Source organism: Dipodomys merriami, unplaced genomic scaffold, assembly GCF_024711535.1.
Source record: "Dipodomys merriami isolate MVZ:Mamm:240054 unplaced genomic scaffold, mDipMer1.0.p SCAF_19, whole genome shotgun sequence".
NCBI classification, from domain to species: domain Eukaryota; kingdom Metazoa; phylum Chordata; class Mammalia; order Rodentia; family Heteromyidae; genus Dipodomys; species Dipodomys merriami.
In genome coordinates this window covers 18,582,588-18,837,750 of record NW_027203270.1, presented here as the reverse complement: position 1 = coordinate 18,837,750, position 255,163 = coordinate 18,582,588, and the positions used below count along the sequence as shown (strand labels likewise).

Here is a 255,163-nt window from a genome sequence, read left to right as displayed (position 1 = left end):
GTGAATACGAGAAAAGAAGGGAAAGGGGCTGAGGTTCCACTATCTCCTTCAAGGGCACACTCCCAATGACCTCCCATTAGGCCTCACCTCTTAAAGGTTCCACCACCTCCTAATAGTGCTACACCATGGATCAAGCTTTTAGCATAGGAGTCATTGAGACATTTCACTTGGCATTTCACCCATCAAGTGATCCATACTTCCCTTAGGTTATTTGTGTTCTTCTCATGAGGGTAAACAAACAATATAAATGTCAGATATCCCCCAAAGCAGCCAGAAACAGTGAGTTTTCAGAGACAAGAACTTATATTCTCAAAAGAGGATATAAAAACATTACAACTATGATGCAGAATTGTTGGTATAGAATAAAACATTCAGGAAAAAACTTTGATGTAAAATTCATAAACTGCTTTCACATGTACAATCCTGTGGTGTTTGGTACAACTGTAGCCACTGCTCCTATCTAGTTATATAACTTCATCACACCAACGAGAAACTTAAAAAATGTTATTATAAAGGTGATGTACAGAGGGGTTACAGTTATATAAGTCAGGTACATTTCTTTTTGGTCAATGTCACCCCTTCCCTTACTCTCTCCCAGTTTTTCCCTCCAATCCCATCCACAAGTTGTATAGTTTATTTTCAACATAGTGAAGATGTGACTCTTTGAGTCTGGTTTCTTTCCCTTGGCATGACATTTGGGGGATGCATCCACATAGTAAGTAGCATGTACAGGGACCTGTTTCTATTGACATTCCATTGTTTAACTATACATTTGTTGCTGAAATTATCAGTTGGTACACACTCAGATTGTCTCCATCTTCTAGCTATTGTGAATAGGACTACTATAAATATTCATTTGCAAAGTTGTATCAACACCTGCTTTCAGAAGTAGAATTGGTGGCCAAATAGTGATTCTATTCTTAACTTTCTAAGGAACCACCACCAGCACTAGCAGGAGGAAGTTCCCATTATCTCCCCTTCCTTGTCCAGGACTCATGATTTTCTAAGGCTTTTAAGCAATTATTATGCCATACTAGTGGACATGAAGTGGTATGTTATTGTGGCTGTTAGTGGTCGTCTGTTACCAGTTGTGTCCAGCATCTTTCTGAATGAGTAAGGGCCCATTTGGGGTTTCAAGTCCTGAGTTTGGATAGAATACAATAATCAGAACTAGGTATTTTGCACCTGGGTACAAACAGGTTTATGGAGACTATTACCACAGACATAAAGTATTTTTTTATTGTTTAAAAAGATTTATTATAAAGGTGATTGATAGAAGGGTTACAATTACTTAAGTCAGGTAAATAGTACATTTTTTTGACAATGTCACCCCTTCCCTCACTCTTTCCCAGTTTTTCCCTCCCATCTCCACCTACAAGTAGTATAGTTCATTTTCAACATAGCTGGTGCCAATGGCTCATGCCTGTTAATTCTAGCTATGCAGGAGGCTGAGATCTGAGGGTTTTGGTTTGAAGCCAGCCAGAAAAAGTCCATGAGACTCTTATCTCTACTTCACCAGCAAAAAGCTGGAAGTGAAGCTGTGGCTCAAGTGGTAGAATGCCAGCCTTGAGCAAAAACACCTCGGACAATACCCAGGCCCTGAGCTCAAGCCCTGGGACTAGTGCGCGCGCACACACACACGAAATACAGAGCTTATATTCAAAGTGAAGCACTGATAATCAGGCTTCCACTCTTGTCATAAAACAGCATCCATGGGGGGGTCGGGAGATGAGAAGGGATGGGAAGGGGAAACAAAGGAGGAGGCAACAACGCTTGATAAGAAATGTACTCATTATCTTGCCCATGTAATTGTAACCCCTCGGTATGGTATTTTCACACACACACACACACACACACACACACACACACACACACACATTAAAAACAGCATCTAACCCTTAACCTACCACCGCAAGTAGCTATAAGAAACTCTTCTTCTGTAGCTTTCCAGTTTTTCTCTAAGCACAAACAAGGAAGGAAATGTTTTAGTTCTTCCAATTTTTAGTATACATTGTACATCATTTTGCTTCTTAGATATTTTGTATGATCACAGTGAAAGCTTTCCTATTTATTTTGCTGCCACATGATACTCCATTGTATGGCCTCACTAATGTGTGTATAAGAAATGGGTGCTCTGACATAAACACCTGAACTATTTCCAGTTTTTGCTATAGTAAACAGTGCTGATGTTAGAGACCTATTTGTTCACTGTCTTCCCTTAAGGGTAAGAAATTTAGCTTAATCACTGACACTTCAGGGCCTAAAACAGCTTGACATACAGCAAATGCTCAGTGAATATTTGTTGTATAAATGGATGAGAAACACATCCTCTAATACTCTACTCTGGGTGCCCCCTCAACACTCAATACTCTTAAGTTCATTCCATTGCTTGAAGTAGTCATATAGAAGAATCTGTGAAGATCCACATAAGGAAGTAAAGGACTAGGCAAGCTAACCAGAGCCTCTGTTTCTCCCTTATAAACAGTGTACATGAAGCCCAGTGTCGGTGGCTCACACCTGTAATCCTAGGTACTCAGGAGGCTGAGATCTAAGGATCTCGGTTCAAAGCCAGACTAGGCAGAAAAGTCCATGAGACTAGTATCTCCAATAAACCACCAGAAAACCGGAAGTGGCGCTGTGGCTCAAGGTAGAGCACTCTCCTTGAGCTGAAGAGCTGAGGGACAGCACCCAGGCCCAGAGTTCAAGCCCCATGACTGACAAAAAAAAAAATAAATAAATAAATATATATATATATATATATATATATAAACACACACATATGTGTTTTTACATGTGAGTGTTTCATATACTGGCAGATATACTGTTAGGGATATTATTCTCCTTAGAGGATTAGCTGAACAAGCAACTCTTAATTTTGGTAGATTATTACCAAATACTCTCCAAAGGGATTATAACATTTTTATTTTTATTTTCATTTTTTTGGGGGGGGGGTCTGGTCGTGGGGCCTGAACTCTGGGCCTGGGCGCTGTCCCTCAGCTCTTCAGCTCAAGACTGGCGCTCTACCACTTGAGCCACAGCGCCACTTCTGGCTTTTTTCTTTTTGCTTATGTGGTGCTGAGGAATCGAACCCAGAGCCTCAGCCATGCAAGGCAAGCGCGCTACCACTGAGCCACCTTCCCAGACCACCATTTTTATTTTTAATTAAGTAATTGACAGTACTAGGGTCATAAGCTTGCAAGGCAGGCAGGTTTCACTTCAGCCATATCCCTAGGCCTTTCTGCTTTGATTTTGTTTTGTTTTTGTGAGAGTCCTTTGGCTTGAGCTCAGATTCTGGGCACTGCCTGTGAGCTTTTGTGCTCTTAAGCTAGTGCTCTAGCACTGGAGCTGCAGCTCCACTTCCAGTTTTTTGGTGTTTTTAATTGGAGATAAGAGTTTCATGGACTTTGCTGCCCACCCTGGCTTCAGACCATGATCCTCAGATATCAGGCTTTTGAGTTGGCTTTGCATTGGTTATTTTCAAGACAGGGTCTTATTTCATTTTCTGTTTCAGCCTGGGCAATGATAAAACCTCAGAGAGATACACACACACACACACACAGACACACACAGACACACAGACACACACACACACAGACACACACACACACACAGACACACACACACACACACGGAGCATAGCTCAATGGTCGAGCATTTGCCTAAACTGTCAGACCCTGAATTCTAAACCTAGCATTGTAGAAAATAAAACAACAACAAAACTAATTTTTAATATAAATTTAACAGTATTTATTTGAGCAAAAGCAATTCATGAATCAGGCAGCATTCACATCTGGGTGAGGTTCAGAGTCACCAAAAACATGAGCAGTGAGCTATTACAACACAGAAGCAAAGTAAAGAAATTTCTGACTCACTACACCTAGACTTACTTGATCATGGAGTAATGTGGTATTTACCTTATTTAGGCAAACTCTGAGAAATTGGTTGCCTATTTGGCTGAAGATTGGCTGTTTATAATGAAAAATATACAGTACTCCTATATTCGGTTTTTTATTCTTTGTACATTTTAATGGGTTTCATCATTTTGTTTATTGTATAATGAACTTTGATCATATTCACTCTCTCTGAGCTACATTACTTTTTTGTTTATTTGCTAAATTAACATTGCAGTTCATTAGGTAAGAACTCAAAGTACAGAGAGACAGCCTGAAGCTAATGGCCTCTGACTTTTTTGCAATACATAGGACTCATAGGAAGGTTTTAGCTATATACAATAATGACAATGTCTAGGGATGTATATAAGAAGTGTTCAGGCATTTTTATTTTATTTTTTGTTAGTCATGGGTCTTGAACTCTGGGTCTGGTCACTGCCCCTCAGCTCTTCAGCTCAAGGCTAGAACTCTACCACTTGAGCCACAACACCACTTCTGGTTTTCTAGTGGTTTATTGGAGATAAGAGTCTCCTGGTCTTCCCTGCCCTCCGGGCTAGCTTTAAACCATGATTCTCAGATCTCAGCCTTCTGAGTAGCTAGAATTACAGGCATGAACCTCCAGTGCCCAGCTTATTTGGGCATTTTTATGAGGACAATGATAAAAAAAATGTCTGGCCAAAAAGCTGGCATTTCTTCAGATATGCAAATATATAAAACAGATGATATAAGGCCTCAAAAGAAGCTGGCTTTTAGAAACTGTCCAATAAATTAATTTTCCTGTTTAAATGCGTTTTGTTCATTCTGCCTAATTGCTCTATTCTGGACTTCCAATGCTGTATTGATGAGAAGTAGCAAAAACATATCTTTATCTTCATCTTGATTTGGGGACAAAAGTTTTCAATCTTTCACCATTTCACAAAGTAGTAGTAATTAAGTAGGGGCACAAAGGCAATAATGATCTGAGTAGTAGATACCCAGGTTAACTGTTTATAGACACATAAGACAGGTAGGTTAACTTGGTACTATTCATTATATGTACTATTTTGTATTTATGTAGCATCTATAAACATGTAATGTTTAGTATAAAATAGGATAGCTTATATACAAGCTTTAGGTCTTTGATCCCCTCAATTGTCAGAAGTTTTTGTTTTATTTATATTTTTTTATGATGCTGAGGTTTGAACTCAGGGCTTCATGCTTGCCGGGTAAGTTTTCTACCACTGAGCCATGACTCCTTGCCCTTTTCTATTCTGGTTATTTTTTAAACAGAGTCTTGCTTTCTAGGCACAAACCTAGATTTCAGCCCACCTATTTAAGGTTTCTTATTGTAGCTGGAATGACAGGTGTATATACCACCACACTCAGCTTCTTCCATCTAGATAGCATCTCTCAAACTCTTCAGCCAGAGATAGTCCTGAATTTTGATCCTCGCAATCTCTCACAAAGCTAAGACTACAGGCCTGTGCCACCACATACATCTTTGAGTTGAAAGGCTTGCATCAAATGGTAATCCTTCCAGTCTCAGCCTCCAAAGTCGTTAGGATTAAAGGTATGGGCCACTGGTGTCCAGCTAGAGAAGGCTTTTTAAAAAGATAGTGTTATGTCCCTAAACCTCAAGAGACTAAAGATTTTGGGCTGGGAAGGTGGCTCAGTGGTAGAGTGCTTGCCTTGCATGCATGAGACCCTGGGTTCGATTCCTAAGTACCACATAAACAGAAAAGGCTAGAAGTGGTGCTGTGGCTCAAGTGGTAGAGCGCTAGCCTTGAGCTGAAGAGCTGAGGGACAGCGACTAGGCCCAGAGTTCAGGCCCCATGACCGACAAAAAAAAAAAAAAAAAGAAAAGGAGACTGAAGATTTTGAGGATTTCTTTCTTCCTTCTAACCATAATTTCGTTTTCTAGGAAGTTTTATGTGATTTGCTGGTTGTCTCCCTGTATCATAGTGAATTCCTCCTACCCTGTAATGGATTTAATGAGAACCTGAATACAGTGAAATTTGGCAAGTCTCTATATAATAATCAAGTCTATTTTAATGGTCAGTGGCAAAGAGTCAGTTCACACTTTGGATTTCTACCATTTGGAAATTTACTGACTTATGAAACTATCAAGTACAGATGTACTTAAAAAACTTGTGTGTGTGTGTGCCTGTCTTGGGGCTTGATCTCAGGGCCTGAGCCTGAGCACTGCCCCTGAGCTTTTCTGCTTAAGGCTAGCACTCTACTACTTGAGTCATAGCTCCATCTCTGGCTTTTCTGGGACTTAATTGGAGATAAGAGTCTCTTGGACTTTCCTGCTTAAATCCTAGCTGGGTGGCTGGTATCTCATGCCTGTAATCCTAGCTACTCAGGAGGCTGGGATCTGAATTGTGGTTTGAAGCCAGCTCAGGCAGAATAGTCCCTATGAGACTCTTATCTCCAATTAACTACTCAAAAATTGGAAGCGGCACTGTGGCTTAAGTGGTAGAGTGCTAGCCTTGAGCACAAAGAGGCTCAGGGACCAGCACCCAGGCCCTGAGTTCAAGCCCTACAACCGACCAAGAAGAAACTGACCTGGCAAGAAACCTCTTTTAATTGAAAAAGGTTTTACTATGCCTGGTGAGCAGGCATAGTAAAAATCACCAGTCTATTACTTTCCTAGAAGAACTAGGTGGTAGGACTTACCCCATTTGCCTGTGCTCCGCAGTGGTGCTTTCATTGGTCCTTAGCTACTTTAATCAATGAGAATGCTATTTTCAAGGGTTGGAAGGGCAAAGACTTCAGTTTGAGATAATAGTAAAAATTTCTCAATCTTCTTTCTGATTCTAAAAATATATGATCTTGTTCTGTTAAAGCATTTGGATCTGCTTTTTAAATATGCCCTACAGCTAGATGCTGGTGGCTCACACCTATAATCCTAGCTACTCAGAAGGGTGAGATCTGAGGATCAGGGTTCAAAGCCAGCCTAGGCAGGAAAGTCCATGAGACTCTTATCTCCAATAAACCACCAGAAAACTTGAAGTGGTGCTGTGGCTCAAGTGGTAGAGTGCTAGCCTTGAGCTGAAGAGCTGAGAAACAGTGCCTAGGCCCAGACTTCAAGCTCCAGGACTGACAAAAAAATTAAATTAAAAAAATTAATAAATATGCCCAACAAAATGCCACCAATTGAGCTGAGGATGTGACTCAAATGATAGAGTACCTGCCTAGCAATCACAAGGCCTAGAGCTCAAACAAGAATGCTACCAAAGAGGGGAAAATGCCATCAATTGGTTTCTCCAATTCATAAAATATGCAAGAGTTAGTAAAGAATAAAACTCCTAGTAATTGTGTCTCTACAATCACAAAATATTAAGAAATCCTCTTGCCTTAACCTCAGATGGAGAAGCAGCAATTTGCTGCTTAGAGATTAATGTGTCTTAGTATATGTGAGTTAATAATGATTTCTGTTCTAATTCCACACTGGGATTCTATTTACTATTCATATTTTTTAAAACCACAGAATTATTCATATCCCACTTATGTACCATAATTCACACTTACACAATGTTTATAATTGGCCACTTGAAGATCAACTAAAAAAGATAACCTAGCATATTACTGTAGCAAATTCTGAACTGGCTTAAACATTGCTACACAGTTCTAGATACTAATCTTAAGCAGTTGGCTTGTTGCCTACAGATAATCCTCAATTACTTATGGACTTGATTCAAAGACTTGTTATATGTTACAGGTTACTGCGTTTCCCTTAGTGCAGAAGGCTGCTTACCTTCTTCCATACCTTCCCACTTGCATTCTCCCACAGAATAGGTTTATTTTTGTTGTTCATTTGCTGTGCCACTTTGAGCCACACCCCTACCTTGGTTTTTATTTTGTTTTAGCAGATTCAAGGGAGAAACAGAGCTTGAGGAGAGTCTGATGGTCTGGTCAATTGTTTTGATTCACCAAGAATCTTCTTAAATAAGTCTCAAATTATAAGCTGTTAAGAAAGCCAGAAAAGAAAGCTGGCAAATGCACATGAGTATGTTGGGACAGGGATGCAGTCAGTGTTTGGTATTCAGCAAGTAAGCCACTCCAGCTAACTCATTAATGGAGAAATCTCACAAATCTTGGCACAGCCAAAGGCTCTGGGTTTTATCCTCAATGTAACAGAAGGCTGTTGGAAAGTTTTGAACAAAGGACTAACAAGGTCAGGTACCTTTCCAAAAGGTCAGTGGCAGCTAAGTGAAAAACAGGCTATAGCAAGCACATTTGTCAAGGTCTGGTGTGGCTGACTGCTGTGATCAGGGAAAAGAACGGGAGACCAGCTGAAGAATTGAGGGGTGGGGCACCAGGGGAATCAAAAGCTCATTTGGCTTATGATTATAGTAGTCTTACAAATGACTATTTTTTAATTGTGATTAAGTGATTACATAATTTCCCAAATTTCACAGTATTGTGGAATAATGATGCTCATTTAAAGTCACAAGCTCATTCTAACTTTCCTGGAGCAAATTGTCTATCCCAGTCTATAACATATAACGGTGTACACATATACACCATACATGTTATCAGCAGCATGGGGATATTTAGTAGTGGTTCGACCAGATGAGTGGAAGTTCTTTGTTTCTTAAGTCCTGTTAATTTTGTCGTATCACCTAACATTTTGGATTTAACATCCACTTATCAGGGAGACCATGTACTGTTTGCCTCTTTGCTCTTGGCTTACCTCGCTCAACATGATTTCTTCTAGCTCCATCCATTTCCCTGCAAATGCCATTATTTTGTCATTTCTAATGGCTGCATAATATTCCATTGTGTATAGATACCACAATTTTTGGATCCATTCATCTGTGGTGGGGCATCTGGGTTGTTTCCATATCCTAGCTATTGTGAACAGTGCTGCAATAAACATGGAGGTGCATGTGTCCTTGTATATTGGTTCCTGTTGTTCAGGGTAGATGCCTAGAAGTGGTATGACTGGGTCTTAAGGGAGATCAATCTTTAGCTTTCTGAGGACCCTCCAGACTGCTTTCCAAAGTGGTTGTGTAAGTGTACATTCCCACCAGCAGTGTAATAAGGTTCCTCTTTCTCCACATCCCCTCCAGCATTTGTCGTTGGCTGATTTGTGGATGTGGGACATTCTGACTGGGGTAAGGTGGTATCTCAGGGTTGTCTTTATTTGCATTTCCTTCACCACCAGGGATGATGAACATTTCCTCATGTGACAAATGACTATTTTTTACTGGGTTTCAGTACAGGGGGAGGAGTGGCTATAGATAAGTTCAGAGACTAGGGTATCAATCTATCTTGTGGTTACAACCATTAACTTGAGGTATAATTTGAATACATAGAAGTAATTGACTCCCTTTTCGTTAGGGAGCAGAAAGAATAAAACATTCTATCTGTAAAACAGATGTCCACCTTGTCTCCAAGGCCTTAAGCCTTTAGTGTGCAAGCAGGTCTAATTTAAACATACTTTGGGTAGTAACTTTTACCTCTGTCAGCTTCAACCATTTGACTTTACTCAGGCTGGGTCCTCAGCAACTCAGGGCACATAGAGCTGGCATTTCAAGACCTTAACTATTTCAGGTCTCACAGCTCGGCATCAGAGAGGCTCTCACAGTCCAGTGATAATGAGGAAACAAATTTAGTTATTTCATGGAGGAAATTTTAAGATTAATACACAAGGAAGAATGGGGTGATGTCAGATATCAGTAGTTGCTAAAATTACCCCTGCTGAACTCTGTGGGGCTGCACAGATAGGAGCCTATGCCCTTTGGAGATGTCACTGCCAATCTATGGGGCCACCTTGACCAAGGCAAGAAGGAACAAATATCAGGAATAATTTTTTTTGGCGGGGAGTGTTGGTCAAGAAGCTTGGACTCAGGGCCTGAGCTCTTTCACTTAAGGCTAGCACTCTACCATTCTGAGCCACAGCACTACATCCAGTTTGCTGGTGGTTAATTAGACATAAGCCTGCCAGGCTGGCTTTGAATCTCCATCCTCAGATCTCTATCCTCAGATTTCAGCTTCCTGAGTAGCTAAAATTACAGGCATGAGCCACAGTGCCCAGCTAGGAATAATCTTAACTCCTTTTCCACTACAGAAATGGTCAGCAACTGCATAGGATTGAATCTAGAAGCACACAATTATCCTACTAGTGTGAAAGCAGTTAGATCCAGTGCATGTTTTGAAGATAAGGCCAAATAAGCAGAGTCAAGAATGATTGCAAAGACATAATAGATGGTCCATCCCATTCATTCATTCACTGACCCGGAACACTGGAGAAGGTATTCATTGTTTGGTAGAGGAAAATAAATGAAAAATTGTTTAACATTAGCTGTAAAAATGCCTGTTACAAATCCAAATGGAGATCACAAGGATGTAAATAAACAGTTGGGAACTCAAGAGGAAAGTTTGGTCTTAAAGCCTTTTCTGTCCTACATCCATTGGATTAGATGAAGGAGTGACTGTGAAAGAGAAGGCGATCCAGAAGTCACTTGAATACTGCAGAGATCATGAAGTTGGGCATCAGTAGTGCAAGCCTGTGATCCCAAGTACACAGGATGTACAAGGAGGCAGAGGTAGGAGAATCAAAGTTAAGAGAAAAAAAAAAAAAAAACTAAAAGAAGGGCTGTGGTGTGACTCAAGCAGGCCAAGAGAGTGCCTGCCCTAAGTTCAAACCCTAGAGGAGAGAGAGGAAAGAGAAGAGAAAGAGAGGGGAGGAAGGAGAGGGAGAGGAACAGAAATCCTAAAGGACTCATTCGAGTACACCAAAAGGAAAACAAGAAGAGTAAGGCAGATTAGAAAAATGGGATATGCAGACAGGAGAGAAAGAAAACGACAGGTGATGGAAATGATTGCGGGAATTACTCCCACAGGATGAAAGCAGCTGGAGACAGAGGGAGTCCGAAGCTGTACCCCACTCCTGGCCCACTGCCCACAGACCTGAGAGACCCGACCCTAGGGCCCAGAGCCTGGTCCGCACCAGGTCCCCCGAAGCTGCCCATTCCGCCACAAATGAAAGAGCCGCAGAAAGAAAAAGGAAGGAAACTCACTCCGGGCCCGCGTCGCGTCGGGGTGAGGGCGCTTCCTGCCTGACACCCACCTCTCCTTAACGGCTTGCCCACTATGCTTAGCCAGTCCGTGCCCTCTCTCCCTGCAACTTCGCACCCTGAAACCCGTCTGGGTCCAGCACCACCGGACTAACCACTTCCCTCAGTCAAGAGAGGGCGGTTCCGAGAACAACAGGGGGAGTGGGCGTGGTTTATGGTCACGTGGGGGAGCGAGTGGCCAATGGGCGCGCGGCACAAGGTTGTGAACTGCGGCTTGGCGCAGCTGAGGGGCAGTCGTACTTGGCCGGCGCGGAGGCCGCGGCTTGTCCACCAGGCGTGGTCACCCGTGGGGGACCCGCTGAGGGACCGGGGATAGAGGGGCTCGGAAGCAAGGCGAGGGACCACGCCACCACACCTGCCTCCGTCCCTCCCCGCCACATCTTCGCGCCGTCCGGCTCCAGGACCTCGGCTTTCTCCTCAAACCCCGCCATGGAGCGACACGTCCTGAGGCTTCGTCAGGCGTTCCGGGCCGGCCGGCCGCGACCCCTGCGGTTCCGGATGCAGCAGCTCGAGGCCCTGCGGAAGATGGTGCAGGAGCATGAGAAGGACATCCTGGCGGCCATCTCCGCCGACCTGTGCAAGGTGCTCGCGCGCGGCGAGAGGGGCTCCGGACCCCGGCCTCTGGCCGCCCAAGTTGGAAGCCGCAGTCTGCTGAAGCTTCTCCCTCTCCCTCCTCCTCCTCCTCCCTGCGTCCTTCCCCCTCCCTCCACATCCTCCTTCCTCACTCCTCTTCCTCCCTTCCCCTCCCCGCTTCTTTCTCTCTTTTCCTCCTTTACTTCGCATTACACAAGCGCTGTGGGAGGACCTGTGGGTGTGGGCTGCGCAGTCAACCCTGTTTATCTGTGCACGGTGGACGTGTGTGAGTTTCCTGGCAAATTGTCTTTTCCTATGCTTGCCCATTTTTCTGGTTCGTTTCCTTACAAGTTGCAGGGAATTTTCCATAGCTGGGTATCAGTAACTTATCAATTTAACCGTTTTGATCTATTGCATATCTATTTTCTTAAACTATTTTTGTTTTTATACAGTGACTTTTGTGTGTATGGGGGGGGGGGAGGTGGGCATCTTTGTATTCAGATTTTCTGTCGTGACTGTGTACTGTTAGGTTAGTTTCTAACGAAGTTCCAAGTGATATTGTGCTGCCTCTTTGGAGAGTATACCTTGAGTAGCAAAGTTTTAAGTAGTGTTTAAGGTTATAACTATATTCTGCTGTGTTTTCTAACAATATTGTTTTCATTCTGTTTTTACTCCCACTCTTTTTTTTTTTCCCTGTCAGTACTGGGGTTTGAATTTCAGACCTCAAACTTACTAGGCAGGCATTCTTCTGAGCCACACCCCTAGCCCTTTTTGCACTATTGGTTTTTACTGATGAGACTGGAAGTTGAACTCAGGGCCTCACACTTATTAGATAGTTGTTCTACTTGAACCATGCTTCCAAGCCCCTTTTTTGTGGACTTTTCTTCCCAACTTGATCTGAAACCATGATCTCCCATATAGCTTTGATGCTAGGCATGTACAACTATGTCTAATTATTGGTGGGAAGAGGTTTCATGTGCATGCCTTGGCTGGCCTTGAACCATGATGTTCCAGATCCCAGCTTCCCAATTGTTTTTACTTTTTTTTTCTTTTTTCTTTTTTGTGAGTCGTGGGGCCTGAACTCTGGGCCTGTGCGCTGTCCCTCAGTTCTTCAGCTCAAGGCTAGCTCTTTATCACTTGAGCCGCAGTGTTACTTCTGGCTTTTTTTGCTTATGTGGTGCTGAGGAATTGAAGCCAGGGCCTCATGCATGTGAGGCAAGCGCTTTACCACTGAGCCACCTTCCCAGCCTCCAATTGTTTTTACTTTTTATGTACATTCAGTGCACAGCAAAGGCCTTTCTTTGGGTTTATGATTCTCCCTTTCCCAGTCAAACACTATGTCAAGGAGTAGGAACAGTACTTCCTAAGATTTTAGTATCCATAAAATTTTCTATAGAGCTGGGCCCTGTGGCTCACACCTGTAATCCTAGCTACTCAGAAGGCTGAGATCTGAGGATTGCAGTTCAAAGCCAGCCTAGGCAGGAAAGTCCATGAGACTCATCTCCAATAAACCACCAGAATACTGGAAGTGGTGCTGTGGCTCAAGTGGTAGAGCCCTTGTCTCCAGCTGAAGAGCTCAGGGACAGTACCCAGGCCCAGCGTTCAAGCCCCATGACCAACAAAAAATAAAAATAAAAATAAATTGTAGAGTACTTTTGATGGGGAGAAATGTAGTACTAGATAAATGAGATGGAGTAATTGTGACTTAGGAAGAATGTGAATCATTTATTCATCCTACATCAAATTTTATGTGAATATGTAAGTATATATAAGCTTACTAGGGACATATACAAAATTCTCTGCCCTTGAGAGTTTTATCTTGGTTGAAAAAATAGAACACATGCAGATAAGATGTGAGAATAATTATAGATCAGTATATTAAGGATGTTATATTAAATATAAGTCAAAAGCATAATTGCTATAGTACACAAAATGTAATCAAGGCAGGCCATTATTAAGCAGGCAAGTCTTCCTAAAGGAGATAATGTTAAAGGACTCAAATAAGTAAAGACAGATTTAGAGACATTGAAATATATTAGAACAGAAGATAGCAACTCCTTATTAAGAGTGTGGAGGGTGTAGAAGGAATCTAGATGACAAACTAGGTGGTCTAGTAACACATTTTGTCATTGCAGATGTAACTGCCCTGAGATTTTTGACATGTTGAGCCAAATGTATCATACTCATTGTATAAAACTGTAATTCTCTTTTACCAGAGTGAATTCAATGCATACAGTCAGGAAGTCATCAGTATCCTTGGGGAAATTGATTTTGTGCTGGAGAATCTTGCTGAATGGGTTACTGCTAAACCAGTTAAGAAGAATCTGCTTACCATGATGGATGAAGCCTATATTCAGCCAGAGCCTCTGGGAGTTGTACTGATTATTGGAGCTTGGAACTATCCCTTTCTGCTCACCATACAGCCACTGGTGGGAGCCATTGCTGCAGGTCTGATGTTAGCTTCTGTCTTTATATCTTTTCAGAGGGGCATATCTTTTCTTGTTGGTTCTAAATTAAGGATAGTGACCAATTAAGTTTACTTTGGTGGTGGGAGCTAGGATGGTGGCTCAGTGGTAGAGCGCTTGCCTTGCATGCCTGAGGCCCTGGGTTCGATTCCTCAGCACCACATAAGCAAAAAGAAAAAAGCCGGAAGTGGCATTATGGCACAAGTGGTAGAGCACTAGCCTTGAGCTGAAGAGCTGAAGGACAGCACCCAGGCCCAGAGTTCAGGCCCCACGACTGGACCCCCCCCCAAAAAAAAAGTTTACTTTGGTGGTAATTTCCCTTGGTTGACATTAGCAGTGTATTGAGAATCCAGAAATATGTACATATGTATTTTTAATAGCTGATGAGAAGATTTGCATGACTATATTTTAAAGTACCTGAGGAATAAGCCTGTAAGGGGAAGAGGTATATAAATCAGAAGGCCCAAGGCTTTGGAGTCAAGCATCCATATTCTAATGTGGTTTCAGTTGCTAGTTCTGTCCTTGAATAAACCTCATTTTGATTCTGTCTGACCAGTTTCTTCATTCCAGCAAGGGTTCTTAGAATGTTATCTTGTTTATATACAAATCCCAAGCAATAATTGGGGAATCTCTATCAACAGCTTATGTTGACATAGCTAATTTGCTCAATAATTTCAGGGCAAAGGGGAAAAGTCAAGCTTAAATAGAGGATAAGTAACAGAAAGCTTGGAAGAATAGGAAAGGCTGACTGAGCCTGTTCTCAATGTCCTAGAGATACTAAGAACTAAGGAATTAACAGTTTGGAAGGAATAGGTGAAAGGAAAGTAAGATGAGCTCTTGTGCTCATTATGAAGAAATCAGAATTAAGGACTGCAGAAACAATTGAAGTACTGTCACTGACAATCTCTTTTGTCCTACTGCAATAGCCTATATTCCCTTCATGAACATTGTTTTGGAAGGTACTAAAGTTTCTCAGGTATTACACTGTTCTGCTTTTTTGTGTAGGAAATGCTGTGATTATCAAGCCTTCAGAACTAAGTGAAAATACAGCCGAGATCTTGGCTAAACTTCTCCCTCAATATTTAGACCAGGTAAGAGTATCTTGACCCATCTTTAATATAATTTTTTGTGTGTGGAAAACACACTTGATTTTGCTCCTTGAATATGTCATTGCTAGCTATCCATGGGCAGTTTCTTAAGCCTCCACTAATTGGCTTACGAAAAGAAATTAAGTTCCAAAATACACAGTGAAATAATCCAACAGTTATGGTTACACAATGTACACTTGGGCTTCATAAATATCACCACTATTTACAGATCTTCTACCATTTGGCATTTGGGACTAGTCTTTATTTACACTAACATATGATTTTAGAAATGTTCATTTAGTAAATTAACCAATGATGAGTACTAGCATGTTTTTGTCGCTGACAGTTTCTTTTGTCCTAACAGAATACCATACTGTAATATTATTATGAGTACTTCTGCTTTTATGAAGGGCATGTCTGTGGAATGAAAACTACAGAAAGAAAGTGGCCTTCTGAACTAGCAGGTGGATCCTCACTCTGGGTTAAAGGGCTGGCATTTAAGAGTATCAAAGGCTGAACAAAGAAACAGTCTCAGCTTTAGAGTGGTTTATCTTTTTATCTGAATCACGGTTCTCATGCTTTGCTAGAGGAAATGTGTGATTAATTTGAGATTGCTGAGTTCCACATGCAATTGCTTCAAAGAGAATATTTTATATTCAACAAAAGGCACACAAAATGTCCCACATATTTTGCACATTAGGTTACAACTACCTTGAGGTTAACTCAGAATAATACTGTTTTTGTTGTGCTCTTATCACTGTTACAGCAGCCACAGAAATATTTTGTTCTAATAGCTGTGGTTGTCTACTCCAGAAGGATGAAATGAAACATAGTGATGTGTCTTAGATTATGTAGGACTTGAAACCAGAAAATGAAGAATCATTGTCCTGTGTTATCTCTCACCAGGGGTAAATTCTTCAATAGTTGACTGTCTTGATTGGGAGGTGGGGGGACAGTAATGTACCTGCTTCAGTTAGCTTAATGGGAGACCAATCATATATGATCTATAAATGAAGCCCCCCAAAAGATGACTCAAGTGGCAGAGTGCTGGACAAGCAAGTAAGAGCTAAGCAAGTATGAGGCCTTGCGTTCAAACACCAATATAGGCCAAAAAAAAAAAGTTAAAATTTGAAATATATTCAATCTATAAAGCAAATGAAAAGTAGTTAGCTTTCAAAGAGCAGGACCCAAACATGAGCCCACAAGCCTACTTATACTTCATATAACTCAGAATTTTTATATCTCCTTCTATCTTTTGCCTTGCCATTTATTGTTACTTTTCCTGCTATTACTGTTCAAAGTATTCTCTCTTAGAATAGCTGCTAGTAGTAACATAATTTCATATAAAGAGTCAGTTTACAGAAACTGTGAATCTTCCCAATAACAGGCTCAGATGTTCAGTAGCTTTCCTGAGTCGCATAAGCCAGTTTGTAGCAGACCCCAAATTCAATATATACTTAAAAAGCAAGGGCAGCTAGTTGCTTGTGACTGAACAACTGTAATCCTAGCCTCTAAGAAATCTGAGATCTGAGGATTAAGGTTGGAAACTATCCCAGGCAGATAAATCTGTGAAACTCTTATCTCCAATTAACCACCAAAAAGCCAGAAATGGAGCCATGGCTCAGGTGGTAGAGCACTACTCTTGAGCAGAGAAGCTCAGGGACAGTACCCAGGCCCTAAATTTAAGCCCCAGGATCAGTGCACACCACACATACAAAAGTAAATGCAGCCTAAAGGCCATCTAAGGCTTGTAAAATCATTCGGAACATGACAAGACAGACTGTATTCTTTTTGTGGGCTTTCCACTCAAACGATGGCACTCAAATTATGTTACAGAAATCCAGATGTCCTTTGGCAGAACTAAAATTTCCCTACTCCTGGTAAAGAGACATTAATATTAAGACTTGGAGCTGATACTTGTTCTGTGATCATATATAGCAGCCATTTTCTCACCCAAATTCCCAGCTTCAATATAACACACCCCATCCTCCTAGATAAAATATTGACAAGCGTATATAGAAAACATTGGACTTGGGCTGGGAAGGTGACTCAGTGGTAAAAAGCGCTTGCCTTGCATGCCAGAGGCCCTTGGTTGGATTCTTCAGCACCACATAAGCAAAAAGAAAAAAGCTGGAAGTGGCGCTGTGGCTCAAGTGGTAGAGCGCTAGCCTTGAGCTGAAGAGCTGAGGGACAGCGCCCAGGCCCAGAGTTCAAGCCCCAGGACCGGACCCAAAAAAAAAAAAAGAAAACATTGGACTTTCTGTGTCAGCTTCATATGGACTGACGGTTCCCATGTGCCAGTAAACTCTGTATCTTCTACTTGTTCTTGGTACCTCACAAGGAGTGGTCTCAATCTCCTGGTTTTACAAAATGTTATGTTTATGCTGAAGGAATTGCTGAAATAGGAACTTGACAATAGGGCTAATTTGGAAACATAAGAATTTTTGTTTCTTTTTTTTTTTTTTTTGAGGACCTGTATGCTGTTATTAATGGAGGTGTTGTGGAAACCACAGAGCTTCTGAAACAGCGATTTGACCACATTCTCTATACAGGAAACACTGCAGTTGGAAAAATTGTTATGGAGGCTGCTGCCAAGCATCTGACCCCTGTGACACTTGAACTGGGAGGGAAAAGTCCATGTTATATTGATAAAGACTGTAACCTGGACATTGCTTGCAGGTGAGCTGGCTCACCTAATTTTTAATTTTTCTTCCAACACAGTGGAAGGTTTTCCTAATAGGCTAACAATATTCTTTGAACCCCATGCCTTATAGCTCTAAGATACATCATTAAGCTTTGGTGTTCAATGTGCACAAACTGTCTTTTGGTTCCACTGCTGGAAATAATGAGCCATAGGTCCTGATATCCATGTACTTGTCCTTATAAATTTTAGAAAACTTTTTTCTGTTCTTAAGATTTCATATAGCCGGCTCACGCCTGTAATCCTAGCTACTCAGGAGGCTGAGATCTGAGGATCATAGTTCAAAGCCAGCCCGGGCAGGAAAGTCTCTGAGACTTTTATCGCCAATAAACCACCAGAAGTGGCACTGACGCTCAAGTGGTAGAGCACTATCATTGATTTGAAGAGTTCAGTGACAGCACCCAGCCCCAGAGTTCAAGCCCCACTACCGACCAAAAAAAAAAAAAAAGAGAGACTATTCTCTTTTTCTATAGTAAGCAATGGTTACCATTGCTTATCAAGTACTATTTGTCAAGCTGGCTTAAACACCTTCCTGCTACTTATAATATTCTATGTCTGTTGGACAGTGCATTCTAAGTTCTACCAACTAATTTAGAAATGAATTTGTTTTTCTTTTGGCAGTACTAGGATTTGAGCTCGACCTCTTGCTTAATAGGCAGCTGCTTTACCATTTGGACCACACACACCCCAATCCTTTTTTGTTTTTAGCTGTTTATTAAATAAAAACTCATTTTTGTAGCTGGGGCTGGCCTCAGACTTCAATCTTCCAAGTTATGCTTCCTGAATAGCTGGAATTACAGATGTGAGCTGCCATGTGCAGCTTGTTGATTGAGATGAAATCTTGCTAACTCTATTCCTGTGCTGGCTTTGAACTGTGATCTTTCTAATCTCTGTCTCCCAAGTAGCTGGGATTATTGGTGTGAGCCACTATTCCCGGACAGATTTTTTTTTAATTATTACCAAATATACACACACATATGTTGGAAAGTATTCAAATGACACCAAAATATGTCACCAAATTATATAGCTATTCTATTCTGAGTGTTGTTGTGGTTTTTACCCCTCTCCCCTCAGACGCATAACTTGGGGAAAGTTCATGAATTGTGGTCAAACATGCATCGCTCCTGACTACATTCTCTGTGAATCTGCCCTCCAGCACCAAATTGTGCAGAAGATTAAAGAAACCTTGAAGGTCTGTGTTCAGCTCTTTCATTCTACTGATTTCAATAATATAAAAAGGCAGATTAACTGTTGGTAGACAACACCCTCATTTCTTTCTTCCTCTGGGAAAATTCCAGTAGTGTAGGTAACTGAATTAATCTATTAGCTAATTGAAAGTGTAACTTAGTAACTTTTATAGACTATCTAAGGGGAGTAGAGAATATCAATCCCTTGGAGTATAATTAGAGACCCTTTGGCATAATGGGCATTTTGATTAAGGTTATCAGTTCTCATATGTGTAGAGGCCCTGGAATGGCTAATAGCTTTAAAGAGTCAGTTCATTAAGTATCTGCTTAAAGTGTACCCTTTAGATGGTTATCAGACTCTTAGGTAAACATCTATAAGAAGGAAAGAAGGAAAGCTATATAGTAGTATACTAAACTAAGACTTGAAGGAAATGTATAATTTAAGTTGCTAGAAAAGAATGGACAATTATCTGTTACCCAGTTTAGTGGTTGGAAGGAAATGTTTATTATTGGAATAATTCAGGGCCAGAAGCAAGGCTCAAGGAGTAGAGTAGCTGTCTAGCAAGCACAAAACCCTGGATTCAAACCCCAGTATTGCATAGGTTAATGTGTGTGTGTGTGTGTGTGTGTGTGTGTGTGTGTGTGTGTGTGTGTGTGTGTGTGTGTGTGTGTGTGTGTGTGTGTGTGTGTGTGTGTGTGTGTGTGTCAACCAATGTTAATTTAGCACTAGAAGGAGGGATTAAAGATATAAATGATTAGTGTATGATCAGAGAATGTAAATTATGTGCCAGGAAGTTTAGGGAGACAGGGTAAGATATTAAGGTCTTAGAGAGATTTAGACATTTATGATGGGACTGAAGGTGGAACCAGAAAAGCAGAATTTGAAAGTTGACCAGGTTCTAGGAATGTAGGATAGAAAGGAGAGTAGTTGAAGACCCCTGTGAAACCAAAAGTAGTTGGAATTTAGGCAAATATTTAGCTTTCCCACCTACCTTTGAGACACGTATTCTCTAACACATTGGTTCTCAGCAGAGCTACATGTTAAAATTATTAAAGAACCATTTAAAAATATTTCTAGATCTTATCCTCCAAAGATTCTCTTTCAGATGATCCAGGGCTAGCAGGTGATTCTGCATTACAATCAGCCTAATGGCCCTGAGCTTGGTTCCCAAGAGTGCATTTTAACTAACTTCCACCAGATTGGAGAGTTGCTCTGGGTAGAGATTTCAGATTGAATTCAGAGGTCTCACAAGGCTTAGAAATGTTACAGCGGTTCAGTAGTTTTGTGTTTGTTTTGCATAATAAATATTGATTCCTTATTGTATTTTGATCCATTAAGTAGTTTTTTTTTTTTGGGGGGGGGTCCGGTCGTGGAGCCTGAACTCTGGGCCTGGGCGCTGTCCCTCAGCTCTTCAGCTCAAGGCTAGCGCTCTACCACTTGAGCCACAGCGCCACTTCCGGCTTTTTTCATTTTGCTTATGTGGTGCTGAGGAATCGAACCCAGGGCCTCATGCATGCATGGCAAGTGCTCTACCACTGCAGTTTTACTGTCATCTGAAAGTGGTAAAAACACGAGTCCAGAGAAAACATACCAATAAAATGGAGCAGCAGCTGGCAATCTATTTTGCTAAAGAGCTAGATAGTAAATATTTAGTGTTTATAGGCTAGAATGTTTTTGCTTCAGCAACCCACCTTATTGTAGGGGGAAAGTAGCTACAGCCAAGAGATTCTAAGAGAGCCATGAGAACCCTGAACTAAGGAACATGATAGATGGGAGTGTAAATGCTTTATTTTCTTATTCTTGATCTTCCAAAAAGCTTGTTCTTGCTATTATTCTATTAAGTTACTTGAGAAGGGTATTGGATTCTATGAGTATGTAAAACCAGGTCAGTTTTCAAATATGAGTATGTTTTAAATTTTTAAAGAAATTTAAATATGGGTCTTGGTGACAATTAAATACACATTGTTATACTCTAGTTTCTCTTCAGATCGTATAAATCTTTTGCCTTTTAAATACTCATTGTTTCCAATAGGAATTTTATGGAGAAAATATCAAAGAGTCTTCTGATTATGAAAGGATCATTAACATTCGTCATTTTCAGAGGATAAGGCGTCTGCTTGAAGGACAAAAAATAGCTTTTGGTGGGGAGATTGATGAGGCCACGCGCTACATAGGTAATAGAGAGTCTTTCTATGGGAAGATGGCAATTTGGCAGTTCTAGCTAACACTACTGTTGATCTTATATAAACTGTTGTTTGTGTAGTGTGTAATATAAACTACTAACTACTGCTTTTTACTATACTACTTTCCTTAAAAGTTGTTTTAAATGAATGCATATATCTATGTATATGCTTAATGATACACCTCGTTATACTACTTTTCATATTTACATGCATATTATCAAATTATTTTCTTCCTAAAATTTCTATCCACTCAACTAAAAAAGATAAAAATTAGGGGCTGGGAAGGTGGCTCAGTGGTAGAGCACTTGCCTTGCATGCATGAGGCCCTGGGTTCGATTCCTTAGCACCATATAAGCAAAAAGAAAAAAGCCGGAAGTGGTGCTGTGGCTCAAGTGGTAGAGCACTAGCCTTGAGCTGAAGAGCTGAGGGACAGTGCCCAGGCCCAGAGTTCAGGCCCCATGACCGACCCCCCCCAAAAAAAAGATAAAAATTAAAAATATTTAAATAAGAAACTTATTCTCCTATAATGAGACTGTCCTGGGCTGGATATTTCAGTAGCTAAGTAATGCAACTTTAAATAAACAAACAAATAAATAAATGGCCTATAATTCTGACTACACCAGAGGCTGAGATCTGAGTATTGAAGTTTGAAGCCAGCCTGGGCAGAAAAGTCTATGAGACCTTATCTCCAATTAACCAGCAAAAAAAACTGGTCTGGAGTTGTAGCTCAAGAGGTAGAGTATCAGCTGTGAGCAAAAAAGCACACATAGACACACCCACACCCACACCTATGATACTGTTCTTCCTATCCTTGTCTCCCCACTCAGGATCAGGACTTGAACTCAGACTCTAACACTTCAGCTCACAAGCTAGTGCTCTCTCATAGAGCCACACTTCTAGCCCTTCTTCCTATCCTTAGAATGGCAACATGCCCCCACTTCTAGATTCTCAATTGCAAGAGGAAGAGTAGTCATGATTATCTTGGTCTAATTCTTCTGAACTGGTGCTCAACTAAGTCTTGACTATGCATAGAAGGAGAGGACCAAACCACATTGGTTCTATGCCTCAAGGAAGTTGTGGGCAGTAGATTGGAGAATAGCCTATATACTCAGAAAAAGGTAAGTTCCCCAGTTCTAAGATAATCTAGTAGAAATCCCAGGTAAAGACAGAAGGCCAGTCTGTTGGTTGTCAAATGTTCTTTTACTTGAGGATCCAGTTCGTTTATGGATAACCATACTGACCAGTGGTTTGCATTGGCAACACTGTTGGAACACTTCAATTTTTCTGGCACCCTTTGCCCTTCTTTCCCATTTAAACAAGCTCAGATGTAAGGAATCTTGTCTACCTAGAGATGTTTTCCTTTTTTTTTTTTTTTTTGCCATCCTAGAGTTTGAACTTGGAGCATGGGCTCTGTCCCTAAGCTTCTTTTGCTTAAGGCTAGTGCTCTGCCACTTGAGCCACAGCTCCACTTCTCATGGGCTGGCTTTGAACTTCGATCCTCAAATCTCAGCATCCTGAGTAGCTATGATTATAGGTGTGAGCCACTGATGCCTGCTTGTTTTCTTACTCTGTTACAGGGTTGGAATGAAAGTCAGTGAGATGATATGCGTGAGCGCACTTGAGTTAAGAAGAAAAAGCAAGCCAGGCACTGGTTGCTCACACCTGTAATCCTAGCTACTTCAGGAGGCTGAGATCTGAGGATCAAAGTTCAAAGCTAGCCCAGGCAGGAAAGTCTGTTAGATTCTTATCTCCAATAAACTACTCAGAATGCTGGAACTGGTGCTGTGGTTCAAGTGGTAGAGCACCAGCCATGAGCTGAAGAGCTGGGAGACAGCGCCCAGGCCCAGAGTTCAAGCCTCATAACTGACAAAAAGAAGAAGAAGAAGAAAAAACATTGATTTCATTCATGAAAAACGCCTGTGTGCCCAGAAAGATCTATTTATAGGAAGATATGGATATAAACTACAAATCTATATAGCTATGAACATATATAAATAAAATATGTTAAGTATATTTCTGTCTTGGTTTGCAAGAGATCCCTTGATTCATTTGGTTTGGAGATTGAATGTTTATAGTTTAATCACAGTCTTGTGATATTTATTTATTCATTCAATGAGTGCTGACCCATGCTAACAGGAACGCTCTCCCATGAGTGGGAGAGAGATGCGTAGGAGACCTGGTGAAGCAAGTGTGAGAGGGGTTGTCTTTTTGTCTTTTATCATTTTCTTTTTTATTTCATTTCTTTTCAGCCCCAACAATACTTACTGATGTTGATCCTGAAACCAAGGTGATGCAAGAAGAAATTTTTGGGCCAATTCTTCCAATAGTGCCTGTAAAAAATGCAGATGAAGCCATACATTTCATAAATGAACGTGAGAAACCACTGGCTCTCTATGTATTCTCTCATAACAATAAGGTAAGCCTTACAGAGAATTGCACACTGAATAACTCCCTTAAGGTATGTTTCTCCTTTATAGTAAAGCAAATGACAGCTTATTTGTATATCAAAGTTCAACAAATGACTGCATTCCTAGCTTGTTATCTTAGGTAATAAGGCCCTGGGGTTATCATTGTACCCTGTCCCCTAATGCCTGGGGTTAGATCTGAGTCCACTAGGGTGAGTGTCTTAAGTCTTTTGACTCACTAACACCACTTATGTAATTGGAAGACTGACGTGTACCAGCATTTTGTGACCTGTATCCACAGGGGCATTTCTGTGTAAGAGCCTATCCCTGTGACCCAAATGGGGCTAGGTAAGATAAAGGCTTCTGTGTGTTGATGTTACATTGGTAGTACCCTTACCACCTGATTGAGTGGCTCTGCCACTCTATATGGCTTGCTTATTCAGATTTCTAGGTGATTGGCTGCTGCTGGTGATTGGCAGCCTCCATGTGCATAGAGAATCCCTCTGGAAAAAAAAATAGGAAAATGACAAGGGAAAATGGTACGAGTTAGTCCAAGTTCATGAGCAAGATGTGTTCCAGAGAGCTTTGAGTGTTAAGTAACAGTAGTCATATGATAGCTTCTGAAGCTTGCTAGACTATTGAGGTACAGATAGCTGCAAATATCTGGAGAGAGATATATATACAGGGCTTTTTAAGACCAATCTGGTCATAAAACATTTAAAGCAACTATAGATAATGGGAACCCTGAAGCCTGAGTATGTTGGATACATTCACCATGAAGAACTTGCAAGAACTTGTTGTCACCCAGGAAAAATGACAGCAGTATTATTGGCCTTTTTGGGTGTTAGGCTATCCACAATGTATTTCTTCAAAAATATGATTTTAAATTTTTCGGTGGTGGCTCACACTTGTAATCCTAGCTACTCAGGAGGTCAAGATCTGAGGATCAAGGTTAGAGGCCAGCCTGGGAAGGAAAATCTGAGAGACTTTTCTCTCCAATTAATCACCAAAAAGCTAGAATTGGAGATGTGGCTCAAGTGTTAGAGCACTAGCCTCAAGTGAAAAAGCTTAGAGATAGCACCTAAGCCCTGAGTTCAAGCCTAGGACCAGCAAAAGAAAAAAAAAGATGGTAAATCTAAAATCTTACATTTTGTATTTCATACAGATGAGCATGTATTAATCATATGCTGTAGTTTAGAACAGAGATAGGAAAGTAATATTTTTTAAAGACCAGAATATAGTCTGAACTATACTCTATTTGAAAAAAAACTTTAGCTACAGTTTTCTATGGAGTACCCCCACCCTTGGTAGTAACTGTATAAGTAGGCCCAAAGGTTCAGGGTAACTTCCCTCAATGTACAAGTTGAAATGCTGTGAATCAGAATTATTTCAGATTTCAATTTTTTTGGAGGCAGGATATCACTATACAAACCAAGATTGGCCTCTAACTAATGATCTACTTGAGCCTACCAAGTGCTAGGAATACAAATGTGTACCACAATTGTAGCCTCCTTGTACAACTATTTGAAAATATATGTGTGTGTATATATATTACATTTTTTTTCTTAAAGTGTGAGCTACCACACCCAGCTTAATTGCAGTTTTTTAAAAAGATTTTGGAATATTTGCCTTATATACATGTTCCAGGCATCTTAGATATGAGACCTAAATATAACCACAGAAGTTATGTTTTATATAGTCATATAAACACGTCCTGAAGATAATTTTACACAGTATTTGTTTAGTAATTTAAATGCATGAAAAAAGTTTCATGGTATAGAATTACCTGCTTGTGTAAGATCATGTTGGGATTTTAGAGCATTTAGGATTTCAGGTTTTCAGCTTAGTATGTGCAACTTTTACTAGATAGGCATCTGATAAGTCAGTTTTGCTAAATGAACCATAGTTTAGGTTGTTACCTATTTAGCATAATGTCCCTAAACTTAAGAACTCATAACTGGAACACAAAGTCTTCATGTATGTCCTTAGAGCATATTGAAATATTTGAGGAGCTGCAAGTGCTTTCTAAAGGCATGGGTCACTGAGCCTTTGGTCTGACCTGGACACCTTTGTCTGTTCCTTAGCTCATCAAACGGATGATTGATGAGACATCCAGTGGGGGTGTCACGGGCAATGATGTCATCATGCACTTTACCCTCAATTCTTTGCCCTTTGGAGGAGTAGGTAAGTATTCACTTGCTCCTGCTTGTAAGCTTTTCACAAGTCATTTGTACAGGCTGTTCTATAGCTAGCTGCGGCTGATTCTCCAGGTCCCTATGTGACTGTCCTCTTCCAAAGGCCCTTCCAGCTACTGCAGTGGCTGTTGTTTTCTAATTCCCTGCCAACCCTCCTCTTTGACCACAGCTGTGATTACTTGTTTTACTTCATTGGTTTACTTGTTTATTCTGCTCTTAGATTTAGGAGTTTTGGGGGCTAAAATACAGACTTCAAGGTCTATCTTTTTAAAAAATGTATTAGTGGAAGAAAGATTTAGAATCAGAAGGAACAGACAGCAGTGAAAGTGGATTTTTGTTGTTGTTTTTTGGTGTTTTTTTTGCCGGTCCTGGGGCTTGAACTCAGAGTCTAAGCACTGTCTCTGGGCCTCTATGCTCAAAGCTAGTTCTCTACCACTTGAGCAACAGTACCACTTCCAGCTTTTTCTGAGTAGTTTATTGGAAATAAGAGTTTCACTGACTTTCCTGTCTTGGCTGGCTTTGAACCCATACCCTCCGATCTCAGCCTCCTGAGTAGCTGGGATTGCAGGCATAAGCCACCAGTGCCTGACAGTGAGAGTGGTTTTTTTTGTTTGTTTGTTTGTTTTGTTTTTTTATTCATGTATTTATTATTGTCAAAGTGATGTATATAGGGAGGTTATAGTTACATAAGTAAGGTAATAAGTACATTTCTTGTCAAACTTGTTACCCCTTCCCTCATTTTTCTCCTACTTCCCCCACACCAAGTTGTATAGATCATTTCCAACATATTGTCTTGTGTATGTTGCTGTTACATTGATTTCCCACCTTGTCCTTTATCTCACCATTCTGTTGTTCCCCAGCTTTTCCCTAATTCAAATAAATGTATATACAAAACCAGGGTACCAAAATCAAATACAATGACAACAGGGGATATACCATAGGGGAAGAACATATAAAAAAAAACAAAAAGTCACATAGTACATTAAAAACACAAAGAAAAACCTCTTGTGTCCATGTCTTGGAGTTCATTTCATCTTATATGGTCATATGTATCTAGCTATTGAGCTATCCTGCTCATCTGCTAATATTATCTTAAACTAATACTAATTATTGCAAATAAGGGAAACTATGGGACCTATGTTTCTTTGGGTCTGGCTTACTTGACTTAATATGATTTTTTCCAAATCTTCCATTTCCTAACAAATGGGGCAGTGTCATTCTTTCTGATAGAAGTATAGAATTCATATGTGTATATATATATATGTATATATATATATCACATTTTCATTTACGGAGGGGCGTTTGGGTTGGTTCAGTTATCTTAGCTATGGTGAATAATGCTGTTATAAACATAGTTGTGCTGGTAACTTTAGTATGGCCTTGTTTGTGATCATTTGGGTAAATGTCCAGAAGTGGGATTGCTGGGACATAGGGGAGCTCTCTCTGTAGTCTTTTAAGGAACTTCCACACTGCTTTCCAGAGTGGTTGAACAAGTTTACTCCCACCAACAGTATAGTAGCATTCCCTTTTGGCCACATCCCCTCCAGCATCTGTTGTTAGTAGATTTTTTGGTTATAGTCATTCTAGACTGGGGTGAGGTGGAATCTCAATGTTGTTTTGATTTGCATTTCTTTTATGGCCAGAGAAGTTGAGCTTTTCTTCATATGTTTATTGGCATTCTTATTTCCTCTTCAGAGAACGAACTCTCTCTCTCTCTCTCTCTCTCTCTCTCTCTCTCTCTCTCTCTCTCTCTCTCTCTCTCTCTCTCTCTCTCTCCTTAGCCCATTTATTGATCTTGCTGGCTATGTCTTTTGCCATGCAGAAGCTCTTCAATTCCTTCCTGTAATGTTTTCAGGGTGTCTGCTTTTTACTTCAAGGTCTTTGATAGTTTTGGAGTTGATTCTGGTGCAGGGTGCTACATAAGGATAAGGATCTAACTTTAGTTTTCTGCAGGTTTAACCAATTTTGCCAGCACCATTTACTGAAGAGGCTATCTTTCTTCCATCCTATTTTTTTGGCTCCCTTATCAAAGATTAGGTGGCTATAGGTCTGTGGGTTCATTTCTGGGTTTTCAGTTCTATTCCATTGATCCTCCAGTCTGTTCTTGTGCCAGTGTTTTCTTATGTCCCTGTGTTTTATACTCAAGGAAATGTTTAGTGGTAATCAGTGGCAGCCTGCCCTGGTTCTTCAGCCATTTGTGGGAAGGGGCTCTCCTGTGTTCTTGAGAGGATGTGAAGGAAAATATTTGTACTCTGTGGACACAGTCTGGTCTTTGCCATTCCCTGTGATTTTTATTTTTTTAATATATTATTATTAAGGTGTTGTACAGAGGGGCCGCCATTTCATAAGTTAGGTAATGAGTACAATTCTTTTTTTGTGTGTGTGTGTGTCCGGTCATGGGGCCTGAACTCTGGGTCTGGGTGCTGTCCCTCAGCTCTTCAGCTCAAGGCTAGCACTCTACCACTTGAGCCACAGCGCCACTTCTAGTTTTTGTTTTTTTTTTTTTTTTTTTGCTTATGTGGTGCTGAGGAATCGAACCCAGAGCCTCATGCATGCAAGGCAAGCGCTCTACCACTGAGCCACCTTCCCAGCCCCAATGAGTACAATTCTTTTGGGGCAATGTCACTCACCCTTTCCTTCACTTTTCTCCAAGTTCCCTTCCTGCCCCTGCCCACAAGTTGCATAGTTCATTTCCCATATAATGTATACTAAATACCATGACTGCATTTGCACATATACAGATATAGAGATATTCTATAATATCTCTACTAGTATGTAGAAAAATTCTGATAATAGCAAAAACTTGGGAGAGAAAAAGATCCCAAGAAATAAAAATTTAAATTATAACCCCACTATGTATGTCTTTGTGTGTGCACACATGCACACACATACCTAGATTCTTAAATATTTTATTCAAAATGGTATCCTATTGCACATTGTCTGCTAGGCATATGTGACTCAGAGTAAGTTTTTCTTATTAGAATGCTTGCATATCAGGACTTTAGTAACTGCATATTCTCCCATCATACAAATGTGGAACGTTTATGTACATAATTCCCAGTATTAAATTTTCATGATTTCAAAATATTATTATTATTATTATTGTGTGTGTGTGTGTGTGTGTGTGTGTGTATGTGTGTGTGTGTGCTGGTATTAGCACTTGAACTCAAGGCTTCATGCTCTTGCTTAATTTTCTTGCTCATGGTTGGTATTCTACTTGAACCACAACTCTAGTCCAGAATTTGCTGGTTAATTGGAGATAAGAGTCTGAGCCGGGCACTGGTGGCTCACGCCTGTAATCCTAGCTACTCAGGAGGCTGAGATCTGAGGATCACAGTTCAAAGCCAGCCCGGGCAGGAAAGTCCATGAGACTCTTATTTCTAATAAACCACTAGAAAACTGGAAGTGGCGCTGTGGCTCAAGTGGTAGAGCACTTGCCTTGAGCTGAAGAGCTGAGGGATAGAGCCCAAGCCCAGAGTTCAAGCCCCATGACCGACAAAAAAAAAAAAAAAAAAAATTTCAAGGACATTTCTGCTGGGGTTAGTTTCAAACTGTGATCTTTCAGATTTTACCCTCCTTAGTAGCTCGGGTTATAGGCATGAGACACCACCATCTGTCTATTTTACTTTTGTGTGTGTATATATCAGTCTCAGGACTTGAACTCAAGGCCTGATCACTGTCATTAAGCTTTTGGTGCTCAAGGCTAGTGTTCTGTCACCTGGGCCACAGCTCCAATTCTGGCTTTTTGGTGGCTAATTTGGAAATAAGAAACTCACAGACTTTCCCACCCCAGCTGGCCTCAGATCCTAATCCACAGATCTCAGCATTCTGAGTAACTAAGATTACAAGTGTGAGCTACTGGCACCCAGCTTTATTCACAATTTTTTTATATTCCTTATGTAATATATTTTTGTGCAGTCTGTTTTCTTAAGAAATGTGTTGAGAAGCTGGGCGCCGGTGGCTCACCCCTGTAATCCTAGCTACTCAGGAGGCTGAGATCTGAGGATCGTGGTTCAAAGCCAGCCTGGGCAGGAAAGTCCGTGAGATTCTTATCTCCAATAAACCACTAGAAAACCGGAAGTGGCACTGTAGCTCATGCGGTAGAGCGCTCGCCTTGAGCTGAAGAGCACAGGGACAGCACCCAAGCCCAGAGTTCAAGCCCCACAACTGACAAAAAAAAGAAAAAGAAAAAAAAATGTGTTGAGAATATAAATACTGTGTTTAAAGTGCTTATTCGCTTTCTATTCTAAATGAAATGTTTTTTTCCCCTTCAGATTCTAAAAGTAACATAGACTTAATGATTAAAAAAAGAAAATCTCAGCAATTAAACCAAGCATCATAGATCATTATAAGGACAACTGCAATAACCTCCAGGCATAAGCATTGCTAATATTTTATATGAAGTTTAGTTTTTTTCTCTAGAAGTGCTTTTGGTGGGGCCTGAACTCTGGGCCTGGGCGCTGTCCCTCAGCTCTTCAGCTCAAGGCTAGCGCTCTACCACTTGAGCCACAGCACCACATCTGGCTTTTTCTCTTTATGTGGTGCTGAGGAATCAAACCCAGGACCTTGTACATGCAAGGCAAGCACTCCACCCCTGAGCCACCTTCCCAGCCCCATACTGCCATATATCTTGCAAATTGTATCACCTCATACTTCCAAGACATTATTAGAAGAGACAGTCTTTCTAAAGAGGACTATTCACTTATGAAATTGCTATACAAAAAAAGAAACATCTCATTTTAATTTGTATTCCTTTCATTATTAATAAGATTGAACTTTTAAAATTAGTTCTCTTGCTGGGCTCTGATGGTTCAACACCTATAATCCTAGCTACTCAGGATACTGAGATCTGAGGATCACAAGCTGGCCTGGGCAAAAATGTCCCCCTGAGACTCTTATCTCCAATTAACCACTCAAAAATTGAAGTGGAGCTGTAGCTCAAAGTGGTACAGCACTAGGGACAGTGCCCAGGCCTAGAGTTCAAGCCTCAGCACTGACAAAAACAATTAGTTCCCTCATCATTTTGCTTATTTCATTTTTACTTGATATTTTTGCTCTGGTTACTTTTTCCTTTTTTATGTGTGAGGGCTATGTTTTGTGTGTGTGTGCGCACACATATGCACCAGTCCTGGGACTTGAATTTAGGGTATGGGTGCTGTCCCTAACCTTTTTTGTTCAAGGCTTGCTCTCTACCACTTGAGCCATAGCTCTACTTCTAGTTTTTTGGTGGTTAATTGGAATAAGAGTCTTGTGAACTTTCTTGTCTAGGCTGGCTTTGAACTGTGAGCTGGATCTGTCTGAGTAAGTAGGATTACAGGCTGCATTGAGCCATTTGAGCCTGCCTAGCTGGGGACTTTGTTTTTTTGTCGGTACTGGGGCTTGAACTCTGGGCCTAGGCGTTGTCCCTGCGATCTTCAGCTCAAGGTGAGTGCTCTACCACTTGAGCCACAGCACCACTTCTGGTTTTCTAGTGGTTTATTGGAGATAAGAGTCTCATGGACTTTTGTGCTGGGGCTGGCTTTGAACCGGGATCCTCAGATCTCAGCCTCCTTAGTAGCTAGGATTACAGGCGCATGAGCCACTGGCGCCTGGCTTTTTTTCTTTTTTTTTTGTCCGTTCTGGGGCTTGAACTCTGGGCCTGGATGCTGTCCTTCAGCTCTTCAGCTCAAGGCTAGCGCTCTACTACTTGAGCCATAGCACCACTTCTGGCTTTTTCTCTTTATGTGGTGCTGAGGAATCAAACCCAGGGCCTCATGCATGTGAGGCAAGCACTCTGCCACTGAGCCACCTTCCCAGCCCCCCAGCTTTTTTTTTTTTTGGGGGTCCAGTCATGGGGCTTGAACTCTGGGCCTGGGCGCTGTCCTTCAGCTCTTCAGCTCAAGGCTAGCGCGCTCTACCACTTGAGCCACAGCACCACTTCCGGCTTTTTTTCTTTTTGCTTATGTGGTGCTGAGGAATCGAACCCAGGGCCTCAGGCATGTAAGGCAAGTGCTCTACCACTGAGCCACCTTCCCAGCCCCCCCCCCAGCTTTTTTTAAAAAAATAAACTTCTGAGCCGTTCACCCAGGCCCAGAGTTCAAGCCCCATGACCAACGAAAAAGAAAAAGAAATGGGGGGGGGGGTGTGGCTGAGGAGGTGGGAAGGAAGGAATGGTAGAGGAAAAACAAAGGAGGAGGCAACAATACTGGATAAGAAATGTACTTATTACCTTGCTCATGAAACTGTAACCCCTCTGTACAGTATTTTCACAATAAAAACTTAATTTAAAAAAAAAGAAAAAGAAAATTCTGTTACATTTGTAACAAATATTTCTTTTCCGAGAAGGTAGGATTATAGGTTGCTGGATTGAGCTGCTAGAGTCTGCCCAGCTAGGGGCTTTTTTTTTTTTTAAAAAGAAAATCTGTCATGTTTGTAACAAATAATTCTTTTCATATTGTAATTTGTCTTTCCATTTTATCTATGATTTGAAATTTACATAATCAAATCCATAAGACCTTTGGTTTCTCATCTGGCCTAGAAAGTCTCCCTATTTCAGCATTTATGAATATTCATCTATAATCTTTTAATTTTCTAATTTATATTTTATATTTAACTATGGAGTTTATTTTGGGATCCACAATTCTCAGCCTATGCAAAAGTAAGAATCAAACTTTAAGACTGGGTACATAGGTCCATGCTTGTAATCCTAGCTACTTGGGGGGAAGAGATTAAAGCTTCATGACTCAAGGCTAGTCTGGGCAAAAAGTTTTGAGACTCCATGTTAATCAATCTTTGGGTTCCATGGAATGCTGTCATTCCATCTATGATGAGAAGTAGAATGGGAGGATTGCAGTTTAGGCAAGCTGAACATAAAGTGAGACTCTTATCTCAAAAATAACCAATACAAAAGGACTGGTAGAGTAGTTCAAGTGGTAGAGCACCTGCCTAACAAGTGTGAGGCCTTGAGTTCAACCCTATTACTGCCCAAAAGAAAAGATTTACCTTTATTTTTTCCCTCAAAGAGTAAGCCAATTATGTTGGTACCAGATAGATAGATAGATAGATAGATAGATAGATAGATAGATAGATAGATAGATAGATAATTTTGTTGCTTCTGATAAAAATTCATCTGTCTAGAAAAAATACTAAGTTCATCATCACATGGAATCATTGTTTGATAATAATTGTTCTCCTATCATCTTTCCTTAGTAAAAACATATATATGTGGGTCATTCTTAAGGTTTTCTTTTTGTTATTTCTTCCAGATGAACTTGAGAAATCCCTAAAGACTGATTAAAATTTCTTTAAAACTAATAAATTATTGTGGAAAGAATTTGCATCTTTGATATGTAGACTCTTAAGAAGAACAAGTTCTGTCTTCTCATTTTATATACTGTTTTATATCTTCATATAAAACTTGATAGTTTCCTTCATGTCAGTTCTCTGCCTTGTATTTTCACTTTAAAGTACTGTTTAAGCAGTTGGCATGTTATTTGCCCAGTTCCTTCCTACCTTAGTCACACCTTTGGCTAGCCGTCCTCTGTGATCCTTTACAATTAGGGTTCTAAGGGTTCTATCTCAGGTCCTTTCTTGAACCAGCCTTCCTTCCTGAATGACCCCCCTCCCTCAGCTTCAGCTGCCACTGGAATACTGAGTATTCACTGCAGCCCAGCCCCAGTCAACTTTAGCTTGTCCTGCAGTCAACCTGCCTTCCAGCACTGTAGTTCCTCCTGTCCCCCACACACACTTCTTCCCTTTGTACCTGCCAGTCTCTTGTCACCTATTGAGTTATAGAACAATAACAAAGTTACAAAACAGTAACAAAGCATAGCCTCTTAAAAGGCAGAACTTTTACTTGCTTGTTCTCAGTTGTGGGCTTGAAAGACCAGTGGGTGAGTGGGGCCATGGATTAATAAAGCCTCATGGAATGATAAGAAAAGAACACATGTAGTATTTAGAGTGATCCAAGTTCACATTCTATCTTCCTCTTTACCAGACATGTGACTTTGGGCAGATTATCTGACTATAAACTCCTTTTCTCCTCTGGCTGGAAACAGCTAGGAACACCCAGTACAATAGGGTGGTTGTGAGAGCCATCATAGACATCCATTTAAACTCCCTGGTATAAGGGGCACCACAACCATAGAAGGACTGCAGATCCTTGCTGTGCTCCTGGACAACATCATGGTGGAATGAGGAGACAAAGTTGGGAAAGATTTCCTGAAAAGACACTTTGCTCGCACAAAGGTGGGATGGGGTCACCATTGTAGCCAGTGTTCATCTACAGCAAATCTGTTTTGTCTGTTCCTTTATTGCAGGTTCTAGTGGTATGGGAGCATACCATGGAAAACATACTTTTGACACCTTTTCTCATCAACGTCCCTGTTTATTAAAAAGCTTAAAGAGAGAAAGTGCTAACAAACTCAGATATCCACCCAACAGTCAGTCAAAGGTGGATTGGGCAAAATTCTTCCTGCTGAAACAGTTCAACAAAGGAAAAATTGGGCTCCTATTGCTCACATTCCTGGGTGTGATGACAGCTGTGCTTGCCAAGGTGAGTCCCCTTTTTCTCTCAGAGTGCCAGTCTTCTGGTTATAATCTCTTGAGAGTGCCTCTGGTTCCATATATTATTAATTCTACCAGGTCTCTACATTAACTTCTAAACTCTCAGACAGGGCTGGTGACGGTCTGGCCTGCTCCATGTCTGGCCTGTTGGCCAGCTACCTATTTTGGCCCACAACCTTACCCTCTTGTTTATTTACTGCTTTCAGAACCTGCTTGCAGAATCCTGTGCTGTCTTAACCCTCCAGTCTTTTTGGTATTTGTCTTTCTGTTCCATTTTGGTTTGTTCTTGAATGTGCATGAAATCAGCATGTCATGGAGATGGTCGAAAAAATTCTGTCATAGGTGGCAGTGGTGCTAAAGCAGATTTGGTGAGAGTTACTTTATTAGGCATGAGTGTTTTTCCTTCCAAGTTGACTACCAGATAAAGTTTGCTTTGATGATTGGTTATTTTATGTATGGGCTTATAAAAAGGTCTTTGTGTTAGCTGCTTTCTCCAGGTGGTTTGTGCATCTCTGGGATGAGTGAGCAAATTTATGACAATGCAAATCAAGATGGCATGGGGAGCAGCAGTTATGTCCTTGAGCACTCAGCCAGCTAAGATGCATTGAAAGCACTGACCAGGACAGTGAAGACTGGCAATGCAAGAGAAACAAAAGACAAACATTGAGTGGAAATAGCAGAGCTGGCTCATTTTAGAGTGACACAGCTCTAGTGGGAATGGAGATAACAGTTGCATTTGCAATCCTTTGGGTTTTCTCAGAAATACCAAGCTGTGCTGAGGAGAAAGGCCCTGTTGATTTGTCTGGTAGTTTACAGACTGCGTTGTCCCAATGAACAGTGATGAATTCAAACCCCTGCTCTGTCTGTTAAGAGTGAGGTAGGAATTCCTTTGTTTGTTTGTTTTCTTTCTTTCTTTCTTTCTTTCTTTCTTTCTTTCTTTCTTTCTTTCTTTCTTTCTTTCTTTCTTTCTTTCTTCCTCTCTCTCTCTCTCTTTTTTTTTTGGCCAGTTCTGGGGCTTGAACTCAGGGCCTGAATACTGTCCCTGAGCTTCTTTAGCTAAAGGCTACCACTTGAGCCACTTCCAGCCTTTACTGTTTATGTGGTACTGAGGAATTGAACCCAGGACTTCATGTATGCTAGGCAAGCACTCTACCACTAAGCCACCTTCCCAGCCCCCTTTGTTTTCTTTTTCCATGAAAAGTGGGCCAAGTTGGGTCATATTTTGTTTTAGTTCATTTTCTACAGCTGGAGGCCTAGGAATTTTGAAAAAAGAATGTTTAACTTACTTGTCTCTTAACACATTTTGAACTTGGTATAGAGTGTCCAAGTTTTAAAATTCAACTTGCCCACAGCTTTAAAAGGGAAGTGTAAGTTCTGGTTCCTAATGATGTAAGAGAAATGCATAAAAGTAACAGCCAGGCTAGCTCTAGGTAAAGCCTACGTCATCATTTCTAGTAAAGAAAAGACACTGTTCTTCCCTAGCCACTCAATTCTCCTGAAATTCTCCTGGAGAAAGGGCCAGCTACTTCCAATCTGTAGTCACCACATAGACACTGAGCTTTTCAGTTCATAAATTGAAAATTATTTTAAAATCTCTGTATTGTTTTGATCTTCAGAAGTTTGACTTTGGAATTCATGATGGCAATTGTAGTGAATCAGGGTCTAGTGTGCAATGTAAGAGCTTTCTATCCTCATTTCTCTATGTTCCTGAGGACTAGAGATATGGTCAGAGATAGACTTGGGTCAGCCTGTGGTTATTAATCTGCTGGAGACATTGGTCATCTACTTTGATGTACATCTTCTTGGTTTGTTGGTAGAGAATTCCTCAGCCCCCAAAACAATGAAGCAGACTAAGAGGAATCTGTATATCAAAGATTTGCCTGTCCCAAGAAGGCTCACCCAAGTGTAGTCTACTAGGCCAGGCAAGTTCAAATTTCTTAAAGGGTTTGACAAACAGATTCTCCTCTGGTGGGGTCTAGAGAAACAGCAATATATAAAATCCTTTAGCTGGAAACAACAGATAGGCTTGATTCTTAATTTGGTTATTGATGTAAGACTGGGCAATCTTTTTTAAGCCCTCTCTCGGGCCTTTGCTACAAAGTGGCAGAGTCAGGGTGTTTCCCAAGTCACTATCATCTCTCTTGCATCCTAAGTATGACAAGCTGATGTATTTGTGGTTTATATGTTTTTTATTCAGTGTAGGACTAGGTGAAGATGTTTTGTTTTGTTTTTTCTGCTTCTTTTTCTTTTCCCTGACTTTTTAATCCTCTTTTTCCAATCATCTTTTTATTTTAAACAAGCAACTCTGAAACTAGATTATTTACTTAAGTCTTTTTTGAGTATATCTTGTATTTTTTAATTGAGACATAGTAAATATGCATATTTTTGGAATACTCTTGTACATAACGTGTAATGATGTGATTGGGGTATCACTCTACACACTACTTTGTGTTGTAAACATTCTCAGTTCTCCCTATTAGCTATTTTGAAATACGCAATTAATTCTTGTTTGAAAATTTTTACTGTAATTATAAGTATTTTTATGGAACAGCTTTTCTGCATTTAATAATTTACTGGTTTTGTTAATAGAATGAAATATTTTAATTTTATTCTATTAATGTTCTTCAGTAGAATCAGGATAGATTTGGAACAAAAGCCCACAAAGTAAAGTTCAAGTAAAGCTTATAAGCTACAGAACCAGGCTAGTACAATAGACTCGGTTTTAAAAGGTGGAGAAAGCCAGGCACCAGTGGCTTACACCTGTAATCCTAGCTACTCAGGAGGCTGAGATCTGAGGATTGCTGTTCAGTGCCAGCCTGGGCAGGAAAGTCTGTGAGACTCTTATCTCCAGTTAACCACCAGAAAACCAGAAGTGGCACTGTAGCTCAAGTGAGACAGTGCTCGCCTTGAGCTGAAGAGCTGAGGGACAGCACCCAGGCCCAGAGTTCAAGCCCCACAACTGACCAAAAAATATTTAAAAGGTGGAGAAACCAGTTTTGTTGCTCGGTGCCATGGGCCCTTTGACACTGAAATGCAGCATTTGCACCTTAATTGTAGCAGCATTTCCTCCACTTCAGGAGGATGCTAGTTTCATTACTGCATCTGCATTGTAGAGACATGTCTTCAAATTTCATGCAGAGACTTTCCTACTTACAGTATCAGGATAATAATTGAGTATATTCAGCTACTGTCTCTGCTCTGTTATCTCTTGATTTTGGACAGAATACAATACTGGTAAACTTACCTTGTTACTATAATTGCTGAGAAGGTATAATCCTTTCTCTTCATTGAAACCACATTAAGACTTAGGGGGACAGGGACCTTTTCAGACAATGAATTTAGAGTTTCTTGTGGCATGAGGTATTTGTTAGGATCCCAATACTAAGCTCATGTTCTAAGGCTGATTGTGAGTAGATTGCATTTTTGTTTGTTTGTTTTGCTTATTTAGTATTGGTTTTAGCAGTACTAGAATTTTAACTCGGGCCTGCTAGACAGGTATTCTACCATGCCTCAGCCCTGTGTGGCTTCTTAAACCAGCAGAATAACATGAATCCCTTTCTTCTCTCTCCAGGCTATATACTACTGAAGAATGATCCTGTTCAACATTCTAGTTGTCTCTACTGAATTATTCCTCTACTAAATGGTTAAAGAACCAATCCTTTTCAAATCCTACCAAGCCAGAAAATATTCAGATGCACTATAATCAAACCAAAATCAATGCCATTCACCATTAATATAGCTTGCCATTTCAGCCAAATCTTAACATTCCCGAATAGTGAGGATATTCAGAAAAGCTGTTCTAGACTGTGCAAGGAGGCGAGAACATGTTAGGCTAAATCTAAACTCCTTGGAGATAGATGTAAGGGAGACTGAGAACCTTCTCCATAACTTCTTTGCTTCAATGCATAGGACATTGACCCCTGCCCCTACTGCCACTATTGTTTAGTGAAGCTTTCTAAAAGGGTCAACAATGTCCAGTGATAGCATTGGTCCTCTTTAGTCCAGAGAGGTAAGATTACATCTTCCCTGCTCTCTTTGAGGTTTGAGAAAGTGGGGGGAGGGGATCGTCCCTCATCCATTGGACTTGAAAACTTGACCTCTATGGGTCATTCATCTTGTAACAGTATGTTGAGGCTGTCCACAAATGCTTCTTGTGACTAATACCACTCAGAACATCTTGTAAATCCTAGGGCTTTTTAGATCTTTACACACACACACACACACACACACACACACACACACACACACACACGCACACGCACACGCACTCACGCACGCGCGCACACCCTGTTATTCATTTGGTGTTTGAGTTCAGAATTCTACATGTTATAAAACCTAGCTGGTATTTTTAATGCTATAATAAAAGTATAAAACCAGTGCTATCTGCAGTGGCACAAACTTATAGTCCTAACTACTGTGGAAGCTGAGGCCCTAGGATTGTTTGAGCCCAGGAGTTTAAGGCTAGCCTGGGAACCAAGCAAGACCCTATCCCTACCCTGCCTTACCCCCTTCCCACCCCCCCACTCCCCCGCCCCCTGCCAAAAAAAAAACCAAAAACCTCTCAGGAACCTAAAGTTGCAAGTTAGTAGATCTTCAAGTTTCTTATTTCTTTAGCACAATGCAAGTAAATTTCACTCTTCTCCAACTTCAGAGAGATCTTTTTCTGAATAAATTCAGCCCTCAAGACTTAAAGGGACAGGAGGACCATTTCCTTTTTCAGAATGGGTATTATGAGTTTGAATCTTGAAAGCCTGATGGTGCAGAGATGGTGGCTCATTCAGAGAAGTTTGAAGAATACTGTGTAAGCCAGTTGGCCATATTGAAGGAGCTGGGGAGGGTGAGAGAAACACCTGAGCAAGGAGAAATTCTTCTCATCAGAGTTTTATATGGCCAAGACTTTGAGGTGCTTCCTCCAAATGGGCAAGTGCCAAAGGAAGTCAGTCGGGACTCACATTCTCTTGGGGCAGTGCTGAGCTGGGCTCACCTTAAAGCTCCTGGCTACTCAAGAGAATGTAACTTGCTTTAGTGAATGTATGATCAACTTTGTTGAATAATTTGTTCTGATCAGGCTGTCTGAATTATGTTATCTCTTTATCATAGTACATGGTATCAAGATTTAATCACTGGTCTAGTTTAGCAACATTTGTTCAACTCTGGTTCCTATAGAATACTCAATCGTAAAATACCTTACACAGACTTTCAGTATGGAATTTTTACTTCATATATTGTTACACATAATTTCTAGTGATGTTAAATTATTGGCTTATCTACTAATATATGCTGCGTTTAAAATAAATACATCATATTTCATTAATTTGGTATAAATTTTATTACCAATCTTAGTCTGAAACCTCAGCCATATGTTTTTGGAGACAGTTCTTTGATCATAATTTTTCTCTAACTATAAATCCCTATTTTGCTTTTCTCTCTTAAAGGTGGTGTTTGTTAAGGCTTTATTATGCTTTCTCATTTTAAATTCTTAGCCAAGAATATTTTTACAGATGTTATGTTCTGTCGTGTGTGTCCATGTGTCTGTGTACGGCCATGGCTAGCCTAATTGACTGTTGAGCCAAGAGATGTCCACCAATCCCATGCCTCAAGAAAAGGCAACCAAGGGCTGGGAAGGTGGCTCAGTGGTAGAGCGCTTGCCTTGCATGCTCAAGGCCCTGGGTTCGATTCCTCAGCACCACATAAGCAAAAAGAAAAAAGCCGGAAGTGGCGCTGTGGCTCAAGTGGTAGAGCACTAGCCTTGAGCTGAAGAGCTGAGGGACAGTGCCCAGGCCCAGAGTTCAGGCCCCACGACCGGACCCCCAAAAATAAAAAGAAAAGGCAACCAAGAATTTGGATCAGTGCTGACTGCATCCTGAAGCTGTGTGGCAGCTATTCTAAGAAAATGTCCCCAAGGCCAGGTGCCGGTGGCTCACACCTCTAATCCTAGCTACTCAGAAGGCTGAGATCTGAGGATCATGGTTCAAAGCCAGCCCCAGCAGGAAAGTCTGTGAGACTCTTATCTCCAATAAACCACTAGAAAACTGGAAATAGCACTGTGGCTCAAGAGGTAGAGCACTCGCATTGAGCTGAAGAGCACAGGGACCGCGCCCAAGCCCAGAGTTCAAGCCCCATGACCAACAAAAAAAAAGAAAGAAAGAAAAGAAAATGTCCCCAGGTTCTATGGTACTTGAAGATGCTGGTGAATTGGAAGAACTAGGAAAGGGAAGAAGGTCGGTGGGCAAAGGTCTCACAGCACCTGCATCTGACAGGACCCACTCGCTCCCTCTCAGAGTGCCACAGAGGCTTTAGAATGAAGGAACAGGTAGCAGATTATGCCAAGGAAATATGCAGTTTATCATATAACAGTGTCTTTACAGTTTCATTTTATTTGGAATCTTCCCTTGGAAGCCATTTACTTTTTTTTGTTTGTTTTGTGCCATTCCTGGGGCTTGAACTCAGGGCCTGAGCACCATCCTTGAGCTTTTTCACTTAAGAGTAGTGCCCTAGGGGGCTGGGAAGGTGGCTCAGTGGTAGAGCGCATGCCTTGCATGCCAGAGTCCCTGGGTTTGATTCCTCAGCACCACATAAGCAAAAAGAAAAAAGCCAGAAGTGGCACTGTGGCTCCAGTGGTAGAGCACTAGCCTTGAGCTGAAGAGCTGAGGGACAGCGCCCAGGCCCAGAGTTCAGGCCCCATGACCGGACCCAAAAAAAAAAAAAAAAGAGTAGTGCCCTACCACTGAAGCCATGCCTCCACATCTGATTTTTTTGTTGGTTAATTGGATAAGAGTCTCACAGACTTTCCAACCCAAGCTGGCTTCACACCACAATCCTTGGATCATAGCCACTAAGCCCAGCTGTCATTCTTTTGTTTTTTTTTGGTCAGCCTTGGGAACTCAGGGCCACTTCCAGTTAATTGGGGATAAGAGTTTCATACACCTTCCTGCTGGGACTGGCTTAGAATTACAATTCTCAGATTTCAGCCTCCTGAGTAGCTGGAATTACAGGTGTGAGCCACCAGCAGCCATCTTGTTTACATTCTTGAATAGTGGTGACAGTCTTAGGATTTTTGCTCTTCCTGGTGGCTGGTATCTCCGAAAGAACAATCAGGGTCAGAAAAGGAAAAGCTAATTGGGCCAACAACAACAGCCTACACAAGGAACCACGTGAAGACTTTGTTTTGTTTTGTTTGTTTCTCATTTAGCCAAGAACATTTTTGTAGACTTTATGTTCTGTTGGGGCTGAGGGGTGGCCATGGCTAGCCTGATTTACCTTTGAGCTCAGAGATGTTCCTCATTGCTCCTAAAGAACAATGAAGGTCACTCCCAAACCTCACAGACCAATTACTAAATGGACAAGGGAACTAAAGAGAGACTTCTCAGAAGAAGAGATAAAAATGGCAAAGAAATGTATGAGGAAATGTTCATCATTCCTGGCTGAAAGGAAATGCAAATAAAAATAACCCTGAGATACCACCTTACTCCCATCAGAATGGCTGCATCCTAAATTCAGCCAATAACAAATGCTGGAGGGGATGTGGAGAAAGATGAACCCTATTGCACTAATGGTGGGAATGTACACTAACATAACCACTTTGGAAAGCAGTCTGGAGGTACCTCAGAAAGCTAAATATAGACTTCCTCTACAACCCAGCCATACCACTCCTAGGCCATCTACCCTGAGCAACAGGAACCAGGATACAAGGAGACATGCACCTCTATGTTCATTGCAACACTGTTCACAATAGCCAAGATATGGAAACAACCTAGATGCCCCACTACAGATGAATGGATCCAATATATACCTATATATATCTATATATATCTATATATTTATATATATAGATACATATATGTATGTATATATGTATATACCAATGTACCTATATACAATGAAATACTATGCAGCCATTAAAAAGGACAAAATAATGGCATTCACAGGGAAATGGATGTGAACTAGAAAAAGTCATATTGAGTGAGGTAAGCCAAGAGCAGAGATCAATGGCACATCATCTCCCTGATATGTGGGATGTTAAATACAAAATGTAAGGAGATATGAAAAAATAAACAGGACTTGAGAAACAAAGGACCTCCACTCATCTTGTATCATTATTAAATGATCCCATGCTGCTGACCACATATATGGTATATATGCGCACATCTGAGGGAAACTAGGAGGAGGACACAGAATCAGAGGGAAATGGGAAAACATACAACAGAGGGGCCCATCAGCTACACTGTACATTGATGGAATGAACTAAGCAACTCAAGGACAGCATAGGAGGGAGGGAAGAGAGGGATAAACACTATGCAAAAGGACAGAAATGTACATACCACCCAAAGTGGAAGAAATAGTTGTTCTGTCAAAGCTCATAGAATCACAAACTTTATAGACCACGATAATGACAATTTGCCCCATGAAGGTTAGAATGTGTGACTTTAAGTATCACTATCTTACAATACTGTGAAATTTATGTAATCAATCACAATAAATTATTTAAAAAGAACAAGGTCAGAAAAGGAAAAGCCAATTGGGCAACAATAACCGTTAGCCCACACAAGGTGCCAGGTGAAGATTTAATTTGTTTGTTCAGCAATACTAGGGTTTGAACTTAGGCCTTGATGGATGGGGGCACTACCACTTGAGCCACACCCCCGCCCTTTTTGCTTTGGTAGTGTTTTTTTGGTTTTGTCATTCATGGGCCTTGAACTCTGGGCCTGAGCACTGTCTTCAGCTCAAGGCTAGTGCTCTACCACTTGAGCTACAGTGCCACTTCTGGTTTTCTGGTGGTTTATTGGAGATAAGAGTTTCATGGACTTTCCTGCCCGGGCTGGCTTTGAACTGAGATCCTCAGATCTCAGCCTCCTGAGTAGCTAAGATTACAGGCATGAGCCACCAGCGCCCTGCACTTTGGTAGTTTTTTTTAATAAGGTCTCACATTTTCTGGCCAGCCTGGACTATGATCCTCCTATTTAGGCTTCCTACATATCTGGGATGACTGTGAGCTTAGCCTCCTGCTGTTGCAGGCAGCCCAGTGCATCATGTCTCTTGGCAAAGGGTGTGTCTGCCTTCCACCAACCTGTACTTGAGAATAATAAGCTTGTGAGTCACAATGGAGAAGTTGAGGCCGAGTCTGCCTACACACCTACCATGCCTTTACTGCCAGTACAGACTTACCCATGGGAGCTTCTAGATGCCGGTTAATATGGGAGGAAGTCTAGATGAACTTGTAAAATCCAGAGGCTACTTTATCACCACCCACTACCATCACAAACCTAATGACAGGGTCCTCTGGAACTTCCCCATAGGCATATGGAAGCTAGTGCCTGTCACAGAGCAGACATGGATGTTCTGAATACAGAAGTCAGCCAGCTCCAGCCCTGACACATCTCCAGGAAGTACTTAGCTCTGTCTCATCCAGGGTGCAGTGTGCTGAGTGCAGTGCTTAGAGGGTCTTAGGAAATATCACTATTGATGAAGATCATGACCACAGCAATATAACTTGCCAAGATGTTTCCTGATTGATCCATCAGGAAAGACAGCTGGGGTTGGCAACTTGCCCAAGAAGATCTGAGAAACAGCAAGGATACCTTGTGGCCATTGACAGGTAATGTGTCCCAGGAGGACTTTCTCAGAGAGACAAGGGAAAGTGCAGGGAGGGGCCTAGCTGGTGAAGGTGAGGGGAATAGTGTAAGTCCACATGACACAGGCCTCCAGCCTTCATAAATCCCACCTACTGTCTACCTGTTCAACTCTTGTACAGTTGGCTGGCCCTGCTGTCAGTTTCTAGGAAGCCCAGAATGTATCTTAAACTCTGAATTTGATCTACAGATACAGCTTACTAATAAGATCAAATGAAGTGTGTTCCTGTCTGAGCCTGACCTGTGATGACATAAGGCATATGACATGTCGAGTATATCTTTTGTCTGTAACTAAGTGTGCATATTAAATGCTTAGTTGATCATGCCCTCTTGAAGCAGTTTAAGTTCCCAAAGTTTTAGTGAACTGTTCGAGTCTGGAATAACACCAGTGTGGTTATGGAGACGTAATTGGAAGAACTTTCACCTGTTTTTTATGTGTGGTTGGTACTCAGACCCATACCATGAGAGTAGGGAGCCCTGTGTGTTAAAACCAGGACCACCACTTCATCACAAGGTATAACCACAGAAGTGCTTGTCTGCCTTAAGGGCAGGGAGATTCAAATAGGGAAAATAGCTCCCACAGCCAGTTAAGCCAGGCTGACCTCCCTGAACCAACAGCTGGAAGTCAAGACAGGGTCTTCTGTCCTGGGTACACATTAATGGATGAGAATATATCTAGAGACTGGTGGGCAATGCTCAGATCTTACATCCTGACTTTTTGATTGTGGGGTGATGATGGGGTTTCCCTCATTGGAGAATGTGAATACCTGTGGCTGCTTCCCAAGGCCGAGGATGTAAAGTACTAGATATAAGGCATGGTTCGTGCTGGGCGCTGCTCACGCCTGTAATCCTAGCTATTCAGGAGGCTGAGATCTGAGGATCATGGATCAAAGCCAGCCATGGATCAAACGCCTGTAATCCTAGCTATTCAGGAGGCTGAGATCTGAGGATCATGGATCAAAGCCCAGGCAGGAAAGTCCATGAAACTCTTGGCTCCAATAAATCACTCAGAAAACTCAAAGTGGTGCAGTGGCTCAAGTGGTAGAGCGCTAGTCTTGAGCTGAAGAGCTGAGGGACAGTGCCCAGGCCCAGAGTTCAAGCCCCACAACCGACAAAAATAATAATAATAAATAAATCACAAGGGAAATTTTGAAAATTTGAACAAAATGCAAAGAGAAAACATGTCAAAATTTATTAGATGCCGCTAAAGCAGTTCTTCAAGGGACGTGTAGCATTAAATATCAGAAAAGAAGAAAGGTCTCAATCAATAGGACAAACTATATCCAAATAAAGCAGGAAAATGGGAACAATAATAGACTATAGTGAAAAACATTGATATATACAACAGAGATCCACGAAACCAAAAGTTAGCTCTTTGATGAGATAAAATTGAAGAACAAACCAACATGGCATGATTTGACTGATAAAATAAGACAAGAAAATAAAGACACAAATCACCAAAATTAGGAATGAAAGATGAACATCACTATGACTATAACAAAAAGTATTAGAAGGGAATATTACAAGAAACTTCATACCAAAATATCAGACAATTTAGTTTCATTAAATACATTCCTAGAAAGATACCAATTACACTAACTGGAAAGGAAAAATCAATAGATCTAAAAGAAGTAGATTGGCTATGTGCCAGTGGCTCATGTTTGTAATCCTAGCTACTCTGGAGACTGTGATGCAGAAGATCATGGTTTAAAGCCAACCTAGACAGGAAAGTCCACAAGAATCCCACAATACTGTGAAATTTATGTAATCAATCTCAATAAAGAAATTTTTTTAAAAAATGAATAAAAAGGGGGCTGGGAAGGTGGCTCAGTGGTAGAGCGCTTGTCTTGCAGGCATGAGGCCCTGGGTTCAATTCCTCAGCACCACATAAGCAGAAAAACCTGGAAGTGGCTCTGGGACTCAAGTGGTAGAGTGCTAGCCTTGAGCTGAAGAGCTGAGAGACAGCGCCCAAACCCAGAGTTCAAGCCCCACCACCACCAACAACAACAAAAAGAACAAAAAGAGAAAAAAATCCACAAGACTCTTATCTCCAATGAACCACTAAAAAGCCAGAAATGGAGCTGTGACCCAAGAGAAAGTGCTGGCCTTGAGCAAAAGAAGCTCAAGGACAGAGCCCAGACCCTGAGTTCAAGCCCCACGACCTGCACAAAATAAAAAGGAACAGCACTGAACAGATCCCAATCATGGAACATTCCAGCTTGGATAGTGGACAGATGTTCCTAGTCAGTGTGAGTCACTCTGGCCCATTGCACCCAGGAGCCTTTGGTCACAGGAATGAGAATCCTTCATTTGAATGATACCATACAAATGCTTTAACTCCTTGCTTCTGAGTAGGATCCTTGGACCAGCAGTAACAGCTTGACTTGGAAACTTATTAGCAATGCAGATTCTCTGGCCTTCTCTAGGTGCAGCCCAGCACTCTGTGGCTACTTTCCAGAAGATTATCATGCAGACTAAGGCCTGAGAACCACTGCTTTTACAGAGGAGCTGCTGTGAAGCACCAGGCTCAGAAAGTAGTGCCAGGATGCAGGAGGATTCAGAGCAGCTCATTCTGAGGGCCAGGACAGGCAGCTTCCAACCTTGTAGGGATGCCAGGGGGGCCAGTCTTACAAGAGAGCTCCAGAGAAGTGCCTCCCTGGAGTCATGTTTTTATCTTAGGTGAGCAGTAGAAGCTAGACTATCGCCAAGACAATCTCAGAATCCCAGCAGCAGGAGAGGAGTAAGTGTGAAGGGGGCCAGTGGCAAGTCAGGCGGGAGGGATGTATATTGCTAAGAGCAGCCAACAGGTGTGACAGGTTTGGAAGGTACACCTTACAGCTCTCAGGTTGGCCCAGCCTCCCACTTTGGGTTTTAACTCACCTGTGCAAGGTCCCATCCTCACCCAGGAGAAGACTCAATCCCCATCTGGGCAGAGCATACCCAAGATGGCCTCTCGCTTCAGTCATACAACAACTGCAGCTCCTAACACCACCCGTACTCAGACTATGATGCTGAGCCTCATGAGAATCTGGGATCCTGGATAAGAAACTGACTATGTGAAAGGAGTTAGTAGAAAAGCAGGTAGGTGGGAAATGGCATTCGCAAGTGGCAGGTTACGCTGATAAAGACATTTGCAGGGCTGGGAAGGTGGCTCAGTGGTAGCTTGTCTTGCAGGCATGAGGCCCTGGGTTTGATTCCTCAGCACCACATAAGCAAAAAGAAAAAAGCCGGAAGTGGCGCTGTGGCTCAAGTGGTAGAGCGCTAGCCTTGAGCTGAGGGACAGCGCCCAGGCCCAGAGTTCAGGCCCCAGGACCGGACCCAAAAAAAAAAATTATTAAAAAAAAAAAAAAGACATTTGCAACAGGGGGCTAAAAGAGACTAAGAAAGTAAACGTGTTGAGCAAGGACAGAAGAAAGATGGAGGAGGGCTGGGAAGGTAGCTCAGCGGTAGAGTGCATGCCTTGCAAGCATGAGGCCCTGGGTTCGATTCCTCAGCACCACATAAACAGAAAAAGCTGGAAGTGGTGCTGTGGCTCCAGTGGTAGAGCACTAGCCTTGAGCTGAAGAGCTGAGGGACAGCGCCCAGGCCCAGAGTTCAGGCCCCATGACCGGCAAAAAAAAAAAAAAAAGAAAGAAAGATGGAGGATATGGCACTCAGTCTTTGACATCATGATCTTATATGGAAAGAAAAGGAGCCCTATCAATCCAATCCAAGGACTATTTTCTAAGACCCTTGAAAGTTGTTCTATGGCCAGGGCCATGACATGGTCTGTGCAGGAATTCTATCTCTCACTTTCAATAAAACCCTCTGCATAACTGCCCCCCCTCATTCTTTGACTATCCTCGACACAAACTTGGTATCAAATGGAGCTATCACTCAATATCAAATGGAGCTGTGCTCCAGTTCCTGGAGTGGAATGGAGAATCAGGAGTAGCCCTCCTGCCTTGGCTAAGATGGAGGCAAGCCAGACACCAGGAAGGATGCGACAAAAGGGTATTCACAGCCGCTGACAGCGAGACAGCAATGTCTGGGCCAAGGAGAATGGGATACCACCATAGTCCATCAGGGACATCCTAGTCCTTGTAGCTGAAAGGAATGGCTTGTCCAAATCAAATGAGTGAATGGAGCAGGGGTACAGGTGGTTCATACCTGTAATTCCTTCTGCACAGAAGGCGGATAGCTGGAGGATCATGGTTTGAAGCCACCCCAAACAGAAAAGACCTTGAGACTCCATCTCCAAAAATAACCAGAAAAAAAGCCAGGCTGGAGGCATGCATTATGTGGTATAGCACTTTTCTAAAAAGCGGGAAGCCTTGTTCAAACCCTAGGACTACACATACAGAGCAAATGGATTTTGAGGAAATAAAATGGTCTTAAGGATAGCTCCCTCTAAGAAAATTAAAATAACTGGAAACCATTTGTAAATTAAAAATCACCTTATACGGGCTGGGAAGGTGGCTCAGTGGTAGAGTGCTTGCCTTGTATGCATGAGGTCCCTGGGTTCGATTCCTCAGCACCACATAAGCAGAAAAAATAAAAAAGCCAGAAGTGGCGCTGTGGCTCAAGTGGTAGAGCACTAGCCTTGAGCTGAAGAGCTGAGGGACAGCGCCCAGGCCCAGAGTTCAGGCCCCACTACCAAACCCCCCCCCAAAAAAAAATCACCTTATAAATTAATTGAGAAGAGGGAGTTGTTTTGTATTGTATTGTCACTAGGCAAGTGTTCTACCACTGATCTACACTCTCAAACCTATAAATCAGTTTTATTAAGTATGTATTTTACTGTGAATCCTTTGCTTAAAGCCCAGGTCACAAATGACCTACTCCAAGAGGCTGGCAGATGCCTACATAAGAGACATGGACCATGCATCCAAGGAACCCTATGTCTCTGTGGGGATCATGGAGAGAGAGAGAGAGAGAGCCCACTGCTCTACCAGGAACACTGTCACCCAGCTCTGGCTGGCTGCTGTGTGCAATGCCATTTACCTACTACTAAGTGTAATGTTCCATCTCCCCCCACCCCCAACAGATCAAAAAAATCAGTTTGTGATGTGAAATCTCTCAATTTATTTTATCTACTCTTAGAGCTTGAACTCTGGGGCTGGGCACTGTACTTGAGCTTTTCTGCCTAAGTCTAGTGCCCTACCACTTGAGCCACAGCTCCATTTTGTTTTTTTGGCAATGAATTGGAGATAAGAGTTTCCTGCCTGGGCTGGCTTTGAACCACAAGCATCAGATCTCAGCCTCCTAAGATTACAAGTGCTGGGCGCTGGTGGCTCACGCCTGTAATCCTAGCTACTTCAGGAGGCTGAGATCTGAGGATCGCGATTCAAAGCCAGCCCAGGCAGGAACATCCATGAAACTCTTATCTCCAATAAACTACTAGAAACCCGGAAGTGGCACAGTGGCTCAAGCGGTAGAGAGCTCACCTTGAGCTGAAGGGTGCAGGGACAGCGCCCAGGCCCAGAGTTCAAGCCCCATGACCGACAAAAAAAAAAAAAAAGATTACAAATGTAAGCCACCAATGCCCAGCCAATCTCTCAAGTTTATTGTTTTTGTTTTTTGTTTTTTTGGGGGGTCCGGTCGTGGGGCCTGATGAACTCCTCTGGGCCTGGGCACTGTCCCTCAGCTCTTCAGCTCAAGGCTAGCACTCTACCACTTGAGCCACAGCACCTCTTCCGGCTTTTTTTGTTTGTTTGTTTGCTTATGTGGTGCTGAGGAATCGAACCCAGGGCCTCAGGCATGCAAGGCAAACGCTCTACCACTGAGCCACCTTCCCAGCCCCCAATCTCTCAAGTTTTAAGCAATGATATATGTTTTTAATTCAAATATCTGGCAGCGAACAGGCTGCCAGTGAGGGCCTGGACCAGATGAGCACTGGAAGGGTGCCTTAGGAGACAGTATGCTCTTCCTGTGACACCTCCAGGGCATCGGTGGGGGCTGGAGTAGGTCCCCTGGATGGTGGTCACCTCATAGATAACATCCTGGCTGAGTGGATCTGGGGCGGAGGCAGTGTGAACCTGTACCGTATCCCCAGACACCAGAGAGATGCCCTAGACCATGGCTGACTACACTTCTCTGATGGAAGTCCAAGGATACATGGCTTTGAAGAACAGCTTTGCGACAGTGACAAAAAGATGACACTCTTGGTTTTCAGATTCTTGTCCTCCATCCCCAGCCTCCCAGAAAATCCTGCCCAGTTCTATAGCCTGTGCCCTGCATGGGTTGTTTTCTCAGTGCCAGACGCATGCTGGGATTCAGGCAGGATGACCCTAGGCCTGCCTCCTGGGTGCTCACAGCTTGATGGGAAGATGGATCAGCAAAAGATTCAGTCCCTCTTGGTATCTCCTACTCTGCAGATCTCAGCCACAGGGGAGCACTGGTGAGCTTACCATTCTGGAGAAGGGGCTTCTGAGCCAAGTGAAGCTACCTTCCCCAATGTCACCCACCTTGTGCTCTCCCATGTGCCCCTGAGGAAGCTTCCAACCTCATGGGCTCACCACTTGCATATTGTGAGCATGCTGGGAGTTTCCAGGAGCCCAGGCGCCCCAGAGGTACAAGCACTGGCTGTACCAGCCTAAGAACAGAAGCCTCCCAGAGCTGCCTGCTACCCTCTGCCATACCTGAGAGCCTTGTCTTCCTCTCCCAAGTTGACAGGCCCAGGCACATGACATCTTGCACCAGGGATGCAGGCTGGACTACAGCCAGTGAAGGAGGTGGAGGAAGAGGCAGAGACAGGGCAGCAAGCCAACCTGGACAGCACCACAGGGTGACCCAATTGGGAGCCCAGAGCCTATATGTTGTTCTCCACTTGACCTTCACATATTGGCATCTTCGGTAGCTACCTGTCCTTGCTAAGTTTTGTTTTCTTGCCTGAAAATAACTCTGAGATCAAAGACATCAAACAGATGGATAGAGTAGCAGATAGGGCTCCACAGCTTGCTAGAGAGCCCAGTCACAGGACTCCCTAGCATCTCCGGGAGGCCCCAGGAGTCTACAGAGCTGTTCCTGAAGTGAAGATCGTGAGATTGCAGGGAGCCCTCCCTCTGTAGGATTAATTTTCCAAAGCAGAAAAGCACAGGTCCTGGGGTCAAGTCCACCTGACCTCTATCTGTTCCATTTTCTCAATATAAAATGAAAATACTGATGTGTTTTTAGGAAGTCAGAAATGTAGGGCACTCCATCTGCTGCTCACAGCTGGTATTTTGCCTATACCCAACCTGAAGCTTAGGTGGGGATCTGGGAATGAAGATCATGGGACCCAGGCTCCTTCCTCTAAGGCCTCCCACTGAACCTGGCCCCAGCAGGGCTCAGCATGGGGACACACTAGGTGAGGGCAACTTGGGCCTTTGATGATGGAAGAACAAAAGCAAATGGCCAGGTCCTGAAGGCATATGGAGGCCATCCAGAATGGGGCTTCCTGAGCCCTCTGCCTGCCAGATGCCCCTGTCTTGTGCTAGAATCAGGACCCTATGTCCACTCAGCATCTCAGAGCAGGAATGGCCTCTGCGCCTGCCCACTTCTCTGGGTGCAGCTTCCTTGGCATTATGTAGAGAATCAGGACACATGGCCTGCACTCATGGAATCAGAAGAAATAGTGGTGCAAGAGGAGCCCCAGGAAGGGCAGGAGGCAGGGCCTGGTCCTTCACTGTGTGGGATGTGAGGCCTCCCGCTGAGCCAGGGTGGAGCCAAAGGGAGTGTCAGCATGGTGGCAGGTTGGAGCCACTGCTTCTCCACCCAGGCAGCTATTATTCCAGTTCCTGGAGTTCCCCTCCTAGACCTTGCACTATGGCTTTTTTTTTCATGGTGAGCAATGTAGGGTAGAAGTGGGCAGTGGCTCTCCTCTCACCCAGGTAAACCCCAAACTGAGGTGCCATGGGGCATTCTCAGAACCTGAGGAAGCACAAACCTCCATGATTCCCTATTAACACCCACCCCACCCCGGCCTTCACCTTCTGGGCAACAAAGGCAGGCATGCATGATGACTGACCTGCCCATCTAAGGATGGCAAGCTTAGTAGGCAATGCCTTCTGGCCAGGCCCTTCCAACACCCCAGTCCTTAGGCTAACTTGACCTTCAGGTTCTGCAGGGTGTCCTTGGCCAAGTGACTCTCCATATCCCTGAGGACTTCAGAGCAGACATTCCCCTGAAATAAACCCAGCTTTGCTATGGCACAGAATGAGACCAAGGGAGTATGGATAATAAGCCCACATCTCTCAGGGGGCAGCTGGGAAACACTAAGACGTGCATCTTCTCTCTGACCATATCTCAGAGGCCAGCAGGTGGGAATAATCTCTTTCTGGAGTTCTGCCAGAATAGGGCAGGGTGCTGCCCTTCTAGCCAGGACTTTGCAAATATTTGGCCAGCAGATTATAAAGAAACCTCTATTTCCTTTTGCCATAACCAGGGTGTAAAAAAAAGACACAAACTATTATCATTATTTCTTCCTAGAACATAGGTACCTGAGTAGGGGCAATTGAAGTTATGGCCAGGACCCCCTCAGGTGCAATTCAGGCCCATGTAGCCACCTGAGTATCCAAATGTCTGCTTGTCCTCTGAGCTAGAACATGCTTTGGCCTGCCTGGTCACAGGCAGGATGCCTGAGCAGCCCTCTGAATATCAGCCCTCTGGTTGGCTTCATTGACTTAGAGCGCTGGCCCAGTAGCCAGCCTGTTCTCAGAAGGGCTCATGAGATCCCAAAACTACAGGCCAAGTGAAACCTTAGGGCCTGACGCAAGCTTTCAGAAATCAAGATTAAAAAGGAGTAGCCTTAGATGGAGGGCGTGACAGGAGCTGGGCAATGCTGGCCATTGCAGGCTCTGCCCAGTTTCAAGGTCTTGTGCCTTCACAAGCTCTTCTCTGTCTGCAGAGAACAAAAAGGTCTTTGCATGTCAGCATATGTGTTAGAAAGGTCTTTGCATGTCAGCATATGTGTTAGAAAGGTCTTTGCATGTCAGCATATGTGTTAGGTCTTTGCATGCAGCATGTGTGTTAGAAACTCCCACGAAAGCCTGCCTCATGGTCTGTACATTGTTGGTCCACATATTCCCTTATCTCTACTTCTTTTCAATACAGGATAGTGGTTACAGAGCTGAGACTTGACCAGCTGAGATTCGAATCCTGATGTAAATTATGTGGTCTTAGGCAAGTTACTTAACCTCTTCTGTTTCCTTATACCTGATGAGAGTAATTGTGTAAATTTATATACCTAGTATTTTACATATATATATATATACATATATATATATATATTATAAAGTTAAGATTGCAAAATGCTTTCAAAACAGGATGTGGCACATTTAAATATTCCAAGTGCTAGCCAAGCATTGCATAAATATTATTTATCATTACTATTACTGGCAATTAAATTTTATCACAACCCATTATGCAAGAACCTTGCTTTGTTTTATAAAGTAGACACTACAGAGATAATTGTTGTGACATGTCTCCACTGACCTAACTCCCATGGTCCTGTTTTGACAAGATGCAATCAGCCAGGTCTGAAGGGCCCACAGATGGTTTATTGGACTAAAGAAAAAGAACAGCCCATCTCAGTGGTTTCCATGATGCAAAAAAAAAAAAAAAAAATCTATATGGGCTGGGAAGGTGGCTCAATGGTAGAGCTCTTGCCTTGCATGCCTGAGGCCCTGGGTTAGATTCCTCAGCACCACATAAGAAAAAAGAAAAAAGCCAGAAGTGGCGCTGTAGAGCGCTAGCCTTGAGCTGAAGAGCTGAGGGACAGCTCCCAGGCCCAGAGTTCAGGCCCCATGACCAGACCCCCCCCCCAAAAATAATAAAATCTATAGCTGGAAAGGCCCCAAAAAAGTCACCTTATTCAACTTTTATAGGGGTGGGTGTGGCTGGAGCACAGCCTGACAGCCTGAGCTTTCAAAACACTCCATTCCTCCTAGGCATTTCCTTCCCAGCTTTCTCCCAAACAATTCTAACCCTTATTCCAGAGAGGCTGAAGGACATGCCATTGAGCCGTCAAGTTGTGAGAAGATGAGCTCACCTGTAACACAGCACCTCCAGGTGGTAATAGGTGTCACTAAGCTCAGAGTATAATGTAGCCTCAGGTCCCAGAATAGAGGTATGGATCACCTGGGCCAAGCTAGCAATCTCAGACACTAACCTGAATAGGTACATTGCTTGATAACCTAGCATATAATACATTAATGGAGAAAGGAAATAGTAATAGTTGTTAGAAACATTTTTAATGGGGGGGGGGGTTGGTCTTCGTTGTAAAAAAAAAAATAGAATCACTAAAATGATTCAAAAGAGATGTGTGTGTTGCCTGGGAAGGTGGCTTAGTGGTAGAGTGCTTTTGAAGCATGCATGACACCCTGGGTTCAATTCCTTGGTACACATAAACAGAAAAGGCCAGAAGTCGCACTGTGGCTCAAGTGGTAGAGTGCTACCCCTGAAAAAAAGAAGCTCAGGAACTGTGCCCAAGACCTGACTTCAAGCCCCAGGACTGGCAAAAAAGAAAAGAAAAGAAAAAGAAATATGTGTGGGTGTGAGAGAGACAGCGAGAGAAAGAGAGAGAGATCTCACAGTGGGCTAAGGATCTTTAAGCTTATTAAAGCTTATCAAAGTCTCTTTCAGGCTATTAAAGACATAAAGAATAGAATGTCATGTCCACTCAAAATTCTTTACTCAGGATGCTGAGATCTGGAGGATCATAGTTCAAAGCTAGAAAACTGGTCCAGTAGAAAAATCTGCAAGACTCTCGTTAACCAGCAAAAAGCTAGGCCGGAAGTGTGGCTTAGGTAGTATAGTGCCAGCCAAGAAAGCTCAAGACCTTTAGTTCAAACTCCAATATTCCCTTCCCAAAAAAATCTGTAAGTCAAAAATATCAAAGAATTAAAAGAGAAACAATAAAATGGAAGATGTTTCCATTTATATGACAACAGACAAATATAATTGAACAAGAATTACAGTAATTAGAAAAGTACCCATAGAACCAGCAAGAGATGGACAATTCACAGAGGGAAAAACAAATGGTCAATATGTACATGAAAAAATGTTTAGCTTCCTTAGCAATAAAAAGTCATGTTAAAACACTAATTGGAAGAAAATTTTAGTCATCTGTGCTAGTGAGGGTTTTTTAAAAGAATAGTGCACATATCATTTCCTCAGAAGTATTTATGAAACTACAACTCTGTGTGTAGAACACAAACGCAAATAAAATGCAAACCCCAGTTACTTCTCTCTCATCTTACCTGCTAAAAATCAGTCCGCTGTCTGCCCCCTGCTGGTCACTTCCAGAGCAGCATGCTATGCTGTCCTGTACCCAGACTCCAAGAGTCAGTCGCCTCAACCCAGTGCCTGTTGGTGATTTGTGTCTGCCCTCTCCACCTCTCCACCTCAGCAAAAGGAAGTTTAAGGTCTGAGGGTGAGAGAAGGCATCCCTCAGAGTGGGGCTGCCTTAAGGCAGCCCCTGGCCAAGAACATTACCACAATTGACTCGTATTTTATAATCAGGTGTCCTGCATGAGCTCACAGAGCAGGTCATGGCAGGTTCCATCCAGAGGTCTGCTTTTTCCCGGACAGTGGTCCTAGCTATTCTCAGTCTTAGCTGGCTAAGAATGAGGCTGGGATCAGGAGCTAACACACCAGGGATCCCAGTACCCCAAGGGCAGGGATGACACTGCTTCAGGAAGTACCTCATTCCCCTGGCCCTCTATTTCATCCAGCAAAGTTGTAACTCAGTATACACCAAGGTCCTCTACCACACTCTCAGTCTCTGCTCCTCCACAAAAGGGTGGCCTGTGAGAGATACCCTAAAGGCACACGTGTGCATTAACGCGCACGCACACGCGCACGCGTGTACACACACACACACACACACACACACACACACACACACACACACACACACACACACACATAACTGAGGGTCTGAGGATCATGGTTCAAAGCCAGCCCAGGGAAGAAAGTCCATGAGATCCTTATCTCCAATTAACCACCAAACAAACAAACAGAATGTGGAGCTGTAGTTCAAATGGTAGAGTGCTAGCCTTGAGCAAAAAAGCTAAGAAACAGTACCCAGGCCCTGAGCCCTGAGTTCATGTCCTAGTACTGGCAGGTACACACACACACACACACACACACACACACACACACACACACACACACACACACATTCTGTAGATATTCCCCCAGATGACTATATAGAAGTTATGGACTTCCTCCATTTACCAAGGAACTAAACTCCTCTCCCACTTTCCTCTCCCACTTGCCTTCAGGATTTCAAAACTCAGGCCCAGGTGGACTGGAACACCCCTGGTTAGGAACAAGGGGGTTCAATGACTTTCTGTTACAATACAGAAACCACTCCCTCTGGTGAAGGTGGGGTGGCAGGAGCTGCTTCCTCCCAGTGTGGGGTTTCAGAGCTCTTCATCCCTCCAAATTCCTCCAGAAAGTGACTTTCAAGCAGTACCACTCCTCTCTCCATTTATTGTGGGGACAACCATCTGTGTGACAGGTGGTGCACGCTCTGCCTCCGGTTTCCTTTTGTAGGATTCAGCCCATGGAGCTGATCAGACTTGGAGCAGATCTGAAAGCAGACTGAGTACCATCATCCTGTGACCAGGTAAGAACTCTGCAGTTTCAGCCTCTGCCCTGTTTCCCAAGTTGTCCAGTGCCAATCAGAGGATCCAGACAAGCCTGTAAGTCTGCATGCTGTGTGGGCTCTGGTACCTCTCACCAGGGTCTGGCAGCTCCTCTCTCAGTTATAGGCACCAGTGACTTCCCACCACATGAAAGCCAGTCCCAGGATGTTTGCATCCCCTCCCTTCCTAGATCATCACCAAGACTGTTATTTCCCCTGGGGAGACACATGACCTATGCTTTCCCCTCATCATGCCAATTTCTGTGTCAGTCATGTCTGTTGAAGGGAATAGAGATTAACTTGAGATAATTCCAGAAGTCAGAAAAGGAAAAGAAAGGAAGGGAAAGGGAAGGGGAGGGGAGAAGAAGGGCTTGAAGGAGAAGGGACCAAAGGCCTTTCCCTTGACACCTCAACTGTAGGGTGATTGCAAAACACCAAGTTTTCCACAAGGGTGATTAGGATTTTGGCCTGGTGGTGGCTCAGCCCCATGTACATGTTCAGGACAAAGGACAGGTGGGGGGAATTAAGCTGGGAACTTCCTGCCCATCCCCAGATCTGCTGAGCCATGACCAACATCTGCTAAATCCCGAAGTTCCTACCCCCAAGCTCCTCTCTTTCCTTTGCCTCTGAGATTTTGGCCATAGCTTCCCTTCCTTGCCACCTCCACCCCAACACTGCCTCCCTCTGCCCCTTATCTCCTTATTCCTCCAACAAAGCCTCACTGAGTATCTTCCATGTACGCTGAACCCTCAGAAATGCTTAGAGTTCCATCCCTGACACAAAGCCCCTAACAGTAACAGGGAGGTTCCCATTTCCTGCTTTTCCAATGCCAGGACTCCAAAGGCCAGGAGATGGGGAGGCATTTCCTTTGGGGAAATGGTGGCTCACTCCTGTAATCCTAGCTATTTGAGAGGCTGAGACCGGAAGGATCACAGTTAGAGATCAATTTAAGCAGATTCCTTTGCTAGTGGTGCATGCCTTTTGTCCTAGGTATGACAGAAAGCCTAAAATAGGCAGAAAGAGAGACCCTATTGCCAAAATAACCAATGCAAATAAAGGGCAGGAGGTATGGCTTATGTGGTTTAGACTTGCCTAGCAAACACAAAGCCCTTAACCATTGGGGGGAAAAAGAATTTTTTTAATAATGAAAAAAATGAGCTATTGAGCTATGAGAAGACACAAAAAAGCCTTACTACATATTGTTACGTGAACAGAGTCATGGACAGTCTTCATACCATATGATTCCAGCTACATGACATTCTGGAAAAGACAAAACTAGGGTGACAGCAGAGAGGTCAGTGGTTGCCAAGGGTCAATGGAAAGGAAGGGAGAGATAGGGAGGGAGGAGATAAGTGGAGCCAAGTTTCTTAGGACAGTAAAATCACTCTGTAGGATGCTCTAACGTGGACACCTATCACTATATTTTTGTGACTACCCATAGAATGTTTGCTGTAGTTGGGAATCTGAAGTGTCCTTTAAAGCTCATGTAAAGGCTTGGTTCCCAGTCCACGGTGCTAGTGTGACTGATAGGAGATATATATAATTTTGTTGTTGGTGGTGGTGGTCATGGGGCTTGAAATCTGGACCTGTGTGTTATCTAATCTCAGCTCTTCAGCTCAAGGCTAGTGCTCTACCATGTGAACCACAGCACCGCTTCTGGTTTTCTGAGTAGTTTATTGGAGATATAAGAGTTTCACAGACTTTCCAGCCTGGGCTGGCTTTGAACCACGATCCTCAGATCTCAGCCTCCTGAGTAGCTAGGATTACAGGTGTGAGCCACCACACTTGGCTGATGGGATCTTTAGTAGGCAAAGCAAAGTCAGGGAAATTCCACCACTGGGATCACAAGGGTATAGTATCCCAGCCCTTCTGTGCCTTCGCTCTATCTCTCTTTCTCCTGTCTGTCTCTGTCTCTGTCTCTCTGTCTCTGTCTCTCTCTGTCTCTCTCTGTCTCTCTCTGTCTCTGTCTCTCTCTGTCTGTCTCTCTCCCTCTCTCTCTCTTTCTCTCTCTCTCTCTCTCTCTCTCTCTCTCTCTCTCTCTCTCTCTCTCTCTCTCTCTCTCTCTCTCTCTCTCTCTCTCTCTCTCTCTCTCTCTCTCTCCTTCCTGGTCACCATGAAGTTACGAAGTTAGAGGTTCCTGCCATATGCTCTCTACTATAATGTGTTATCTCACCACAAGCCCAAGGCCACAGAGACAACTGATTTTAGGCAACTGATTTTAGACCCAAACTGTGAGCCAGAATAGGCTTTTCTTCCTTGTAAGTTGATTATCCCAGGCATTTTCCACAGCAAAAAAAGCTGGTCCATACAAATACAATGCCTAAAATGAGCCCTAATATAAACTATAGGCTTTAGTTCATAATAATGTGTTAATATTGCTGAATCAATGAAAACAAATATGGTGCCCTGGTGCAAGATGCTAATAGTAAGAGAAAATGGCATGGTAGTAATGATCAAGACAAAAAAGAGTATGCAAATTCTCTGTACTTCACACCTTCTCAGGAGGCTAAGATCCGAGGGCTGCCAGCCCAGGCTGGATCGCTCTCTGTCTCTGTCTCTCTGTCTCTCTGTCTCTATCTCTCTCTCTCTCACTCATTCTCTCTCTCTCAAACAAAAGATAACATCAGAATAATGAGTAGCACATATTAAAGTTGCTAAGGAAATTATCCTTCCTCTTATTCATGTCATTTTTAGCTCAAGGGTGCAGCAGCAGCATTATCAACAATACCAAAAATTAGAGTCAAGCCAAGCATGGTGGTGCATACTTATAATCCTAGCTACTAGGGGGGATTGTGAATTTAAGGCCAGACCAAGCAAAGTCAGGAAGACACTGTCTCAAAACCAATATACAAATAAAAGTGCTAGGGACATTGGGTGCCAGTGGCTCACGCCGTAATCCTCTCTACTCAGGAGACAGAGATCTGAGGATTGCAGTCCAAAGCAGCCCAGGCAGGAAAGTCCATGAGACTCTTTTTTTTTTTTTTTTTTTTTTTTTTTTGGTCGTGGGGCTTGAACTCTGGGCCTGGGCGCTGTCCCTCAGCTCTTCAGCTCAAGGCAAGCGCTCTACCACTTGAGCTACAGCGCCACTTCCGGTTTTCTGGTGATTTATTGGAGATAGGAGTCTCATGGTCTCTCCTGCCCGGGCTGGCTTTGAACCGCGATCCTCAGATCTCAGCCTCCTGAGTAGCTAGGATTACAGGCGTGAGCCACCAGCGCCCGGCTCCATGAGACTCTTATCTCCAATTAACCACCAGAAAACTGGAAGTAGCACTGTGGGTCAGGTGGTAGAGTACTCACCTTGAGCTGAAGAGCTCAGGGACAGTACCCAGGCCCAGAGTTCAAGCCCCAAGACTGACCAAAAAAAGTGCTAGGGACATAGCTCAAACAGTAGAGCACCAATTCCCTGAATAGGAACTTATTTCCTCACAGTTCTAGAAGCTGGGAAGTTCAAGAAGGAGAGTCCAGTATTTGGCAAGGTCCTTCTCAATGTGTCATCCCATGGTGGAAAGCAAGAGGAGGAGAGAGTGAGGGGGGAAAATGGAGCCAAACTTCCCCTTTTATGACAAACCCACTTATATGATAGCAAACCCATTCTGACAATAACAGCATCAATCCACTCTTGAGAGCAGAGCCCTTCAGGTGTAATCACTCTTTAAAGTCCACCTCTTTGTATTGTCACAGTGGCACTTAAGTTTTGACATGAAGTTGGGAAGAGACAAACATTGAAACCATAGCAGATGGCAAATAGGTTTTTCTCCAGTTTGCTGGCTCTGCTCAGTTGGCCACATTGTTCATACAATCCAGCAAAACAGTGTGCAATGCTCACCTCCTAATATCTGTGATGGACAGGGGATGGAGGAGTAAGTATGTATGTGACAATACAGAGACCTCTCTAACCTCCAGCCTCTTCAGAAGTTACCTAACAGAGCACAAACAGAAAGAAAGAATTTTCTCTGTCTAGTAGCCATTAGAAAATAACAGTATTGGGACACTCAGGAAAAGCCCTATTGCCCTTTTGCCACAGCTGTCAACTGGTCTGGCTCCTCTCTGGTCTTACCCCTTTGCCTTCCAAAACTCTAGTTTCTCCCGGTTTCCAACCCTATGAACTCCTAGCAGGTATATATACTTTGGGGTTAATAGCACCGCATTCATTTCCCAGAAAGTCACATGAGAACCTGTGAGATCATATCTGGCCCTGGCTCAAAGGAAAGATGTTCTGTAAATGTGGCACCCTAGAACCAGGTCTGGGCAGCATTCCCGAGATAGACAAGGCAATTGCTTGGCAAGTGTGGTATCTGCTCAACACTATTGTCATTTAAGGGGGAAAAAAGCTGTGAGTTTTCTCCTCACCCATCTATTTAGGAGCAAAAGTCGCTGATCATCTCCCAACATGCCCCTATCCTTCCTCCCACCCAGGCTGGCATGCCTTTCACATTTCCTGCTTTGCTAAAAGCCTAAGACCTGTCTGGACTATTAAGAAAACCTAGAAAGAGTGACCATGTCATTCTGAGCCTCCCAGAGGCAGGGTTGACAGAGTAGAAGGCTGCCATCATAGCAGAGAAACAGAGGACAAGGGCCCAGCCCCATATCATGTATGCATGCACCCTGTAATCCAAGAGCACATGGCTGCCCCCCCCCCAGACATTCCAAATGCTGGATCTTAGGAGAGGAAAGTGTCTGAGAGATTGCCAGTGGCTGCCTGTCCTGCCAGCCTGGCTCAGTGCCTGAGCAGCTGCTTTGCATGTGGCTGCCTGGCTTGTCCAGACAATTTCTGTTGCCTTTGGGAATTAAGCAGGTTAAGCCAAGCCCAGCTGGTGTTTTTGAAAATTTCCAAACAAAAGAAAAGATGCAGCTTATATAACACTGTTGGCTGGAGGGGCTAGCTTGCCTGGTATGGCCTAGGAATCAGAAGCAGCCCATACAGCAGCCTATCCAGAGAGGTCCTAACTTAATGCAAGGGCCTTGGCTGTTGCTAAGCCACCCTCTCTGGGCCGCTCTATCCCAACCTTTTGCAAACTTTCCACCAACAGAGAGACCAGAGACCTCTGGAGTCTATTTTAGAGCAAGGGACCAAATTTAGGAGAAGTGTCAGAAATAATAACAACTAACATGAATCAGCTCTTGCTCAGGCATTGTGCCAAGTGCTTCACCTGTAGGATCTTACTTAATCCCCACTCCACCCCTATGAAGTAAGCATGAATTAAAAACAATTTGTAGAACAGGCTCAGAAGATCTGAGCAATTGCCGATGGTGTTGAATATGGCCATTTGGTTCCCAGCATCTATTTTCCACTTCCTGCTTGCAGTTTTCTGTTTATCAGTGGTCAGGAAAGTAAATCTTTTTCCCAGAATCCCTTGGAACCAGGGTTCTAGGTAAGAATTAAGTTCTGCCCTTTAGAGGTACTTGTATAAGGCATGACTGCTTTGCTTAACAAAGTCATGGAGGTGTACACAAGTTATCTTTTGTTAGGAGTCAAAAGAGTGTTGGGTCCTCCTGGGGACAAAATGGCACTATTCCAACTGTCATATCCGGACTTGCCAATCTCTAGTAGAATGCTTCTGTGTTCATCAAATGATATAAGTTTGAGTATACTTGTGTGTACCCCCCTCCCAAATCCATATGTTCAAAATCTAAACCCCAAGATAACAGTATTAGAAGGTACAGTCTTTAGAAGATGATTAAGTGCCCTCATTTTTAAAAAAGGCCTAAACTGGGCACTGGTGGCTCACACCAAAATCCTAGGTAATGAGGAAGCTGAGATCTGAGAATCACCATTTAAAGCCACTCTGGGCAGGAAGTCCATGAGATTCTCATAAACAACTCAGAAAAAGCCAGAAGTGGCACTGTGGCTTAAGTGGTAGAGTGCTAGCCTTGAGCACAGAGAGGCTTAGGGACAGAACCCAGGACCTGAGTTCAAGTACCAGGTATGGCAAAAAATAAAATAAAATAAAATAAAAAAAGCCCAAGAGAGGCCCCGTCACTGTTTTCACCATGTAAGGACACAGCAAGAAATTGTTATCTATGAGCTACCAGGAAGTGAACATCCACCAGACACTTGAATCTATGGAATCTTAGCCTTGAACGTGGATTCTATTTCCAGCACTGCAAGAAAACAAAAGTCAAACAAACAAAAAAAAAACACAACGAAAATCTTCTAACGCTTGCTAAAGTTTGAAACTTGGAAGAGACTATGATTGCAAAATTAAAAACAAAAAAATCTAAACATAGAGGCAAGGGAACAATAGAACTGAAGCGTGAGTGAGTGGGTGATTTTTTTTTTTTTTTTTTTTTTTTTTTTTTTTTTTTTTGCCCGTCATGGGGCCTGAACTCTGTGTCTGGGCGCTGTCCCTCAGCTCTTCAGCTCAAGGCGAGCACTCTACCACTGGAGCCACAGCGCCACTTCTGGCTTTTTCTGTTTATGTGGTGCTGAGGAATCGAACCCAGGGCCTCATGCTTGCAAGGCATGCACTCTACCACTGAGCTACATTCCCAGCCCCTGAGTGGGTGATTTTTGAAAGCTTGTCACTACAGGACTGTGAGCTGGGAAGCTGCAAGCCTTCTGTGAACTGTAAATAGCATGTCTTGGATGTCATGGGCAGTCCAGAAGTGTCACCTGCTTGCCCTGATACCATGACTTTGACAATTCTTGGCTATTTATGTTTTGGACAATAGCCATTATTCGGGTGGTTGAGTCATAGTTCTCCAGATATTTTTCTAGCCTATTCTTTAATCCATGTAATGGAAAGCACAAACAGTAGATTGAATCAAGGTGTTGGGACTAGAGTACATATGCTGTGAGGGAGGGGGAAGGTTCCCCCAATTGTTTTGAATTTGTATCTACTTTGGAAATGGCATTAGTAAAGAAGAGGTTGCATTTGGGATTTTGTAATAAAATAAGTTTATTATAAATGATGTTATGTATGATAATACTAAATAGAAGAAAGAGAGAGAAGAAAAGCAAACAAGCAGGAAAAGAGTCCAATATGATTGCCACCCATATGCCCTACCTTTCACTGAGGTGATACCTCAACACCCATGGGTTCTGTGTCTCCAGGCTGTGTTTCCAGTTCTGCCAACAGCTCTTCAAGCAAAGGTGATGAAGAGTTTCAATGTTGTTGGCAATGATCTGCTGCTCCTGAGCCATGGTACCTGAGACTGGCATCGTGAAAACTGTGGCCAATTGATATTAACTCCTCAGCCTGCTTCCTTGTGTATCAACAGGTTCACACCCTTACTTCTTAGAGATGTTGGGAAGGCAAAGATGGAGAAGAGAAGGCAAAGGGAGCCAGATAAGACTTCCTCTTTTCTCCCATCTCTGGCTGGGGAGCAACTATCAGTTATCAAAGAGGGACCCAAATCTTGGAAGGCCTCTGAGTGCCTCTTTGTGAGGATACTGGGACACATTATTTTTCATTAGGATATAATCAATGTTGTTAATATGATTTAAGACATCTGGGCTGTTTTGTCCCCCAGCTGGCTCATCTGAAGCTTGTTACTATCCAAAAATAATACAGTTTCAAGTGCGATGCTGACACAAGGTGTAAGAGGGTCAGGCAACATAACACCAGCAACACATTTGTTGATTTATTCATTTGTTTTGCCAGTACTGGGTCTTGAATTCAGAGCCTGGATGCTATCCTTTGGCTTTTTCTACTCAAGGCTAACACTCTACCACTTGAGCCATAGCTCCACTTCAGCTTTTGGGTGGTTAGTTGGAAATAAGAGTTTCAGACTTTGCTCATGTAATTGTAACCCCTCTGTATGGTATTTTCACAATAAAAAAAAAAAAAGAGTTTCCAGCTTTCCTGCTCTGGCTGGCTTTGAACTGCAATCTTCAGATCTCCGCCTCCAGAGTAGTAATACAGGCATGAGGCACCAATGCCTAGCCCAGGATGCCATTTAAACCCACTCACTCATATATTTATTCAGTAACCAATACAGGCTGGTCATTGTTCCAGCCCTCAGTTTAAACCACCAGCATACCAAAGAGACAGCGTTTCCTGAACTCTTCAACTGGTGTTAAGAAATATTAAACTCAGAATCTCCTACCCCATAAAAAGTCTTCACAGAGGCAGCGAAGAAAGAAAAACGTTTAATTTTGAATAAGCACTAAGGCAATCTGGTGGCTCATGCCTGTAATCCTAGCTACTCAGAAGGCTGAGATCTGAGGATTGCAGTTCAAAGCCAGACTGGGCAGGAAAGTCCGTGAGATTCTTATCTCCAATAAACCACTCAGAAAAAAAAAAAAACCAGAAGTGGCACTGTGGCTCAAGTGGTAGAGTGCTAGCCTTGAGCTGAAGAGCTGAGGGACAGTGCCCAAGCCCAGAGTTCAAGCCCCATGACCAAAAAGAAAAAAAATTGTGCTAGATGCCTCATAATTAAACTGAACTCTAAAACAATCTACTTTAAAAACAACAACAACAACAACAGAAGATGCACAATAATCGATCAAAAGGGGCTCAATTTACTTAAGCCTTTTATTTTAACCCTATAAGGAAAGTAACTTCAAGCCCATAAATCTGTTTTTGTTGTGTGTCTGCTTTCCTCTTCCCCTATGGCAAATCTCCTCTGCTCAGTAGACCTCATTCTAGAATTGTGAGTAAAAGCCAAGTTAAAGTCTTTAAAGCTAGATTTGTGAGTAAAAGCCAAGTTAAAATCTTTAAAGCTAGATTTTGTCTTTGGATACTGCCCACACAAACTGAAAGTCTGGGTGCAAGCTCTCTGAATGTTGTATTCCTGCAGAGAGAGAGACAGAGACAGAGACAGAGACAGAGAGAGAATGAGAGAGCACATGTGCATGCTGGGGATGAAACCCAGGACCAAGTTCAAGTACTTTACCACAGAGCTGCATCCCATCCCTAATGTTTGTTTGCTTTTGTTGGATCTCCCTATGTATGTGTGTAGCCCAGGCTGACCTATGACTCTCAGTCATTTCTGCCACAGCCTTGTGAATCATCATCACCCTGACCCCAAGGCCCTGAGAGTGTGGGGGGAAGCCTTCTTGGGCTCATCAGAATAATCAAACTAGGAGGGCAGAGTAGTCACGTTGGACACAGCTGATGACTGCAAGGTGCAGAGGACAAATGCACATATGTTTTCCATTCTAAAAAAGCTTTATTGGTCTCTTTGTGTCTAGCAAGGGGCACTGCTTGGAAAGGGAAAGCCCAGGGTCCATCTTAGAGTCAGGTTGAGTCGGGTTGGCTGAGGAGCTTGAGGTCTGGGGTCTCCCAGAGGCAATTCTTCAAGGGGCAGGAAAGCAAATGAGGACATACCCTCCATGGGAGCACAGCATGAACTAGCCAGGCAAAGCAACCCTCCTCAGTGCCGGGGCATCTGTGAGGAAGGACAGGGAGAGGACAGTGAGGCTCAAGGCCTTGCCTTTGTCCTACTTGCCCCCCCTCCTCTTCTCCACTTCTCACCTTGGCGGGGCTTGGGGGATATCTGGCCTTGTGGACTTCATCATTGCGCAGAGACCTCACCAGGCAAGAACGGCGGTGAGAGAAGGTCTCGAAGCTCTTCTTGCCGTGGTAGGCCCCCATGCCGCTGTACCCTATGGAGACATGTCTGCTTGAGAACCTAGCCCCAGGTTGTGCTGACAACCCTCCTGAGTCCCTTTTGCTTTTGAGCTCCTAGAGAAATCAAGTCCCCAGGGAGTCCTTCAGGGTATCCATGCCAAAGACGACAAAAAGTGCCCAGGAAGAATTTGCTTTCAGATATACCACTAAATGGCCATATGACCCCCCCTGATTTGAAATCCCTGTAAAACCAGCCAGTGTCAGGTGACCTCTAGAACCTCATAAGGCTCCAAAACAGAGGCCAAAGACCAAATGAGAGAGGTCAATGGGACTCTGAAGCCCCAGGTTGCTCCTGGTCTGCCTGATTTCCAAGATGGATTTTTCCTGCCCTGGGGGAAAGTGAGGGAGAAATTGAGGGACCAAGGAAGGAAGGAAGGGAGAGGGATGGAAAAGAGGGAGGGATGGAAGTAGGCAGTGAGCTCAAGCCCAGACTCACCCACACCCCCAAAGGGCAGAGAGTGCACAGTGATATGAACAATGACATCGTTGGCCGTCACCCCACCGCTCGATGTCTCCGCAATCATCTTCTTAATGACCTACATCAAGAACCAGATGCTGGCCTCATACTGCCCAAGGGTAGCCTCCCCCACCTGTCTGAGCATGTCCCAGAATCCCAGCCACTGTTTTCCACATCCTCAGCCCCAGCCACCACCTCTAGTCATCCCCAAATATCACATGATAGCTCCCACGACCACACAATGCACCAGGCCCATGGCTACCTTTTTCATAGTTCTCGTATGATGCTACTGTTGTCATCTTAGAAATGAAGCCAGAGAGGCATAGAAAAGTTAAGTAACTTGCCCAGGGTCACACAGGATTGAACAGCAAAGCTGCAATCCGTGAATCACCTAAATCCTCTTTGCATGTGAGTCTGTGCCCTGGAGCCCAGGGTGCTGCGAGGACTCCCAAGCCCACCTTGTCATTGTTGGAGAAAACGTAGAGAGCCAGCGGCTTCTCACGCTGGTTGATGAACTGGATGGCCTCCTCCAGGCTGCGCACACACACAATAGGCATCACCGGCCCAAAGATCTCCTCCTGCATCACCGGGGACTGCGGGTCCACGTCAATGAGGATAGTGGGGGCTGAGGCAGGAAAGGAGCTAGAGTCTGCTGGTGCTGAGACCCTCCAGGCAGCCAGCCGGTGTAAGCTCAAGCTCCTGCCTCCATTGTTTTGTGGATAAAGCTGCTCGGGCTTAGCGACAAGGCTCCAGAGAGCTATTTCCATGGTCCCACTGTGTCTAAGACTCCATCCTGGCAGACCATGAGGACAACTACCGACTAGTAGTTAGGAACAGAAGCTCGGTCTGAACTATCCCTGCTGGCCACCAGCATCCCTACTTGAGTTACTCTGTCTCTTTGATAAATGGAGGGAAAAGAAGCCCCATCTGGTATTCCCTAGCCTATGTACTGGGGACTTCTCACAGCTTGGCGCACCTAGGGCTCCTGTGGCCTCTATTGATCTGTTCACTGTTCACATCAGAGATGAGGGAAATGGAGCCTCTCTCTGGCCTTGTGGAATAGAGGCTTTTGGGGTTGAGAAGACTGCTTCCTCCTCCCCCTCCTCCTCCTCTTTTTCCTCCTCCTCTTCCTTGTTGTTTTTTAGATAGAGTCTCACTATGTAACCCAGGTTGGCCTTGAACTCTTGATTCTCTTACCTCAGCCTCCCAAGTGCTGGGGTTACAGGTACCATATTCTCACACCCAGCTTGAGAGAGGGCTTCTTAAAAGCTGTCTTCTGCCCCCACTGGCTGAGAGCCTCAGGATGGGGGTTGGGGTAGAGGGGGTCACCTACCACCAGCCCACTAGTAAAAACATGTTTTGTCAAACATTTGTGCCCACTTGCTACAAACTTGCTGGGGACCCAGAAGACCAGGCAGGCAGATAGGCTTACTCTTGAGGGCTGGACACACACCTATGTAGCGAGAAGCCGCATCCCAGGTGCCCCCGTGGGCCACTTTCTGGCCCTCAATCAGGCTTATCACTCTCTGGAAGTGCCGGTCACTGACAATTCTTCCATAGTCACGGGACTGCTTGGCATTCTCCCCATAGAACTCCTGAGAAGAGACGGGATGGGGGGAGGCTTCAGGGAAGGACATAGACCCTAATTATGGCCAAAGGCTTCCCAGCCAAATGCCAGGAGGATGGGATTCTAGGTGAGGCCTTTTCCCCACTTTCTGATTTTTAGTCTCTTCCAACTTAACTGCATTGCATAGTCCTTTTCTGATCAAAATAAAAGCCATCTGGGATTTCCAAGAGTTCTAGAAATCCCTGGTGGCATCATGCCCACCTCTACCATACATCTCCCACCCCTCCTCAGCTCTGGGGCCCACACTCACTCTCAGTGACTTCTTGAGCTTCTCCACAATTTGGTTCTGGATCGAGGGGTCACAGAGGATGTAGTCAGGGGCCACACAGGTCTGGCCACTGTTCATGAATTTCCCCCAGGCAATGCGTCTGTGAAAAACCCCAAGTGGAAGACATTCAAAGAGGCTCCTGAGAACATATGTCTTATTCGGTGTACACAGGATCAAGGCTAGGATGTGGTGATGTGGCTCAAGCAGTAGAGTGCTTGCCTTGAGCTGAAGAGCGCAGGTCAGCACCTAAGCCCAGAGTTCAAGCCCCATGACCGACAAAAACAAAACAAAATCACAGGATCAAGGCTAGAGGAGAACCCACTGGTCCACAGGTGCCACAGGCTGTGAGCTGGCACCAGTGAGTCCCATTAAAGCAACCTATTTACTTCAGCCCACTGGATTGAACAGACCCAGCCCCTCCCGGAGCCACTGTGTGACAGGTGGGAGATTTCTTAGCACATTTAGGGTGAACAGGTTTTCTGTCTCTCATTCTTTGTTTTTTTTTTTTTTTCTTTTCTTTTGTTTGAGATACTAGAGATTGAACTTAAGGCCTCTTACATGCTAGGCAAGTGCTGTACCATACACTGAAGGTACCCCTAGTCCTTTGGTTTATGTTTTGTTTTTGAGTTAGATTATCATGACTTTGCTCAGGCTGGCCTTGGACTCCAGATCCTCCTACCTCCACCCACCAAGGATTACAAGTGTGCGCCCACCATGCCCAGCTTGATCATGTTCTTAAAGGCTTAGATGTCATCCCTCCACTTGGAGAGACCACACATGAAGGATACAAAGGTAGCCAGAGCCATGGCTAGGGTGAGACAATGCAGATCCAAGTCCTCCATCCAGAGATGAGAACCAGACCTCATATCAGCCCATGCCCCAGCAGAAGACTGGACTTGGCAAAGTTGTCCATTCCCTGAATGGCCTACTGTTCTCTTCAGTTCCTGCTTAGAGTACTCCTTCCCCAGTGACCCTCACAGTGATCAGAGCTCCACATGGAGCTCTCTCCTCTAAGAAGGTTCCTCAGGATCCTTATATCTCTTTATGAATGGAGTCCCCCTCCTCTGCCCAACTCCCACCACCCTGGCAGCTTTTGCTGAGGATGGTGAGCTCTGTGGGGTAGAGAGCATCTGTGCTAGGCAGAGCAGAACCACAGTGCTTGGCACAGGTCTATGTCAAGAGACAAATGGAAGGCTGCTGCAGCCACCCAACCCCAGATCCTCACCGGCAGGCCACATCCAAATCACAATCCTTGTCCACATAGCAAGGGCTCTTGCCTCCCAGCTCCAGTGTGACAGGGGTCAGGTGTTTAGCAGCAGCTGCCATGACAATCTTCCCCACACCTGTGCTCCCCGTGTACAAGATGTGGTCAAATCTCTGAGTGAGCAACTCTGTGGTCTCAGGGATACCTCCAGTGATCACCAGGTACAGATCCTTCCAAACAAGAAGAGAGAGGGGGCTCAGCAAAAGGCCAGCATGTAGAATGGGCAATGGCTGAGACTAGCAGCCCTGCTACTCAGCATTTCACCTGGATGGAGTTCACCCCAATGGGAGAAGGCAAATGCTAAGGCTACATTCTCTCCCACCTGTGGCTAGACCCATGCTGCAAGAACTCACTGTTCCTGGGCTGGGAGAGTAACTCAAATGGCTCTTCCACTTGGTAGAGTGGATGCTTAGCAAGCTGGAATCCCTCAAATCAATCCCCACTACCATCAAAAAATATGAATTTGCTATTCCTCAAGCCCCAAAGGCCTGGCCCCAACAAAGTTACCTTTGAGCCCTAGAGAGTACCTCACCTTGTCCAGGTACTGAGGAATGATGGTAGCCAGCAGGATGGCCATGTTCTCGCTCACCTCTGAAGGCTTGAGAACCACTGCATTTCCTGCAGAGCACACAGAGTCAGGGTCACACCCAGGCTACCCTCCAAACACTCTGTCCACACACACACACACACACACACACACACACACACACACACACAGACCAAGCCTAGAGCCTCCATCATATGTGTCCTCTGAAAAAGAAGAGAAGAGTTTCAGACATACATCATAGAAATATGCACAGGTACATACATCAGGAGCACGCCCAAGTACATACAATGGCACATGCTGTCCAGTGCTGCACTTGAACGGTCAGGGAAGAAAATGTGAAAGGAGACAGAGAGAGAGAGAGAGAGAGAGAGAGAGAGAGAGAGAGAGAGAGAGAGAGAGATTGATTCAGGCCTGGGCCTACCCAGAGCAGTGCTGGCCCCTCTTGATACGTATTGGCTGAGAGTGGGCCATCTCCTGCCCACATATACAGAGATAGGGCCAGCTAGCCTTGTGAACACCTGATCCTGCTTGCCCTTGGGCACTTGGAGACCTAGCTAAATGGTTTGGTCTTGCAAGCATCCTATGACTCTCTCATCTCCCCACAGGCTCAAGCCCATCCCAGAATAGACACTCCTTCCCCCCTACCTGCAGCAATGGCGCCCACCATGGGCTGGATGGTGAGGTTGAAGGGGTAGTTCCAGGCACCGATGATGAGAACCACACCCAAGGGCTCCGAGTGGATGTAGGCTTCATCCTGCTGGGTCTGACGAGTCTTCACCACGGGCTCATCAGCAGCCCACTCTGTGAGATTCTTGACTGTGTTCTCAATTTCATCCATGACATGCTCTATCTCCTCATAGTAGGCAGTCCACTCATTCTACAGAGAGGACTCCCAGTCAGCTCCCAGCCTGAGCAGAGTAGAGGACCCCTCCTCTCTACCAGACTGGGAACCCTGGCATATTTGGATCTGTCCTTAGTGAGGTGCCTGAGGGACAAGGCTAGTGAGGGAATGGAGAATAGATTTGAAGGTCACAGGAATGGAATTGATGTGCTGTCTGGAAAGCTTATGGACCAAAGTGAAACTTGAACTTGGAAAAGCAGCTTTCGCAGACCATCCTAAGAAAAGTGGGTACAGGGAAGAGGCTTCTAGGATCAGGAGAAAAGCTGCAGGCAGGGAGCAGACGGGGGACCAAGGACTGCTGTGGGGGCTTAGGGCCTCCTGGAGTAGAAGATGGGTAAGGAGAGAGGAGACACAGACACAAATATGTACTTTTTTTTTTTCTGGCAGTACTAGAGTTTGAACTCAGGTCCTCAAGTTTGCTAGGCAGATACTCTCACTTAAGCCTTACTCCAACCGTCTTTTGCTTTTGGTATTTTTCAAGTAGAGTCTTGTGTTTTTTGCCTGGGGCCTCCTTCAGACCAAACTCTTCCTTCCTACAGCCTCCCAAGTAGCTGGGATTAAAATGTGTGCACCACCATGCCCAGCTTACTGATTGAAATAGGATCTCACTAAACTTTTGCCTCAGTTGTTCTTGAACCACAATCCCCACCCCCAGTCCTCCAGCTCAGGAATATCTGAGATTATAAAAATGAGCCTCCTCACTGGGTAAATGTACACCATTTTTATGAACTTGGTACCGTCGGGTTGAATTTTCTCACTGTGGTTTACAGTGAGAAATCTTTAGCCTTTTTTTTTTTTTTTTTTTGGTCGTGGGGCTTGAACTCTGGGCCTGGGAGCTGTCTCTGCTCTCTTCAGCTCAAGGCAAGTGCTCTACCACTTGAGCCACAGTGCCACTTCCAGTTTTCTAATGGTTTATTGGAGATGAGTCTCTCGGACTTTCTTGACCAGGATGACTTTTGAACCGTGATCCTCAGATCTCAGCCTTCTGAGTAGCTAGGATTACAGGTATGAGCCACCGGTGCCCGGCTATCTTTAGCCATTTTTAAAACTTCAAGAGCACAGACAGATCATACTTGGTAGGTAAGCCATGAAATAGTAGAGATGTGATCTAGGATTATTGGGGGGGAGGGTGCACGTCCTTTCTCCTCCCAGGTACAAGTGAGGGTAGAAGCAAGGTGAAACATTTGTAAATTGGGAAGTATCTGCTTTCTTTTATCAGGCTGAGGGATGGAGCGGCCTCCTGGGGACCGGGAGGAAGGAAGAAACTCTGGGCTGCCACCGGATGTGGAGAACCAGGTAGGGCTCAATGGGGCTGAGGGATGAGGGGACTCGAAGTTTGGGTTATCACGCAAGCAGGAAATGGTTGAAATGGATGCCCTGCTGCAGACTAGATCAAGAAGGCAAGGAGAGAAAGGTGACATGTGACCAGACAGAGACCCTGCCCAGCAAAGAAGGAAGAAGGTAGTGAACCTCATCTCAGCAGGTGGTAGGTGTGGCGGCCCCACGCCACCCCCAAATTATCCCCCAATCCTTTCACTGTTTCCCCTCTTATAACATGGTTATAACACTTGCAGGGTTTGGGGGAGAGTGGGGTCCTGGGCACGTAGCCCCGGATACACGGTAAATACGTCATGAGCAAGCTGCAACTGCCCCCGCCCCGTCCTGTCTCATCTCTGCCCGCTTTCCCGCGCCCCCCGCGGCCCTGGGGCACCTTGTGCAGGTCGGCAGCCAGCGCGTCCACGATGTCAGTCTGGCGCTCCTTGACCATGCGCTGCAGCGCCTCCAGCTGCTGGATCCGGAACTGCAGCGGGCGCGTCCGACCTGAATTGAACGCGCTCCGGGCCTGCTTCACCGAGTCGCTGATCTTGCTCATGGTACCTGTAGGGAGCAGAGAACATCTTGCAGCAGCAGGAAAGGTGGATGGTCACATCCCAGAAGAGATGATAATGATCTGCAATGAAGTCAAGGAAGCAGTGACACCATCCTAAGCAGAGTAGCTGGTGGTGGGATCTTGGATATGTGCTGTGGACAGAGCCAGGGTAGTATTCCAGATTAGATTGGATGAAGACAGACCAACCTTTCTGACTAAGTCATTGTTCTCAAAAGCACTGGATCCTTGACAGAGCTGAACCAGGCTTAGGTTTTTACATCAGTGTGTGATACACCTGTGCAGCACAGCCCAATGCCAAGCAACCTCACAGGGCTTCAGATTTCTATGCAAAAAATGTAGCAGTAATTTCCTCTGATAGAAGAAATAACACTGGCGAATTGGGATGATTCTTCTGGATGTGATAGGGCAATATCTAGCAAACGTCTTCCAAAGGAATTTGTGACACAGTGCATACTCAGGAGTTGCTAGTAATCACAATTCCTAAACATTCACTAACAAGAAAGTCATCACTGTATGTAACTAAAATATTGGGAGTGCTCAGCAGGAGGTAGTTTAAATGAACTAAGCCACACCCTCCTGTTGAATTATTTAGAAATGAAAGAGAAAAGCTATTCAGCAGGTCCAAGGCAGACGTTTCCCAGGCTCTAGGGATAAGAAAGGAGCAGGTTACTAGGGTGTGTTGGGGGGAGGGGGGGAGCGGGGGTTTGCATAATGCAGGAAAAGACCAAAAGTGATGAGGGTGCAATTATTGGTGATTTTTGCTTCCTTCTTCCTTTCTTTCTCTTTCTCCTACCTTCCTCCCCCACCCTTTTTTCTTTCTTCCTCCCTCCCTTTTCTCTTTCTTTGTTTCATACATGCTAAATGTGTTTTATCCTGAGCTATGCCCAAACTTTTTCTACAATGTTTGACATTTTTGTAATGAGCTTGTATCTTTGTCTTCGTTACATTTTTGAAGACACAATACATGCTCATGGAGAGAAGCAAAAGAGAGACAAATGGAGGCACAGAGGAAAGTGCCTCTCTCCTCCCTTCTCTCCCTTCTCCTTCAGCGTCAGGCTCAGCTCCACAGAGGTCCCTAACACCAGTTCCTTTACCCCTTCCAGAATGCTCAACCCACTCACAGACAGTGCTTCTAACTTTTGGTATGGTAAGGTGCTATTTCTCTTTTACAAAAATAAAAACCAAAAAACCCATCTCATACACACACACACACACACACACACACACACACACACACATACATACATATATATATATATACATATATACATATATATATACTTGTATTGGCTATAGATACATGATCCTGTTCAAATTTTCTTTCTGATTCCTCCTGTTACCCCTCTTGCCCATGTAATGCTGGACACCACCCCCAGCCTTAGCTCCAAGATTTTGTATAAGGAGGATGGATGCTGCTAGTTTCTAGGATACCCCAAGCCCACATGCCATAGACCTCTCCTATTGTATGATAGAAGCTGGGGATCACTCTCAGTGGGGTCCCTTAACCCTACCTGCCCGCAGGCCAGGTCCCTCCAGCTGACCATGACTTCAGCCATGCAGCTGTTCAGGGACACCCTATTTTCTTCCCTGGTATGGTCAAACCAGGGCCATGAAGAGCAAGCAACCAGGGGAGAAGGGTCTGGTATGGGCGGAGCTGGCTACATTGGCACTCTTGATGTCACCTCTCCCCAAACTCAGATTTGTGTGTTCTCTGTGAATGACAGGCCTCTCGGTTTCCTCTGCAAGTTCAGGTTAACAACCATAGTGCTGATTCAGAGGGTGGCTGAAAGACTAACAGAGACACAAAGCATCTGATGTCCTTCCTGACACCCAAACAAGAGCAGTGTTGACCCAAGCCACTGATCCTGTCTTAGAGACAGCCCACCTTGGAGGTCAAGCCTCCTTTCCAGAATTCTCGCATTCATTTTCCTTTAGAGTGCCAACTTTAACTTTGTCCCAGGGCCTTCCCTATTTCTAGCTCCCCCTCCTGCCCCACTTAAGTCCTCAGAAAAGGTCAGAGTAAATGCTCAAGAATCAGGGACAGGTAGAAGTCTGCTTCACCGATGAGGAAAGTGGGACTGAAAATTGTTCAATGTTCTGTCTCTGGCCTCTCTGTCAGCAAGTACTCCAGCCAGAGTTTGAACTCAGAATGTATCTCTACCCAAACTGTACATCCTTAGCTTCTCAGCCCTGCTGCCTTCCAAGGGTCGGGGAGGCCATTTGCTCCACAGATCTACAGAACCTTTACCTCCAGGTGCTGAGGACTCACCAGAGGATGCTCAGGAGGTGGTACCTCCTGAAAAGATGCAAGACTTTGACCTTCCAAATGCACACTCTGCCCAGCAATTCCCACCTAAAGGAGAGAGAGAGGAAGCTGGGAGACAAGGATTACCTTTGACACAGCCTCTCCCAGTAGCTGGGGCTCCTGGAATAAACAAGAGCCAAGAGATTTCATATTTAAAGACCCTTCCTTCCCACCCACTTGGCCCTGGAGACCCAGCCCAGGAAGTTTGCGTGACAAAGAAAGAACAATATTCAAATGTGGGGTGTAGCATAATCCAGACCTTTGCTCCCTACAGTTGGGGTTTTAGGGATTAGACCTTGGATTGTCTGTTTTTGTTCTACTCTGAAATGCAAGATTGTCTATGAAGGCTTGGGCAGGGCTCATATCCAATCTTCAAAACAAGCCTCTTATGTTTGCCCTGGGCGTGGGGAGTGCTGATTGATTCAGCCTGACGTGGACCTCTTCCAGATTTCCGGAGTATGTTGGCCACATGCTGTTCTCTGAGTTCCCTGTTGCATAAGGTCCACTGTGGGGAAGACAGGAGTCATGAAGTGTGCATGCTGTGGCTCCAAAAGCGTACCCCCAAATTTCATAGTTACCTAACCACTCACGCCACATGCACAGGTGCTAGAGCCTTGTAGAGGCCAAGGCCCCAACCTGCAAGCTGGAACTTTCTATAGGGTGCCCACTGATGGGTAGGTCACCTCCCTCCATGATTGGCAGCGAAGAGGCCAGAACTTGTGAGAACTGTCAGAACCTCTCCCTGTGTGGCACCTGGGAAGGAGGAGAGCCAGGACAGGATTCTTTTGAAGGAACAGGTCTTCTCTGGTGTCCTGCTCTGTGTCACATCATGGTCAACTGTGATCCATCACATCCAATCACTTCTCACACCTCCACTGCCAAGGTGGATTCCGGCCCTTTCTGGCCTCTGACACCCACTTGCAGGCTCCTCACCGGTGTCTGGAAGTCCTTGCCTCTTATTTCACTCAGAAGCAGACATAAAGCCCCAACCATGGCCTGCAAGCCCCTGAGGGCATTCTTGTCTCCCCTCCCCCATAACACATACACACACACACCAAACTGGGATGTCCACCCACCTATCTTGCCAAATAACACCACCCATCCTTGTCATTTTTCCTTTTCTCCAGAGTATGGCTTTGCTGTTGTTGTTGTTGAATTGTTCTGGGGTTTAAACTCAGCCTCACACCTACTTGGGTAGGCACTCTACCACTTGAGCCATAACCTCAGCCCTTTTTTGTTACTGGAGAGCCCTATTTTTTTTTTTTTTTTTTTGGTTGGTCGTCAGGCTTGAACTCTGGGTTTGGGCGCTGTCCCTCCGCTCTTTAGCTCAATGCTAGTGCTCTACCACTTGAGCCACAGCACCACTTCCGGTTTTCTGAGTGGTTTATTGGAGATAAGAGTCTCACAGACTTTCCTGCCAGGCTGGCTTTGAACCATGGTCCTCAGGTCTCAGCTTCCTTAGTAGCTAGGATTACAAGTGCCCAGCATAGAGATCCCTATTTTTGAGACACACACTTGGAATGGGATCCTCTTGTTTTAGGTTTCCTGTAGTAGCTGAGATGACAGGTACACACCACCATGCTCAGCTTCTTCCATTGAGATGAGTTTTGTGGACGTTTTGCTATGGGGTAGCCTAGAACTGAAGTACTCCCTGATCTGACCCTCCCTGATACCTAAGATTACATCCATGAGCCATCATCACCTGGCTTTCTAGAAGTTTTTTTCATTGTGGTTTTTTTTTTATTGTTGTTGTTGTTTTGTATGCTTGTACTGGGACTTAAACTCAGGGCCTCACAACTTTTAGATTTTTCACTCAATGCTGATGCTCTACCCTTGTACCACACCTCCATTTCTGGCTTTTTGCTGGTTAATTGGAGATAAGAGTCTAGGATTTAGCCAGGCGCTGGTGGCTCACGCCTGTAATCCTAGCTACTCAGGAGGCTGAGATCTGAGGATCAAGGTTCAAAGCCAGCCCGGGCAGGAGAGACCGTGAGACTCCTATCTCCAATAAACCACCAGAAAACCGGAAGTGGCGCTGTAGCTCAAGTGGTAGAGCGCTTGCCTTGAGCTGAAGAGCTGAGGGGCAGCGCCCAGGCCCAGAGTTCAAGCCCCACAACCGACCAAAAAAAAAAAGAGTCTAGGATTTATCCACTTGGACTGGCTTCAAATCATGATCCTCAGATCTCATCCACCTGAGTAGCTAAGATTTTAACCATAAGCTATCAGCATCTGGCTTCTGTAGACACTATTGTCTACAGTCATGTACTGCATAACAACAATCCCTAGGATTGTAATTGAGTTGAAAATTCCTATGTATGCTGAAATAGCCATAGTACCATCTAGTGCAGGGCATTACCCCAGTGTGATGCTGGTAGAAACGACCTACCATGTTACCTACTGCATAAAGTACAACACGCAAAATCATGTGTAGGACATACTTCCTGACGATTACAAAATACTATGCTACTGGTTTAGGAATTTGCTTATTCAATTTACTATTTGCCTTCTGTTATGTGCCTGTCCTAGGGCTTGAACTCAGGGCCTGGGTGCTGTCCCTGAGCATCTTCTGCTGAAGGCTAGCACGCTCCTTGAGCCACAGCCCTACTTCTATTTTCTGGTAGGTAATTGGAGATAAGAAACTCATGGACTTTCTTGCCTGGCTGGTTTTGAGCCACGATCCTCAGATCTCAGACTCCTGAGTAGTTAGGACTACAGGCATGAGCTACCAGCACCCAAATCATATTATTTTCTTTTTACCATTATTTTAGAGAATATGTGCATATACATATATATGTATATATATATATATATACATGTATGCATGTATTTATATGTATTGGGTTTCTGTATACAAGGCTGGCAGCTGCCTAATACATCTTTTCTTTTTTTTTTGGGGGGGGGGTCCAGTCGTGGGGCCTGAACTCTGGGCCTGAGTGCTGTCAGCTCAAGGCTAGCACTCTACCACTTGAGCCACAGCACCACTTCCAGCTTTTTTCTTTTTGCTTATGTGGTGCTGAGGAATCGAACCCAGGGCCTCATGCATGCAAGGCAAGTGCTCTACTGCTGAGCCACCTTCCCAGCCCATCTCTTTTTTTTTTTTTTTTTTTGTCGGTTGTGGGGCTTGAACTCTGGGCCTGGGCGCTGTCCCTCAGCTCTTCAGCTCAAGGCAAGCGCTCTACCACTTGAGCTACAGCGCCACTTCCGGTTTTCTGGTGGTTTATTGGAGATAGGAGTCTCACGATCTTTCCTGCCCGGGCTGGCTTTGAACCTCGATCCTCAGATCTCAGCCTCCTTAGTAGCTAGGATTACAGGCGTGAGCCACCAGCGCCTGGCTACCAGCCCATCTCTTGTTTACTGTATCTCTCCCTTTTTTCTTTCTTTCTCTTTTCTTTTCCTTTCTCAAGATTGAATGCAGAACTTTGTATATGCTGGGTAAGCACAGCATGGCTTGAGCTATTCCCCTAGCCCTGTCGTTTTTTTTGTTTTGTTTTGAATCAAGGTATCTCACTACTACTTTAACGTGAACTGTATCAAACTCATCATTCTCCTGCCTCCACCTCCCAAAGTTGCTGGGAATTACAGACATGAGTCTCTGTGCCCAGCTACTGCATCTCTCTCCATCTCTCTCTGTGTTCCCTTCTTTTTTGCAGCACTGGGATTGAACTCAGGGCCTTGCCCTTGCTAGGCTGGCACACTCCACTTGAGCCATACCTCCAGCCCTACTTTTTGGTGGTCGTTTTGGAGATGGAATCTCACAGACTTTTCTATCCAGGTTGGTCTCAAACCTCAGTCCTCTGGATTGAAGCCTGGTGAGTAACTACAGGCATGCATCACTGGCACCCAGTTTGCTGAATCTTTTGATTCCATCCTCTTCTCATGTGTCTTATTTGCTGTCACATTGTTTTGTTGATCTTGTTCTGGGAGCCACAGGCTGTACCATGGGGAGTGGGTGGATAGTAAGTGTATGTATGTATATTATTCTATAATGGTGATACCTAGATCATTGGAGACAATTGGAGACGATGGTGAAATTGCCTTAACAATGAATTTCTAAGAATGCATCATTACTCAGAGACACGTGACTGTTCTTATCTATTTTTGTTTCCTGCCTTCCCCTCACCACCCTCCACCAACTACAATCTGATTTGTTCACTGCTAGAATTTCAGCACTTGGCCTAACTCCCAGCACAGAGTAGGTGCTCAATTCAACTCAAAAAATACAATACACAGAAATTTTCAAAATAATATGAACACTGTGATGCTGGCAGTGTGCATGGGATACTAGAGGTGATCACTGAGGGTCCCATAGGAGGCCCACCTGAAGTGTGTGAGAGGCCTTTACACAGGGGACAGCAGGGACTTGTAACTGCAAAGGCACAGAGGCAGGAAGCAGGGTAGTGTGCCCACTGAAGTCTGACCTGAAGAAGGGGTGATGCAGACCCCTGTGGAGGCCCGGCCTGAGACACAGCTCTGTGGGCTGGGGGAGTGGCAAGGGGCTTGTGGTACAAGTATGTCTGATAATTTGGGGGTTTGCTTTTGTTGTGAGCAGCAGAGGCTCTGGAACAGTTTTGGTTGGTGTAAAACAAGATATTTTGGATTGCTAGGTACCAGGGGCTCATGCCTGTAATCCTAACCACTTCAGAGGCTGAGATCTGAGGATCCTGACTCCAAGTTAACCCAGGCAGACAAATCCAAGAGACTCTTACCTCCAACTAACTAGCAAACAGCCAGAAGTGTAGCTGTGGCTCAAGTGCTAGACTTGCCAGCCTTGAAAAAGACAAAGCCAAAGGACAGCACCTTTAGCCTCTCTTTCAACCTTGATCCTCAGATCTCACTGTCCTGAGTAGCTAGGATTACAGGCGTGAGCTTCTTGCACACTGCCAAGGAATGCTTCTTAGAAATAGCTTTGGGGGCTGGGCGCTGGTGGCTCACACCTGTAATCCCTAGCTACTCAGCACAGTGAGATCTGAGGATCCCAGTTCAAAGCCATCCTGGGCAGGAAAGTCCCTGAGACTCTTATCTCCAATAAACCACTCAGAAAACCAGAAGTGGCTCTGTGGCTCAGGTGGTAGAGCGCTAGCCTTGAGCTGAAGAGCTGAGGGACAATGCCCAGCCCACAACTGACATTTAAAAAACAAAAAGCTTTTGGGAGAGGAGAGCACTTTTTATTCATGATAGAAAAAAATTCAGTAGGGCTGAGTGCAAAGAGTGGCGGGCTGGGGAGACAGATGGGCAGGCAGGAGAACTTGTGCATAGACTCAAAACAGACGGCTTCTGATCTGTGGCTCTGCACGTGTCTGACATGGGCTCAGATCACCTGCAGGAGAACTACCTTCTGGAAGGAGGTTGGCATGCTGTTCCCAACTCACAGCTAATCCACTTACAACTTGACTTATAGTGTAAATACTAGGGGCTGGGGATGTAGCTTAGTGGTACAGTGCTTGCCTAGCATGCATGAAGCCCTGGGTTCAATTCCAGTACCACATAACAGAAAAAGCCAGAAGTGGCCTTGTGGCTCAAGTGGTAGAGTGCTAGCCTTGAGCAAAAAAGAAGCTCAGGGACAATGCCCAGGCCCTGAGTTCAAGCCCCAGGACTGGCAAAACAAACAAACAAACAAAAAAACACAAAATTTGGGCTGGGAAGTGGCTCAGTGGTAGAGTGCTTGCCTCCCATGCATGAGGCCCTAAGCTGAAAGTGGCACTGTGGCTCAAGTGGTAGAATGTTAGCCTTGAACTGAAGGGTTGAGGGACAGTGCCCAGGCCCAGAGTTCAAGTCTCATGACCATAAAAAAAAAAAAAAAAGCCAAGCACTGGTGGTTCATGCCTATAATCCTAGCTATTCTCGAGGCTGAGATCTGAGGATTACAGTTCAAAGCCAGCCCAGGCAGAAAAGTCTGTGAGACTCTTATCTCCAATAAACCACTCAGGAAACCAGAAGTGGTGCTGTAGCTCAAGTGGTAGAGCGCTAGCCTTGAGCTGAAGAGCACAGGGACAGTGCCCAGGCCCAGAGTTCAAGCCCCACGACCGACCAAAATCAAAAACAAAAACAGTGTAAATATGATACACATGTCCTCAGTGGGAACCATACTTTGATTCTGAATTTGGATCTTTGCCCAGCCTACTAAAAGTTGGGTCCATACTAGGTGGCACCGGCTCCTGCTTAGTCACACACTTATGAGGGGAGTACTAGGAGTTGAACTGGAGGCTTTATCTTCTTGCTAAACAGGTGCTTGACTGCTTGAGCCATGCTCCAGTCCTTTTTGTGCTGGTTGTTCCTGAGATAGGGTCTTACTTTTTGCCTATGCCACAATCCTATTTAATATTTCTACCATAACTAGGATAACTGTATGCTGCCACACCTAGTTTTTCCTGTTGAGGTGGGAGTTTTGCAAACTTTTTTTTTTATAATGCTGGTCTCAAACTGTGATCATCCTGATCTTTGCCTACTAAGTAGCTACAATGACAGTCAGGGACCAGTGCAGGCGTCACACATTCCAGGCAAGCACTCTACCCCTGGGCTACACCCCCAGTCTTGACTTTTAGGATATTTTCCACCTATGATAGGTTTTTTAGGACATAACGCCATTGTAAGTGGAGGAGCATCTGCACACAGAATCCCAGGTAAGTGCAGAGTGAGTTAGAAAAGCTCCTTGGAATTAGAAAAAGCCACGCCTGTGATGAGATTCGAAGCCATCTCTAGAAATCCAAAGCTGTGAGGCAGACCAGAAAACCCACACACTACATCTCAAAAGGAAACAGAGGCTGTCTGTGAGCATGCAACAGAACAATTGAGAACATCCTATACTCCCAGAACACTCCAGTGCACCAGCTCAGGCCTGACAGACCACAGAAATAAGTGGAAAATGACTAACACTTGGTTGGAGAAACAAGAACAAAAGGGGCTGCCAAGCGAGACAAACCACCTCAGAGACAGAACCCTCACAGAACCATGGCTGAGCATGCCAACCCTGGCAGGGTACCCCATCTCTCTTGCTGGGGGCAAAGGAACAATGACTCCAGAAATTAACAAGGTGTGGCAGCTCCCATCCTGAGCCCACCAAGTTTCCTTCAGATACTGGAGTTGCCCAGGGCCATTGGCTTTGGTACCCAAGACCTGGCAGCTCTCCTTGTCATAATAACAACAAAGACACAATGGGCAAGATGGATGCGCTTGTGGAAAGAGTGGGAACCCCTTTCGTTGCCATGGGAACAGAAGATAGTGCAGCCACTCTGGAAAACCGTGGCCCTTCCTCAAAGAGCTGAATGCAGAGTTACCATCTTATCCAGCAACTCCATCACGGAACATGCACACTAAAGACAAGAAGGGGGGAGGTGGGAGGAGAGGGAATCCCAGAACTTCCTGTCATGCATGCTCAGAACAGCGCCACTCGACAGCCAAAGTGCATGTGAGCCATTGTCCACGTAGTGATTGATGAACAGTCAGAATATGGTCTCTCTGTCAGCCCGGAGGAGGAAGCAAGGACCAATGCTCACTGCACATTGAATGGACCTTGCAAACATGACCCTAAGTGACAGAAAACGCCACATACACAAGTTTCCGTGTTACAGAAATGTCCAGAAAAGGCGAGTTCATAAAGACTGAAAAATAGACTAATGGTTTCCAGGCCCTGGGAAGGCACTGCAGGCAGGGTGGAGACTGCCTATTAATTGAGCATAGTTCTTTATCTCCACCGAAAACTGCTTACTAATCTATTGATGGTTGTACAAAAAATGCTTTAAAAAAAAGAATTATATACTTTAAGTAAACTGTATGGTAGTTAAATTAGATCCCCATAAAGTTTATTTTTATTTATATTATTATTATTATTATTTTGGTGGTACTAGGGTTTGAACTCAGGGTCTCCCACTTGCTAGGATGATACTCTATCACTTTAACCATACTCCTAAGCGGGAAGTAAGACCTAGTTTCAAAAATAATCAGAACAAGGGTCTGGGGTTGGTTCATGCCTGTAATCCTAGCTACTCAGGAAGCCAAGATCTGGGGATCATGGTTCAAGTAGAAAAATAGTTCAAGTAGAAAAATCTGTGAGACTTTTGTCTCCATTTAGACAGCAAAAAGCTAGCAGTAGAGCTGTGGCTCAAGAGGTAGAGCCACTAGCCTTAAGCAAAAAAAAAAAAACTAAGAGACAGAGTCCAAGCCCTAAATTCAAATCCCAGGACCACACCACACACACACACACACACACACACACACACACACACACACACACACACACACACACACACACACACACACACACACAAATAATCATCATCATCAGTACAGTACAAGAACAAGGTGTAGCTCAGTGTTTAACACACACCTGATTGGTCAACCCATCAAAGCCTTCTGTAAGCACCTTCCAACTGGCTAAGTAAGGGTCCTTCATATGTAAACTTCCAAATGAGGCACCAGCAATGGGGCTTACAGACATAGGAGGATGACTGAGGGGGCTAGGGTGGGATGATGACGGTAGGAAAAGTAGGTTTCATTCAACTGCACATCACTTCCAACCTGCGGTGGATCCTCCTGAGCCCCCTTCAATTCCTGCAGTCAGCAGCCAGGGTCCTAGGCAAATTCTTTCATGCCCAAGGCTGAGCTGCCAGTGGACACTGGGGTGATCGTCAACTACAATCATCTCTAGGTAATCTTGAGACAAGTTCCAGGACCCAAAACACCAAAACCCATGAATGCTCAAGCCTCTTACTTAAATGGCATAAAGGTCCAGGCAGGCATGGTGGTATAGGTCTAGAATCCCAGCTACAAGGGATTATAGGTGGGAAGACTGTGTTCTAAGGCTGGCTGGAACAAAAGCACAAGTCTCTATGTTTAAAAGCAAAAAGGGTTGGGCATGTGGCTCAAGTGATAAAGTACTTGCATAGCAAGTTACAGGCTCTGAGTTCAAATCTCATTACCACACAAAAAAGGTATAGTAGGGCTGGGAATGTGGCTTTATGGTAGAGTGCTTGCCTAGCATGCATGAGACCCTGGGCTCTATTCCTCAGTACCTCGTAAACAGAAAAAGCCAGAAGTGGCACTGTGGTTCAAGTGGTAAGAATGCCAGCCTTAAGTACAGGGAGACTCAGTGACAGTACCCAGGTGCTGAGTTCAAACCCCAGGACTGGCCAAAAAAAAAAAAAAAGGTATAGTATTTGCATATAACCTGTGTATATCTTCCTCTAAGTTACCTATAAAACAATACAACCTAAATGTTGTGTAAATCGTTGTTACACTGTATTGTTCAGGGACTAATAAGAGGGGAAAAATCTGTATTCAGTTAAGATGTCATTTTTTTCAAACATTTTCCATCTGAGAGTTGTTTAAAGCTGCACAAGCAGAACCGAAGTCTCTGAACCAATTCCAGAGGCAGGAAGTCAGCAGAACTGCTGAGGGGCTGCTGTGGCCCCTCCCACCTCCACAGCTGCACCTTCTGGGGAAACCCAGGAAGGAACACCAGAAGCTTTTCACCTCTATCTATTGCCTGTTACAGGGCCTTGGGCTACAGAAGCTGCAGGCTTGCAGACCCAGAAGGCAAGTAGGGGGGAAGCCTCCCCCAAGGATGCCATAGAGGTTCCCAGTTCTCACCCCACCCCTCAGACTTGACTGCTCTCAGGAAGCCATGCTCCTAGATCACAGGTCCTGGGAAGTCAGGATAGAGCCCAGCCAAGTGGGGCAGAAAGCATAATGCAGTGCTGGAGAGGGCAGTGTCAGGGCTGCCCCGGCTCAGCCACCCTGCTGGGCAGGGCACAGCAAAGTACAAGTCATGCTGAATTAGGCCCGGGCCACCTGGCACCAGGAATGCCCGGCCCGCCCAGCTCAGAGCCTGCCTTGAGTCACTGCCTGGCCTCAACCCAGCAGCAGAGCCCCCTGCAGACTAGCCAGGCTCCTAGAAGAGGCACATCTGGGCATGCGAGGAGGGCACGTTTCCGTTGGCACCACTTGGGAAGCCCCACCTCAGACCATAGCAAACCTAAGGAATGCACCTTTCTCACCTGTGATAGATAACATGTGTTCAAAAAAGTGGAAAGACACTTCCAGTTTCATCTCTTCACAAGAGCTTCAAGTTGTCACTGACAAACGTGTTTGAACTCAGTCTTTGGCTTTCACACTTGGCTCAGCAACTGGCAAACATTCACCAATGTTTTCTCTAGGTTTGTCTTCATGCTTATATAATACTCAGAATTAACCCCCCAAAAAATACATGACACAAGGGCAGGGGTTTGAAAAGGAGGGTTCTGGGAAGATGATGTCTCATTCTTGGCGTTGGGGTGGTCTGAGAATGCCACTGGGAACAGAGTACACATTAGGGTTCACTAAAGGCCAATGGCTCAGTCCCCAGCCTGTCGTGCTGTTGGAGGTGGTAGAAGCTTTAAGGGATACTGCCTAGAGGAAGGAAGTTAGGGCACAACAGGTGCACCCTTGAAGGGAATGTTAAGACCCTCACCTATCCACCTCTCTCAGGACCTCCTTACTAGAAATGTTCCACTTTATGAATTGATTTATCTCAGGGATTTGTTACAATAGCAGAGATAATAACACCAGTGATAACAACAATCCCAAGCTGATGCCCAGCAGGAAAAAGCATGGAAAACCTGAGGTCTTCCCATTCACACCTTTTCACATCTTCTGATCCCTTTCCAGGATGTGTATCCTTCTCGTGGATAATATCAGTATTAATTCATTAATCAATATCAATATTTTTTCTTGCAGGTGGAATTACCTCATTAATCCTTCCAACCATCCAGGGGATTGGAACTATTACTGTCTCTATTCCACAGATGGGCAGAGAAGCTAAGTAATTTATTTCAGATCACACCACTAGTAAATGATAGAACCAGCTTTCACCCAAGGAGTCTGACCTTGGGTCCCCTTTAGAAGGCTCCGATGAACCCCTTTTCTCCTGGTCTTCAGACTTGTCAGAGCATGGAGTATATTTTCCTCAACATACTTTACTTTTTTTTTTCCAGTCCTGGAACTTGAACATAGGGCCTGGGCACTATCCCTGAGCTTCTTTTGCTCAAGGCTAGCACTATACACTTGAGCCACAGCACTACTTCTGGCCTTTTCTGTTTATGTGGTGCTGAGGAATCAAACCAGGGCTTCATGCATGCTAAGCAAGCACTCTACCACTAAGCCACATTTCTAGACCCCCCCATATTCTTTTAACCCTAATGTTTTCTAAAAGTTTGTTTCTTAGCTTCCAAACAGTTTTTATGGACTTCACTATTATTATTTATTATCAATCTCAACATGCTGATAAAAATACGGCCTTTTCTCTACTTCTCTGCAGTGGTTTCCTCCGTGGACAAATATGGCTTTCATTTTTGCTGCAATAGACTTAGATAACACACCCAGATCTTTAAAGGAAGATAAGGAATGTGGCAGGCAGAAAGACTCAGATCTAGAGCAATTCCTTTGTGGTTGCAAGACTTGAGATTGATCTCCAGCACCACTAACTACATAGACACATAAAAAGCACATAATACTTATGGAACCAGGCACTGCTGGGTCATACCTGTAATCCTAGCTACTTAGGCTGAGATCTAATGATTGCAGTCTAAAGCAAGCCTGGGCAGGAAAACCCATAAGACTCTTATCTCCGCCACCTAAAGCCAAGAAGTGGAGCTGTGGAGCCAGCCTTGAGCAAAAAAGCTAATGAGGGCTGAGAAGGTGGCTCAGTGGTAGAGTGCTTGCCTTGCATGCATGAGGCTCTGGGTTCAATTCCTCAGCACCACATAAGCAGGGGAAAAAAAAGCCGGAAGTGGTGCTGTGTCTCAAGTGGTAGAGCGCTAGCCTTGCTGAAGAGCTGAGGGACAGTGCCCACCAGGCCCAGAGTTCAGACCCCACGACCAGACCCAAAAAAAAAAAAAAAAAAGCTAACAAACAGCATTAGTACAAGCTTTAATAGCAAAAGAAAGAAAAAGAGAAAGGGGGAAGGAAGGGAAGAAGGAAAGAAGGAAAGAAAGGAAGGAAGAAAGGAGCCGGGTGCCGGTGGCTCATGCCTGTAATCCTAGCTACTCAGGAGGCTGAGATCTGAGGATCACGGTTCAAAGCCAGCCCAGGCAGGAAAGTCCGTGAGACTCTGATCTCCAATAAACCACTAGAAAACCGGAAGTGGCACTGTGGCTCAAGTGGTAGAGCACTAGCCTTGAGCTGAAGAGCTGAGGGACAGCGCCCAGGCCCAGAGTTCAGGCCCCACGACCGGACCAAAAAAAAAAGAAAAGAAAAGAAAAGAAAGAAAAAGAAGAAAGAACAAAGGAAAGAAAAAGAAGGCTGTGAATGTGGCTTGTGTAGCATGCTTGAAGCCCAGGGTTCAGCTCCTCAGTAATACGTAAACAGAAAAAGCCAGAAGTGGGGGGGTGGGGGAAGAGATGGGAGGGCAGGGATGCGAAGGGGAAACAAAGGAGGAGGCAACAATGCTTGATAAGAAATGTACTCATTACCTTGCTCATGTAAGTGTAACCCCTCTGTACGGTATTTTCACCATAAAAAAACTTATTAATAATAATAATAAAAAAAGAAAAAGCCAGAAATGGTGCTGTGTCTCAGGTGGTAGAGTGCTAGCCTTGAGCAAAAGAAGCTCAGGCTCTGAGTTCAAGCCCCAGGACTGGCAAAAAAAGAAAAAAAAAAGAACAGAAAAAAAGAAAGAAAGAAAGAAAGAAGAAAGAAAGAAAGAAAAGAAAGAAAGAGAGAGGAGAGAGAGAGAGGAGAGAGAGAGAGAGAGAGAGAGAGAGACTTTATGGAGTATGAGAAGATTTGAATTAATCAGTTTCAGCCCTCTCATGTTGTAGACAAGGCCACAATGACCTGGCGGTCATGACTTTTCCATGACGTCATGGCAGGACCCAGGCCTGTTAGCTGTATTCCCTGCAACATCATCCCTTTCATCTCTCACTCTGTGCATGACACAAATGAGTCACAAGCATAGATTTACTATGTTTTGTTTTATGGGGAAATTTTAGAAAATGTAATTTTTTTTGTCAGTTGTGGGGCTTGAACTCTGGGCCTGGGCGCTGTCCCTCAGCTCTTCCACTCAAGGCGAGCACTCTACCACTTGAGCCACAGCGCCACTTCCAGTTCTTCTGGTGGGTAATTGGGGATAAGAGTCTCACAGACTTTCCTGCCCGGGCTGGCTTTGAACCACAATCTTTCAATCTCAGCCTCCTGAGTAGCTAGGATTACAGGCGTGAGCCACCAATGCCTAGGAGATCGAATCTTGAGAAAATTCTCCTTATATAGCCCAAGTTGGGCTAGGCTCACAGTTGTCCCAGTGCTGGGATTACAGGTGTGAGCTACCATGCTTGGCTAAGCTCATAGGTTTTATAAGTGTATGTTATCTCACACAATTCCAGGATACCTGTCATGCCAGGGAGTCCAGGGAGGCTTGAGAGGTAGCATGCCTTGTCTCTAGGGTCACAAAAGGTTCCAGGAGGAAGGGGAGGGTAATTCTTGCATCCAGGTGGCACTCAGATGTCTCATGTGGATGTGGGGGTGACTATGCTCACAGGAAACCATCATCAGGTAGGAGTGTTTGCAGGCAGGAGCCCATAGGGGCACAGGTGGTCTTCTTGGGGAGGGGCAGAGGGGAAAGCAAGATAATTACCTTACTTTCTTGGCAATAGAAACAGAAGTTGGAACTCTGGTTGACAGGTACCCACATTCTAGAGAGGACCCCCATCTCCAGCTCACTTGGCCAGAGATGGTCGACAAAGGACACACTACACTGAGCTCTTCCATCTCTTCTGACTAGTTCAGCTCTATCCAGACCCACAGGCCCTTTGCAGGGAGGTACCCACAGCCACAGGCCAAGACACACCCAAGCAGGACTGGTCCATTAGTCGCTTGCTCAGTCCCACATCCCTCCTCCAGGGGGAGTGCTTGGGCTGGGAGTCTGGGTGCCTGGTATCCTGACAGTTTCCCACCCAGCTCCAAGCTGGCAGGTATGGAGAGGGGCTCCCCCATGTCCTCTCCTGTCCCTCCAGGGCCAGTAGCCTGTGACTCGGGTCTGCATGGTCTGAAGAGGAGAAATCATATGGAGTAGAAACAGCAGAAGAGTGGCCAGGCAGGGCCTGATGCTTCCTGATGGCTGTAGACTGCAGCTTTGGCTTTACAGAGCTCCAGGCAGGAGATGGGCCAGGAGCTGGTCAACCAGGGCTGGTGGTCCACGTCTACCCATGTTACCACATGAGTGTGGGCTCAGAGGGACTCTGATGCCCAGCCCCCACCTTGGGGGCCCTTGCCAGGTGTGAGGTCACTGTATCCTTATGATGAACACAGCAGGAAAGGAACAGTAGCGGGATTTCCTTTTACTTCCTGGAATGACTGTCCGCTGTCACTTCCCTTCATGTGAACTCCTGAGCCAGCTGTCCCTGTGCTGCTGCCTGACTCCCATACCTTCTCCAGCTCTTCTGGATCATCAGTCAGGAGCTGGGGGTTTCCTGGGCTGCACCACATTCCAGAAGGGGATAGGCCAATCAGCCTATCCAGGCTGTAAGACCCAGGCCTCATTCCTTTCTGGGACCATTTCTATCCACGGCACCTTGGAGAACAAATGTCCTAGGTGTTCTACTCAGAGCCTCTGGGCTCTCATCTCCAGTTGATTGTTGTTAACACAGGACTTCCAGCTCAGTGAGCAACCTGGCCTGAAGGGCCACTCTCCGGCACTTCTAGAACTCCATGACGACATGACCAACTGTTTCTCTGCTAGGCTTTTCTGACTCTCCCTAGAATACAACTAAGGCTTTGGCACTTGGTCTGAGCTCTAACACGCTGTGGTCATAGAGGACCACAATTAGGCTACTATATAAATAGCAAGTAGGTGAATGTTGGAATTTGAGGTTTGGGAGAAATGAGAAGTATGTTTTCACCCGAATGGTGTCTTCTTTGGGACACCTACCCAGAACAAATCACAGTGAAATGGAATACGGAGCTAAGCACCTGTGGCTCACTGTGATCCTAGCTTCTCAAGAGGCTGAAAGCTTGAGGATCAAGATTCAGAGTCATCATGGGCTGAAAAGTCCATTTGTCTCCAAATAACCAGCAAAAAGCAAGACCTGGAGGCATGAGTCAAGAAGTAGAGCATTGGGGCTGGGAAGGTGGCTCAGTGGTAGAGCGCTTGCCTTGCATGCATGAGGCCCTGGGTTCGATTCCCCAGCACCACATAAGCAAAAAGAAAAAAAGCCGAAAATGGCGCTGTGGCTCAAGTGGTAGAGCGCTAGCCTTGAGCTGAAGAGCTGAGGGACAGCGCCCAGGCCCAAAGTTCAGGCCCCACGACCAGACCAAAAAAAAAAAAAAAAAAGAAAGGTCTCCATAGCTGGACACTGGTGGCTCACACCTGTAATCCTAGCTACTCAGGAGGCTGAGATCTGAGGATCACAGTTCAAAGCCAGCCTGGGCAGGAAAGTCCCTGAGACTCTTTTTTTTTTTAATTGTGAAAATACTGTACAGAGGGGTTACAATTACATGAGCAAGATAATGAGTACATTTCTTATCAAGCATTGTAGCCTCCTCCTTTGTTTCCCCTTCCCATCCCTTCCCATCCTCCCCGTGTCCCCACCCACCCACCCAATGTCCCTAAGACTCTTATCTCTAATAAACCATCAAAAAACTGGAAGTGGTGCTGTGGCTCAAGTGGTAGAACACTAGCCTTGAGCTGAAGAGCTGAGGGACAGTGCCCAGGCTCAGAGTTCAAGCCCCATGACCAAAAAAATAAGAAAAAAAAAAAAAAAAGGTCTCCATGACAGCTCACACCTACATCAGGCTCCCTGTGTGAGAAATTGCAAGCCTTGCTTCTGAGAACAGGACACAGCAAGGTACCCCTAATTTACAACTTATCTTTAGTACAGCACCAGACTCCCTACCCTGAGTAATAGAGAAACCAGAAGCATCTAAGCCAGAAAGAAAGAAGTGAATATTGTCTGTTTCCTCGTACATGGAACACTCTGAGAACCGCACTAAAACACAGTGTTAGCAATCATAAATTCAAGGGGACCAAGAATGTGGCTCAGTGGTAAAGTGCTTGCCTAGCATGCATGAAGCCCTGGGTTCAATTCCCCAGTACATATAAACAGAAAAATCTGGAAGTGGTACTGCAGCTCGAGTGGTAGAGTGCTAGCCTTGAGCACAGAGGGGCTCAGGGACAGCACCCAGGCCTGAGTTCAAGCCCCATGGCCAACAAAACAGCCTCTCCCATTCTGCTTGGCCCTGGGTGTCTGCCCCCAAGGAAAAAGCCCACAAGCTACAATGTCTTCATTCACAACAAGAAATAAGCACACCCAAAGCCAGCCCCTGCAGGAGCTCATCTCCAATTAACCACCAGAAAACCAACGTGGCACTATGGCTCATGTGCCTTGAACTGAAGAGCTCAAGGACAGCAGCTAGGCCCAGAGTTCAAGCCACATGACTGACCAAAAAAAAAAAAAAGTATGATATTTAGGAATTAAGTTAAATTTGTTCAGTTCAGCCACACTTGTTTGCATACTGAACTCTCTAAAGCTGGTGCCAGTGGCTCACACCTGTAATCACAACTCCTCAGGAGGCTGAGATCTGAGGATCATGGTTCAAAGCCAGCCCAGGAAGGAAAGCCTGTGAGACTCTTACCTCCAATTAACCACCAGAAAACCAGAAGTGGCACTGTGGCTTAAGTGGTAGAGCACTCGCCTTGAGCTGAAGAGCTCAGGGTCAGCGCCCAAGCCCAGAGTTCAAGCCCCACAACCAACATTAAAAAAAAAAAAAAAAGAACACAAAGCTCTGAATTCAAATCCAGTACCAGGACTAGTGGTAGAGCACTAGCCTTGAGCACAAAAGCTCAGAGACAGTGACAAGGCCCTGAGTTCAAGCCCAAGGACCAGCATGCACACGTGCGGGCACGCGCGCGCGCACGCACACACACACACACACACACACACACACACACACACACACACACACACACACACACACACACACACACACACACAAGTGCCTGTTGCCTGTAATCCTAGCTACTCAGGAAGTTGAGATTTGAGAGTCATGGTTCAAAGCCAGCTCAGGCAGGAAAGTCTGTGAGGCTCTTATCTTTAATTAAATACTTAAAAAAAAAACAACCAAAAACTGGAAGTAGGCCTGTAGCTCAAATGGTAGAGCACTGGCCTTTAACCAAAGAATTTGAGATAATGCTCAGGCCCCAAATTCAAGCCTCAGGACCAGCACCAAAAAGCAAGCAAGAAAAACAAGAGGGTGGGCTGGGAAGGTGGCTCAGTGGTAGAGGGCTTGCCTTGCATGCCTGAGGCCCTGGGTTCGATTCCTCAGCACCACATAAGCAAAAAGAAGTGGCGCTGTGGCTCAAGTGGTTGAGCGCTCGCCTTGAGCTGAAGAGCTGAGGGACAGCGCCCAGGCCCAGAGTTCAGGCCCCACGACTGGACCCCCCCCCCAAAAAAAGAAAGAAAAACAAGAGGGGAAAGAGGGAGGAGAGGACAGGAGAGGTAGATGAGAGAAGAGAGGAGAGGAAGAACAGGAGAGCTCAAATACAAATCCATGCATACACAAGGAATCTTTGGAAAAGTCTTGAAGAACCTACAGAAAGCTAAAGACAAGGGGCTGGGAAGGTGGCTCAGTGGTAGAGTGCTTGCCTTGCATGCCTGAGGCCCTGGGTTCAATTCCTCAGCACCACATAAGCAAAAAAGAAAAAAGCCAGAAGTGGCGCTGTGGCTCAAGTGGTAGAGTATTAGCCTTGAGCTGAAGAGTTGAGGGACAGCGCCCAGGCCCAGAGTTCAGGCCCCACGACTGGACCAATAAAAAAAGAAAAGAAAAGAAAAAGAAAGCTAAAGACAAGTGTCTTCAATGTATGATGTAGACTCTATGCTTAGGTGCCTGACCCTCAGGTGAGGGACACCAAGGATTATAATAGGAGGTAGGGTACCAGAAAATGAAAATCATAAAGTCATCTCCCCATCAAAATTGCTGCTGCCACTTTCATTATTTCATATCTGATATGCTTTAAGGGCATGAAGGATTCTAGCCAAGTTTCCAGAATAAAAAGAAAACTCGGTGCTTTGTGGAACCAGACAATGTCTATGTAGTCCATATCAATTTATGAGATTTCCCCAACTCTGACAGACTTCTGCTGAGTCTGCTGGTTCATGTCCTTGTCATTTGAGTTACATTCTGACACTAAGAGAAGCCAACTACTTACTTGCTGTGGAAGATCCATCCCACAAAGGAGCAATATAATTGGAAAGATCTAGCATAACTAAATATGCAAAGATATGCCATTTAGAAGACATATGACCAAAGGATAGATGATGGATGGATGGAAGATGATGGAGGGTAGACAGATACAACCACAAATGGAGGTGGATACTTCATTGCTCATGTCTTCACATGTCACTTCTAGTTAGTGAGTCACCTATTTGTGTCACTATAGGGAATTCTCACAGCTTCCAAATGACACTGGAGAATGAAAACAAATGAGTGTTTCTTGTTAGATTACAAAACACTTCCTGAAGTAGGCAAACTTGAAGTGGGCAATGCCACAGTCCCAGTCATTCACTGCCCTCTGATGGCCACATGAGAAATTTACATGAATTCAAATCTCCATCATGAGGTTCCCCAAAGGAAGCCCAATTTTTATCTTCCACATCTTCACAGGCTTCCTATTACATAGCATCCAAACTCTGTAAGGCTCAGTGTTTTGAGGATGCCTTCTAGAGGAAATCACTTATCTTTGGGGGTGGGGGGGGAGCTCTTTCCAAGTGCAGCATTTCAAGGTGTATTTAATGGGGCAGGGCCAGGATTCCAAGATGAAGATAATAAAATGTCTGCTTCATGTGATTGGCAGGGGCTGGGGTGGGAGAACATCGAGAACACCTGGTCTACAAAACAGTTATGTGTACTTCTACAGACAGCAGTATTTCACATTTTAAAAAATCTATGTAGGGGCTGGGAAGGTGGCTCAGTGGTGGAGCGCTTGCCTTGCATGCCTGAGGCCCTGGGTTCAATTCCTCAGCACCACATAAGAAAAAAGAAAAAAGCCGGAAGTGGTGCTGTGGCTCAAGTGGTAGAGTGCTAGCCTTGAGCTGAAGAGCTGAGGGACAGCGCCCAGGCCCAGAGGTCAGGCCCCACGTCAGGACCCCCCCCCCAAAAAATCTATGCAATCAGTTTCATTATAGAAATAAAACCTTTCTAAAACATTATGAAATTGTCCCCCCCCCCCACATATCTGTAGATTTTTCTCTAAATTTAGACAGAGTTTTACAAAGTTGGGGTCATCTGATGTTCCTAGTTCCTCTTCTAATTCATTGCAACCACCTATCTCTGCTGTTCCATGCTTTAAAAATGGGTTTTAAGCCAGATGCGGGTGGCTCTCACCTGTAATATTTACTACTCAGGAGGCTGAGATAGGAGGATTGAGGTTCTAAGCCAGCCTGGGCAGTCCATGAGACTCTTGTCTCCAATTAACCACCTAAAAACCAGAAGTGGAATGGTGGCTCAAAGTAGTAGAGCAAAAAAAAGCATAGGGACAGTGTCAAGCCCTGAAAAGAAAGAAAATATGATTTAATGCTGTATAGTGTTCCTAATTGTATGTTGTACAGAAGTTCTATGCTTCCATAGTCCCTGCTGCTGGGTTTATCTGTAAAGGTAGAGGTCACTTGCTGTGACTCTTCCCTTTGCCTCCCAGAGCACTGTTGCTTTGTTTTGTCTCTCAGCACCTCCTACCTTGTCTTTATTTCTTTCAGGCTGAGAGCTGATGCAGTGCAATAAGCTCTCTGCCCAGGGCTTGACATACAGTAGACACTCACATATTTGAGCAACACCAGAAATCCAAGTAGCTACTTCCTGCTGTATAAAATTCTGCTTCTCAATCCAAATCTACTCTCTGCTTGCTTACTTGCTTGCTTTGTTCCTTCCTTCCTCCTCTCCTTTCTTTCTTCTTCTTTTTCTTTCTATTTTTATTTTTTTTGTCGGTCATGGAGCTTGAACTCAGGGCCTAGGTACTGCCCTTGAGCTCTTCTGCTCAAGGCCAGTACTCTACCACTTTGAGCCACAGTGAGTGTCACTTCCACCTTTCTGGTGGTTAATTGGAGATGAGAGTCTCACGGACTTTCTTTCCCATACTGGCTTTGAACCATGATCCACATATCCCAGCCTCCTGAGTAGTGAGGATTACAGGCATGCACTACCAGCACCTGGCTTTTTTATTTCTTTCCTAGTACTAGAGCTTGAACTTTGGGCCTTGAGCTCTTGATTGGCTTATTTTGCCAAGTCTGGCACTCTACTACTTGAGCCACAACTCCACTTCCAGCTTTAAAAAAAAAATTATTAAGGAGGAAGCAACAATGCTTGATAGGAAATGTACTCATTCCCTTGCTTATGTAACTGTAACCTCTCTATACAGTATTTTTACAATAAAAATGTGTTAAAAATTATTGTTATTATGAAGGTGATGTCCAGAGGGGTTACAGTTACATAAGTCAGATAAAGAGTATATTTCTTTTTTCTTTTTGTCGGTTGTGGGGCTTGAACTCAGGACCTAGGCACTGTCCCTGAGCCTCTTTTTTTTGGGGGGGGGGTCCTAGTCGTGGGGTCTGAAGTCTGGGCCTGGGCGCTGTCCCTCAGCTCTTCAGCTCAAGGCTAGCGCTCTACCATTTGAGCCATAGCACCACTTCCAGCTTTTTTTTCCTGCTTATGTGGTGCTGAGGAATCGAACCCAGGGCCTCATGCATGAAAGGCAGGCGCTCTACCACTGAGCCACCTTCTCAGCCCCCCCTGAGCCTCTTTGTGCTCAAGGCTAGCTCTCTACCACTTGAGCCACAATGTCACTTCCAGTTTTTGAGTGGTAAATTGGAGATAAGAGTCTCACCGGGACTTTTCTACTTGGGCCGACTTTGAGCCTCAATCCTCAGATCTCAGCTTCCTGAGTAGTTAGGATTAGAGACGTGAGCCACTGGCATCCAACTACATTTCTTTTTGTACAATGTCACCTTTCCCTTGCTTTCTCCCAGTTTTTCCTTCACATCCCACCCACAAGTTGTATAGTTCATTTTCAAAATAGTGTCTAGCATCACTGCTACATTTGTTTATCTTTTGTCCCTCCATTCTGTGCCGTCCCTTACATATAAACGAACATACAGAACGAAAAAAAAAAGAAAAGAAAAATAGCAAAAAAGAAACACTTCCAGCTTTCTGTTGGTTCATTAGAGATAAAAGTCTCCTGGGCTTTTCTGCCCAGGCTGGCTTCAAACCACGATCCTCAGATCTCTGCCTCCTGAGTAGCTAGGATTCTGGGTATGAGTCATCAAGCGTCCAACACACTCTCTGCTTTCTATAGATCCACAGTGACCATGCTTCCAGCCTCCTTGGGTTGGGTGCCACCAATGGACCAGTTCTGACCCAAGGATGAGAAATGGGACTGGTAGGAGCCTGCTCCAGGCCAGGGCAGCCAGGAGAGGACTGGGTTTGATTTCATGTCTACCAGCCTAAGCACCTTTAAGTAGGCCAAGATCCTAGAGTGCAGGAGATACAGGAATGAAGGCCTCTTCTGCATATTGTAGAGCTTTGACTTGGCTACCCCAAGGGACATGCGGGTTCAAGTCTCACCTCTTCTGACCCCCGGAAGACTTTTCCAACTGGATGGAGGCCTGGTGGGCTTGGGAGGATGGTGGAGGACTCTTCCTTGGACTGGGACAACTATTACCTTCGTTGGAGCCTTAGGTTTCATGTGGAATGGGGCCAAGGTCCTTACCCTGGTTGTGGTGAGGAGGAGTCCTTATAAATGAACTGAACCCCAGAGACAGTGTGGGAAGTAGGGAGAAGAGAAGTTCCCAGGGCCCTTCTAGTGACCCTGGATGTGCAGATCCTAAAGCGTGGTCCCGCTGGGTCTTGGTAAACTGAGGTAAACCATCCAAGCAAAGGGTGTCTTTTTGTGTTGTGGTAGTTTTTAATCGATGGGTGTAGTTTGAGTATTGACCACAAGAGGTCTCTGTGTCCACTTCTTTACTGAAGCTGCTGAAGCAGGAAGTTCCCCCCCCCCATCCCCCACCCCTACTTCCCCACTCTCAGAGGTCATTCCTGCCATTCCCCTGCCAACAACCACTCCTGCACCTCCAATTAGGAGTACACATCTCCACAATTGGGGCTGGCCAGTGGCAGGACCATGGGGCAGGAAGCTCCAAGGTCCTATCATTCAACCACAAGGTCTCAACTAGTTTCCATGAGCTGAGTTAAGGCTTGGCGTAAAGTTCACTCAAGCAAAAAGGCTCATGTGGGTTTTTTTTTTTTTTTTTGCCTCCAGAAGCTGACAGGAGGAACAAGACAATAGAAATAAAAGTGGCAGAAAAGCGCAAGAGCCGGAGTCACCACGTGGCATCTGAAGAAGCCTCACTGATTGAAACAGAGTTGATGTAAGAGGATCCAGTCCTGCACAAGACCAGAGACCGTATACCAGATGGAAGGACCAACCATCTGGAATTCAAAGTCAGAAGTGAGTTTAGCCAGAGAGGAGGTGGGAAGGGTCACCCATGTGTCTAAAGAGAGCCCAGGAGGAGAGAAGGGGTGGGACAAAGAGAAGGACAGGTGCTCAGGTTACTATACTGCATGAGCAGCCCACTGTTAATGAACATTAACATTCACCCTCAACTCAGTAGACACATCGTTTGCTATGTCATGGTTTCTGACCCTAGGACTCAACTGGAGGTTTCTTCCACAAGAGGCTGGGGCCGGGGCTGCAGTCCAGCTGAGGCTCATTTACAGTAATATCTCCAAGTTGAGACACATGGTCAATAGGATTCCACTGGGACCAGAGGGTCTAGTCTCTTCTATGACCCTCTCTCAGTTCTAATGATACCAAAAAAAATGCCATATCTGCATCAGTTCCTTTGTCTCTATGGTCTCAAAGAATGAGTCCAGGAACACAGAGAAATAAAATAGAAAAGATTTATTAAAGACAAAGGTAAGTCAGATGCTAGTGGCTAACCCCTATAATCCTAGCTACTCAGGAGGCAGAGATCTGAGAATCATGGTCCAAAGCCAGCCTGGGCAACAAAGTCTATGAGACTCTTATCTCCATTAAACTACCAAAAAAAAGCCAGAAGTGGAGTTGTAACTCAAGTGGTAGAACACTAGCATTAAGCAAAAGAACCTCAGAGACAGTACCCAGACCCCAAGTTCAAGCCCCAGGACAGGAAGGAAGAAAAGTATAAAGAAAGGAAGGGAGGAAGGAAGGAAGGAAGGAAGGAAGGAAAGAAAGAAAGAAGGAAGGAAAAAGAGGGAGGAGTTCTTATTAGACAGGAGAGGTGCCAAGGGAGGGAATCACCTGGAGTGCATATGTAGGGGTTAATAAGATGTCTCTAGGAGAATGCTATGTGACTCTCAAGATCATTGGATAGCCTGTGGGCTATAGCAATTCCCAGACCCAATCAGAGGCTCTAAGCAGCCTGAATAAACTCTCCATGTGTCCTTTAAACTTTCTGATTAGGTGCCTATTCAGGTACATACCCCTGGGGTCCAGTCTGCCTGCTGTTCACAGTCCAGTCTTCCATGATGTGATGTCCAGGGACTCTCGTGTGCAACTGTTCAAGGTCATGGTGATATATCTAGGGGTCTGCATACAGGACTTCTCAAGGCCGTGGTGAGGGGTACAGAACCCCTGTGAGAGAAACCTTTGTCTGGCTGCCTAGTTAGGCCCTTTTTCTGTTCTCACTAAGACTCATGAGCCTCTCTTTAGGGCATCTCATACTGTCTCCAGACTCAGAGGTTCTGCCTCTTCACTTCCGGTTTCTGGAACATGCTTCATTAAAAAAACAAGTTCTAAGAAGATTCTTTAAGCTGAGTCAGTGACTCCCACTGTTAATCCTAGCTATTCAGAAGGCTCAGATCTGAGGATTGGGGTTCAAAGCCCAGCCCAAGCAGGAAAGTCTGTGAGAATCTTATCTCTAGTTAGCCACCCAAAAGCTGGAAGTGGAGCCATGGCTTAAGTGGTAGAGTGCCAGACTTGAGAAAAAAAAAAAGCTAAAGGACAGAACTGGGGCCCTGAGTTCAAACCCCAGTACCAGCACACACACAAATTTTTTTTTTAATTTTAGAAAAGCAACTTTATGGCTGGGTGCTGGTGGCTCATGACCTTATCCTAGCTACTCAGGAGGCTGAGATCTGAGGGTCATGGTTTGAAACGAGCCTGGGCAGGAATGTCTATGAGACTCATCTCCAATGAACCACTCAGAAAATCAGAAGTGGTGTTGTGGCTCCTCCAAGTAATAGAGTAAAAGAGCTAGGGGCAGTGCCCAGGTCTCAGGCTCCCAGCCCCACAACGGACAAAAACAAAACAAAAAAATTTATTTTGAGTCTCAGGATAACAAATGAGAATGTCTGCATCCTACTTTCCCAGGATGCTCTTCTAAAATTCTTCTCTGAGACATTTTACTCCTTTATTCTTGGAGATTTAGATATGAAATAATTCTTCCTGATAAATCAGGTGTCTGAACAAATCTGAATAAAGGTCCCAAGCTGCTAGCCTAAGACAAGTTTGTCGATCCTCTATGGCAGACCCAATCTGTTCATACCCCCAAAACAATTACCACTTAGAGATATGCTAAGCAGTTAAGTTTTCATAAACCACAAAAGTCAGCAATATTGCCGAGCACAGGTGGCTCACGCCTGTAATTCTAGCTATTCAGAAGGCTGAGAGATCTGGGCTGGGAAGGTGGCTCAGTGGTAGAGCGCTTGCCTTGCATGCATGAGGCCCTGGGTTCGATTCCTCAGCACCACATAAGCAAAAAGAAAAAAGCCGGAAGTGGTGCTGTGGCTCAAGTGGTAGAGCGCTAGCCTTGAGCTGAAGAGCTGAGGGACAGCGCCCAGGCCCAGAGTTCAGGCCCCATGACCGTGGACCCCCCCCAAAAAAAAAAAACAACAGAAGGCTGAGATCTGAGGGTTGCTGTTCAAAGCCAGCCTGGGCAGGAAAGTCCCTGAGATTCTTATCTCCAATAAACCACCAGAAAACTGGAAGTGGCGCTGTGGCTCAAGTGGTAGAGCGCTTGCCTTGAGCTGAAGAGCTCAGGGACAGCGACTAGGCCCAGAGTTCAAGCCCCATGACCAACAACAACAAAAAAAAATTAAAAATCAGCAATATTATGATAGCATGCCCCTCCAGTAAGTTATATTTACCTGTATCAAATGTGATTAAACCTTCTGGTAAGAAAAAAAAAGAGCAAAAGCTGATAGATCAAATTAAACAAGCAAACCAACCAACCAAGAGAATGAGACAAAGGTCTGCCTTGTTTGTGTGTGTGTGTGTGTGTGTGTGTGTGTGTGTGTGTGTGTGTGTGTGTGTGTGTGTGTGCGTGCGCGTGCAGGTACTGGAGCTTCAACTCAAAGCCTTTCACTCCCCCTTGGCTTTTTTTTTTTTTTTTTTTGCTCAAGTCTGGTGCTCTACCACTTGAGCCACAGTTTCACTTTTGACTTTTTGCTGATTATTTGGAGATAAGGGTTTCATGGGTTTTTCTGCCTGGGCTGGTTTCAAACCTCAATCTTCAGATCTCAGCCTCCTGAGTAGTTAGGATCACATGTGTGTCCCATTCTCACAGGCCTTCTTGACTACAGGCTGGCTTCCTTTTGGTCAAAGGAGTTCTCTTCAGTCCAGTGTGGCCTGATCATATTTCTTTAACTACAATAGTATCCTTCTGGTGACACTTCTTTGGTGATAAGGACCAGAGTTCTTAATCCTGAAGGGCCCAGGAGATATTAACAGTGTCCCAGACCTTCCACCCAGATCTGCTTTGCTTTTCAACACTGTCTCTTCACCAGGTAACAATTAGAGTTAAGAGGGAGTTAAACTGGGTGCTGGTGGCTCACACCTGTAATCCTAGATACTTAGAAGGCTGAGATCTGAGGGTCACAGTTCAAAGCTAGCCTAGGCAGAAAAGTTCATGAGACTCTTATCTCCAATTAACCACCAGAAAGCTGGAAGTAGCACTGTGATTCTAAGTGGTAGAGTGCTAGCCTTGAGCAAAATCAGCCCAGAGACAGCTGGCCTAGAGTTCAAGCCCCACAATTGACCAAAAAAAAAGGGGGGGCATAATGTTTGTCTGCTCAAGAAGTGAATGCATATTCACATATTTATGATGCATATTTACTTATTTTTCACATTATTGGTGGAAAGGTTGTGACCTGCAATGATGAGTCTGGGATCTCCTGAGGGGAATATCAGGATGGGCAGAATCTCTGGTCCTGTATTACAAGAATGATATATCACACATTATGTCAGGTGCAAGTAACTCATGCCTGTAACCCTGGTTGCTAAAGAGGCTGAGATCAGAGGATCATAATTCAAAGCCAGCCAGGACAGAAAAAAAATTTGAGCCTCCATCTTTAATTAACCAGCAAAACACTGGGCTGGAGGCATTTTGGTTCAAATGGTAGAACACCAACCATAAGCAAGCAAACTGAGTGAACAAGAAGCCCTGAGTTCAACCCCAGTACACACACACACACACACACACACACACACACACACACACACACACACACACACACACACACACACACACACACACACACACACACACACACACACACACACCAAAAAGAAAACCAATTACAGCACAACAAAAGTAGTTAAAATGTAACTCATTTAATGGTTCAAACGGGGAAAGTTTGTTGTTCTGGTTCTTTTTCTTTTTCTAGTTTCAGGTTAGACGTAAGTAAATCGCATGACTTTTTGGCAAGCGCTGCTTTGCACTGGGCCGCTCACGGCAGCATCCACACCCACTTGGACAGATCCACGTCATTTCTGGGCTTCCCCAGCTGTCTGCTGATTAAATAGGTCAGTATGTTATTAGAAGCCCCTCGGGGTTTAAAGTCTTTCTGCGACTGGTCCTCCATATTCACGTCAGATGAGCTGTAGCTGGCCACAGATAGTTCTTTATCCATGTCTGGTGGATGCCACTCCAGGCTCAGGAAGACGGCACAGCTGAGAATGCCTGGAAAAGATGAATGAAAAGAGAATTCCACATAAGAGGCCTCTTCCTGTCACCTCCTTGTCACACACACACATACACACATGTACACTACACACCTACACTAGTGGTTGCCATAAGAAAAGTCTAGGGCTAGGAATATGGATTAGTGATAGAGTGCTTGCCTAATATGCATGAACCCTGGGTTCTATTCCTCATTACCATAGAATCAGAAAAAGCCACAAGTGGTGCTGTGGCTCGAGTGGTAGAGCAAAAGCAGCTCATGGATAGTACCCAGGCCCTGAGTTCAAGCCCCAGGACTGGCAAAAAGAAAAAAGAAAAAGGAAGGAAGGAAGGAAGGAAGGAAGGAAGGAAGGAAAGAAAGTCTGATAAGCAGTGCCCATCCAATCTTTCATCTTGTGCCATACACAAGTCTATGTCTGGAATCCCTCTTCTGTTCCCTTGACCCCTTTGCAATTCCTGTTGCATTTGCTAAGTGAAGTCTTTATGTTTAGCAATGTGGTAATGCTTAGCAATTGGTACCTGCCTGCTCCCTTGGCCATAGTCCCCTTCATTCCAAGTTTGGGAAAGACAGCACCTTTGGTCCAGGCCAACCTGGGTATAGAGCAAGAACTTATCTTGAAACTATTGCATGCAGCCAGGGACCAGTGGTTCACAGCTGTAACCCTAGCTATTCAGGAGACTAAACCCTGGAGGAAAGCAGTTCAAAGTCAGCCTGAGAAGAAAAATCTGTGAGACGTGAAACTTCATCTCCAATTAGCCAGAAAAAATGCTGGACTGGAAGTATGGCTAAGTGATAGAGCCACTTTGAGTGGTAAGCAGGAAAGTTAAGGACCTGAGTTCATGCCTCAGTACTGGCAAGGAAGGAATAAAGGGAGGAAGGAAGGAAGGAAGGGAGGGAGGGAGGGAGGGAGGGAGGGAGGGAGGGTAAAAAAGGAGAGGTGGGGGGTGGGTAGAATGAGAGAGCAAAAACCACCACTGCAAAAATGGCAGAATGTGAGGCCCTGATTTTGATTCCCAAATTAGAAAAAGAAAAGCAGAGTTAAAGAGAAAACACTATATGGATCTTAGGAAAGAGTTACATGTCAGGGACTCTGTGCCTAATTTGCTTAATAAATACTGAGAGGTAAAAGATCAAGTTCCAGGATAGTATAAATGAAGGGCAAGAAGTGATGTGAAGGGCAACTGTGTCCCAAGTGCCCAGAACTGGACACTAACAAGGAACATACAGTCCAGACCAGCTCACACCACCCCCATGCACTCCTCCACACAAGCCTGTCATAGTCTTTCACCCACTGCCACAGGTAGCTGCTCACGACTCTTCCCCCAAAAGCTTTGAGCAGGGTTTTGAGTCTGACACAGGGCCAAGACTAGAGGCAACTGTCCATGGTATTCTCAATGTTTGGGTCCCAAAAGAGATGGAGAGACTTGCCCAAGGTGACACAGAGCTGGAATAGGAAATGAAAACTCCTATGTCTCCAGTCTGGGTTCCTACCCACTTCTCTACAGAGCATCTCTCTAGCACTTGGAAGGCATAACTCTTTTCTCCTCCCCCAGTACCCAGCAGGGTTGAGACTCATCCGGCAGATAAACTTGGTGAGGACATAAAAAGATGTCATATTTTCTAGTTAGGTCAGGCTATATAACCTCTCAAATCACTGTGGTTTCTCTGGAAGAAAGCTGTTGAAGGCACAAGGAGTGAGAGGCAATGTTGCCTGTCGCTGGGTCTAATTGTGCTTCTCTGCGTCCTAGACCCTGATTGGTTCACTCCCTTGTGCATGGAGATGATGCACAATGGCTCTCAGAACCTTGGAATCATAGAACCTTGGTAGGATCCAAAGACCAGTTTTCCCGTCCTTACCACATGCACACCCCCATGCACTTGGTTCAGTCCTGAGTGAAGTGAGCAGAAGGCCCTATGAGAGGGAACAGAGACTATACCCAAGTGTGCCACCTGTCCGTGTGACTAGCATGGTGGATGAGATGTTCATTAGTTGGGCTCAGAGCTCATCACTGGCTCATCTGTCTTCCCATTGAACCTTCTCTATGGGGCACCCATAGCACTCTAGGAAATTCAACAGCCACTGGGCAATGCTTCACACTGTGGCCTCCAGTTGCAAACAGAAACTTCCAGGTTTAGAATGTCTACTATTTCTCAATCTCTGGGTCCAGCCCTGGTCATGACTTTGAAGTGATTACTTATATAATCATGTTGGCTGCTAATAGTTGTGTTTTTCAAGCTACAGTGCCTCTCATCCAGTTGAAGTCTATTGTCCATGATAAAAGGTGAGTCAGGCTGGGAATGTGGCTTAGTGGTAGAGTGCTTACCTAGCCTGCACAAAGCCCTGCGTTTGATTGCTCAGTACCACATAAACAGAAAAAGCTGGAAGCGGCACTGTGGCTCAAGTGGTAGGGTGCTAGCCTTGAGCAAAAAGTAGTTCAGGGACAGTTTCCAGACCCTGAGTTCAAGCCCAAGGATTGACAAAAGTGAACCATGTGAATATTTCTTACAGGTGGATGAGCACTGTTAGCAGGTTGTTTGTGAGAATGTCATAGGAAATCCAGCCTGTGACCTCAGTGCCAACTCACAAATGATGAGATTAGGATCTTGGAGAAAAGGAAATGTAGGTTTCTTAATTTTGCCAGACGAGATGAGGGCTCTGTGAGCTATTATCTCAGAAAGAAGTGCAATCCTAGAAGGGGGGATGGGAGAATTTTTTTTTGGTTGGTTGTGGGGCTTGAACTCTGAGCTTAGGCACTGTCCCTGAGCTCTTCAGCTCAAGGTGAGTGCTCTACCACTTGAGCCACAGTGCCAACCTCCAGTTTTCTGGTGGTTAGTTGAAGATAAGAGTCTCACTGACTTTCCTCCCTGGGCTGGCTTTGAACTTTGATCCTTAGATCTCAGCCTCCTGAGTAGCTAGAAATACAGACATGAGCCGCTGGCACCCTGCAAGAATGGTTTTTATAGAAAAGCTCTGGCAGCTAGGCATTGGTACTCACAACTATGATCCTAGCTACTCAGGGAGCTGAGATTTGAGGATCCCAGTGTGATGCCAGCCTGGGTATAAAGTATGTGAGCCTCATCTCCAATAAATCAGCAAAAAGCCAGAAGTGGCACCGTGGCTCAAGTGATAGAGTTCTAGCCTTGAATGGAAATGCTAAGCAAGAACACAAAGCTCTGAGTTCAAGTCAAGTACTGCCCCCCCCCCCCGCAATAAGATGAAAAGGTGAAGGAGGGGCTGGAAAGTTGGCTCAGTGGTAGAGCGCTTGCCTTGCATGCATGAGGCCCTGGAATTGATTCCTCAGCACCACATAAGCAGAAAAAAGCCGGAAGTGTTGCTATGGTTCAAATGGTAGGTGCTAGCCTTGAGCTGAAGAGCTGGGGGACAGGGCCCAGGCCCAGAGTTCAGGCCCCACAACCGACAAAAAAAAAAAAAAAAAAAGAAAAGTTAAAGGACTATCCAAGAGGACCACTTGTCATGTTGGATATCAAAATTCACTGTATGGGATTAGTAATTGAAACAGGAAATGACTAATATGTCATTGGAACAACATAAGAAATCCTGAAAATAATGGTCATGTGTATGTGAGGATCACACAGCTGGCACTTTTGAGTCTATTTTTTGCTCCTAAAAAAGACTCTCAAGGAAGGAGTGTGGGGGAATGTATGTGAGGGGGGTGGGTAGGTAAGCAAAGGGGCTTCTGGGGTCACCTGGTGTTTCCCCTACAGGAAATTCTGCATTTCAGCAGTATTGACTGGGTCTTCCTGTGGAGATGAGGCATCAGAAGGGACTCTGAGGTCAGGCCCAGCATGTGCTCATCTAGCCTCAGAAACACCTCAGGTCAACACTGGACCCCAGCCAGGCCCCCAGAAGTGTGCCAAGTATTTTGCTTGGTAGACAACAGAGAGACACAGATTTACCTGAAACAGTACAGTATCTGTGGGCACTGATAGAAGCCACATCAGGGTAGAGTGGCCTTTGCCAAATACTGTGTGACTTACCCACCTATATTCCCTGCAGGGGGTGCTGAGGATCCAGGAAGATGGCAGAATGAACAAACCCTTCACCCAATGGAACCATTCGAGTGGAGGTTCTGTGTCTTCCTGCATTTGGTGTGCATTTGTTCATGTGGCCTCTATACTCGTGACGCAGTGAGGTACCACCCAAGGGCCACAGGCAGGTGAGTTCTGTCCACCTACCCTTGAGAAGACGGTAGGAAGAGAATAGGAACATTTTATTTTATTTTATTTTATTTAGGAACATTTTAGAAAGTGGGGATTTGGCTGGGCACTGATGGCTTATGACGATAATTCTAACTATTCAGGAACTGAGTTCTGAGGATTTGGGTTCAAAGCCAGCTGAGGCAGTCAAATCAATGAGACTGTTCCCTCCAATTAACCACCAAAAAGCTGGAAGTAGAGGTGTGGCAGATCTCCAACCTCAAGTGTAAAAGCTAAGTGAGAGTGTGAGGCCCTGAGTTCAAACTCCAACGCTGGCACCAAAAAAAAAAAAAAAAAGTGGAGATTTGAGGTGGGGATTTGGGGTCTAGAGAGGATGCTGTGTTCAGAGCAACTGCCAAGTTGGCTGGAAAAGCCTCACCTCAAAATTATTAGTGGGGACTGAGAATGTGGCTTAGTGGTAGAGTGCATGCCTAGCATGCATGAAGCCCTGGGTTCGAGTCCTCAACACCATATACACAGAAAAAGCTGGAAGTGCTGCTGTGGCTCAAGTGGTAGAGTGCTAGCCTTGAGCAAAGAGACTCTCAGGGACAGTGCACAGGCCCTGAATTCAAGCTCACAATTGATAAAAAAAATTTATTAGGGGATGAGACTCCATGGGGGTCTGTAAGAAAGATTAGTTCATATTTTTTCTCTCTTTTTTTTTGCCAGTGTTGGGGCAACTCTGGGCCTGGGCACTATTTCTGAGCTTCCTTTTGCTCAAGGCTAGCACTCTACCACTTGAGCCACAGCACTACTTCTGGTTTTGAGGAATCAAACCTGGGGCTTCATCATGCTAGACAAGGACGTTTCCACGGAGCAACCTTCCCAGGCCCTGCTTCATATTTCTTACAGTGGGAGTGTAAGTCAGAAGTGGGAGTACCCGGGAGGGGGTGGGGACCATGTCACAGCTGCATGAGGGTCTGATGCTGGCCTCTGCAAAACAGGCCCAACAGTGGCCAACACCACAGAAAAACAACAAAGCAAGGTCCATCCCGATTAGAGAGACCTTCTGACTCTGACCTCTTGTCACTTCTGCAGGCTCACAAGGTCCTACGGGATGAGTGGTTATTGGAGAGGAGGGGAGCCAATCACCCTCCCTCACTCTCTGACCCTATTCTATTTCTATAGACACCGGACTCTCTCAGAGATGGGGGTCTTGGTATAGTTGGTTGCATGCATGCATACACACAACCCATGGGCTGTGAAGATATGTGTAGGAAGAGAGTCCAGAATACAGTGGAGGTTGAGGCTCCATCACCCTATTACAGTCCCCTCCACATACCTCAGGGTCCATTCACCCATCTACTTCTCCCTTTTCTTTTTTCTTTTTTTGGTTGATCGTGGGGCTTGAACTCTGGGCCTGCGCACTGTCCCTCAGCTCTTCAGCTCAAGGCAAGCGCTCTACCACTTGAGGCACAGGGCCACTTCGGTTTTCTGAGTGGTTTATTGGAGATAAAAGTCTCACAGAGTTTTTGAACTATAATCCTCAGATCTCATCCTCCTGAGTAGCTAGGATTACAGGTGTGAGCCACTGATACCAGGCTTGCCTCTCTCTTTTCTTGAAAGATGGCATCAACCGGGCTGGGAAGGTGGCTCAGTGGTAGAGCGCTTGCCTTGCATGGATAAGGCCCTGGGTTTGATTCCTCAGCATCACATAAGCAGAAAAGAAAGCTGGAACTGGCACTGTGGCTCAAGTGGTAGAGTGCTAGCCTTGAGCTGAAGAGCTGAGGGACAGCGCCCAGGCCCAGAGTTTAAGCCCCAGGACCGGCAAAAAGAAAAGAAGGAAGGAAGGAACGAAAGAAAGAAAGAAAGATGGCACCAACCTAGGAGCTCTGGGAGGGTGGCATCCAATGGGAAAAGGGGCTGGGTCAAGGCTCTCTCTTTTAGTAATCTTTATTGGTGTCATTACTAAGACTTGAACTCAGTGCCTAGGCACTGTCCCTGAGTGTTTTGGCTCAAGGCCAGCACTGTACCATTTGGCACAGCTCCACTTCTGGGGTTTTTTTTTAATAATTATTTTGGGTAGTTTATTGGAAGTAAGACTCTCACGGGCTTTCCTATTTGAGCAGCTAACTTCAAACAGTGATCCTCAGATCTCAGATCTCAGCCTCTTGAGCAGCTAGGATTATTAACATGAGCCATCACTAGCATCCAGTTGATTTTTTTTTTTTTTTTTTTGCAGTTGAAGGCCTTGAACTCAGGGCCTGGGCGCTGTCTCTCAGCTCTTTTGCTTAAGGCTAGGGCTCTACCACTTTGAGCCACAGCTCTACTTCTAGGTTTTGAGTGTTTAATTGGAGATAAGAGTCTCACAGGGACTTTTCTGCCTGGGCTGGCTTTGAACTGCCATCCTCATATTTTAGCCTTCTGAGTAGCTAGGATTACAGGCACCCAGCTTTTTTTTTTTTTTTTTTTGTCCATCGTGGGGCTTGAACTTTGGGCCTTAGGCGCTGTCCCTTAGCTCTTCAGCTCAAGGCTAGCACTCTACCACTTGAGCCACAACACCACTTCTGGCTTTTTCTGTTTATGTGGTGCTCAGGAATTGAACCCAGGGCCTCCTGCATGCAATGCAAGCACTCTACCACTGAGCAACCTTCCCAGCACCCCCTCCCTTTTTATCTCTTTTTTAATCTCCTGGTCTCAACCCAAGAAAGGTCTCAGGCCCTCTCTGCCAAACACTTGGAAGGGGCTGAGAACCTTCTTTCCACTTTCCATATTGATCCTCCAGACCCTGAATGGGCATAAAGGTCAGGTCCATGGTCAGACAGACTGACATTGGCAAGAGGAAGTGTCCAGAAGGCCCATTAAAAGGAGTGACCAGCCGGGCGCTGGTGGCTCACGCCTGTAATCCTAGCTACTCAGGAGGCTGAGATATGAGGATCTCGGTTCAAAGCCAGCCCAGGCAGGAGAGACCGTGAGACTCCTATCTCCAATAAACTACCAGAAAACCAGAAGTGGCGCTGTAGCTCAAGTGGTAGAGCGCTCGCCTTGAGCTGAAGAGCTGAGGGACAGTGCCCAGGCCCAGAGTTCAAGCCCACGACCGACAAAAAAAAAAAAAAGGAGTGACCTCCAACATAGCAGATGGGAATGGCTGTTTCAAAGCAGCTGATCTGGCCATGGTGTTCTTTCTAGCTTAGCATCTGCTGTTCTCAGTTCCTTCCCCCTGCTTCCCTGTCATGTGACCCCACTCAGCTCTCATGCAGTATACACACAGTCCTATGCATCTTTTCTCACAGTAATTGTCATTCCATTCTACAAAAACCCCCTCACCAAGTCCTCATTAGTCTACCAAAAAGATTCTGCCTCTCCTGGCACAGATAGTCAACAAAACCAAGGGATATTGCAAATTCTTGAAGCAAAGATATTTCTAGAGATTTCCAAATGAAAGGTTCTGTTTTAGCACTTCCTTATACACTTACTGCACACTCAGTATGTCTTGATGTATGCTGAGGTATACCTAAACAGAAAGATCTTGCTGAGGGTCTGGGAAGGTGGCTCAGTGGTAGAGCGCTTGCCTTGCATCCTGAGGCCCTGGGTTCGATTCCCCAGCACCAACCACATAAGCAAAAAGAAAAAAGCTGGAAGTGGCGCTGTGGCTCAAGTGGTAGAGCGCTAGCCTTGAGCTGAAAAGCTGAGGGACAGTGCCCAGGCCCAGAGTTCAGGTCCCACGACCGGACCCCCAAAAAAAAAAAAAAAAAAAAGATCTTGCTGAGTACTGGTGTTTCATGCCTACAATCTTAGCCACTCAGGAGGCTGAGATCTGAGGATCATTGTTTGAAACCAAGATAGGTGACAAATCTGTGAGAGTCGTAGCCAATTAACCACCAAAATTCCAAAAGTGGAACTGTGACTTAAGTGGTAGAATACCTGCCTTTCAAAAAAGCTAAGGGAGGGCTAGGAAGGTGGCTCAGTGGTAGAGTGCTTGCCTTGCATGCATGAGGGCCTGAGTTCAATTCCTCAGCATCACAACAGAAAAAGCCAGAAGTGGCACTGTGACTGAAGTGGTAAAGCGCTTACCATGAGCTGAACAGCTGAGGGACAGCACCTGGGCCCAGAGTTCGAGCTCCATGACTGACAAAAAAAAAAAAAAAAGCAAAAAAAGCTAAGGGAGACCGGGAATGTAGCATAGTGGTAGGGTGCTGACTTAGCATGCATGAAGCCCTGGTATGATTCCTCAGTATCACATAAACAGAAAAAGCCAGAAGTGGCACTGTGGCCTCAAGTGGTAGAGCACTTGCCTTGAACTGAAGAGCTTAGGGATGGTCCCCAAGCCCAAAGTTTAAGCGCCATGACCATCCCCACCACCAACAATGAATAATAATAATAATAATAATAAATTTTAAAAATTTTTAAAAGAATCCACTAAGCAATCTAGTGGAAAAAGGGTGATATATTGAGAGAATAGTGATAAAGAAGAAAACATTAGGAATATAAGCATATATAAAAATTAAGACAGTTAATTTACTAGTAAGCAGAAAGGCATACCATAGATGGAAATGATAATGTAAAACAAACAGTTGGACGGTGTGTTATAATAAGGCAAATTATGAGTTATGAAAGAAAGTAGGTAATAAATTTGAATATGCGTATGATATCCAGGTTGATGATGCTGAAGGAAATCTCCCAAAGAGATATATTTGGTGTGACATAAGAAGGAAATGAGTAATAAAATAATAATAGCACAGGAATGCTTGCAATGTAGCAGAAACAAGAAAAATGCTTATTTTGGCTCATTCTGTGTCAGGACAGTACAAAGAAGTGGTTTTTACTTCCTCTCCCATTGAATAAATAAGGAAACTGAGGCCAGAAATCATCCAGCATAACTATAGGGATTGGGGTGTAGCCCAGTGGTAAAGCACTTGCCTAGCATACGCAAGGGCCTGGTTTCAATCTCCAGTACTGTCAAAAATAAAAAGAACTCCCCCACAGTTTAATCCAAGTTTTCACTGTATTTGATGTCAGTATAATTTTGGGAGGGGAAAGGAAAAAACAAAATGTTTAAATAGGGATACAGGTTGACTCATTGTAACAATGAGATGTACAAGATGCTGTTGAACAACAAACTTTACAATTTAGTTGGGGGGTGAGGAGTGTAGATGTGGAAGTGGGAGGGAAGGGATAGTAGAGGTAAAACAAAGGAGGAGGCAACAATGCTTGATAAGAAATGTACTCATTATCTTGTTCATGTAACTGTAAAAATGTATAAAATATAAAATAAAATAAAAAGAGCCGGCACCAGTGGCTCACACCTGTAATCCTAGCTACTCAGGAGGCTGAGATCTGAGGATCGCGGTTCAAAGCCAGCCTGGGCAGGAAAGTACATGAGACTCTTATCTCCAATTCATAGCACTAGAAAACCAGAAGTGGTGCTGTGGCTCAACAGTAGAGTGCTTGCCTTGAGCTGAAGAGCTCAGGGACAGTGCCCAGGCCCAGAGTTCAAGCCCCATAACCAACAAAAATAAATAAATAAATAAGGGCTGGGAAGGTGGCTCAGTGGTACAGCACTTGCATGCATGCCTGAGGCCCTGGGTTCGATTCCTCAGCACCACATAAGCAAAAAGAAAAAAGCCAGAAGTGGCGCTATGTCTCAAGTGGAGACTGCTAGCCTTGAGCTGAAGAGCTGAGGGACAATGCCCAAGCCCAGAGTTCAGGCCCCACGACCGGACCTAAAAATAAATAAATAAATAAATAAAATAAATAACTTAAAAAGGGAGTATAGTAGAGCACCAATGGCTCAAGCTTGTAATTCTAGTTATTCAGGAGGCAGAGATCTGAGAAGCCAGTTTGAACACAGTGCAGGCAAGAAAATCTGTGAGCCTCTTATCTCCAATTACCCACCAAAAAGCCAAAAGTAGAACTATGGTAGAGTGCTAGGAAAAATTTAAAATCCTAGGGGCAGTGTTCAGGCCCTGAAGTCAAGCCCCAGGACTGGCACAAAAAATATATACAGGGGCTGGGAAGGTGGCTCAGTGGTAGAGCGCTTGCCTTGCATGCATGAGGCCCTGGGTTCGATTTCTCAGCACCACATAAGCAAACAGAAAAAAGCCAGAAGTGGCGCTGTGGCTCAAGTGGTAGAGTGCTAGCCTTGAGCTGAAGAGCTGAGGGACAGCGCCCAGGCCCAGAGTTCAGACCTTATGACTGGACCCCCCCCCAAAAAAATATATATACAATAAGTTGACTAATTAAGTATTATACATACCTGTAATCTCATGTACTCTAGAGGTCTAGGCAGAAGGGTCAAAAGTTTGAAGCTGGTCTTGACTACATACAGAATGCCAAGCCAGCCTCAAATACATAGTGAAATTTTGTCTCAAATAAAATAACAAATCCAAAGTTCCATATTTGGTAGGAGGAAAAGCTGTAACGTGAAAACAAGCATATATATAACCATAATCTTTAGTGGTTTAGAGACAAAGAAGTGATTGCCAGCTCTTCCCAGATAAGTTGAAGGTCAGGGAATTGGCTTTTGGTGAAGTGTGAATGATACACAACCATCACTAGGTCAGAGACTCATAAGAAAATTTAAAACAAGGATAGGTGTAGTAGTATTGTTCATCCAAGTATATAATTACTTTCATTCAAGAGACTACATGATCTCCAGGGGGTATCCACCTGATTTTTCAAAATCAGAAATACCAAGAGCAGAGACTGAGTCCTGAGTAATAGATTTCCATATTGACAGATGGGTATGGATGGAATAAATATTAAAGTGAGCCAGACTTGAATTACTCAGCTGAGATTTTAAGTATAGGTGGAGTTAATGCTTGCAGATCTAGAGAGAGGGGATAGTCTTCCTGCCTATCATTTCAGACACTCCAATACTGAGGCTTGAAGGTGGAACTATATTGTCATATTTCCTGTGGCCTTCCTGTTGTAGATTATAGGTTACCCACTGGGATATTTCATCAGGGAAAAAGGTCTCCAGCTTGTGAAGAAGAAAATGAGCATCTCAGAGCACTCAGATCTGGATACACAATCAGGCAAAGAGCACACACAGGTAGTGAGCCTAAAGGATAAACTAGAATTTGACCCTGAAGCTGTCCTGAACAGAAATTGCCTAGAAAGAAATAATAGAGCCAGGCACCAGTGGCTCATGCCTGTAATCCTAGTTACTCAGGAGGCTGAGATCTGAGGATCACGGTCAAAGCCAGCCAGGCAGGAAAGTCTATGAGACTCTTTTTTGTTGTTGTTTTGTTTTGTTTTATCGATCATGGGGCTTGAACTCTGGGCCTTGGTACTGTCCCTCAGCTCTTCAGCTCAAGGTGAGCACTCTACCATTTGAGCCACAATGCCACTTTTGTTTTTTCTGGTGGTTAATTGGAGATAAGAGTCTCACAGACTTTCTGCCCAGACTGGCTTTGAACCTCAATCCTCAGATCTCAGCCTCCTGAATAGCTAGGATTACAGGCATGAGCCACCAGTGCCTGGCTCCATGAAACTCATCTCCAGTTAGCCACCAGAAAACCAGAAATGGCACTGTGTCGCAAGTGGGAAAGCGCTCACCTTGAGCTGAATAGCTCAGGAACAGCACTTAAGCCAGAGTTCAAGCCCCATGACTGCCAAAAAAAAGGAATAGAGTGGGGGTAGAGAGGAAGGGCATGTAATAAAGGGGGTGAGGTTGACAATATAGTGTAAATGTGTGATATAACACCCTTTCCCTTGTATAACTGATATAAGCTAATTTAAAAGAAAAGCTGGGTAATGATGTTCACACCTATAAATCAAACTATGCAGGAGACTGAGATCTGAGGATTATGATTCAAAGGTAGCCTAGGTAGGAAACTCTGTGAGACTCTTATTTCCAGTTAACCATTTAAAAACCCAAGGTGGCACTGTGGCTCAAAGTGGTACAGTGCTAGCCTTGAGCCAAAAAGCTCAGGGACAATGCCTAGGCCCTGAGTTCAAACCCCATGAACAACAAAATAAAAAAGAATAGCGGACCCAGGAGCCTATGGTTCACAGGTTTGTGATCAGTTCTGACACCATACTGTTTTGCTACTTATTCCAGCTCCTCCCTTGCCCCACAGCCTCACATGTCCTGACTATCTTTATGGCCACGGGGATAGAGCAGCAACTGAGAGCTACCACTGCTCAGGCTGCTGAGCCTAGGTCAGTCCACTTTGGGAGAGGAGTCATGCCTGAGGTTCTGAGATGGAAGCTAGCCTGGGCAGAAAAGTCTGTGAGACTCTTATCCCCAATTAACTAGCAAAAACCGGATGAAGGGTTGGGAAGTTGGCTCAGTGGTAGAGCGCTTGCCTTGCATGCCTGAGGCCCTGGGTTCGATTCCTCAGCACCACATAAGCAAAAAGAAAAAAGCCGGAAGTGGCGCTGTGGCTCAAGTGGTAGAGCACTAGCCTTGAGCTGACGAGCTGAGGGACAGTGCTCAGGCCCAGAGTTCAGGCCCCACAACCGGACCAAAAAAAAAAAAAACGGATGAAAAAGTGACACTGAAGTGGTAGAACATAAGCCTTGAGCAAAAGAAGCCAAATGAGAGGGCAAAGTCCTCAGTTTAAGTCACAGTACCAACACACACACACACACACACACACACACACACACACACACACACACACACACACACACACACACGAAATGAATATTAGTTTAGTTTTCAGCCTCCTTGGACAGGGGGCTGGCTGGGATTTTGGTGTTACCTACAAGAGACTGACTGCCATATCTTATTCCAGTTTGTACTGGGAAGAATTTAAAACTCTGGCTTGACTAGTTTCTCCTACCCTTTGTATGAGTTCTTCCTGAAATCCTGTCAGTGATTCCTTGGATGAGGACAGAATTTTTCTGTGATGAGAAGCTCAAAGCAGGGAGGAACATGTGCTGGGCAAATTTGCTTAATTGGTGTGCTGGGGATCAAACCCAAGGGCTCACATATGGTAAGCACCATACCACTGAGCTACACCCATTAGGGTGTTCAGGCCAGGGAAAGCTATTTAAGGACACAATCCTCTACTCCACAGGATAGGAAAGAAGCATCTCCTGTGGGCTATACCAAAATCTTTGAAACCATGCACTGACAAAAAGTAGAAGTTTATTTGGCTGCTGTTTCTAGAATCTGGGAAGTCTCAGAACATGGTACTGCATCTGGTGAGGACCCCCTGCTTCATCATAACATGGCAGAAGGCATCCCATGGCAATTCCTTTCATAAAGCCATTAAGACCATCTTGGAGGCCCCACCCCCATGACCTCATTTAATCCCAATTACTTCCCAATGGTACCGCCTCCAAATACTAATCACATACAAATTTGAGGAGTAACTTTCCAACACATGTACTTTGCGGGTTCACATTTGAAGACAGGTATGTCGTTTTCTAAGCAGATTTCACCAGGAGCAGTTCTGATGGAATGATAGGCTAGAACAGGAATAAAAGAAGGAAAAAACTGACCAGAGCCTGTTGGAGTGGACCCTACAATGTATACCTTGCTGTCACCTATTGTAGTTTGAGAAAGTTGATTCAAGTATAGGTGAAGTGGCCTCCTATCTGTGCAACTATGTGCTTTAGGGGGTAGGATTTTTTTTTGGTACAACTTTGAACTTACAGCCTCAAGGTCCTCTACCATCCCTGCTTTGATTTTTTGGGGGGTTGGCCATAGGGCTTGAACACAGTGCCTTACACATTGTCCCTGAGCTCTTTTGCTCAAGGCTAGAGCTCTACCACTTTGAGCCACAGCTCTACCTCCAGTTTTGCAGTGATTAATTGTAGATAAGAGTATCAAGGACTTTCCTGCAAAGCTGGCTTAGAACAATGATCCTTAAGTCTCAGCCTCCTAAGTAGCTAGGATACAGGCCTTAGCCACAAGCACCTGACTGTTCTGATTGTTTTTGAGATACTATATCTTGTTTTTTACCTGGGCTGGCCTGGACTGCTACTTATGCTTCTCCCAGTAGCTGTTGTGACAACTAGGTGTGTACAATCACACCTAGATTTTTTTTTTTTTGAGGGGTCCAGTCATGGGTCCTGAACTCTGGGCCTGGGCGCTGTCCCTCAGCTCTTCAGCTCAAGGCTAGCGCTCTACCACTTGAGCCACAGCGCCACTTCTGGCTTTTTCTTTTTGCTTATGTGGTGCTGAGGAATCGAACCCAGGGCCTCAGGCATGCAAGGCAAGCGCTCTACCACTGAGCTACCTTCCCAGCCCCACACTTAGATTTTTTGTTGTCGTTGTCCAGATAGGTATCTCAGTAAACTTTCTTTTGTCTAGGCTGACAGCAACAGGTGATCTAATCTCATCCTCTAAAATAGCTGGCATTACAGACGTGAGTCACCACACCCAACTAAATTTTATTCATTTTTCTAAAGAAACTGCTTTTGATTGTATCAATCTCTTCCCTTGTTCTTTGTATATTTCCCTTTAAATACTACAGTGTAATTGTGAAAACTGGATTTGTGTGTGTGTGTGTGTGTGTGTGTGTGTGTGTGTGTGTGTGTGTGTGTGTGTGTGTGGTGGTGATGGTGGTGGTCGTCGTCATAGGGTTTGAACTCACAGCCTGGGCATTGACCCTGTTTTCCTCAAGGCTACTGCTCTACCATTTTGAGCCACAGCACCACTTCTGGTTTTCTGATGGTTAATTGGAGATAAGAATCTCAGAGATGGGCTGGGAAGGTGGCTCAGTGGTAGAGCGCTTGCCTTGCATGCCTGAGGCCCTGGGTTCGATTCCTCAGCACCACATAAGAAAAAAGCCGGAAGTGGCACTGTAGCTCAAGTGGTAGAGCCCTAGCCTTGAGCTGAAGAGCTGAGGGACAGTGCCCAGGCCCAGAGCTCAGGACCCACGACCGGACCCAAAAAAAAAAAAAAAAAGAATCTCAGAGAGAGCTGCCCAGTGTGTGTGTGTGTGTGTGTGTATGTGTGTGTGTGTGTGTGTGTGTGTGTGTGTGTGTATGTGTATGTGTGTGTGTGTGTGTTTGAGTCAGGGTCTCTGTATGTAGCCCAGGCTGGCCTAGAATTTGTGATCCTCCTGCCTCAGACTTCCCAGTGCCTGGATGCCACACAAGTGTACAGCATTGTAGAGCTGTTTTGACATCTTTGCTTTTGGAATGTTACTCATTTGGTCAGGTATAGAACCATGTCAATAAATATTGTCTACCTAGACTTTGCTAGCTTTCTTTTTAAAAAAAAAAAATTCTGGGGCTGGGAAGGTGGCTCAGTGGTAGAGCGCTTGCCTTGCATGCTCGAGGCCCTGGGTTCGATTCCTCAGCACCACATAAGCAAAAAGAAAAAAGCCGGAAGTGGCGCTGTGGCTCAAGTGGTAGAGCGCTAGCCTTGAGCTGAAGAGCTGAGGGACAGCGCCCAGGCCCAGAGTTCAGGCCCCACAACCGGACCCAAAAAAAAAATAAATAAATAAATTCTGGGGTGTTAATTTTTGCCATACTTAGGGCCTCACACTCTACTACTTGAGCTATGCCCCTAAACACCACCCTATACACACTGGTTAAAAGAAATACTGAAGGCTTTGAACTTTTTAAACAGGCAATCTGCCGCTTTATACCTCCACCCCTAGCTCTTCACTGTGCTTTATCTTTTGGATAGGATCTCAAGGTTTGGCCTGGAGCTGGATTCTCCTGCCTGTGACTTAGCTTAGTTAAAGTTACAAGGGTTCACCACCAAATATATATTATGGTATATAATTATTTATATGCTAACACATTTTTATTATTTTGGTGCTAGGGATTAAATCCATGGTCTCACACATGCTAAGCATATGTCTGGCTACAGAGTTATAGCCAGGCTTTTTTTTTTTTGTACTGAGGCTTACAGTTTTAAACTCTGGGCCTTGCATTTGGCCAGGCAGGTACTATACTACTGAACCATCACTCCAGCATGATGTCCTAGTCTATGATACATCCTATAGACATTCTATCTTAAAGATATTTGTCTGTAGATTTTTTTGTATTTTTTGGTACTCTTTTATTTATTTTGAAGCAAACCCAAGCTGGCTTTCAACTCACAATGTATCCTAGTCTGGCATTAAACTTGCAATCTTGTCTCTATTTCCTGAGTCCTGTGATTACAAGTGTCCACCTCATGGTGGCCTTATAGGCATTATCTTCATCTGCCTTTGTTACCATGGCAATAGAGAGTGACATCATAAAGGGAGCTTGGAAACATTCCAGTTTTTTTGTTGTTGTTGTTATTTTTGTTTTGTCAGTGATGGGGCTTGAACTCTGGGTCTGGGTGCTGTCCTCCAGCTCTAGCTCAAGGCAAGTGCTCTACCACTTGAGCACAACGCCATTTCCAGTTTTCTGGTGTTTACTGGAGAGTCTCACAGATTTTTCTGCTCAGGCTGGCTTTGAACTGTGATCCTCAGATTTCAGCCTCCTTAATAGCTAGGATTATAGGTGTGAGCCATCAGCTCATGGCTCCAATTGTTTCTTTAATTTTTTTTGTCAGTTGTAGGGCTTGAACTCTAGGCTTGGGTACTGTCCCTGAGCTCTTCAGCTCAAGGCTAGTGGTCTACCACTTGAGCCATAGTTCCACTCCAGCCTTTTCTGTTTATGTGGTGCTGAGGAATGGAATCCAGGGCTTTATGCATGTGAGGCAAGCACTCTACTGCTGAGCCACTTTCCCAGCCCCTCCATTTTTTTTAAAAGCAATTTCTTGTAATGATACAATCACTTTGTCAGGAACAGACACTTAAATGTTTACAACTGTAATTTTAGTTTAATAACTAATCAGGATGCTTTTAGTTTTATACATTTCAAAGAAACAAGGTATGCTGTGGCAGGTGTGTGTGTGTGTGTGTGTCTGTGTGTCTGTGTGTCTGTGTGTCTGTGTGTCTGTCTGTATGCTCTCCACCCTGCCTTTCCTACTTGAAGGAATGTCTTTATGGCTGCAGGCAAACTCTCTTTATCTTAATGACCATGGAATGAAAGAACATTCAGGACAACAAGGAATTCAACTCTAGAGACAGGCCAATATATCAAGAAATGAGAAGCCCAAGGCCACCATCCAGTCTGAAGTCAGTCATCAGCTGTGCATTCATATTTAGAAGCTTTTTGTTCCTGGACTTTCCTATAAAACCCTCCTAAGACTATGCTTCTGCCTGAGATAATAGCTTACACCATTTTCATTCTGCTTGGCAAAATTAAGAAATCTTTATTTCGGGGCTGGGAAGGTGGCTTAGTGGTAGAGCACTTGCCTTGCATGCCTGAGGCCCTGGGTTCGATTCCTCAGCACCACGTAAGCAAAAAGAAAAAAGCCGGAAGTGGCGCTGTGGCTCAAGTGGTAGAGCGCTAGCCTTGAGCTGAAGAGCTGAGGGACAGCGCCCAGGCCCAGAGTTCAGGCCCCACAACTGGACCCAAAAAAAAATCTTTATTTTATTTGCTTCAAGACCCTGATCTCATTATTTATGAATCAGCTTAGAGGTTGGGGGATTTAGCAAGATTGTGTAGAATTGATATAGAATTAGTGTTTTGTGTGTGTGTGTGTGTGTGTGTGTGTGTGTGCGCGCGCACCCATATTTGGACTTGAACCCTTTTTTTTGGGGGGGGGGGGGTCCAGTCGTGGGGCCTGAACTCTGGGCCTGGGCTCTGTCCCTCAGCTCTTCAGCTCAAGGCTAGTGCTCTACCACTTGAGCCACAGCGCCACTTCCGGCTTTTTTCTTTTTGCTTATGTGGTGCTGAGGAGTCGAACTCAGGGCCTCAGGCATGCAAGGCAAGCACTCTACCACTGAGCCACCTTACCAGCCCTGGACTTGAACTCTTGAACTTAATTTTTTTTAAATTCAAGACTGGAGTGCTATATTTTCCAGTGTTTTTGTTAGGTAGTTGGAAATAATCTCATGGATTTCTCTGCTTATACTGGCTTCAAACTAGCATACTAAGATCTCAACAACCTGAGTAGCTAGGATCACAGGCATGAGTTATTGATGTCTGACATGTTCTCTAAGTTTTTACAGTGTACGAGGGCACTATTTCCATTTTCTCTGTGTGCATGTATGTGTGTGTATATATCCTGGGACTTGAACTCAAGGTCTAGGCGCTGTTCCTGAGCATTGTTTCATTTTGTTGTTTGTTTTGCCAGTCCTGAGGTCTGAACTCAGGGCCTGAGCACTGTTCCTGAGCTTCTTTTGCTCAAGGCTAACTAGCACTCTACCACTTGAGCCACAGTACTACTTCTGGCTTTTTCTTTTTATGTGGTACTGAGGAATCAAGCCCAGGGCTTCATGCATGCTAGGCAAGCCCTAGCAAGTCATGTGGCTTGAACTCAGGGCCTGGGCAATGTCCCTGAGCTTTTTTGCTCAAGGCTAGCACTCTGACACTTTGAGCAGCTCCACTTCCAGTTTTCTAGTTTGTTAATTGGAGATAGAGTCTGATTTTCCTGCTCCAGCTGGCTTTGAACTGCAGCCCTTAGATCTCAGCTTCCTGAGTAGCTAGGATTATATATATGAGTCATCAGCACCCAGCTTCTCTAAGTTTTTTTGTTCTAGACTAGAGCTATACCACTTGAGCCACAGTTCCACTTCTGGCTTTTTTGGTGGATAATTGGAGATGAGTCTCATGGACTTTCATGCACGGGCTGGCTTTAAATTATGATCCTCAAATCTCAGTATCCTGAGTAGCTGATGACAGAAGTGACCAAATGGCACCTGGCATTATTTCTATTTCCATTCATTTTGATGTATTTAAACTGTTTTTCTCCCAAGATGCTCTTTAAAATGTACTTTATAGAGTAGGTTATTTAAGTCTTTAAGTGTTTGGGATTTTCATGATCTCTTTATCTCATAATCATAATCTCTTTCCATTGCTGATTTAATTCCATGATAGAACACTACTGTATGAATTCAAGGTTTTGAAGTTGGTTGATGCATTTGACCTAGGATTTGATCCATCTTGGTATATCTATCTTCCTTGGTAACTTGAAATGTATGGGTGGCCAGGCACCGGTATCTCACAAGTGTAATCCTAGCTACTCAGGGAGCTGAGATCTGAGGATCATGGTTCAAAGCTAGCCCGGGAAGGAAAGTCTGTGAGACTCTTATCTCCAATTAACTACTAGAAAGCGGAAGTGGTGCTGTGGCTCAAGTGGTAGAACGCTAGCCTTGAGCTGAAGAACCCATGCCCAGAGTTCAAGCCCCATGACTGACAAAAATAAAGAAAAAAAAAGTATGGGTGACTTACTTTTGCAGTGTGGGGTGCTCTATAAAATTCATTAGGTCCCGCTGTTTGGTGATGGAGCTGAGTCTTTTATAGCCTTGCTGTTTCTGTCTGAAGCTTATTTTATAGCTTTGCTAAGAACAAATGTAGAGTGATTAACTGCAGGGGTCGTTTAGATTTATTACTAAGGCATGCTTTCAGGACCCTACTGTATACCCTGGCTCATACTCCAGCTTGTTAGAAATTGAACATCTTCCTATCTGGTGTGATCCCTGGGAATTTTAGCTTACAGTTCTTGGAGTTTTCAACATGTAGTTCTTGGCAAGAACTTGAAGGAACCCCATACAGTTTTCCAGTGCTTATCATCTGCATAACTCCTTCCTGTCTGTGCCACAGACTTGCCAGGTTTGATGTCTACTGCTCAACACAGTGAGACCAGCAGCCCCTGTTCAGCCCTGCCTCTTTGTAGCTTCCATATCTCAGAGGCCTCCAAGCACCAAGTCAGGGAAGTCATAGGATCCTCTTGATTAGTTTGCTTTCTTCAAGCATCCTGGTTCTATTCTGCCTCTTGTTCCATGTCTACAAAATGATACTATGCTTTATCCAGTTTTCTACTTGTTAACCCAGTCCTTTCCACTAGGTCATGATGGGAAGTAGAAGTGTGCTTTATATTTATATGATGCTTTCACAGGGTAACACAAAGAAATGATGACAGTAGAGTTTTGAGTTCCTTTTTTTTTTTTTTTTTGCTGACTAGTAAAAAGACAGGTGGCCTGATGTGGGAATGCAGCAATGGACAGCCTAGTCTTGTTTGCCTTACTGCACTCACCTTCCCCCAGTTTGCTCACCCCAACTTCTACTCACACTCTTACTCCAAGATTTGTCTCTAGCTCTCATCCATCATTTGTGTGTCAGTCTGAAGAGTGGATGAGCTGGTCTGAGGAGATTGGGAAAGAGAATAACAAAGACCATAGATGGAGTCTAGGAGTCCCAAGTTCAAGAGAAGACAGTAAGAAAATGAGAGGAAACCAATGTGAACTTGACCAAGGTTCAACTAGGTCAAGTGACTTACTCAAGGCTACATATCACATTCATTTCTCTCTTACCTGTACATACCTTTAGGAAAAAAATCAAAGCTGATATTAAGTTAGGCTGGTACCACTCTGGTCATTGCTATGATTCGGGGGTTTGGTTTGTGTATTTCCCAGGGTTCATGTGTTAGAAGCTTGTGACATGATATTAAAAGGTGATAGGACCTTTAAGAGGTGACTGCCTTTCCAAGTGACTAGGGTAGCTTTAAAGGGATCCTAAGTTAGTTTTAGAGAGAGTGGTAAATCACTGCAAGAAGCTTAATCCTTGAACCCTCTGGCTTCATATTCTGTAGTGTCATCTGTTACTGCCATTGTAGTGCCATACAAATAGATTCTTCACCAGAACCTAATGCCCCTCCATTAAAACACAACCATCAGCTAAATAAACTTTTTGTGTTTGTGTATGTGTGTCAGTATTCAGGCTTGAACTCAGGGTTTGGGTGCTGTCCTTTAGCTTTTTTAATGCTGGCACTCTACCACTTGAGCCACAGTTCCCCTTCTGGTGTTTGGTGGTTAATTGAAGAATCATAGGGCTTTCCTACCCCAGGCTGGCTTCAGACTACCACCCTCAGCTTCCTGAGTAGCTAAAATTAAGGGCATGAGACATCAGCACCTGACTTTTTGGAAAAACAGATGGATACACCTATTTTTCTCATTTCTAGCTAATGTCTAGCTGGCAGGCACCATTTCTAGTGGCCAACTTTCCCACCGCTGTATTGTACAGCTTTTGAAATGTTTATTCATTTGTGTGCATCTGTGTGCGAGCACAGCAAACGGAACCCATGTCCTTGCATATGCTAGGCAAGCTTTACTTCTGCTACTTTGGTTCTTGTGAGACAGGGTCTCTCCATGCAGCCCAGGCTGGCCTGGAACTCAAGAGCCTTCTGCTTCAGCCTCCTGAGTGCTGAGATTACAGGCATACACCACCACAACTGGATCAAGCTATTTTAACAAAAGCTAGTATTTACCAAGTCCTTGTTATATATGCTCAGTGTTTTAATCCTCTTCACAGCCCTGAAAAGCAGAATTGTTTCCAAATCAATGATGGAAAAAAAACCCAAAAGATAAAAAGGCAAAATGGACCAGTGTAGGATTCCATTCCTCTTAGTGTGGGTTAGAACCCACGACGGTCCTATTCAAATGACCACCTGTTAACAGAAAGGAGAACTGTGAAAAGTTACAAAGATAAATTATAAAATTATAAAATTCACTCCACAATCCGAGAACTTAAATGGCTTCTTCCAGGAAACCTCTCTCCCTCCCCCACCTCCCGACTTCCAAGCTCAACGGTCCCTTAAGGCCCGGCTAGGCCCAGTCCGTTGTGAATAGCTGCTAGCTCCGCCCACTCTCTCCCCACAACCAATGATGCCTGGGCGTGTGAGGGTGGGCTCTGTCTGGATAGGATCTCTGATTGGTCTCTTATGGAGGCGGGCCCAGTCCGGGGGGGGGAGGGGGCGGGGAGCTCCAAAGCGTCCTGTAAGTCGTGAGCAGCTACGCGCCAAGTTTGTGTTCTTGGCGGGTGCAGCGCGTCACGTGGCGCTCTCAAAAGTACCAGTCGGCGGGTGTCTGGGTCCCGGTGAGACCGGCAACAATTTAAAGCTAAAGCGTCGCCAGACACGTGGGGGCCCGCCGTATTCCGGTAGGTGGGCAGCCTGAGTCCGAGTGAGAACCCCGGCCTTCCGTTCCCGCGGGTGCTTCAGGGTCTTTGCTTTCCTGTGGTGGTCGCACGCCGCTGCGCAGCGGGAACCACGCGGGAGCGGTTGGTGAGCGCCTGGGCCTCAGCGCCCCGGTGCTGGGCACATGGGTGTCACGGAGACCGAGGCCGGCCGCCTTTGGCGGGGATGTGGAGATTTACTGTATAGGTAAAAGTAGCCGCTTTTGCGGAACCGTGTTTTAAGCTTTGTACCTTTTGGAATGGAGGACCTACCCTCACCTTGATCTGTGGACCCGCACTCCTACGCTGCTGGTAGGGCTCTAGCAAATATTCACACCCCCACCCCCACCCCGTTTTGCACAAGAGGGAAGTGAGACTCCGAGAGAGACCCCGGCTGAAAACAGCAGAGTCCCAAATGAAGGCGCCCCCCCCCCCCCCAGCCTCCCTTCTGAAGGCCCGCTTTCTCAGCCCTGTGAACGTGGTGTCTGCATGTGCACAGATATCCCTGTTTGTCTGCAATCTGGCACGCCCAAATCCAGGAGACAGATGTTGCATTGTCGGGTTCTTGGCCCAGTGCCTGTACTTCAAGGTTCTGGGAGTTAAGAGATCCTCTGGTCAGCTGTGAGGCCAGTGCAGCGCTGTGCCTTCTTCACTTTGGCAAGTTGCTGGATTGGAAACACCAGTTTGGGTTCCTGTGGGATGTAATTTTACATTTCTATTGGCAGGGCAGGTGGGTGATTGTGATGATTCCCGGTGTTCTGGAAAGAATGAAAGGATACTAAGTTCAGATTCTGACCCTTACTGTAGCTTTAGACAAGTTAGCTCTCCTCTGTGAGACACTCCATGTGTTCAACGAGATAATTGCCTCCGCACCCCGTGGCAGGATCCACATAGTCCCAGGTAAAGACTGGGACATGTAGAAAGGCTGGTGGTCTTGCCTGTGACTTCTTAGTTTCTTAACTCCTAATTGTGAAGGTCATGTCTCCCCTGAGGAACCGTGGTCTGCAGAAATTATCCACACCGTAGTGGCAAGGGTTGCCGTGCTCAGCAGGGATTCCCAGGGAAGGGACAGCGCCCTAAGGCTTCTTTAATAATGATTGCTGGTGTTTATTTGCTCTGCCTTGCAAGTGTTCTGAATGCTTATGTCTGTATTTCCTGTATGTAACTCATAGCCAGCTTCAGACTGTTCTCATCTTTGTATGTTAGATGCAGAATGGGTTTTGAACCCAGAACTTAATGCCATTACCGTCACCCTTTTTTCCCCTTAGTGCCCATATGAGGGCTTGAACTCAGGCACTGTCCTTTAGCTTTTTTCACTCAAGGCTGGAGCCACAGCTCCACTTTCAGCTGATTAATTGGAAATGAGAGTATCACAGACATTCTTGTTCCAGGCTGAATGAACTGTTATCCTCAGATCTCAGTCTCTTGAATACCTAGGATTATAGGTGGGCAACCACCACCCTTCTTGTGGTATTCTTCAATATATACCTACTCTTGAGGGCCCCTTGCTGTTGAAAGTGGGGGAATCTTACCACATGTCCATCTGCTCTTTTAAAAAAGGAATCTAGATTTTCCCCTACTGAGCTTCATTAGTTATTCATTTCAGATTTCACGAATAGATAGGGAAATATAGCCAAGACCAAAGTTTCTAAGAAGCATTTTGACACTTATCAAATCTGTAACATCTATGTAAGAATTCTTTCTCCTGGCTTGTCTTATCTTTTGGCCTTTGAAATCAGTTACTGAGGCACTCTTTGCTCCCTAGGCTTCTGCCACATTATTTGGATTTCTGATCTTTAGATATCTTCCTATTCCAGTGAGTGTTCTGCCTTGATTGCTCGCCTCAAATCTCCTGTGCTTGGCTCTGTTTCATTCTTCAGATTTCAGATCAGGCACTTCCCACAATTTATTGCCCACATAGTCACCATCACACTTAACTGTCTTTTCTTTTTCTTTCTTTCTTTCTTTCTTTCTTTCTTTCTTTCTTTCTTTCTTTCTTTCTTTCTTTCTTTCTTTCTTTCTTTCCTTTCCTTCCCTTCCTTCCCTTCCCTTCCCTCCCTTCCCTTCCCTTCCCTTCCCTTCCCTTCCTTCCTTCCTTCCTTCCTTCTTTCCTAGTCCTGGGGCTTGAACTCAGGACCTGAGCACTGTCCCTGAGCTTCTTTTGCCCAAGGCTAGCACTACCACTTGAGCCACAGTACCACTTCTGGCTTTTCCTGTTTATGTGGTTCTTAGGAATTGAACCCAGGGCTTCATGCATGCTAGGGAAGCACTCTACCACTAAGCCATATTCCCAGCCTTGTGTATTCTTTTTGTTGTTGTTGTTGTTTTTCTTGGTCGGTCATGGGGCCTGAACCCCGCTGTCCCTCAGCTCTTCAGCTCAAGGCTAGCACTCTACCACTTGAGCCACAGCACCACTTCCAGCTTTTTCTGCTTATGTGGTGCTGAGGAATCGAACCCAGGGATTCATGCATGCGAGGCAAGCACTCTACCATTGAACCAACTTCCCTACCCTACAATGCTATCTTGTATAGATGTATTTGTTTATCAGAAGTACTGGGGATTGAATTCAGGATCTTAAGCTTTCTAGATAGGCACTCTATCACTGAAGCCAACCCTCTACCCCTATTTTGTATATTTGTCATTTACTTATTTGTAATCTTTTTCATACAAGCAAGATCTGTGTTTTAATAACTTGTATTCTTAGTGCCTCATTTTGTGCCTGGGACATAGGAGTTGCTCAGTGTATATTCCAGTGAATTAATGGATTCATTTTAGGCTAATACCAGTGGGATAGAATGCTTAGATATCAGTTCATTTTTCTTTTTGATGCTTGCCCTGGTGCTTGAACTTAGGGCCTAGGTGCTATCTCTGAACTTTTGTACTCAAGGCTAATGCTCTACCACAGCTCTATGCCCTACTTTTTTGGTAGTTAATTGGAGTTGAGTCTCATTGGATTTCCTGCCGGGGCTGGCTTTGAATCATGATCATCAGATCTCTGCCTTTTAAGTAGCTAGGATTACAGGTGTGAGCCTGATGCCTGGCATATCCTAACTTATTTTGAATTGAACTTAGTTACTGTATGATCAAGCATTTCCACTGGTGGCCATACATCCTAAAGAATTAAAAAGCCCCAGACTAAAGCAGGTATTTGTACATAAATATTCATAGCATCATTATCTACAGTTGCTAACAGGTAGAAGCAACCCAAATGTCCATTGAAAAGTTTAATGGGTAAACAAAATGTGACACACACATACATGCATACACACAATCACATACAGTGGAGTATTATTTCAGCCATGAAAACAAAATTTGGGGGGTGGGGGAGGGAAAGTAGGAGAGAAAGTGGAGGGGGTAACAATGTTCAACAAGAAATGTACTCATATGCCAGGCACTGGTGGCTTACTCCTGTAATCCTAGCTACTTAGGAGGCTGAGACTCTTATCTCCAAGCACTAGAAAACCGGACGTGGCACTGTGGCTCAAGCAGTAGAGCGCTTGCCTTGAGCTGAAGAGCTCGAGGACAGCGCCCAATCCCAGACAGAGTTCAAGCCCCATGACCGACAAAAAAAGAAAAAAAAAAGAAATGTACTCATTACCTTACTTATGTAATTGCAGTCACCCTTACAAAAAAATTTAAAAAAAAATTCTGACATGGTACAATATGGCTGGATCTTGAAGACAGTATGCTGACTGAAATAAGCCAAGTACAAAAGGTCAAATCCTATGTGATACAGTCAAAAATTAGAATGGTAGTTGCAGGGGTTTGGAGGGGATGGGCAGTTAATGTTTAATTAAAGTGCAGGGAAGGTGAGAGAGTTCTGTACTTGCTGCCATAAAATTATATGCTTAAAAATAGTAAAGTGGGGTGCATGTCTCATGCCTGTAATTCTAGCTACTCAGGAGTGGAGATGGGGAAGATTGAACTGAGCCAATAAAAGGCTGAATGTGGCACCTGTCATTCCAGCTATGTGGGAAGCATAAATAGGTGGATCGAAGTCTAGGCTAGCCTGGACATAAATGTGACACCATACTTGAAAAGTAACTAAAGCAAAAAAAGCTGGAGGTGTGGCTTAAGCTATAGAACACCTGCTAGCAAACACAAAGCCAGGAGTGCAAACCTGAGTGCTACCAAAAAAATTAAAGTGACAGAGGGGTGCCAGCGGCTCATACCTGTAATCCTAGCTCCTCAGGAGTCTGAAATTGGAGGATTGCCATTCAAAGCCAGCACCGGGAGAAAAGTCAATGGGATTCTTAAATCTCCAATTAACCACCAGAAAACTGGAAGTGGCACTGTGGCTCAAGTGGTAGAGCGCTCTTCTTGAGCTGAAGAGCTCAGGGTCAGTGCCCAGGCCTAAAGTTCAAGCCCCACAACTGAAGGAAAAAAAGTTAAAGTGGTGAATTTTGTGTCATGTATTTTTTTTTTGTAATTTAAAAGCAAAACAAAAAATAGTAGTTTTTTGTTTTGTTTTGTTTTCATTTTTGTTTTTTGCCAATCTCCAGACCTTAAGAAAAAAGGCTGGGGCTGGGAAGGTGGCTCAGTGATAGAACCCTTGTCTTGCATGCCTGAGGCCCTGGTTCAATTCCTCAGCACCACATGAGCAAAAAGAAAAAAGCCGGAAGTGGTGCTGTGGCTCAAGTGGTAGAGTGCTAGCCTTGAGCTGAAGAGCTGAGGGACAGCGCCCAGGCCCAGAGTTCAGGCCCCACGACCGGACCCAAAAAACAACAACAACAAAAAAGGCTGTTGGGCTGGGAAGGTGGCTTCGTGGTAGAGAGCTTGCCTTGCATGCTTGAGGCCCTGGTTCAATTCCTCAGCACCACATAAGCAGAAAAAAACCGGAAGTGGTGCTATGGTTCAAGTGGCAGAGTGCTAGCTTTTAGCTGAAGAGCTGAGGGACAGGGCCCAGTCCCAGAGTTCAGGCCCCACAACCAACAAAAAAAGGAAAAAGGCTATTATTAAAGTATAATACTATATTATAATATATAAACTATAGTTACAATATGTAATATATATTACAATAATACTACGTTACCTGATTGTAATGCTAGATAGTGACTGTTGGTGTTGGTGGCTCATGCTTGTAATGTTGGCATAGTGCTAGTCTTGAGCACAAAAGCCCAGGGACAGCACCTATACTCTGAGTTCAAGCCCCATGACAGGCAAAAGACAGAAAGAGATTATGGTCTCAGGGTCTTTCCTCTTCCTTGCTATAACTAAGAATGACCCAGAATATAGTAGGTTCACTTGAAATGAGACAAAAAAATCTTGGACTCTGAATAAACAATTCAAACTTTTTTTGGTTTTGGGGGGAAAAAACCTGATTTAGGAATGGAGAAAATTGTGGTTTTATCTGGGTGCTGGTGGTTACACTTGTAATCCTAGCTTCTCAAGAGGTTGAGATCTAAGATTTGAAGCCAGCCCAGTCAGCAAAGTCCGTAAGACTCTTATCTCTTAGTCACAGAAAAAGCCCGAAGTGGTACTGTACCTCAAGTGGTAGAGTGCTAGCCTTGAGCAAAAGGAGTTTAGGCATAGTGCTGAAGCCAGAGTTCAAAGCTCAGGACCAGCAAAAAAAAAAAAAAAAGAAAGAAAAAGAGGGGGGGAGGAGAGAGAGAGAGTTGTAGTTTTGGGGGAAGGGGTTTGTGCCAGTACTAAGGCTTGAACTCATAGCTTAGCTTTTCTGCTTAAAGCTGGCACTCATCATTTGAGCCACACCTCCACTTCTGGCATTTTGCTGGTTAATTAGAGAGAGAATCTCATGGATTTGTATGGGGTGTGTCACTGAAGCCTGGTATGAGCTTATGGTTTTATTATACTTGTTCTGCCACTACAAAGGACTGAGTATTCCTCAAATTTAGGAGTTACTTGATTCTACATGGTAAAAGGAACAAGGTGGAAATCTCAAGAGTAGTGAGAGCAGTCTTCTCAAGCGGGGGGGGGGGGGGGTAACCTTGCTCAGAACTACTGTCTTGAATCAGCAAAAGTCTTGTGGGTGGGCAAAAGGGCAGCAAGTCATTCTGCTGAAGTGGAATCAGAGTTCCATGGATAGAGTGGCCTCCTCCCTCTTCATACTGAACTAAATGCCTTTTGTTACATGATTGGAGGCCTGCTCTCAGGAGAGAAAAGTTTCTATAAGGACTTTAGTCTTTTAGTGATTAGGTAATAGCCCCTCCTGTTGCAGGCACTTTTGAATCCTTTGTAACCTTCAGTAGTTAATATTTAAGAGAAGCTTTCTCCTCTGGGCTCTCACTGGCTTTTGATGCTGATATGTGGTTTTCTCATGTGCAAAGGGACATGCCGTCACATCAAGCTTGCTAGGGTCGCACTGGCCATGTAGTCCCTTAGTGCTGAGCTCAGTGAGAGAAGCCATGGAGACTGGTATCCAAGGCCTCTTAGGTTCTGTCATCACCTCTGCTAGAGCAGATGTGGTCTCCACAAGGTGCTGCTGCTGTGGTGGAGATCCTTCCATGGTGGGCACTGGAGTCCAAGTACTTTGATTTTGCAGGCATGGCTCTAAGCCTAATGATGTCTTGCTTGAGATAAAGACTGCTTTGAAAGCCCCAATTAGGAATTTTCTGGTTCAAGATGATAGACAGTTCCTGTTATTGGCCCTGCCAGACAGGATGATTGCTGTGATCTGGAACTTTTTAGCCTATTTTTTCAATGGTTTTGTTTGTCTAGCAAATTATATGCATGTACTCTTGGAAAATGGGCTCTCTTGTGAGTAATATCTTTTCAGTCAAGATATCCTTCCTCAAATAGGCCTCCTTTCTGGGTTACCTAATGGAAACCCCTTCTTCTCTGCCCTGTCACCCCTAGGACTGGTTCTTGTCCTTACAATTAGTGCCTGTGTTTATCCCAGAGGAACCCCCAAGAGGGGCAAGCTCCAGTCAGATTTGTTCACCACCATAACAGAAGCTGCCCCCCCTCCGTCCCCAATAAGTATGTGCTGAAATTTTTGCATGAGCATTTAACTAAATTAGTGGAAAAACATAGGAAAACAGATAGCTATTAGTTAAAGAAGGGCAGTGTCTTGAATGTTCAAACTTGTACATGGGAAATGCCACTGATCTCAAAATTCTTTATAGAAGCACATGGGGGAGGATACAGTCAGCTGTATTTTTTTTGGGGGGGGGCCCGGTCGTAGGGCCTGAACTCGGGGCCTGGGCGCTGTCCCTCAGCTCAAGGCTAGCGCTCTACCAATTGAGCCACAGTGCCACTTCCGGCTTTTTTCTTTTTTGCTTATGTGGTGCTGAGGAATCGAACCCAGGGCCTCATGCATGCAAGGCAAGCACTCTACCACTGAGCCACCTTCCCAGCCCCAAAGTTTAGCTGTATTTTTATGTGCTTTAGTTTTGAGGGGTGTTGTTTTTGGTTTTGGTGGTACTGGGATTTGAACTTAGGGCTTTGTGCTTGCTAGGCAGGTACTGTATAACTCGAGTGACTCCCCAACCCTATGTGTTTTTTGTTTTGTTTTGTTTTGTTTTTGGGTCCGGTCGTGGGGCCTGAACTCTGGGCCCGGGTGCTGTCCCTCAGCTCTTCAGCTCAAGGCTAGCGCTCTACCACTTGAGCCACAGCGCCACTTCCGGCTTTTTTTCTTTTTGCTTATGTGGTGCTGAGGAATCGAACCCAGGGCCTCATGCATGCAAGGCAAGCGCTCTACCACTGAGCCAACTTCCCAGCCCCCCCTATGTGTTTTAAACAGTTATATAAACATGGAGCCTGGTGCCCATGGCTCATGCCTGTAATCCTAGCTACTTAGGTGGTTGAGATCTTAGGATCGTGGTTCAAAGCCAGCCTGTGTAGAAAAGTCCCCATGAGACTTTTATCTTCAATAAACTACACAAAAAACTGGAAATGGCTCTGTGGTTCAAGTAGTAGAGTGCTAGCCTTGAACACAAAGAGGATTAGGGACAGCACTCAGGCCCTGAGTTCAAGCTCCAAGACTGGCAAAAAGAAAAGAAAAGAGGGCTGGGAAGGTGGCTCAGTGGTAGAGCGCTTACCTTGCATGCCAGAGGCCCTGGGTTCGATTCCTCAGCACCACATAAGCAAAAAGAAAAAAGCCGGAAGTGGTGCTGTGGCTCAAGTGGTAGAGCGCTAGCCTTGAGCTGAAGAGCTGAGGGACAGCGCCCGGGCCCAGAGTTCAGGCCCCATGACTGGACCCCCCCCAAAAAAAAAAAAAAAAAGAAAAGAAAAAGGATAGAAAGAAATATGAGCATGTAAATCTGATCTGTAATGTTCATATTCTCTCCCATTCCTTCTCCCTTCCCTCACCTCCTTTGAGATAGAGTCATGCCATGTAGCCCAGTCTGGCCTAAAAGTTACAATTCTCCTGCCACATTCTCCTGTAATTCTCATTGGAAGATGTTTATTCTGGCAAGTATTGCACTATAACTAGCAGCTTTTCAGAAGCCCAATTGGCCTTGATTTTCCTCCACAAGGACTTGATGTGCAGCTTGTACTAAAACACCTTCCTTCTCTGAGTTCATTACTAGGAATGAGTCCAAAATGAGCACATTAAAATGTTCCAGGAATACAGTAAGACAGGGGTATTCAGTACCTTGTAGATGCTTTTTTTTTTTTTTTTTTTTGGCAGTACCGGGTCTGGAACCCAGAACCTCACAAATGCTAACCACTTGAGCCAGTTTGAGAGCATTTCTTACAGCAAAACTCAAATGTACATGTTGCTGGGGTCTGACAGATGTGTCTAGGTTGAATGAAGAGCTGCTGTCTACTGCACTTAAATTATAAAATGAGCATCTTGAAAGAAGTATTCCAGTTGTCTGCCTGTTATGTATTTGTGTAACCACTCAAAAATCTGAAAAGTTGGTAAATTAAGAATTTTTCTGAGCTGGGTGTCGGTGGCTCACACTTGTAATCCTAGCTACTCTACTCAGGAGGCTGAGATCTGCGGATCACAGTTCAAAGCCAGCCATGGCAGGAAAGTCTGTGAGACTCTTATCTCCAATAAATCACTAGAAAACCAGAAGTGGTGCTGTAGCTCAAGTGGTAGTGTGCTCGCTTTGAGCTGAAGAGCTGAGGGATAGCACCCAAGCCCAGGGTTCAAGCCCCACGACCAACCAAAAAAAAAAAATAATTTTTCTTATTCTATGGAAGCCTAAATAGATTCCTTCCAGTCTATTTGCTTTTACATCATTTGTTTTTCTGTTTGATCATGTGTGCTGTGTACTATGGAACATTTTTTTTTTAAAGGCACTGTTCTCACCTTTAGAGAACTTTGTATATTTGGGGGACTGGAGGTGAAGTAGGGGATGGCTGTGCCAGAGAAGTTAGTGGCCAGGGATCCGAGGTAGGCTCACTGTGTAGGAAGGCCTGATTGGAGGAGGCTTTAGGGTGGGGTGGGTCAGAGAGGAGGAGCAGAATGTTGCTTACAGTGGTTTTGCAATAGGTTAGTCTCATATTTATCAAGCATTCTGAGGAAAAGGCTAATAAAGTCTGTCAGCACTTTAGTCACTGAGGAGAACTTCCAGATTGCTGTGAGCATTGTCTTAATTTAATGTAGGATTCTACCTATGCTTTTCTCATGTTTTAGGCAACTTTGAACCAGTGATGGAGAAGGCTTCAGTCAACGGGGCCCACAAGGATGTTGCTCTATGGGCTTCCCATGATAAGATGCTGGTGCAGCCACTCAAGGACAGCGACATTGAGGTGAGATTTGTGTGGTTTTCACACAATTTGACATCAAGACCCCTTTATTTCAGTGTTTGGTTATGTGTGTATGTTGCTAAGGATGGAGCCTAAAGCCTCCCCCATAGTAGTCAGGTGCTCTACTACTAAGCTGCACCCCCAGCCTGTAAATCATGAGTTCAAATCCTAAACTAACTATTGTGGACAGCTTTATTATCGTAAGAGTGTCAGATCATAGGGCTGGGAATGTGGTAACGTAGTCTCATACATGCTGTATGAGACCCTAGGTTTGCTACCTAGTACCACAACCAAAAAAAAAAAAAGTGCCAGGTTGAGAGGCAGTGCTTAAAAACTGGTTGAAAGTCCTTTAAGGGTAAATATAGCTATATCAGTGTGAGTTCCTGCAGATCTCAGCACTGTACAGAGGTGCTATGGAGGAAAGCAAGAGGAGAGGCTATTGAGTTTGACTCTTATACAGTACAGGTGGGTATCTGCTTAGATGCCTGCAAGCATCTTTATTAATTCTTAACAATAGTTTTATTGAAATATTGTCATACAGAAGCCCTTCAGTTTAGGATGTGGTTATATCTTGATAAATACATAAGTGGAAAATATTCTAAATCAAATGGACTGAAAGGCTGGGGGAATGACTCAAGTGGTAGAGAACTTGCCTAGCAAAATCATACCACCACCAAAAAAACCAAAAATTGACACATATCTGTAATCCCAGTATTCAGGAGGCAAAGATTGGAGGATCTGGGTTCAAGGCCTGCTTGGAACAGTTGTTGCTCCTCATAATCATGTGTTCAGTGGGAGCTATTGCTTACTGCTTCAGTCCAGCATCAAAAGAAAAGTCAGGACTACTTCTCTATCCTAAAAAGAGATCCAAATTTAAAATGTATAATTTCTACAGAATTCATATTGCTTTCCCACCATTGTAAAGTTGAAATATCTGTTTTTTGAGGGGGGCAGTCCTGGGACTTGAATTCAGGGCCTGGGCCTGTCCCTGAGCTTCTTTTGCTCAAGGCTAGCATTCTACCACTTGAACCACAGTGCCATTTCTGGCTTTTTCTGTTTATATGGTGCTGAAGAATCAAGCCCACGGCTTCCTACATGTTAGGCAAGCACTTTACCTAAGCTACATTCCCAGACCTCTTTTTTGTTTTAAGTGCTGGTTCCGGGGCTTGAACTCAGGGCTTAGGCACTGTCTCTGAGCTTTTATACTCAAGGCTTGTGCTCTTCTACTTGCCCAAGCTCCACTTCCAGCTTTTTGGAGATGAGAGTCACATGAGCCTCGTACTAGTAACTCACACCTGTAATCCTAGCTACTCAGGAGGCTGAGATCTAAGGATCACAGTTTGAAACCATTCCAGGCAGAAAAGTCGGTAAGATTTATCTCCAATTAATCACAGAAAAACTGGAAGTGGTCCTGTAGCTCAAGTGGTAGAGTATTAGCCTTAAGCAAGAGGAGTTCAGGGATAGCACTCAGGCCCAGAGTTCAAGGCCCAGAATAGGCCAAAAAAAAGAATCTCATGGACTTTCCTGCCCCGACTGGCTTCAGTGATCCTCAGATCCTAGCCTCCTGAGTTTTAGGATTATAGGCGTGAGCAACCAATGCCTGGCCAGTTGAAATACCTTAAGTAGGGGGATGTTTTTATTAACAGTCTAATTTAGAACATTTGTATCCCAAGAACCTATTAGCATTTACACTAATCTTCCCCTACACCATGGCTCTGGGCAACGACTGATCAATTTTTCCCTGTATGAATCTACTGAAACATTTTTTTTCTTTAAGAAATAAGGTCCATGGAAGAAAGAACATGGGATACAAATAAGATATGAAAAGCATTTGCCTAGCAAGTGCATTGTTCTGGGTTCAATCCCCAGGTCTGAAAAAAGAAAAAAAGAAAGAAAAAAAAGAGAAAAGACACCAAAAATAAAATATGTATGAAATTTAAAAGTATGTGAGCTATAACCAGGTACATGTTGTTCATACTTGCATAATCCTAGCTACTTGGGAGGTTAAGATCAGAAAGATTGTGGTTTGAGGCCAGACTAGGCAGAAAAATCTGACAGACTGTTCTTTAACCTATAGCTAGGCATATTACTATATGGCTGTCATTCCAGCTATGGTAGAATACAAAAAATAGGATCACAGGCTAGACTTGTACCTGGGCCACAAACATGATCTTATCTCAAAAATAGCACATGCCAGGCACCAGGTAGCTCACATTTGTAATCCTAAGAACTCAGGAGGCTGAGATCTTAGGATATTGGGTTGAAGCCAGCCCAGGCAGGAAAGTCCAAGACACTTTTATCTCTTGCTAGCTACCCAAATGCTGGAAGTGGAGCTGTGGCTCAAGTGGTAGATTGCTATAAAAGTTCAGGGACAGTGTCCATGCCCTGAGTTCAAGCCCCAGAACTGGCACAGAAAAAGAAGTCTGCAAACATGGGTCAGCAGTAGAGCACCAGCCTCGCTTGCATGAAATGTTGAGTTCAAACCCTAGTACCACCAGAAAACAAAAGATAATTTTCTCTTAAATCATCTTTCTGAGTTCAGATTCTTTCTCAAATGTTAAAGCCTTTGAGGGAGACACATTCTATACCTTACATGTTACAGTAGTCTTCTTGATTGTGGTTGTTTGAGTGGGCTTTTAGAGCACAATGTGGATCTGTGGTAGCATCTTTTCTCTTTATATTATAGCTTTGATCAGAGCAAAGTTTTGAGCAGGAATGTCCCAATGTCTAGCTTTTGTTTTCTTCACGTAAGGTTTACAACATCATTAAGAAGGAGAGTAACCGGCAGAGGATTGGATTGGAGTTGATTGCCTCAGAGAATTTCGCCAGCCGAGCAGTATTGGAGGCCCTGGGCTCTTGCCTAAATAACAAATACTCTGAGGGGTATCCTGGGCAGAGGTGAGTGATTTCTGGCATAGTGAAATATTATATCAGTGTGGAATTTAAATAATGTGTAAGTTGCAGAAAACCACAGGCTTCCCATGTGGAATTTCTTTTCTACTCCTGCTCTCCACATAACCCTTACAACTCCCAACCTGATGCCAATGATGTTCTTGGAGTGAGCATACTCAGGGTCACATTAATAGTCCCTTTTAGGGGGCTGGGAAGGTAGCTCAGTAGTAGAGTGCTTGCCTTGCATGTATGAGGCCCTGGGGTTTGATTCCTCAGCACCACATAAGCAGAAAAAGCTGGAAGGGGTGCTGTGGCTCAAGTGGTAGACCGCTAGCCTTGAGCTGAAGAGCTGAGGGACAGTGCCCAGGCCCAGAGTTCAGGCTCCACGACCAACAAAAAGTAAACAAACAAACAAAAAAAAAACCAAACCAGTCACTTTTGGGACTCTCTGACATAGCAGGCCACTCTGTAAGGAGTGCAATTCAGCATCGGTCTAGAAAAGGTCAGTGTCACCGGACACTGGTGGCTCACACCTGTAATCCTAGCTACTCAAGAGGCTGAGATCTGAGGATTGCAGTTTAAAGCCAGCCCGGGCAGGAAAGTCTGTGAAACTCTTATCTCCAATAAACCACCAGAAAACTGGAAGTGGCGCTGTAGCTCAAGTGGTAGAGCGCTAGCCTTGAGCTGAAGAGCTGAGGGACAGCACTCAGGCCCAGATTCAAGCCCCATGATCGACCAAAAAAGAAAAAAGAAAAAAAAAAAAAGAAAAGGTCAGTGTCCTATGAGGGATGCCATAGAAATGGCTGCTACTATGAGAGTTGTCTCATCTGTGCAGAGTGAAAGGGAACCTATAGTAGGTTCAGCATCCTGCTCTGAAATGCTTGGGACCAGAAGTATTTCAGATTTTAGAATATTTGTAATGACTTACTGTTAAGCATGTAAAATTCAAAATTGTTCAAAACTTGAACTTTTTTTTCCAGGGGGGGGGTACTCTTGTTTGAATTCAGGACCTTCACCTTACTAAGTGGGTGCTCTACTGCTGAGCCATATCTCTAGCCCTATTTCTTGATAATTATTATTTTTTGGTGCTAATTCTTGGACTTAAATTCAGGGCCTGGGTGCTGTCTCTGAGCTTTCATGCTAAAGGCTAGTGTTCTACTTGAGCCACAGCTCCACTTCCAGCTTTTTGATGGAGACAAGAATCTCACAGACTTGCCTGCCTGGGTTGGCTTTGAACTGTTATTCTTAGATCTCAGCTATCTGGTTCTATTTCTCAATTTATATATTTATGTATGTATTTATTTTTGCCAGTCCTGTGTCTTGAACTCAGGGCCTGGGCACTGTCCTTAAGATTCTTTTGCTCAAGGCTAGCACTCTAACACTTGAGCCACAGTGCCAATTCTGGCTTTTTCTGTGTATGTGGTACTGAGGACTAGAACCCAGGGCTTGATGCATGTACTCTACAACTAAGCCACATTCCCAGCCCTTTCCATTTTTTTATTTTTTAATTGGGAGTCCTGCCCAGGTTGGCACCTGTACTGCACTCTGCCTATTTTAGGCTTCCAGTAGTTTTTAGGAAGACAGACATATGTCACCATATTTAGGTTCCCTTTGTTGACATGGGAGGCTTGGGACTTTTTTGCCTGGACTGGCCTAGAACTGTGATCTTCCCAGTCTCAGTCTTTCTTCACATATTTAAGATGCCAGATTGTACCTAACTATAGGGCTTGCAAACTTTTCTAAGCCCAGCCTATGATCCTCCTATTCTTAGCCTCCCAAGTAGCTAGGATTATAGGCATGAGCTATGGTGTCCAGCTGAAAATACTGAATTTGACATTGGCATTGTAAATTTCTGCAGTTATGTTCTCATGGAAACAGAAAAAGAAAGATCACCTTGAAGAATCAACTGCCATTCTGTCTAGAGATACCCCTGAAGCTCTATAGAAGTCTAAGGGTGACATTCAGGGCTTTGTCTACTGTGAATAAATACCCTTTGACTTGTGTCTTAGAAGATTAGCTGGGTGTTTTCACAGCATCTATTTCATTGGATCCTCTCAGCAACTTTAGGGCAAGATAAGGAGCTGAGACTCACTCCCTTTGTTCATGCTCTGCCCACACCTGAGCTTGGACCTCTGCTAGGCAAGAGGTTGGAGGCTCAGTGGATGTGGGCCCCTGCTTCTCTCCATAGGTATTACGGCGGGAATGAGTTCGTTGATGAACTGGAGATACTATGTCAGAAGCGAGCGCTGCAGGCCTACCATCTGGACCCTAAGTGCTGGGGGGTCAATGTCCAGCCATACTCAGGTGATTGCTATGCCCATATGGGCCTGACAGCCCTTCATGTCAAGTTGCCTGGGCTGATGTTCCTTGAGACAGTCCAAAGACAGTCCTAACCCTTTTAGACAGTGCTCTGCCCTTGGACTTGTCTTCCACTTACTCTAGGGGATTGGTGCAGAGTCCCTCTTGATGCTTAGGAAAGTTGTGGTGATGGCCAGGTGTGTTTCACCAGTCCTCAGTAAGACTGCCTAATAGCCAGTCTCCTGGATACCACTTAATGTCTCATGGTAGAAATCATCACAACTCCTCTGACCTCCCTGTTTCAGGTTCCCCTGCAAACTTCGCAGTATACACTGCCCTGGTAGAGCCCCATGGGCGTATCATGGGCCTGGACCTGCCTGATGGAGGCCATTTGACCCATGGGTTCATGACCGACAAGAAGAAAGTCTCAGCAACATCCATCTTCTTTGAGTCCATGCCATATAAGGTAAGACTATATCTTCAGAGCTTTCCTTTTTGTCAGAAAACATCCGATGTCTAGTGTACCTATTGGGATCAGTTTTGTTTATGTGGCATTGTAGCCCTTGCTTCATTTACCTCTGTCCTTCCTTGGGCACTCAGGCTCTCAGGGCCTGCTGCAGACAGCTGGGATGGGAAGGTGAAGGTCTAGTCTGAGGCTGAGGGAGGTGGTGGGGATGGCCACAACTGAGAAAAGAATCATATTGATTAGTATGGTGACCATCCCAGAACTGTGGGCAACAATTGGAGTAACATCTCCTAGCAACTAGGTCAGCTACAGCTAGACCCCTAATAGCTGTTGGCACAGCTCTACCCTCCTCAAGTAATGTCCCTGCCAAGGATCCATCACTGGCTCCACTGCACATACCTGTCCTTTGCCAGCCACAGCCAGTGCTAGCCATAATGCCCAGCAGTGGAACCAGGACCATCAGAGCCTATGCCCAGGGCTGCATCTAAAGAGTGGGGGCCCTGTGCAAATCCTTTTTGTGGGGCTCTTTTCTGTGTAAACAATTGAGTCAGAATATACACATAAGATGCAAAGGCTCATAAAGGGCATCGTGACTTGTCCATAAAGACCAAATTTGATGGATAGAAAATAAGTAATGTGAATGTTCTTTATTGTCCAATGGTTGGTTCTTGTATCCAGGAACCATCTTTTCATGTTTCTTATTGTCTAATGCGCCGTTACTGGTTTGTTTACTGCCACGAGAAAAAGTGGCATTGAGTCTTTATATATGGCTAAATATCATAGATGATGTTCTTTTAAGAAAATAGAGTCAATGTTCATGTTGGCAGACTGTGATCTTCATGGCATCCTGTTGCCTGCTCTGGGTTTAACTCAGTTCTAGCAGTTACATGTGGGTTTGGTTTTGTTTGAGTGACTTTTGGTCAGTTTTCATGGAGGACCTGGGTGTTTTTAGTCACAGATCACAGATCTCATTGGCCAAGGCCAATCTTGAAACAGTTACACAATTCTGTATCTCTGGACTTAGAACACAAAAGCTTGTTTCTACAGTTTTACTGTTGAAAGAATTGTGGAAGAGAGTAATTAACCAACTTGTTTTCTGGAGCCTCTTGATGACATTTTGAGCAGCTACATGCTTTTCTCCAGTCCTGAACAGTTCATTCTGGACATTAGGAAATGACGTCCTGTGCTCCAGTTCTCAACGTTTTCCTCAACTGCAGCTGCAGTCCACTGGGTATAATGGGTGCCTGGTTGTGGCCTGCAGGGTATGGAGAGATAGGTCTTGGAACCTGGCTGGCATAGGCCCAGGAAGCTCAGCTTGTATGATCCGGGTATGCTGTGAATATTGTTTTTTTTTTTTTTGTCGGTCGTGGGGCTTGAACTCGGCCTGGGCACTGTCCCTCAGCTCTTCAGCTCAAGGCGAGTGCTCTACCACTTGAGCTCCAGCGCCACTTCAGGTTTTCTGGTGGTTTATTGGAGATAGGAGTCTCACGGTCTCTCCTGCCCGGGCTGGCTTTGAACCGCGATCCTCAGATCTCAGCCTCCTGAGTAGCTAGGATTACAGGCGTGAGCCACCAGCGCCCGGCTTTGCTGTGAATATTGTACTTGGATCAGTGAGCAGAGAGAAGACAGGCCTGTTTGGCAGCTACTGAGGCCTACCTCTTCCCATCCAAAGAGGACCAGGGGTACTCCCCAGACTACCTGCCTCTGCCGTCAACCTCTTCGCCTTTCCACAGTGCTCTAGCTGGCTATTTTGTGCTGGGCAGGTATTCTTCTCAGTCTTTGCAATCTCTCTCTCTCCTTTTTTTTGCTGGTCATGGGACTTGAACTCTGGGCCTGAGCGCTGTCCCTCAGCTCTTCAGCTCAAGGCTAGTGCTCTACCACTTGAGCCACAGTGCCACTTCTGGCTTTTTCTGCTTATGTGGTGCTGAGGTATCGAACCCAGGGCCTCATGCATGTGAGAGGCAAGCATTCTACCACTGAGCCACCTTCCCAGCCCCTCTTTGCAATCTCTTATGAGATAACATCTGCTACTAAGGTTCAGTCGGCTGTTCCTACCTTCTCTCACTGGAGGTTTCCTATGTGCTATGGGCTAGCCCCACCACAATTTGTTAAATACCTTTGAATGCTTCCAGAAGCAGTTTTGTCTTAGTTCTAAGATCAACAAATGAATAAAGGGCTGGGAAGGTGGCTCAGTGTTAGAGTGCTTGCCTTGTATGCATGAGGCCCTGGGTTCAATTCCTCAGCACCACATAAGCAGAAAAAGCTGGAAGTGGCGCTGTGGCTCAAGTGGTAGAGTGCTAGCCTTGAGCTGAAGAGCTGAGGGATGGTGCCTAGGCCCAGAGTTCAGTCAGGCCCCATGACCCACCAAAAAAAAAAGTTTAAACTCTCAGAAGATAGTGTGTGTGTGTGTGTGTGTGTGTGTGTGTGTGTGTGTGTGTGTGTGTGTGTGTGTGTGTGTGTGTGTGTGTGTGTGTGTGTGTGTGTGTGTGTGTGTGTGTGTGTGTGTGTGTGTGTGTGTGTGTGTGTGTGTGTGTGTGTGTGTGTGTGTGTGTGTGTGTGTAGAGAGAGAGAGAGGATAATTATGGCATTAAAAAATTTTTTTTAGAGTTGGGGGCCGCTGGTGCATGCCTATAATCCTAGATACTCAGGAGGCTGAGATCTAAGGATCACTGTTCAAAACCAGGAGCCTGGACAGGAAAGTCCATGAGATTCTTCTCTCTAATTCACAGAAAAAGCCGGAAGTGACATTGTGGCTCAAGTGCTAGAGTGCTAGCCTTAAGCAAAAGGAGCCCAGGCCCAGAGTTCAAGACCCAGGACTGACAAAAATAAACAAATGGAATTAGAATTGTTTTTTTGGGGGAGGGGTCGTTGATGGGGCTTGAATTCAGGACCTGGGTGCTGTCCCTGAACTTTTTCACTCAAGGCTAGCATTCTACCACTTTGAGCCATATCACCCCTTCCAGTTTTCTGGTGGTTAATTGGAAATAAGAGTCTTACTGACTTTACTGCCCAGGCTGGCTTTGAACTGTAATTCTCAGATCTTAGCCTCCTGAGTAGCTAGGATTACAGGCATGTAAGCCACCAGTGCCCAGCAATTATATCCTTTTTTTTGTTGTTTAAACCTTTTTGTAAGAGGAGGTCTTGCTCTGTTACCCAGTTTATTCCAATGGCTGGGCTCAATTGATTCTTCTGCCACAGCCTTCTGAGCCAGTGGGATTACAAGTGTATGCCATAACACCCCACTGTGTCCATGTTTTTACTGGAGTGAGCTCTTGATGTTTCATCATGATAGAGTGTCTTTGACCAAGCTCATGTGTCTGAGAGAGAACCACACTGTTGAAACCAAACCACAGCTTTTTTTCATTGTGACTCCCAATTACCCCATCCCTGTAGCCATGATGCATTTATATACTATGGAATAATTGAATCCATTAACATATTCATCTTCTTAAATACTTACCATTTACTTCTCCCCCCCCCCCCAACCTAACTTCAGTACTAGGGATTTGAACTATGTTCTATCGCTAAACCATGCCCCATCCCTCCTTCCCCCCCCCCCTTTTTTTTTTTTTTTTGCTTATTTCATTTTGTTTTTGAGATAAGGTCTCTCAGACTTTGCCCAGGCTGGCCTTAAACTCAAGATTCTCCTGCCTCCACTTTAAGAGTAGCCGAGATTACAAGTGTATGCTACCAGACCCAGCCCTTTTCCTTCTACCTTTTTATTTTTATTTTTTTGCCAATCCTGGGGCTTGAATTCAGGGCCTGGGCACTGTCCCTGAGCTGCTGCTGCCTTTTTTTTTTTCGGTCAGTCGTGGGGCTTGAACTCTGGGCTTGGGCACTGTCCCTGTGCTCTTCAGCTCAAGGCGAGCGCTCTACTGCTTGAGCCACGGCACCATTTCCGGTTTTCTAGTGCTTTATTGGAGATAAGAGTCTCATGGACTTCTCTGCCCGGGCTGGCTTTGAACTGAGATCATCAGATCTCAGCCTCCTGAGTAGCTAGGATTATAGGCATGAGCCACCAGCACCCGGCTCCCTGAGCTTCTTTTGCTCAAGGTTAACACTTTATCATTTGAGAGCTACAGGGCTACTTCCAGCTTTTTCTGCTTATGTGGTATTAAGGAATAGAACCCAAGGCTTCATACATGCTAGACAAGCACTCTACCACTAAGTCACATTTCCAGCCCAACTTTTTATACTTTTTGACCAGTCTTCCTCATTTTTCCCTCTTCCCCTACTAACCTTTAGAAGCCATCATTTGTTTTACTTCTGTGAGCTCAGTTCTTCTCAGTTCTGCATATAAGTGAGAATGTGTGGTTTTTATTGTCTTATACTGGCTTATTTTACATAGCATAATGTCCTACAGTTTCATTTATCATTTTAACAAATGGCAGAATCACTCTTTTAAAGGTAGCTCAGTCTTCCACTGTGTATACAAATGGAGTTTTCTCTCTTTTATCTGGTAGTGGGCACTAGGTTGATTGCTTTGTGTCTTGGTCGTTGTTTACAATGCTGCAGTGAACATTGGTGCCAGTGTCTCTTTGAATTCCAAGTCCTTAGGCTGTGTGCCCAGAGTGGGATTCTGTTGATATGAGAGAACCCCCAGACAACATATTACCATGGGTATCCAGTTGCCCTAGAGCCATTTATTTAAATGGCTTAAAAAGGTCATTCTCTCCCTCATGGCACTGCCATGTTACGTCACCTCTGGCAAAAGCAAGTGACCTAGCTCACACATGGATCTTTCAACTCTGCTGCTGTGTCTGATTATCTGTGCTTCCACCAACATGTACTGCTCCAGTTACTATAACACTTTAAAATTTCTCAACAATAGTCTATGTAGAGGTCTTATGTAGCTTGTATTAGATATCTGTGGGTTCTGACATATTTGATGTTACTACATTTTTGTTCTCTATTTTTATTGATTATATATAGGTATCTAGTTGACATTGGGTATGGAGAGGTGAATGGAAGTATCTAGGGATGGAATCCAGGGCCTGTGCATGGTTAGCATGCACTCTACCACTGAGCTACAACCTGAGCCTGAGTTTTGGTTTTGGGTGCTATACTCATTGACTTCACTCTCACTGTCTGTCCTATAGAGTCTTTTGGATTTTCTAGGTGCACAATAGTGCTGTCTCTGGGTAGTGTCCATTTTTTTCCTTTCTTTTCCCAGCCTTCATGCTTTTTATTTTTCTTGCTTCATGGAACTTGGAATAGGAGTGGTGTTAGCAGGCATTTTGGTCTTGTTCCTGAAAGTAACTGTTTTGAGTATGTTTGTAACCACATGGGGGTTGGCTGTTGAATCTTTTTCATTCTACCTGGGCTTTTTGTTCTTCCTCATCAAGAGTAGTGCCCAGGAGCAGGGCTCCCTTTTCCCCCTAGGGTCTATGAGTGATGCTTGGCCGTCCATACCTTCATGTAGGCCAAATACACCAGTGTCTTTCCTCGTCCTCAGGTCCTGGGCCTAGGTCATACTTCCTGTTGTTGTGGCAGGTAGAGCTGGTTCAAGTGGGAGGGCAGGAGGCATGAAGTGGCTACAGGAAGCAGCTGACCCTGTGTCTGTCTCTCCCTGACTCCATAGGTGTACCCAGACTCTGGCTACATCAACTATGACCAGCTGGAGGAGAATGCCCGCCTCTTCCACCCAAAGTTGATCATTGCAGGTAAGGAGCAGGGTAGCACCACAGCCTCCTACACAGGATGTAAAGATGGTCTTGCCCCATTGGGTGCCAGTGGCTCACATCTGTAATCCTAACTACTTAGGAGGCTGAGATCTGAGGATCTCCATTCAGAGCTATTTGGGGCAGAAAAGTCTGTGAGACTCTTAACAATTACCCTCCAGGGCTGGGAAGGTAGCTCAGTGGTAGAGCGCTTGCCTTGCATGCATGAGGCACCACATAAGCAAAAAAGAAAAAAGCCGGAAGTGGCGCTGTGGCTCAAGTGGTAGAGCATTAGCCTTGAGCTGAAGAGCTGAGGGAAAGCACCCAGGCCCAGAGTTCAGGCCCCTTGACCGGACCCCCCCCCCCCCAAAAAAAAAAAAAAAAAAAAAAAAAACCTCCAAAAAGGTGGAAGTGGAGCTGTGGCTCAAGTGGTAGAGAACCAACTATGAGCACAAAAGCCAAGGCAAGCTGCAGGCACCAAGTTAAAGCCCCAGTATTGGCATACATACACACAAAAAAGATAGACCTACACACCTAGTTCATTGCTGGTTTCCTCCTTGGATTGCTGGGCCTGGGCCAAATTATTTTCTCCTTTCAAAACACAGGCATAGTGGGGGGGTGGGCAGTAGCTCATGTCTGTAATCCTAGATACTCAGGAGGCTGTGATCTGAGGATCATGGTTCAAAGCCAGCCCAGGCAGGAAAGTCTGTGAGACTCTCCAGTTAACCACCAGAAAACTGGAAGTGTTCTGTGGCTCAAGTGGTAGAGCACTTGCCTTGAACTAAGGAGATGAGGGAACGTGCCTAGGAGCAGACTTCAGGCCCCACAACAGACAAAACAAACTGAAAAACAGGCATAGCTCTGACTCTGCCATATCACCTCTCTCATCTCAGGAACAAGCTGTTACTCACGTAATTTGGACTATGAACGTTTGCGGAAGATCGCTGACGAGTGCGGGGCCTATCTCATGGCAGACATGGCACATATCAGTGGTCTAGTGGCAGCTGGTGTGGTGCCCTCGCCTTTTGAACACTGCCATGTGGTGACCACCACAACACACAAGACCCTGAGAGGCTGCCGTGCTGGCATGATTTTCTACAGGAAAGGTGAATTTGGGATTGGGACAGATGGTTTCAGGGTTGACAGTGCCCCTGAGGAGTTCAGAGTGCAGTTGATTCCTCAGCACCATATAAGCAGAAAAGGCTGGAAGTGGCGCTAGCCTTGAGCGGAAGAGCTGAGGGACAGCGCCCAGGCCCAGAGTTCAGGCCCCATGACTGACAAAAAAAAAAAAAAAGATCCAGTGCTTGAAAAGAGTGTCTTAAAAAAGAGTTTACAGAGGATCTAGAAGGAAGCTCTGGATCATAGCTCCATACTGTGTGTGTCCAGGTGCTAGGAAAACAGGAAGAGGGACTGGAGGTATGTATGACTCAATAGTAGAGCACCTGCCTAAAATGCCCAGAGTCCTAGGTTCAAACCCTAGCACTACCAAAAAAAAAAAAAAAAAGCCAGGCACCAGTGGCTCATAAGCCTAGCTACTCAGGAGGATGAGAAAAGTCTGCAAGATTTTGTCTCCAAAACAGAATAAGGATTAGAAAGTACACTCAACTAGTCCTCTAGAGTGTAGCAGTCTTTTGGTGTACTTGCTATAATCTAGCATGTTTCTCAAAGAGAAAGACAGTAGTCAAACAATAAAACACTGATGCATAAATCTTAATGTAAATTTAGTCAGTATGAGAAATTTTTCTTTCTGGTATTTTACAGCCTACTTTCTCTAGGGATTCCTTCCCCTTATCTGGGATTCCTAGACTTGTGGACACCTTATTAGCCGTCATCTCATCATTTAGTTTGTGGTGACATCTGACATTCTAGCCTTAAATGAGCAGAGAAAGAAATCAACCCTATGGGCACTATCCCACCTTGCCCTTTCAGGACACACCTATCCAGGTACCAGGGCTTCCCAGTGCCCTATGGTTTGTGTACTCTTCTGAGGACCTATGCCAGGAAGCCTTCCCATCTGCCAGGAGACACTTGGCTTTTTTCCCTGCTGTGTGCTAATGGGAGTTTTAATGAGCTGGCTAGAACAGATCCTGGGCTACCTGTGCAGCTTCTCTGGGTCTCCTGCCTCACCTCCAGAGTGGAGTCTATAATAGCACTTATCTCTCTGGGCTACTGTTACAGAAGTTCAATTAATTTTTTTAAAGTGCTTAGAGCAGCTATTGGCCCACAAGAGGCTCTACATAAATACTGGTATTGCTCCTACCAAATAGGAGTTAGCATTACAATTCAAACATCTTCTCAGAATGGAACCAGCTGAGCATTATCTGGCAAGTTGTCATCCTGGACACTTGATTGAGGCATATGCCCTGCTATCATCTTAGCAGGGGAACATTCCTGTTCTTTCAACTTTTTTTTTTTACTTTTTTTTTTTTTTTTTTGCCAGTACTGGTCTTGAACTCAGGGCTTAGGTTCTGTCCCTGAGCTGCTTTTGCTCAAGGCTAGCACTCTATCACTTGAGGCATAGCACCACTTCCAGTGTTTTCTGCTTATGTGGTACTGAGGAATTGAACCTAGGGCTTCATGCATGCTAGGCAAGCACTTTACCACTCAGCCACATTCCCAGCCCCATTTCAACTTTTAAGGCCTCATTATAGTGATGTGTTGTGAAGAAAAGACACTATCATTGGGGCAGGTGTGTGCTGAAATCAGCACTCCAGCCAGAACCATCCATCCATATGTCCTTATTCCCAAAGAGTGAGGGTATTGTCATCAGGAAGCAAGAGCTACTCTGCTCTGATATTACATACCAGTTCTCACTACCAGGATTAGTAAGAGCTGAGTTTGTGCCTAATGCTCACAGCCAGTTTGGGTTTGATACCAAGGAGGGAGGAAATGAGTCAGCCTGTGGGGTCATGTTCTTATAATGGCTTTCTTCTCCAGGTGTGCGCAGTGTTGATCCCAAGACTGGCAAAGAGATTATGTATGAACTGGAATCGCTCATTAACTCTGCAGTATTCCCAGGCCTGCAAGGGGGTCCCCATAACCATGCTATTGCTGGTAATGTCACCAAACCAACCCAAAAGCCATCAGATGTTATTCAAGTTACTCAACTATGCATGTTCATAACTTGTACAATGCAGAAGTCATCCTGTGGTTCCTAATTTCCACCTTACCTATCCTCCAAAGCACGTATGTGCCAGGTCCTCCGCACTGGGATAGGGGACACTCTGTCCAGGAGATACTACGTGGAAGAAAAGGCAGGTGGTTGAAAATGGAATAATGTGGGTCAGGAGGGAAATGTCTGCTCCACTCAGGTGGCCACCATCAAGCAAACCCCAGGTGTCAGTCTGGGTTTTGTGAAGAATATAGAGCTTGCCTTCTTTGAGGAGAAATCTTACATAGCAGAGGGCTTAACAAAGGGTGAGAAGCTGGATGCTGGTGGCTCCCACCAGTAATCCTAGCTACTAGGATAGTGAGATCTGAGGATCATAGTTCAAAGCCAGCCCAGGCAGGAAAGTCCATGAGACTCTTATCTCCAATTAACCACCAGAAAACCAGAAGTGGCACTGGTGGCTCAAAGTGGTAGTGCATAGCAAAAGTGTGTGTCTTGTTTTTCCTTTGGTAACTGTTTTGGTACTGAGCTTCCATGCCTGGAGAACAGCTTCCCAAGGCAGTCTCCTCAGAGCCTTGCTCAGTAAGGTCTACAGATTTAACCAGGAAATCAGGGTTAAGGCAGCAGGGCTGAGAACATGGCTTAGAGGGAAGAGGGTGTGTTTATCATACACAAGACCTGGGGTTCCATCCCCAGCACAGAGAAGAAAGGACAAGACTGTCATTGGTGGGGAAAATGGAATCTTCAGCCTGTTGGATGACAATGCATCAGCTTTGAATGATACAGGGCTACTTTTGTTTTCCCTTCTTTCAGCCCATCCTGTCCTGCCTTGCTGACTTGTTGTCTCTCTGTTTAGGGGTTGCTGTGGCCCTGAAGCAAGCCATGAGTGTGGAATTCAAAGTCTATCAGCTGCAGGTCGTAGCCAACTGCAGGGCTCTGTCTGAGACCCTCATAGAGCTGGGCTACAAAATAGTCACAGGTACAAACACATGGTGGTAGGCAGCCCTACTTGCTTTGTGGGTGGTACGCTGGAGTTTACCCCTCAGTTCCTCTGGTCAGGATGTGGTCTGTGGATGTGGCTAGGGGCTCTGGGCACTGTCACCACTACTCTGATGACTTGGGCCTCCTCAGGACAAAGTCAGCAAGCCTCAGAGGACCTGCTTTGTGTTTTCTTCCTTCCTCTTGCCCTACCAGCTGCCACTGGCAATCAGAACAGCTTTATCCCAGGGCACCTGAAGTTCACCCAACAGAGGTCAGGCAGAGGTCACCTGCAGCTGTCAAACATTTGATAGGTGGCAGGGCCAGTCCTTGCTTGTGTGTATGTGTGTACATGTGACCGCACATGCGGTCTCTTGGCTTTTTCACTCACAGCTGGCACTCTTACCACTTCAGCTATTATTTCAATTCTGCCAACACCCTTTATGGAGAAGCCTTACACTGTCCTGCAGATGTGTGTCCTTCCCCTGAGTTCAGGGCTCAACAGGCACTTACTGCTGGAAAGAAGGCCCAGATTGGCTGAATTTTCCCAGGCACTGGCTTGCTAGAGCCTTTAAAAGAAATCATTCTGGAACTGGCTAAGCATAAGGCAGACCCAAAAGCAATAGGGCTAATTGATCATGGACTAGAACCTGTAAAACTGTGAGACCTAAACCTTTTCTCTGTATAAGCTAATCAACTAAGGTATTTGTTGTAATGATGGAAAGCTGATAGATGAGGATAGGGATGGGAGTTTGTGGTAGTTCACAATCATTCAACCAGGAAGGCTGGAATCATGCCACCACAAACCTAAAACACCTCCTGTCAAACCCTACCTCTTACAGTTCCACCATCTCTCAATGTCACCAAGATCCAAATCATATCATCTATACCACTTTGATAATACAGGTTACATATCCCTAATCCCAAACCTGAAGCTTTCTGAGCACTGACAATGATGAAGATCTGGATTTAAGTCAGGGATGCTCAACTAGTAAAGCTTAACAAATATTCCAAAATATGAAAAATACTAAGGTCTAGGATTTTGACCCTAGCATTTTGGATAAGGGATGCTCAGTCTGCACTGTCACCATTACAGAGTTTGGCATCAAGTGAGTGGCAGGCTAGCACCGTCTGGAACAAAAATATATTCTATAAATGTGGTCCTTACTTCATCAGTGCAGTAAATGAAACCCCTGCCCTGGTGCTGCTTTAAAGGGAGCCTATTATATTAGCATTAGAGGAGCTGAGGTATGGCTCAGTTGTAGACCCCTTGCCTAGCATTCACAAAGCCATGGGTGCGTTGCATCCCCTAAAGTCAGCCAGGCAATGATTGCTCATACCTATAATCCTAACTATTCAAAGGCTGACATCTGAGGGTAGTTGTTTGAAGCTAGGCCAGGAAGGAGAGTCCTTGATACTCTTATCTCCAATTAACGACCAAAAAGCTGAAGTGGAGCTGTGGCTCAAGTGGTAAAGTGCCAGCCTTGAGTACAGAAGTTCAGGGACAGTGCCTGAGCTTTGAGTTCAAGCCCTAAGACCAGCACGATGATGATGATGATGATGATGATGATGATGATGATGATGATGATGATGATGATGATGTCAATGGTGTCAATGCCAGAGACTCAAGAAGTTCCCGAAGCACTTGTAGAGAAGTTGAGAGGACACTAACCCAGACATACTTTGGCCTGGCAGCACTGGTATGTTGTTTCATGGGCAGTCTGGAATACAGCAGCTGCTAGATGTTTTACCTAGCAACCTCAAGTTCTTCTGTTTGGTCATTTGCTTCTTTTTACAATGGCTCTTCCTCTCTAGTTCCTAGGCCAGGAGCTTTGTTTTCACAGGTGGTTAATGTTCTGGCCCACACGGTGGGTGCTCATTTTCCTGACTTTGGCCTTGCCTCCTCCATCCCCTGCTCACATTCCTCTGGAAGAAGGTTCCTTTACCTGGTGTAGTCAGCCTTCTGCATTCCACCTTGTCAACTCCATCTTCAGGTGGTTCTGACAACCATTTGATCCTTGTGGATCTCCGTTCCAAGGGTACAGATGGTGGAAGGGCTGAGAAGGTGCTAGAAGCCTGTTCTATTGCCTGCAACAAGAATACTTGCCCAGGTAAGACTCCTTCATTGTTTTCCCTCCTGCCTTGTTCTTGTATGGCCAGACTTGTAGCTGATGAAGCTATTTGGCTGGTGGGAGACATCTAGTGAGGGCACTGATCTTGGGCTCTCTCCCTGTCCATTCCTGCAGACCTGGCCCACAGCCTGCAGGGAGCAGAAAAGGAAAGGCTTAAGGAGCACAGCTGTGAATGAGATAGTCAAGGTCTCTTGAAAACAGACAGCATCTCTTGGTGTTGTTATCATGTTGGCAACCCAGCTTAGACCTAGGCAGATGTTGTTCTCCTCTGTAGGAGCAAGAGCCACACTACAGACTACTTTGCACACTGTTAGCACAGTTGCTCACACTAATGCACCTCTAGTTTTTAAGTCAGCTGTATGCTTGCCAGGACCCTCATGTCAAGTGTTTTACCCAAGTGTCCCTTTTTAAATGCAAAGTAGCCACAGCGCTGTATTGGGTACAGCTTATCAGCCCTGTTTGTCTTAAAGGTGACAAAAGTGCCCTGCGACCCAGTGGACTGCGACTGGGGACTCCAGCACTGACTTCTCGAGGACTTTTGGAAAAAGACTTCCAAAAGGTAGCACACTTTATCCACAGAGGTAAGGATCTGTATTTAGAAGTCTGGCAGGTTACTGTCATGCCTAAGATTATCTAGTGTGCCTGAGTGGCTATGATCCCTGCCACTGAGGGGGGCTTTCTGCAAGACTTTTCTAGCAAGACATTTTTTTTTTGGTCAGTCATGGGACTTGAACTCTGGGCCTGGGAGCTGTCCCTCAGCTCTTCAACTCAAGGCTAGCACTCTACCATTTGAGCCACAGTACCACTTCTCGTTTTCTGAGTGGTTTATTGGGAGATGAAAGTCTCACAGGCTTTCCTGCCTGGTCTGGCTTTGAACTATGATCCTCAGATCTCAACCTGAGTAGCTAGGATTACAGGTGTGAGCTACCAGTGCCCAGCTTCTAGCAAGACATTTTGCCTGGGAAGTTTATGCATGTGTGCTGCCTAGGGACACTCCACACCGAGTCACTTCTGAGGGGTACATTGACATCCATAAAGTCACTCCCACTGAGGGGAACATTGTGGCAGTGTCCATTGAGAGGCAGCCCCACAAGAGACTTGCTGTGTCTTGTGCACAGGGATAGAGCTGACTCTGGAGATTCAGAAGGACATGAACATGAAGGCCACATTGAAGGAGTTCAAGGAGAAACTGGAACAGGATGAGAAGTTCCAAAGCGCACTGCAGGATCTCCGAATGGAAGTAGAGAGATTCGCTTCTGCCTTCCCACTGCCCGGAATGCCAGAAGTCTGAAGGAGCCCGCCAGGGACTCTGCGATACCATGGCTGCCCCACAGGGGACCTACTAAGCCTCTTTGCGCCCTTTGAGGGCATTTCTTTCAGACTGCTCTTATGATTTTACACATCAAAACTTATATAAGCCTCATAGCAATTCTGGGATGGGTTATTAAGGGATTTAAATGTGAACCTCACATTTCCAACAGCTGTATATAATTTTAATTATTCTGGAAAAAATACTGGGTAGCCATTTGGCCTTAGTCTTATAGATAGCAACACAGGGTGAAGATACTAGAATGATTCTGGCATTTCCCTTTCCTTGGTCTAAATTAACTGGCTGTCCCCTGACATGCTACCCATTCTCCTATTTTGTTGTCTGATGGGATGCCAGAGGACTGAATTATGACCATTACAATTGCACATGAAAATTCTGAATCTTGTTCTATGCACTTGAAATCTATGTTTGCATAAATGTGTAGGCAGTAGCCAGTCAGTAGGAAGGCTTCCCATCAGCAACCCAAAGGAGAATGGCTGGAGGTGTTACACCGAGTAGAAAACATGCCTAGCATATGTGAGGCCCTGGGTTCACACAAAATGCAGTAATTTTCTCCAACCTTCCCCTAAGGGTATGTCTAGTTCCTTCCTGATATAGGAGTTAGATGGAAACAGGGGCTTTCCTCTTCAACTCCCCACCCCCTAAAAAATATTTGGCAGCAGTCCAAAATGTCACCTTCCAAAGAATCTTTTATTTTTCACATAGCTGAAGTGCAAACCATAGGTGACTGTTTTTAATTAGCACAATCAAATATTTAACCACAGAATGTCTACAAGAATTACAGCTTTAAAAAATACAATTAATTTTTATATTTCAAAAATATCTGAACTGAAATAAATTAATTTCTTAAAAAGTACACTCCTCATATGATTTGTTTGGCATTTACTCTGGTTAAATGCTTGTGCAGTAGCATCTGTGAGGCATGGTCACAAGTCAGACTCCAGCTCCAGCACTAACTGCAGTGCCCAGGGTTGGGCCACATATTCACGAAGACAGTGGAAACATGCAGTAATAAAATAGCTTTTTAGAAAATAACCAATACCAGTTCCGCATCGCCTACACTTCTTACTGCACACCTTAAAGGTAGTGTTTATCTGAGTCCAACCTGTGGCCCACCTCTCCAGTGTTGGGTAGCCTGGCCCTGGGCTCACCTAATGGTACTTCTACTGTGTAGAGACACACCAGTCCCACATCCTTATCCAGTGTGGATGCTATAGTGCTACAGAAGCAGTCCTAAACCCAGGAACCTGGCTCCTGCCCAGTTAGACAGCAGCACAACTCAATACCCCTTATGTGTGACTTCTTTGGAGCTGAGCAGATCCTTCTAAAAAGCTGAACCCCAAATTAGGTTAACATGCTCAGGGTGGTCATTTCTCATCCCTACACTATACCTGCTCACTCCTGCCTTCCCCAACCTAACTAAACCTTAAGGATTCAGGGGAGGGGGCTCAGGAAAACTTAGTATGCCCATCTTGGTCACCTTCCAGCCAGAAGTAGGTATCTGATTTTTTTTTTCCTTTATGCAGCCTGTTGATGTAATACTATGTCTCTCAGATTCAATTCTATTACTTTAAATCACAGTATTGGGGCAAAGCCAGAGAACTGGCTAGTTTGCTTCAAACACAAGGCAAGGCACTTTCTTGTGAGCTTTCTAGGGAGGCAGAAAGTAGAGCCTGGGAAAGGCTCGCCCACCAGGCTGGCTGCTGTGGAGCTCAGTTCTTCCAAAGGCCTTGTGCCTGCTGATACATACCCCAGCAGCTTAAGTGGTGCTGCCAGCCATGTGGAAGAAGGCCCAGAAACTAGCGTCCAGTTGGGCCAGGTGCAGAGCACACACCAAGCACTGGTAGGCAGACAGTCAATGTATATACAGGCTATCTAGGGATCAGATGTTCTCTACCTCTAAACCACCTGGCTCAACTGCAATCCTGGCCCTTGGGACAGCATTCATATCCTAGGATTTGAAATGGGACTTGTTTCCAGGATAAAGGTTGAAATCTGATTTATTATAGATTTTAAATATACAGTTATCTGCTGTACTTTAAGTACAGCAACTGACCTGAAACAAAAAAATTAAAATTAGGAGAGGGGAATGATATTTATCAGTCTGTTTCCAAATTCCAAGGCAATGTACCTTAAACTGCTGTAAATTATGAAAGATTTCTAATTTCTGAAATCCAAAGGGCAAGGTTCTTGGGGAAACATAAAGTAGGAGACAGCAGCTCAGACCAGAGTGCCTTGCCCACCCCAGGTGCTATCGGAGGCCACAGGACTGCATGCTAACCTCATCAGTGGAGCTTCTGAATGTCATTAGTGCACACTGCCAGCCTGACCTAGTGTTCTTAATCTAGGAGAGGGAAATGAGAAACTGGAGGTTAAATTGAAATGCCTCAGACTACCAGGACCCTCAAAGGAATAGGACTAAAGAAGTAATGAGACACTGATGTCGTCTCCATTGTGGGAAGTGTTAAATTATTAGTCTGTCACTAGAGGACTACTTCAAATGGAAACTCTTGAAGAGGTGAGTCCCATTGCATAGGTCTCTGCACCATCAGGGTATATGAATGTGTCTTCTAAAAAGTTCCAGTCTTGCAAAACAGAAGAGCTAAGGAAGGCAGAGCATCCAGTATTAACTACTTCTCAAGCTATGACTCAGTCCAGATGCCTCCAAAAGGAAGCATGTTTTACACCAAGTAATTCTTTGAAATTGCCATGTGGAATCTTAAGTCTTGGGAGTTCAACCCCAAGTTGGTGAAACCATCTTTATTTAATGAACCACTTCAAGGGATAGCACCCCTTTTGCCATTTTTGTGGCTGCCACAGGGGATTGCCCACTCTTGTGTCTATTCTCCTAGTCTCTTGCTTTTTTTGTTGTTGTTGTTGGGGTAGGGGAGGGGGGTCCGGTCATGGGGCCTGAACTCTGGGCCTGGGCATTGTCCCTCAGCTCTTCAGCTCAAAGCTAGTGCTCTACCACTTGAGCTACAGGGCCACTTCCGGCTTCTTTTTGCTTATGTGGTGCTGAGGAATTGAACCCAAGGCCTCAGGCATGCAAGGCAAGCACTCTACCACGGAGCCATCTTCCAGCCCTAGTCTCTTGCTTTGTCCTCAGAGCCACCTTTGGAGGTGGAGCATGGAGCAAATACCAGCAGGTGGCCTACCACTTAACACTAGTACATGGCTTTAGCTTCTAGAAGGCCAAGTGTGGCTGCAGTTTGGCACCTACCCGAAGCCCATGTCTGCCTTTTATCAGGTGAGCACAGTGTTGAGTTTCCATGCTGGTATGACACAAGAAGCTGACTTGGATTCCAGACTTTCCTTCCCTTCACGATAAATGTCTCATGTTCAAAGGTCTGAGGAGATGGCACTTAGTCACCCAACTAGAAAGCAAAGCGACATCTAAAAACACTAGGAGTTTCGTAGCAGCAGACAAGGGAGCCCATGAGAAGATAGCAGATACCAGAAACTGCCAAAGGTATCAACACGTGTAACAACTGTAGGGACAGAAAACTGATACAGGGACAGTGACATCTCCCACCAGCTCTCCGTCACAGCCTCAACACACCTACCCACAAAACTGGGATGAGTCCTGAAATCAATGATGAGAACCAACAGGCCACATCCCTGTGCCAAAGACCCAAGCAGGTAAAGAAGCAAAAATGGCTCCCTATGACAGAACTCGGGGACATACACATGATGGGGTGAGTAGACCTTGGCACCAGTATTAAAAGTGCGGGATCACAGTACCCAACAAATGCGATGTGTGTACAGGGCTGACTTGGGTCCAGCGTACCACAGTTTTGATGGAACAAATCAAAAGAGCAGCAGTAATCCTCAGTTTCCCTTACTTAGGGAAAAAAGAACAGCTTTATAGAAGGTCTGATGTTTTCAAGGTTGTGAGAAGCCTTCTATCGCATGAGTGGCAGCAGGGTTAGGAAGCTGTATAAGGAGCAGTCCTGACTGCCGGGAGTGGGACATTGTGAGCTGTGGAGACAGGTGTGCGAAACATTCCAGAGGAGGTCCACAAGGAGAGCCACACAGGAGCTGGTCCAGCCAGAATGACCACCCACCTCAGCTAGCTGAACAGACCTGGGCCTTTGCGGAGCCCACAGACCTCATGAGAGGTAGTAAAGTGGTTGCAGTTTGCCATTGGGTGGCAACTATAGAGTACAACCTCTGCTTCCCAGGGATGTCAGTACTCACTCAGTCTGGGTAGGAAGAGCCAATGGGTGGTCCCAGGAGAGCTGCTGGTGCATTGAGTCTTACACAGTGGTGATGGCCTTGTGGTCTGTTCTGTCTGCAGCTCTCAGGGGTCCTCACACTGGCTGTGGTCTTCTGGGCCCTGCTTCATATCAGGCCTAATGACAACCAGGAGGAGCCTCCAAGAGCTACTCATATACACTTTCTTCCCAGATGGATGTGAGGGCAGGACAAAAGGCCATGCGTGTGCTCTGCAGACCTGGAGCCCAAAATGTGTGTCTCCCATTCTCCAGCCACCCAGAGCTCTCTCCCTTCATCTTCTTGTTCAGGATCTCCCCCCTGAGACAGTGGGCTCCAGGAAGCCAAGTAAAGGTCTACAGTGGGGTCAAAATGAGGCAGTGGCTAGTCTGTCCTGTATTCTATCACATCCCAGCTAACTGGCTGTTTCCCTGGTACTCGAATCTAGTGATGCCTCCTAGCCATTCTAACTTTTTCCAGCCCTGAAGGAGTTGAGGGAGGTTTCTCTTCCTGCCCAGTCCTCAGAATGCCAAAGACACCTCTATCCAGGGGCCACTCTTCACCAGAGAGTCAAGGGCATCTGTTACTGTCCTTGCAGACCACCTCCATAGAACTAGGCTCTAACTCTGCTCAGGAACCATGGCTGCCACTTATTTCTGCTGGTGAAACCAGGAGGTTCAATAGTATAGTTCAGGCAACCATTTATAATCATGCCATCTCTCCTCTCCCCATACCCTGAGTCACAGGTCTTAGTCACAGTGGCTGGGACTGACCTCAGATTTTATACAAAAAGCTGGGGACATAGTCAAACCTGAGCAGGGGGTGGCCAGTACCAGGAGACTCCTGCATGTAGTGCAGTTTCAACAGCTCAGCCAAGTACTGGACTACCCTGACATCCTCGTTCACCAGGCCCAAGTTCAGTTTCAGAAAGCTGGCCTGGCGGCTGGCCACCACTTCCTGTGTCTCCTTCTCATGGGCAGGCAGGTGCAGGTGGTGGCAGAAGGTGTAAAGGAAGGCCTTAGAACAGAGCTGGGTGAGCATGCTCTGGACATGCAGGTAGTAGGTGCTGCCCCGCTTGATCTGAGTGCGGTGGTCGGCCAGGCGGGGAACCAAAGTGCCCCTGTACAAGGGGCAGCGCAGGGTTTTGTTATCCAGGTCCAGGATACTCGTGTAGCGGCTGTAGCGGCTCAGGGCATGGAGAGTACCAGCATTGGCAGGGGAGGCCACTCTGAAACAAATAGGCCATGGTCAGAGGAAGGGCTGGGATAAGATGGAGGCAGATTCTTGGGGCACAAAGCTCACTGTGCCCAGGCCAGCTTCCACCCACATGCACTTGCTCCTGGAAGGCCAATCTGATCAGAATCTTCAAAGGGACCCCTTAAAACATTCAAACACCTTAACATGGCCTACAAGGGACCTGTGCAATCTGACTACTGCTGGCCTCTGAAGTCTCTCTATTACTTTCCTGAATGAATTCTCCATGGAGAAGCAGGCCAAGCTTTTGTGGGGCTCCAAGACAACTCACTTATTTGTTCTCCCTTGGATGCCCTTTTCCCCACCTAGACTTTTTTTTTTTTTTTTTGTCGGTCATGGGGCTTGAACTCTGGGCCTGGGCGTTGTCCCTCAGCTCTTCAGCTCAAGGCGAGCGCTCTACCACTTGAGCTACAGCGCCACTTCCGGTTTTCTGATAGTTTATTGGAGATAGGAGTCTCACGGTCTTTCTTGCCCGGACTGGCTTTGAACCGCGATCCTCAGATCTCAGCCTCCTGAGTAGCTAGGATTACAGGCGTGAGCCACCAGCGCCCGGCCCCACCTAGACATTTTTGAATCTCGTCAACTCATTCAGCCTTTATTGATTCATTCTTTTCTGCTCTTCTACTTCTGTGCTGAGATCTTGGTCAAACTCTTTACCCTCTGAGCTTTATCTATAAATTGGCAACAATAGTTCTACTGTTGCATTCCCCCGGAGTCACTGCAGTGACAAAATGAGTCATCTTAGGATAGTACCTAGCCCTCAATAGGTGCTATTATCATTTTTACTGCTTGGGAGCCCAGCGCCAACCAGTGTGTTGACTGTTGGTTGTTTTACTTCATTTTTCTATTCAAGAGACTCAGGACTTAACCTGATGCCTGTTTTACTTCATTTTTCCATTGTAGAGACTCAGGACTTAATCTGATTTCATTTGTGTCTTTTCTGCCTAGCACATTCCAGGAAGGAAAGCAGCATATGTTCCAGGGAGAGGAAAGAGGCTACCTGCTCAGCCTTCTCAGATTGTGATTTGAAACTCTGTAAGTGCTGGGGGTGTAGCTCAGAGACAGAACAATTATTTAGAATGTAAGAGACCCTAGGATCCATCCGTAGCACTGCAAAGAAACAAAATCCTTCTTATAATTTTCTCAGAGAAACAGAGATTGCCCTATGGATCTGTCTGGCAAATGGCTGACAGATTTTACAGATGACCTACCTCTGACTTGAGCTAGACTTGAATTTTAGACTGTCACTGGGACCAAGGTCATCTCACAGCATTTTACCTTCCTGTTTTTTTTTTTTTTTTGGCCGGTCGTGGGGCTTGAAACTCTGGGCTTGGGCGCTGTCCCTGCGCTCTTCAGCTCAAGGCAAGCGCTCTATCACTTGAGCCACAGCTCCACTTCTGGTTTTCTAGTGGTTTACTGGAGATAGGAGTCTCACAGACTTTTCTGCCCGGGCTATCTTTGAACCTTGATCCTCAGATCACAGCCTCCTGAGTAGCTAGGATTACAGGCGTGAGCCACCAGCACTCGGCTTTGTTTGTTGTTTTTTAATCATCTTACTACACCAGACACTTCTCCCTGGTGATGTTAAAATGATGAGAGGCCAGGTGTTGTGGCTCATGTCTATAATCCTAGCTATTCAGGAGGTTGAGATCTTTTTTCCTTTTTTTTGGGGGGGGGGTCCGGTCGTGGGGCCTGAACTCTGGGCCTGGGCCTGGGCACTGTCCCTCAGCTCTTCAACTCAAGGCTAGCGCTCTACCACTTGAGCCACAGCACCACTTCCGGCTTTTTTCTTTTTGCTTATGTGCAAAACCCCACATAAGCAAAAACCCAGGGCCTCAGGCATGCAAGGCAAGTACTCTACCACTGAGCTACCTTCCCAGCCCCCAGGAGGCTGAGATCTGAAGATCACGAAAGTCTGAGACTTTTTTTGTTGTTGTTAGTTGTGAGGCTTGAACTCTGGGTCTGGGTACTGTCCCTGAGCTCTTCACCTCAAGGCTAGTGCTCTACCATTTGAACCACAGCGCCACTTCCAGTTTTCTGGTGGTTAATTGGAGATAATAGTCTGGACTGGCTTTGAACCATGACTCTCAGCCTCCTGACTAGCTAGGATTACAGGCATGAGCCATGGGTGCATGGCCCCATGAAACTCTTATCTCCAATTAACCACCAGTAAATCAGAAGTGGAGCTGTGGCTCAGAATGGTAGAGTGCTAGCCTTGAGCAAAAGAGTTCAGGAATAGGTCCCCAGACCCTGAGTTCAAGCCCCACAACCATCAAAAATAAATACAAATGATGGTAGTCCCAACATTAGTTTATTGCATAGGCCTCCCCACCCCTGCAGGCTGGCAACTGTTGCAGGACATTGGGCTCATTGTGGCCAATATTTATATTGTCTCAAAGTTTGAGGACAGTGTAATGAAAGAAGCTATTCACCTTTTCTCACTCAAGAGTCTAGAAAATGGTCTCAGCTGTCACTTGTGAGAGCCATCCCCTGAAGTCTGGTTGGCTAGGGCCAGGTCTAATGCCCTGCCTGGCTACCTCCAGGTCTAACAGGTTGTCATATGCTATTTGCCATCATGTGGCCTGTGACACTTGATACCATGAGACAGGTATGGTAGCTCTGTCTGCAGTGTAGGAAACACTCTTAAGAGAGGTCAAGCTGGCAGCATAGTGCCAGAGATTGCCAGAGTCACTACAGCTGACTGGCTTTGTAATTCTGGCACTGGGCAACAGCTGGCACTTAGCTGCTCTTATAAATATTTGGCAAATGATCAGTGATCTAACTCCTATTTTCTTAGAAAGGAGAAGTAACATCCACAGACCCATTGAATGAGCCAGGACAGGGCAGCCCTAGAACTCAAGACTTTCCCTGGGTCCCTTCTTCCCCTCTAAGGGGCAACACTGTCCAGAGGCACCATAGGATATGATATCATTCACTACTCACTGTCAGTCTACCAACTCAGCCTAGCCACGCACTTAGAAACCCTCAACAAGCAAGGCCCAGAACCTGTTTCGCCATCTGGCACCTATTACAGAGGGAAATTCATGGAGGCCTTTGGATGGGGCCAGCCTGGTCCCTGATAAGTCATTCCATGCTGACAGGTTGATGAGCTGTCCTTACTGCCTTTCAGATTCTCAAGCTTTTACAAAGTCTAACATTAAAGGCTGGAAGAGGTGGGGGGAGGTAGAAAACAGACTGTGACGAATACCAACCCCTTGTTCCACAAGTACAGCAGCAAAAAACAGTCCAGGAAAGTCCTTTCTTCCAGGTAAGAAGCAAGGACTGGATTGTTTCCCTGTGGGGCTTAAGGAACATCTGATCTGATGGTAACTTCCAGGCCTTCTCCTTTACTTAGGCTTCCTCTACCATGGGCAACCTTGTCTCCTCACCACTCAGCCAAAGACCTAAGCCCTTCTCCAGGTCCCTATGTTGTTCCCTTGGTCTTTGTTAGAACTCCTGGTTCCCTGCATGGAATGTTCTAGCCACCTGTCTGCATCCTCTCCTGAACTACGAACTCTTTCAGAGCAGAAGCCTTGATCAAATACCTCTATAACTGGACCTAGCACTCACCAGCATAGCTTGGAGTAGATTCTTCACAAGGGACTCAAGTCATGATATAAACTCATGTCACTTGCTGAGATCCTTCCATCACCACCACCCACGTAAAGTCTAATAAAGGGATGCTCAGAGTGAGCTCCCTGAATTCCACAAAAGACAAGAAGACATGGGAGATGGTGACCTTAGTGATATAGGGACCCACAAAAGATCAGGTCAGAACAAATGGCTGCTAAGGTGCAGTATGGAAGCAATTCCCCATACCTTTTCTGCCTCTGTGAGAAGTAACTCATGGACAAGCTACTGCAGAACATGTTTTACAAATGAGCAAAGCAGGTGCAGAGGAAGAAACTAAGGGTCAAAACTAAGGGACCTGAACACAGGGCAACATGTTGGGAGAGGCCCACACTAGACCTGTGAAACAGTATTTGGAAAGATAAAGCTTATTAAAGCAGAAGTGGGGAGCTGAGAGAACACTGACTCTAGTTGTACCCACTCTCTAAAACTGACTTCTAGAGCTAACAGAGCAGCAGAGTTGAAGCCACTGGAACTCTCTTGTCTCTCTCACTGTGATATCCTCATCATACTTTGGTATGAATTTGAGAGTCAGAATGTGAGCCGGGCACAGGTGGCTCACACCTGTAATCCTAGCTACTCAAGAGACTGAAATCTAAAGATCATAGCTCAAAGGGGTGCTGTGGGTCAAGTGGTAGAGCACTCGCCTTGTGTTGAAGAGCTTAAGGACAGCGTCCAGGTCCAGCGTTCAAGCTTCAGGACTCAAATAAATAAATAAATAAATATCATAGCTCAAAGCTAGCGTACGCAGGAAAACCTGTGAGACTCTTGCCTTAATCAAAAAAAGCTAAGTGACAGTGCCCAGGTTTTGAATTCAAGCCCCAGTACTGAAAAGGAAAAAAAAAAAAAAAAAAAGATCCTAAGTTTAGTCATTCCCCAAAATGACAATAAACCAGATAAAATCCATGTCTTACTCCACATTACTGAATCATAATCTTTAGGAATAGAGTCTAATAACCAATGAATTTTTTTTTCTGTCAGTTGTGGGGCTTGAACTCAGGGCTTGGGCACTGTCCCTGAGCTTATCTGCTCAAGGATAGACCTCTACCACTTTGAGCCACAGCTCTACTTCCAGAGCTTTCTGGTGGCTAATTAGAGATAAGCATCTCGTGGCCTTTTCTGCCCCAGCTGACTTCGAACCACAATCCTCAGATCTCAGCCTTTTGAGTAGCAAAGATTACAGGTGTGATCTACCAGCACCCAACAGAACCCATTTAAAAGTCACCCTAAGAATTCTATCAGCTGAGCATAGAAACTCCAAAGTTGGCAACTCTTGTGACCTTTCCTTGGCAGGCAAGGAAAGGAGAGTGATTTGCCCTAAGTAACACAGTGAGTTGGTGTTGAACCCTGTCTAGAAACCAAGCCTCTTTTCTGGGTACATAGCACCATCCTGCCTCACCTCTAACTGGCTGGGGGCCCTTCCCCACCTTCTGAAACCAGTTACCTCTGTAGGCCAATAAGCTTCCACTTCTGAAAATCTGTAATGTGCAAAGGGGAGGAGATCCAGTGCTTCACAGGCTTAGCACAGCGGCCATAGTTGGGAACAAAGATGGACAGTGCTGTCACAAGCTTCCTGACTATGGTCTCATCTTCCCCCAGGACCACAAGTGTCCTTCCACTGAGCAGGGAGTAGATGGCCGGGTGGGCAAAGGGGTACTGGCGGATGAATTTTAAGGCATTCTGGCCAGCCCTCTTTCTGTGTCTCTCTGAAGATAGGCTGGTAGGATGAGCAAAGGGCATCTTGTCTGAGCTGGTTGATGCTACACTGCTCACGTAGCTAGTGGTATCTGAGTAGTTGTCCAGGCTTGTCTTACTGACATCACGACTAGCCAGAAGGCAGCTTGGGTCCAACTCAGATGCAGGGAACACTTCACAACTGTTGTCTTGGTGAGGATTGATGTTTTCTGCTGCAAAGTCTACATGGAACCCCTGGTCCTTCTGCCTGAAGCGCTGTGGGGGGATGCTCACCACACCATCCTCATCAGCGAGAGTGTGGACTGGAGTGGGGAATGACACCAGCTGGCCTTCGATCTCCTTCCCAATACAGCAGGAAGAATCTATTTGAGAAGGAGTGTTTTCCAAGCTGTCCTCCTGGATCTCACACAACTCTGAGGGGCGGATGCTTGCTTGGAAGTGGATTGCCCCTTCACTGTCTGCATAGGATTCTTCCTCATTAATGGCACTTGGGTAGCTGGCCTTAAAGTCTTCCGGGATGAGGGCCTCAGAAGGGCAGGTACTCAGGACTTCAATACTGTCCTCACTGATGGTCCTGTGGCTGACAGCTTTGCTCCGGAGCACTTGGGGGCTCAACGGCACTGTGAGGCTGGCCTGGCTGTCAGATTTAGATAGCACAGAGTTGGACTTCTCTGTGCCCAGAACCTCAATGCTTTCCCCACTGCTGATACTACCTTTCATATCCATATCCAGGTAATCCAGGTTTTCCTGGGGGTCAAAACTGCTTGATTCTGTCACTTCTACTTCCTTGTACTCATCTCCATGTTCTTGCTCCATCTTGATTAACACAGACTCCACACTGGACTTGTAAGAACCAACACTAATTAACACCTTAGGAATTGGGCATTCTTCCAGAGTCCTGGTAGGCAGCCTGTCCTGACTGGGCTGAGAGGGTATAGTCTCTTGTTTCTCCACTATCCTATCATCAACTTCTACCAAGTCTTCAAAGAGAAAGTTTGTTACATGCTGTTGTTTTAGAAGGGCTCTGTCAATCTGACTGGTCAAGAGGTAGCACAAGTCCCCTCTAAATATGTGCTCGATGTGGCTAAGCTGGGCCAGAGTCTGAGTGAAATACTCAGTATCACAGAGCTCCTCCAAGGTCTTTAACTTCTTGTCAAAACACTTGGTGGACTTTGCTTTGATGAGTTTTGGAGTGTAAGCTGGTCTGCAGGTATAGAGATCTGAGTCAGCAGATTCATCGGGATTAGAGGTAGTGGATGTTTGGTTGGCCTGATCCTGGATATGCTCCATCTCATCCAGAAACTTATCTGACCCCTTCACCTTCCGATGAGGGTATGAGCGGATCTGCTTCAGCAGATCTTGATGTTCAATGATGGATTTCTCCACACTGGCCAGTTCATTGGCTTTCTCAATTGCCTGGGATGAATAAAAGCCTTTGTCATTAGCTTTCTTCTGGATCTCTGTTTCTGTGTGCAACACTGTCCTGGTGTAATCCAAGTCTTTGAGTTTTTTTTCAAGCTCCCCAGCAAATGCCTTCCTGTTGCCTGTTTTCAAGCACTCGGATGCTTTTGAAAATTCAGCTGACAGCTCCTGGAATTGCTGCATGATTTTATGCTGGTCTGCTGAAATATAAGCCATGCAAAAAGGTCTCACAAAGCCACGGGCCTCCAGGTCGTAGAGAGTAAGGTGGTGCACGTATGCAAAGGCCCCTTCCTTGGAGTCTCCCAGCACCACCTTGGAGTCCTCCACGAAGTTCAGCTTGGGATAAGCAGAACCAGGGGGATGGCCCACAAAGGAAGCCTGGTAATCCACAGACATGATCCGCAGGGAGAAGTAATTGAGATCAAAAGTGCCAAAAACTTTGGTGTCATTGGGGATGGTAAGCAAGGGTTGGGGTCCCACCTGCTCAGAGAACTCAGAAATAAGGATGAAGTCCCGCGAGAACTTGGCCCCGGACAGTTTAGACCACGGGTTGGCTCCCTGGCTGGCAAAGGGGAAGAGCGGCACGGAGTATTCCTCTGGCAGGGCTGGCGCATTGTAGGCCTCTTCTTCGTACTCCTCTTCTTTGGTGAAGGCTACCACGTCAGGGGCGCTGATCATATTTCCTGATGTATGGAGAGAACATTGAGAGGAAGTGGGAAAGAACGCAGGGCTGATCGACGCGGCGCAGCCTGGGCTCTGCAGGAGGAAGCGAAAACCTCGCGGCCTCTGCTCCCCCAGCGATCCTAGGCAGCCTCTCACGCACCTCGAACTTCCGCAGCCCCTCAGAGGTGTAACTCCTCCGGAGCGCTCAGCAACTCCAAAGATGACCGAAAAGACTGGCCGCTCTGCTCTTCTTCCGCCGGGCACGACCAGTGGAAAGCAACTGCAGCGAGGTCACCAACACTACCCTGAACGCACTGCGACCGCAACAGCCTGGGCTCGGATCGGCTGTCTAACACCAGCTACGGACCGCCGCAGGGGTCAACCAAGCGTTGCCGCCCCCACGGCCAGAAGGCGAAAAACCGTCGCGGATCCTTGAACGCCACAACTAGGAGCTAGCTACCGCGGCGCCGCCATCTTGGTATCACATGACGCCTGGTCATCAGCATCGCGTGACCCGGAAGCGAAAGACTTCTGAGCAAGAGAAAAAAGATTGCTTTTAAGAGAGCCCCTTGGACAACCCAGTATAGAGGTGCCAAGAATAAGTTTGATTAACCAACCGCTATGAAGGAAAGGAGTGGTGGGGCGGGAAAGGGAAAGAAACGAGCTTGGGTGAGAATTCCGGGAGTGCAAGGCAGTCTGGGAGTTGTAGTTCACGGTTGTTGCGGGGAGTGGGGGGGGGCAAGCTCGCTTTACGGAAGTGGTCCGAGAAGGCGGGCGGAAGTAGTAAGTTGAGTTGCGGGTGGAGGTGGCGTAGTGGCCGCGGCGGCGGGGAGAAGCGCGGGTGAGGCTGGTGTCCTGACGGGCAAGTGACCAAGAGTGCGGGCACCACCGGAAGGCTCAACTTCCCTTACGGTGTCTGCCAGAAGGGCCTAGTTTTGGCTTTCCCAACATGCGCGGGCAGCCAGGGAGCAGCGGCTGCCCTCTCCGGGCCTAGGCATGATTTTCCCGGTCTCCCGCTTCGCGCTCCCCTGGCTGCAGCGGTCTGGAAGCCGTGTCTTGTCCCGCGCCGCCATGGAAGTGGCTCTCCGAGGCGTTCGGAAAGTCCTCTGTGTGGCTGAGAAGAACGACGCGGCCAAGGGCATTGCCGACCTGCTGTCCAACGGTCGTATGAGGCGGGTAAGAAGTGTTCCGGAGCACCTGGGCTCCCTGAGGGCCGCGGAGCGGGACAGCACGGAGGCCTTACCCGCCTCGCGTCGGGCTCGGCGAAAGGCCTCTCGACTGCCTTTCTCGAATCGCTGGGCATTTTCAAATACAGTTTGAGCATCTCCCGCAGTTTTCTGAAAACTTCTGATCATTTTTGCCCGCAGCCATGTTCCCAAACTTGTTCGATACTCCCAAGCGCCGAAGAACACTGGCTGTTGTTCTGTGGGTCTGGAGGGATTCTGGAGGAGTTTGTTTAGTTTGTTTTAATATTCTTGCCTCGTGACCTGAAGTTCCGTTTGGTTGGAAACCCCTAACCAAACTCCTTGAACTTGGAATTCAAGCTTTGCTCTCTCCATTCATCCGTCCCCGACCGTTCTCCATCCTCTGACACAGCCCCTTACTTTTCTTGGTAGCACTGTCAGATTTGGGGATGAGAGACAAGTATGGGAAGAGTGCCAGCCTACCAAGGTGAGGCCTTGAGTTTATATCCCCAGTCCCAAACACAAACAAACAAACAAGTTGAATTGGATAGTGCAGTTGAGCTATGGATGCTTGGGAGACAAGAGGCAGGAGGATCCCAACCTTGAGGCAAGCCAGGCAAAATTAGCTGGACGCAATCTGAGAAACAATATTTTAAAAAGGAAGGGCTAGGTACTTGGGAGTGTAACTCAAGGGGTAGAGCTTTAGGCTAGTATGTACCAGGAAGGCCCCTGGAATCCATCACCAGCACCTGTGTAGGGAAAACTTCCAGAAAAAAAAATCTCTCCAGTAAATAGATAATAAAATGGGGCACACCCCCCCCCCCACACACACACACACATGTAATTGGGATTTGTACTCATCCTTGCTTGCTGAACAGGCACTGAAATACTTGAGCCCTGCCCCCAGCCCAGAGGGACATTTCAAACAGAATGGAGCAGAAGTGCCTATTCTTAATAATCCCTAGGGACCCTAGACCTCTGGGATCGGGCAGGCATGTGGGAGAGGGGGTTGGTGGAGCCAAGATTGGGTATGTGTTAGCTGAGAATTTAACCTCTCTCCAGTACTGAACATCCTCCCTATCCCAAAGTTTGCCTACTTCTTGGCCTCTGGGCTTCCTGAAAATAAATTCGACTACACACTTTCATTCTTCAGGGTTCTGTAAATGTTTCTTGAAGGAAGCTTACCCTCACATGCTTCCAGCAATAGACTAGGGACTCTTATCTGTCATGACACCCTACCAGTTAGGTAATGCATTGTGCAGTTATTTTTTCCTTTTCTTTCATTGCTCCTTGAACTCTAAACTTCAAAGAACTTCATTAATTTCTATATTCTAACTCCTATACAATGAAAATTGGGACACTCAATAAATACTGGTTGGATAAACATTTAGACTGAATTTAGAAAGTTTTGCTAGGCTTGGAAACAGTATAACAAACAGTTCAAAGCTGGGTGCTGATGGCTCATGCCTGTAATCCAACCTACTCATAGGAGGTCAAGATATGAAGCCAGCCTAGGTGGGAAAGCCTGTGAGACTCTTATCTCCAATTAACTACTAAAAAAGCTAGAAATGGAACTGTGGCTCAAGTGGTAGAGCTACTTTGCACAAAAAAGGTCAAAGACAGTGTCTTTGTTCAAGCTCTCTGTTGAAGCCCCAGGACCAGCACATACACCAAAACAAAACAAAAAAAACCAGCCCATTGTTTTGATACTGTATGGCATGATCAAAACCAATGAGAAATCAGGAGTCTAGTGTGGTGGAAAGAGGAGCCAATGAGTTAAAACGAGATGCATACTAAGAGAGAGCAAGGGAAGGAGTGATACTCTCCAAAAAGAAACGTACTTCCCAAGCACCAGTGGCTCACGCCTGTAATCCTAACTACTCGGGCTGAGATCTGAGGATCACGATTCAAAGACAGCCCAGGCAGGAAAGTCTTTGAGTCTTATCTTGAACAAACTATTCAGAAAAAGCCAGAAGTGGCACTGTGGCTTGAGTGGTGGAGCACTAGACGAGCAAAACAAGTTCAGGGACTGTCCAGACTGTTCAAAGCCCCAGGATGGGCAAAAAAAAGAGAGAGAGAGAAATGTACTCATTACCTGACATAATGTAACCCCTCTGTGCATCATCTTTAGAATAACAATTAAAAAACAAAAACTAAGAGAAGCAGTGGAAGGAAGGGGGGGGTGATACAGATTGTATGAGGATGATTGAGTATGGTAAAATGCATGAGTTTCCTCATTTTAACTATTAAAGTTTACAATTCATTGTGTTAGACATTACCACTGTCTAGTTCCAGAAGCTATTTTTATAACCTCCAAAAGGAGACCCCATAAAAATCCAGTCACCCTCTCTCACCCCTTCTCAACCGCTCTCCCTCCCCAGTCTGCTTTCTGTCCACGTTGATTTGCCTGTTCAGCCGTTTCCTGTGAAGGGAGCCATACAGTACATGGCCTTTTGTGTCAGACTTCTTTCACTTAACATCTTTTTGAAATCCACCCATATGGCATACATCTACTATTACATTCCTTTCAAGGTTAAACATACAAATATACATTTTTGTTTGAATGCTTGTTTGTAATTGGGGGGGTACAATTTCTGCAGTAAAATTGTCAAGACATATACCTAAGTTTAACTTTTGAGGGAACTACCAAACTGTTTTCTACAGTGGCCAAAACTGTGTGTGTGCATGTGTGCATATGCATATGTGACAGTCCTGGGGCTTAAACTCAAGGCCTGGGCACTGTCCCTGAGCTTTTCTGCTCATCTCTTGAGCCATAGCTCCACTTCCAGCTTTTTTTGTGGGTAATTAGAGATAAGAGTCTCATGGACTTTTCTATTTGGGCTGTCTTCAGATCTCAGCTTCCCTCATAGCTAGTATTACAGGCATGAGCCATGGCTGCCTGGCGTCAATAGAGCTGGAGTTTTTGTTTTGTTTTGTTGCATCAATAGATCTGAAGTTTTCACTCCAACATAAAATTCTGTGGATTCTATCAAGTATTTGCTTGGTAATTCTGTTTTAGCAGGCCACTAAATAGATGTTGCCTTTATAATATTCCCTTATCTGCATGTTGAGGTATCTTTTTTTTTTTTTATTGTGAAAATTCTGTACAGAGGGGTTACAATTACATAGGCAAGGTAATTTGAGGTATCATTTTTGGTGTGATTTATTATATGTTTTTTGTTTGCTTTATAGAGAGAAGGACTTTCTAAATTCAATAAGATCTATGAATTTGATTATCATCTGTGTGGCCAGGTGAGTGTTAAAATGTTTTCATCACAAAACTCAAGTGTACTCTCAGATCCATGTGTCTAATCCTTGAGTTTGAAGCTGTAGCTAAAGCAAATAGTTGCCTGTTGTAATTCCTTCCTAAATTGCCGTGTTTTACAGTAATGAAGAATCAGCCTGAGCATACCTACAATATGTCAGTGTCTTCAGTAACCATTTTTTTACCTAAAGATTGTATATCATTGACAATTTGTAACATAAATGATAATTTTGTAACATATATGATACAAAAAGTATCATAGTACTAGAATTAGAATGGTGATGGTGTTATTATAGCTTTTTGCTTTGAAGAGTTGTGTTAACTTTGCTTCTTCCCAATAAACTTTTTTTTTTTTCTCAGTCCCAGGGCCTGAACTCTAGGCCTGGGTGCTGTCCCTCAGCTCTTCAACTCAAGGCTAGCCTGCTACCACTTGAACCACAGTGCCACCTCTGGCTTTTTCTGCTTATCTGGTGCTGAGGAATCGAACCCAGGCAGGGCCTCATGCAGGCAAGACAACCACTCTACCACTAAGCCACCTTCCTAGCCCCTTTTTGGAGTGTTGTTTTGTATTCCCTTTAGTAAGTTCCTCTCTCTTATCTTTTTTTTTTGTTGGTGGTGTTGGTCGTGGGGCTTGAACTCAGCCTGGGCACTGTCCCTGAGCTCTTCAGCTCAAGGCAAGTGCTCTACCATTTAAGCCACAGGATTACTTCTGGTTTTCTGGTGGTTTATTGGAGGTAACAGTCTCATGGACTTCCCTGTCCAGTCTGGCTTTGAATCATGATCCTCAGTCTCAGACTCCTGAGTAACTAGGATTACAGGTGTAAGCCATCAGCACCCGGCTTCTTTTATCTTTTATCTTTTTTTTTTTTTCTTTTATTTATTTATTTATTTTTTTTTTAGTTATGGGGCTTGATCTCTGGGCCTGGGTGCTGTCCCTGAGCCACAGCACCATTTCTGGTTGTCTGATGTTTCATTAGCGATAAGAGTCTCATGGGCTTAGCGGGGCTCAGGTGGCTCAGGCCTATAATCCTAGCTACTCAGGAGGCTGAGATCTGAGGATCTGGGTTCAAAGCCAGCCCGGGCAGGAAAATCCGTGAGACTCTTATCTCTAATAAACCACTAGAAAACCAGAAGTGGCTCTGTGGCTCAAGTGGTAGAGTGCTTGCCTTGAGCTGAAGAGCACAGGGACAGTGCCCAGGCCCAGAGTTCAAGCCCCACAACCAGCCAAAAAAAAAAAAAGAATCTCGCAGACTTTCCTGCCCAGGCCGGCCCTGAACCTCAATCCTCCCATCTCAGCCTCCTGAGTAGCTAGGATTACAGGTGTGAGCCACCGGCACCCGGATCTCTTATCTTTTTTATAGTTATATTTGGTAAAATATATTTTAAAGTTATATTTGATAAAAAAAAATTGTAAAAAAGTGTTTTATAGCTGGACACCAATGTCCCACACCTGTAATCCCTAGCTACTCAGAAGGCTAAGACCCTGGGATCATGGTTTTAAGCCAGCCTGTACAGGCAAGTCTGTGATACTTATCTCCACTAAACTACCAAAAAAGCCCGAATTGGAGCTGCGACTCAAGTGTGATAGAGTACTAGCCTTAAGCCAAAGAAGCTCAGAGACTGCTCCCAAGCCCTGAGTTGAAGCCCCAGGACTGGCTGTACACAAAAGCACATTTTGCCAGCACCAGTGGCTCATGCCTGTAATCCTAGCTACTGAGGAGGCTAAGATTTGAGCATCACGGTTTGAAGCCAGCAGAGTTCATAAGACCATCTCCGTTTAACTGCTAAACGGCTGGAAGTGAAGCTCTGGCTCAAGTAGTAGAGTACTAGCCTTGAGCACAAGAAGAGCTAAGGGACAATGCCTAGGTCCTGAGTTCAAGGATAGGCACACCAAAAAAGTAACTTGGGGGCTAGGATGTAGCTCGGTGGCAAAGCACTTGCCTAGCAAGTGCAGTGTCCTAGGTTGGATCCCCAGTACCAAAAAGAAAAGACAAATACAGTTTGAAAAAAAAAATCTAAACAAAAAGTAACTTGGGGTTGAAGGTATAACTCAGTTGGTAGAGCACTAGCTAGTAAATTTCAGTTACTGAATTAAGAATCTCAGTTTTGGACTTAAAGAGAAGTAACTTGGCTGGGAATGTGGCTTAGTGATAAGAGTGCTTGCCTAGCATGCATGAAGCCCTGGTTCAATTCCTTAGTACCACATAAACAGCAAAAGCTGGAAGTGGCACTGTGGCTCAAATGGTAGAGTTGTTAGCCTTGAGCAAAAGCCAAAAGCCGCTTAGGGACAGTACCCAGGCCCTGAGTTCAAGCTCCTGGACTGGCAAAAACAAAAACAAAAACAAAAACCTGGGGGCTGGGAAGGTGGCTCAGTGGTAGAGTGCTTGCCTTGCATGCATAAGGCCTTGGGTTTGATTCCTCAGCATCACATGAGCAGAAAAGAAAGCTGGAACTGGCAATGTGGCTCAAGTGGTAGAGTGCTAGCCTTGAGTTGAATTGCTGAGGGACAGCTCCCAGGTCCAGAGTTCAGGCCCCATGACTGAACAAAACAAACAAACAAACAACCTGTATTTTGTTATTATTCAGAGTGTTACCATGGTAATGACCTCGGTTTCTGGACATTTGCTGGCTCATGATTTCCAGATGCAGTTTCGAAAATGGTGAGTACAATTTGTAGGTGAAGGACTTCTTTTTGGGGGTGGGTCCAGTCGTGGGGCCTGAACTCTGGGCCTGGGCGCTGTCCCTCAGCTCTTCAGCTCAAGGCTAGTGCTCTACCACTTGAGCCACAGCGCCACTTCCAGCTTTTTTTCTTTTTGCTTATGTGGTGCTGAGGAATCAAACCCAGGGTCTCAGGCATGCAAGGCAAGCACTCTACCACTGAGCCACCTTCCCAGCCACTAGGTGAAGGACTTCTAGTTATAGTAAATTGAGAAAAATGTTGAAGGTATTACAGGCATGTTGATGTTACCATGTCATTAGTAATACTAAAATGACGCAAGGTTATCTGGTCGATTATAAGTCTTTGGGGGGGGGGGGTGGGAAGGGTCCGGTCGAGGGGCCTGAACTCTGGGCCTGGGCCTGGGCTAGCGCTCTACCACTTGAGCCACAGCACCACTTCTGGCTTTTTTTTCTTTTTGCTTATGTGGTGCTGAGGAACCGAACCCAGGGTCTCAGGCATGCAAGGCAAGCACTCTACCACTGAGCCACCTTCCCAGCCACTAGGTGAAGGACTTCTAGTTATAGTAAATTGAGAAAAATGTTGAAGGTATTACAGGCATGTTGATGTTACCATGTCATTAGTAATACTAAAATGACGCAAGGTTATCTGGTCGATTATAAGTCTTTTGGGGGGGGGGGGCGGGAAGGGTCTGGTCGAAGGGCCTGAACTCTGGGCCTGGGCCTGGGCTAGCGCTCTACCACTTGAGCCACAGCGCCACTTCCAGCTTTTTTCTTATGTGGTGCTGAGGAATCGAACCCAGGGCCTCAGGCATGCAAGGCAAGCGCTCTACCACTGAGCCACCTTCCCAGCCCCGATTATAAGTCTTTATACTATCTTTGGAATAAACACTACTTTTAGATGTTCTCCCAAAATAGACCTTTTCAGGTTGCACATTTGTGTTCTTGCAGATGGGTATGAAAGGATTCTAGAAAGTCTTGGCAGAGTGCACAGTGGATTATATAGAACTCCACAAATTTGCTTTTAGTCCTCTGGGTTGGGTTTTTTTGTTTTTGTTTTTCACTGTTGTTGAAATGTTCTTGGTTAATGATTGATTTTGACACAACTGGAGTTTGAACTTAGGGCCTTGTTCTTTTTGTTGTTCTTTTGTTTATTTTTTGCTGGTCATGGGGCTTGAACTCAGGGGCCTGGCCACTGTCCCTGAGCTCTTTTGCTCAAGGATAGTGATCTACCATTTTGAGCCCCAGCTCCACTTCTTGGGGCCTTGTTCTTATCGAAGCAGGCACTCTACCACTGAGTCATGCCTCCAACACATGTATTTTTTATTTGGGGTGGGTGGTTGTTGTTGTTGTTGTTGTTTTATACAAGGTCTTGCTATATACCCCAGGCTGACCTTGAATTTCCAATTCTGCTGTCTACCTAAGCCTTAAGTGCTGGGATTTCAGGTATGCAGCTTTCTGTTTTTGGTGAGAGGCCAGGGTTGGGTCTCTGGTGTTGCCCAGTGTGTCCTCAAATTCCTGAACTCACTGGGCACCAGTGCCTCAAACCTGGAATCCTAGCTACTCAGGAAGCTGTGATCTGAAGATCACGGTTCAAAGCCAGCCCGGGCAGGAAAAGTCTATGAGACTCTTTATCTTCAATTAACCACCAGAAAACTGGAAGTAGCGCTGTGGCTCAAGTTGTAGAGTGCTCACCTTGGGCTGAAGAGCTCAGGGACAGTGCCCAGGCCCAGAGTTCAAGAACCATGACGGGAAAAAAACAAAAATCAAACAAAAACAAAAACAAAAAACCTGAACTGAAGCAATCCTCCCATCTCAGCCTCTCAAAGCACATACTTGGCTTCCTTTTGCTATTTTCGTGGGAGGTTCACAAATCAACACACTGGAACTGAACATTATTATTATAAAGGCTTTCCATCATATTGCAAGCTGAGGCTCTCTGTGCTTTTATTTTTTTAGGCAGAGCTGCAACCCACTTGTCCTCTTTGAAGCAGAAATTGAAAAGTACTGCCCAGACAATTTTGTAGACATCAAGGTAGGAAGATACGGCACTGAAGTTGGAACACTCACAAATTCCCATCTGCACGATTTGTTTTTCATACATTGAACTTGGATTTGTTATTCCCATGTATAAATGAGGCTTTTTGAACTAAAGTATCCAAGGGACTAAAAGCCTTTTTTGTGAATAGTAGTTGCTTTTACTAAATCCCAGGAAATAAGTATTCTAGCCCTTACCTCATCCCTAGGTAGGCTAACTTGTTGATTGACAGTAAATTGTTAGTTTCTAGCACCTAGAGTCAGTTCATTGATAACTGGGAAACTTTCTTAGGACCATAATTAGTGCAGTTAACTTTTTTTAGCCAGCCCATAATCAGAACCACTAGAGGTAGAAGTATGTAGCTGAGTTGTAGGTTTCATATTAATGAAATTGTATTAAACTGCAGTTCTCTAGCTGTTTGGAATCTGGAGGGTTGTGCCAGTAAGAGCAGTGTTGCTTTTTTTCCCTCTAGCTGCTCACTTGAATTTCTGGAAAGTTGTGCTAGTAAGAACAGTGCGTTTTTTTCCCTCACAAAGCTGGAGCACTTCAAGAACAGCACTAAGCCTGTCAGATCTCTTTTTTTTGGGGGGGGGAGGGTGGTCCGGTCATGGGGCCTGAACTCTGGGCCTGGGCGCTGTCCCTCAGCTCTCCAGCTCAAGGCTATCACTCTACCACTTGAGCCACAGTGCCACTTCCGGTTTTTTTCTTTTTGCTTATGTGGTGCTGAGGAATCGAACCCAGGGCCTCGAGCATGCAAGGCAAGCGCTCTACCACTGAGCCACCTTCCCAGCCCCATGTCAGATCTCTTTAGTGTAGAAGTATCAACTAGTTGCTCTGGATTCTGTTCTCACTGCTCTTTGCCTGTTAACTTTAGAAAACTCTAGAACGAGAGATACGGCAGTGCCAGGCCCTGGTGATCTGGACTGACTGTGACAGAGAAGGTGAAAACATTGGGTTTGAGATTATCCACGTGTGCAAGGCTGGTAAGTTGCTAATGCTGAGCTTTTCTAATTTAAGAATAGAGCTTTTTTTCTCTGTGTCTACACAAGTGACTATGGCAGAGGTCCTCCACACATGCTCCCCTCCTGAATCCATCTGCAAGTCACATCCCCTGTGTCCTGGAACAAACCATTAAACCCTCCAGAGCCTCAGCTTCCTCATCTATAATGTCAGGCTCATTAGACTTGCTTCCTAGGGCTGCTGTGAGGAAAGTCCCTGAAACTTTTTTTTTAATTTTTTTTTTTTTTTTTTTGGTCCGGTCCTGGGGCCTGAACTCAGGGCCCGGGTGCTGTCCCTCAGGTCTTCAGCTCAAGGCTAGCACTCTACCACTTGAGCCACAGTGCCACTTACGGCTTTTTTTTTTTTTCTGCTTATGTGGTGCTGAGGAATCGAACTCAGGGCCTCATGCATGCAAGGCAAGCGCTCTACCACTGAGCCACCTTCCCAGCCCTTTTTTAATGTTTTTATAAGAAGTTTGTTTTATTTTATTTTTGTGAAAATACCGTACAGAGGGGTTACAATTACATGGGCAAGGTAATGAGTACATTTTTTATCAAGCATTGTTGCCTCCTCCTTTGTTTCCCCTTCCCATCTCCCCACCCCTCCCCGAAACTTTTATCTCCAGTAAATGACCAGAAAACTGGAAATGGTGCTGTGGCTCTAGTTTATATAGCAAAAAAAGTCTCATGGACTGTCCTGCCTGAGTTGGCTTTGAACCAGGATCATCAGCTCTCAGCCTCCTAAGTAGCTAGGATTATAGACATGCCACCAGAGTTCATTATGACATTTTCATACATATATAAAGTATACTTTGATTATTTTCAACCTCCCTTCTCCCACCATGTTCTGTAGTGAAGCCCAGTCTGCAGGTGTTGAGAGCCCGTTTCTCTGAGATTACACCCCGTGCTGTGAGGATGGCCTGTGAAAACCTCACTGAGCCTGATCAGAGAGTGAGTGATGCTGTGGATGTGAGGCAAGAGCTAGATCTGAGGATTGGTAAGCAACTAATATGCCTTTTCATCACCTGTGTAGTACATTTAGAACTAATTTCATCATCTATTACTTTCTCATTCCCTCCCTTCACTCATTTTCCAGGAGCGGCCTTCACTAGGTTCCAGACCCTACGGCTTCAGAAGATTTTTCCTGAGGTGCTAGCAGAGCAGCTTATCAGCTATGGCAGCTGCCAGTTCCCAACACTGGGATTCGTGGTGGAGAGGTTCAAAGCCATTCAGACTTTTGTACCAGAAATCTTTCACAAAATCAAAGGTAAGCACAGAAATAGAGGAACAAAGGGTAAACAAATGGAAACAATGGAAAATGAACTATCTAACTTGTGGGTGGGATAGGAAGGAAAAACTGGGAGAGATGGAGAGAAGGAGTAACACTGTCTAAAAAGAAATGTATTCATTACATGACTTACGTAACTCCCCCCCCCCCCCCAATCCTGGGGCTTGAACTCAAGGCCTGGGAACTGTCCCTGAGCTTCTTTTTTTTTTTTTTTTTTTTTTTTTTAGCCTTACTTTTTTTTTCTTTCTGGGGCTTGAATTCTGAACCTGGGTACTGTCCCTGAGCTCTTTAGCTCAAGGCGAACACTAACCACTTGAGCCACAGCACCACTTCTTTTTTTTTTTTTTTGCTCAAGGCTAGCACTCTACCACTAAATCATATTCCCAGCCTGACTTATGAAACTATAACCACTCTATATACCACCTTTATAATAACAATTGAAAAGAATTAAAGGTAAGATTGGAGAAGGGTTGTATATGACATGGGACCTCCAGACCCAGGAATAAAAATGTAGACTATAGATTGTTGTACTAATTAAATGTGTGTGTATATTTTTTTGGGGGGGGGCGGGGGTTGGTCGTGGGCCTTGAACTCTAGGCCTAGGCACTGTCCCTCAGCTCTTCAACTCAAGGCTAGCGTTCTACCACTTGCGCCACAATGCCACTTCCGGCCTTTTCTGTTTATATAGTGCTGAGGAATTGAATCCAGGGCCTCATGCATGTGAAGCAAACACTCTACTGCTGAGCCACCTTCCCAGCCCCATGTGTGTATATTTTTGTTGTTGTTTGTTTGTTTTGTTTTTGCTCCCCTTTACCCTATTCCATTACAATAGTCAGAATCCACTTAAATTTCCTTGTTTATCCAGAACTCCCCTCTATTTCATAGTCCTTTGTTTTTCACGATAATATACCTTTTTCTGTCTGTCACACAGTATTTTCTCTGAGACAGCTTTTCTGTTTCTCTCTCCCCAATATAGTAACTCATGATCACAGAGATGGTACTGTAGAATTCAACTGGAAAAGGCATCGTCTCTTTAACCACACAGCTTGTCTTGTCCTCTATCAGTTATGTATGGAGGTAAGGCGTTCTTTGCAATTTTATTGGTTCAAGACTATTCTGTACCCTTCCCAAGCCTTGCCGTCTCTTTTGGCAGAGCTGTTTTTCAGTCCTATCTTCCCACTGAGCTATATCGTCCTAAGTTTGCATCTCAGGACATCACTTTTGGGAACCTCATGAAAACAGCACTGAAGCCCTGTGCTGATGGCTCGTTTATAAATCTACCTATGTAGGAATCTGAGATCTGAAGGATTGTAGTTTGATGCCAGCCTAGGCAGAAAAGTGAATGAGACTTCACCTCCAATTAAATAGCAGAAAGTCAGCTAGAGCATGGCTGAAGTGATAGAGCACCAGCAGTAAGCAAGCAAGATTGTCAGGCCTTCAGTTCAAGCCCTGGTACCAGCACAAATAGAAGATAAAAGAATGTGAAAAGCCATGAGGCTCAGACCATAGGACAGTCAGCAGCAGGGCTGGAATCCCACCTTATGCTCCTGACCCTTAAAATGTCCACTTTGTGATCTATTTCCTATATCTAGCATTAGCTTGTGTGCTTTAACAGGGAGCTGCGCACAGTGGTGCCTAAGTAATATCAGAGAGCTCAAAGTGGGTAGTTCATGGTATGTTCCTAGCATGTTACTACTTTGGTAAGAGGAATAACAACTATTCAGCTAGAATACTTTTATTACATGTTTTAGGGGTGTTGTTTTGTTTTGTTTTTGTTGTTGTTTTTGAGGTAGAGACTTGACGTATAGCCCAGGATGGCTTCAAATTTACAATCTTGCCAGATACTAGTGACTCCTGTCTGTAATCATAATTACTCAGGAAGCTGAGATGTGAGGATTATGAGTCAAAGCCAAGCTGGGCAGAAAAATTGGCAAGACTCTATCAAATTAACCAGCAAAAAATGATAGAATGGAGATGTGATGCAAATGGTAGAGCACCAGCTATGAGTAAAAACACAAAGCGAGAGTAGGTGCCCAAAGATTTACAATCCTCCTAACTCAGCCTCCAAAATTCTCGGATTACAGGCGTGTACCATAATACTTTTGTTGCATGTTACTTTGCTTAATCCTAATAATCCTGTAAGAGCAGTAATACTATCCCCATTCTACAGAGAAGGAAGCTAGCGGAAGAACTTGTTCAGAGACACATGAGCACCAATAAATAGCAAAACACTAGCCACCAAATTGGATACCAATGTAACTATATTCTTTTTGCAAGCTCCATTATCTTCCAAGAGTCACCCCATTTGTTCACCATTCATCTTTAACTCAATACCCCTATAGCCTTTGCACATGGTACTTTTTAACTAAAAAAGTTAATCCAGGCATGGTGACTCATACCTATAATCTCAGCTACACAAGAAACAGAAACAAGAATTCAAGACTAGGCTAGCCAGGCATTGGTGGTGGTTCATTCCTGTAATCCTGGTTACTCAGGAGGCTGAGATCTGAGGATCACGGTTCAAAGCCAGACCGGGGAGGAAAGCCCTTGAGACTCTTATCTCCAATAAATCACCAGAAAACTGAAAGTGGCACTGTTGCTCAAGTGATAGAGCATTAGCCTTGAGCTGAAGAGCTCAGGAACAACACCCAGGCCCAGAGTTAAGCCCCATGACTGACAAAAAAAAAAGAAAGAAAAAAGACTAGGCAAAACTGGAGAGAACCTGTCTCAGAAACAGTACAATAAACAAAAGGAATTGGAGCATAACTCAAGACATAGTCTGAGGCCCTGGGTCCAATTCCTAGTGCTACAGCTACAGGGAATATGGAGCAGGCTTACTCTGAACTTGAAAGGAATAGCTGGTCTCCAGTAGGTTGGGAAGTTGTAACCTGGATTGTGACCTGCAAGTATTCTCATTAACAAATCACTTAAACCAACTATGACATTGATTTTAAGATTGCTATTGTATTATATAATTTTTCCTTTTTTTTTGGTTGGTTGTGGGGCTTGAACTTGGCCTAGGCTCTGTCCCTTAGCTCTTCAGGTGCCCAACTTTCCTTTTATTTTTATGGTCATGGGGCTTGAACTCAGGGCCCAGACGTTATTCCTGAGCTCTTTTTGCTCAAAGCTAGGGTCTACCACTTTGAGCCATGTCCAGTTTTCTGGTGGTTAATTGGAGAGAAGAGTCTCATGGACTTTTCCTGTCCTGGTTGGAAAGTGAACAGTGATCCTTAGATCTCAGTCTCCTGAATAGCTAGGATTACAAGCATGAGCTACCAGCACCCAGCTGCTTTTTCCTATTTCTAATTCTACATTATCCCGATTTGTGTGCATGTGTGTATGATGCTGGCCAGCTGCAAGTGACATGTCATCACTCTCCTTGGCTGTGCTGCATGTTACCTGGAATGATGAGCAGGAGCTGAGGCAGGCTCACTGAAAGTGACAACACCCTCAGTTAATGGGGCTTTGCTTTCTTGATTTTCTAGGATCCCAGGGCAACTGTGGTAGAGGTAAAGTCTAAGCCAAAGAGCAAGTGGAGGCCTCAAGCTTTGGATACTGTGGTATGTTCCAGGTGCTTAAGTGCATTACTGGGTTCTACTTTGTGGTGGAGTCCCACCCAGTCAAGGAAGACCACTCATTGTAAGCACACACATGAAGGCACGTAGGACCAACCCAGGCCTGCTTGCCTCCTTAATACTTTATTATTCTTCAAGTTAACAAAGGCTGCAATGCTTGATAAGAAATGTACTCATTATCTTGCCCATGTAATTGTAACCCCTCTGTACAGTATGTTCACAAAAAATTAAAATTAAAAAACAAAACAAAGGCAGTATAACTACATTATGTAAGATTTGGAGGGAAAATATTCCATAATCTTTCCTTCTTTACATAATTACTAACATTTTAATATCTTCTCTTCCCATACTTATACGTATATTACAATTGAAATAGCCTGTTTTTAGGTAATTATTTGCTAGGCAAGCATTCTTAACACTAAGCTACACTTCCAGCTCAACATATGTGGTTTGTTTGTTTTTTTCTCATGGGTTAAAATATGTTTGGTATATAGTCAACAGAGAAGAACATCTGGTTATGCCCTAGAAGGCCTCAAAGGATACTTTTCATTACCCAGGGGAATATTCCAGGACTTGAGAAGTTCCCAAAGGGTGGTTCTCAGACTGTCTGCATTAGTGTCATTATGCTGGTTGTTAAAAATGTAAACTTCAGCCAGGCACTGGTGACTGATGCCTGTAAGCCTAGCTACTCAGGAGGCTGAGATCTTTTTTTTTTTTGGTCCGGTCGTGGGGCCTGAACTCTGGGCCTGGGCGCTGTCCCTCAGCTCTTCAGCTCAAGGCTAGTGCTCTACCACTTGAGCCACAGCGCCACTTCCAGCTTTTTTCTTATGTGGTGCTGAGGAATCGAACCCAGGGCCTCATGCATGCAAGGCAAGCACTCTACCACTGAGCCACCTTCCCAGCCTCTAGGCTGAGATCTTAAGATCACAGTTCGAAGGCAGCCCAGCCTGTAAGACTTAGGTCCAATTAACTTTAAAAAAAAAAAAAAAAAGGTGGGGGGAGGGGACTGGGAATGTGGCTTAGTGGTAGAGTGCTTCCTGGCATACATGAAGCCCTGGGTTCTATTCCTCAGTACCATAGAAACAGAAAAATCCAGAAGTGACACTGTGTCTCAAGTGGTAGAGTGCTGGCCTTGAGCAAAAGAAGCTCGGGGGGCTGGGAAGGTGGCTCAGTGGTAGAGCGCTTGCCTTGCATGCCTGAGGCCCTGGGTTCGATTCCTCAGCACCACATAAGCAAAAAGAAAAAAAGCCAGGAGTGGCGCTGTGGCTCAAGTGGTAGAGCGCTAGCCTTGAGCTGAAGAGCTGAAGGACAGTGCCCAGGCCCAGAGTTCAGGCCCCATGACTGGACCCAAAAAAAAAAAAAAAAAAGAAGAAGCTCAGGAACAATGCCCAGGCCCTGAGTTCAAGCCCCAGGACTGGCAAAAAAAAAAAAAAAAAAGCTGGAAGTAGAGCTGTGGCTCAAGTGGTAGAGCACTAGCCTTGAGCATAACGCTCAAAGATAGTGTCCAGGCCTGGAGCATAACGCTCAAAGATAGTGTCCAGGCCTTGAGTTCAAGCCTGAAGATCAGAACAAACAAAAAAATGTCAGTAGGCTACTTTGGAGGTGGAAATCTCAGTCTGTAAGGGCCAGCCTGAGTAGAAAAGACCCTATCTGAAAAATAAAGCAAAAAAAGGGCTGGGAACATGGCTCAAGTGGAAGTATACCGTGTTACTAAGCTCAAGGCTTGACTTTAATTCCTACGATAGTCTCCCCCCCCCAAAAAAAAAAAAAAGTTGCAGATTTCATAACCAAGAACAATAATGCAAGCCAGGTTCTAGTAGCTCATGCCTGTAATCCTAACGATAAAGGGCTATGTAGTGAAACCTTGTCGGAAAAAAAAAAAGAGAGGGCTGTTAATGTGGCTTAATGGTATAGAGTGCTTCCCTAGCATACATGAAGCCTTGGGTTCAATTCCTCAGTACCACATAAGCAGAAAAGCCGGAAGTGGCACTGTGGCTCAAGTGGTAGAGCGCTAGCCTTGAGCACAGAGAGGCTCAGGGACAGAGCCTAGGCCCTGAGTTAAAGGCCTGGGACCAGCCAAAAAAAAAAAAGAAAAGGTTTTAACCTCTCTCCCAGTCCTATTATATCACATCATTCCCCAGTGTTTGGGGCCATAAATTTGCTAACAGTTTTCTTCCAGCTGAGTATGACTGTCTGAAAACCACTGTCTAAGATCTGCCATTCTTCTCATCTTGTGAATGCCACAGCTGGCATGATGATGGCTAGGCCTGCCTGAAGATGGTTAGGTAGTTGTGTCCTACCAACTCATACTGCATTGTAAAAATGCCTGTTTATCTTCTTAACAGGAGCTGGAGAAGCTGGCTTCTCGCAAGTTGAGAATAAATGCTAAAGAAACCATGCGGATTGCTGAAAAGCTCTATACTCAAGGGTAAATAATTGGGATCTGGCAGTAGAATTCAGTGCATCTTTATTAGGATATAAAATAGCTTTTGAAATAAAGCATGGGAATGGCTCAAGTGGTAGAACACAAGCCTTGAGCAAAAAAGCCAAATTAGGGTCCAAGGTCCAGACACACACACACACACACACACGCACATACACACACACGCACACGCACACACACACACTCACACACGAGGGAGGGAGGGAGGGAGGGAAGGAAGGAAAAGAAGAAATAGAGCTATGGAGAAACAAACTAGCTAACACCCAAGCTCTGGTAGATAAGGCATTTGAATATAAGAGCCCAGAGAAAAATCCCTGGTACTTGAATCCAAGGCCTTGCATATGACAAGCCAGCATGCTACCATTGAACTCTACATCTCCAGCCCCCAAAACTTTTTTTTTTTTTGTCAGTCGTGGGGCTTGAACTCTGGGCCTGGGCGCTGTTCCTGAGCTCTGCAGCTCAAGGCTAGCTCTCTACCACTTGAGTCACAGCCCCACTTCTGTTTTTTCTGTTGGTTTATTAGAGATAAGAGTCTCATGGACTTTCCTGCCCAGGCTGGCTTTGAACCATGGTCCTCAGATCTGAGCCTCCTTAGTAGCTAGGTTTACAGACATGAGCCACCAGCACCCGTCCCCCAAAACTCTTAACCCCTCAAGACCTCTTCCCTTGGCTCCTGAGAGTACAGACAGCAGATGGCACCTTTAGTTGTTTGCCTGTGAGAATCATCATTAAGAAGCCAATAGAAAATTTAAAATTACATATTCTGGCACCAGTGGCTCATGCCTATAATTGTAGGTACTCAGGAAGCCGAGATCACAGTTCAAGGCCAGCCAGGGTAGGAAAGTCCATAAGATTCTTTTTTTTTTTTAGTATGTTTTTTATTGTTAAAATACTGTACAGAGGGGTTACAGTTACTTGAGTAACATGAGTAAGGTAATGAGTGCATTTCCTATCCAGCATTGTTACCTCCTCCTTTGTTTTTCCCCTACTTTCCCTTCCCTTCCTACCTCCCTACTCACTCCTCCCCCCCTCCATACGATTCTTATCTCCGATTAACCACCAAAAAATCAGAAGTAGAGCTGTGATTCAAGTGGTGCAACACCAGCTTTGAGCCCAAAAGCTAAGGGACAGTGCCTGGGCCCTTAATTTAAGCCCTAGTACCAACACATACATACAATGTAGAGTCTATGTTAACAGCTTTGTTAGACAGCATGTTTTTTGGATGCTTTAAGAAAAATTATAGGGGCTGGGAAGGTGGCTCAGTGGTAGAGTGCTTGCCTTGCATGCATGAGGCCCTGGGTTCGATTCCTCAGCACCACATAAGCAAAAAGAAAAAAGCCGGAAGTGGCGCTGTGGCTCAAATGGTAGAGCGCTAGCCTTGAGCTGAAGAGCTGAGGGACAGCGCCCAGGCCCAGAGTTCAGGCCCACAACCGGACCCAAAAAAAAAAAAAAAAAAAAGAAAAATTATAAAGCCGGGCGCTGGTGGCTCACGCCTGTAATCCTAGCTACTCAGGAGGCTGAGATCTGAGGATCGAGGTTCAAAGCCAGCCCGGGCAGGAGAGACCGTGAGATTCCTACCAGAAAACTGGAAGTGGCGCTGTAGCTCAAGTGGTAGAGCGCTAGCCTTGAGCTGAAGAGCTGAAGGACAGCGCCCAGGCCCAGAGTTCAAGCCCCATGACCAACAAAAAAAAAAAAAAATTATACATTATGAAAACTGGCCAATGAGCTAATGTATGACACAGTCTTTATGTCAGACGAACTTAGGGATGCCAGTGATATGCCCCAGGCCATTAGGCTGATGCAGAGTTTTGCGCTTTTATCCTGCACTTTGCTTTCCTTTTCCCATCTCATTTGTCCTAACAGAAGGGCCTACTGTTCCTTATTTTCAAAGGGCTTCCATGTATGACCTTTTCTCTGCCTGGGACAGGTGGTTTTCAGTTGAGTTAGCAGCAGCAGATGGGTGATTGCAGGTACTACCTGGGAATTTGAGTTATAACAGAACCTAGGAAGGAGCCTAGTGATTTTCTTTCATTTGCCTCTCTTTTAGGTACATCAGCTATCCCCGAACAGAAACAAACATTTTTCCCAAAGACTTAAACCTGATGGCATTGGTAGAACAGCAGACTTCTGATCCACACTGGGGGGCCTTTGCCCAAAGCATTCTGGAGCGGGGTGGCCCCAACCCACGCAATGGGAACAAATCTGACCAAGCTCATCCTCCTATTCACCCCACCAAATACACCAGCAACTTACAGGTTTGTTTCTCTGGATGTGAGGCCTGCTGGAACCAAGAGCAGATTTAAATCTGGTCTAAATGTTTTCTGATTAAAATAAATAATACTGAATTTTTTTTTTTTTTTTTTTTTTTGGTCATGGGGCCTGAACTCTGGGTCTGGGCGCTGTCCCTCATCTCTTCAGCTCAAGGCTAGCGCTCTACCACTTGAGCCACAGCGCCACTTCCAGCTTTTTCTGTTTATGTGGTACTGAGGGCCTCATGCATGCAAGACAAGCACTCTACCACTGAGCCACCTTCCCAGTCCCCTGAAATATTTCTTTTGTGTCAAGAAACAGGTCAGTATTGAAATTTTATTCCAAAGCCAGCCCATGCCTGTAAGCCTAGCTACTCAGGAGGCTGAGATCTGAGGATCACGGTTCAAAGCTAACCTGGCCGTGAAACTTCATAACTTTGACCACCAAAAAACTGATTTCTGTGGTTCAAGTGGTACAGCACTAGCCTTGAGCAAAAAAGGTCATGACCATTGCTCAGGCCCTCAGTTCAAGCCCCAGGATGGGCACCAAAAAGTAAATAAATAAAATTTTAGTCAGCCGGGCGCTGGTGGCTCACGCCTGTAATCCTAGCTACTCAGGAGGCTGAGATCTGAGGATCGCGGTTCAAAGCCAGCCCGGGCAGGAGAGACCGTGAGACTCCTATCTCCAATAAACCACCAGAAAACCGGAAGTGGCGCTGTAGCTCAAGTGGTAGAGCGCTCGCCTTGAGCTGAAGAGCTGAGGGACAGCGCCCAGGCCCAGAGTTCAAGCCCCACGACCGACAAAAAAAAAAAAAAAAAAAAAAAAAATTTTAGCCAGCACAGGTGGCTTACACCTGTAATCCTAGCTGCTCGGGAGGCTGAGATCTGAGGATCATGGTTCAAAGCAGCTTGGGCTGGAAAGTGTGTGAGACTTTTTTAAAAAAAAATTTTATTGTGAAAATACCGTACAGAGGGATTACAATTACATGGGCAAGGTAATGAGTACATTTCTTATCAAGCATTGTTGCCTCCTCCTTTTTTTCCCCTTTCCATCCTTTCCCATCCCCCTCTTCCCCCCAGACTCTTATCTTTAATTAACCACCAGAAAACCAGAAGTGCAGCTGTGGCTCAAGTGGTAGAGTACTCACCTTGAGCTGAAAAGCTCAGGGACAGTGCCTAGGCTCAGAGTTCAAGCCTCACAACCAACAAAATAAAAAAAAAAAAAATTCCAGTTTATACCTGGCTTTCATAAAGACCCCCATGGTTGGCTGTAATTGGTGAACTCCACTTAATTGGTCCCTCATTCAGACAAAGCAACTCACCTTCCTCTGTCAGTCCCACAGCAAGCCTTGAAGCCTTCCTTCCATTTCCGAAGCCTTGTAGCCTTCAGTCACCACAAGGTTTCCAACTCTGCCAGGAAGTTTCAGTGCTTTAGCCATTTCCTCAGCTGTGGGATGAGTACCACAAGGGCAGCAGCTGTTTATGCTTGTCTGAAGTCTGTAGCTAAGAGTTTTAACTAAAAGTCTTTTTTCTGTTTTGAAAGCTATATCCCCTACTCAGATCCGTGTCTTTTGTTTGTCCTTTTTTTTTTTTTTTGACAGTAGTAGGGTTTGAACTCAGGGCCTGGTACTTGGCAAACAAGCACCAGAACCACAATTTTTTTTTCTTCTCCTATTCTTTGAGACAGAGTGTCACTGTGTATGTAGCTCAAGTCAGTCTAGTTGGCCAAACCATATTTTTCAACACATGCATATAATCTCAAAATTCTAACCTCACCCAGCCATTATATACTTACTTGGTTGTTATTTTATTTGTGCAGTACTAGTATTTGAACTTGGCCTTGAGCTTGCTCATGCTTGCTAGCCAGGTATGCTGTTAACTAGGTATGCACTCTGCTATTTGAGCCACATGCACAGTTCTGGTGGATTACAGTCCTGATTATAATAGCAATTCTAGCAGTTAGGATCCCTGGGGTAGGAGGATTGAGAGTTCACTGCCAAGTATGATAAATGACAATTGTTAATCATATTTTGCCAAATCTGTTTTTGTAAGATTATCTCCATCCTGGGGGGAGGGGAGGGAGCGGGGAGGATTGGGGGGTGTGGGGGAGGATGGGAAGGGGAAACAAAGGAGGAGGCTACAATGCTTGATAAGAATTGTACTCATTATCTTTCCCATGTAATTGTAACCCCTCTGTACAGTATTTTCACAATTAAAAAAAAAGATTATCTCCATCCTATTTGTATGTAATATACTGTAGCTAACATATAGTATACACATAAATATTTCTTTTTTTTTTTTTTTTTTTGGGTCCGGTTGTGGGCCTGAACTCTGGGCCTGGGCGCTGTCCCTCAGCTCTTCAGCTCAAGGCTAGCGCTCTACCACTTGAGACCCAGCGCCACTTCCGGCTTTTTTCTTTTTGCTTATGTGGTGCTGAGGAATCGAACCCAGGGCCTCGAGCATGCAAGGCAAGCACTCTACCACTGAGCCATCTTCCCAGCCCCCACATAAATATTTCTATACATCTTTTTCCTTTGAATCAGTTCTTAGAGTGAGAATTACTATGTATGAGTATAAATGTTTCTTGGGCTTTTGCAAGGAACTTCACTAATCCTTTCTTATTGATACGAAGTCACTGCTGTAGTACATGCATGGAGATGCAGTCTTTCCCTATTAGTCTTATGTTTATGGAGTCTCTTGTTTTTTATCTCATTTCTGTTTGAATTCACATCAAAGAGCCACTTTCCAGGCTGGAGGAGACTATATCTCCCTTATTTAGATCACCTTTGCCTGATTACAGAGTAGTAAGGTATGTCAGCCAAAACAAATCATCTTCCCAAAGACCTGCCTGAACTCATGTTGGCCTGTTTTGTGCAGGGTTGAAACTCTAGTTTACTGGTACTACTGACCTTGAAATGTACAGTTCTAGGGGTTTCAGACTTCTTTCCTTTTCTACAGGGAGATGAAAGAAGACTGTATGAGTTCATTGTTCGCCATTTTCTGGCTTGCTGCTCCCAGGATGCTCAAGGACAGGAAACCACTGTGGAGATTGACATTGCTCAGGAACGCTTTGTGGCCCATGGCCTCATAATCCTGGCCCGAAACTACCTGGATGTATATCCATATGATCATTGGAGTGACAAGGTGATAAGGAGATGGGAAAGGGAGGTATTCATGCTCCAGCCCTACACCTTCTGATGGAGCAGGAATGGGCTGAGTTTGATGACAGAACGATCTGACCCTTGCACTTCCTGCTCTCTGTAGCTCCTTCCTCTCTATGAGCAAGGCTCCTGCTTTCAGCCCAGTACTGTGGAGATGGTGGATGGAGAGACAAGCCCGCCCCAGCTGCTTACCGAAGCTGACCTCATTGCCCTCATGGAGAAGCATGGCATCGGTCAGTAGCTCATGTGGAGCTTGTGGCTCTCAGCATGTACTGTGTGACAGCCACTGTCTCCTCAGTGCAGGTGATACATTCCCATCTCTCCTTCTCCCCCCCCCCCTTTCTCTTTTTCTTTTTCTTTTTGTTTTTTTTTTTGGTCGGTCTTCGGCCTTGAACTCTGGGGCTATCCCTGAGCTCTTCAGCTCACGGCTAGCGCTGTACCACTTGAGCCACTGTGCCACTCCAGTTTTCTGATGGTTAATTAGAGGTAAGAGTCTCACAGACTTTCCTGCCTGAGCCGGCTTTGAACTATGATCCTGGGTAGCTAGGATTATAGGCATGAGCCACCAGTGCCTGGCCCCTCTTTTTCTTTTGTGCTATTACTGGGTTTTGAAATCAAGTCCTCACATGCTTATTTGGATTTTTGACTCACGGCTTAGTGCTCAACCATTTGAGCCATACCTCCTAGTTAAGAATTTACCTTAGCCAGTGTGGGGGTTTTGTTGTTTTTGTGGTACAATGCTAGAGATGGAACATGAGCTTTATGTGGGCTGGGCAAGTGATCTACCACTGAGTTGCACCTCCAGCCCATCATTCACCAGTTGATAGACTTTTGTATTATTTATACTTTTGATCTGTTCAAAACAATGCTGTTATGAACAGTCTTGTGTGTTTGTATAGGGGTATGTTTTTGTTCTTGGGTGTGTACCTAGGAGTGGGATTACTGAGCTACTTTTTTTTTTTTTTTTTGGCCAGTCCTGGGGCTTGAACTCAGGGTCTGGCCACTGTCCCTGAGCTTCTTTTGCTCAAGGCTAACACTCTACCACTTGAGACACAACACCACTTCTGGCCTTTTCTGTTTATGTGGTACTGAGGAATCAAACCCAGGGCTTCATGAATGCTAGGCAAGCACTCTATCACTAAGCCACCTTACCAGCCCTGGGCTACTTTTTTTAAATAGGTAATTTTATTGTTTTTAAGGTATTGTACAGAAGGGTTACCATTTCATAAGTCAGGTAATGAGTAGATTTCATTTTTTGGACATCACCCCTTCCTTGCTTTCCTCCAGTTGCCACTTTTTTTTTTTTTAATTGCCTTTAATGATGGGCAACACAAGTATAGATTGTACTCAGAAAACCTGGGCACAGTGACTCAGCATTTAATCTTAGCTTCTAAGGAGGCTGAAATCTGGAGGATTGTGGTTTGAAGCCAGTCTGCATAGAAAAGTCCATGAGACTCCATCTCCAGTTAACCAGCGTAAATCTGGGTTGGAATTGTTGTGCAAATGTTAGATCACCATCCAAGAAAGCTGAGTTCAAACTTCAGTACTGGCTGGGCTTTAGTGGCTCATGCTTATAATCCTAGTTACTCAGGAGGCTAAGATCTAAGGATCACAGTTCAAAGCCAGCCCAGTCAGGAAAGTCCATGAGACTCTGATCTCTAACAACCCACCAAAAAACTGGAAGTAGAGCTGTGTCTCAAGTGATAAAGTGCTAACCTTGAGGGGCTGGGAAGTGGTAGAGTGCTTGCCTTGCATGCATAAGGCCCTTAGCATCACATAAGCAGAAAAAGCTGGAAGTGGTGCTGTGACTCAAGTGGTAGAGTGCTAGCCTTAAGCTGAAGAGCTGAGGGTCAGCACCCAGGCCCAGAGTTCAAGCCCCACTACGGAACAACAACAAAAAAAGTGCTAGCCTTGAATTAAAAAATCTCTGGAGAGTACCCAGGCCCTGAGTTCAAGCCCGAGGCAAAAACACCCCTTAGTACTGCAATAAATGAGTAAGTGAATGAATTAATCAAGTAAACAAGCAGTTTTTCACTGGCTTAGGAATTTGTTTGACTTAAGTGGTTGAGCACCTAAGTTTTACACTACCACCTTCACAAAAAGTAAAAGAATATACAACTAAGTCTGTGAAAGAGTTGCTAGGACTAGTGGTCTAGGAAGGCTATGAGGTGCTTTCTGAGTGCTGGAATTCTAAGCATCTACCACCCCATTTTGCTTTCGAGGCCAATATTTGAGGAACTGTAAACTATTCTCTTTTTTTTTTTTTTTTTTTTTTTTTGCTGGTCATGGGGCCTGAACTCTGGGCATGGGCGCTGTCCCTCAGCTCTTCAGCTCAAGGCCAGCGCTCTACCACTGGAGCCACAGCGCCACTTCCGGCTTTTTCTGTTTATGTGGTGCTGAGGAATCGAACCCAGGGCCTCATGCTTGCAAGGCATGCACTCTACCGCTGAGCTACCTTCCCAGCCCCTAAACTGTTCTCTTAAGTGCCTGCACCATTTTACATTTCTAGCAACATGTAGTTTCTCCACGTCTTTGCCAGTACTTACTGTTACTTTTCCTGTTATACCTAGGCCAGTTGTTGTGAAATGATGCTTCATTGTGTCCATGGTTTCATATCCCTAGTAGCACAACTACATATTAAAAAGTCCCTTTGGCTGCAGCTTAGAATAATTAGGATAGAGCTGTGATGCAGAGGAGGTATTATGGGTACAGCCATGGTCCTACTCATGAGAGAGGAGGAGTTAGAAGGCTGGAATTGGTGGCTGTGATAAGCAGTAGGGCAGGAGGAGCAGGAGGGTTGAGGTTTCCTTTATGGATTCCTGTATGAAACAGCATTGACTGTCCAGGAAGAAGTATCTCAGGGTGATAGAGGTACCCATGTGCTGCTCCTTGTATCATCTCAGAATAACGGAAATGGCTTCCAGGTACCGATGCCACTCATGCAGAGCACATTGAAACCATCAAAGCCCGGATGTATGTGGGGCTCACTTCAGACAAGCGATTCCTCCCTGGTCACCTGGGCATGGGACTTGTGGAAGGTAAGGGTGGAAGGAGCTTGAAGTGGATAGCAGGGAGGCCTGCGTATCACTCAGGAGCTCACAGTTCTGTTCTCTTCCTTCAGGTTATGATTCCATGGGCTATGAGATGTCTAAACCTGACCTCCGGGCTGAGCTGGAAGCTGATCTGAAGTTGATCTGTGAGGGCAAGAAGGACAAATTTGTGGTTCTAAGGCAGCAAGTGCAGAAATATAAGCAGGTTTTCATTGAAGCAGTGGCTAAGGCAACGAAGTAAGTACCAAACCTCGTTGTCTTATCTAAGAAATCAGGTGTGCCATAGAGTTCCCTAAAAGAAGTAGGAGTATCTGAGGTGGTTCAGCAGAAATTAGGAGGTGCAGTTACTCTAGACCTGCACCCTGCCAGCTAATCCTCACCGGAAACCTTGTTGTGGAGAGGCTAGTCTCATGGGCTTTCCCTTTTTGGCGTTTTCCCTGATAGTTTAGTTTATTCTTTTCTATAGACTTTTGCCAGTATAGAAGTAGTAAGAAAAGTATAGTAATAATGGTAATCAGAACACCTTCAATTATTCTAGGTTGTTAGCTTTAGAAATGTTAGCCTTGGGGCTGGGAAGGTGGCTCAGTGGTAGAGCACTTGCCTTGCATGCTCGAGGCTCTGGGTTCGATTCCTCAGCACCACATAAGAAAAAAAAAAGCCGAAGTGGCGCTGTGGCTCAATTGGTAGAGTGCTAGCCTTGAGCTGAAGAGCTGAGGGACAGTGCCCAGGCCCAGAGTTCAGGCCCCACGACCAGACCCAAAAAAAAAAAAAAAAAATGTTAGCCTTTAAAATTTTAATTCTGCCTTGGATTAGGTGTCACAGTCATTTAAAAAAATTATTTTATTACTATAAAGGTAATGTACAAAGGGGTTACATGACATAAGGCAGGTAAAGAGTACTTTTTTTGTTGTTGGTGGTAGTCGTGGGGCTTCAACTCTGATCCTGGGATATCCCTTAGCTCTTCAGCTCAAGGTAAACACTCTACCACTTGAGCCATAGCACCACTTTTGGTTTTCAGGTGGTTAATTGGAGATAAGAGTTTCATGGACTTCCCTGCCTGGGCTGGCTTTGAAGTCCAAGATCTTTCCCTTGCTCTTTCCCAGTTTTTACCTCCCATCCCCGCCCACAAGATGCATAGTTCATGTATAGTGTATCGTAAATACCACTGCTACATTTTTTTTACCCTTTGTCCATCCATTTATGTGCCCCCACTTACCCCCCCAAAGACAGATAAATGAACAAATAAGATGAAAACAACAACAAAGGAAAAGAAAAATTTCTTGTCCCATTCATTTAAAGCAGTTCTGATAGATTCTTTGTATGTTTTTACCTGTGATACTCTGATACTAGATATTTAGCCTTCATTTCCTGGTACGTAACTCCTAAAACCCTTGGATTTTTAAAAAATTATTTATTTATTTTTATTTATTTATTTATTCTTTTTTTTGGTTGGTCATGGGGCTTGAACTCAGGGACTGGGCACTGTCCCTGAGCTCTTCAGTTCAAGGTGAGCACTCGTCTTCTTTAGCCACAGCTCCACTTCCTGTTTTCTGGTGGTTTATTGGAGATAAGAGTCTCATGGAGCCGGGCGCTGGTGGCTCACGCCAGTAATCCGGATCGCGGTTCAAAGCCAGCCCGGGCAGGAAATACCGTGAGACTCCTATCTCCAGAAAACCGCAAGTGGAGCTGTAGCTCAAGTGGTAGAGCACTAGCCTTGCTGAAGAGCTGAGGGACAGCGCTCAGGCCCAGAGTTCAAGCCCCACGACCGACAAAAAAAAAAAAAAAAGTCTCATGGACTTTCCTGCCTGGGCTGGCTTTGAACCATGATCCTCAGATCTCAGCCTCTTAAGTAGCTAGGATTATAGGAGAGAACCACCAGAACCCAGCTTTGCAATTCTTAAACTGATACTGTCCTTTTGCTTTACTAATCAGCTTACTGATGGAGGAGGTGTTGGGGTGGGGGTAAGGGACACCTGATGAGTTGCAGTATGGAGGCTGGTTGCCAGGGGAACCAACATATGGTTAGAGGTTTGAACTCCCCATCTCTAGGAAGAGAAGGGGCTGAAGGATGAGTTGATTTCCAGTGATCAATGATTTATCAGTCATGTTTAAATATTGAAGTCTCCATAAAAGCCCAGGGTTTGAGCTCTTTCACATAGCTGAATAGATTCCTAGAGGACAGCTTGTCCAGGGAAGGCACAAGTGATCCTTACCCTCTCACATGCCTTTCCCTGTGCATCTCTCCATCTGACTTTGCTGAGTTATGTGAGCTGCTCCAGAAAAACAGTCACAGCTTGGTGTCAGTGGCTCACACTTATAATCCTAGCTTCTCAGGAGGCTGAGTTTGTTGAAGACTGTGGTTTGAAGCCAGTTAGTGAGACTCATCACCAATTAACTACCCAAAAAGCCAGAAATGGAGTTGTGGCTCAAGTAGTAGAGTACTGGCCTTGAACAAAACTCGGGAATAGCACTCAGGCCCTGAGTTCAAGCCTCAGGACTGGCTCACACACAAAAAAATCAAACTTGAAGGGAAAGGGGCATTATGGTAAGCCAATTTATAGCCAGTTGGTCAGATATACAGGTCACATTCTGGTTACAGATAGCCTCTGAAGTGGGACAGTCTTAAAGACTGAGCCCAGATTAGAATTGAGTTAAATTAGGGGACACCCAGCTGGTATCCCCTAGATGGTTGGTGTGGAGAAAATACTTCCACATGTCTTTGTGCTTATGGTAGGAAATAACAGTTTAAGATTTTCTTTTTATCTATCAGACTACTACTTACCATTTTGAAAAGAAATATACTAGGTAGAATTGAATGCAGTCAATGCAGTTTTATTTATATCTTGTCTAGCTGCAAGCCAGGAGTCTGGGGAACCTGGAGCAGTGGGAGCTTCCATTTCCTCCCTGCCCTTTGCTATCTGTATCAGCCTTGTGACTCCCTAACAAGCTGCTTCCAGGCTCTTGTGTGTCATGGAAACAGGAGAGTATTGTAATACCTTTGTAGTGATGCTGGCTAAGTGATGTCTGTGCCTTTTCTTCAGATTGGACGAGGCTTTGTCCCAATACTTTGGGGAAAGGGCAGAGGTGGCCCAACAAGAGGATATCTACCCAGCCATGCCAGAGCCCATCCGGAAGTGCCCACAGTGCAACAAGGACATGGTCCTCAAGACCAAGAAAACTGGCGGGTCAGTGCCTGACTTCTGTGCCTACCTCTCCTCACTCAGAACTGTTGAGTTAGCCAGCTCTGAAAGGCCCTGTCACTTTATGTCCATGTCATTATTAAAGGAAGGCTGCTTTGGGGACGTCCTTAGAACTAACAACATAGCAGGGCAGTACCTGGAGTATGTGCTGTGGGAATTCAGATTCCATGAAGTAAGAGTGGTATCTGCCTCAAAATGTTGCATTAAAGCTGGATGCAGGTGGCTCACATGTGTAATCCTAACTACTCAGCTGGCTGAGTCCATGAAACTCTTATCTTCAATAAACTATTCAGAAAAGGCCTGAAGTAGTGTTGTGGCTCAAGTGGTAGAGTGCTAGCCTTGATCACAAAGTGGAGCACCCAGACCCTGAGTTCAAAACCCAAGACCAGCATGCATGCACACTCATGTGCGTGCACACACACACACACACACATACACCACACACACACACACACACACACACACACACACACACACACACACAAAAATGCTGCATTAAGCTAGGTGCCAGTGGCTCATTCCTGTAATCCTAGCTACTCCGGAGTCTGAGATCTGAGGATTGTAATTCAAAGGCAGACAATCCAGAAGTGTAGTTGTGGCTGCAGATGTGGTAGAATGCCACCGTTAAGCAAAAAAAGCCAAGGGAGAGCAAAGCCCTGAGTTCAAGCCCCAGTACTGGCACTCCCCTGCCCCCCCCCCCCCAAAAAAAAGGGTTTTCTTAATAGAGGTGAAACACAGTATCTCCTGTATGCCTGTGATCTGACCTTGGTTGTCCCTACTCCCCAGGTTCTACCTCAGCTGCACAGGTTTCCCTGAGTGTCGATCAGCTATTTGGTTTCCTGACTCAGTGCTAGAGGCCAGCAGGGATGATAGCGTGTGTTCGGTTTGTCAGCCACCCCCTGTATACAGGTGAGCCAGGTGTCTCTCAAGGCATAGATCACAGAACCATCACAAGGGGGGAACATCTAGGGAATGCCATTCTTAGGCTCTGTGGAGCAGGAGCTGTGCTGGCTGCAACCCAGGAAGCTGATGTAATCCTTTTATGTTTCATGGAAACTCCATCTGGGAAGGAGCCCTTCTGAGCCGCAAAGTACCATGGAGGAAGAAAGTATCCTTGCAGCTTTGAGGTCAAGAAATTGTTAAGTCTGGTGGCCATGCTGCTCCAAAACCCCTAGAGCCCTAACAGGATAGTAGTTCTCAAACCCAATCCCTAGAACCTTCTCTCATACACAAATCATTGAGAACCCCAAAGAGCTCTAGTCATGGATGATGTTTTTCTGTATATTCCCTATTTGAAATGAAAGTTGGGACATTTTAAAGTATTTATCCACTGATAGCAAATATATTACAAATTTTAAAAATGATTTTTCAAATAAAGTACCTGTTTCCCAAAGCGAAGAATGACATTTGTTTCCATTGTGCAAGACTAGCTTTCCCGGGGCTGGGAAGGTGGCTCAGTGGCAGAGCGCTTGCCTTGCATGCATGAGGCCCTGGGTTCGATTCCTCAGCACCACATAAGCAAAAAGAAAAAAGCCGGAAGTGACGCTGTGGCTCAATGGTAGAACGCTAGCCTTGAGCTGAAGAGCTGAGGGACAGTGCCCAGGCCCAGAGTTCAGGGCCCACGACCGGACCCAAAAAAAAAAAAAAGACTAGCTTTCCCATAACTGCCTCTGCAGTCAGCTGAGCCACTGCAAGTATTGTCATCTCAGAAAAATGCCAGTAGGCACATGTGGAAGAATAAGGGAACCCATGTGCAACTTCTTAGCATTCTTAAAAAATAATCTGACCTCAAAAAAAAAAAAAAAAATCTGACCTCTGGGTGCCAGTGGCTCACACCTGTAATCCTAGCTACTCAAGAGGCTGAGATCTGAGGATCACGGTTCAAAACCAGCCCAGGCAGGAAAGTCCATGAGATTTTTATCTCCAATAAACCACTAAAAAACCAGAAGTGGCACTGTGGCTCAAGCGGTAGAGCGCTCGCCTTGAGCTGAAGAGCTGAAAGACAGCGCCCAGGCCCAGAGTTCAAGCCCCACAACCGATCAAAAATAATAATAATAATCTGACCTTCTTTACCTAGAAAGGGGTCCAGACCTCTATGGGGCCCAGAAACCATACTTCAAGAACCACTGCTGTAGTGAAATGGAAATTTTCAGAGAAGTCTGGATTTGGGTGGTTGATTAGGGTGTTAGGTTTCATCTGTACTGCTCCCCAATCTGTAATCTTCTGAAGATTTTAGGGTGCTTCATGGGGGACTTAACAGCCCTGGGACAGGATGATGGAAGATGCTAGCATATAGTGGTTAATAAGTCTTTTGCCATTTTCTATTCCCACTAGGTTGAAGTTAAAATTTAAGCGTGGCAGCCTTCCACCAACCATGCCTCTAGAATTTGTGGGTTGCATTGGTGGATGTGATGAGACCCTGAAGGAAATCTTGGACCTGAGATTTTCACGGGGGGCTGCCCCCAGAGCAAACCAGGCCTCTGGCCTCCTTCAGGCCAGCCAGGCCCTGAACAGGATGGACAGTAGCCAACAAAGCCACTCCCAGCTCCATAGCAGCCGACAGACTGGACCCTCGATGCCTCTGCACCAGACCCTCCAACCACCAACTGGCACTGGTGAAAGCAACTCTGTGACATGCAACTGTGGCCAGGAGGCTGTGCTGCTCACTGTCCGCAAGGAGGGCCCTAACCAGGGTCGGCAGTTTTACAAGTGCAGTGGTGGTGGCTGCAACTTTTTTCTGTGGGCTGACAGCAGCCATCAGTCAGGAGGAGGACTCCCCACCCCTGCCTCAAGACCTCCAGGAAGCTCCATGGGACGCCTACCAGGCCCAGGCAATCAGTCTGGTGGTTTTGGTAACCCTAGTGATGTAAGTGGTGGCAGCACATGCTGCCTGTGCAGCCAGCCTGCCGTGACACGGACTGTGCAGAAGGACGGACCCAACAAAGGGCGCCAGTTCCATACGTGTGCCAAGCCACGAGAGCAACAATGTGGCTTCTTTCAGTGGGCTGACGAGAATGTGGCACCAGGTAAGACAGACAGGGTGTGTAGATCCTTGGTCAGATTTCCATGCTGGTCTTCATCTCAGAAACCACCAACAGTAGGATGGCATGGCTAGTAGTGCCTTGCCCCTCCATTTCCTTATTGACCAGTGAGGTAAGGAACCACACTTTTCCAAAAATAAAGAACAGCTACTAGCCGGGTGCTGGTGGCTCACGCCTGTAATACTAGCTGCTCAGGAAGCTGAGATCTGAGGATTGAGGTTCAAAGCCAGCTGGGGCAGGCAAGTCTAAGACTTTTATCTTCAACTAACCATCAGAAAACCAGAAGTGGCGCTGTGGCTCAAGTGATAGAGCACTCATCTTGAGCTGAGGAGCTCAGGAACAGCACCCAAAGAATTCAAGCCCCATGACCAACAAAAAAAAAAAAGAATAGCTGTTAGGCTGGGAGTGTGGTTTAGTGGTAGAGTGCTTGCCTCGCATGCGTGAAGCCCTGGGTTTGACTCCTCAGTACCACATAAACAGAAAAAGCCAGAAGTGGTGCTGTGGCTCAAGTGGTAGAGTGCTAGCCTAGAGCCAAAGAAGCTCAAAGACAGTGCCCAGGGCCTGAAGTCAAGCCCCAGGACTAGCAAAGAAAAAAAAAAAAAAGAACAGCTGGTGATAGTTGGGGAGCTCAGTTGTGCCCAGCACTATGGCAAATACTCTTTCTGTAGGCTGGAAGTGTGGCTTGAGTAGTAAAGCACCTGCCTAGAAAGCACAAGGCCCTAAATTCAGATCCCAGTACCACCATCATAATTGAATATGTACCTTTGGAAATATTTCATCAATGTGTGTTCTGCTCATTGTGGTCAATTAAAAGATAAATGAGGGGGCGGAAAACAGGGTCATTAAAAAACAAAGCCTTGGAGCTAGGAAGGTGGCTCAGTGGTAGAGTGCTTGCCTTGCATGTATGAGGCACTGGGTTCGATTCCTTATCACCACATAAGCAGAAAAGACTGGAAGTGGTGCTGTGGCTCAAGTGGTAGGGCGCTGGCCTTGAGCTGAAGAGCTGAGGGACAGCGCCCAGGCCCAGAGTTCAGATCCCACGACCAGCAAAAAAATAAATTAATTTAAAAAATTTAAATAAATAAATAACAAAGCCTGGCACCAGTGGCTTATGCCTGCAATCTCAACTACTCCAGAGGCTGAAATCTGAGGATCGAGGTTCAAAGCCAACTGGAAGTTCATGAGACTCTTATTTCCAGTTAAGCATTAAAAAAGCTGGAAGTGAGGCCGGGCACCAGTGGCTCATGCCTATAATCCTAGCTACTCAAGAGGCTAAGATCTGAGGATTGTGGAGGTTCAAAGCCAGCCTGGGCAGGAAAGTCCATGAAACTTTTATCTCCAGTAAACCACCAGAAAACCATAAGTGGCACTGTGGTTCAAGTGGTAGAGCACTAGCCTTGAGCTGAAGAGCTAAGGAACAACACCCAGGCCCAGAGTTCAAACCCCACATCAGACCGAAGAAAAAAAAAGCTTGAAGTAGAGAAGATCCTACTTATCCTAGTTGTGTCCAGATCAATGAGGGGCCTTTGTTGGAGGTCACACAGTAATAGGGCCCATGATAGGAGTGTCTGCCCTTTCTCACAGCTCATGCTTCTTAGCCTCTGTTGCCCTTGTAAGATCTTTGTTATTAGCCTCATTTCTTCAGATGACAGAGTGGCTGTGTGGTGTCTAGAAAGCTGCTCAGGTTAGACAGCTTGGGCCAGTGTGTCAGAATCACAGTGGACAGTGAATGGTCCTTGTGGCTGTAGTGCACAGCAGAAGCTTAACTAGTTAGTTTAAACTAAGGCTAAGTGGGAAGTTCGGTGTTATACAGATGTGCTTTCCAAACTAGCTTAAACAGACAAGTCAGCCTTGGTTTCCTCAACAGTAAGCTGTTGCCTGCTACTCATAGGGTTCCTGTTTTATATAAGAGCAAAGTTAGTCTCGGACCGATTCTCTTTTGGCTGGGCTTTTTTTTTTTTTTTTTTTTTTTTTTTTTTTTGAGACAGGATCTTGCTGTTTTGCCTAGGCAGGACTTCATCTCTTGATCTTCCTGTCTCAGCCTCCTAAATGATGTGATTATAGACATGCATCACCATACTTGGCTCTAAGCTATGATTCTTAGGCTCATATCACCAGTTCTATTAACAAAGAACCCAGAAAGATTGGTATAAAGTATAGAACTTAGAACCTGTAAGCAGTGCTGGAGGTGCCAGGTGACAAACATTCTGTGCCACACCCATATTTGAAGTGGCTGCAAAGCACTTGGCCTTGCATAGACTTAGACTTGCTAGCACCACAGGAAGCAGCATTTGACTTCTGATCAGCTGATAGGTTGTCCTAGGTGACCAGACAGCCAGCATCCAGAGAGCTGGGAGGATCCAGAAGTCAGGATTCTTTGCAGCTATACCAGTGAGGAGCCAGCTGCTGGTCAGAACTCCTTGTCTTCTCACTGTTTTGCTGGGTTTCTACTCTGCAGAAAGATCCTGCACAAAGTGACACCATTAGCCCTTTTATCAGAACAGAGCTAGGACGGAACAGAATAGAGATAGGACAGTGTCTCTGAGAACTTAGGCATCTTTAAAGAGAGGAGGCAGGTAACAAAATGTTCCTTGCCATACCCTTAGGGAGTTGTCCTAAGATAACAAAGTGGGGCTTCCTTCCCTTAGTATCTGTATTTCTTTGCACTTCAAGGTGTGTGTTTGTGTATGCCCATGTGCCAGTCCTGGGCCTTGAGCTCAGCCTGAGCACTCTCCCTGAGCTCTTTTTGCTCAAGGCTGGAATTCTACCTCTTGATCCACAGCACCACTTCCAGCTTTTTCTAAATAGTTTGTTGAAGAATCTCATGGCTTGGGCTGGGAAGGTGGCTCAGTGTTCCATTCCTCAACATCACATAAGCAGAAAAAGCCAGAAGTGGTGCTGTGGCTCAAGTGGTAGAGTGCTAGCCTTGAACTGAAGAGCTGAGGGACAGTGCCCAGGCCCAGAGTCCAGGCCAACAACCGACCAAAAAAAAAAAAAATCTCATGGCTTTTCCTGCCCTGGCTGGCTTCAAACCATGATCCTCACATCTCAGTCTCCTGAGTAGAGCCATCAGCTCCTGGCTCAAAGTATCATTTCCCCGCCCGTCTCTCCCCCCCACCCCTCCCGTCTTGGGGCTTAAACTCTGGGCCTGGGCATTGTCCTTGTGCTAGCTCAAGAGTGCTAGCACTCTTACCACTTGAGCCACAGTGCCACTTCTGACTTTTTCTGAGTTTGTTGGATATGAGTCTCACAGACTTTCCTGCTTGGACTGGCTTCGAATCACCATCTTTAGATTTCAGCTTCCTGAGTAGCTAGGATTACAAGTATAAGCCACAAAGTGTCTTTTTCTCCCCTCTCCGTTGTGGGACTTGAACTCAGGGCCTGGGTGCTGTACCTGAGCATCTTTATGCTCAAGGCTAGCGCTCTTCCACTTGAGCCACAGTGCCACTTCCCGTTTTGGGGGTTTGTGTGTGTGTGTGTGTGTGTCAGTCATAGGGTTTGAACTCTGGGCCTGGGCACTGCCTCTGCACTCTTCAGCTCCAGGCTAGCTCTCTACACTTGAGCCACAGCGACACTTCTAGTTTTCTGTTGTTTTATTGGAGAACAAAGTCTCATGGACTTTTCCTGCCCGGGCTGGTTTTGAATCACTACAGTCCTCAGATCTCAGCCTCCTCAGGTGTGAGTCACTGGTGCCCAGTCATTTTCAGTTTTTGAGTGGTTAATTGGAGATGAGTCTCATGGGGACTTTTCTGCCCTGGCTGGCTTCAAACTGTGTTCCTCAGATCTTAGCCTCCTGAGTAGCTAGGATTATAGGCATAAGCCACCAGCACCAGCACAAGGAGTCATTTTTAAAGTCAGTTTTGACCACTTCTTCCCACAGGGACTTTTGCAGCTCTACCCTGGCCAGGAGGCAGAGGAAAAACTCAGGGGCCAGAGGCCAGAAGCAAAAGAGCCAGAGCCAATTCCTCAGATGTGGGATCCACAACAAAGAAGCCCCGGAAATGCAGCCTTTGCCACCAGCCTGGACATACCAGACCTTTCTGTCCTCAGAACAGATGAGGGTAGGCAGGGTAAAAAGACTCATTCTCACAGCTGGAAGTGAAGTGAGACCTGGTAAACAAGAGAAGTGTTAGGTTTTGGAGTTGGGCCTTCCTTTGTTGATGAACATAAAGCAGACCACTATGGAAAAGGCCATTGTGAGACAGTGGCCATCTGCCCAGGGCTTAGGAATGACCCCCTAGCCACTGCATTGCTGAGAGGACAGGACTAGGCCCTTCGTTGGACAGTGGCTGGTAGCATGTGTTTCTATGTGTGCCCTGCTGTGGGCTGCTGTGCTGTCAGGCCAGATGCTCCCAGGGCTTCCTTTACCTGTTTGAAGCCCCTGTGTGCAGAACCAAGCACTCTTTGCACAGCCTCTGGGTAGCCTGGATGGGCTTCTCTGCAGCCATCCCAGAAGGAGGGTGGAATGCCAGGAGTGACTCTCACACCTGCAAAAGCTTCATTCTAGCCTCATCTAGAAGCCACAGCTCTAATGCCTTAGTGAGTTCCCAGTTGGTGGCTATGCAGAAAGAAGACACCTTTTCTTTGTATTGGTCTGCTGTTGTGTGAGCTGCTCCACTGTGATAGACTGACGCCTCTAGAACTAGATGCCCATTTGTCCTCACATAAGGACTCAGCGTTTAAATGTCCTGGAAATAGCCATGGTGTCTACAGTTCAAGATCTCATCCTCATCAGGGTGAAGAAGAGAGGAAGCTTTCACTCTCCAGGAGACAGGATACCACATATGTCAGGCAGAATCTCACCTAATGAACACAACAGGGAGATGCAGATATTAAGCATAATTTATAATGGGAAAAAAAAAAAAAAAAGTACAGATGCCAGCCACAGCCAGAGGAGCTTCATTTTAGGGCTCTCACCAGCCATCCTGGGAAGCTCTGCCAGACTAGCACTTCTTTCCTGTGTGGGGAACACTTGAGTTCAGCTTGTCTCCACCGTCTCCTTGGAGAAGAGGTACCAGTGCAATATTGTGTGTACAACCTTCCATCTTCCCCCACTTGGCAGAGAAAGCTTCGCAGAAACCCGGAGAACACCTCAGCTTTATTAGCTCTAGTTTGTTGTCGAGAAGAGAAGCAAAAATAGGTGTGAATTGCCTAGTCCCTTTATTAGCAAAGAAAGTTGTTCTCAGTTGGGGCTGCAGCAGTTTCTCGGAGCATGGCTCAGTAGCAGGGTTTTTACATACGTGGTTTCCTGGCATTGTTCCTGGATTCTCCCAGCCTAGATGAGTGTGATCTGGGTTTGGGGTTTTCCCCTTGCCACCACCAATCTACCCACCTATCATTTTGTCTCTGGGGTTACCTAATCTGGATATTTCACATAAATGGAATTGTATGTGACCCCTATGTCTGGCTTCTTTGACTTAGAGTAATGTAAATACGTGTTCCCTGTTATTTTGGGTGTGTGTCAGGAATGAAGTTGCAAGATCATTTGTTTTAGCTTTCTGAGGAGCCACCCAACTACTAGCATGTCTGTATCATCATACAGTTTTCAGCAGCCAGCATGTAGGGGTTACTACTTCTCTACATCTTCTTTAACACTTGGGGTTTTCCTTTCCTTTTTTTCAGGAAGTTGGGTATTAGAGCCATGGTAGTAGGTTTTATAAAGCACCTCATTGTTTTCAGGTCTTCTTTGGCTAGACAGGGCTGGGCTGGGGTGACATAACAGAACATTTTGTGTGTATGCCAGTACTCGGGCTTGAACTTGATCCCAGCACTGTCCCTTAGCTTTTTAACTCAAGGATGGTGCTCTACTGCTTGAGCCATAGTTTCATTTCCAGGATTTTGCTACTTAACTGGAGAAAAGAGTGGTAGATTTTCCTGCCAGGCTGGCTTTGAACTGTGATCCTTAGAACTCAGCCTCCTTAGTGTCTAGAATTACAGTTATAAGCCACTGGCACCCAGCTCACTTCTTTTTTATTTTTTCATTTTTTGATCAGTTGTGGGGCTTGAACTCGACCTAGATGCTGTCCCTGAGCTCTTCAACTCAAGACTAGCACTCTACCACTTGTGCCACAGCCCAAAACTTTTGGTTTTCTGATGGGTAATTGGAGATAAGAGGCTCACAGACTTTTCTGCTTGGGCTTGCTTTGAACTGTGATCCTTGGATCTCAGCCTCCTGAGTAGCTAGGATTACAGGTGTGAGCCACTGGTGCCCAGCTTCACTTCTTTCCCATTTATTTATTTACTTATTTATTTGTTAGTTGGTTGGTTGGTTGGTTGCAGGGCCTGAACTCTGGGCCTTAGCTTTTCAGTTCAAGGCTAGCGCTTTGCTTATGTGGTGCTAAGGAATCAAATCCAGGGCCTCATGCATGCAAGGCAAGCGCTGTACCACTTAGCCACCTTCCAGCCCATTCTTTCCCTTTTAATGTGTCTGATTTTTTTTTCTTTTCTTTTTTTTTTCTTATGTGGTGCTAAGGAATCAAACCCAGGGCCTCGAGCATGCAAGGCAAGCACTCTACCACTGAGCCACCTTCCCAGCCCATTGTGTCTGATTTTTCAACTCTGCAGCCATGCTGAGGGGGAAATATCAGAGCAACCCACTTTAGGCTCACAAAAAAATCTGGGCTGAGAAGAAGGCTCTAAAGTGAACTCCCAGCTACAGGGGTGACTCACTTGCCTAGTATGCACAGCCCTGAGCTCATTCCCAGTACTGCAGAAACTACATAAATAAATCTGACTTCCCAACAGCTAGCTTCTTACAGCCCGCCTGGGTCAGCCCTTCCCCAGAGCCCAGGACAACCTTGTGGCCCAGAGGGCTACCCTGACACCTCAGAGGGCCCTGCTGTGCTGGCCCTTGGTGATGCTGATAGAGTCTGAGGCAATGGGGCCCAAGCAGCTCCCATTCTGGTTCTTCACCTTTGTGGAAGGTGGTAGATTGTCCACAACTGCCCAGAAAGGCATCAAGTCTCCATTTCACAGTTGACAGGACTAAAGCACAAGCCCTGCCCTCACAGCAGGGTGTGGGGCCACCACAGGAAGGACAGACCAGATGTGAATGGCGTGGACTCAAAGCCTGACAAGGAGCCCCAGGTTGGCCCCTGGGAAACATGGGAAACACCTGGCTTCAGAGCTGCTTGACTCACTTGTAGGACCAAAAGGAGACCCAAGAGAAGACTCCAGGGAGCAGGCAAACACCTGAGTCAGGCCCAGCAGCTCAACCTTTGGAGTGGACACAAAACCCTAACCAGGTGGTTCCCATTACCAGAGCAAGACTCCCACACCAACACTCTCAGGCTCTGCACTCCTAGGACTTGTCTCAACTTCTGACCTCTGGTGTGGTGGAATCGGGTGGGTCACCCCCATAACCACCTAGTTATAACCCCTTATAAACACATAGTGTCATAGTGTCCCTATGAAAGCCTTGAGATCCCTCACTGCATGCTGCTCTATGAAGGTACAGCTAGGAGGTGACATCCCTCAACCAGGATGTAAGCCCTCACCACACGTGAACTTTCCTGACTCAGACTCGCTCCAAAGCTGAGAAGTTTGTCAGAGCCAATTCAGCCTGGAATTGCTACAGCAGCTTGAACAGGTGCTTTCTTTTTTTTCTTTTTTTGCCAATCCTGGGGCTTGAACTCCGGGTGTGGGCATTTGTCCCTGAGCTTTTGTGCACAAGGCTGGCACTCTACCACTTAAGCCTCAGTGCCACTTCTGGTTTTCTGGTGGTTAACTGGAGATAAGAGTTTCCCAGACTTTCTGTCAAGGCTGACTTCAAACAGATTCTCGTATCTTAGCCTGCGAGGCAGGATTACAGGCATGAACCACTGTGCCTCCTCCTCACCCCCACCCGAAGATACTGCTTCTTAAAAATAAATCGCCACGCCCAAGTTGACCTAAGTCCTCTTGCCCAGCTGCCAGGCCAGACCAAGCCAAGCCAGAGGAGTGACTCCAATCAACCACCTATGAAGTTGCCAAGGCCACCTTCCCTAACAAGTCACACACATACAAATTTTCTTTTATTCTTGTTCACATTCTTCAAGGCATAGCTTTTGTTTCAGCAGGAGAGAACTAAACCTGGAGGGGTCCCTGGGAGGGGAGGCACACTTCTTCAGCCAGCCCCTGCTACCTCAGCCAAACTCCAAGGTCAGGATACATACATCTGCTGACAGCAGTCTGTTTTGGCACTGTGGAGGCCAGGTCTGCGCACAGGCCTTCTCCGGGAAGGACATGCCCTCTGCTTTCCAGTGCTGCTTAGAAGCAGCTTCCATGGCTAGGGCAGCCCATAGCTTGGCTCCCACAGCAAGAGCAAGGCTCAGGCTCAGCCACCCTGTAAACGTAGCCAGCAGGAGGGAAAGGGCCTTCCCTGAGGTATCCAGTGGGCAGCGGGTGGGACAGCCCACAGAGTACTCAATAAGAAAACCAAATACACAAGAGAAACTGGAAAATGATACCATGCAACAGCTAAAAAAGCTGTCCTGATTCCAGCCTCAGGGATGGAACCAATACTCAACAGCCAGGCTCTACATGCCTTCAGGGTGCTTGGAGTTGGTACCCAGGAAAGTTATTTCTCTTGGCAAAAAGATGTAGTTGGCCTTGACCTGGCCTAGGATGGCAGAAACCACATTCTTCGCGGTTTCATTGCTGGTATGTACTAAGCCCAAATCCTGAGCTGGACTCAGGTCTGAGGTGGCATCTGAGTGGTGAGCACTGTTAGCTGCCCAGGGCCATCCAACCACACTTAGGTGACAGCAACCCAAACTCCCCAGACTCCGGAATCCCAAGCTTAAGCCGGTACCATGTCCCTCCTTTGTTCTGGTTAAAAGCAAGCAAAACACCACTCTGCAGATCTCTGGGAGGGAAGCAGCTGCAGCTCCCTGGAAACAAACCATGCAGGCCACCAGGGCTCTCACTCCTCTAAAGCAGTCCCTCAGGTGCCTGCAGACCACTGTAGAGCACATAGCCGATGTTATCGATCTCCTCCTCCCGAAAGCTGCCCAAGAGGTTCACTCTGGGGTTGAAGTGGCTCGGCAGGCTGGACTGCTCCAAGCTGCCCACCAGCAATTCCAGGGCCTGCAAAAAGCGCTCCCCCAGGACCTCCTCAGCCCACTCAGCTTCCTCTTCCCCCAGGCGCAGAACCACCTGGGTCAGGTGGTCCCGCCCCAATTGCCCCAGGGCCGGGTGTCCCCGGCAGACAGCACACAGAAGCAGCAGCAACCTTCTGCGAGTGCCAGCATCCTGGTCATCCAGGGCCCGCAACCTGGACGCCTCCATTGGATACAAGTCCTGAAGCCAGAGGTTCCCTGCCAGCCCCTCTAGGGGCCAGGCGAGCAGAAGGTAGTCATTAGCACTGGCCCCAGGGACTGCCACCAGCACAGCCACAGTGAGTTCCAGACGCTCATGCTGTACCTCCAGCAGCAGCTCCTCTGAAGCCACATTGGGCCGGATCAGGCACCCAAGCAGGCCACCAATGGCTGGCCAGTTGACTGAGGCAGCCAGGGCCTTACGGAGTAGCTCTAGCAGAACTCTGGAAGAGAAGTAACCCCCAACCAGGAAACGGTCCCAAGGACTGCTTCCCCGGGGGCAGAACTCAAGCTGAGTCCTCCGAACAGCCCAGCAGCGAGGGTCCCTGGCCACAGTGTCCACCCCAGGCACCAGGCTCCACAGGCCAGGCTCCAGCACCACTGGTACCAGAAGGCGCACGTGCTCAGCAGCCCCTGCCTGCAGCCCATCATAGAGTGGCCCTCCAGGCACAAGTGCCCCAAAGGGCAGTTCTGGGAACTTGTTCCTCAGGTAAGCCTGAAGCTCCAGGGCGATGTCACCGGCCAGCTGTTTGGCCAAAGCCACTTGGGCTGCTGGGATAACCACATGGTCACGCTCGAATGCCAGGAGCTTCTCCTGGAACGTCAGGCACAGCGGTGCTGGGGAGCTGAGTTGGGCAGGCGTCTGAGGACTGGTATCTGTGGACCTCACTGCAGAATGAAGAGTTTGGGGAAAATTATCAGAACACCCCACGAATTAAGAGAACTCTAAATCATCACCAGCTATATGAGGACCTTATGCCTGTCGTCACCTGGAATAGCCACTAAGAAAGCACTGAGTTCAGGTCCTCAGAACAGTGACTGCTTGATAACAAACTCTCACTGGCTCAGAGCCCCAACACTCTGGCCCTACAGCTTCAAACAGAGCAGAGAAAATTGGTCCTTCCCCTCTCCCAGCCTCCGTTTTCCAATCTGAAGCTCCCCATCATCATACTGTGTTGATGTTTCTACTTGTAGAAAGAAGGCAAAAATCAATCCTAGAGCTGGAGGCATAGCTCAGTGGTAGAGCGCTTGCCTAGAATGCATACTGGCCCCCACATTACCAAAAAAAATTATATGAACCAAAAAGACCTATGACCCTCACCCAACATTTAAGGAACCAACAATCTGGAGAAGCAGAGACTTGCATAGGGCTGCAAGTTGTTCAGTGGCAGAACTCCAGTGTGACTATGAAAGGAGCACCTCCCCCCCCCCCCATCAGAGGGTTAAGGTGTGTCAATTACCTTGTGCAGAGGATGAGGGGACTAGGGGCAATATGGGCTGGCTGAGGGCAACAGGTGGGGGCCGGGGCTGCTGGTGTGGTGTGGCCTTCAGCAGACTCAGTTCCTTCCAGCCATCCCCCTTGGTGTCATCCTCATCCCGAGGGCTGGTTGCCCTGTCAATGAGCTGCAAGCAAAGTGACACAGATCAGAGCATCCAAAGCCTAGACAGCAGAAGCAAAGCAAAGCATGGTACTGGGATAAAGAAATGGATTCCTTGGGCTCCAGTCTAGCCTCAGAAAGTCCCACCACCAGTCCTAGACCCCAACCTTGTCCTCCTCTGCAAATCTCAGGAAGGCCTCATCCAGTTTAGCCTTACCCGTTTCACAGCCAGGGTGGCAATGCCCAGCACAGCTGCTCCGCCCACACCCAGCACCAGACGGGCGTTGGCCAGAAGGAAGTCCACCGCGCTGCCCAGGCCCTCACCACCACGCTGCTTCCCCCGCTTCTGAGAGAACTCTGCCATGTCTTCCTGCAAGAAAGTCATAAGCATGGGGCACTGAGGGAGGGGACAACCAGACTGGTAGGTGATCAGGGATTTCTCATGAGAAAGCAGCCACTTAGTGTTTCCTTTGAGATGAAAGAGCTGTGTTCCTTCCCAGAAAGCTGCAAACAGTCTATGTCTGGAAAGAAGCACATAAGGAAAGTCATAGGAAAGAGAAGCCCACTTTCCTGATCCAGCCCTCCACCCTCCAAGATCTCTGATATGACCAAAGATTTCTTTTTTTTTTTTTTTTTTTTTTTTTTTGTCGGTCGTGGGCTTGAACTCTGGGCCTGGGCACTGTCCCTCAGCTCTTCAGCTCAAGGCGAGCGCTCTACCACTTGAGCTACAGCGCCACTTCCAGTTTTCTGGTGGTTTATTGGAGATAGGAGTCTCACGGTCTCTCCTGCCCGGGCTGGCTTTGAACCGAGATCCTCAGATCTCAGCCTCCTGAGTAGCTAGGATTACAGGCGTGAGCCACCAGCGCCCAGGTATGACCAAAGATTTCTGACCTGGGACACCACCTATTTCACAGATACAGGATGCCAAGTAACTCAGTGAGTGGGAAGGTCTCAAACCCACAACTACAACATCTCCAGACTCCTCCACACCCAGAGACTAAGCACTTGTCCATTTGGTCAGGTCCTCAGCTTCCTAACCAGGACTGGGCCTACTCCTCCTGACTGATGAGTTGTTAGGAGGAATCCAAAGATCTGCAACTTGGGGCCCTTGACATCCTGCCTAGGGAACCTGTAAGAACTTTAGTAGGACCTCAGTGATGCTCAGGAGGCCAACCCCCCAAATCTTTAGAAGGAAACTCTCAGTCAGGGCTAACAGGTCAAAGGTCAAGGTGAGCAAGATGGCCCAAGGGAGGCTGGTAGCATCTATCAATGCATGTGTTCAAGTCAAGGCTGACACCTCCATTATCAGAAGAATAAGCCAACCCTAAAGATGCTGATCCCAAACAGCTGCCTAGTGCATCTCTCAAAAGGGCTCTCTGGACCGCTTGGGCTTGAGCCCGTGCTAGGATGGAGGAAAGGGTCTTCAGCTGATGGGAAGTCAAATGACACAGGTGAGCGGAGGGCCAGCAGGCACAGCCTCTTTGCTCATCTGTAAGATGGCAAGGTATCAGGAAGGTTGAGTGACTGGATGGCACCTGGGAAACCGAGGCAGAAATCTCTCAGGGCCTAGACACAGCCTGATGGGACACCAAGGACTTTAGCCCTCCCTGCTGGTCTGTGGGTACCTGAGACCCACTGCCAAGTGACAAGATGCCTGGAGTAGCTGAAGCCTAAAGCTGTGTGTGACTCAGCCGGGACACCTGCCCACTTGCCTGAGACTAAAAATAAGACCCCACTCTGGGGGCTAGGGAGATCATAGGCCAGCTAGATGACCCACCATGGCCCAAAAGCCGGTTTCTGCTTTCTCATCAGTGTCTACCTCTGAGACAAAAACAGCTCCATGGCCCCCCAGCAGGACCAATAATTCACTCTGCAAACTGTAAAACGCTTTCAATACAAGCACTAATCCATTACAGTGGGGCTCAGCCTTGCCTCTCCGTGGTCGTGCAGGCCCCGACACCCAGCATTCCAACTCCCGGAAGGGGAGGGCGGGCCAGGATGATTAAAAATAACCAGGCTCCTCCGCGCAGCCTGGCCCTGGATGCCTCGGGGCCCTTCCACTCCCCGGCCAAACCCGCTAAACCGTGGCCAGGGCTGAGCAGACCGCGTAGCAGCCCACAGATGGCCCTGTTTCAGCCCTCCTCGCCGGACGAAACAGAAGCCCGGAAATCAAGATTCGAAGGGCCAAGGTTGAGATTCGAACTCGGGCCTTGGTGCCGAAGTCCTTCCTTCCCAGGCCGCAGCCGCGCGACCGCGGGCCACGCCCCCAACCTGTGCTGGACGCACGCCACGCCCGGGACAGGGAGACCCCAGCCTCGGGCTGGGCGCCGCGCCACGTTCGTACCTGCGCCCCGGTGTCGGCGCACCGACTGGAGGACGCGGTGGATCCGCTGGACCTCAGCGCCCGGACCAGCCTGGGGATGGAACGTGAAAGGCCCGGGAACGAACGCCGAGGCCCAAGGGCTGGCGGGTGACCCCAGGGACACTCAAACAAACAGGCCCAAGCTCCAATCCACGCGCCCGCCGGTGGCGCACACGTTCCAAAATACTTCATGGCTCAGCCAATGACAGGACGGCCACGCCCCCTCCTACCGGCGCACTCCTTCGGGGGCGGGACTCTTGGATGCTCTCCGGGTTTAAAGGCGCAACGTGCGACGTGGGCGGAGGAAGGTCAGGGGCTTGGCAACCTTTCTGGGCTTGTAATGGGACCTTCCCCCGCACCCTCGCCACCCCGTCTGTGGCCACCTTGTTTTCTGGAAGCCAGGCTGCTAGCACCTGTCCTGAAGACCCACATTGTCTCCTTATTGCCTGGTTATCACCTTTGGCCCGCTGGCTAGAGCCAGCCTTTGTCACCTTGTGCGAGCCATTCTTCACCAGGCCTCAGTTTTCTCTCCTGTGACACAATATTCTACGCCCTCTTTGTCTCTGTGAAGAATAGTTGTGATTTATTGAGGATCTGGTTAATATGTTCACGGGGGTGGGGGTGGGCGAGATCGCAACCACACCCGGGAAGAGCTTGGCCCCAGAGGGATGTTGCTCGTTTGGAGCACAAAGCCAGGCAATAAATGAACAGCTGAACAGAGGAGGGAGCGTTATAATAAGCCACCTCGCACTGCTAGGCCTCACGTATGCTAAGTAAGCACTCTGCCTCCGGGGGCAATATCCCCAGTCCTGAACTGACGTTTATTGAGCGCCTGCTGTACGCCGTAAGCTAAGGCACTCGCGCTTTGGCTCCTGGGCTTCTGGCAACTACCTTATCAAGCATTTTACATATGAGGAAACTGAGGCCAATAGCTGGAGCGCTCGGCTGGGCGGACCCCGAGGTGTCACAACCGCTGGCCTATCAGGTACCGAGCCTGCCAGGCCCCAGCACCGCCCCCCTGGGGCTCCCCAGGGTCCAGAATCTCTCCCGGGCCGTGGGCCAACTTGAAGCGTCCGTCTCCTCCGGGGCTCTGCGACTGAAGCTAGAGGGGCTGTGGCCGCCGACCAGGCCTCTCCGGCTCGCCCCGAGAGGGGGGCACGGACCCCCCGGGCGGCCGGCGGAGGCGGGGCGGCGCGGCGCGCGGCGCGCACGGGTTAAAGGGGCGGGGCCGGCGCTGGCCCAGCCCGCGGCTCCCGGGCCGCCCCCGCCCTTGCCGGCCGCTGCGAGAGACGGAGCCGCCGCGACGCCGCCATGGAGGCCACCGGGGTGCTGCCGTTCGTGCGCGGCGTGGACCTCAGCGGCAACGACTTCAAGGTGAGCCGGGAGGACGGCGGCGGAGCCCCGCGAGCCTTTTGTGGGGCGCCCGGCCGCGGGGCGCCGCGCTTCCGGCCCCGCGGGCTCGGAGACCTCGGGCGGGGTGGGGCGGGGTGCGGCTCGCCGCGGTCTGCCCAGCCCGGAACCGGCGGCCCGGCCTCCGATCCCCGACCGGAACTGTGGGTGAAGTTGGAGCCAGGCTGGACGTCACGCCTCTGGAGGCGGCCGCGGGAGCCGGGTTTTTGCTCCCGGGCAGGAAGTGGGCCCGGGGACGTGAAGCCGGAGCTCCAGGCCCCTGAGGTCACACGCCCGAGCCGGGCCCTGACTCAGGCCGGCCGCGCCGCGGGCTGCCCCGGGCGGGGCCCCGCCCCGGCTGTGCGGTCCCGGGCTGGTCACTTCCCCTCTCCGAGCCCGGCTTTTCTCAGCCGGCGTAGGACCTTGAGGATTGCTTTGGCGGGCGTGGTGGAAAGTAGCGAGATCTGTTAGTGGGGAGCGAGTCCTCCGGTGTGCCCGGGCCGCGGTGGCCGTGTCTGAGCAGCTGCTGGACGGATAGAACCCGAGCCTGGTCCCCGCCCAAGCCAGTGGGTGGATCAGGGAGGGCGGCCGGGAGTGAGGCGGCGGCAGGGCCAGGACCCGAGAGGCCAGGGGAGAGCTGGCCGGGAGGTTAGTTAGGACTAGTGGGCAGGACACTGGCTGGTGTCATTTTAGGAGGCAGCCTGGAGCCAGGCTCTTAGCTCTTCTTGTGTTCACCTGTGGGAGGAAACACATTTGACCCCAGCACGCACAGGGGGTCACAGGTGCCCCCTTCCCCTTTCTGGATCCTCATCCACCGTACTCAGTGCCTTTTCTGGACCGGGAGAGCCTGGAGTCATGCCTGGAATGTGGCTGTAGGGGGAGGGGACAGCTGCCAAAGGCCCTCGAGGCATCACTTCCGGGGAGAAGTCTTATGGACCGGGGATGCAGAGAGGCATTGGAACATGAGGGATGAGTGAATGCATGAGTGAGGTGCTGCTCTGGTGGGGTGGGGAGACGGCACCCTGACAAGTTGGCATGCTGATGGCAGGGGGACTTGGTAAAGGCTCTCAGGGACCCCAGTCTCTGGCAATCCAACTGGACACAGACAGCAAACAAACACTACAGGTTGGGTACAGGATATCACCTGAACCAGCCAGTTCTGCCCGGGCTTCTCTCCAGCGGGAGAAAGACACATCTTAAGCCAACACCTTCTTCGCATAAGGGCTTTTATTAGTTCCATATTGTGGATGACAGAATTTGAGGTACAGAGTGATGAAGTGCCTCACAAATAATGAGTGGCTCTGCTGCTCCCCAAAGACTCCACCTTACTGTGCCATTCCCTGCCCAGGGTGGCTACTTCCCTGAGAATGTCAAGGCCATGACCAGTCTGCGATGGCTGAAGCTGAACCACACAGGCCTCTGCTACCTGCCCGAAGAGCTAGCTGCCCTGCAGAAGCTGGTAAGGGGTGCGGGGCTGGCAGGGAGGTTCTTGTAGTCATGGCGCTGGGCCGGGTGGACTATGGGGAGGGCAAACAACCAAAGGAGCACTGGGGTGGCTGTGGGTAAAGCTAGCAAAGGGAGCGACCTCCCATTCTGGGAGGTGTTTGAGGAGCCACACGAGGAGGCTGCAGGAGCGGGCAGCGCTGGCAGGCCCTCCTGATGGCACAGTGTTTGGAGGGGGGGGCGGATGGGCTCAACATACCAGCTACCCTGCTGAACCTCTGCTCCCTACCCCTCCCAGGAGCATCTGTCTGTGAGCCACAACAACCTGACGACGCTGCATGGGGAGCTCTCCAGCCTCCCTTCTCTGAGGGTGAGTATGGGCCAGGGCATAGGGTTCAGCTAGGGTTTTGAGGGGTTGGATCTATAGTCCTGTTTCATGTCTCTGCCCACCCCTGTCTTGCTCAAGAGCCAAGGTGTCACAGGAGAGGCCCCCTTGTCATTGCAAGAGAATATGGTTATGGGGGCTGGGAAGGTGGCTCAGTGGTAGAGCACGTGCCTTGCATGCCTGAGGCCCTGGGTTCGATTCCTCAGCACCACATAAGCAAAAAGAGAAAAGCCGGAAGTGGCGCTGTGGCTCAAGTGGTAGAGCGCTAGCCTTGAGCTGAAGAGCTGAGGGACAGCGTCCAGGCCCAGAGTTCAGGCCCCATGACCGGACCCCCAAAAAAAAAAAAAAGAGAGAATATGTTTATGTTCTATGTGAAGGAACCCATGAGGATTAGAAAATTCGTTGGAGGGTGGGGCGTGATGAAGAGTAGAAAAGTCCTAAAGCCAGCCACCCATCTTGGACACCTATATAATAACCAGCGCAGGCTAAGCACCACATGTGGGTTTTCCGTATACCCTTGGCCTCTACCAGCATCACAGGTAAGAATGCCTGCCCACAGAGACAGAAATCCAGATGGAGTAGGCTGTGTTTGAGCCAGAACATCCCAGATGTTAGTCCCTGGCTAACTCTACAGACTTCAGATAGGGTCATCCTGTCCAAACACAGACCCTGAGATTTCAAGGGGCACCCCTCTGGACTCTGGCTCCCTGAATTCTAATCTAGGCTCTGCCACTTCCAGGTTGTGGCCTTGGAGTCCTTCCTGCTTTCTGGGCCACATATGCATTAGGGTGGGCTTGTGAAGCAGCAGCCTGGTGCCCAACATACATCTTCTTGCAGAAATTTAGGGGCTGTCCCTGTGATAACTCAGGGTGTTACCTTCAGTCACACCACCATTCCCTGGCCCTGTTTCTCACCCTTAAACCTTGTTCATGTCCATGTGGTGAGGGCTTCAGCCCCAAGGAAAGCGGGCTTCCTCAGTCCACTCTGATTTCTCTGGTCCAGCTGTCTACTTGGGATTAAATCTTGCCACCCACCCAAGTGGTAGGCAAGTGCTCAGCCACTTGAGCCACACTTTTGTCCTTAGTTTTGGGGATGTGTACATGCACGTGTCTGTACTGGGGCTTGAACCTCAAGGCCTAGGCAACTGTCTCTTAGCTCTTTCCTCAAGTTTGGTGCTCTAGCACTTGAGCCACAGCTCCACTTCGGGCTTTTTGGTGGTTAATTGAAGATAAGAGTCTCACAGGTTTTCCTAATCAGGCTAGCTTTGAACTACTAGGTCTCTGTTTCCTGAGTAGCTAAGATTACAGGCATGAGCCACTGGTGTCCAGCTGTGTTTTGGTTTTTGTTTTGTTTTTGAGATAAAGGTCTTATTAGCTAGCTGGACTTATAACTAGCTGGACTTGAAAATGCTATCCTGCCTCTGCTTCTCAAGTCTGCTACCACTCCCAGTTCCTGTCTTTTTTTTTTTTTTTTTGGCAGTTGTGGGGCCTGACCTCTGGACCTGTGTGCTGTCCTTAAGCTCTTCAGCTCAAGGCTAGCACCCTATCACTTGAGCCATGGCACCACTTCTGGCTTTTTCTGCTATATCATGCTGAGGAATTGAACCCAGGCCTCATGCATGCAAGGCAAGCACTCTACCACAGAGCTACTTCCCAACCCCTCTTTCTATTTTTTTCTTTTGCAGTCTTAGGGCTTGAACTCAGGATTTGGGCACTGCCCCGGCGCTTGTTTTACTCAAGGCTAGCACTCTACCACTTGATGAGCCACAGTTCCACTTCTGGTTTTTCTCTGTTTGTGATACTGAGGAATCAAACCCACGGCTTCATGTATGCTAGGCAAGCACTTTGCCACAAAGCCACATTCCCAGCTCCCTGTCCTGTTTTAAAGACCCTAACCCAGTGCTACTCCCTTCTTGCCTTTCGGAATTAAGGAGAAAGAGTGTATGATCAGAAAGGATAATGCTAGGTTCTGGGGCACATTTGAGTTGCGATTTGAGATTTGAATTGGGAGGATAGGAAAAGTCCACCAGGTGAAAGGTTCACTATGAACAAGGTCCAGGAGTGGGAGAGCACTTAGACTGGCTTCCTGAGCCTCCTGGAAAGATATCCCACCCTGGCCTCTGCTTCTGGGGGTAGAAACTAGGAATCACAGACTCTTTGTTATTCCTAGGCCATTGTAGCTCGAGCCAATAGCCTGAAGAATTCTGGAGTCCCCGATGACATCTTCAAGCTGGATGACCTCTCAGTCCTGGTCAGTGTGTTCACCCACCACCTGGTCCCTGGCCACAGACCTGGGGCCACCACTGTCCTATTTTACAATCAGGGAAACAGACTTTAGAAAGGGCCTCGCTGCGCCCCAGGTTAGTCATTCCAAGATCTCTAATACAAGACCCTTCCTGTAGATGGGCTGTGTCCCTCTGGCCTTGAAGTCTTCACTTCATGCTGTGTATGGCCTAAACTTTAGTTAGACAAAGGCCTGCCAAGGGTGGACACCCTAACCTGGACTTGCCCCTGCTCCCCAGGACTTGAGCCATAACCAGCTGACAGAATGCCCAAGGGAGCTGGAGAACGCCAAGAACATGTTGGTTCTCAACCTCAGCCACAACAGGTAATACCCCTGACTGGACTACCCCGCATCCAGCCCTGGACAGGACCCGGTACTTACCGAGGCCTGCCCTTCTTTGCCTGGTGTATAGCATCGACACCATCCCCAACCAGCTATTCATCAACCTCACGGACCTGCTGTACCTGGACCTCAGTGAGAACCGCCTGGAGAGCCTGCCACCGCAGCTGCGCCGCCTGGTGCATCTGCAGACGCTGGTGCTCAACGGGAATCCGCTGCTGCATGCCCAGCTCCGGTGGGCACCTTTCCTCACCCTGCACCTTCCCAAGAGCCCACTGCCTTTGCCCTGGCAGCTGCACCCTTTGGTGTGAGCTAGTGCTTCCTGAGCAGGAAGTTCTATTCCTCGGTCTTGCTCTGCTGGTGCTTGTGCTCCTGGACTGCCCTTCCAGGTTTCCTAGGATTCCCTGCATGGGTCAGCTCTGCCATTCATGGCTCTTGTCACCCTGGCAGGCAGATCCCGGCCATGACAGCCTTGCAGACCCTGCACCTGCGGAACACACAGCGCACCCAGAGCAATCTCCCTACCAGCCTGGAGGGCCTGAGCAACCTTGCAGGTCAGGACACTGGAGATCCCTCCTAAGTTCCCACCCCTCTGGCCCCTGTACTTCCTGGTGAGTGAAGGGGCCTAAATTCTGCCTCTCCAGTCACATTCCAGGCATGTTAGGATTAGTGACCATAACACCACCTTATGAGTGCTTTTATGTTACACCCACATAGGCTGAGGGTGTTTCTTCACATGGAGAAACTGAGGCTCAAAGAGGTGGTCAATTGCCTAAGGCCACACAGTCTGGGGATGGAGAACTGGGGTTCACACTGGGTCTGGCTGCCAGTGGCACCCACCATTTGGCTCTACTTCACATTCCAGATGTGGACCTGTCGTGCAACGACCTGACGCGGGTGCCTGAGTGTCTGTATACACTCCCTAGCCTGCGCCGCCTCAACCTCAGTAGCAACCAGATCTCCGAGCTTTCCCTGTGCATCGACCAGTGGGTGCATGTGGAAACCTTGAACCTGTCCCGCAACCAGCTCACCTCACTGCCTGTGCGTCCCGGCCTTGGGGAGGGTGAGGGGAGGCCATGCTCCTGGGCTGGATCTTCACTGCTGCCCCTGCCTGGCTCTTGCAGTCAGCCATCTGCAAGCTGACCAAGCTGAAGAAGCTGTACTTGAATTCCAACAAGCTGGACTTTGATGGGCTGCCCTCCGGCATCGGCAAGCTGGCCAGCCTGGAGGAGTTCATGGCTGCCAATAACAACTTGGAGCTGATTCCCGAAAGTCTATGCAGGTGCCTAGGTACTCTGGGCGGGCCTAGGGATTCTCCCAGCCCAGACAATCCCAAAACTAGAACCAGCTGTAGTGGAGCTGTCAAATGGAGAGTTTATTCACCTTCATAGATGAATATCCTGCAGCCCTGAACCACAGGTTCTCCATCTGGGTTTCCCAGAGCACCCTTAGGAATGCCTTTTTTTTTCCCTTTGTGCCAGTCCCAGAGCTTGAACTCTGACCTTAGGTGCTGCTCCTTAGTTTGTTTTTTCTCGAGGCTAGTGCTCTACTGCTTGTCACAGCTCTTATTTCAGGCTTTTTGATGGTTAATTGGGGATAAGCATCTCACAGACTTTCCTGCCTGGGCTGGCTTTGAACTGTGACTCTCAGATCTTAGCCTCCTGAGTAGCTAGGATTACAGACTTGAGCCACAGCTCTACTTTCAGCTTTTTTTTTGGTGGCGGGGGGGTGGTGGTGGTGGTGGTGGTGGTGGTGGTGGTGGTATTAAACTGGAGATGAGGGTCTCATGGACTTTCCCACATGGACTGGCTTTGAACCATGATGCTCAGATCTTTACCTCCTGAGTAGCTAGGATTATAGGTGTAAACCATCAGCAATTGGCCAGAGATGCTGCACATGCATCTGTGTGATGGGGCTTGAACTCTGGGCCTGGGTGCTGTCCCTGAGCTCTTCAGCTCAAGGAAAATACTATCACATGAGCCACAGCACCACTTCATGTTTTCTGGTGGTTAATTAGAGATAAGAGTTTCAGGGACTTTCCTGCCTGGGCTGGCTTTGAACTGTGATCCTCAGATCTCAGCCTCCTGAGTAGCTAGGCCACAGGTGCCTGGCCATTTTTAATGCAATGTTCCTAACTGGATTCTTCTGGTCTAGGCCAGAAGGGCTATAGAAGGACTATGTGAACGTGGGTTTACATGGTCAGGCAGAGAACAAAGGACACCCCTGCCCCATCTTTGGCCCCTTCAGGACTGAACGTCTCTCCACTCCTTCCCCCTTGTCACCTCCCTGAGATCTCAGCTAGCCTCACCTCACGCAGGTGCCCAAAGCTGAGGAAACTCGTCCTGAACAAGAATCGCCTTGTGACACTCCCAGAGGCCATCCACTTCCTGACAGAGATTGAGGTGAGCACCAAGGGTGGGGGAAGGGCTGTGTCCTTGAGTGAGGAGAACCTAGCAGAGCCCTCTTGGAGGAGGAAAGTCCCAGTGGGGAGGGAACCTGCATCTTTGTATTCCTAGCCAACGGTATCACTTGAACTCCCTCCGACAGCCACCTATGGGGATGGCCAATGTGAAAGCCCAGGTCCCTGGCTCCTGGGGTAGACTAGACTAAGAAACCTTTAGGTAGAGGGTAGCTGAGAGGTGGGAACCAGGCTCAGCTGTAGCCCTGTGCCCCTGGCAGGTCCTGGATGTGCGGGAGAACCCCAGTCTGGTCATGCCACCCAAACCTGCTGACCGCACTGCCGAGTGGTACAACATCGACTTCTCACTGCAGAACCAGCTGCGGCTGGCCGGTGCCTCCCCTGCCACTGTGGCTGCCGCAGCAGCTGGTGAGTAGGGGTGGCGCTATCCTTGGGCCTCAACCTACCTATCTGAATATTGGGTGGGTTGCTGTTTTCGGGACATGGCTCCCACAGTTGGCTGGATGCTGAGTAGCACAACTTCATGGAGTTCAGCCGCTTGTTCCTCCCTTTCCAGGGAGTGGGCCCAAGGACCCTCTGGCTCGGAAGATGAGGCTGCGTAGACGCAAGGACTCTGCTCAGGATGACCAGGCCAAGCAAGTGCTGAAGGGCATGTCAGATGTGGCCCAGGAGAAAAACAAGAAGCAGGAGGTAAGCCAAGCCAGGGCTGCAGGGAGGCAGGCGGCAGTCTGGGCCTTGCTTAAAGTACACTGTGTGACCTAGGCTAAGAGGGAGAGGAGGCCCTTGCCAAAAAAAAAGAATGGCTGGTGCAAAGGTCCTATGGTGGGCAGCAAGCAGAAGCCAACCTGAATGGGTTGACAGAGTCAAATTACGCGTTGCATTTCCCCAGGAGAGTCTAGACACTCGTGCCCCAGGGGGGAAGGTGCGGCGCTGGGATCAGGGCCTGGAGAAGCCTCGCCTTGACTACTCAGAGTTCTTCACGGAGGACGTGGGCCAGCTACCTGGCTTGGTCATCTGGCAGATCGAGAACTTCGTGCCTGTGCTAGTAGAGGAAGCCTTCCACGGCAAGTTCTACGAGGCTGATTGCTACATTGTGCTTAAGGTAAGTGCTGGCCCCACAGCCCACAGGTGGCTCAGCCCCCACCTCAGAGTGGTTCAGAGAGGCCTAGTTGGAGATGGACAGGCCAGGTAAGGGTGGTTCAGCAGTGTCAGTGACGTACCTGTCCTGGGGCTGGAAAGCCAGGACAGACCTAGAAAGACTCTCATGGCCAGTGCTTTGGTCCTCAGACCTTTCTGGATGACAGTGGCTCCCTAAACTGGGAAATCTACTACTGGATCGGCGGGGAGGCCACTCTGGACAAGAAAGCCTGCTCTGCCATCCACGCCGTCAACCTCCGCAACTACCTGGGAGCCGAATGCCGCACTGTCCGGGAGGAGATGGGTGATGAGAGCGAGGAGTTCCTGCAGGTGCAGTCCTGGGAAGGGAGTAACGGGCTCAGATGTGTGGGGATAGGGCAGTAGGTGGGCTGTTTAGGCAGGACTAGGAGCTGAGGCCAAAGGTCAGGCTTAGGGATGACTCAAGACATCTAAAGCAGGTGGCCAAGCAAGGTCTGGGAAGACCTGAGGCCAAAAATAGCCCAAGTCTAGACAGTGAAACATGGAGCTGGGGTTGTTAGTTAGGGAGTAGAGCCCAGGCTTGGATGGAAGCTAACAACTGACACACACAGCTAGGAAACCAAGCCACACAGGTATGGCCAGGGGTGAGATGGGGGTGGAGCCACAGGCTGGGGCCTGGAGGCCAGCCAAGTACAGTCTACAAAGCTGGTTCCCAAGCCACCCTGCCTTCTCCAGCGGTTACATACACACAGGCTACGAGCCGTGAATGCTTCCACAAACCTGCTGGCTCCTGTGCCCCAGTACACTCACTCCCTACTATCCATCTTCCTTCTGTACAGTCCTGTGTCCCAGTGGCTTTGTTTATAGGCACAGAACGTTATCATTTTTTCAAAAGCATCAATACGATTTTTTTTTTTTTTTTTTTTTGCCCAGTCCTGGGACTTAAACTCAGGGCCTGGGCACTGACCCTGAACTTCTTTTGCTCAAGGCTAGCACTCTACCACTTGAGCCACAGCACCACTTCTGGCTTTTTCTGTTTATGTGGTATTGAGGAATTGAACCCAGGGCTTCATGCATGCTAGGCAAGCACTCTACCACTAAGCCACATTCCTAGCCCACCAGTATGCATTTGTAGTGTCCAATTCACTTCGTCTCCAGTTCTGTACCCAGTCTGATAGGACAGGGGTACTTGGTGGGGCAGGGAAGCTGAGTGAAGAACCATATTCTCACACAGGTGTTTGACCACGACATCTCCTACATTGAGGGTGGGACCGCCAGTGGCTTCTACACTGTGGAGGACACCCACTATGTCACCAGGTAAGGGTGTGGGGGTGATACTCACCTGACTCTTCGGAGATGGGTTTGGAGGAGATGATATTTGGGGTAAGTTGGCCCCTTGGTGCCCATACTTAGCCATTGTTTTGATCCTCAGGATGTACCGAGTGTATGGGAAAAAGAATATCAAATTGGAGCCTGTGCCTCTTAAGGGAGCCTCCTTGGACCCAAGGTGAGCCCTGTGATGGGAGGGTGGGGGACATGGGAGATGTTGACTCTCAGCCTCCTCCTTACCAGCCAGTTTGGGACAGGCTTGGGTCTCCTCAAAGAGGCCTAGAAATCCTTGTTTAGCCCCTATCCCAGAACTTATCAGGAGTGTTTCTGAGGACAATCCAGAAAGTGGCTGAAACCCCATCACGGTTTGTTGTTGGGGTCACTGGCATAGGAAACTTGTGCTTGCTATAACTTCCACTCTTCTGGGGCAGGTTTGTGTTCTTGCTGGACCAAGGCCTGGATATCTATGTATGGCGGGGGGGCCAGGCCACCTTGAGCTGCACCACCAAGGCCAGGTAAGTGTGCACTGCGGGGTGATTTTTATGAAGGAATATGTTCTCTAAGAAGGTGCCAGCCTCACTGAAGGCTTTGTGTCGGTCCTCAGACTCTTTGCAGAAAAAATTAACAAGAATGAGCGGAAAGGGAAGGCGGAGATCACCCTGCTGGTGCAGGGCCAGGAACCTCCTGAGTTCTGGGAGGTGCTGGGTGGGGAGCCCTCTGAGATCAAGAAGCATGTACCTGATGACTTCTGGCCACCCCAGCCCAAGCTGTACAAGGTGAGCCATAGTGTTGGGGAACCAGGTTGGTCTGACTTCACCAGCTTGAAGGAGACAAGCCAAGGGACGGGCCAGGCATTGCAGTGGTACTGTACTGTGGATGGCAGGGAGAGGGTCTCTGCCTGGTCAAGGAGTTGCCTGAGGCTTGGCCCTTGAGAGTAGCTGAACTTTGGCCTGGAGGGGAGACAGAAATGCCTGTGTATTAAGGCCAGCAGTCTTGGCTTTCTTTCTTTCTTTCTTTCTTTCTTTTTTTCTTTTTTTTTTTTTTTTTACTGGAGCTTGAATACAGCCTGGGTGCTATCCATTGGCTTTTTTGCTCAAAGCTGATTCTCTGCCACTTGAACTATAGCTCCAATTCCAGCATATTTGCTGGTTATATGGAGGTAAATCTCAGGGACTTTCCTGCCTCTTGTGTAGATAGGATTTGCAAGAATGAGCCACTGGTGCCCAACAACTGTGGGGCTCTTATAAGCAGTAAAGGGACAAGTTAGAAAAACAGAAATGATCATAAGGCTCTGGGAGGACAGGCAAAGAAAGTAGTTTCAAAAGCCCTTTGAGGGGGCTGGGAATGTGGCTTAGTGGTAGAGTGCTTGCCTAGCATGCATGAAGCTCTGGGTTTGATTCCTCAGTACCACATACACAGCAAAAAGCCGCAAGAGCCAGGTGCCAGTAGCTCACGTCTATAATCCTAGCTACTCAGGAGGCTAAGATCTGAGGATCATGGTTCAAAGCCAGCCTGGGAAACAAAGTCTGTGACTCATCTCTAATTAACCACCAAAAAATCTGAAGTGTTGCTGTGGCTCAAGTGGTAGAGCATTTGCCTTAAGCTGAAGAGCTCAGGTACAGCACTCAGGCCCAGAGTTCAAGCCCCAGGACTGGCAAAAAAAAAAAAAAGAAGCCCTTCCATTGCCTGAGGAGGTAGAGTTACATCCCCAGTATCACATAGGGGGGAAAAAAAGCTAAAAAAGAAACAGCATTCCACTGAGATTATCCTTAAAACAACCTTAGGGAAGCAAGGCCAGGGGACCTAAGCCACATAGCAAGGCAGAGCCAGGGGGCTTTTTGTTGGGGCTCATGTTCCTAGACCAGTTGCTATGCCATCTCTTCCTCTTGCCAGGTGGGCCTGGGCCTGGGCTACCTAGAGCTACCACAGATCAACTACAAGCTCTCCGTGGAACATAAGAAGCGGCCCAAGGTGGAGCTGATGCCCAGGATGCGGCTGGTGAGTCCACAGGAGGGGTGGGGGGAGCAGGGGATCCCTCCCCAGTGATGGCCAGGTGTTAACCTGCAGCCTTCTGCCTGCAGCTGCAGAGCCTGCTAGATACACGGTGTGTGTACATCCTGGATTGTTGGTCTGATGTATTCATTTGGCTTGGCCGCAAATCCCCACGCCTGGTACGCGCTGCAGCACTCAAGCTGGGCCAGGAGCTATGTGGAATGCTACACCGGCCACGCCATGCTGCTGTCAGCCGCAGTCTAGAGGGCACTGAGGCACAGGTATGGCCCTACGTCTGGAGGCTTGTTGCCACTGTCCTTGTCCACTTAGGTACCTACCCTCCAGTCTTTGCCAACCCAACCTGACTTCTCTTTGGTATGCCCCATCTCTCTAGGTCCCATTCCCTTGGGCTAGGATCTCCCTTGACCCTAACCTTAACCATGTTGGTTAAAGGCCAAGAAATCACCTCTCACTGCACCCCCTGTAGGTATTCAAGGCCAAATTCAAGAATTGGGATGATGTATTGACTGTGGACTACACACGCAATGCAGAGGCTGTGCTACAGGGACCAGGGCTCTCTGGGAAGGTTAAACGTGACACAGAGAAAAAAGACCAGATGAAGGCCGACCTCACTGCACTTTTCCTGCCACGGCAGCCGCCGATGCCACTAGCAGAGGTAAGGTGGGTCCTGGGTGAGGGCTGGGTCAGGGTCTCCTCAGAGCCCTGCTCAGATCTTCAGCAGGGGCTCAGACCCGTGGGATGGGGCCTGCAGGCGGAGCAGCTGATGGAAGAATGGAACGAGGATCTGGATGGCATGGAGGGCTTCGTGTTGGAGGGCAAGAAGTTTGCACGGCTGCCTGAGGAGGAATTTGGCCACTTTTACACACAGGACTGCTACGTCTTCCTTTGCAGGTGCCATTACAGTCTGCCTCTGTCCTTTCCCTAAGGTTGGGTGCTCCAGCCCCTGCTCACCACCCTCTAAAACACAGGTACTGGATACCAGCCGAGTGTGAAGAGGATGAGAAGAAGGAACACAAAGATGAGGGGAAGACTGACAAAGAGGGCAAAGAAGGGGAGGAGGCAGCGACTGAAACAGAGGATAAACAGCCAGAGGAGGACTTCCAGTGCATTGTGTACTTCTGGCAGGGCCGGGAAGCCTCCAACATGGGCTGGCTCACCTTCACCTTTAGCCTGCAGAAGAAGTTTGAAAGCCTCTTCCCAGGCAAGCTGGAGGTGCGTCTGCCCCATGAGCTCCAGGCCATGCACCTGATGACCTACAGTAGGGCATGGTGGGGCTCAGACCCCAGGGAGGCTTGGCCCTGATGGAGCAGGTAAGGTCCAAGGAACTACCCAACACTTCCTCATCCCAGGTGGTGCGCATGACACAGCAGCAGGAGAACCCCAAGTTTCTATCTCATTTCAAGAGAAAGTTCATCATCCACCGGGGCAGGAGGAAGATGGCCCATAGTGTCCAACAGCCAAGCCTCTACCAGATCCGTACCAACGGCAGTGCCCTCTGCACCCGGTGCCTGGCTAGGGGTGTGGGTCGGGTTTGGTGAGCCCCACGGGCTGGCAACCTGACTTACTCCTTGCTTGGCTCCCTACCCTCAAGGTGCATCCAGATCAACACGGACTCCAGCCTCCTCAACTCTGAGTTCTGCTTTATCCTCAAGGTAGGCTGCAGGTGTGAGCAGGGCAGCTGGGAAAGGATGGTGGGAGGCCTGACCTGAACCCCCTGCATATTGCACAGGTCCCCTTTGAGAGTGAGGACAACCAAGGCATCGTGTATGCCTGGGTGGGCCGGGCATCAGACCCTGATGAAGCTAAGCTGGCAGAAGATATCCTGAACACCATGTTTGACGCCTCCTACAGCAAACAGGTGCCTGAGGTTGAAGGTGGGCAGGCAGGTGAGCCAAAGCAGAGCGCCTGAGGCTGGGCTAAACTCTCTTCCCACAGGTCATCAATGAGGGTGAGGAACCGGAGAACTTCTTCTGGGTAGGCATTGGGGTACAGAAGCCCTATGATGATGACGCGGAGTACATGAAGCACACACGGCTCTTCAGGTGAGAGCCAAGACTGTCCCCTCCCCTGCTTCCCTCAGTCCTGGCACTGAGTGATTCCTGGTCTCACCTTGACCTTCAGGTGCTCCAATGAGAAGGGTTATTTCGCAGTGACTGAGAAATGCTCTGACTTTTGCCAGGATGACCTGGCAGATGATGACATCATGTTGCTAGATAATGGTCAAGAGGTAAGGAACCAGCCTCCCCCTAATCCTCCCCAACGAGGGCCCTGCCTCTTACAGGAGGAGCTTACCCATTTGGGAATTGTGGGGCCCCTTCTACATCATCCCTGTGACTCTTTCCTGCTGTCTCCTCAGGTCTACATGTGGGTAGGGACCCAAACCAGCCAGGTGGAGATCAAACTGAGTCTCAAGGCCTGCCAGGTGAGTGGGGGAAGGGCACTGGTGGCCGGCTGCCCTCCAGGTCTGGGGGGGACCACCTGGGGCCCACTGTGTTTTTCTTTGCCAGGTATACATCCAGCACATGCGTTCCAAAGAGCATGAGCAGCCCCGCCGCCTGCGCCTGGTCCGAAAGGGCAATGAGCAGCATGCCTTCACCCGCTGCTTCCATGCCTGGAGCGCCTTCCGACAGGCCCTGGCTTAGGTGGTCCTGAGAGCTTCCTCACCTCCAGTGAGGAAGGAGCTTTCTGTCCACTGCCACTAGCCAAGAATCTGCACAGGCGACAGTGCCCCCATCCCCCACAGCACCGTCCCAAGCAGCACCAATGCAGGCAACTCAGCTGCATTTGTGGGGGGAGGGGGAGGGGTGTAATCTGGAAATCAGACCCCCCCACACACACACACAGTGCGCACACCTGTGAGTCCCCCCATTTCTTGCTAGGGATAAATCAGATGTAGTTGTGCTCTAAGATATTAAAGGCTTTTATTTTCAATATTAAAAATCAGTTATTTTTAATATTAAAATGCTAATTTAAAAAAAAGACAAAGCCCCCAAGGTACAATCTACAGGGAAGTCCATCCTGACACACACACCCAGACACACAGTGACTGGCTCCAGCAGTGGTGCCCAGCAGAGCTTCCAGTCACTCTCACACACACACACATACGCACACTGGACTGGACTGGCCCAGGAATAAGTACCAAAAATAGTTTTAGAAATGACGGCCAATCCAGCCCAACTGAGACACTAGAAAAATACTCTTTGCAAATAAATGGAGGAGAGGGCCTGACTGTCCAGCCCCACCTGTCCTCTCCACAGGGCAGCCACCTGCCTGTAGGATTCAGACAGCCTCAGCCAACCCCATGCCCTCATCCTGAGCTGGGGTGGCTCTAGGACCCAGCATTGGCAGGAACAGGACAGCAGGTCCCACTGGATCCTACAGGTTAGCAGGTAAGGGCTATGTTAAAAGGCCAGGCAGGGGAGACTGGTCTTCCTGATGGGGGAGAGAAGAGTGAGTTAGCAGAGGGTGAGAGGCTCAGGAGCAGACACTCCTGCCCCGACAGGTGTCTCAAGTGCTGGCTACACACAGACCTGCAAGGCCAGAGAAGGGCAGTGGTGGCCCAGTACAGGGGAACTAGGAAGCAACTGGGTCAGTCATTTCTATAGGCTCAAGATGTTAGACTAGGTCCATGCAAGGACTTGGGTAGGGCCAGATGAGCCTGGGGCCAAACTATACTGGGCTTAATTGGGTGCCTCAGACCCTCTCCTGTGAAATGGAATAGCAGACAGGCCAAGTCCCTGCACCTCTACGCATTCAGAACTGGTCCTATTCCACGCCCAGGACCTGCAAGCATGGGCCACCCCTAGCAAGCAACACCACTGCAGGGCCTACCAGGAATGGGCAAGCCCAGGAGTGGTGGAGGTCCTGGGGCCCCACATGGGAGTGTGACGGGTAGCGCCAGCTGAGTGGTAGGAAAGGGAGCCAGGGTCTCACCCCTGCTGCACCTCATTTGATCAGGATGGTGCAGGCCCGGGCCTCATCTTCTGCTAGATTCCTCAGGTTCTTCTCCGATTCCTCAGAAGAGCTGAGTGAGTAATCAGAAGGATCAGGCTAGGGAAGCCTCTGGCAGCTCCAAGAAGGGAATCTGGAGCAAGAGGACAGGTAGTCTCACCCCAAGAAATCCTTCACGTCCTCCACTGTGACGTCCCCTGTCGTGTCCAGTGTGGTGTCACCGCTAGTGGCCGAGTCAATGGACATGGGTGACAGTGTGGCTTCTGGCAGCTCAGGGGTGTCTGCAGAGAGGAAGTGCTCAGACCCTGCTAGGTCCCCTTAATACCCCTTTGGACCTGAGGACACATACCAGGTGAGATATAGTACTGACAAGGGGCCCTGAACTTACTCCTCCCCTGCAAGCTTCCAGTCCTGGCTCAATGGTGCCTCCAAGGGGCCTGCCTTGCACCTGAGCTGTGAAACCTCACCCGCCCAGGACATTCTTGCCCGTCTGCCCCAACCCTGTTATTTCCTACCAGCTCCCTTGCTGTAAGCTGGATCAGGGCTTCCATCGCGGCTCTGTGGGGCTAGGATGATGCTCGGGGTCCCATTAGCCTGGCTGAGCTTGGGCGACTCTTGGAGCCTGTGATTGCAGAGATGGGGCTACAGTGGAGACCACAGCAGGTACTACACACCCATCCTCACTTCCCCCAAACCAAGGGCTAGGGTGACACCTAACCCTGATGACAGACCCCTCCCACACACCTAGTTTGCCTTGCGTAATGGGACCAGCTGATGTTCAAGTCGCAGAGTGGCTCTGTGATGTTCCGGGCACTTAGGGAGAAGCGCTCGAATTCTGATGGGGAAATCAAGTAAAAGCCTGTGGGTGAGAGAGGAGGATCAAAGAGTGCAGGGACACCTGACTAGCCCTATTCCTCACTGGCTCCTCTCCAGTGCTCCTGCTCCACCTTACCACATGCCCCACTTACCCTGTCCATGGCGTGTGAAGACACAGGACGCGATGCCACTGATGTCTTCCTTCCGGATGCAGGAGTAGTGCACCTGAGGCCGCAAGCCCGGCACTGAGAACACGTGAACATCACCCAGATTGGTGAGACAAGCCAGACAGGTCTCAGCATAGTCCTCACATGCAACACTGGTAAAGGTGGCCAGGGCAACCTTCCGCACACGACAACCTTCATGAGCAGTCAGCTTGAACTTGGTCTTCGCGCTCACCTTGGGCAATGTGAACACCTGGTGGTAGATGAACAATGGTCAAGAACCCTTGCTGTCACAGCTGCATATACCCAGTTTGCCCCTCAGGCCAAATGTACCCTGGACCACACCGCCACCTGCTTTAGCCTGCCATCCCCTCCTGCAAACTCAGCCCAGGCTTAACCACACCCAGAAACCCCCCTGATCTCCACCAGTGGCCAGATCAACAATAGGGTCCTAAAGCTCCTCTGTGCAGGAGACTAATCTCTGCAGGGCCCTGTGGGGAACGGTGAAGTTGGAGGGTCTTGGGGAACTTGGTAGACTCAGGAGCATTAGGGTTCTTCAAGGTCTGCTAGCTAGGGACAAGCTGATGAGGTAGGAGGAAGACGGAAGGTCTCAGCAGGTGGGGAGTTCAGAGGTCCAAGTCTGGAGGGGGGGGTCTCCTCAGCAGGTGGGGAGTTCAGAGGTCCAAGTCTGGAGGGGGGGGGTCTCCTCAGCCCACCACACCTTGAACTGCTCCTCAGACGCGATGAGTACAGCATGTCCACCTTGCATGTCAGGAGCCTGTGCCAGGTCCCTTGAGGCTTCGTAGGGTTCAGGCAGTGGGCGGCCACGCCCATCCAATACAGCAATGGCCACCACAGGAGCCCGGTGCATCAGCTGCACCTCCTTGCCTAGCACAGCCTCCACTTCCTGCTCAGGCCTCTTTTCACCTCCCGCTGTGACTGCTGGCACCTCCAGCGCGTAGGCAAACACAGAGCCCGAGTTGGTGCCGGCCCACATGGTAGGCCCATGGTGGGTCGCTGTGGAGGACATGAGCAGTGAGATCATGGAGATCGTTTCCCACACCTCAACTTCCTAACTCTGGTATCCAAAACTCAAGCAGGTTCCCTCCTGTCCCACACCTAGTGACCTTGCCACACTGGCAAGAAACCCCAGCTCTATGCTGCTGACTCAGTCAGTCCTAGATGCAAACCTGCAGAGGCACAAAAGCCATTCCAAGGTCATCTACACAGGGATGCCAGGCTAAAAAGACTCCGATCTCACCAACCTACCCTGCTACACCTTGATCCCTATCTCAGCAAAAGCAGCTCCCTCCTTCCTCTCATTAAAACCAAACCCCACATGCAGACTCATCTCCTGACATCCTATCTCTAGTCCTGGGACACATCAGGAATCATCTCTCACCCTTGGGTGTCCCCCTCCGTGCAGCGTGTCCCCAGTGCTACAACACAGAAGACCTCAGCCCTGGGCAGGATGAACCTATCTACCCTGCTGTGGTGTGAGCCAAGCCTCTGGGGCACAATCTTTACTGGAGAATAAGAGCTGAGCAAAGTGGGAGGGTGGGTGACATTCACCACTCCACATGCTTGGTAGCTTAGGCCCCGGAGCAAAGCCACTGAGAGCCCAGCCCCAGATGAAAAGCTACAAAGTGATTTAAACATAACATTGCTGAGGTAGCCCATCACAATCAGACAGTGGGGAAATAACACTTGACTAAAACCCTTAGTAACAAAACGACATCAGAAAGAAGGGCTGTAGACTGAGTGTGAGCTTAGCCTCTGCTCTTGGGAACTGATGCTGACATCATGGCTGCTGAGACATGTGTCAGACACTTGCCAAGATACTTGTGCCTGAATTTTTTTGCTTAAAATGTTCCATCAAAGTGTGAGGTGGGCCAGGCGCTGGTGGCTCACACCTGTAATCCTAGCTACTCAAGAGGCTGAGATCTGAGGATTGTGGTTCAAAGCCAGCCTGGGCAGGAAAGTCTGTGAAACTCTTATCTCCAATAAACCACCAAAAAACCGGAATGGCGCTGTAGCTCAAGAGTTAGAGTGCTCGCCTTGAACTGAAGAGCTGAGGGACAGCGCTCAGGCCCAGAGTTCAAGCTCCACGACCACAAAAAAAAAAACCAAAAAACAAAAAAACAAGTGTGAGGTGGGCGCAAAACAATAGCAGACACTCAGGGTGACCAATATATACCAATATACAACCAACAAGTATACAAGGTAAAAAGCAACTTCTTAGGCTGCTGAGATCTAAAAAATCAGGGTTTGAGGCTAGCCCAAGCAAAAAGTTCACAAGACCCGATCTTAACAAAAAGCTACCTGTGATGGTGCACACCTACCATCCACCTATCATCCTAACTATACAGGAAGCATAAGAAAATCATAGTGCAAGCTGCCCTGGGGAAAAAAATCAAACCACATTTGAAAAATAACAAGAAAAATAGGAGCAAAAACAGCTGAGAATGGGGTCAAATGGACCTGTGTTCTACAGTACTAGGGGAAGAAAAATAAAGACAAAACCCAGGGTTCCCAAGTCACCCAAAGTCAAATCTTGATCCTCAGCATAGCACCTAGCACCAACTTCTTCCTCTGCCTGACTCATTCCTCATCCTGGCCCTGGGTTCATCTTCCTGCTCAAGCCTTCCAGGCCTGTCCCAGCTAGGTCAGCAATCCCTCCCCATCTGTCCTAGTGAGGGGATATATGAGTGGCCAGAACATCCCTGTTGGTGCAGCTCAGCACATAGTGCTTCTAACACTTTCAAACCTCCAAAAGGCACAATCCTGCCACCTCCTCACCAAAGTGGCCATCTCATTTCTCACATGGCCAACCAAGCCCAATCTCCCCCTCCCCTCCCCCAGTACCATTACCGGGCACTGGTGCTCTTACTTGGCCTTTTCCACCCAAAGCCGGCACTCTGCCACTTGAGCCATACCTCCACTTCTTGCTTTTTGGAGGTTAATTGGAAATAAGAGTCTCAATTGGATTGTTCTGCCCAAGCTGGCTATGTATGAGCCTTGATCCTCAGATCTCAGCCCTGCTCCTTCCCTGGCCTCACCATCTCGAAGGAACGTGTCAGCAAAGTAGAGACAGCGCACAACACCAGAGAGGGAGTCGTCAGCAGAGCGAGGCTCGATGCGGCGCTGCACAGGTGTCATCTCCACATCGTGGGGGCATGCCTGCTCTGCCAGCTGTGCATTGGCCTCCTGTAACTGGAGGATTACAACAACTGTAACTGGCTTTGAATGTGCTCTCCTGAGCCAAGTTGTACCCATGATGCCTGACACCCAATACTCACTACTATCCACCCCCTTTACCCCCTAGCTCATCCTGCGCAGACTCATCCTGGTGTTTAAGAGGGAAGCATATCACTCCCCCATGTTCTTTTTTTTTTCCCCAGGGCTGAGGACCGAACCCAGGGCCTTGCGTGCGCACGCCAGGCGGGCGCCCTTCCGCTGGGCTAAACCCCCAGCCCCCGACACCCCCCCCCACATTCTATTAATGGCCCCTACATGTTTGTAGCCTCTGCCCTGCTCAGGGGCTTCCCTGGCACATGCATGTGGGCAGAATCAGGAGCGGGGCTTCATATTCCCACCATCAGCATGTCCAGAGTGGACTGAGCCCACTGTGAGAATGGAGAACTGCATGGGACTATATGGAATATCTGTGCAAATGTAAGCATGCACACACACACACACACACACACACACACACACACACACACACACACGCACGCACGCACGCACGCACGCACGCAAAAAAAAAAAAAAAAAAAAAAAAAAAAAGGAAGCACGGCAGGGCTCAAATGCCAAGGAAGCCCACCCAGCTCACCTTGCTGTTGGCATTAGCAGCCCGTTTCTTCCCTGAGACACGGCTCTTGCGGATGCGACGGAAAGACTGGCGAAGTGACTTCTTGAGGGACTTCACCCGAGACAGAGGCCCCTCCATAGCCAGGGAGTCATTAGGGTGAAGGGTACACCTGAGAGTGGGTAGGAACTAGTTGTGCTTTGAAGCCTAGACCACAGCCTTGCTAGCCCAAAGCTGGCAGTGCAAAGCCCAGGTCAAGGAGCCAGAGCCACTCCCTCCGCACTACCCTATGACCTTAACAACTGGCAATGTTAAGCTCAATCCTTAAGTAGTTGTAAGCTTGTTTTTTACAGAGTACAGAGATTATGGGGCTTTTATAGTCAGTTTGCCTTTGTCACACAAAACTTTAGAATGGGAAACTGAAGCTCAGACCCCTCCTTGCAAAGGCTTCAGCTGCCCATCACCCTGTTCTACGTACCTGGCCAGCACTGGGCTTTTCCGCTGATAGTCGAAGAGGCCAAAGCCATGACTGGTGCCAAAGGCCACAAGGCTCCATTCAGCATGGAGGGTGACAGCAGTGACAGCAGCTGGTGGCAGACACTGTACTAGCACTTGGGGCTGGAAGCCAGCAGGCCAAGGCAGAGGCCCTGTGCGTGGGCTCAGCCGCTCATGGCCCTTCCATGTGAAGCCTTCACGGTCCTGGAGGAGGTCCACATTGGACACACTGACAGCCTGCTCTGCTGGCACATCACTGAGCTCCAGGATCAGCACCTAGGCCACAGTTGGGTAAGAGGTCAACACAGAGAAGGGATGCCACAGGCCCCACCCACCGCCATGCTGGTCCTACACCACCTTCCATTCACCTAGTCATCCACCAATAGGCACTTTTTTTTTTTTTTTTAAAGCTAATGTATTTTATTGTCTGACCTTCAGTGATCCAACACACAGCATTTTCACATAGTGGCCCACAAAGGAGAAGGCAAACTGAATTTTTCTTTGTGAGTAGACTTAGTTGGCCAAAGTCTTTGTAATTTTTCCACATAAAAATAAAAGTCCAGGCTCACGCCTGTAATCCTAGCTACTCAGGAGGCTGAGATCTGAGGATCGCGGTTCAAAGCCAGCCCGGGCAGAAGAGACCGTGAGACTCCTATCTCCAATAAACCACCAGAAAACCGGAAGTGGCGCTGTAGCTCAAGTGGTAGAGCGCTGGCCTTGAGCTGAAGAGCTGAGGGACAGCGCCCAGGCCCAGAGTTCAAGCCCCACGACCGACAAAAATAAATAAATAAATAAAAGTCCAGGGCTGGGAAGGTGGCTCAGTGGTAGACTGCTCACCTAGCATGCATGAAGCCCTGGGTTCCATTCCTCAGTACCACATACACAGAAAAAGCTGGAAGTGGCACTGTGGCTCAAGTGGTAGAGCGCTAACCTTGAGTAGAAGAAGCTTAGAACAGTGCCTGGGTCCTGAGTTCAAGCCCCAGAACTGGCAATAAATAAACAAACAAACCAATAAATAAAGTCCAGGGACTGGGAATGTGACTTAGTGGTAGAGTGCTCGCTTAGCTTGCGTGAAGCCCTGGGTTCAATTCCTCAGTGCCACATAAACACAAAAAGCTCGAAGTGAAGCTGTGGCTCAAGTGGTAGAATGCTAGCCTTGAGCAAAAGCTCAGGGAGAGTGCCCAGGCCCAAAAGCCCCAGGACTGGCAAAAAATAAATAAATAAACAAATAAATGTCCGGATTACTTTTCTTCTAGTCAAGTGCTATTTTTTTTTTTTAAGTGCTGGTCCTAGGGCTTGAACTCAGGGCCTGGGCACTATTCCTGAGCTTCTTTTGCTCAAGGCTAGCACTCTATTATTTGAGCCAAAGTGCCAGTTATGGCATTTTCTGAGTAGTTTTTTGGAATAGGAGTCTCACAAACTTTACTGTCCAGGTTGGCTTCAAACCATGATCCTCAGATCTCAGACTCCTGAGTATAGCACTATAGACAGGAGCCACTAGCACCCTGCTAATTAGCACTTTTTTTTTGTCAGTTGTGGGGCTTCAATTCTGGGCCTGGGTGCTGTCTCTGAGCTCTTCAGCTCAAGGCTAGTACTCTACCACTTGAGCCACAGTGTCACTTCCAGTTTTCTGGTGTTTATTGAAGAGTCACAGATTTTCCTGCCCAGGCTGGTTTGAACTGTGATCCTCAGATCTCAGCCTCCTGAGTAGCTAGGATTACAGGTGTGAGCCATCAGTGCCCAACTAATAAGCACTTTTTGAATGCTGACTGTAAACCAAGGCCCTCAGTGAGCACCAAGGAATATAGTAGTGACTAGAACCCACTGGTCCTTATGCGTCTACAGCAAAGAACTCTTAACTAAGCCATTGTCTCCCCATTAGCAATGAACATACACCAAGCCTTTCTGTATTTTGTAAAGTGCCAGAGGCAGAGCAGGGACAGAGACTAAGTGGTCCCTACTCTACCAGATCTCATCTGACTGTTGCACTACAGACCACTTCCTATTTGTCTGACTTAATCAGCCCCACCGGGACCCCCATTCCCATCTCTGGGCTTCTGACCACAATGGTTCTTCTGACCACAATAGTTCTTCACCCATTCACCAGACCCACCATTTCAGGCCTACCAACAGACAAGTCCTCCCTGACACCCCTACCGAGAGGACTCCCAACCTTACCTGGCCTGCAGTGCCGGCTACCACCATCTGGGCTGTGTACTTGCAGAGTGCAACCTTCTGTACACCAAGCCGGGGATCATCACTGTAGGGGTCAAAGCAGCCCACCTAAGGGGACAGGAAGAAGTGAGGACACCGAATAGAGCCAGGAGCAGCTCCTCAAGGCCAAGGGAAGAGGTATACCTTGCGGAAGGGTGGCCAGTCATCCTCAGCAGCCTGGCCCAGGCTGTCAGCATGTTCACAGTCTGTCTGGAAAAGGCCAGCCGTGCTCAGTTTGTACAGTGGCCGCAGAGCCACACCAGAAGCATCCCAGAACCGCACGGTGCCATCCTCATGGCTGCAAGGAATGGCATAGCAGGGTCACCCTGGAAGGCTTACACACCCCTTCATCTACTCTTCCTGCAGCCATTCTGAGCATTACTGAACATGCCCAACACTGGCCAGAATCCTACTGAATACACCAAGCACCTCCCATGTAAGTCAAACAGGTGCTTACAGTATGCCAGGCTACATTCCTAATACATACCTAAGCCTTTCAAAAGGGTTGGATGATGTGGAAATGACCACTTTGACAGTCAGGAGATGGCAGAAGCAGAAACATAAGGAATAGGACTAGGAGATTCTGCCCCATATAAGGCACCTAGCAATTAGGACTGGTGCCAGGAATCCCAGGAAGAACGTTACAGCCTCAGGTGGCCATGAAGGAAGAGCAGCAGGGAGGAGGAAATGGGGAGAGGAAGGGAGGAAAGAGCAGACGAATCTAGGACATAGCTTCAGGACATAGCTGTAGAGCAAAAGTGGCAACCTTGGACAGTATGGGGGAGTCCAGAGCCAAGATATGGGAAGATGCAAGAGTGGGGTCTGGGTGGGACTCACCCCAGTTGAGTGAGAAACCCAGAGCAAGTTCCCAACAGGAGAGGGCTGTAAGGTCCCAGCACAGACAAGAGGGAGGGGCAGGGCAGGAAGTAGGGCCTGAGTCACCAGGCACGTCAACACTCAACAGGCTGGGTTCTCCAGCACCTGCCTTGGGCAATTGGCGTGGGCCAGCCCAGATTTTCCAGTCGCAGGCAGGCAGGCAGGCCAGGTAGGTGGAGCCCTGGGGTTTGTTGAAGCTCAGTTCCATGAGGCAGACCAGGGTGGGGCTTTGAACCAGGATCTAGGGAGGCTTCATACAGTCCTCCTTGAGTAAGGGGGATAATCTGAACCTGCCAGGTGCCAGGTCTGAGTCACCTGATATGTCAGCACCCGCAGGGTTCAGGGATGACAGGAATACAACAGGCCTAGTGGGTATAGGGCCTCACTTGCTTCCCTAACACTTACCCTGTCAGTAGCAGCCCTCGCTGTGCTGGCTCCAGGGCCAGGTTCCTGCCCCCAGTAATGGGCCAGCTCTAGGAAAGAACAACAGCAATGTGAGCTCCAAGTCAGGTCTCCCTTCACCCAGGGCATGGCGCTCAGAGCTCCCCTCCCTGCACCCACAACAAGTGCGCCACAACCACCAGCAACACACTCCCTTCCACATTGCTGCAGGACATCCACACTCACCGAGGCACTAGAGGTAGACTGGGGGCTCTGCTGCTCACCAGCGCTCACAATGCGGGCCCACAGCTTGCTGGGAACATTGGCCACATGGGCAGAGCAGGTAATGGCAGAGGAGTGCAGTGGGGCCAGGTAGGGAGCCGGCACAGCTGGCCAGCCAGGAGTCTGCAGGTCCAGCACCACCAACTCCTCCTCCAGCAACACAGCCAGGGCCTGGGGATCATCGAATTCTGTGGAACAGAATGGGTAAGCTTGGCCACAGGCCTCACACAGCAGGCTGGGGTTAAAGTGGGAGGAGACAGGGCACACACCATCGTCAGGCCGAGTGTTGTGAACTGTAAAGAAGTCAATGATGCGGGAGGTGAAGTCCAGTGTCACCAATGTCTCAGCTCGCATCACACTCACACAGTGGCGGTCACCATAGCTGGCACGGGGCATGCCACCACTGAAGATGATAAAGTGGCCCCTACAAAGGAGGTCATGTGAGCCAGGTGCTCTGAGGGTGCAAAATGCATACCCAGCAAAGGCTTCACCACCAAGTGCCCAGTCTACCCTTCCAGCCCCCAACTCTACCACTCCCTCAACTTACCCAGATTCACAGTTCAGCCACAGAATCTTGTTGATGGCCTTACAGGGAAAGGGGCCTGGTGGAGGGGGCAGCATCAGACCTTCTATTCCTAAGTCTACCTCCCAGCTATCTCCTGTCTCTCCACAAGGGGAAGGCCTTACTACCCAGCCATGCCACCCCCAGGGTTTCCCTTTGCGTATTTGGCTGGGCAGTGTCCCCATTGGGGCCAGGCAGCCCTCTGTCATTTATTTACAGGTTCAGGCCTCCCTAGTACTCACCATAGGGTGTAGTGGCCACTGTGGGCTGCAGTGTCGAGGAGCTGTCAGTCTCTGTGGACCAGATGGCATAGCTGCCATCACTGTGTGAGCTGATGACGGTGCCGCCACCACGCCCCCAACACAGGCTCTCCAGCTGCTGTGGACAGGGCAGGAGGATGAGTTAGCAAGTATGTGCAGGGGCCCAAGTTGAAGGACACAGGCCTCACCCACTGACCTGGTTTCCCAGGAAGACATGATCCACACACCGCGTAGTCTGGTTCCAGATGACCAGAAGGCCCCGGCTGTAGCCAATGAGGATCTTGCTGGGGTCTTGCAGGTGTCGCTGGAGTGACTCCACAGGGCCCAGAGCCTTTCCGCATCGGTAGTCGTCTGGCACACTGCAATGCAGGCTCCAGTGAGTCAAGAGAACTTCCTAGACACGGGGAATTCTTCCTACCTGCCACTTACCTGCGCAGAACCTCATCTGGGTGGAGGGCTTGCCCTTCAAATAGTGTTAGGGTGGTGACATCCAGAAAGAAGATGCTGCCGCCCTCAGTTCCCAGAACTGCTGTGTCACCATCAGCCACCAGCAGGACCACTGTGATACGAGTGAGGCTGGCTGGGGTACTACAGGGGACAAGAGGAAGGGATAAGGTAGTCATCTCCCTGCTTTGGAGGGAGGGGTTGATCCCTTATTGCTAGCTCATTCCTGCCCCTCTGCACTCACAGGGCCTACTTACAGTGCAGGCAGGCACCCCAGGAGGGCGATGATGCAGTGTAATTAGCCTGCTCAATTATTCATCAGGATGTTGGCAGGAAGAAGGATAAAAATAGGTTCCCCAGGTCTTGGAGATGGACTGGCTTCTCTCACCACCATAAAGCAATCAGGACATCGCCTCACCCAGAACCATGACAGACGAAGCCTCCCTAAGCCTTCTACCACCAGTCTTCTAGACACTTCATGACTACCAGACGACTCAGACGGTCCCTGCCAGCAGAGGCTGAGATTGCCCAGGAACATGCTCCTGGATAAGAACTTCCCCATTCCAGCCATTTCCAGCAGGGCTGGGAAAAGAGACTGTATTCTCACCTAGAGGCCAAGCCCATTCCATGCACCTGGGCTATCTTGCCAGCACCAAACCTATCCAAGAGGATACTCCTTGCTCAAACTTGTCCATTCACCTGGACACACAATGGCCCATTCCCTACCTTAGCTTGGATTAAACCCTATCCCAAGCCCACAAACAAGCCCATCACTACAGGGATCACAGCACCAGGCTGCAGGTCCAGGGAGTTTGGCATATACCTTCCTAGGATTCCCAAAACTAAAGGCTCCTGCAGTCAGTATCACAGACCTGACTTAGTCAGAACCTCACAGCAGACCCAAAAAGTTCAGAGCATACCTTGGCCAAGCAGAGGCCAGGCTGTGTCCTGCTTACGCAACTCCTCCACAGAGCCAGTTACCACAGCGCTCCCTATCCCTCCTGCCCAGTGGCTGGGCCCTGTCAAATGGTCCAGTACCTGGCACTGTCAAAGCTGGGCCGGCTGGGTGGCTGGAAGCTGAGGGCTTCCTCTAAGTGGGCACAGCCATTATGGTGGATGATCTCCCAAAGATGCAGGCTGTTGTCATCCAGCAAGGTCAGGAGGCGGCCCTAGTAGATGAGCAGAGAGCAAAACAGCTAGCCAGGAGGGGTGGATGGAGATGGGGAACCACGGGAACTGGCAGGTAGGGACCAGAGCTCACCCGGCCATGTAGGAAGTGCATCTGGGTGACAGTGGCTGTGTCTCGGTGCAGGCCTGTGAACTCCACACCAGGTGCTCCGTAACTGAGGGTAACTATCAAGGACAGAACCATGAAGGACAGGACAGGAAACTGCCACAAGGGAGTTACACAGGCCCACCACTTCCCCAGGATCATTCCCATGGGCACTGCCCATCTAAGGGACCCCCAAGCCACAATGAGGATCTCTCCCCAAATAACCTCATCCTACACTCCTAAAGCACATTTGGTCTTAGTTTTAGGTTCCACACAGCCCTGTGGCTCCTGTGAGTCTAGCACTGCTACAAGACTTTCAAGCGCTCATTTGTAAAATCTGCTAATGATTCCCACTTGTACAGCTAAGTCAGATGAGCTAAGATCCAACAGCTGGTGGTTCACACCTGTAATCCTAGCTACTCAGGAGGCTGGGATCTGAGGATCAGAATTTGAAGCCAGCAGTAAAGTCCGTTATCTTAGTTCCAACTAACCACTAAAAATCAAGAAATGGAAGTCTAGCTCAAGTGGTAGAGTGCCAGAAAAAATGCTCAGGGATAGTGTCCAGGCCCTCAGTTTGAGCTCTGGAAAGACATACACATACAAAATCAAAACCTACCTGGAGCTGGGAGTCAATGGCTCAAGCCTGTAATCCTAGCTACTCAGGAGGCTGAGAACTGAGGATTATGGTTCAAAGCCAGCCCAGGCAGGAAGTCCATGAGACTCTCCAATTAACCACCAGAAAACCAGAAGTGGTGCAGTGGCTCAAGAGATAAGAGTGCTAGCCTTGAACTGAAGAGCTGAGGTCCAGAGGTCAATCCCCACAACCACCACCAATAACCAAAACCAAAACCAAACCAAACCAAAAAACACCTGAGCACCAGTGGCTCATCCTATAATCCTAACTACTCAGGAGGGTGACATCTGGGGATCGAGGGTCAAAGCTAGCCTGGAAAGTCCATGACACTTTTTTTTTGTCATTTATGGGGCTTGAACTTGGGGCCTGGGCACTGTCCCTGAGCTCTTTTGTTCAGGCTGGCCCTCTGCCACTTTGAGCTACAGTACCATTTCCAGTGTTCTGGTGGTTAACTGGAGAAAAAGAGTCTCATGGACTTTCCTGCCCAAGGTGGCTTTTAACTACAATCCTCAGCTCTCAGCTCCTGAGTAGCTAGAATTACAGGTATGAGCCAGCAGCAACCAGCTATAGTGAAGAGATTTTGTCCATCAGAGTCCTGAATTCATGACACTTTTTTTTTTTTTTTTTGCCAGTTCTGGGGCTTGAACTCAGCAAAGGTCTGGGCACCATCCCTGAGCTTCTTTTGCTCAAGGCTAGCACGCTACCACTTTAGCCACAGTGCCACGTCCTGCTTTTTCTGTGTATGTGGTACGGAGGGATGGAACCTGGAGCTTCATTCATGTTAGGCAAACACTCTACCACTAAGCCACATTCCCAGCCCATGACACTCTTATCTCTAACCCCAAAAAAAGCCAAAAGTGGAGGTGGGTCTTAAGTGGTAGAACATCAGCCTTGAATGAAAAAGCTAAGGGACAGATAGTTCCCAGGCCTCAAGCTCAAGTACTGACATGGGAAAAAATTAAAATAAAAATTACCTTAGCTCTGGCCCTAGCTATGCTCCTCCACTGTCCATCTTAGCACATTTGGAATAGGAGAGGGTATGAGACTTGCTTCAAATTCCCAGTGCCAGAGCCCAGAGTCCACAACTCCAGGGTTGATGGTGGTTGGCAAGGCCCGAGGGACCAGAGGAGAGTTGAGGGAAGGGTCAGCAATGTCCGTTGCCCCAGTGACAAGGCAGGAGCTGTTGCCTGGAGCTTAAGCTAGGACTCCCTGCAGGAGCCTGGCAGGGAGAGAGGAGGGGACAAAAGAAGAGGCAGGAGTAGCTGGACGGGAAACAGGGTTGCCAAGGAGATGAGGCCAGCCTCACGGGAGTGTATGTGTATGTGTGTGTGCGCGCGCGTGTGCATGTGTATGTGTACATGTGCCAATCCTGGGGAATCAATCTCAGGGCCTGAGTGCTGTCCTGAGTTTTTTTGTTTTGTCAGTCATGGGGCTTGAACTCGGCCTGAATGCTGTCCCTCAGCAATTTGGCTCAAGGCTAGCACTCTACCACTTGAACCACAGCGCCACTTCCGGCTTTTCTGTTTATGTGGTGCTGAGAAATGAACCCAGGGCCTCAAGCATGTGCGGCAAGCGCTCTACCACTGAGCCACCTTCCTAGCCCCTGTCCCTGAGTTTTTGTGCTCAAGATAAGTGCTCTACCACTTGAACTACAGCTCTACTTCCAGGTTCTTGAGTTTACTGTAGAGTCTCATGGACTTTCCTGCCTGGGCTGGCTTCAAACTGCAATCCTCAGATCTCAGCCTCCTTCGTAACTAAGGATTACAGGTGTGAGACACTGGTGCCCAGCAAGGGTGTCTTTTAAGACTAAGGCTGGCCCTCTCCAGCCTCAGTTTCCCAACTCCAGGGACTCCAGGCTGTGAGAATTTAAAGAAAGAAAAGCAAGGTCCCGTTCCCCAGCTCTTCTCTGAAGCTGTGTCCTTATTTGTTCCTCTGTGAGCATGAAGAGTGCAAGGATCCTCCACAGGAGGGGCTGCTCAGAGTGGCTGACAGCAAAGCCCTTGCAGACATGGAGACACAGATCTCTGTGTCATGGAGAAAAGCTGAAGGGCTATACCTGTGGAGGTGGCACAGTGCCCCAGGGTGGGAGCAGTAGGCAGGATATGGGGCCAGGGGCACTGCCCCATTCGCCCTCATCAGTGCCTCAAGACCCCTGGAAGAGGGGACATTCCAGCTCAGCCATGCTCCCTAGAGGAGACAAGAAGCTCACAAACCACTGGCCCTTCCAGATCAGTGCCCCCAGTGCCAGGGCGAGGAGATTCCACCCTGCAATCCTCCCCTTCCAGGAGCTGAGTTATTTCCTGCCAACCAGAGAACTGAGACCCAGAGCACCCCAAAGGGACAAGTGAGGGATGGTCATCTTCACCATGTAGCTGCCAACTAGACTCAGCACCTCAGTTTCCCGGAGAGCATTTGGGCTAGGATTCCCAGGGTGGGTAAGTATGCATTCAGCTGCCTGCTAGCCCAGCTTCCCCCCCAACCCTGGCCTGGAGGAAAATGCCTGCTTTGTACAGCTCACACAGCCCATTGTACAGCACCAGAGGCTAGGTGGGGGCCGTGCTGTGCTCACCATGCTGAGCCTGGCACTGCCCCATCCCCTATGCTGAACACACATGTCTCCACATTTGCACACACACGTGTGAGTGCACCCACTCACCAAGGCCCCCAGTCTACCCGTCCCCTCAATGGTTGTCTTGGCCCAGTGCCCTGGCCCAGTTGCTGGGATGATGGCAGTGTCACCTAGGAAACTGGCTGGCCCAAAAAAATTAAGGGACAGCTGTGGCCATTGCAAACTAACCCTCCATCACCCACCTCCCAGCAAAAAGACCCCATCATCTACAAGAGGAATTGTCCTAGGCTTGTTAGACACACAGAGCCTACCTCCTTAGAGACTCCAGCATGCACTGTAGTCTTTACAAAGTATCTGACAAGGCCAGACCCCAGCAAACAGGAAACCACATACAGGTAGTCCTAAACCCCCCAAACATCACAACTGCAAAGGATACATCTTGACAGCCCCAGATCTGGTGCCAATAGCCATGATTCGAAGTTCAGGGTCAAAGGCCAGGGCGCTAGGCTGGTTGGGGAATCCATGCTCCACCGTCTGTGGAAGAAGGAAGGGCTGCTTGAGACACATACACCCAGACACTGCTGTCCCACCTCCTCACTCTCCATGCCTCAGTGTCTTCAACTGTGAAATGGGTGACTGTGCCTCAGTCTGTAGAGAGGTAGTTGAGTCCTGGGCTCCACTATGACTACATGTGCAGCCCAGAAGCTCTCCACTTGCCAAGCCCCATTCTCCTCAGAGCCCCTATCACCCCACAAGGCACAAAGTCTAGCAATGAACAGAAAACAGGCTCAAAGGTACAAGCATTGAAGAGGATCCCTGTCCCTTAGGTCCTACATACACAGATTAAACTATGGTGAGGAGCCACACTAACTAAATTCCCCTATGAAGGTCAGAGATCAAAGTCAGCACCCAGGCCTACCTAGGCAGAGCAAATCTTGACATCCATTTAGCTATAGGGAAACTGAGGTGCAAAGACAGGTCACTTCCTGCCTGGCCCTTAAAGGGGTCATCTCACTTGGGAACAGCCAGACAAGAATCTCAGTCTATTACCAGGGGGGAGGACTAATGCCAGTGTGGCATTGCTGCTTCCTAGCTCTCTACTCCCTACAGGGCTTAAGTCTCAGCTTAGTGCAGCCTTCTTCCCCCTTTCCCCAACCACCAGGCTTCCTTTGGCCTGGCTGTTTCCCTCCATTTGCCTACCTACTGAAGAGCTCTCACTCATACCAAAGGCTGGAAGGGCCTCATCCTGAATACCAGTGTGGGACACACAAGGAACCACTGCCTATCCTCACATCAGGTGTGGTGGCACACACCTATCAATTCTAGTACTCTGGAAGCTAAGGAGGAAGGACCTCAATTTGAGGCCAGCTTGGACCAAATAGGGAGATCCTGTCTCAAAACAAAAACAGGAAAACATCCTAAGCCTGTCACCTACCCTTAGCCCATCCAGGTGGGGACTTGAGCTGCCTTGACAGGGCCTAGCTGTGTGGTCAGGGCTGATGACAGTACTCTCTAGCCTGCTTCCACTGGGCCCTGGCAGGGAGACACCTGAGAGTTGAGGAGTGGGGTTAGAGTTAGGGGGCTTCCCTTTACCACCAACATTGTTATGCCCTTGATGGGCGTGACTATATCTAGTAAGTCTCAGGCTTTGGCCTAATGCCCAGCAGATAGAGCATAGATAACAATTATACTGCAAATCCCCACAACCTGGAGAGGGCCCCACTTGGCTCTACTTGACAGAAGAGATAAGGCTAGGTAAGCTGTCTAGCATCTTCATCCTTCACATCCCCAAGTCTAATCCATTCCTGAGCTCCATTAGCTCAGCTGCAAGAGACACACAGAAGTCACTCAAGGTAGTGTAAGTCACTCAAGGTAGTGTAAGACCCTCCTCCAGACCCCATCACCACCTGCCTGAACTAATGCTCCCCACACAGAAGACAGAAGGAGTTTGTCAACACCAGTCAGCTGGGCCTTCCAGCAGGTCCCAGCTTACCTAGAGTCCAAACAAATCCTTACCTACGGTTCCTATTCTGCCAGCATTACTCACTCTGAGACCTCCAGGCTCACCTGATTTAAGCCCCAAGGCCCCTGTGCTTCCCTCAATTCCAGATACTGTCCCTCAGCTCCAGGCTCTGGAGGGTTCCTACTCAGTACTCAGGAAGGAAACAAATGTTATAATATAGACCTGGCTACAGAACATAGCCACACCTCACCCTGCTCTGATAGCCACAGCACTGGCCACCATATGAGCTACTTCTTCAGACTTCCTTTTTTATCTTGGATTTTCACTGTTTTCCCATTGAATACATCAATGCTCTGAGTGGAAAGACACACATATCCATTTTTGTCTCCACTGTGTCCCTAGCACCAAGGGGTAAGGGCTCCCTATTATGTTGACAAAAACTGCACATTCTACAGGCAATTTGTAGGCAGGCTGGGATTTGAACACACCCAAAGTCTATGACCACCTCTGACCAGCATCCAGAACTGACTTCAGCTTTACCTCTAATCTCTATAGGTCCCTACTGTACACCTCAATCTGCTGCTTAGGAAGTGACACATTCCAGCCTTCCTGAAGGGATCATTCTCCTCTCTCCTCAGGGGCAAACTTTCACAGCCACCCCAGCAGAGGAGGTATCTCATCTTCCTGAGGACCCCTGCAACTCCTCAGACTTCTGGTAGCCTCTAGGTCAAGAAGTGTGAGGCTCCTGGCAGCCCCACCACTACCTCCCAGGACCTACGCAGGAAAAACTGCCTGCCTGAGACATTCCAGAGCCTCCCCAATAATGCTCAGGGCAGCCCAGGGCCCCTGGGATCTGCTGAGATGGCAGCAACCCCTCCAAAGCTCCCTGCCACTCTAGGCTAAGGTCTAACTCCACCAGGGAGCAACTCCAGAAAGACTCAGAACAAGTCCTCACTACCTCTCTGCACTTCAGTTTTCTCTCATTTGTAAGGGAGGTAACAAATCTCATCCTAAACACCAGGCAGAAAGACTGTGGGGTAAAACTGAAGGCCAGCTTCACCACCAGGAAGAAGTTAGCAAGGGGCAGGCTTGGGGCCCCACTATACCCCCAACAGTGCAGGGGGAGGTAGGGACCCTCCTGGGAAAGGAAGACCAGTCTTCCACCACCATCCTTCACACCAGGTTGGCTGGTCCATGTGGTATAGGGAGCCAGAACCCACAAGGAGGAAAGTAGCCCCTATTTCACGGCTGGGGAAACTGAGGTAAAGCAGTTTGAAGTGTAACTGGCTACTCAATCAAGCACACTTTTCCCCATCCCACCCCACCCCAAGAATAGGACCCCAGTCAAGACAAGGCAAAGCAGAGCTCGGGGCCGTGGGGGGAGGGGAAGCTCCGCTGAGGGAGTTCCCAACCCCACCCCCTGCTTCTGCCTCCACCCCTCACCTCTCTAGTAGGCCCGGTGCGAAAGCAAAACAAAACCCAGCCCTAGGCTGTGTTCCAAGGGCCCCAATAGGGGCCACAAAGAAAAGGGATAAAAAAAAAACTAAGAGATAGAGATGGCGATGAACCCTACAAAGACGGAGACCCACGTAGGGAGCGACGGGAAAGCCTGAGACAGAGAAAAATGAGAGAGAAAGCGAGACAAGGAAAGGGACAAGAGATACGCAGGGAGAGAGGGAGACCCTCATCCCAGCACGCACACGCGCGCACCCGCACACGCGCGCGCGCACACACACGGCACAGGAGCAGGCGCCAGAGAGGGAGGGGCAGGGACGCAGAGAGATGCGAAGAGTGGCACTCGCGACCGAGACACGCAGGGACGCGGACGGCCAGGGACGCACAGGGCGAGGGCCGGGGCCCGGAGGCCCACAGAGAGCCGCCGAGGCGGGCAGGAAAGTCAGCGGGACCCAGGCGCACCCGGAGTCCGAGAGCCGAGCAGGGGAGCCCGCCAAGGGGTTCCGCCCGGGCCCCCACCACGCCCCAGCCGGGAGCCCCCTCCCTGGCGGCCCGACGTGGCTCCGGCCCCCAAGCCGGGGCCCCCGGCCCGCCCCCTCCGCCCCAGCCCGGGCGGCCTGCCACACCTTGTTGAAGGCAAAAAGCTCCTGTTTGAGCTTCTCGCGCTGCGGGTCGGCGCCCTGCCGCCGGAACCGAAACTTCATCATCTTGCGCCCGGCTGCCGGCGCCGCGCCCGCCGCCGCCGCCGCCGCCCGCAGGATACGCCGCGCGGCCCCGCCGGTCCAGAGGCGCGGGCGGGGCGCCAGGCGGCCCGGACGCGGGCGCGTGAGGCGGGGCCTGCATGGGGGTGGGCGTGGGCCGCGACGGACGCGCCACCTGACCAATGAGATGAGGGCGCCTCCGTGCAGCCCGCTCCTTTCGGGCAGACCAGACAATGGGGGAGGACTGGGCCCCCGGGCTCGGCCGGGCTCGCTGAGAGACTCTTGTCGCGCCTGCGCCACAGCGCGGGGCCTGCTGGGACTTGTAGTCCTTCTGTCTAGGCTCCGGCGTGGGCGCTTGGGAGACTATTGGGACAGGCCACCGTACGTTTCTCAATTTAGAGGAGTCAGTTTCCTACCCCCAAAGAATGAGCTACTAGCAATTTACTACGTGGTATGGCCTTTTCCGGAAAGCCAGGAGAACTGACGGGGACAACTCCTTAGCTCCCATGAAACTGAGTTTTCCCGCCTTTGTCATTGGCCCTAATTTGCCAACTTTGTTACCAGGTTCCAGAAATATAGCTTTACATTTAATCAGGGTGCCCAAGCACCTCCCAACGACATAATTTTGCTTTGGCTGTGTGATCAGTCAGGAATGCCTTCCTCAGCCCCTGGGGAACTCCTACACATCCTCCAGGACCTCATACCAAAGGCTGGGTGGCATAAGCACAGGGGATCCTTAAAGTGGCACAAGTCAAAGAAAAAGAGCAGGAGGTGAGATTTAGGATTGGATTTAGGTTTTTCTCAGTTGGGGGAAGGGCCTCCACTCCACAGGGAAGTGTTTGAACAAAGCTGTGCACCACCCCCACTCTCTGTCCCCACCCACTTCCCAGTCCTTTTCTTCTCCAGACAATGGCCTCTAGGCTGAACCTTTCTAGGCAGAGGGTAGGCTGCCTTGGGCTTGGTGCTGGGCTGTCTCAGAAGTTTAGGTGGGGCAGTTGTATGACAGAGAAAAGGACCTGACCTCTAACCCTGAGGCAGCTGCTGAGCGCGGAGGCACAGCTGCCCCTTTACCCACACCCTGTCCTGCCCCTCCTAACTCAATGATGGGGGCTGGGTCTAGTAGGGGAACTGGATCTGGTGAAGGAGGTTGGTGAGGATTTGCTCAAAGCTTGCTTCAGGCCCTGCTTAAGCCCTTTTCCTGAAGCTGAGGATGTGGCTGCAAGTCCAAGGCTCTGGCCATCTCCAGCACCACAAAAATAAGAGGCCAGCTCTCAAAATCTCCAGGAGGGAGGTAATGATACCATCCCAGGTTTTTGTTTATGTGCTGGTACTGGAGCTTGAACTCAGAGCCTAGGCACTGTACCCTAGTTTTTTCATTCAAGGCTGGCATCTCTACTACTACTACTTTTTTTTTTTTTGGGTCCAGTTGTGGGGCCTGAACTCTGGGCCTGGGCGCTGTCCCTCGGCTTTTCAGCTCAAGGCTAGCGCTCTACCACTTGAGCCACAATGCCATTTCCGGCTTTTTTCTTTTTGCAAATGTGGTGGTGAGGAATTGAACTCAGGGCCTCATGCATGGAAGGCAAGCGCTCTACCACTAAGCTACCTTCCCAGCCCCTCTACTGCTACTTGAACCATTGCTCCACTACTGTTTTCTTGGTGATTAATTGGAGATAAGAATCTCGCAGACTTTCCCTCTCTAGGGTGGTTTCAGAGATCCTCAGATCTCAGCCTTCTAAGTAGCTAAGATAACCAGCCTAAGGCACTGAAGCCTGGCCTGCCCTCCCAGTTTTATAGATGAGGAAGCTGATGCAGGCTGGCAATGGCAAGGGAAGCTCTAGTGGACAGAACTGGCCCCACTGAGAAGGATCAGACCCAATGGCCACTGCCTACCAGCTCAGGCAGCTCAGAGGTCCTGGCTGTGGTTACTGTTCTGCCACTGAACCCAAAAGAAAAAAATCAAGTCCCTTTTGCTATCTATAAGACCTTCAACCTAAAGCAAGCTACCTTATGCTCTTTTGTGCTTCAATTTCCCCCATCTGTAAAAATGTTGCTGATCCTAACTAGTACTTACCTTAAAGATTGCAAAGATTAAATGAATTCCTATTTGTCTGGTTCTTAGAACGTGCTAGGCATATGGGAAGGATCAGGTGGAGTTAGTTGATATTATCTTGGTCTTGTTAATTGTTTGACAATTTACCCCTAGGTAAGTCCCAGGCCATCCTGGTCTCCATTTTTGCAGTGGAACGTGGTGTTCAGGCAGAACGAAAGCAAGCATCCATGCCCTTCACTCCTAGGAAGCAGCAGAACAGAGCTGAGTGGAGACCACAACCAACCCTACCCAGAGGAGGCATCTGACTCACAGAAGCTATCCTGAACAGAGAGGAAAATTCGAGCAACAGTATATGGATAAAGAGATTACCAGGGAGAGGGGATTGGAAGACAGGCAGGGGAAGGGGCTCTCAAAATGTCAGAAACAGGCTGGGAAGGTGGCTCAGTGGTAGAGTGCTTGCCTCGCATGCATTAGGCCCTGGGTTTGATTCCTCAGCACCACCTACACAGAAAAAAATCCGGAAGTGGAACTATGACTCAAGTGGTAGAGCACTAGCCTTGAGCTAAAGAGCTGAAAGACAGCGTCCAGGCCCAGAGTTCAGGCCCCACGACCAAAATAAAATAAAATAAAATAAATGTCAGAAACAAATGCCATTTGTTAACAATGAAGATTCTCAATCTCCAAATGTGTGGGGAAGGTCCCCAGAATCTGGATTTGTAAACCAGCCCTTTTCCTAGATGACTCAGAAGACCCAACTTGGCCCCATCTGATTAGGTTAAGTGGGAGTTAAAAAGGGACACAGAGATAAGAATGGGTAAACTGAGGCCTGGACAGGCAGGCCCAGCCTGTCCACATGTTGAGGCAGGGCTCAGGAATGGCACTGTGGAGGGAGAGGCTGGGGCACTAATGACTATTCCCTCCCCAGGGCTATGTAGGCCTGTGATTACAACAGCCGCCTATAGGGACAGACCTAAAGGTATTTATTTTTGCAGTGCTACAATGGAATCCAGGGTTTCTTTCATCCATACTAGGTAGATAGGTGCCTTTCCATACCTCAGCCATTTTTTTTGTTGTTGCTTTGTTTTTGTCAGTTGTAGGGCTGGAACTCTGGGCCTGGGTGCAGTCCCTTAGCTCTTCAGCTCAAAGTTAGTGCTTTACCACTTGAGCCACAGCACCACTTCCAGTTTTCTGGCAGTTAATTGGAAATAAGAGTCTCACGTATTTTCCTGTCCAGGCTGGCTTTGAACTGTAATCCTCAGTTCTCAGCCTCCTGAGTAGCTAGGATTATAGGCGTGAGCCACCAGCATCAGGATTGCTTTGTATTGTATGTAGACCAGGCTAACCTCAAATTCCTGGGCTCAAAGGCTCATCTTGCCTCAGCCTCCTGAGTAACTAAGACCACAGACCTGTGAAGGACTTACCTCACTCTCCCCTCTTGGCCAAATCTTCTTAAGTACCTAAAGACAGAATATGAAGGATTGACACCCTACCCCACCCCATTTTTCCAGGTGCACAAAGACATCAGGCAAGCCACCAGATCTGCATGGACTGCTTGATGCAGGCAGGTCAATCCACCTAAGCCTGGCTGTAAACAACCCAACCAAAAGCCCACCTCCCTAGATCTAATGGCCTTTTCCTTAACCTCTACTTCCTTGCTCACCCCCAAAAAAGCCTAACTCCAATCCACCTTCTTGCACAACCTCTGATCCTATGAGAAGGTAGTTACCTGTCGCTGAAAACTCCTTGCCTGTGGAAGATTAAATCCAACCTGTTCCCCTAACAACCTACACTGCCACTGATATTATTTGACTTCTTTTGTGCATATTGTTTGTCTGCCCTACTTGAGAATGAGCTGTTTAAGGTTGGAGCTTTGTTCTAAGAAACTAAAATCAAACCCATGTCCTCTTCAAATGCATGGCAGGATTGGGTGCTGGTGGCTCATAATTGTAATCTTAGCTACCCAGGAGGCTGAGATCCGATGATCACGGTTCAAAGCCAGCCCGGGCAGGAAAGTCTGTGAGACTCTTATCTCCAATAAACCACCAGAGAACTGGAAGTGGTGCTGGCTGTGGCTCAAGTGATAGAGTGCTTGCCTTGGGCTGAAGAGATGAGGGACAGTGCCCAGGCCCAGGGTTCAAGCCAACAAAAAAACAAAACAAACAAAAAATGCATGGTAGGCAAGTCATCTACTGCTGAACCAGGCTCCCAGACTCAAGGATTGGAGTTTCTAAATGTTGTTCACTGGGGGCTGGGAAGGTGGCTTAGTGGCACAGTGCTTGCCTTGCATGCATGGGGCCCTGGGTTCAATTCCTCAGCACCACATAAGCAGAAAAAGCCTGAAGTGGTGCTGTGGCTCAAGTGGTAGGGTGCTAGCCTGGAGCTGAAGAGCTGAGGGACAGCGCCCAGAGTTCAGGCCCCATGACCAGCAAGGCTAAAAAAAAAAAAAAAAAGATAAATGTTGTTCACTGTTGTTTCCCCAGTGGAACAATGCCTGGAGATAATAGGTATTGGTTCTGTTTTTTGTTTGTTTGTTTTTGTTTTTGTGGTCATGAGGCCTGAATTTTGGGCCAGGGCACTGTCCCTCAGCTCTTCAGCTCAAGGCTAGCTACCACTTGAGCCATAGTACCACTTCTGGCTTTTTCTGATTTTGTGGTGGTGAGGAATCAAACCCAGGCCTCACGCATACAAGGCAAACTACCACTGAGCCAACTTCCCAGCCCCTGTTTGTTTGTTTTTGGTCGGTCCTGGGGCTTGAACTCTGGGCCAGGGAGCTGTCCCTGAGCTCTTCAACTCAAGGTAAGCACTCTGCCACTTGAGCCAGTGCCACTTCCAGTTTTCTGGTAGTTAATTTTTGGAGATGAGTCTCATGGACTTTCCTGCTTTGAACGATTCTCAGATCTCAGCCTCCTAAGTAGCTAGGATTACAGGCCAGGCGTAAACTACCAGCGCCCAGCTTGTTTGTTTTTTTTTTAATTGTTTTTTTTTGGGGGGTCCGGTTGTGGGGCCTAAAGTCTGGGCCTGGGCGCTGTCCCTCAGCTCTTCAGCTCAAGGCTAGCACTCTACCACTTGAGCCACAGCGCCACTTCCGGCTTTTTTCTTTTTGCTTATGTGGTGCTGAGGAATCGAACCCAGGGCCTCAGGCATGCAAGGCAAGCACTCTACCACTGAGCCATCTTCCCAGCCCCAAGCTTGTTTGTTTTTTATTGCGGTTGTTTCAGTTTTTGAGACAGGGTCTTACTATGAACCCTAGGCTAGCCTCAACTCAAAGTCATTTGCCTCAATCTCATTATAGTGCTAGAACTACAGGAATGTTCTGTCATGTCTGGCTTAAATATATAATTTTTAGCCAGGTACTGGTAGTTCATTCCTGTAATCCTAGCTACTTGAGGCTGAAATCTGAGGATTGTGGTTCAAAGCCAGCTTGGGCAAGAAAGTCCATAAGACTTTTATCTCCAATTAACCACCAGAAAACTGGAAATGGAGCTGTGGCTCAAAGTGACAGAGTTCTAGCCTTGAACAAGAGCTTGGGACAGCACCCAGGCCCTGAGTTCAGACCCCACAACAATGTGTGTGTGTGTGTGTGTGTGTGTGTGTGTATACACACCCACATTGCTGAGTCCACAGAAGTGGTGGTTGATAGGGTATATGGGGTAAGTTGGTGATTAGGATGTTGCTGAGCCAGACTAGCACACACAGAGTATGTAGAGGCAAGTCCCCAGGAAATGTATGCTTCTTTTTGGGGCGGGGGTGGGATGGGGGGAGTTAGTTGTAGGGCTTGAACTCTGGGCATGGGTGCTGTCCCTGAGCAATTCAGCTCAAGTCAAGTGCTCTACCACTTGAGTAACTAGGATTACAGATGTGAGCCACCAGCACCCAGCAGTGCCTCATGTTCTTTTAAGCCTTGTAGGTAGGTACAAGGTCTCACTCATTGTGAGAGAGGGAGAAAGGAGGAAGGGTGGAAACCAGGTTCTAAACTCCCAGTTTGGAGTAGAAATATTCTGAGGCTATGTAGAAGGAAGCCAGACATTTGGGATAGAGGAGCCCAGAAATATCTGGGTAGGGCCAGAGCAATAGCTTGGCTTGAGCAGAGCTGCCTGTGGCAAAGGGTACTGGCATATGTATATGTACAAGCACACAGGTCTTCCCTAAGGAGCTGGGAAAGTACAAGAGGTAGTATAAGACCCAGGGTAGGAGCTCTGACCATATCTGTATGTGGCACCTGGACCTCTGCTTATCCCCAGGTTCCAGGCTTCTTTCACACTTGTCCTAAGGGTACTGATTTACCAAAGCAGAGCAGCAGGGAATCTGAGTTCTGGGTAAACACTGGCAGGTTTGGGGGCCTCTGTAGGGACTTCACTTACCCATCTAAACTCAGAGACTACCCTCCCTTGCTGCCAAGAGGATGCCATCACTCAGGTTCTGCTGCCACCTTGTGGGAAGAAGGCAGAACTGCACCAATAAGCAAATGAGGGACCCCAAACCTAGTCAAGATCCCACTCCCACCCAATTCCCCACATGAGGGGCCCCAACTCCAGTGTTTTCACATCTCTTAGTCACTTGATAATGCCCTGGCTTTATCCTGAGTCCTCAACACAGCAACTTACAGCATCCCTTCTCTGTTCAATGGAAATCCAATGGTATGTTGGAGTCACTTCCAAGATATTTTTTTTCTTTGTCAATCATGGGGCTTGGGTGCTATCTCTGAGCTTTTGTGCTCAAAGCTAGTGCTCTACAGTGTTTTTTTTTTGTCAGTTGTAGGGCTTGAACTCAGCCTGGGCCATGTCCCTCAGCTCTTCTGCTCAAGGCAAGCACTCTACCACTTGAGCCACAGCACCACTTCCTGTTTACTGAGTGCTTTATTGCAGATAAGAGTCTCACGGATTTTCCTTGCCTGGGCTGGCTTTGAACCATGATCCTCAGTTCTCAGCCTCCTGAATAGCTAGGATGACAGGCCTGGCTAGTGTTCTACCATTTTGAGCCACAGTTCCACTCCAGTTTTATGGTGGTTAATTGGAGATAAAAGAGTCTGTCTCCTGCTGGTCTGGCTTTGAACCGCAATTCTCAAATCTCAGCCTCCAGAGTAGCTAGGCTAGGATTACAGGTGTGACCAACCCAGCACCCAGCTACTTCCATGGCAAATTTTCCTAGCAAGTTCACAAGTACTGCAGAAGACAAAAACTACATCAACTGGCAAATTTTCAATAATTTTTGTAGGGGTGGAGTGTAGTTTAGTGGTAAGAGTACTTGCCCCGGCATGTTAGCAGCCTTGAAAGTGTGTGTGCGTATGAGACATTGGGAGCCTGGGGCAGAAGCATCATAAGTTCAAGGCCAGTTTGGGCTACACAGTAAGTTTGAGGTCAGTCTGGACTATAAAGTGAAAACTGGCTCAAAAACACCCATAATCCCAGCTATTCAGAAGGCTGAGATCTGGGTGTTTTGTTGTTGTGCTTTCCCAAGGCTAACATTCTATTGCTTGAGCCACAGCTCCAATTTCAGCTTTTTGCTAATTAACTGGAGCTAAGAATCTCATGGACTTTCCTGTCCAGGCTGGTGTTGAGAACCATGATTCTCAGATCTCCGCCTCCTGAGTAGCTAGGATTATAGGCATGAGCCACTGGAGCTTCTGGTTTATGTGTATGTGCCAGTCCTAGCTTGAACTCAGGGCCTGCATGCTGTCTGAGTTTTTGTGTGTTCAAGGCTAGCACTCTTCAATTCACAGTTCTACTTCTGGCTTTTCTGGTGGTTAATAGGAATAGAGTCCCATGGCTTTCCTGGGAAGGCTAGCTTCAAACTGCAATCCTCAGATCTCAGCCTCCTGAGTAACTAGGATTATAGGTTTGAACCCCTGATTCTTAGCTTCAGTTTTTTTTTTTGGTCAATAGTGAGGCTTGAAAGAACCTAGCTTTGATTTTTATCATAGCTCCCATCCTTTCAGTTCTCTAATCTGATTTACCTAGAGCAAAGGAACCAGGCACAAGGTTGGGGGGCTTCTGCTGAATGTAGCCTGAATAACATTTAGCCTGTTACTTCCCTTCCAGCATCAACATGCCCCCTCCCTCCAGGGTATCCAATGTCCACTGTGCCCCTACAGGGGGAGATGGGACGGAATGGGGCCTAGTTGGCACAGACCAAATACCCCAGTCATCTACTTGTTCCCTCTGAACTGTCTTCGCTGGTAAATGGACAAAGATTTGTCCAGGTTCCCACAATTCAGCATGCAGACTGGACCTGATCTTTGGAAAAGAGTGAGGGAGACTCTAGACTGAAGTTTTTGGCCAGGCTCCATCAGAGATCAAAGATCTGGAAGAATTAAAGCCCATAGGTCTTCAGCTTCACTCCATCCAAAATAGCTGCTTTATGCCTGTACCCCTATCTTGAATGCTACTGTGAACATTTGGGCAACAGGGACCAGAAGGGCTGTGTTCACTACAATAAAGGCTTGGCCAGCACACACAGAAGAGTTCAAAAATTTACACATCCTTTACAAAGGTCAGCTTCTTTCTGCAGCTCAGGCTGGTTCCTCTTCACAGTTGTCTCTCTGACCACAGCC

At 46.7% G+C, this 255,163-nt stretch overlaps 8 protein-coding genes and 2 long non-coding RNA genes across 21 annotated transcripts; 5 read left to right on the top strand and 5 right to left on the bottom strand.

Moving 5' to 3' along the window:
* Positions 1-11,188: 11,188 nt before the first annotated feature.
* On the top strand, positions 11,189-40,442 carry Aldh3a2 (aldehyde dehydrogenase 3 family member A2). 2 transcript variants are annotated; one of them, XM_070027585.1, is made up of 11 exons: positions 11,189-11,539; positions 13,747-13,978; positions 15,001-15,086; positions 17,554-17,762; positions 18,859-18,976; positions 21,005-21,146; positions 23,405-23,571; positions 25,645-25,744; positions 34,053-34,288; positions 35,060-35,176; positions 37,871-40,442. In XM_070027585.1, the coding sequence occupies exons 1-10, from the start codon at positions 11,387-11,389 to the stop codon at positions 35,138-35,140; spliced, it is 1,524 nt and encodes a 507-aa protein (XP_069883686.1). In that variant the 5' UTR covers positions 11,189-11,386; the 3' UTR covers positions 35,141-35,176; positions 37,871-40,442. The 2 variants fall into 2 exon arrangements, with proteins under 2 accessions (XP_069883686.1, XP_069883687.1); XM_070027586.1 differs by lacking the exon at positions 35,060-35,176 and having other exon boundaries at positions 11,190-11,539.
* A 25,204-nt stretch (positions 40,443-65,646) lies between these two features.
* Positions 65,647-75,482, bottom strand: Aldh3a1 (aldehyde dehydrogenase 3 family member A1). 2 transcript variants are annotated; one of them, XM_070027583.1, is made up of 11 exons: positions 75,461-75,482; positions 72,889-73,055; positions 70,922-71,153; positions 70,262-70,347; positions 69,691-69,899; positions 68,448-68,565; positions 68,024-68,165; positions 67,029-67,195; positions 66,550-66,649; positions 65,958-66,088; positions 65,647-65,871 (listed from the first exon to the last, which is right to left on the bottom strand). In XM_070027583.1, the coding sequence occupies exons 2-11, from the start codon at positions 73,048-73,050 to the stop codon at positions 65,857-65,859; spliced, it is 1,362 nt and encodes a 453-aa protein (XP_069883684.1). In that variant the 5' UTR covers positions 73,051-73,055; positions 75,461-75,482; the 3' UTR covers positions 65,647-65,856. The 2 variants fall into 2 exon arrangements, with proteins under 2 accessions (XP_069883684.1, XP_069883685.1); XM_070027584.1 differs by lacking the exon at positions 75,461-75,482 and adding an exon at positions 75,338-75,400.
* Positions 75,483-97,441: 21,959 nt separating this feature from the next.
* Positions 97,442-102,220, top strand: LOC138830814 (uncharacterized). The gene is made up of 3 exons (XR_011373067.1): positions 97,442-97,546; positions 97,644-97,832; positions 102,029-102,220. It is a non-coding gene; the product is annotated as an uncharacterized lncRNA (long non-coding RNA).
* An 81-nt stretch (positions 102,221-102,301) lies between these two features.
* LOC138830813 (uncharacterized) lies at positions 102,302-104,063 on the bottom strand. Of its 2 annotated transcripts, none has more exons than XR_011373065.1 (3): positions 103,969-104,063; positions 102,844-102,915; positions 102,302-102,324 (listed from the first exon to the last, which is right to left on the bottom strand). It is a non-coding gene; the product is annotated as an uncharacterized lncRNA (long non-coding RNA). The 2 variants fall into 2 exon arrangements; XR_011373066.1 differs by having other exon boundaries at positions 102,305-102,324; positions 102,848-102,915.
* Positions 104,064-106,363: 2,300 nt separating this feature from the next.
* Shmt1 (serine hydroxymethyltransferase 1) lies at positions 106,364-153,291 on the top strand. Of its 3 annotated transcripts, none has more exons than XM_070027579.1 (12): positions 106,364-106,503; positions 133,941-134,056; positions 136,806-136,951; positions 139,134-139,249; positions 139,549-139,709; positions 145,291-145,372; positions 146,263-146,475; positions 148,307-148,423; positions 149,335-149,457; positions 151,451-151,567; positions 152,059-152,169; positions 152,707-153,291. In XM_070027579.1, exons 2-12 carry the CDS (start codon positions 133,958-133,960, stop codon positions 152,877-152,879), a joined length of 1,458 nt encoding a protein of 485 aa, XP_069883680.1. In that variant the 5' UTR covers positions 106,364-106,503; positions 133,941-133,957; the 3' UTR covers positions 152,880-153,291. The 3 variants fall into 3 exon arrangements, with proteins under 3 accessions (XP_069883680.1, XP_069883679.1, XP_069883681.1); XM_070027578.1 differs by lacking the exon at positions 106,364-106,503 and adding an exon at positions 124,216-124,375; XM_070027580.1 differs by lacking the exon at positions 106,364-106,503 and adding an exon at positions 124,405-124,598.
* Positions 124,952-166,248, bottom strand: Smcr8 (SMCR8-C9orf72 complex subunit). 3 transcript variants are annotated; one of them, XR_011373064.1, is made up of 3 exons: positions 163,459-166,248; positions 157,116-158,358; positions 124,952-125,148 (listed from the first exon to the last, which is right to left on the bottom strand). XR_011373064.1 is itself a non-coding variant. In XM_070027577.1 (3 exons), the coding sequence occupies exons 2-3, from the start codon at positions 165,807-165,809 to the stop codon at positions 157,905-157,907; spliced, it is 2,805 nt and encodes a 934-aa protein (XP_069883678.1). In that variant the 5' UTR covers positions 165,810-165,814; positions 165,955-166,248; the 3' UTR covers positions 154,038-157,904. The 3 variants fall into 3 exon arrangements, 1 of the variants encoding a protein (XP_069883678.1); XR_011373063.1 differs by lacking the exon at positions 124,952-125,148 and adding an exon at positions 151,553-151,716; XM_070027577.1 differs by lacking the exon at positions 124,952-125,148 and having other exon boundaries at positions 154,038-158,358; positions 163,459-165,814; positions 165,955-166,248.
* Positions 166,249-166,266: 18 nt separating this feature from the next.
* On the top strand, positions 166,267-203,356 carry Top3a (DNA topoisomerase III alpha). Of its 3 annotated transcripts, none has more exons than XM_070027576.1 (19): positions 166,267-166,383; positions 170,171-170,230; positions 172,830-172,903; positions 174,879-174,954; positions 175,832-175,940; positions 176,809-176,952; positions 177,052-177,222; positions 178,220-178,320; positions 180,729-180,803; positions 183,164-183,246; positions 185,309-185,516; positions 188,469-188,654; positions 188,775-188,904; positions 191,596-191,709; positions 191,793-191,958; positions 194,763-194,906; positions 195,708-195,830; positions 197,256-197,947; positions 201,843-203,356. In XM_070027576.1, the coding sequence occupies exons 3-19, from the start codon at positions 172,839-172,841 to the stop codon at positions 202,019-202,021; spliced, it is 2,766 nt and encodes a 921-aa protein (XP_069883677.1). In that variant the 5' UTR covers positions 166,267-166,383; positions 170,171-170,230; positions 172,830-172,838; the 3' UTR covers positions 202,022-203,356. The 3 variants fall into 3 exon arrangements, with proteins under 3 accessions (XP_069883677.1, XP_069883675.1, XP_069883676.1); XM_070027574.1 differs by lacking the exon at positions 166,267-166,383 and adding an exon at positions 166,557-166,970; XM_070027575.1 differs by lacking the exons at positions 166,267-166,383; positions 195,708-195,830 and adding an exon at positions 166,557-166,970.
* A 2,600-nt stretch (positions 203,357-205,956) lies between these two features.
* Positions 205,957-211,166, bottom strand: Mief2 (mitochondrial elongation factor 2). Its single transcript, XM_070027581.1, has 4 exons — positions 210,982-211,166; positions 208,855-209,007; positions 208,500-208,662; positions 205,957-207,927 (listed from the first exon to the last, which is right to left on the bottom strand). The coding sequence occupies exons 2-4, from the start codon at positions 208,999-209,001 to the stop codon at positions 206,873-206,875; spliced, it is 1,365 nt and encodes a 454-aa protein (XP_069883682.1). The 5' UTR covers positions 209,002-209,007; positions 210,982-211,166; the 3' UTR covers positions 205,957-206,872.
* Positions 211,167-212,084: 918 nt separating this feature from the next.
* On the top strand, positions 212,085-226,655 carry Flii (FLII actin remodeling protein). The gene is made up of 30 exons (XM_070027570.1): positions 212,085-212,373; positions 213,737-213,847; positions 214,130-214,201; positions 216,386-216,466; positions 216,738-216,823; positions 216,912-217,073; positions 217,289-217,392; positions 217,704-217,879; positions 217,963-218,120; positions 219,156-219,240; positions 219,518-219,665; positions 219,814-219,947; positions 220,147-220,359; positions 220,545-220,724; positions 221,608-221,690; positions 221,806-221,880; positions 222,134-222,217; positions 222,307-222,478; positions 223,596-223,700; positions 223,784-223,975; positions 224,182-224,370; positions 224,467-224,606; positions 224,684-224,927; positions 225,065-225,219; positions 225,307-225,367; positions 225,445-225,573; positions 225,651-225,757; positions 225,837-225,942; positions 226,072-226,137; positions 226,223-226,655. The coding sequence occupies exons 1-30, from the start codon at positions 212,311-212,313 to the stop codon at positions 226,355-226,357; spliced, it is 3,816 nt and encodes a 1,271-aa protein (XP_069883671.1). The 5' UTR covers positions 212,085-212,310; the 3' UTR covers positions 226,358-226,655.
* Llgl1 (LLGL scribble cell polarity complex component 1) lies at positions 226,620-246,657 on the bottom strand. Of its 3 annotated transcripts, XM_070027572.1 has the most exons (23): positions 246,489-246,657; positions 242,881-242,978; positions 239,230-239,311; positions 239,007-239,137; positions 237,954-238,112; positions 237,721-237,883; positions 237,507-237,642; positions 237,250-237,304; positions 236,972-237,126; positions 236,667-236,890; positions 236,445-236,512; positions 235,308-235,461; positions 235,128-235,232; positions 232,933-233,225; positions 232,479-232,626; positions 231,706-231,859; positions 229,368-229,663; positions 228,635-228,899; positions 228,411-228,525; positions 228,182-228,288; positions 227,827-227,947; positions 227,660-227,739; positions 226,620-227,147 (listed from the first exon to the last, which is right to left on the bottom strand). In XM_070027572.1, the coding sequence occupies exons 1-22, from the start codon at positions 246,567-246,569 to the stop codon at positions 227,661-227,663; spliced, it is 3,189 nt and encodes a 1,062-aa protein (XP_069883673.1). In that variant the 5' UTR covers positions 246,570-246,657; the 3' UTR covers positions 226,620-227,147; position 227,660. The 3 variants fall into 3 exon arrangements, with proteins under 3 accessions (XP_069883673.1, XP_069883672.1, XP_069883674.1); XM_070027571.1 differs by having other exon boundaries at positions 226,620-227,739; XM_070027573.1 differs by having other exon boundaries at positions 226,620-227,739; positions 237,507-237,639.
* Between the last annotated feature and the right edge of the window lie 8,506 nt (positions 246,658-255,163).

Coding starts and splice junctions, on each gene's coding strand:
- Aldh3a2 (XM_070027585.1), top strand. CDS start 11,387: ATGGAGCGACACGTCCTGAGGCTTCGTCAGGCGTTCCGGGCCGGCCGG. Junction 13,979..15,000: donor GGTGGGAGCCATTGCTGCAG/GTCTGATGTTAG, acceptor TTTTTTGTGTAG/GAAATGCTGTGATTATCAAG. Junction 15,087..17,553: donor TCCCTCAATATTTAGACCAG/GTAAGAGTATCT, acceptor TTTTTTTTTGAG/GACCTGTATGCTGTTATTAA.
- Aldh3a1 (XM_070027583.1), bottom strand. CDS start 73,050: ATGAGCAAGATCAGCGACTCGGTGAAGCAGGCCCGGAGCGCGTTCAAT. Junction 69,900..70,261: donor TTCCTCAGTACCTGGACAAG/GTGAGGTACTCT, acceptor CTTGTTTGGAAG/GATCTGTACCTGGTGATCAC. Junction 68,566..69,690: donor GATTTGGATGTGGCCTGCCG/GTGAGGATCTGG, acceptor GGTTTTTCACAG/ACGCATTGCCTGGGGGAAAT.
- Shmt1 (XM_070027579.1), top strand. CDS start 133,958: ATGGAGAAGGCTTCAGTCAACGGGGCCCACAAGGATGTTGCTCTATGG. Junction 134,057..136,805: donor TCAAGGACAGCGACATTGAG/GTGAGATTTGTG, acceptor TCTTCACGTAAG/GTTTACAACATCATTAAGAA. Junction 152,170..152,706: donor AGCACACTTTATCCACAGAG/GTAAGGATCTGT, acceptor TCTTGTGCACAG/GGATAGAGCTGACTCTGGAG.
- Smcr8 (XM_070027577.1), bottom strand. CDS start 165,809: ATGATCAGCGCCCCTGACGTGGTAGCCTTCACCAAAGAAGAGGAGTAC. Junction 158,359..163,458: donor AAGCTTATTGGCCTACAGAG/GTAACTGGTTTC, acceptor TATTTGTTTCAG/AGTGGCCTCCCCTGCCAATG.
- Top3a (XM_070027574.1), top strand. CDS start 166,791: ATGATTTTCCCGGTCTCCCGCTTCGCGCTCCCCTGGCTGCAGCGGTCT. Junction 174,955..175,831: donor ACAATTTTGTAGACATCAAG/GTAGGAAGATAC, acceptor TGTTAACTTTAG/AAAACTCTAGAACGAGAGAT. Junction 194,907..195,707: donor AAGACCAAGAAAACTGGCGG/GTCAGTGCCTGA, acceptor CCTACTCCCCAG/GTTCTACCTCAGCTGCACAG.
- Mief2 (XM_070027581.1), bottom strand. CDS start 209,001: ATGGCAGAGTTCTCTCAGAAGCGGGGGAAGCAGCGTGGTGGTGAGGGC. Junction 208,663..208,854: donor CCACCCTGGCTGTGAAACGG/GTAAGGCTAAAC, acceptor CTTTGCTTGCAG/CTCATTGACAGGGCAACCAG. Junction 207,928..208,499: donor CCCCTCATCCTCTGCACAAG/GTAATTGACACA, acceptor TTCATTCTGCAG/TGAGGTCCACAGATACCAGT.
- Flii (XM_070027570.1), top strand. CDS start 212,311: ATGGAGGCCACCGGGGTGCTGCCGTTCGTGCGCGGCGTGGACCTCAGC. Junction 216,824..216,911: donor CTCAACCTCAGCCACAACAG/GTAATACCCCTG, acceptor CCTGGTGTATAG/CATCGACACCATCCCCAACC. Junction 225,220..225,306: donor GGCAGTGCCCTCTGCACCCG/GTGCCTGGCTAG, acceptor CCTACCCTCAAG/GTGCATCCAGATCAACACGG.
- Llgl1 (XM_070027571.1), bottom strand. CDS start 246,569: ATGATGAAGTTTCGGTTCCGGCGGCAGGGCGCCGACCCGCAGCGCGAG. Junction 235,233..235,307: donor ACTGGCCACCCTTCCGCAAG/GTATACCTCTTC, acceptor CTGTCCCCTTAG/GTGGGCTGCTTTGACCCCTA. Junction 227,948..228,181: donor AGCTTACAGCAAGGGAGCTG/GTAGGAAATAAC, acceptor TCCTCTCTGCAG/ACACCCCTGAGCTGCCAGAA.